The sequence below is a fragment of the Melanerpes formicivorus genome, unplaced genomic scaffold, assembly GCF_026170545.1.
Source record: "Melanerpes formicivorus ecotype bairdi unplaced genomic scaffold, bMelFor1.0.p_v2 SCAF_12, whole genome shotgun sequence".
NCBI classification, from domain to species: Eukaryota; Metazoa; Chordata; class Aves; order Piciformes; family Picidae; genus Melanerpes; species Melanerpes formicivorus.
Window position 1 is genome coordinate 20,791,255 of NW_027142364.1, and position 278,251 is coordinate 21,069,505.

The 278,251-nt window shown below is 52.0% G+C and overlaps 7 protein-coding genes and 1 long non-coding RNA gene across 18 annotated transcripts; 6 read left to right on the top strand and 2 right to left on the bottom strand.

The window, feature by feature from the left end:
* Positions 1-2,813: 2,813 nt before the first annotated feature.
* On the bottom strand, positions 2,814-5,071 carry FAM43A (family with sequence similarity 43 member A). The gene has a single exon (XM_068145631.1). The coding sequence runs from the start codon at positions 4,848-4,850 to the stop codon at positions 3,762-3,764; it is 1,089 nt and encodes a 362-aa protein (XP_068001732.1). The 5' UTR covers positions 4,851-5,071; the 3' UTR covers positions 2,814-3,761.
* Positions 5,072-14,307: 9,236 nt separating this feature from the next.
* On the top strand, positions 14,308-28,898 carry LSG1 (large 60S subunit nuclear export GTPase 1). Of its 2 annotated transcripts, XM_068145632.1 has the most exons (14): positions 14,308-14,408; positions 14,554-14,671; positions 15,031-15,151; positions 15,718-15,804; positions 16,579-16,665; positions 19,513-19,573; positions 20,275-20,451; positions 21,502-21,927; positions 22,796-22,897; positions 23,600-23,743; positions 24,054-24,177; positions 25,481-25,560; positions 26,179-26,352; positions 27,975-28,898. In XM_068145632.1, exons 1-14 carry the CDS (start codon positions 14,328-14,330, stop codon positions 28,152-28,154), a joined length of 1,962 nt encoding a protein of 653 aa, XP_068001733.1. In that variant the 5' UTR covers positions 14,308-14,327; the 3' UTR covers positions 28,155-28,898. The 2 variants fall into 2 exon arrangements, with proteins under 2 accessions (XP_068001733.1, XP_068001734.1); XM_068145633.1 differs by lacking the exon at positions 14,554-14,671 and having other exon boundaries at positions 14,373-14,408.
* A 21,151-nt stretch (positions 28,899-50,049) lies between these two features.
* Positions 50,050-127,513, top strand: ATP13A3 (ATPase 13A3). Of its 9 annotated transcripts, none has more exons than XM_068145640.1 (34): positions 50,050-50,208; positions 51,566-51,619; positions 76,219-76,312; positions 77,809-77,982; positions 79,205-79,375; positions 80,178-80,248; positions 87,090-87,170; positions 88,588-88,657; positions 89,921-90,055; positions 91,232-91,304; positions 91,981-92,112; positions 93,445-93,624; positions 97,403-97,560; positions 98,452-98,640; positions 99,453-99,514; positions 100,095-100,245; positions 100,706-100,822; positions 102,240-102,257; positions 102,355-102,508; positions 102,595-102,715; positions 104,872-104,996; positions 106,353-106,531; positions 107,336-107,458; positions 107,542-107,621; positions 108,296-108,338; positions 108,435-108,544; positions 110,086-110,182; positions 111,163-111,235; positions 112,042-112,219; positions 112,808-112,995; positions 114,045-114,133; positions 115,009-115,089; positions 121,406-121,495; positions 122,908-127,513. In XM_068145640.1, the coding sequence occupies exons 3-34, from the start codon at positions 76,262-76,264 to the stop codon at positions 123,103-123,105; spliced, it is 3,762 nt and encodes a 1,253-aa protein (XP_068001741.1). In that variant the 5' UTR covers positions 50,050-50,208; positions 51,566-51,619; positions 76,219-76,261; the 3' UTR covers positions 123,106-127,513. The 9 variants fall into 9 exon arrangements, with proteins under 9 accessions (XP_068001741.1, XP_068001743.1, XP_068001740.1 ...); XM_068145642.1 differs by having other exon boundaries at positions 50,050-50,181; XM_068145637.1 differs by lacking the exons at positions 50,050-50,208; positions 51,566-51,619 and adding an exon at positions 71,342-71,810 and having other exon boundaries at positions 122,908-123,147; positions 123,378-127,513.
* A 989-nt stretch (positions 127,514-128,502) lies between these two features.
* On the top strand, positions 128,503-135,646 carry GP5 (glycoprotein V platelet). Its single transcript, XM_068145647.1, has 3 exons — positions 128,503-128,552; positions 131,621-134,270; positions 135,259-135,646. The coding sequence occupies exon 2, from the start codon at positions 131,624-131,626 to the stop codon at positions 133,565-133,567; it is 1,944 nt and encodes a 647-aa protein (XP_068001748.1). The 5' UTR covers positions 128,503-128,552; positions 131,621-131,623; the 3' UTR covers positions 133,568-134,270; positions 135,259-135,646.
* Positions 135,647-144,211: 8,565 nt separating this feature from the next.
* On the top strand, positions 144,212-153,357 carry LRRC15 (leucine rich repeat containing 15). The gene is made up of 4 exons (XM_068145690.1): positions 144,212-144,619; positions 146,248-147,977; positions 150,532-150,678; positions 151,534-153,357. The coding sequence occupies exons 2-4, from the start codon at positions 146,253-146,255 to the stop codon at positions 153,160-153,162; spliced, it is 3,501 nt and encodes a 1,166-aa protein (XP_068001791.1). The 5' UTR covers positions 144,212-144,619; positions 146,248-146,252; the 3' UTR covers positions 153,163-153,357.
* A 433-nt stretch (positions 153,358-153,790) lies between these two features.
* LOC137444644 (platelet glycoprotein Ib alpha chain-like) lies at positions 153,791-162,803 on the top strand. Its single transcript, XM_068145646.1, has 2 exons — positions 153,791-155,577; positions 158,064-162,803. The coding sequence occupies exons 1-2, from the start codon at positions 155,498-155,500 to the stop codon at positions 160,936-160,938; spliced, it is 2,955 nt and encodes a 984-aa protein (XP_068001747.1). The 5' UTR covers positions 153,791-155,497; the 3' UTR covers positions 160,939-162,803.
* Positions 162,804-165,278: 2,475 nt separating this feature from the next.
* LOC137444646 (uncharacterized) lies at positions 165,279-173,665 on the top strand. 2 transcript variants are annotated; one of them, XR_010988201.1, is made up of 5 exons: positions 165,279-169,517; positions 169,899-170,116; positions 171,380-171,934; positions 172,089-172,137; positions 173,225-173,665. It is a non-coding gene; the product is annotated as an uncharacterized lncRNA (long non-coding RNA). The 2 variants fall into 2 exon arrangements; XR_010988200.1 differs by having other exon boundaries at positions 169,922-170,116.
* A 19,312-nt stretch (positions 173,666-192,977) lies between these two features.
* Positions 192,978-195,052, bottom strand: HES1 (hes family bHLH transcription factor 1). Its single transcript, XM_068145648.1, has 4 exons — positions 194,832-195,052; positions 194,652-194,747; positions 194,459-194,546; positions 192,978-193,751 (listed from the first exon to the last, which is right to left on the bottom strand). Exons 1-4 carry the CDS (start codon positions 194,937-194,939, stop codon positions 193,267-193,269), a joined length of 777 nt encoding a protein of 258 aa, XP_068001749.1. The 5' UTR covers positions 194,940-195,052; the 3' UTR covers positions 192,978-193,266.
* Between the last annotated feature and the right edge of the window lie 83,199 nt (positions 195,053-278,251).

Sequence of the window (278,251 nt, forward strand, 5' to 3'; positions counted from 1 at the left end):
TGAGGAAGACCTAAGGACAGGAGAAAGGCGTGCTAAGGACAGAGACAAACAAGAAGCTGCACGTGAGATCCTGCAACCGCTGCCACGTTTGTGTGATCCCCATCAGCCTCCTTGCTTACCTCTGTGCAGGAGCCAGTCTGTAGTTCACCAGCAAATACACAGAGTCAACAAACAGCATTAGCACCAAGTGCTCTTTCCCCCTAATCTCTTCACATTCAGTGTTGTTGCCTGGAATAATCACATGCTCTGTTTAGCTGTGAAATGCCCTGGAAATCTGGAGTGTCTGGTGCAGTACCTAAGCATCAGCCCCATGTGCTGGATTTGGACTAGCAGCTGAAGCCTTTGGAGCAGGATCATCGTCTCTCCTGGTGTTATGGGTAATTTCTGGCCAATCCATCACATGCTGTCTGCTAGCTCAGTGCTGTGTGAAGCTCAATGTTCAATTTTGTGGTACTGGAAACCCCCAAAGGCTGCCCAAGCCCAGGCAGGAGCATGACCTACCAAGCCCCCACTGATATGTTGGTGAACAGGGCAGTGATTTGCACCAGTGGCAGGCAGCAGTGCTTGACTGGTGATCTTGCAGATACCTGTTTCCACACTTCCCTCCACACAGTTCAAACCTACTGGCAGAGCTATCAGACTGCCTTTGCCCTCCCTCTGCGGGCTCACCCCTGGGAAAGCAGCAGTGGGATGGGGCAGCTGGCTTGTGAGAAGCAGTGTTTCAGAGGCAGCACTGCTCTTTGCTGATTCACCATCCCCAGCTGCAGAGCTGGGTTAGCCCCGATGGATGGAGATCTATCAACAGGAGAACATGTATCTCTGATGACAGCCTGAGCAGGGGCTGGACCACACCTGGTGGGACACTGCACCTCATCTGCAGGAAGTAGCCCAGGCACAGGGGCTGGCATCAGCCCCAGTGCTGAGCAGAGAATACAGAACAGTTTATTCTCTACTGATAGTATCTGGGACAGGGACAGCTTCACAGCAGTCAGCAGAGCCTGCATGTCCCACCGAGGCCTTCCCCAAAGCTCTCTGCTTCTCCCCATCAGCCAGCAGTAGGCTTTTCAGCTTAGCAAGGAGCTACTTGTTTCAAAGGCAAGTCAGCAGCTCAGCCCTTTGCTAGACCCTATTTTAGAGAAGCTCTCCCTCTCCTCCTCTCATTTTCTGAGGGAGATGCTCCTTCAAACTTGCTGTGCAGAAAATACAACGACCTTTTTCTCCTCACATGCACTTGATCTCATTTGCAGGCCCGTGCACGCTGCCACGGGGAGGGCACAGCAGTTAAGCACACATGAATAATCTTGCAGCAGCACTGCAGACATCTCTGTGAAATCTTTCTTTTTTCAACAGTTCCAGGACCAAAAATATCCCAGGCACAAAGAGATTTGGACCCTACACTTAAAACTAATGATCTGTACAAGCCTCTAAGGACACTGCACAGCAGTCCTGCTAGTGGCATCAAGGGAAATGCTTCAGGCTCTGGATGCTGCTGGTGCTGCTCAGGGAATTGTGCTTTCATCTCGGTATGCGATAAAAAAACCTTTCCTTGCTGTTGCAGACGTGATGGCTCTTCTGGAGAGAGGCAAGGCATCAACTGAGCTGAGGCCATTAGCTGCCTTTAAGCACACACACGGGATGGAAAGCAAACACCGCCTGCTCATTCAGCTGAGCTTAGCTCAAACCAGCCTGTGAACTCCCTGGTGTGCCTTGCTCCCGGGGTGCTCTGCCCAGCTCTAAGGTGCCGTGTTACTGTCCTGCTCCAAGCACCCTTTGCTTCCTCCCTCCCTGGAGAGAGCTGGCAGAGACAAAGAGCCCTGGGCGTAGGCCCAGGGCACTCTTGATCTCCAGGGCACTGCAGGTGCCTTGCTACAGGCAAGGCAGTCTCACAGACCCCACTCTGGGGGAAGCACTACAGGATAAGCTTTCCCTGTTGTTTTCGCTCCCCTCATCACCAGCCCCTTCCTTCCCCGGGACAGACAAGGGGGGCTCTGCCAGAGGAAAAGCAGCGAGCCCCACTATTTCATTTGGGAGGTGTGCCTCAGCAGTGGCAGCCTCAGAGTGCTCAAACCCAGCAGTGGCCACTGTCACCTGCTGCATCTTGCTGCCCATGGCGGGCCGAGTGTGACATGGACAAGAGGGTGCCCGTTCCGAGGGGGGCTCCCTCTCTTGCCCTTGTGCTATCGCCTGCAATCCACCCCTGTGTGCCTCCCTTCTCTGACTGACTCACACTGAGGCAATGGCAAAAGCTTCTCACCAGCGTGGTGGCAGATTTTGCAATCTGGTTTAATGAGGTATTTACAAGTTTGGAGGCTGGCTCCGTGCACAGGGAGTGTGGCCAGCCCCAACAGCTGCTTGGGCTTTTCACTGACATTCCTGCAACTTGCCTGATTGCAGCACAGGCACAGGGGAAAACATTTAGACATCAGAAATGCCAGATTAATTATCTCTTAATTGATACCTCCACTTGGGGACAAATGAAACCGGAATATCTCCAACTGCCCTGGGAGCCTGCCACTTACAGATTTACAGCTAAAAATACCGTGGCAGTCCCATGGCTAATCAACTTCACTGCTTACCCGGGGTGCTTATGAAATTGTCTTGGGCTAGCCCTGTGAGGGACCAGTCACAGCGGCAGCGCCTTAACACAAACCCGGCGAAGGCTGCACAAGGCTTCCAGCCCCATGAGCAAGCTGCACTGCCCCACGGCAGCCTCGGAGCTGCGCAGTCAGGCTTCCAGCACGTTCCTGCCCATCATTAGAGACTGCTGAGAGAGAAAACCTCCTCCCTGTGTATTATAAAAGACCTTAAAGTGCCCAGCGCGTTTCCCTGCAGTGAGATTTCCACCCGGCCGGGGAATCGCACACAGTGCTTGCCAGGGCTGTTCTGTGCCGTGCCCTCCCGCAGCTGCAACACAGCCCGAGGGCTCTCTCGCCGCTGTCTCCTGACCAGCCACACGGCCACAGCAACGCCAGCTTCTTTTAAATTACCGTCATCTTTATTTTCTTCACATATGTGCAAACAGAGGAGATCGCAATGGTGGTGTTCTTAAAAATAACAAAATGTATTTGCATACATTTCCCTATGTACAGGTGAACAGCCACAAGTAGAGTCTTCTTTTGCACAGCAAAAGATCTAGAGCATTGAGACCGGGGACAGGACCGGGGCCCAAAAAAAAAACCAAAGGATCTAACTTAATAATTAAAAATAAACCCAAACCAACAGTTCACAACAGTGCAAACCTCTCGGACACGACAGCACGATGGAGTGACTTTAATGGAGAAAACGGCGGGGGGTGGGGGGGCCCTCTCGGATGTGAGATTTGTCTGTAAACAAGGCGCAACACCTCCCTCCCACCGCCCTCCCCGGGGAAAGCTATTCCAGGAATTTGGCAGATCTTCAAGGGCAGAGCCGGAGGTAAACAGCCCACGGCCGCCACCCCTCCTCGGGCCACGGAAGGCTGGGGCCCGGCTCCGGCGCCCATCGGCACCGGGAGGGGCTTCCCGGGATGCTGCGGGACGCAGGGGCACCGCAGGGAAGCCGGGCGGCCGGAGAGGCCCCGGTGCTCCCCCAGAGGGGTCGTGATCTCCCGAAAGGGTCCCGGGGCGCGCCAGAGGGGCCGTGCAACCTCGGCGGGGCCGGAGGGGGCTTGGTGTGTCCCGACTGGGCCGTGCGCTCCCGGAGGGGCCGGAGGGTACCCGGTGTTCGCCGGCGGCGCCGTGCGCGCCCGGAAGGGACCGCGCAGCCCGGGCGCGGCCGAGCGCTCAGCCGGTCTCGGGGTCGCCGGGGGGCGGCTGCTCGGCGCCGTTGCAGGGCGGGGCGGCGCCGTCCGGGCCGTTGCTCTCCAAGGAGGACTCGCTGCCCGTACTCTCGCCGGAGAGCAGCCGGCGGACGCGGAGGTCGGCGCGCAGCGAGCGCAGGTCGTTGCCCAGGCTGAGCTCGCCCAGGTCGCGGAGGAGCTGTCCCAGCTCCGGGCTCTCGCCGCGGCTGGCGCCGGTGCGCAGCAGCTCGCCCTCGGGCTCGTCCAGCGCCTCCAGAATGTCCTCGCAGTCGCAGTGCATGGCCCGCTCCTCCTGCTCCTCGCCCAGCAGGTCCTCCGTGATGGAGCCCAGCTTGGGCGCGCTGCGGCTCCGCTCCACCGGCGGCTTGTAGCAGCACTGCCCGTTGAGCAGCTTGCGCAGCGGCACCAGCGGGATGCTCTGCTCACCCACCAGCTGTTGCTGCTGGTGCCGCGCGTCGTCCCGCTTCTTCAGCCGGCGGAACTCGGCCAGTGCTGTGGCTGAGGTCTGATAGAGCAGCAGGGCCATGGCTTTCGCCTTCTCGGGCTTGGAGACCAGAACGGCGTGGCAGCGCAGCATCACCGCCTTGTGCTTCAGCTCGTGGCGGTAGATCCAGGCGAAGACGCGCGGCAGGCGCGGGTCGGCCACGCAGTAGGTGACCCGATGCAGCAGGTAGAGGTGGCCAGGCCGGCGCAGCCCCTTGTCCTCGGCGTGGGCCATGCGGATGCCCTGCGCGCTGATGGTCAGCTTCATCTTGGTGCCCTGCCGGCCCGCCTCGCTCTTGCTCCAGATCTTGCAGACGGCTAGGTCGGTGCAACCCTCGCCCTTGGACTGAATGGTGGTGGCGTTGCCCAGGTAGAGCACGGTGTACGTAGGGTCCTCGCTGGTGACGCGGAATTTCCGCCGCTTAGAGCGGAACATGCTGCCCACGCGGTGCAGGGCGCTCTCGGGGCAGGCGCGGGCCAGCGAGGTGAGCGCTGAGTAGTGCACACTGACCGCGTACCCCTTGGGCTTGCTCTGCCGCCGCGTCTCGCCCGCCACCAGCTCCACCTTGCTCCGCTTCCAGGGCAGCATCGCCCCGTGGAGCCGCGGCTAGGCGCCGCGCCGACGGCTCCGGGCGCGGGGGGACATGCCACAGCGGCGGCTGGGCTGCCCGCCCGCCTTACATCCTTGCGGGCGCCGGGCCGCCGCGGCCGTAGATATAGGCGGGCGCCGGCGCTCCGCGGGCGCGGAGAGGGGAGGCTCCGCGCACCGAGGGCGGAGCGCCCGCTGCCCGCGGCCCGCCGAGCCGGCGGCGCGCTGCTCGCCGCCCGCCCGCCGCCGCCGCTCTGCGCCGCCCGCCGCGGCGCCCCGGCCCCAGCCCCAGCCCCGGCCCCGCCGCGCCGTGGGGCGGGCAGGGGGCGGGCACGGGGCGGTTCCAGCCCGGCCGGGCGGCCTCTCCGCTGTAGCGGAGCTGTGGCCTCGGCAGAGGCGCTGACTGCTGCCGCCCGGTGTGGGGGAGTGGGGCGCGGCAGGGTCTCCGGCTTGCAGAGCGGCTCGGGCAGAGCTGTGCCCGCGACTAGGCGGGCGGGTGCGTCGGTGCCGCAGCGCCCTCCTGCAGCCTCCGGGTAGAGGGTAGGGAGAGCAGCCGGGGTCTGACTGGCAGCTCAAAATCTCCACAGCGGATACAGATCCCAAGGCCGCTGCGGGACCCCACGCTCCGGCGGTCCCCACGACCGGGAGGGCCCAAATCCCAAAGGCCTTCCTGGCCAGGGCGTGCCGTGGAGGATCTTCTCTTTGGTTTGGTTAGTCCGGCTCCGAGAGCCGAAGAGCCTGCAGCAAATAAAGCTATTACGTGTGAGTAATGCTGTGCTCTGTATTTACAGGCAGCAGCCGAGTAACAAGAAGCTGTCTTGAAATTTCTTGCTGTGGGTGCTCGAGTGCAAACACCGACGTAACGAGAAAGTTGGTGGCTGTGTCGCTGCTGTAGCTTCACATGTCATGCGTTACATCCTCTGCCAGAGAGCAGGGATGGCGTGGTTGCAGCGTGTGGCACTGTCAGGATTTGGGTAAACCGTGAGCAAAAGCAGGAGCAGCACGTACTGTTGCAGTGAAATGTGTACACGTCTGCTTAAATTATTTGAGAGTTTCTGGAGTCTGGAACAATTCAGACAAACTTGTGTATTGTTACCATCATCATTATTATTACATTATGCCATCTAGCAGATGGCTTGGGAAGTACAAGTAACCACAGTGACCGGAACCGAGTTGTTAGAAGCACTTGCCCGCTTGCTTACATGTCAAAAACACCTCCTCAGCCGAGGGGTAGGGTCGGCAGCGCTTTCCCCCCGCGACAGCGCTGCCACATCGGGGACCCGGCGGCGCCTGACCACATCTGTGGTTTCCAGGGGCCGGCGGTGGGTGTGGAGCTGCAAGACGCTGCGTTTCCTGTCTTCGGTGGCTGTAGTGCTGCAGTTTCGCGGGGTTAGGAGGGCTGTTGCTGGCCCTCAGAAGCGAATGTGTTAATGCTCTCGTTTTGTTTTGGGAAAGCTGCGGCTGGGCAGCTGCCTGGGCTGAACGCGCTCCAGCCAGTGCACATCCGCTGTGGCACAGCTGGGGCAAGCTGTCTAGGCCACGTAGCATAAAGCCCAGCACCCACTGGGGTGCCCATTTGAGCTTGGCACTGTGCTGAACCCAGCCCTCTGCCTCTTGGCTGGATGGACTCAATATCCAGGTGGAAACCAGTGACATGTGCTGTTCTTTGGGGGGGCAGTACTAGGACCAGCACTGTTGAGCACCTTTGTCAGTGACAGGGACAAGTGGGATTGAGTGCACCTGCAGCAGGTTTGCCAATGGCACCAAGCTGTGTGGTGTGGTCAACATGCTGGAGGGAAAGGATGTCATCTGGAGAGACCTTGACAGGCTTGAGAGCTGGGCCTGTGCAAACCTCCTGAAGTTTAACAAGGCAAGTCCTGCACATGGGTGGGGGCAATTCCAAGCACAAATACAGGCTGGGCAGAGAACAGATTGAGAACAGCCCTTCAGAGAAGCACTTGAGGGTGTTGGTTGATAAGTTCAACATAACCCATCAAGGTGTGCTCACAGTCCACAAAGCCAGCCTGGGCTGGGCTGCAACAAAATAAGCGTGGCCAGCAGGTTAAGGAAGGTGATTTTCCCCCTTTCCTCTGCTCTGCTGAGACCCCACCTGGAGTACTGTGTCTAGCTCTGGATTTCTCAGCACAAGAGAGACATGGACTGCTTGTACAGGTTTGGAAGACAGCCACAAAAATGATCAGAGTGCTGGTGCACATCCCTTATGATGGCAGACTGAGAGAGGTAGGGTTGTTCATCACAGTGAAGAGAAGGCTCTGGGGAGACCTTCATGTGGCCTTCCAGTACCTAAAGAGGGCCTGCAGGAAAGATTGGGAGGGACTTTTTACAAGGGCATGTAGCAATAGGGCACAGGGCTTTAAGCTGAGAAAGTGTGGATTTAAATTAGATATAAAGGAAAAGTTCTTCACTATGAGGGTGGTGAGGCACTGGAACAGGTTGCTCAGAGAAGCTGTGAATGCCACCTCCCTGGAAGTGTTTAGGGCCAGGCTGGACAGGGCTTTGAGCCACTTGGTCTATCTGTCCCTGCCTGTGGTGGTGGGGGATTGAACTGGATGGTCTTTAAGGTCCCTTCCAACCCAAACCATTCAATGCTTCTATGGTTCTGTGAAAGTCCTGCTGGAACTTGGCAGGAGGGCAGGTAAGGGGCTAAGATCTGCCTTGGCTAGTGGTGCCCAGTAGCAGCCCCCCTCCCCCTGCTCTGAACTGGTGAGTCTGCAGGCAGGTGTTTGCTCTAGGTGGGATTGTGCAGGCAAGGAGCCCCCACACACCTCCCTGCAGTGCTGCTTCCAAGAGGGAGGTTAGTGCTGGAGGGGCTGGCACTGGTACATGGACACTTATGGCAATGACTTCACAGTGCTGTTTGCAGAGCCAAGCTGGGCTCTGCCATCCCAGTCAAAGTGACCATGTTCAGGAGTTAAGACCTTCAGTTTTCACAGCATGGCTCTTGCAGGCTGCTGAGCACCGTGTCTTCCTGACAGTCCTTGGGCATAGCTGTCTGCAAATCCCAGTGGTGTGTAAGGCGAGGAGGAGCTCTGACCCCCTTGCCCTCCTTACCACCTCCCCATCAACCAAATCAGCAAACTTCTGGATTGGCTCCTTGAGGTGGAGGTTTCCTATCAGTCCCTTAGAGACAAGATGTGGGGGCTCCAGGTGGAGCTGGGTAGCAGCAGCACACCCTGGCATAGATGCCTCTGGGCCAGCTGGAAGGTGTCTTGTGCTTACAGCCCTCCTTGAGGATGGAAACTGTCTCGGGTCAATTCCTTGCCATGCTTGCTCACCGGTTGGTCTGCCAGAGACCACTGCAGCCTCGCTTGCTGCACTGATGGGCCCTGTTAGCTTCTAGACTGTCTTACCCTGGTTTGTAGCAGCTGCTTCTGTTCTAGCCGTGGAGAATCCTCACACACCTTGGCAACAGAAGAGCACGTTGCAAATTGTGATGGATTGTGATGACAATTCCCAAACAAAATGCTGACCCCTCCTAGTCCTCTGCTGGGCTGAGTACTGAGTACTGTAGTGCAGTGTTTGGGTGAAGTCTGGCAGCATGGAGCAGCCTGATTAAGACTGGCACACCTACCCTAGGCATGGGGCTATTCCTGTGACATTGGCTGTCCATAGGTCACTGCCAGGAGGAGAAGCTGAGGCACAGTGAGAAGGAAACTTGCTCTGTGGGGGCAGGGCATGCTGCATGGCTCCCAGAGAGCATGAGACTCCCTCCTCACCTGCAAGGCTGGCAGTACCCATGCTGTGTAGGACATGCACGCTGGGGGCTTATCTGAGCAGCCCTGTAGCCTGGGGGAAGCGTAGCAGCCTGCTCTCGATTTATGCAATACTCCAGCAGCTACTCAGCATCACCTGCCTGCATGTGCCTGCCCAGAGAGCTTGTGTGAGGCGTGGGAAAGTCTGTAAGATACCATCTCTCCCCTGCAGTCCAGCCTGCTCTGCTCTGGCAGGGCAGCAAGTGCTGCACTTGGCCCTTGGAGAACCCCCCTCCCTGCTCCACTTGATCTTCCTTCTTCCCTGGTCTGCTCTGGAGCCTGTGGTTGCACCTCACTGTGAGCCCATGGGCTCCGGTGTGCAGCTGTACCACTGAGATGCAGGCAGGAGGGCAGCTGCCCGCTGCCTGGGTTGGAGGTGGATGCCAGTCTGCCTGTGCTGGCTGCCCTGCTATGGCCTTAGGGAATAGCTAGAACCTGCCCCATGGGAGAGGGTAAAACCCTGCAGAGCAGCTCTGCTTCAGGGGTAGCTTTTGTGCCCAGCAGCTGGAACTGGAGCTGGTGTGGGTCTCTGCTTGGGGGAGGGGATGGGGAAAAAAAGGCACTGGGGCATGTTAAGACAAGACCAAAGTAATTCATGGGCACTCGCTGATTTTGTCCGTGTAAGGGAACGTGGCAGGCTCTGTCCTCTCCGGCAGCCATGGGGCGGGTTGCCCCGCAGCAGCCAGAGTGATACAGTCAAAGCCAAACGTTTCACTCCGGTGTTTTCCAAAACACAGTGCTGCAGGGGCTCTGTGACTGTGCTGAATGACGAAGGTTCAGCTGTTTGTTCCAAGCCGCGACAAAGGAAGCACTGCTGAACTGTCAGGATTTTCCATGAGCTGCAGAGCCCTGGGAGTGGCACCTGGGCCCTGCAGGACATCAGTGGGGACATAAGGGATGTCACAGCCCCCAGCCCCAGTGCTGTCATCCAGGCGTTACCAGCAGTGGCTGCAGAAGGCTGCCTCCTGCCAGGGGCTGTGGGGTAGCGTGAAACGTGTTGGCAAGGCAGGAGCAGCACCTCCTGCTCAGGGGGAAGTGTTTTTAACATCCCTTAATGAATATTTCCTGTCACTCTGGCTGCCCTCCTGCTCTCCCGATGGGAACGGCACTCCATCTTGCCTGCTGTCCTTGCCCTGGCAGGACTTTGAGGGTCAGTGCTGGGGGCGCCTGCGATGCCAGGGTGGTGTGAGGACCGTGAGGGGTCCATGTGGTGACAGCCCTGGATGCACCAAGGGTGATGTCAGTGCAGCTCAGGGTGCTGCAGCCGGGGGGCGGCCCCGGGGCCAGTGTGTGCTGCCTGGCAAGGTCCCGGCAGTGGTGGCACACCTCTGCTGCGGTTGTTTTTCAGTCGCAGAGGGAGGCACGCCCTGCTTCCTGCACAGGCGGCCCTGGTGCTTCCTGCACCCTCAGATATAATTAGAAGGGCAGTCAGAGGCCGGGGATGCGGAGCCCTCCCTCAGGGCACCCTCAGGGTGTGCCTTGCCAGGCCAGTGGGACTGTGCTGGGCAGCCAGCTTCCTGCCTTGCTGCCAGCCAAGGGGTCCAGAGCTGGTGTCAGGGCAGCATCCCCTGCCTGATGCCTCATCTTGGGGGCTGCCACCATGAGGCCATACCTGCCCATGTGGAGGGGGAACTGGTGCAGGCAGTGGTGGGCAGTGGGGACAGGCTTACCCAAACAGAGCCGGCACCCCAGGAGCTGCAGATAGCCCCTGCCAGCTTCCTGCCTGGTGCTTTGCACCTTCAAAGGTGCAAGCAGCTCTTGCTAATTAATCTTTCCCTCACCCTGCCAGGCAGGGAGGTGATTTTATCTTCACAGGGCTGGTGGAAGAAGCAGACACAGGCCAGGGCCCCGGCAGGGCCAGTGCCTTCTCAGGGCTCAGTCTTGGCCAGGCAGCCCTGCTTCAGAGCTCCCTGAGGTGCTGCCCTTCTTAGGGGGTACTGAGAGTTTCACTAAGGTCTTGCAGAATGGGTTTGCCCTGCTCATCCTTCTGAGTACAGCTGGAAAGAAGGGGGTTCAAGCAGCTGCAGTTGTGCACAGAGCAAAATTGTCTCGGTGTTCTTGCAGGGATGCTTTGAGGAGGGTTCCTTAATGGGTCTGCTTGTCAGGCTGAGGCTGGCAGTGCTGCTGAATCGAGCATTGTGAGCCTACATGAATAATGAATAGCTGTCACATGAATATTTTAGAGACACAGTCCTGAGATCTCCCAGTGCTGCCTTAGAGGAAAATGGAGGAAAAGTTGTCCAGAAAGAACAATGTTTCCTTTAGGCAAAAATGCACTGATGTTGTTGGCTTTTGAAAAAGAGCTGCTGCTGCTAAATAATTCTCAGATTTGCATGAAAAAACTGGAGCAGTGGTTTGGCCCCAAGGCAGAAGACGTTGGGCGGGCAGCCAGCCCTTTTGACACAAGTTGATGATTACAGCGGGCTAGAAGGACAGCAGATTTGACTTCATCTGTGCAATGGGTTTGCAAGAAATTCCAAAGCTATGGCCACTCTCCAAAGAGCCAGCAGCACTGGGCACTCAGTTGATGCACTTCAGAGGAGCAGTGAGAGATGCGGTGGTGCAGAGCGGGTACTTGCTGTCCTTAGACAGCAGTGCAGTGCTGTTGAAGAGCTGAGTTGCAAAAGCAGGGCCCAGCAGCAAAAAAAAACCGTGTTCATTTTGAATGCTGTGGCAGCTGCTGCACTGTATGGGAGCAGGCTGCAAATCAGCAGGTTTGTTGGACTTTGCAGCAGCGTGGCCCTCTTCTCCACGTTGTCCTTGGCTGCCCGCAGCCTTGGCACGCACACATAGGTGCCAAGCTGCCCCTCTACGTCTCCTGTGACAGCATCTCTTCCTCAGTGTCTTCTTTCACTGTGTGCAATTAATCCCCAAACAAATGCCATGTAGAAGAAGCAGGCTGTTGTGTTTAAATACAACCAGCAGCAGCCTGCCTCGCTCAGTTAGGCACTGCAGAGCAACAGGAGTGTGATGAGAAACGCTGCCATTTGAAACAGGCAATTAAAACTCTAGCTGAAACTCTGATGGCCCTTGTCACTCAGATCACCCAGTCTGCGTCTCCTTCAACACTGCTTTGCCTCAGAGCGATCCTGCTGTGCTGCTGGCATCAGAAACAGCTCCTTAGTTTCCATGAAGTGCCCAGAAATGTGCCTCTTTCAAGAACGAGGGCAAAGTGGGAATTCCTTCAGCAGCTCCCGCAAGGGTGGCAGGAAATATCTGCAGTGTCTGTCCCTGGAGCAGTTCAGTCTGGCAATGGGGAATTGTGTGTGTGTGGGGAAAGGATAGTGTGGGAAAAACAACACAATCAAAATGCACAGATCTTTGCTTTTCAGGTTGCCCTCAAACCTCACTGCCCCTAAGGATGCACGGAGGGTTGCAGGCAGTGAAGCAAGCCTAAGCCTCCCTTTCCCACAGCGCCAGCGCTTCTGGTCCCCTGAGTTTCCAGGTCATGCCACTGGCTGTGGCTGCCCATGCCCCATGAAGGGCCGTTGAGCTCTGCTGCATCTCCAGCCGAAGCCCCCAGTGGTGCCAAGGCCTCCCAGGTGCTGCTGGGGCTGTGCTGCTGGGAGTATTAAAGCATTTTGGCCCTGGTTGGGTGGCCTGGGAACAGCATCGCTCATGCCTCGGCTGTGGGGTTAGATGTGCTGCCAGACCCAAAGCGTGGGGGAAGGGGCTGGCAGGCTGGCTGCTCTGGCTGCTGATTATGCCATGCAGAAGGAAGGTAACTTTTAACTGAAGTACAAAAGAACTACATTAATGAGCACTGACATAGCTGCCTCGGTGCCCACACAGAGACCTTAGATGGTTTTATTAAAGGTGACTCGATTAAAAATGAATTTACTAATTCACTGCATGCTGTCTGCAGCCCACCAGCCTTCCACTGAAGTACCTCATGGAAATGAAAAGGCAAATGCTGGGTCCCCTTTCATCTGTCTTACTTGCCTTTAGGAAGCAAAGGAGTGGCTGGGCCAGGCTGCTGGTGGGGGCAGAGCCTGGGATGAGCCTGGCAAGGGTTCGAATGCACTTGGGAAATGTATACCATACGGTTGCTGACTTTGAAAAGAAGAAAGGAAGAACTGCATTTTTCCTGGGGAGTCTTTGTCATGGGGAGGCATCCTGTACTGCTGAGCGTGGGAAAAGACAGCTCTTGCCCACAGAGTTTTGCATGCTGCCCTGCTGTGGGCAGCCAGCACCTGAATTCTTGCCTGGCTGTGCTAGTGGTACCTGTGTTTTTCAGGGACTAGCCAGGATATTATCCAGTTACAACTGATACACATTACAGAGTTATAGTCAAAAATGTCTGGCCTTAACCCAAGACCCATAAAGGAGAAATGGTTCATAAATCAGTTCACTGTGCAAGAACAGGTCGAGTTGTTTATTAATTAAACGTTCTCTCCCATCTTGACCTGGACTGACCATAACAGCTGCTGCCAAAACCTGCTTGATGCTTCCCTGGCCAGGCAGGCAACTTCCTCCACCCTGCAGAGGTGCCCAGGCTGGCGAGTTTGGGGCAACACACCTTCTGCTGTCATATCTGGGCTGGCATCATCATGTCTTGTATGTGCTGTTTGCTGTGTTGGGATGATGGAGACTGAGGATGGGGACCTTGCGTTGGGCTAGGTGTGCTACAGGGCACAGGGGCAACCTCAGCCTTGGCAGCTTGTGGCTTTCCATGGAGGGATGCACAAAACCCCTGCCCCTGCCACTGCCTCCCGGTGCAAGGTTTTGTACTCCTTGCTGCTGGTGTTGTTTGGGTCTTGGAACAGCATCCACAGGAGGCCAAATCAGCGAGCAAAACCCAGCCCTTGCAGCTGCCAGCAGTGCACAGACCTGGGGCGCTGGGTTTGGGCATGCCCTGCATTTGAATAGTGGCATGTCTTAATGGTGGGGCTGGTGACTGCTGTGGGAATGAGAGGGTTAGAGCTGGGCTTGGGAAAGGGGAATGTCAGAGGGGCTGAGAGCCATGGGGAGGGAGGGATGGATGGACAGATGGATGGAGGGGTGGAGGGATGGATGGAGGGATGGATGGAGGGAGGGAGGGATGGATGGATGGATGGATGGATGGATGGATGGATGGATGGATGGATGGATGGATGGGTGAATGGATGGAGGGATGGGCAGATGAATGGGTGGAGGGATGGGTGAAAGGATGGATGGATGGGTGGGTGGATGGGTGGAGGGATGGATGGATGGGTAGATAGATGGATGGAGGGATGGATGGATAGGTGGATGGATAGGTGGAGGGGTGGATGGGTGGATGGATGGTGGGATGGGTGGATGGGTGGATGGATGGATAGGTGGCGGGAGGGAGGGACAGGCCAGTCTGGGGGTAGATGGAGGGCCAGACAGAGCTGCTGGACGGCTGCTCCACGGGCGCACGGAGCGATGCCGAGGCAGGCCGGTCCCGGGCCCGTGGCGAGGAGCGGTCACTGCTGGGCCGGTCCCGGGGGGCTACGGGGCCGGGCGCCTCCCGGCGGCCAGCGCGTGGCGGGCGGGCAGCGCCGGAACCCAGCTGCCCGGAACGCTGCTGCCCGGAACGCTGCTGCCCGGAACGCTGCTGCCCGGAACGCTGCTGCCCGGAACCCAGCTGCCCGGAACCCAGCTGCCCGGAACCCAGCTGCCCGGAACGCTGCTCCGCGGGCGGCCGGGCTCGGCGGAGGAACCCGGGCGGCTTCCAGGCAGCACTTCCGGCCGCGGCGGCGGCATGGGCAAGAAGCGGGACGCGGGGCTGGGCCGCTCCCTGCAGCGGCAGCGCGGCCTGGGGCCCCGCGGCTCCTCCTCATGGGTAAGGTGGGGGATTGGGCTGCGGCGACGGCGGCGCTGACAGGGCCAGGCTGACAGGGCCAGGCTGACAGGGCCAGGCTGACTGGGCCAGGCTGACTGCCCCAGGCTGACAGGGCCAGGCTGACTGCGGTGTCTTCTCTTGGCAGCGGCACACGAGCGAGCTGGGCGGCGACCGCGGGCCAGACCTGCGCTCGGCGCCCGAGCAGAGCCCGCTGGAGGAGTTCCTGGCCACGGCCGAACTGGCCGGCACCCAATTTGTGGCTGGTGAGGAGCCGGAGCGGGGCCTGGGCTGTGGCAGGGCCCAGGGACGGCCCTGGGGACGGCCCAGGGGGGTACACCCTGGGGCCTGCGGGGGGCAACCAGGGGCTGGAGAGGTGTTCTCGGGGCTGGGGGAGGGGGCACCTTGGTGCCAGCGGCGGCATGCAGGGTTTGGAGAGGGATTCTTGGGGCTCGGGACCCAGGCGGCCGAGGCAAGACCTGTTCTGGAAATAGGTCTGAGGCTGGCAGTGGCGCTGGCTGGTCGGGCAGGTCAGGGGACATGAGCTGGGTCCGGCAGCAGGGATGGTGCCAGGCAGGGGCAGGATCAGGGGGCTGTCTGGATGATTGCCTCGTTTGTCCTGCAGAGCGTCTGAACATCCAGTTTGTGTCTGCCCAGAGCTGCACTGGCCTGCTCACAGCCCAGGAGGCCCAGCATGTCCAGCAGCTGCATGAGGAGAACCAACAGTTCCTGCGCATCCCACGAAGGTGAAGCCTCAGGGCTGGGCCTGGTTGCTCTCCGTCTGCTGAGTGGGCTCAGTGTCTTGGTGGCTGCAAGCCCAGGAGCAGCCCTCTGCTTTGTCAGTACCTTCTCTGGAGGGAAGCCACTACCTGGCCTGCACATACCTGCAGTTGACTCACAGCACAGGTGCCTGCCAGCCCCAGCCCAGATTGGATGCTTTGAGTTTCCTGCTCAGAGCCTGGCACTGCTGGAAGTGGTGTGCCCAGGCCTTCTAGTAAGCATTTACAGAGCTCTCTCTGTGTGTGATGCACAAAGAGAGAAATTTCTCATCCTAAATGCTCTGGAAAGTTTCAAGAAACCCAACCCACTTCCCAAAGGCAGTCTGCATACTGCCCTCTCTGCTGGTGGAGTCTAGAAAGAATGAGAAGAGAAGGCGAGCTTAAGGCTGCTGAACACAGCGTGTGCACGTCTGAGCTACAGCCCCCTCAGGGTGGCTGACTGGGTGGTGCCTGTGCTCTTTATGGATGTTACTGCACTAATGTCACTGGTCTGCCTGCTGCTCCTGAGCATCACCAACATGTGCTTGTTACAGGCCACGCTGGGACAGGACAACCAGTGTGGAGGACTTGAAGCAGGCTGAGAGAGAGAGCTTTCTCGAGTGGAGGCGGCAGCTTGCCCAGTGAGTATGCCACTTGTGTCTGGGTAAGTAGCTGGTGACATTTGGAGTCACAGGAAACAGTGGGTTGTATTTATCCTTGCTGTACCTCTTGTGTAGCTCCCTCTACTTGTTCTAGGAGACTGGGCATCCTAGCCACCGTCCAGACACATCTCTGTGGGGAGCACTGCAAAGTCCTCTTGCATGTGCCTGTTCTTGTCCTGTTTAAAGTTCTTGAAGGTGGAGTGTGGTGTTCTGCTCTTGCCTGTGAAGTGGAGGAGTGGTGAATGTGTCCTCTAAGAGCATCAGTGCTGCCAGCCTCTGTACAGCAGCTTGTGCTGGTCTGGAAAGGTAGATACTCACACCCTGTGAACTTATGCTTGCCCTGAGCGAAGACGTTCAGGCAGCGATAAGCGTGGATGGAGAGCTGTGCAGAGCCATTTCCAGTACCATCCTCAGCTTAGTTATTTTTTCCTGGTGGTACCTGATTGAGTAATAACTGCTGGCATTTGGGCTACTTCTCTGCTTTACTCTTGTAGCTCTGAAGTCTCACAGGCAGTCTTTCAATGAGGTTTTATTCTTGCCATCCTTCACCGTTCCTCCGCTGGGGTCACCCCTGAGCCGGTGCCGCTGACACCACTTCACCCGTACGCCTGCTCTGTTTGCAAAGCCTACTGTACCAGTCTGATTTGGTAGCTCTCCCTGACATGAAAGGCTCTTGGATCAAAGGAAGGGCTGGTCATGCACCTGCTGCCTGACATGGGCCACATGTGATGTCTTCTCTCTGTCTTACCTTAGCCTCGAGGAAGAGAAGAAGCTGATTCTAACCCCGTTTGAGCGAAACTTGGAATTTTGGCGCCAGCTTTGGAGAGTCATTGAGAGGAGGTAAAGTGTATCACCAGTTGCTTTTTCACAGTCATAGAATCAGAATTGTTAGGGTTGGAAGGGACCCCAAGGATTGTCTAGTTCCAACCCCCCTGCCATGTGCAGGGACACCTCACACTAGAGCAGGTTGCTCAGAGCCACAACAAGCCTGGCCTTAAAAACCACCAGGGATGAGGCTTCCACTGTCTCCCTGGGCAAGATGTTCCAGTGTCTCACCACCCTCATGGGGAAGAACTTCTTACTAAAGTAATGTTTAATGTGTTTTCCACAATTGAAGCTTTGGAGTTGAGCTCCAAGTGTCTGAGCAGAGGAAAGGCAGTTACAGTTAGTGAGGTTTCATTATCAGCACAGAAGTGATTTTGTTTTGAAATGAGGACAATGTGGTGTGAAGAAGGGCAGCTGCTTAGTGGTGCACACCAGCACTCAGCACTTCTGTGGTTCTCCTCCAAGTCTCAGCTGCTGCTGCTCTTTGTCTCTTCTAGTAATTAATTCTGTGTGGGAGGTCTCTTTTGAGAATGGGTCTTTGAGGTCTTTTGCCAAGATTAACCCTTCCCCCTCTTTCTCAACCATCCAGCTGTAGCCTGATGTTAAGGGGCAGGAGGCAAGGGGGATCAGCTAAACAGTGTTGGGAAAGAAGGAGCCTCCTGCCTTGGCTTCTTGCCATGCAGTGAAACTGCAGCAGTGGACAAAAGACAACAGGCTGTCATCACAGAGATAGCTTTGTGTGCTCAGTGGAGCTGTAATACAATAGGAGTGCTATCTGCTGTGTTCATCTAAGGGGGGCATTTAATTTCACTAGTAATTAAGTTTGAAATCATCTCATCTGATTTTCCTAAAATTGAAAAATACCTCAGCAGTGAGGTCATGGTGAGCTGGGTCTCTCACAAGGGTGGCTTTGTGCTGGGTGCTGCTGGGCCTTTGGCTGAGAGAGGGCTGGGAGTGTCCACTCTAGGGTATGGTGGTGTGCAGTGTGAGCCTGTCGTGTGCTTGACGTGGCTGGAGCGTGTTGTCAATGCCTTTCTGCTCTTTACTGGAGCTTCTGACTGCATGAAGAGTGAGGATGCTGTCTCAGAATCAAATGAGAAAGTCCTCCAGCCCCTTACCTTACCAAGCAGTGGTCTGTCTTGTGTTTGCCTCAAGCTAGCGGCCAGGCAGAGAGGGACCTGGGGGTGCTGGTTGATGGTAGGCTGAACATGAGCCTGCAGTGTGCCCAGGGTGCCAAGAGGGCCAATGGCATCCTGGCCTGCATCAAGAAGAGTGTGGCCAGCAGGAGCAGGGAGGTCATCCTGCCCCTGTGCACTGCACTGGTTAGGCCACACCTTGAGTCCTGTGTCCAGTTCTGAGCCCCTCAGTTTAGGAAGGAGGTTGACTTGCTGGAAGGTGTCCAGAGAAGGGCAACGAAGCTGGGGAGGGGTCTGGAGCACAGCCCTATGAGGAGAGGCTGAGGGAGCTGGGGTTGCTCAGCCTGGAGAAGAGGAGACTCAGGGATGACCTTCTTGCTCTCTACAACTCCCTGAAGGGAGGTTGTAGACAGGCAGAGGTTGGTCTCTTCTCCCAGGCAGCCAGCACCAGAACAAGAGGACACAGTCTCAGGGTGTGCCAGGGGAGGTTCAGGCTGGAGGTCAGGAGCAAGTTTTACACAGAGAGAGTGATTGCCCATTGGAATGGGCTGCCCGGGGAGGTGGTGGAGTCACCATCACTGGAGGTGTTCAGGAGGAGACTTGATGGGGTGCTTGGTGCCATGGGTTAGTTGATTAGGTGGTGTTGGATGATAGGTTGGACTTGATGATCTTGAAGGTCTCTTCCAACCTGGTCTGGTCTGGTCTGGTCTATTCTATTCTGTTCTGTTCTATTCTCAGTGATGTGATTCAGTAACAGCTCTGTACCCCGTTCCTGTACCCTGGTGGCAGCTTTCTCTTGTAGAGATCTTGGAATGTCTGTAACTGTTCAGTACCCATGCAGCTTATTGAATGACTCCCTTGGGGGGGGGGGGGTTAGTGATTTTGGTTTATTTGTCTTTATTTCCATATGCACCCAACTGCCCAGTGAAGCTTGAAGGTCTCCCATGCAGTCCGTGGTGTTCTGGAGCTGAGTTAACAGAAATCCCTGTCAGGCAAACAGAGTCAGCACGTGGCAACCAGTGCTTTAAAACACTTGCCTGGAGAAATTCTAGTGCACAAGGCTGTGGTTAAATTTCCCTTCTTCCTTTGAAAGCAACATGAATGCCTCTGAGTCTGCAGCCAGTGTGTTCAGCTGGCATGTAGGGCTGATGAGTCTTGCTGGTAGATGTGGTGACAACCTGGTGTTTGGATTTGGAGGCCATTTGTGGGAGTCTGTACATCTTGCTCTGTGCAAGGGGGACCAGAGTGTTCCAGAGTAGCTCACTGTGTAGGAAACCCACCTCTTCTTCCCCTCTGTAGCCACTCTAGCAGAGTTTGGGGATGAGGATAGGCAGAAGCCAAGTTGTGTTCTCACAGCTTTCAGTAACGTTGTGAAGGTTAGAGTGCCGCTGCTCTGATTCGTGCCTGCTGAGCACTTCCACGGGTAGGTGGGCTGGCAGGAGAGGGCTGTGTTCTTTCCCCTTGCTGGCTCGACAGCAGGATGAGCTGAGTGAGGCAGAAATGCTGTACAGCAGCACTGCTGTGCAGCATAAACATGGCCTTCTTTGAGGCATGCAGGACACTGGGATGCTTTGCTGGTTCAGTAAAGGTGCTTAGTAGGTTTACAGATGTTAAACCATTACAGTTCCAGTCTAAAAGTAACTAACAGCAACATGCTGTGCCTGGCTGCCTGCTGTCAGGCAAGGCAAGGAGGAGTACTGCATGTGGCTTTCTTTTATTTTTCCAGTGACATTGTAGTCCAGATAGTAGATGCTAGAAACCCCCTCCTGTTCAGATGCCAAGACCTGGTAAGTAAACCACTTTCTTGGTTGCTTGCTTCAGTTTATGTCTTAGAGTTTATATGATTTGGGGGTTTACTTCATTTAACAGGCTCAGCCATCTGGAAGCTGCTCTGCTCTTGTGCCTACCTGGCTGTCTTATTTATGCCACTCTTCTGGCATTAAATTACTTTCCAAAGTGTTGCTTTGGTGTCTCACACAGGGTGGTGTGGATTTAGAGGCAGTTCTGGGATGTTGTGTTCCAGGTATTGCCTCACTTCTCATCGCTTCCTAGCAGTGTCCACACTTACAGGACCCATTCTGTTCCAAAGCACAGTGGAATGAAAATGGGTGAGGATTACTGTGCTGAAACCAAAGGATCAGGCATTACTGCATGATAGACTCTGGGACACTGCTCATCGAGAAAAGAAGGAATTGCTCAAACAGTTGATCTTAGGAGTTCCTGCTATGAGGTCCTTGTCATAACTCTAAGCAAACAAAGTGTTTGCACATGTGTCCAGAACCAGCCTGTACTGTGGTGGTTGTGTGCTGCAGTTTGTCCTTGTAGCTGCCTGCTAAGCACCAGTTGCATCCAGCCCAGGGGGTGGTAAGCTTAGCTAGAGCTGCATGGAGCTGGATGGGGTGACTTGTCTTGCTGTTCTTATATCCACCTTGTGGGGAGGAGGAATGCAAAGCAGGGCACAAATCTCTCTTCCTTTTGTTCTCTTCAGGAGAGTTATGTTAAAGAAGTGAGCAAGGCCAAGGAGAACATGATCCTGATAAACAAAGCAGATCTGCTGAGTGAAGAGCAGCGGGCTGCCTGGGCAGAGTTCTTTGAGAAAGAAGGCATTAAGGTGGTGTTCTGGTCAGCACTGGCAGAGTGCAGGCGTCTCTCTGGAGAACTAAAGGTACTGTAGGTGACCAGTTCCAGCTGGATGTATGCTGGCTGCCTCTGGCAATGTGCTTTTCTTCAGGGCTGCTCTCAAGCCAGTCCCTGCCCAGCCTATATCAGTGCTTGGGATTGCCTCAACCCAGATGCAGGACCTTGCACTAGTTCTTGTTGAACCTCAGGAGGCTGTCATGGGCCTACCTCTCCAGCCTGTCAAGGTCCCTCTGGCTGGATCCCTTCCCTCCAGCCTGTCTGCTGCACCACACAGCTTGGTGTCATCAGCAAACCTGCTGAGGGTGCACTCAATGCTACTGTCCATGTTGCCAGCAAAGACGTTAAACAAGCCTGGTCCCAGTGCTGATCCCTGGGGGACTCCACTTGGACATGGACCCCTCCTTTCCAAGAGGGATGTTGTGAGGGACATGGTTATCTGCACAGAGGATTTGTCACTCCCAGGGAGAGGAGGTGTTTGTTAGAGAACCTAAAGTACCTGGGTGCCTTTCTTTGCCCAGTGGAACAAACTCTGCTACTGCCTGCCCCAAGTTACATGTTCTCAACAGATGCCACTCTCAGGTCTTACTGAGTTCCTCTGTCACAGCTATTGCTATTCAGCTGTGGTATATCCCATACCTCCTTCCAGGAGTACCTAGTCTTTTCATCTGGTTTGCAGTCCTTGGATAAAATGGGTTTGCATATTGGTTTGAAAGTGAGACTGAAATGTTAGTTCTGGTGGCTGGTTTTGTTTTGTGAAGGAAAGGTCAAAGTGCTGTTGGGAAAAGATCTGTTCTTTTTGAATGAGAGCTGTTGCAGGGAGGAGGTGTGAAGAGTTGGACTGAAGAGAAAAAAAAGCCAGCTTGAAATTATTGTAATGAAACCTCTAAAGGCTTCACACTGCAGCTAGCAATTCCTGTTGGAGTGCTTTGTCACTCTCCTAAAGCAGGCCAGTGAGTTCTGCTTCCTACTTATGACCCTTAAAAACCCTGTGTCAGTCCTTGGGATCTGGCTGATGACAACACAGCAAGACTTAGTGTTGTGTTTGCACTTCACCTATGAACTGCTGTCCACACAGGAGCTAGACACTGAAGAGGGAGCAGAGGACCCAAATGGTTCTGAGGAGGAAAGCTCCAGTCAAGAGGACGACGACGCAGCAGAAGACAGTGCAGAAAGCACATCCACAGGCAACACTCTGCAAGCTGTGAACCCAGCTCTGATTAGTGAGAGTGACAGTAGTGATGAGTATGAAGACTGTGAAGATGATGAAGAGGAAGCCTGGCAAACCTGTTCTGAAGATGAAGGCAGTGACAAAGCAAATGCCGTTGCCCCAGAGAGGGTGGGAAGCAGGACTGCTGGTGCTGCAGTGCAGCATGCAGTGCAGGAGCAGAACAGGAGCATCAGGAACTTCAGCCATCTGGTGCAGAGGAATGAGCTGCTTGAAATATTCAAAACCACGCACAAGGGACCAAGGGTGAAGGATGGAGAAGTCAATGTTGGGTTGGTGAGTTGGACTTTGTGCTTAAATGGAACTTGCTTAATCTGAATTTTAATTCCATGTGTCTTCTATGGGGGAAAAATCATCCTGTAGCCTGACTTCCTACTGGGGAAACAAAAACCCAAAGCAGCAAGCACAGATCTCCCAGGGGTTTGTGCAGGGATTAACTCTGAAGGTCCTGGAGCTCAGTGTTCCTGACTGCTGAACATTTGTAGTGCATTTTATTTCAGTACTTAGTATCATCCTAGTATCAGGCAGGGTTGGAAGGGACCACAAGGATCAGCCAGTTCCAACCCCTCTGCCATGGGCAGGGACACCCCACACTAGATCAGCCTGGCCAGAGCCTCATCCAGCCTGGGCTTAAACACCTCCAGGGACAGGGCCCCAACCACCTCCCTGGACAACCCATTCCAGGGCTTCACCACTCTCATGGGGAAGAACTTCCTCCTCCCCTCCAGCCTGAATCTCCCCACCTCCAGCTTCATTCCATTCCCCCTAGTCCTATCACTGCCTGAGATCCTGAGCAGTCCCTCCCCAGCCTTCTTGTAGCTCCCTTCAGATACTGGAAGGCCACAATGAGGTCACCTCAGAGCCTTCTCTTCTGCAGACTGAACAGCCCCAACTCCTTCAGTCTGTCCTCATAGGAGAGGTGCTCCAGCCCTCTGCTCATCCTCCTGGCCCTTCTCTGGACACCTTCCAGCACCTCCAGATCCCTCTTGACCTAGGGGCTCCAGAACTGAACACAGTACTCCAGGTGGGGTCTCCCCAGAGCTGAGCAGAGGGGGAGAATCACCTCCCTTGACCCACTTCTGTGTGAGAGCTTTGCAGTGTTCTGGCATCACCCTGCCTGACACCACTGTTTCTTTCCATCCAGGTGGGCTATCCTAACGTTGGCAAAAGTTCAACCATCAACACAATCCTTGGAAACAAGAAGGTGTCAGTGTCTGCCACGCCAGGCCGTACCAAGCACTTCCAGGTATTGCTGACCAAAACTTCTAATGGCTTCTTTCTCCCCTGGTGGAAGAGAGCTTCATTATGAGCTCATTGCTACCCTGTGGGCTCCCTGAGAGCTCTGTCTGTGAACCTCAGCTCTGCCCAGCAGAGGAGGTTGGAGAGAGGTGAGCTGGGTGCATATCTAGTTTTTGCTCCCAGCCTCCTGCTGCAGTCTGAGAGCTGCTGTGCAGTGGGAGATATTTTCCATCCCCTGGTTTTATTGAGGTAGCTTGGCCCTTTTTTCAACACCAGTCCTGTGGAGAGAGCCTCTGAAAAGTGAGTCCTCCTCTGGATAGATTAAGGTCAAGCTTTCAAAGCACCCTTCTCCAGCCATTGCTGTGAGCAAGCTGAGTCAGTTCTGCCTTTCTCGTGTGATCAGGCTCTTAATTTTGAGGTCCAGGAGAGTTAAAAGCTTCTGGATTGCTTTCTTCTCTCCCATCAGCCTAGAGAGTGAAGATCTTGCTGCCCCCATCTGGACACCTAATTTATCAATCTTGGAAGTGCTGCAGTCTTGCACTTCACATTTCCTGAGCTCACTGGCTGAGGCCAGCAGGGCAGACATCTGTAGAGTTTCTGCTCACTCTCATTGTCATCCATCCTTCACCTGTGCTTTTGATTGATTGATTTCCTTTTTGGTTCCTTTTTCCTCCATGGACACTGACTCATTGGGGTTTTTGTTGTGTAGACCCTGTATGTGGAGCCTGGCCTGTGCCTGTGTGATTGCCCTGGTCTTGTGATGCCATCTTTCATCTCTACCAAGGCTGAAATGATTTGTTCTGGAATTCTCCCTATAGACCAGATGAGGGACCACGTGCCACCCATTTCTCTGATATCCTTTGCATGAGGTCTGTGAGAATGCCTGCAAGTGTTGGATCTGCAGTGTGCAGTGCAGCATGTTGCAGCCCTGCCAGGGGCACATGTGTTCCTGCTCTGAGGGGGTGGGGATGCAGACTGGCTGAAGCAGCCCTGCTGTGCTGCTCTTTTCCCCACCTCCTTTCAGGTCTTCTTGTCAGTCATGTGTTGTCTTGCTGCTTTGTGACAAGCCCCAAGACTCAGGCTTAATGTGTGCTCTTGGGGTGACAAGAGCAAGGCTCCTGGTGTGGCTGAGGATCACCAGGTGGTTTCCTTCACTAGCTCACGTTTGCCAGCATATCCCACGGAACGTGTTGGAAGCAACCTATGGAATAAGTATCATAAGGCCAAGGGAAGATGAGGATCCAGATCGAAAGCCCACAGCTGAAGAGCTGCTAACAGCATATGGATGTGAGTGGTGATCCCTTGGAAACCTATCACCTGCACTGTGTGCATGGTCCTGAGCACAGCCTTAGGAGGACTTCTTACAGTTCGGCTCAGCTGAGGTTTGCTGTGCTTGGAACCTCCGCATTAGGACTCGCCCTGCTCTCAGGAAGGGCCTTTGTTAACAGCTGACCTCATGTGTGTGTTGCAGCAGTGCATTGCTGGCTCTGACAGATGTAGTGAGCATGTTGAGCAGCTTGGTGAAATGCTTTGCCAGTCATAGAATCAACCAGGTTGGAAAAGACCTCAGAGATCATCAAGTCCAACCTATTACCTAACACCTCCTGACAACTAAACCATGGCTTCAAGTGCCACATCCAAGCCTTTTTTGAACACCTCCAGGGAGGGTGACTCTCAGTGTGTGTAGTATGGAGTGATGCTCTTGTCATTTTAAATACCTCCCATCAACTCTATTTTGAGTTAGCCTTGGAGGAGTGCAGTGAAGGTTTATCCCACAGGATGTTAGGGGTTGGAAGGGACTTCTGGAGATCTTCGAGTCATAGAATCAACAAGGTTGGAAAAGACCTCAAAGATCATCAAGTCCAACCTGTCACCCAACACCTCATGACTAACTAAACCATGGCTTCAAGTGCCACATCCAGTCCCTTTCTGAACACCTCCAGGGATGGTGACTCCAGCACCTCCCTGGGCAGCACATTCCAGTGGCCAATCTCTCTTGCTGGGAAGAATTTCTTCCTAACATCCAGCGTGAACCTCCCCTGGCACAGCTTGAGACTGTGTCCTCTTGTTCTAGTGCTGGTTGCCTGGGAGAAGAGACCAGCCCCCACCTGGCTACAACCTCCCTTCAGAGAGTTGTAGACAGCAAGAAGGTCTGCCCTGAGCCTCCTCTTCTCCAGGCTAAGCAACCCCAGCTCCCTCAGCCTCTCCTCACAGGGCTGTGCTCCAGACCCCTCCCCAGCTTTGTTGCCCTTCTCTGGACACATTCAAGTGTCTCAATGGCCCAGCCCCCTTGTCTGATCTCTGATACAGTTAATCTCTGTCCTTAAAGCAAAACTAAAACCCCAGCAAGTTTTCTGCTGGCAGGGAGTTGTCAGCCCTCCTCATTCCACTCAGTCTAGGGTGCTTCTCCAGTACCTTTTCAATCAACAATGACCCTGGTGTTTTTTGCCCCCTGCTTTCCCCAGCCTTCTTGTAAGGGAAGGTTTTTTGGTGAGTAAGGATACAAATGTGCAGTTGGGCAGCAGAGAGGAAGAATGTGTGAATTCTCCTGCTGTACTGCCACAGAATGTCCTTTGGGTTTCTCTTCCAGCTATGAGAGGCTTTATGACAGCACATGGGCAGCCAGACCAGCCGAGATCAGCTCGCTATGTGCTGAAAGACTACGTCAGTGTAAGTTCTGCTGACATCTGGGTTCCCTTTCCTGCTGGGTCAAAGTTTCACTGGGGCATGACTGCACAATAAAATGAATTCAATTTCTCTGGATAAAATCACCATATGATAAAATACTCTTTGAATTGGACTGCTTCTGTGGCTCAAAAGCATAAATGCAGTTTGTCCAGCTGCTTGTCTTGAAAGGGTGATGGCTTACAAATAAGATGTTAGCTGAAGAAATGACCTACACCAGGCAGCAAACCCAGAAACAAACAGTTGGGCCAGTATTTTGGGCTGTAGTTCTGAGTCTTGTCATACTTCAGGCACCTACAGCACCTCTCAGCAACTTATTGTTGAGTTTTTAACAGAATCCTCCAGGACTCCTGAGAGACTTGCAGCTGGAAATGGTGCTTTGAAGCAGAGATAGAATGATGCTTTAACTTAGTCAAGCCAGCTGTTCCCTGGAAAGAGAAATCAAGTGTCTTGATAGTTAGCCTATCATTGTGAGCCCCTGGGCTTCCAGGGTTCTTTGTAGCTTTGGAGTTGTTTTCTCTCCTCTCCAGGTCTCTGTCTGAGCTGCTGTGGTGGGTTGGGGGGCTGCTTTATTGTGATAACTATATCCCTTCACTTTCACAGGGGAAGCTGCTGTATTGCCATCCACCTCCTGGAGTTGACCCAAATGATTTTCAGCACCAGCATCAAAGATGCCCAGAGAGCAGAACCATGCAGGCCACTGGGCAAATGAAGCCTGAGAAGAATACCAAAGCAAAACAGATTGAAAATGTGGTGGACAAAGCATTTTTCCACCAGGTAGGTTCTGGAGGAGATTTACTCTGGCAGTGTTTGGAGCAGCACTGTGTGTCACAGTTACTGGGAAAAAGAGCTGTGAGGATGGAGGGCTGCTGAGTTAAGGGAGTTGGATGCCTTTGGCATCTGCATATAATTCCTCTGAGCACTTTGTTCTTGTTGTTACCTCCTACAACCCTGGGGATGTCCTGGGTGACTGAAAGGTAGCTAATGAGGTGCTCATAGCTGTGTTTTAAAAGAGCAGTGGGGTGACCCTTGTCATTAGGGGCCTAACATCAATCCTGAGCAAACAGAGTGGGAAGAAGAAGGAGGGAGAGTGGTGTGGTGCAGCAGCTGAGCAGGAGCATGGGTTTGGACTAACAGGTCACAGAATCACCAAGGTTGGAAGAGACCTCAAAGAGGTCTGTGGTGAGAGGTTGGACTTGATGATCCTTGAGGTCTCTTCCAGCCTTGGTGATACTGTGATACTGTCATCATCAAGTCCAACCTGTCACCACAGACCTCCTGACTAAACCCTGGCACCAAGTGCCACATCCAGTCCCCTCTTGAACACCTCCAGGGATGGGGACTCCACCACCTCCCTGGGCAGCACATTCCAATGGCTAACAACTCTCTGGGAAGAACTTTCTCCTCTCCTCCAGCCTAAACTTCCCCTGGTGCAGCTTGAGCCTGTGTCCTCTTGTTCTGGTGCTGGTTGCCTGGGAGCAGGCCCTTCAAACTAACTTTTCTTTCTGGAGGTGATGTACTTAGGGGACATGATAAGCTTCTTCAGGTTGTCTTGACTCAACCTGAAATCAGATGAGAAGAACACAGGAACATTTAAAATCTAACGGAAATCTCTAGGTGGGAAATGGGAACTTCACTTCTCTGCATCTTGTTAGGTCCCACAGGGATCTGTTTTTCCCCTGTGCCACTGGGGGGAATGACTCACAATGAAATGTCAAATCCCTAACTGATGAAGTCTGCATACCTGACAGGGATCAGAGCAGGATGTTTAGCAGTGAAGAGGATGGGCCCTGGGGAGTGTGATCCGTTCTGGTTGGTTAGCTGGATGTGAAGAGTGTTTACTTAAGCAGAGCTAAAGATAATCATGCATTCTGAAACCAAGAGCTCTGTCTCTGTTCGAAACCCCAGTCAGCTGCTTGGGAAAACTGGGGCCTGAGAAGGATTTTTTGGGATTAGCCAGCCCCTTCCTGTGGCTGCCCAGAGTGCTGGCAGACGCTGAGCCCCAGCAGCGCTGCCCACGCTCCAGACGGGAGCGAGCTGTTTGGCTTCTGCCTCTCACAGACGCCAGATCTGTTTGCAAAGACAAATTGTTGTGAGCAAAGCACAGACTGTGAGAATGAGTCCTGGTGCCTTGGCTCCCTGTCTGTCAGGGCACAGCCTCTCAGCATCGGTGCTCAGCCTCTGCTCGCAGTGGCAGGCGCTGGGGAGCCGTGGGGATGCACAGCTGCAGGCAGTGCTGGCAGGCTCTGACTCAGCTGCATGGCCACAGCTCTGCAGCTGGGGGATGGCAGGTTTTAGTGGGTTTGAGCTTGCCTTTGTCTGGGTTTGTGAAGGTAGCACAGTTCCTCGTGGTCAGCTGTGTTCTGGTCCCTCACTGGTGATTGTGCCCTCTCTTGCAGGAGAACGTCCGTGCCCTGATGAAAGGAGTCCGCGCTGCCATGGGCTACCGGCCCGGCAGCGGCCTCCTGCCCATGGCTGCACCCAGTCCTGGCAGCGTGGTAGGAAAGCCCTGGAAAAAGCATGGGAACAGGAACAGGAAGGAGAAGATTCGCAGGCTCACTAAGCACTTGGAAGCTTAGGTCTGCCACTGGTCTCAGGCCTGTCCAGCTCAGGGGCTCTACTGTCCTGCAGGCCTGAACTGGGGGGGAAAGGGTAAATGGGCAATGCCAGCTCACCTGGCAGCTCTGTGCTGTGGATTCACCTGGGGAGGGGAAAAGTGGGCTCAGATGGTTGCAGCTCATCCATCCCTTCTGAGAGCAAAAGAGACCTGGCAGTTGGTGTTAGCTGGAAGCCAGCCCAGGCCTTTGAGTGCTGCTGAAACATCCTTTCAGTGGGAGCAGATGGAGCCATGCAGGAGTGGTTTTTCCTTCCATAAAGGATGTGTTTTATAGCTGTTGGGATCAAAGCAAGCCCTGTAAAACTGACTGAAAGCTTTAAACCAGCTGAATTGCAAGGAGGGATGTCTGGATGTTCATTACATTTGGAGATGCTCACTCTTTGGGTTGTTTTAGGCTGCTTTGTTGATTTGACAGAGAGCACTTCAGTGTGGTGAAAAATGAGGTAAAAGGGCTTTCAGTGCCCTGCTCCTCCTCTGCCATACCAGCCCTCTTCTGTGCAATCCAGTACTGGAACCATGCCCCATTTCCCAGCTTAAGGCAGAGCAGAGCCTGGCACACTGTGCTTTCATGCCCTGCACACTGAGCTGGCAGCAGTTGTGTTTCCTGAGTGACTTCTCCCTGGTGTTTTCAAACCTCAGCTCCCTGTGACTGGCCAAAAAGCCTGGTGCTAATATGTCCTTAAATATACTTGAGTTTTGTACTTCCTGCATGGCCTCATGTTCTGTTTGCCTGACCTGTCAGGCACTGACCTGTCAGGCACTGCCCCTGTCACAGTGTCTCAGGACAGCAGACTTTAATGAGTCCCTGAGGATTCAGTGCTAAAAGGGCTGTGCTTGGGGTCAGACAGCAGTGAGATTTACTCCTTGGTTGTCCTGCCAAGAAAATATTTGTGCTCTTGGTCAGTGTTCTTCATCCCTAGTGCAGTGCAGGGAGCCACTCTGACCCCAGCCTGTAGCACTGCCTGGGGTTGTTGTGGCCAAAGTGCAGCACCTGGCACTTGGACTCGTTGAATGCCATCCTGTGGGACTCTGTCCATCTGTCCAGCCTGTTGAGGTCCCTCTGCAGAGCCCTTCTGCCCACTAACAGCTCAACTCCTGCCCCCAACTTGGTGTCTTCTGCCAATTTACTGATGATGGACTCAATGCCCTCATCCAGATCATCAGTGAAGATACTGAACAGGATGGGGCCCAGCACTGATCCCTGGGGCACACCACTGGTGCCTGGCTGCCAGCTGGCTGTGGCACCATTCAGCAGCACTCTCAGGGCATGGTTCCTAACCCAGCACAGAGTGCTGCTGTCCAAGCCAGGGGCTGTCAGCCTGCTGCTCACAGAAACCCTTAGCTGCAGGAGCTGCTGAGCTGCTTGCAGTGTCTGCCTGTGTGAAGGGAGGATAAAGTAAACACAGCTGAGCAAGTAATGTTTGCTCAGGTTTGTGAAGTGCCAGCTGCTCCATGTTGTGCTGCAGGACTCTTGCCCTGACAGCAGAGGGGTCATAAACAATGCTTGTGGCCATAAAGGCTTGGGGACACTTTCTGCTGCTATTGAGCACTGGGCAAACTGGGTGACAGGCAAGGACCTGTGCTTCTGTTCTGTGACCTCACCAGATGTAATGCTTTCCTGGGTGGTTTGGTCTGTTGCAGAGCTGCACTGGCCCTGCTCTGGCTGGGCATTGAGGGCTGTGCCTTGGGCAGAGGGTGCTGCTGGGTGCCACTTGTGCAGTGCTGGCAGCTCATGGTGGCATTCCCTGCCCAGGGATATTTGGAAGCAGTTGTGCAGGGGATGCTGGCCATGGGACCTGGTGGCTCTGTTGCCCAGCCAGCAGCTTGCCTGGCTGGGAGTCTGAGCTGTGTCCTGGGAGTCCTGGGGGCTGGGCTGTGGGAGGCTGGGAGCTCTCTGCTCCAGCATCCTGCAGCACTGAGCATGGCTGGACCAGTCTGCTCCTCTGCCTAGGCAGGTGCCCAGAGCCTGGCTGGTGGCAAGGCATTTGTCCTTTGCCTTCTGTACAGCTTCTTGGGCCACAACTGCAACACAGCTGGGGCACTGTTCACCAGCCAGCTCAGCATCCAGATGGGAAGGCTGTGCTGCAGGGTGGGGAATGCCCTTACACCTACCCAGCTGCAGCCACAGCTTTGGGACCCATGTGTGCCTACCTGAGGTCTTGCCCTGGGGTGCTGGTACTGGAGGGGGCTGGATTTTGGCAGCCTGGCTAAGTAAGGCAAATGCAGCCCCTCATGTGGGGGACTCTGTGCTGCTGCTCTGGTTTCAGGGAGATTCAGCCTCCCTGTGCCTTTGTGTCTCTCCTGAGATGTGCCTGCATGGCCATGGCTGACATCATCCACCTCCTACTCATCCTCTTTCCCTGTGCCCACGTGAGACCCAGAAGGCAGCAGGTTCATGCAGGGTACTCCTTGCCATCAGCACAGCTTGGTGGCAGCCTGCTCCACACTGAGGGCATCAGGGATCCCTGTGTCCTGCCAGCTGGGCATCCTGGCAGGGGCACCCTGGGAACAGCAGCAGCTGGGGCAGCAGCATGGCACCCTGGTTGAGCAGGGAGTGGCAGGGTCACCCTGGGATGGGCAAAAAGTGGGGGAGCCAGTGCAGCTGCCAAGGGAAGGGAGGGGCAAAACTTGTCCTCAAGGATGGCTCCCTGCAAGCCAGCCCATGCCCCATGCAGGTCTGCCCAGTGGCAGCTGCAGGGTGCTCTGCTCACCCTGCCCCATCTGGAGGTGCTGGCAGGTCTCTGCTGGCACCTGGACCCTGGGCCTTCTGGGAGGGCAAAAGTGAGCCCAGCAGAGCCTGTTTGGGGCAGTGTCCAAGGTAAGTTGCCACCTCTGTGTTCTCCCAGGGCTGTGTGGGCAGCTGGCAGAGCCTGGGCAAGCACAGGCAGCCGGCAGATGCTGAGTGCCAGTGGGTTTGGTTTGGTTGCATTTGCCCCTCCAGCACCCCTGCTGCTGCCCAAGTTGGTGTCTCTGGGATTTTGTGTCCCTGGGTTGCCAAAGGCTGGCACAGGGATGCTCTTTGGTCCTCCAGGAGCCATGCCAGCCCCTGCACCCGAGGGCTGGGGGCTGGCAGGGGCAGCCTCTGCACACTGTGCCATTCGTGGTCTGGCAGGAGGGAGGAGAAGTTCTTGGGATCATGGTGGGTACACTTGGTGGGGAGGGGGCTTCTGCTGGAAGGTGAGTTGGGTTCTTTCCAGCTGCCTTCTCTGTGGCCTTCTCAGGCACAGAGGCTGGGATGGTGTTCCCCTGCCTCTCCTGCGTCTTCTCCCTCAGGGCAAGAGGGAAGCCGTGGACTTTGTCCTGGAACTGCTCTCTGCCCTGGCTGCCCTCACAGCCACATTCCCTGCACTCTGCAGAGCAGTAAGTGTCTGCCTGGCATGGCTGCCCTTATGCCCCCAGTCTCAGGCAGTGCTTCCCAGCCATTATGATGACTCCTGCATCCTGTTGCAAAAGTCTTGGGGGGATGTGAGGTGTCCCTGCCCCATGCAAAGCCTCTCTTGTCTGTTCAGTCTTCGGGGCAGCTGCAGGGTTTGGCACAGCTGCCCCCTTCCTAGCAGGGTGCAGAGTCCCCAGGTGGGAGGTGGTGCAGGAGGCTGCCCTCAGCCTGGCAGAGGCAGCGCTGCGCAGAGAGCCCTTCGCCTGTCACCCCAGCGCGGACAGCGCCGTGTGGCTGCCCGGCCCTTCGGACGGCCCAGGGATGGCTGGGCTGATGATTTCGCACCCGGCAGTCCCGCAGCCGCGCTCGCTGCCTGGTCCAAGCCCGCTCCCTCCCTCATCCGGAGCAGGCTGAAGTCCTTCTGCTGCCGTTAGGGGCCGACGTTGCCCAGGCAGAGGGAGAGCAGCCCCGGGCTGCTCTGTGAGTCTCGTACCAGTTGGGGATCCCAGCAGAGCGGCAGGTCCCCAGGGGCTGCCACCACAGGCACCCCTGCAGAGTGCCACAAGAACCAGCTGCTTCCAGCCTGCCTCTGCAAGAGGCTGGTCGAGGGCACCATGGTGGGAAAAGTGCCTTTTGCCCTGGCAAAGTGAGGAGCTGGGGCCAGGGCCTCTCAGGCTGTTTCTACCAGAGTTAAGAGCTCTTTCCTTGTAGCCCTGAAGCACCCTTGCTTTAGAGTAAGAAGCAGCTTCTTTCCTTTGTTCCTTCCTTTGCCCCTCTCTCTTCTTCCTTTGCCCCTCTCTCTTCTTCCTTTGCCCCTCTCTCTTCTTCCTTTGCCCCTCTCTCTTCTTCCTTTGCCCCTCTCTCTTCTTCCTTTGCCCCTCTCTCCTTCCTTTGCCCCTCTCTCTCCTTCCTTTGCCCCTCTCTCTCCTTCCTTTGCCCCTCTCTCTCCTTCCTTTGCCCCTCTCTCTCCTTCCTTTGCCCCTCTCTCTCCTTCCTTTGCCCCTCTCTCTCCTTCCTTTGCCCCTCTCTCTCCTTCCTTTGCCCCTCTCTCTCCTTCCTTTGCCCCTCTCTCTCCTTCCTTTGCCCCTCTCTCTCCTTCCTTTGCCCCTCTCTCTCCTTCCTTTGCCCCTCTCTCTCCTTCCTTTGCCCCTCTCTCTCCTTCCTTTGCCCCTCTCTCTCCTTCCTTTGCCCCTCTCTCTCCTTCCTTTGCCCCTCTCTCTCCTTCCTTTGCCCCCCTCTCTCCTTCCTTTGCCCCCCTCTCCTTCCTTTGCCCCCCCTCTCCTTCCCCACTGCTCACAGCTCCTTCCCTGCTCCCATGAACTTTACACCATTGCCTCCCCCCCAGGTTCTTCTGTCCCACATGAGGAGCAGCAGTGTTGTGCTCTGCCGTGCCCCCCTCTTGTGTAATGTTTTTATTTCCCCTGAGGTTTTTCCTTCTTTGCCTGTAACTGGGCTTCTGGGAGAGAGGCAGGGAGCAGCTCCCTGGGGCACCTCAGTACAAACTCTCAGGGTTAAATGCCTGAGGTACTGGAGACATCCTGGGACTGGAGAGGTCACAGTGAGGACAAGAGGAAAAGAAACTGCTCCTGAGTCGAAGGAACTGTGCCCTGGGGTTTTTCCTTGCTGCAGTTGTGGGAAAAGGGTCTGTCCCATGGGTGGTGTCAGGGCAGGAGAGTTGCACTTGCTGGGTGGAGCAGACTTGTGTTTGCCCTCCTGGAAATGTTCGGGCTGGGATCCTCAGCCCCTTGTCACTTGGGAGTCAAAGCTCTGAGGCAAAGAAGCAGCAGCATTGTCGTGTCCCTGGCAGGAAGTGCCTGCAGTCCAGCTAAGCTTTTGCTGCCTGCACAGAGCAAAGGGAAGCTGGAGGCCTCTGCAGAGCCCCTTTGTGTTGACTGTTGCTGGTGAACTAGCTTGGTCTCTATCTGGGCTAAGGGTTGTCTCCACTTGGTGGCTGGCTCCCTGCAGTGGCTGTGCTCACAGCATTGCTAGGTGCTCAGGAACCATTGCTGTGGGGGGCTTGGGGAAAAGGGATTCTCCCTTTCCTGACAAATGCTATGTTTTGCTCAGCCATCACCCAGTGTGCTCCTGAGCCCTCTTCTCATACTGCCTGGGTGAGGAGGGAAGCACATGAGAGAAATGGAAACCAGGAGCGTTCTGCTTCGAGCCTCCTTTGCACTCTGGTGCAGAAAGGGAGAAGCAAATACTTTCTGGTTCCAAACATAGCCTCTTCCTCTTTCTGGAAAGAGGTGATGCAGGCCCTGTGCTGCCCATGGGGAGCAAAGCAGAGCTGCCTGGGGCACAGAGCTACCTGGGGCTTGCTCAGACCTGGCATTGGCACCACCTGCTCCTCTCTCTTCAAAGTGGGACTTGGAAGATGTGATGGTGTGGTGGAACTAGCCCAGTCCTGCTGCATAGCCTTGCTCCATGCTCTGCCCAGACACCTTTGGACAAGCTGCAGCCCCTCTGAGATGTCCTGAGCCCCTCTCCTCCCTAAATGAGCAAACTCTAGGGTGAGTGGTGATGGCAGCTCCCAGAAGGACCACATCAGGGAAAGTGCCTTTGCTATAGCCTTGGCCTGACAGTGTTTCCCACAGACCTCTTGAAGGTGCTGGTGGCTTGCAGTTGTTCCTCTTGCCCAAGGGCATGGTTCTGGCCCTGGCCTCCAGGCTCCTCTCCAGCTAGATGAATTGGAAGGGAGAAATAAAGGTGAGACCATGATGCTTCAGTGCTGTGGTCAAACCTCATCAGACCATGCTGCCTGGCACTGCTCTGCCTCAGGTAAGGAGCTGAGCTGGCCCCTGCAAAATTACTCATGGCATGGCTCATTGACAAGGTGAAGCTGAGCAGGGTGAGGCTGGGGGCCCTGGGGTGGGCAGACCCTGCCCGATTTGCCTGCAGCAGCAAAAGAAGCCTTCGCAGAGCTCCTTCTGATAAGAGGTGCCTGCATTGGTGTTTCCAAAGGCCCCCAGTGAATTGCTGAGTGGTGAGGCTCAGCGGTCCAGACGCCAGACAATGGAAAGGCTGGAAACAGAAAGGAGAGGAAATTCTTCTGCTGTATTGCCTTTCCTATGGCGATAAGATAACCCAGAGAGAAACAAAAGCCTCGGCTGCAGACGGTGGGGTGGGCACCTCAGCTGCTTTCTAAAGCGCAGGAGGACGCCTGCCTGAGCCGGGACCTGCCAGCCGGCCGGGACCTGCGAGCCGGCCGGGACCTGCCAGCCGGCCGGGACCTGCGAGCCGGCCGGGTGAAGACTCTCTGTGGATGCTGCATGGGTGTGCAGCTGCCGGCAGTGTCCGCAGTGCTTTGCTCTGAGTCTTGGCAGCTCACCTGGCCTGTTTCTGCGGCACCCCACGAGACCATCCGTGTCCCTTATTTATGCACTGACAATAGAAAACTTGCTCTAAGTGCTCTGGAAGAGCTGAGGAAAGCAAGGCAGCAACCTGTGGTAGTCATAGGTAATTCTTTTGCATATGGGCACCCCCAAAGCTGCTGGCAGATTGTGTTGAAAGGGTCTGGCACTGCTGGGGGACAGAGTGACTCCTTGTAGTACATGTCAGAGTGGTGGGGACAAGGACAGAGAGCGTGTCCATGCGGCAGGGCTGGGAGCAGGAGTAGCTCCTGGTCCTGCTAGTGCAGTGCTGTGGGAGCTGCAAGTGACTCTCTGCTGTGCCAGTGTGTGTACAGTGCTGGGCACAGGAAGAGGAGCAAAGGGCATGGATGGCATCTGAGTAAGGATGGAGGTGAGCCTGAGGGGTTGTGGTGGGGTGGGTACCATCAAGGCAGAAAAAGAAAGGAAAGGACGAGTGCCTCTGCTGCATCTCAGAGCACAGGGAGGTCTGAAATGAAGCTGGCCAGAGACAAAAGCAGACCACAGGCTCAGAGCAGGCCCAAACTAACTGCAGAATTCGTTGTGGGCTATTCTGGGCAGTGAGAGTGCGATGAGTGATGAGAGAAGTTTGGGGAGACAGGCCAGGGCTGCCCCCATCTCTCAGGAAGCTCCTGGGCTGCGGCAGGGTGGTCTGCAGGTCACCCTGCTCTGCTGTGGCCCCAGAAGTGAGCCCCTGATCTGCCTCAAGGGCTGCTTTGGTGTCCCTTCATTAACTGTAGACAGCAGCAGGATGGGTGCTGTGCAGCTCCCTTCTGTGGGGAGTCTTGGGATGGGAGCTGTGATGGTTTCTGCTCATGCTGTGGGAAGGGATGGTGTAGGCTGCAGGGGCCTGGGTGAAAGGAGGAGCTGTGCAGGATGATGCTGGGGCTCAGGCACATCCCACGTTGTGGTTTTCAGCCCTCCAGTGGCTGTACTTGGTCTGTGCCCTGGGGTGCAGCAAGAGGACACCAGTGGTCTCAGTCCTTTCAGATCCTGTATCCAATTCACTTGGTTTTTTTCCCTTTGGTGTGACACAGATGGCCCAGCTCTGGGAAGCAGAGGCCTGAGCTGTAGGCATAAGGAAACTTGCAGGCATCAGGGCAGCAGCAGCTTTGGCTGGAGAGGTATGATGCTTGCAGCACCTGGCATTCTGTCTCTTTGGCCTGCCTTGGTAAGCCAGGCCTGGCAGCAGAGCAGAACAAGGCACTGGGCAGGTGCTGCACAGCCAGGCAGGGCAGTTTGCTGGAACCTCTTTGCCCACTCCCTGCAGCACTCAGTGGCTGCTGATTCTTGGGTATGTGGGAGGCTGCCACTGGCACCACCACCCCTGATGGAGATCACCCCACAAACCATCACAGTCATGCCTGGAGAGAAGAAGAGCACCTTCCAGTGCAGAGCACACTGGAGCTTTCCCAGCACTGCTGCCAGGCCAGACCTGCCACAGCTGTGCCAAGCACCTGGACAGGGAGGGTGGCTGCACACACCCTGTGCTGTGACCCCTCCCAGGTAGGTGAACTGACCCAGCCAGGCAGTGGCCCCCACGAGACATCGCTGCAGGCTTGTGCTGGCTGTCCCAGTGGCCATCACAGTTGCCCTCCAGGTCTTTCCCTGCCCTTTGGCTTGCAGCAGAGGCGAGCTGAGCACTCGTGGCGAGCTGAGCACTCGTAGCTCCCTGCTCTGCTAGGGGATTTGGTTTGTGGGGTATCTGGACAGGTCCAGCCCTCCCAGTCCTGCTGGGGAGGATCCCCAGGTGGCCTTGCACCAGTGAGGAGTGGAGAGACAGCAGAAGCAACCTGCTTTCCCTGTGGGGATGCTCTGCAGGTAAAGATGAGCTCATGGGCTGCCCTTGGGCTTTCTTGTGAGACACTCTAAGGTCTCCAGGCAGTGGTCCTCCCTGCCCTGGGTCTAGGAACAACGTGCCTCCTGTTGCAACTGGTGTTCCAAGGACCAGGTTGTCCCTGGGGTCAGGCTGAGTGTCCTGGGGCAGGATGGCCACGCTGGGTGCCCTGTGCCACAGCAGTGTGAAGCCGAGGGCCTTTGAAGTGTCCTGCACTGCTCTCTGCCCTGCCGTCGGATAGGATCTGAGCAGCCATTGTGCAAGGCAAACAAACCCTTCCTCTCGTGTCAGAGCCTCAGAGGGTGGCTCTGCTTCCAGCTGCGGGGCTGGAGAGCGAGCACAGAGCTGCCAGAGCCCGCTGATAACCATCTCCCCTGGCTAAAGAGTTCAAGTCCCTGCTCCAGCGGGTGATGTCACCTTATCAGCACTTAAAGGCTCCTGATAAAGGAAGGGATCAGCCTAACTCCAGCTGCATCCCCACCTGCAAACACAATGTCTGGGGGGCAGCTGCAGTGAGGGGGCTCAGGGCTCCATGTGCTCTTTCATCTCCAGCAGGGTCGTGGCTGCCTGGGCCCGGTGTGGCAGAGGAACAATGGTGGCCGTGGCCAGCGTGGGTGATTACCACAAGTCATGTGCTCACCCTGGCTGCGACAGAGGCAATTTGTCAAAGGCCCATTTTCCTTTCCCCGATAAGATAGGGCTCGTGGAGTACAATAATGCCTTCCTGAGATACAATTGTGGCTCTTCTACCCGGCACACACACACAGAGGAGGCTAATTTTGGCTTTGCTGGGTTGGCAGGGGTGAGAGGAGGCCTCTGTCTCTGCTGTGGCCGCAGTCTGAGGGGGCAGAGCAGCGCTCTGAGCCCTGGGGACCGGGGCAGTCCTGGGGCAGCAGGATCACGCTGGCTCCTGTGGGCTGGCATGCTCCCTGCTGGCACTCCTGGGAGGAGCTGGTACCTCTGACTTGATGAGATAGAGCCAATGCAACACAGCACAGTCCTTCAGTCCTGCCAACACCTGGCAAACCCTGCCTGAGGCTGCCAGGGCCACCAGCAGGCACCCAGTGCATGTAGCTGCACCCTCACACCCTCTTCCCTCCCGCTGAGGGCAGAAGGTTTGAGGGCAGAAGGTTTAAGGACAGAATGTTCTCCTGTCCTCGAGGCAGCGCTGTGATGTGAGGCCAGTGTCAGTGCTCTGGCTAAGGAAAGCTGACTGTTTCCAGCTGTCTGCACCAGGGCTTGTTGGCCAGGAACAGGCACGAAGGTGATCTTGGCTGCATGGTGCAAAGCTGGTCCCTCCACAGGCACCACAACCTCAAGAAGAAAGCAGTAACCAAAGAGCCAGACCTCACAAGGATGATCAGAGGGCTGGAGCACCTCTCCTATGAAGACAAACTGAGTGAGTTGGGGCAGTTCAGTCTGGAGAGGAGAAGGCTCCGAGGTGACCTCGTTGTGGCCTTCCAGTATCTGAAGGGGGCTCCAAGAAAGCTGGGGAGGGACTGCTCAGGCTGTCAGGTCTAGGACTAGGGGGAATGGAACAAAACTAGAAGTGGGTAGATTCAGATTGGATGTGAGGAAGAAGCTCTTCCCCAGGAGGGTGGTGAGAGCCTGGCACAGGTTGCCCAGGGAGGTGGTGGAAGCCTCAGCCCTGGAGGTGTTTGCAGCCAGGCTGGATGTGGCTGTGAGCAACCTGCTGTGGTGTGAGGTGTCCCTGCCCATGGCAGGGGGGTTGGGACTGGCTGAGCCTTGAGGTCCCTTCCAGCCCTGACAGTTCTGATTCTATAAATCCCCAACCCCCCTGGGCCCCCAACCTTTTAAATGAAATACCTATTTGTAAGTGCTGGAGCTGGCCTTTCCCAGGAGGCTGCTGAGGAGCACAGCCCCCCAGCAGGGCCAGTGTTTCCATTTTGGCATATTGCTTGGGATGCACTTTCTGCACAGCTTGAAATCCCAGCAGAATGCTATCTCCATGAACCACATTCACCAGCCTGATAATGTGACCTGACAAAAGGTCAGTGGAAAAGTTAATATAATTTATTGGCTGGTTTAAAAAAAAAAATAAAAATCTAATCATCTGTTTTTCCTTTTTCCTGATTCCCCCTCCCCTCCCCCAACCCCCACCCAGTGCCCTGCTGACATTTTCCAGCCATTCCCAAAACAATGGCCAGGGTGGGAATGCTCTGCACAGCTTTGAAGGAGGCTTTTCCTCAGGGCCTGCAGCCACATCTGTCTGCACTCCTCCTGGAGGGGTGTGCAGGGCTCCTGGTTACCAGCCTGGCCAGGGATGGGGTTGGCAGCAGGTTGCATTTGCTTAGTGTCCTCTGCTCCACTGAGTGATGAGAGCTCACCTGCTTTGGGCTGAGAGGGGCTCTGATGGTTGTAGCTGAGGCCAGGAGGGCAGAAGGGTCTACCCTGAGGCCCTGGGTTTCAGGCACAGCTGCTGCAGCAGTGTGGCCAGATGTCTTGGATAGGCCCTCAAGGGCCCCAAGAGCATCCTGTCTGTGGACACAGCCCTTTGCAGAGGCCTCCATCCCCGTGTGCTGTGCTGCAGGAAACACTGATGTGGCGCACAGCCTTGTGCACAGGGATGCATTCCTTTGCATGGCTCTGTGAGGGGGTGGGATGTGCTGCCATGCAAGCACCCCTCTACCTTGCACAGCCCTCCCCTTGGGTTTCCTAGCTGCCAAGAACGTGCTGCTGCTTGCTCAGCCCAGGGCAGGGGGTTGAAAGCTGCTTTGCACCATAGCTACTCAGCAACCACTTGTCTCCTCCTGCTGTGGAGCCTGCCCTGTCTGCTGAGCCACAAGAGGTGTCTGGAGTGATCCAGCAGCCAGATGTTTGTCAAGGCATGACCTGTCCTGAGGAGGCACATGAGCTTGCATCATGAAGGTGGGGCTGCAAAAGTAATTAGTAATTTCTTATGCTAATACCTTACTGAATCAAAAGAAAGGACCCCAGAGGGCAAGAGATGGTGGAAAAGGTCCAGCAGCTTCTCTTGTTCAGTAGCTTCTCATTCAGCTTTAACTGCTGCTAAGAAGTGATGGCTTTGGAGCTGCCATCCTGCTTCATGGTGGGTGGGAGAGCAGGGGGAAAGCATCTTCTAGCGTGGGCTGAAGGAAGGAGAAAGCCCAGAAGTGAGCATTTCTGTTAGGCTGCAGCACTGCTGAGCTGTCACAGTGCTACCATAGCCTGCCATGTGAAACCCTGGCTTCTGTGAACAAGAGCCTGTCCTCTCTGACTTCACAGCACTGTCTCCAAGCCTTACTGTTGCCGAGGAAAGGCTGAAGAGATGGAGATCTCCCCTGCTTCCCTTGGGGAGTTCAGGAAGGGAGGAGAGCTGAGGCAGAATCCCCAAGCCTAAGCTAGCCCTGGGTTTCTCCAAGCCTTTTGTAAGCAGGAGTCTCTGGCTGCTGCTGTGCCCAGCAGCCCAGCACGCAGGCAGCCCTAGCCGAGGCCACCAGCAGGCATCCCCTGTGCGGAGCTGCCTGTGCCTTGTCACTGCAGTTACCGGATTGTGTTCCCAAGGCTTTCTGCCCACTCCAGAAACTGCTTTTCAGTGTCTTGTGGCTGCATTGATCTCCTCTGGCCCTTGCACAAGATGTTCTTTACCCATCAGCACATTCAGCTCCTGCTGTGTTCCAGCTGGTGCTGGGCCATGGGAGGCTGGGCACGGCCGCCCTGCCGGCAGCGGCGCTGCCAGTCTGCGGGGCGGCCGGGGAGCCACGGTGGCGGCAGAGGGCATTGCAGAAGCCCAGCTCCTCAGACCAGAACAAACCTCTGGATTTTGCCCGTTTAGTTGAAACAACAGAGATTAAAACGTTATTACTGAGGATGACTGATGATGGGCCAAATGGCCAGACAGCATAACCTGACTACCCTTCCTCTCTGTGCTGCTCTGCCAGGGAGAGGAGATAGGAGAGATGCGCAGAGGCTCTGGCTCCCTGCTCGCTTTGAAAGCAGACGTGGCTCAGCCTTACTCTGGAGAGCACGAAGCAGAAAGGCCTCACAGCTCTCTGCTTTGTTGTAACTGCAGTTGTTGTTCCTGTGCTTTCCCAGGAAGCTCTGTGAGAACAAGGTTGCATAAGTTGCTTCACTAAATCTGCTTGCTCTGCCCTGGGCCATGCTGTTAAAATTGTGTCTTGTCCCCTGGCACGGCAAGGGTTAGGAGTTGCTCCTTAGCCTCCCAGTTTTGGGTTCCCCAGTTCAAGAAAGACAGGGATCTACTGCAAAGGGTCCAACAAAGAGCTACAAGGATGGTTAAGGAACTTGAACATCTCTGCTATGGAGAAAGACTGAGAGTACTGGGAGTGTTTAGCCTGGAGAAGAGAAGGCTGAGAGGGGATCTTATTAATGTCTATAAATATCTGAGGGGTGGGTGTCAAGAGGAAAGGGCCAGGCTCTTTCCAGTGGTAATAGGACAAAGAATAATAGATATAAAGTAGAACACAGGAAGTTCCACCTCAGTGTGAGGAGAAACTTCTTTATTGTGAGGGTGCTGGAGGGCTGGAGCAGGCTGCAGGTTGTGAAGTCTCCTTGTCTGCAGACTTTCAAAGCCAACCTGGACATGTTCCTGTGTGACCCTGCTCTGGCAGGGAGGTTGGACACGATCTCTGGAGGTCCCTTCCAACCTCCAACATTCTGTGATTCTGTGACAAGGGCATCTGGGTTTGAGATCTGTGATGACACTCTGGAGAAGCATTGCATGCCAGATGCCCCCCATCCTGTCCGTGTTGCAGCCCTGGTAGCGTGGCAGTAAAAGGGAGTTTGACTCCCCCGTGGGAGGGTACACAAGCTGTCTCCTCACCCTGAGTCTCAGTGAACTTCCACTCTGCTGCAGGCTTGTCTGCTCTGGGCCAGCTCCCATCAGAAACGCCTGGGAAGGTGGTTTGCATGGACCTTCACCCTGCTCCAGGATGGCTGCAAGAGCTGCTGCTTCTCTGCAGCTGATGCCAAAGAACAGAAGGTGAAAGCAAGCATTGCATATGCCATAAAAATCACATCCAGGGTGTTGGGTATTTTTTTGGTTCAGTAGAAGAACTTTGGCTCCTCAGTTTAGGAAGGAGGTTGACTTGCTGGAGTATGTCCAGAGAAGGGCAACAAAGTTGGTGAGGGGCTTGGAACACAGCCCTATGAGGAGAGGCTGAGGGAGCTGGGGTTGCTTAGCCTGGAGGAGAGGACACTCAGGGGAGACCTTCTTGCTCTCTACAACTACCTGAAGGGAGGTTGTAGACAGGCAGAGGTTGGTCTCTTCTCCCAGGCAACCAGCACCAGAACAAGAGGACACAGTCTCAGGCTGTGCCAGGGGAGGTTCAGGCTGGAGGTCAGGAGCAAGTTTTACACAGAGAGAGTGATTGCCCATTGGAATGGGCTGCCCAGGGAGGTGGTGGAGTCACCATCACTGGAGGTGTTCAGGAGGAGACTTGATGGGGTGCTTGGTGCCATGGGTTAGTTGTTTAGGTGGTGTTGGATGATAGGTTGGATGCGATGATCTTGAAGGTCTCTTCCAACCTGGTCTATTCTATTCTATTCTATTCTATTCTATTCTATTCTATTCTATTCTATTCTATTCTATTCTATTCTATTCTATTCTATTCTATTCTATGATTAAATATCTCTTGGAAACTGGGAACCCAAGTAGCAGTAGTTTGAAGATGCTTTTCCGGTGCTGCACATCTGAAGCTGCTCACCACAGCCCAGCCCTTCCTGGGCCCAGGGTGCCAGGGATGGCCTCCTTGCTTCCCACCAAGTGCATAAAAGCAAGGCACTAATTCCCAGATCTCGAAGAATGTGGCAGTGGTATTTCAGCAGCCCTAATGCCCTGCAGCCCGTGAAGGCTGCACAGTAACTGAAAGGAAATATCTTTGGTTTTATTCACTTGGCTTTATTCCTAACTCTCTCTTTGATGCCATCAGCCTGGGATAATACATTTGCAGAGATATGCTTGAAATTAAGGAAATGAGTCTGATTAAGTCCTTTAAACATTCTTTGAGGGAGAAATGTACAACAATAGAGGTATTAAAGGCCTCATTTTCCAGCAGTTCTAATATGAAGTCAAAACATCGTGCTGCTAGACGGCAAGGTCCATTAGCAGCCTGTGTGGATTCTTCATCAGGAGAGGATATCTCCTTCTCCAGCTAGGAAAGCTGCCAGAGAACTTGAATCTGTCCTCTGTGCTGGGTGGGCAATGAGAGACAGATTCATTTCACAGTCCCTTTACTTGCAGCCAAATAACAAATGCACAAGCATTTGTCCTTTGCCAGTGGTACCCTGCTAGGTGGAAGCGATGGTTTCTCTCTTGACTCTTCAGGCTTTGCCTGCACATTTTCTTTTAGGCTCTGTTTAGACAGTTGCTTTCTTTTTCTAACTGTCCTGGGGTGGTTTGTCTGTAAATAGGTTACCTGGGGTTGCATTTTTGCTCTGCATTGGTGTGGGTGGAGCTCTCCCTATTTACTGGAATGCTTCCCAGTGAAGTCAGTAGCTTTGCAGGTGCCTGCTGTGTCCCCTTGACAGTTTTTCCCTCTGGCTGGGACAGCTGCTACCAACCTCAGTCCTCCTCCATAGGATGGAAGCTTTTGCTCTGCTGTTACCATTACCAGTGCTGATGTGGTGCCCAAGGATCACAGCTCAGCCTGGGGGCTGAGTATGACAAGCCCTGAGCAAGCCATCAGGAGATCAGATGGAAATAAGCTTTTGGGTGCAGGCTGCAGGGAAGCATTTAGAAATAATTCAGTGGAGGCATGAAAGCAAGGAAAGGCACTCAGATCCCACTTCTCTTTAGATATGCTACAGGCTAGGCAAAGTCTGACAGTCCTGTTGACAGAAAGACTTCTGCATAACTGAAAATAAACAGGAGAGGGGGGAAAGGGACAAGCATCAACGAAAAGAACATGCCAAACAGCTGCACATGGCTTCACTTGCAGCTCTGTGGCAGCAGGGAGACAGGAGAGGAGAGGGGATGGAAGCTTCTGAGGAAGGAATAGCCTTCAAAGGGTCTGAGAAGTAACCTGGAGACAGGCATGATCTCCTTTACTGCTTCCCATGGCAGTTGTGGAGCTAGTGAGGAATGGGAAAGCTTAGAATTATTTATCCCAGCTGCTACAAGAAGTGACTAAGATCTTGTTGGAGTAAATGGAGCAATGAATTCTTTCACCCTGGCTGCTGCTGAAGGCTTGTGACTTATTAGATATGCTGCTCTTGTAATGGAAATAACTAGCCAGGCTATTTTAAACCAAGAAGAAATGGATGTCTGGGGGAAAGGGGGGAAAGGGATGGGTGGGCACAAGAGAAAAGAGAGGTTTCATCTGTGACAGTCTTGGGCACTGTACAGTTTGCTCTTTAAGCTGTTTCACAAGCTTTGCTGGCAGAGAAGTGATAATAAATTGTTTAACAACCTGGGCCTGCCAAAGCAGTTTAAAGAGCTTTCAAAGGAGACTTTTAAAGGCTTCTGGCTTTCAGCTGCATGCCAATGGTCTTCCTGAAGAGTCAGGCTCCAACTGCACCTTGCTAACCACCGTTTAATGGCTCACCATATACCTGTCTGTGCATTCACTGGGTTCAAGAGGCTGATGGTCCCATGCAGATCCCATGCCCACGTCTGAGAGCCCAGCACAGCAGTGATGCCATTGATGTTGCCAGCTCCTGAACTCACAAATCAAAGCTGGCAGAGCCTGCAGACAACTGAGACTGGGGAGAACACAAAAGGTAGGAGGAGAAGGTTGTGTCCACCCACAGTCAATTCCTTCCCCTCTGTGAAAGCACAGAGCCTTATCCCCTCCCAGACCCTTTTCTTAGGAGGTGCTTTTTATTTGCCTAAGGATGTATGGGGATTAAAGGAGTGGATCAGGGTGATTTCATCCCCATAGTGTAACACCCTGGCTGGGAAAGTCAACCAAACAGGGCGAGAGGTGTCCCACAGGAGGCCCCATGGCTGTCCCTGGGAGGTCTTGGTGGCACAGGGCAAGCAGCAGTGTGCCTGCAGCATCCTGGGCAGCAGATGTGGCCATCTGGGTGCCTGTGCACTGCAGAGGTGCATCCCATAACCTCTCTGAGCTAAGGCACATATTTATAGAGCCCTCCCAGAAAAGGCAGGGTGGAACATGCTAATCTATACACATTAAAGAGACTGAATCAATAAACAGTAGGCTTTTATTTATTTTCATTGCTACTTGGGTATCTTAGTTTTGGCACAAGATCCACTCCATACACAAACATGATCTTCAGATAGGTTCTTGTCCTAGCTGATTTAGAGATTATGGGCAAAGGAGAGAAAAATTGCCACTGTTCTTAAAGCAAAATGATACTCAGGCTGCTCACTGCTGAAACATGTAAAAACCTTGGCTCCTGTCAGCTAGGTAATATACAGCAGGTTACAAAGCCAGTCTTTGCCCTGAAGGATTTACAGTCTCAGATGAGAGATAAGAGTGGATACAGCCAGACTGGGAAAGCACATAAAATGTGATTAGTCACCCTGAGACTCACTAAATGCCATACACCTCATGAGCAGTGTTCTGTACATCTGTGCCTCACCTGGGAGAGTGCAGGGCTTGGTGGGGCACAGCCAGACATGGAAAAGAGGGTACGCCCTGGACACTGGGGGAAAGGTGCTGGGAGGGAGCAAGGGAGAAATGTCATGTGTGGAAAATGTTCTAGTCACAAAAAGCTGTAAAGTTTTGTTGTGGGATCTGTACCTGGTTCAGGTTCACGTGGAAAATATGTAACCATGAAATCAGGAGTCATGGGAAGCCCATTAAGAACGGCTGCGGGACTTACTGCTCTCGCTGTCCTCGAGCTCCAGGCTGCTTGCCTGCTCCCACATTACTGAGCAAAGTCTCAGGGAGCTGCAGTGGCTGTGACTGGCTGTAGCATTTCCAGAAGTGATGACAGTGCTGGATTGTGCACTCTGGCTCATTTCTCCCCGTTAACCAGCCTTGGTAAGAAGAACTGAACAGACAAAACCTATTGTTTCTCTTGTCGTATTTCCCCCCTCTTGTTTCTACTAGGTTAACCTGATGCTTCAAAAGCACTGAACACCATGACTTCTGGTGTGCACACCAGGTGACCCATCCCTTCCCTGGGGAAGCTGCCAGGCACCTCCAGCAGTACAAACCAGAGCGACACCAGGAGAGCTGGAAAGCAGCTGAGAAACAGCTTAAGGAGATGGGCGGAGGGAGCGTGCCAACCACAAAATTAATCACTGAATTAATAAGAGCCTGCATGGTTTGAGGTTTGTGAAGCAATAAACGAGCTCAAATTTGCCAGCAACTGGAAAAAAAAAATGAAAGAAAAGCAATTAGGTGTTGAAGGAAACCTTCTAATGGGGATAAAGTTAATACAACAGCACAGGCAATGAGCTGAAAAATGTGCTGCGAAATTAACCTTGAATTGAAACTTCCTAAAGGAGTTTTGATGTATCAAAGCCAATCTTCTTGCTCTCATTGCCAATAGTGAATGACAGAATAATAGCTTCTGTTTAGTAGCACTAATAACTTCACAATATTTTCCCTCTGAGTCAGATGCTAACTCTCTTTATCAGCCAACACCTAGTCATATAAAAAAGTCTCCTTGCTGGCTTCTTCTCATCACACCACGTATGGGTGTATGCTGCTCCTGCTTGGGTGTTTTTCACCTGTTTTCCCACCAATGTGCAGGCAGAACAGTGCCCTTTTCAATCTCCTCACCTTCACATGACTCTGTTTGGGACACTGCTCTCAAATTGTGAGACCAAAAGCGGTTATGAGCCTGAGGGAACAGCACAGCGAGACAAATGGTCTGTAAATTTGCTGATGTCTTTTGGGTGGAGATTGCTGGTCTGCAAATGGAAACTGGGGGAGTTCTTCCCCAAAGTACTATTAGATAACTCAAAGGGGGCTTTTCTTGTTTTAAAATGAAACAAAGCATCTTGTTGGGGGAAAGAGTAAAAAAAAGGAGATACAGGAAACAAGAAAGAGCTGGATAGAGCTGGAAGTTTGGCAAGCTGATAGCAGTGAGTAGATCAATGGGTTGGAAACAGGGGTAATGAATTGGGGAGAGGCAGTGAAAACATATCTGGCAGATATGCCTGAGCACCACTCAGTGGTGTTTCCTTAGGCTACAAAGCAAATCCCAGCAATGATTAAGGTTGGATGTTCAACAAAAGCACAATTCAGTGAAAAAAAAAAGCTGAAGTTATGAAGGGTTGGTTGGGTTGGGTTGGGTTTGGTTGGGTTGGGTTGGGTTGGGTTGGGTTGGGTTGGTTGTTTTTCTGTTTGGAAAAGGGAGAAGATGATGCCCCCCTATCTAATGGAGGTATTTTTGTCTTCCCCATACAGCCAGAGTGAAGGAACTTGCAGGCAAAACTTGCAGGCAAAATTATTTTTCAAGCTGCCTGAGGAGATCACCAAAGCTGAATTCTAGTGCTGATTTCTCAGCAGCTACAGCACCACTGAATTTCTGGAGGCACAGGGGGAGGAACAGGTTGAGTCACGACATAAAAGCCAACCGATGTGCCTCAGGTAAGCAGGAGTCAAAGCTTGGCTAGGCTGATGCCAGCCTCTGACAAAAGCTGTGAGGAGGTCGCTGAAGCATGCAGCCAATGCATAATGAAACTGTAACAGTGCCAGAGTTAACACATTAGCAGAAAAGAGATGGTTTTCATGTTGTTGGGTTGGTTTTTTTGAGCAGAGGAAGGTAATTATTCTGAGCCGGGATGATGCCAGATCTGTGGGTGGGTGGCTGCCAAAAGGGACGGTTTTGTTTCTCCTTTTCTTTTCCTCCTATTCCCTTAAACAGTGGTCACATGCCTGCCTGGTGAATCAGTTCAGCTCACTTGGGCTAACAGAACACTCTGCCTTTTTTTATTGTTTTAAAACTTTCATGTTATTACCAGCAGAGGCGGCCCCTGCGCTGGGCTGACTCACCCTAGGGCTAGGGGGTCAGGGGAGCTGGCGTGGGAAACTGAGAGCACTGCAGGGGTGCTCTGCCAGATGGATGTAGGTCCTGTTAAGTGGCTGCTGGGGTGGCATGCAATGGGATGTAACAGTCAATGGCTCCCCAAATATGCAATGCAGAAGTAGTACTGGAAGAAAAAGGTGTTCAAGAGGGGACTGGACGTGGCACTTGGTGCATTGGTCTAGTAGTCGTGAGTTTAGGAAGGAGGTTGACTTGCTGGAAGGTGTCCAGAGAAGGGCAACGAAGTTGGTGAGGGGCTTGGAACACAGCCCTGTGAGGAGAGGCTGAGGGAGCTGGGGTTGCTTAGCCTGGAGAGGAGGAGACTCAGGGGTGACCTTATCACACTCTACAACTACCTGAAGGGGGGGTGTAGACAGGCGGATGATGGTCTCTTCTCCCAGGCAACCAGCACCAGAACAAGAGGACACAGTCTCAGGCTGCGCCAGGGGAGGTTTAGGTTGGATGTTAGGAAGAAGTTCTATACAGAGAGAGTGATTGCCCATTGGAATGGGCTGCCCGGGGAGGTGGTGGAGTCACCATCATTGGAGGTGTTGAGGAGGAGACTTGATGGGGTGCTTGGTGCCATGGGTTAGTTGTTTAGGTGGTGTTGGACTGGTTGATGGGTTGGATGTGATGATCTTGAAGGTCTCTTCCAACCTGGTTTATTCTATCGATTCTATGAGGTCTTGGGTGACAGGTTGGTCTTGATGACCTTTGAGGTCTTTTCCAACCTTGTTGATGCTATGATTCTAACACTATGTGAAAACACATATAGAGAGATCCCCTAAATGTGCTCCTTTAGTGAGCATCTGAATTATCTAAGAAGACATTGGAGAACTCCTCCTCCAGTTTCCATTTGTCTCACTGTGGTATTTCCTCAGGCTCACTTTTGCTTGTAACCACTTTTAGTCTTGCAATTTGGCAGCAGTGTGTGCTCATCAAAATCTTTAACTGATGCATCTGAAAGCTCAACCAGGCATCCACCTCAGGGTCTGCTCAGTGAAGTCAAACAAGTGCCTACTTTTTGGCCTCACTGTGTTGAGCATATGCTCTCTGGAATTAGTCAAAATAATTTCCAGTCTAGTGTAGATCTGTGGGACAGCAATTTAAGAGCAGGCCATCAGGCACTCCACCCTGACTGGCTTTCTTGGCTGGGCATAGGTGAGCAATGTTAGTTGTACTAACTGGAATGCTGACTTCCAGGCACTGAGGGTAGAGCACATCCAGGTCCCAGCTGACCACGTCACGGAGAACAGCGACACAGGAGAGGGCTGCTGATGAGGGAAGCGATAAGCACCTGAGCACTAGGCATGCTCCTTGGACACCAGCACCACTGCAGACAAGCGTTGTCATTAGCTGATGGCAAAGGCAGGTGACAGATGGGTTATTAAAAGCAGGAGAGTGTGGAAAGACTCCACAGCACTCCTGTTGGGCTGAGGAAAGAGGAGCAGAGTGACCTGCTGGGTTTTCTTAAACTGGGGGGGTTGAGTCTTGTGGTGCCTCTGCTGGCTTGCCCCAGAGCACTGGGGAAGTTTCTCTGGACTGTTCCCTATCCTTTCTCACCATTATGTAACATTTGTAGTGGTCATCTATAGTCATACAGCAGCCTGCTTCCCTGGATGCCTGCCACGGCGTGAAGGTCTGCCCTGGACAATTCCTCCACGAGGGGCTTAAGTGGAGTTAGCCCAGTATCCCCATGGAGTGCCAGTCCCCAAAGCCATGAGGAGGCTGAGGGGAGACCTCACTGCTCTCTACAGCTACCTGAAAGGAGGTTGGGACAAGAGGAGGGTTGGTCTCTTCTCCCAAGCAGTAAGAAATAGGACAAGAGGAAACGTCCTGAACTTGCACCAGGGGAGGTCTAGGCTGGACATCATGGAAGTTTTATTTACTGAAAGAGCGGTCGGACATGGAAATAGGCTGCCCAGGGAGGTGTTGGGGGTCACCATCCCCGGCGGTGTTCGCAAACCGCGACACGTGCACCTGAGGACGCGCTCCAGCGGCCAGGCTGGGGTTGGGCTGCAGGTTGGGCTGCAGGTTGGGCTGCTGGCTGGGCTGCAGGTTGGGCTTGACGGTCTTAGAGGGCTTTCCCAAATGACAAGTGATTCCATTCCGTGTCCCCCCGGAGCTGTCCCCTTACACCCACGTGCCCCCACAGCCACAGCCCCTCACGGCGGCACGCCCCCACGGCGACGCCCCCCCTCCGACACCCGCCCCGGGCTGCAGCCCCCCACCCCCCCCCCACCCCGGAGGCGCGCGCTCCCGTCTTCCGGCGCGGATGGGGCGCGGGGGGCGTGGCGCGGAGACGTCACTTCCGCGCCCCTCCCTGCCCCCGCTCAGCGCGGCCGGCGCGTGGAGCCGGTTAGCGGCGGATCCGGTCGCGCCTCACGAGGCAGCGGCGGGCGGGGTGGGGCGGGGGAGAACCGGTCCCGCTCCGGTCCCGCGCCCGCCCCGCCGGCATGGGGCTCAGCTGAGGGTGCCGCCGGTGAGTGGGGCCGGCCCGGCCCGGCAGGTGAGGGAGGGTCCGCGGGCCGCGCCGGGCAGGGCCTCCCTTGGCGCTCCGCCTCTCAGCCCCCGCCGCCCTTGGCTTCGCACGGCCGCCCCCCAGTCCCTAGCGCCCTTCAGCCGTGCCGGCCTCTCCTCTGCCTGCTGCAGCCCGGCGGGGCGGCCCGGCTCGGGTGCGGAGGTGGTGGCGGCGGGGCCGCTGCCGTGAATAGCGGGCCCCCCCCCCCCGCCGCTCGGAGGGGGCCCCGCGGCGGGGGCAGCCTCCGCCGCCCGGGGAAGGGGTGGGCATGTGGCCCGTAGCGTGTGCGCGGCTGCTCGCGGTCTGCCGGCCTCCGGACACGTGCAGCGCGGTCCCTGCGGCCCGGGATTTCCCCTGCTCCCCCCACCCCCCTCCCTCCTGCTGCCCGCTGGCGGCGCCGGGCCGCCCTCGGGGCTGCCCCGGGCTCTGCGTGGCACCTCCCGCAGCCGGGGCAGGAGCCTCCTTGCGCTGCTTCCGCCTGCCGCACCGACGTGCGGGTCTGCCTGCCGGTGCTGGTTACCGACCATCGTCGCATAAAGCGTTCCGCCGCATGGGCACGCGTCAGCCTGTTGTGTAGTGGCGGGGTCGGTGGGAAGGGTGAGTGCTGAGACGCCAAGGGGCAACTCGCCCAGCAGAGTACACGACGAGCAGTCGGTGCATCCCATCATCCATTTTTCAGCAGATGAGTCAGTGCGTTGTATTGCTGTTGACAAAGGTTATGGAGTGCTTTGCTATCAGCTGAGCTGTGGAGGTGGTGATCTCACACTGCAAGCACCTCTGACAACCGCGGCTTCATCCCAAAGAGCGGGGCCTCTTCGAGCTTGTTTAGGGATCAGCAGCTGCTAGGTGAACCGGACACTGAGGGCTGGAACGGAATTGACGAGGCGGTTTTACAAACTGTGCTGATAGTCAACTTCGTCTTCCCTTGAAGTGCCTGCAGCATTGGCTCTAAAAGCTTGCTGCCGCCACTGGTGCTCTGCCTCTTCTGCTGGGGTCTGTGTGTCCCTGCAGATGCTGCGATTGGAGGATGCTTTTGGAGCCCTTGAAGGAGCAGGTGCCTCCCTCGGCTGCCTTAGTGTAGCCTCCAGCGATGGGAGATGGTTGACTGAACTGTTCTAACACGAGCGCTGATGGTTGTCTGGCCACGCTGACTGACTTCTTCCTCTTCGTCTGAGCTTGCTGGGAGTTTTGTTCCAGCTTTAGGATTTGCTGATGTGTTTTCTTTGCAGTGTGCACTCACTAGAACCCTACAGCATTTTCTTAGCTGGGGCAATTAAGGTTAATTTTCATTGAGCCTATTAATTCCTCTGCCTGCGTTTTCACTCACTTTGTTTTCTGATTGTAGGTGACTCAGCTGTTGTGTGTATGAGATTTGTCCACACACTGGCTCTTCAGACAGGTTAGCTGTGTTTCTGTGCCATCAGTTCCATCATACCTGAAAGGGTTGCTACTTTTGCCTTTTCTGTTAAAGTAAAACTTAACATTTTTTTTGTGCACCAGTCTTAGCTCCTGTAGATTATTGATTTTGAACCTGGGGAGAAGCATTGGAGGTTTTTGTGGGGGTGGGGGTGGTAGTACTTAAATACATGGCATGGTATAAGTCAGGCCCCCAATAAGCTTTGTGTCTGTACAGCTGTGTTATGGATTGACAGCAGAAGCTCTTGGCTGGTGAAGTGTTTGTCTTGTTTCCACACAGAGCCCTCAGATTAATTTTCATCATTTACCACAAGGAAGTAAAATTCTCGCTGTCTTCTGTGTGGAGTGAAAAGCATTCAACAAGACACAGCTTTCTTTTTCCCCCCAGTGATATGGAGACAAATTCCCTTCATTCTGTGGGATTCCAGTCCCCAGGTCCCAGCTGGGTGCCCAGGTCACGGGGGAAATGTGTGCCAGGACTAGGGCCTGATATGGAAAGGTCAGATTTTCATCCAACACTTTAACCATTGCACCTTTTGTTCCTTCTCCTGCAAACCTTCAGGTTCTGTTGCCTTTATTTCTGTAAAGTACTGGTAGATTGCTTTCATTTAGCTTGTCCAAGCTCTGTTGTAGGAATTGCTGCTTCTGGTGTGAAAAATGCCTGAGTTGAGTAGTACACTTGTAAGCACCTTTAACAGCAGCTCAGGGAGAACTTTTCTTACACTTATTAAATGTCTGTCTGGTGTGAACTTGATGGTGGCTGGACTGGAGGGAGGAGGTCTTGTTCCTTTAATACCTTGTGAAATGAAGCCCTTTAATGAATTCTTCTGAAAATCCCATGGTTTGGAAACTAGCAAAAGGGTTTCCTTTGATTTCATTCTCTGTGTCCAAACAGCACCAGAGTTAATGGAAAAACCTTTGCTTCTGCTGTGTCCTTTAATGGCTTGAAGACTTGTCCTAGGGACCTGAGTGTCTATTACTGGCATTAGTGGTCTCCCCAGCATGGCATCTAGTGTGGCCAAACCTCCTTCAGCTCTGTGGGCAGGTTGTTTTGTTCTTTCAGTGACAAAAATACACCAGCTTTCTGTCCAGTGCTTGCCTCTGGTTATGTTTATGAGATCTTTATGAGATTTATGTAGATTTATGAGATTGTGTAGCTTCTGGAGATGTTTATGAGATTGAACACATCCAAGTGCCAGGTTCTGCACATTGGCCACAACAACCCCAGGCAGTGCTACAGGCTGGGGTCAGAGTGGCTGGAGAGCAGCCAGGCAGAGAGGGACCTGGGGGTACTGGTTGATGGTAGGCTGAACATGAGCCAGCAGTGTGCCCAGGGCCAATGGCATCCTGGCCTGCATCAGGAACAGTGTGGCCAGCAGGAGCAGGGAGGTCATTCTGCCCCTGTACACTGCACTGGTTAGGCCACACCTTGAGTCCTGTGTCCAGTTCTGGGCTCCTCAGTTTAGGAAGGAGGTTGACTTGCTGGAAGGTGTCCAGAGAAGGGCAACGAAGTTAGTGAGGGGTTTGGAGCAAAACCCTATGAGGAGAGACTGAGGGAGCTGGGGTTGCTTAGCCTGGAGAAGAGGAGGCTCAGGGATGACCTTCTTGCTCTCTACAACTCCCTGAAGGGAGGTTGTAGACAGGTGGGGGTTGGTCTCTTCTCCCAGGCAGCCAGCACCAGAACAAGAGGACACAGTCTCAGGCTGCACCAGGGGAGGTTTAGGCTGGAGGTTAGGAAGAAGTTCTTCACAGAGAGAGTGATTGCCCATTGGAATGGGCTGCCTGGGGAGGTGGTGGAGTCACCATCATTGGAGGTGTTGAGGAGGAGACTGGATGGGGTGCTTGGTGCCATGGTTTGGTTGTTCAGGTGGTGTTGGATGATAGGTTGGACGTGATGACCTTGAAGGTCTCTTCTTACCTGGTTCATTCTATTCTATTTAGCATAAGGGAGCTTGTGCAGAGCAAATCTTAGGTCAAAAATCCTCATTTCACAATTAGACATTTAAAACAAAAAAAAAAAGGAGTGCTTTAAATAAGAGCAATGCTGAAGTGTTTCCCTTTAGCTCTTCCACAATGAGCCCAAAATAGTTTTCATTCATAAAAGGAAAAAAAAAAAGCTGCTTCCTTTGTTAAATAAATCTGCTCAGTGGAGAACAAAAGTTCAGGGTGTAGTAAATGGCAGTCATGTTGTAGCTTCAAGGCTGACACCTCTATTCCTGGCTGAAATTGGGCTGCAAACCTACAGGCATAAGAGAGAGACTGGAATGAAAAAAAGGATGGGTTATCCTCAGCTCCTGTTTAGGAGTTCTGTACAGAGTGACCTGCACAGGAGGCTGAACTGCTGTCTGTGTGTTGCTGCTCCTTGTCTGAAACACCTAGCTTCAGCACCACCTTCCTGGAGTGCTGTGCATCACAGTATCCTAGTATCAGTCGGGGTTGGAAGGGACCACAAGGATCATCTAGTTCCAACCCCCCTGCCATGGGCAGGGACACCCCACACTAGATCAGGCTGCCCAGAGCCTCATCCAGCCTGGGCTTAAACACCTCCAGGGACAGGGCCCCAACCACCTCCCTGGACAACCCATTCCAGGGCTTCACCACTCTCATGGGGAAGAACTTCCTCCTTAGATCCAGCCTGAATCTCCCCACCTCCAGCTTCATTCCATTCCCCCTAGTCCTATCACTGCCTGAGATCCTGAGCAGTCCCTCCCCAGCCTTCCTGTAGCCCCCTTCAGATACTGCATGAGTTGGTGCTGGGAAGGAGGAGTGGTTGTGGTTAGCCCTGAGGTCCAGCTGCCTGCTCTGACGTGGTGCAGTGCCAGTTGTGCTCCTACCAGTGTTAGCTGCCTTTTGCATGCAGTCTTGTTCTCCTTTTCTCATTGTGTACTTTTCCTTTGAAAGAATTTAGCCCTTTTTTTTTTTTTTAATTGATGTTTGGTACATTTGATTTATCAGAATTGTGGCTTTGCATTGTTCATCTTAAAGCAGCTCTGCAGAAGAGGACCAAGTGCTGGAAGTGCTGGTGTGCCCCAAGGATTACTGCTGGGCCCCATGCTCCTTAACATCTTCATTGATGATCTGGATGAGGGCATTGAGTCCATCAGCAGTGAATGTGCAGATGGCACCAAGCTGGGGGCAGGAGTTGATCTGCTGGAGGGTAGAGAGGCTCTGCAGAGGGACGAGAGGCTGGACAGATGGGCAGAGTCCAAGGGCAGGAGATTGAACACATCCAAGTGCCAGGTTCTGCACACTGGCCACAGCAACCCCATGCAGTGCTACAGGCTGGGGTCAGAGTGGCTGAGATCAGCCAGGCAGAGAGGGACCTGGGGGTGCTGGTCAATGGCAGGCTGAACATGAGCCTGCAGTGTGCCCAGGGGGCCAAGAAGGCCAATGGCATCCTGGCCTGCATCAGGAAGAGTGTGGCCAGCAGGAGCAGGGAGGTCATTCTGCCCCTGTACACTGCACTGGTTAGGCCACACCTTGAGTCCTGTGTCCAGTTCTGAGCTCCTCAGTTTAGGAAGGAGGTTGACTTGCTGGAATGAGTCCAGAGAAGGGCAACAAAGTTGGTGAGGGGTTTGGAACACAGCCCTGTGGAGAGAGGCTGAGGGAGCTGGGGTTGCTTAGCCTGGAGAAGAGGAGACTCAGGGATGACCTTCTTGCTCTCTACAACTACCTTAAGGGGGAGTGTAGACAGGTGGGGGTTGGTCTCTTCTCCCAGGCAGCCAGCACCAGAACAAGAGGACACAGTCTCAGGCTGCACCAGGGGAGGTTCAGGCTGGAGGTTAGGAAGAAGTTCTATACAGAGAGAGAGATTGGCCATTGGAATGTGCTGCCTGGGGAGGTGGTGGAGTCACCATCACTGGAGGTGTTCAGGAGGAGACTGGATGGGGTGCTTGGTGCCATGGGTTAGTTGTTTAGGTGGTGTTGGATGATAGGTTGGATGCGATGATCTTGAAGGTCTCTTCCAACCTGGTCTGGTCTATTCTATTCTATTCTGTAGCAAGTCCTTTACTTCTTTGTTGGATCAAGATTTGATGTGGTATTTAAGACCCAGAGGCCAGCCTTCAAAATCAAAATATCTCACTCTTTCTCTTTTTGTTTGACCTTTATGAAGGGTAGGTGGCAGTGGCATTTTCAGTTTAGAAGGTGCATACAACAGCAGAAATGGCAACTCCTTTACATTTTATTCTAGCTAGAGGATGCTGGAATGAAAGGTGATAAATGGCAATGGCCATGGAATCAGAGCTCCTGATCCTTAAAAAGGGTAGGAGGCAGAACAACAAGATGGGAAGGTTTAGGAGGGATAGAGAAAGCAATATAAGCAACTTCTGAGCATTTGCTACCTTTGGCTGTGAGGCTGCCCAGGGAAGTTGTGGAGTCTCCCTCTCTGGAGATATTTGAGGCCTGCCTGGATGTGTTCCAGGGTGATCTGCTCTAGGTGACCCTGCTCTGGCAGGGGGGTTGGACTGGATGAGCTTTCAAGGTCCCTTCCAGCCCCTAACCTTCTGTGATTCTGTGGAGAAAAGAAAATGTAGTAGTGTGAAGGTGTGTTGCGTTATGAACATGCATAAAAGAACAGTAGAGGCAGGTTGGGGGAAGGCCAAACTGCAGCTCGCAGGAAGCAGAAAAGCTGCCAAAGGTGCTGTAGAAATATTCATGGAATACCAGGTTGGAAGGGACTTCAAGGATCATCCAGTCCAACCTTTCAGGGTAAGAATATGCCACATAAATGAGGTAGTCCGACACCCTGTTAAGCTGGGCCTTGACTGCAATAATATTTAGCACTGAATCTAGAAAAAGGTCTATCTGCAGAAGGTACAGGACATGCCAAGTGCTCAGTGCCTGCTCTGCTTCTCTGCTCTCACACAGTGTCATGAGGTGCTTAATCTTACTAATACTCCAGTTCTGGAGCCCCTATTACAGGAGGGATCTGGAGGTGCTGGAAGGTGTCCAGAAAAAGGCCAGGAGGATGAGCAGAGGGCTGGAGCATCTCTCCTGTGAGGACAGACTGAAGGAGTTGGGGCTGTTCAGTCTGGAGAAGAGAAGGCTCCCAGGTGACCTCATTGTGGCCTTCCAGTATCTGAAGGGGGCTACAGGAAGGCTGGGGAGGGACTTCTCAGGATCTCAGGTAGTGATAGGACTAGGGGGAATGGAATGAAGCTGGAGGTGGGGAGATTCAGGCTGGAGGGGAGGAGGAAGTTCTTCCCCATGAGAGTGGTGAAGCCCTGGAATGGGTTGTCCAGGGAGGTGGTTGAGGCCCCATCCCTGGAGGTGTTTAAGCCCAGGCTGGATGAGGCTCTGGGCAGGCTGATCTAGTGTGGGGTGTCCCTGCCCATGGCAGGGGGGTTGGAACTAGATGATCCTTGTGGTCCCTTCCAACTCTGACTGATACTATGATACTATGATACTTGTGACCAGGTGGAGTTTTACACTGGAGTACTCCAGTCTGTAGTAAGTGTATACTACTTACCCTAGATGTTCCTGCCTCAGCTGGTGCTGCCACTCTTCACTGTGTGGCTCTCTGAGCAGCTCAAAAAAGACAGCAAAGCTATTTTCTAGAAATACTCAGAATTACTCAAAAACTGGCCAAGGATGAGTCTTCAAAGCTGCATAGTGGAAGAGAGCTGAGGAAGAGAAGCTCAAGCCTGACAGTTCACTGCCTTGCAGTTCTTTTCAGCAGTTGAGGTTAATGAGCAAACATTCCACGGTCAAGTGCTTGGGAGATAGCTAAGAGAAGAATAACAGCATGAACTGATTTGTGGGACAACTGTGTCCAAAGTCCAATCCCTTTCTGCTGTAGAGCAGAAGCAGGGATCTTGTTTCCTGATTGATTTAGTTAGTAAGATTTTCCATGTTTCAGTGGCCTCCTAAGTGGAAGGGGCTGTGATTGGGGGGAGGTGGTCTAACAAACCTGCAAAATTGGGTAGATGGCCCTGTTTGGTGAACAGCAATTAATAACTCAGTGTTGAAATGAGAGGTTATGTTGAAGGGCTCTGCCCTGGCTGTGCTTGATGTTGATGAAAGCATCAGTCAGCTGGCTGATCAAATGTGCTTATTAAATTTTCAGGGAATGTGTGTTGGAGAGCACCATGAGCCTTCAACATGACCTGAAAACCAGGATGACATTCAATAGGACAAATGCAGAGTGAGGCACTTAGGCAGGAATTATCAGCTGTGCAAATACAGGGTGAGGAATAACTGATTAGGTACTGGAAAAAGGACCTGGGGGTGTAGAGGATCACAAGTTGAAGATGAGTCAGTGTCATGCTGTGTGCAGGAAGAGCAGCTGTCTTGCTGGGATGTTTAAATGGCAGCATTGTCTGTGTTGGGTGGATTTGCTGTTGGTCTCAGGGTGTAGCCAGCATCTGGTTTGGGTGACAAAAGTTTTGGTGGAAGATGAGGATGTGAAGGGGAATGTAAGGATTTCAAACATCTCAAAACAAATGGTCAGATGGAAGTGCTGTTTCCCATGGCTGTGATGGGCAGGTTGAAATGGGGTTGAGTTTCATCAAGGAAAACACCAGTTAAGCTTTTAACTGGCTCACAGTGAAAATGGGACTGACTTCTTGGTGGACATGAAGAGCAAGTTTGAAGGGGGATGTGCACAGGATTCCTTTGGTCCACTGCTTGATGCTATCAGGTTCACATGGCTAGGTGGTGGTGCTTGTGTGGGATTGTCAGCAGGGTTCTGGATGTTACTTACTTCATGGGCATGCTGCCTCTTGCAGATTTTTGTGCTGGTCTTGTGCACATTTTCTTGTGCTGCCAGGCTGCTCTAAACCTCCATGGTGGAGGTGCTGCAAGGCTACATCAAGGTGTATGTGTGCAACAGAAATCCAGCAGAGCCCTGAGGAATTTCAGTCATTGTGGTGGTCTTAGCAGCTTCAGCTTACTGCTTTAGACTCGGGTGGTGATCCTAACACTTCTGATCCACACTCAGAAAGGTTCACCTTTGGCTTGGAAGATCTTTTTGAAGGAGACATACCTCAGTATATCCAGCAGTAGAGGGGAGCCTAAGTGAGGATGGAGAGATTTGCAAGTGGGAATCCAACTGTGAGTATAGCCATGCTGGTTTATGTGTAACTGTTTTCATGTGTTCGTGTAACTGTCGTGGTAGACTGCTTGAGACTCTCCTTTCCATTGCTTGATTTGCAAAAGAACTGGAAGTGTGGAAACATTTGAATTAGTCAATACATCTTGCTGTCATCCCACCTCTGCAAATGAATGAAGAAGAGTACAGTGACCCTTGGGGACTCTGGCCTTTAGATCTGCCACAGCGTTTAACAGCCACTACAGCAAGAGCTTATCTTCTGCAGTATATGTTTAATGCAGTAGTAGATAGCAGGAGCTGAAAGTTCAGTGATGTGGGTAAGGGTTGGCTTCCAGTGTGGAGATTGTCTGATATGTATGTTGGCAGTGGAGTTGCATTACCTGTCTCACCTTTACCTTCACCCTGTAATAGTTTTTATTGACCTATATATGACAGAGGAATTTCCTGAAGAGCCCTATTTGGGTTTGAATTGCTCAGGACTTTTCTCTCTGAGCAGAGGGATAGTTTTTTCCTGCCTCTGGTTCTCAAACAGGCACTGGTTATGTCTTAGAGGAGAGGAGGAATTTTATCATACCTGCCATTGTCACTGACTTGTGAAGGCTTGATCCAAAGCCCAGGGAATTCAAAAGGTTGTTCCATTGGCAGGGGCAGGCATTGGCTGGGGGTGCTGCTGTCTGCAAGTGGTGCTTCTGTCACTGTAGCAGTACTGACATGCCAGCAAAATGTTCTTTTCAGACAAACTGGTAGCTCAAACAGGGACATAAAGGGCTGGCAGATGTGCAGCCTTGCAGAGGGCATTCCTTGGATTAACCTTCTCTTCAGCTGGACCACAACAAAGTTAAGTTGTCTTTTAAGAGTGGGTCTTGATGTTCCTATATCATAGCCAGTGATTCCAGTGAATGTGGAATCAGGTTAGTCTGCTGCAGTAAGGAGCATACACATTTGGGGACTCTGCAGAGCCTCGTAGAATGGCTTGGAAGAGACCTCTGGAGATCATCTAGTCCACCCTCTATGCTAATGCAGGAACACCTAGATCAGGTTGCATGGGAGTGCTTCTGGGTGAGTTTTGAAAGTCTCCAGAGGAGACTTCACAGCCTTTCTGGGCAGCCTGTTCCAGTGGCTTACCCTCAAAAGAAGTTTCTTCTGAAGTTCAAGTGAAACCTCCTGGGTTCTGGTTTGTACCCACTGCCCCTTCTCCTATCACTGGCAGCCACTGATAACAGCTGAGCATCATCCTCATGGCCTCCACCCTTTAGATAGTTATATGTACACAGAAGATCCCTTCTCAGTCTTCTCTTTTCCAGGCTAAAGAGTCCCAGGCCTCTCAGCTTCTCCATGTAAGAGACACACTACAGTTCCCTAAGCCCTCTGCACTCTCTCCAGTAGTTCTCTGTCTCTCTTCAACTGGGGTGCCCAGAACTGGACACACTTAGTGTGGCCAGCAGGAGCAGGGAAGTCCTTGTGCCCCTGTACTCTGCACTGGTTAGGCCACACCTTGAGTCCTGTGTCCAGTTCTGGGCCCCTCAGTTTAAGAAGGACATTGAGAGACTTGAAGGTGTCCAGAGAAGGGCAACAAGGCTGGGGAGAGGCCTTGAGCACAGCCCTGTGAGGAGAGGCTGAGGGAGCTGGGGTTGCTTAGCCTGGAGAAGAGGAGGCTCAGGGGAGACCTTCTTGCTCTCTACAACTACCTGAAGGGAGGTTGTAGCCAGGAGGGAGTTGGTTTCTTCTCCCAGGCAAGCAGCACCAGAACAAGAGGACACAGTCTCATGCTGTGCCAGGGGAAGTTGAGGCTGGAGGTGAGGAGAAAGTTCTTCCCAGAGAGAGTTGTTAGCCATTGGAATGTGCTGCCCAGGGAGGTGGTGGAGTCCCCATCCCTGGAGGTGTTCAAGAGGGGATTGGATGTGGCACTTGGAGCCATGGTTTAGTAGTCTTGGGTGACAGGTTGGACTTGATGATCTTTGAGGTCTTTTCCAACCTTGTTGATTCTATGATTCTAAGTGTGACCTCACCAGGACAGAGTAGAGGGGGAGGAGAACTTTCCTTCACTTCCTGGCCACAAACTTAATTCACTCCAGATTATCATTTGCCTTCTTGGCCATGAGGGCATATTGCTAGCTCGTGGAGAACTTGTCCACCTGCTCTCCCAGGTGCTTTTCCACTGAGATGCTTTCTAGCAGGTCAATCCCTAAGCTGTAGGTGATGCATGGGGGTATTCCTTCGCAGCTGCAGAACCCTACACTTGGGGGGTGGTTCTAGGAAAGGTGTGACTTCTCTTCCACTTACCTGTGAAGCCTGAGTATGTATGAGAGAAAACACACTTCTGCTCTTGAAAAAATATGGAGTGCTTGGGTAGTCTGCTGCTTTCTAATGTATTTGTGCCATGAATGTGTTAGAAAAATACACAGCAGAACTGTGAAAGGTGCTGTGGAGGTATGGAATGAGCTCTGAGGGAAGCTGTTACTCCTTTTGCATGGAGAGGAGAGGACTAAAGGGTGTGGAATAAACCAGATTATAAGAGTCATAGGTGGCAGGGAGGTAGTAAATAAGGCATGACTTCCCTGCCCCTTCTCATACAGGGAGGAGGAAGCTTCAGCTGAAACTAGCAGATAGAGGATCAAAATAAAGAAAACAGAAGCTGCTTCCCTATGAGCTCAGGAGTTCTTTCCAGGATCTTGGCAAGCTGAAGATGTGTCCCAAGGTAATAAAAACCGAAGAAAATCTACTTGGTAGTAAGCAAAATGATAGGGGATTTGGCTTATGAAGCTCTGGAACTGCAAGACTCTGGACTCTACCTGTGATACCTCCTGGACTGCTCTCTTCAGGATGCTGGGCTAAGTGCACATCTGATCTGACCTTTCAGGGACTGTAACTGTGTTGCTTGATCCAGGCTTTCATTCCAAGGCAAAAGCTACTGATGTGTTTAATGTGTGTGTGAAAGATCCTCGTGGTCCTTGAGGGTGCTTTAGAGACCTGATCTCTGTTTCCACCTAACATGAAAGAACACTGCTGATGGGGTAGATCCAAAGGCATCTGGACCAAAGGTATCCAAAAAAGAAGCTGCTTATGAATTTATTGGTGATGTTTCAGTTATTGAAGGCAAGGCTTGACAGAAGAGTTTCAGTCTTGCTTTTAACAAAACTGCTTTTCTCCTTCCATCAGAGAAGATGGGATGGAGACAGTTACATCTCTTAGCAACAGAATAGAATGAACCAGGTTGGAAAAGACTTTTGAGGTCATCAAGTCCAACCTATCCCCCAACACCATCTAATCAAATAAACCATGGCACCAAGTACCCCATCCAGTCTCCTCCTGAACACCTCCAGTGATGGTGATTCCACCACCTCCCTGGGCAGCACATTCCAATGGCCAGTCTCTCTTTCTGTGAAGAACTTCCTAACCTCCAGCCTAAACCTCCCCTGGTGCAGCCTGAGACTGTGTCCTCTTGTTCTGGTGCTGCTTGCCTGGGAGGAGAGACCAACCCCCTCCTGGCTACAACCTCCCTTCAGGTAGTTGTGTTAAAGTTTGTAAGACAGGAAAGAAATAAACCTCTCAGAAGGTAGCTCAAATGTGGCTGCAAATAGACATGGCACAATAAAGGAGAATTTCTCCTTTGAGGTAGGTATGCAGGATAAAAGCTCACTGCAAGTGGAGTGGTAACCAGAAGCCATTGCTTGCTGAGAGAAGCAAGCCTGAAGACCTTCCACAACTGTCATCTGTGCTGAGAAGATTGCAGCATTTGGAGGGGGCTCACATGTCAGATTTTTGCAGTCTGTTTCCTTCCCATGGAAGCTGTCTCCCACTGCTGATGCTGTGGAAATCATTCCCAAGAGGTACACAAGCAGTGCAAAGCATCATGTAGGCCGAGCTATTTCAGGCAGTGATGAAATGTATCGTAGGAGGCTGCTGTGGGTTCATTTAATTTCATGGATTGTAGAAGTTCTTTAAGGGAGAGCTGTTTACTGACTTTCTGATGCTTTTCTGGGTTTGTGGGACTGCTCTGAAAGACAGGGACATAGTAGCTGGATGGATGTGGGTCAAAGTTTACCTTAGAAGCATGGAGGCACTGAGTTAAGTGTTACAGAGTGGAACTTTCCCCCTGTGGTTTTCTCATCTTACCTCATATGGTAGTTCTAAGAGTTATTTAATCATTTTCAGGTGCTAAGCTCTCAGGTTGTATAAATTCCTGTGCATAAGAAGATCATCTGCTGTCTACAGCTACCTGAAGGGAGGTTGTAGCCAGATGGGGGTTGGTCTCTTCTCCCAGGCAACCACCAACAGAATAAGAGGACACAGTCTCAAGCTGCACCAGGGGAGGTTTAGGCTGGATGTTAGGAAGAAGTTCTTCACAGGAAGAGATTGGCCATTGGAATGTGCTGCCCAGGGAGGTGTTGGAGCCACCATCACTGGAGGTGTTTAGGAAGAGACTGGATGGGGTGCTTGGTGCCATGGTTTAGTTGATTAGATGGTGTTGGATGATAGGTTGGACTCAATTATCTCAAAGGTCATTTCCAACCTGGTCCATTCAATTCCTACTCCATTCCTATTCCATTCCATCTACAGCAGTCAGTCTCTGAGTGGAACTTGTTGGCAGATTTTTCTGCTGTGTGTTTCTGTTAACTAGAATTTGGTCAAGGCAAATAAGTTGTTCTGCTTGACATCTGAAATTGTGAGGAATTCTTTTATGCAGCCTTTTAACTGTAATTTTTTTAATGGGGTTATATAATATTTAGAGCTTTAGCAGTCTGTCATGCATAGAACTCTTGTTGATCCATGGTTTGGTTGCACACAAGAAGAGAAGAGAAACACTTGAAGGAAAGAGCTAAGTGAATGTGCCACATACTTCAGACTTTGTATCTATTTGCTATGACTGTTCAAAATTGTACTTCCATTGACATAGTAAAATCTAGGTTTAAGTGCTGAAGTTTAGCTTCTTTAACTACTGAAGAGTAGATTTAGATTGGATGTTAGGAACAAGCTCTTTACCATGAGGGCAGTGGATCACTGGAACAGCTTGCCCAGGGAGGTGGTTGAAGCACCAGCCTTGGAGAATATCCAGGGGGAGGCTCGACAGGGCTCTGGGTGGGCTGATCTAGTTGAGGATGCCCCTGCTTACTGCAGAGGGGGTTGCACTGGATGACCTTTGGAGGTTCCTTCCAACCCAAACCACTCTGTGATTCCATGATTTCCATGTGTATAGCTTGTTACAGAAGACATTTTTAGAAGCAAGTACAAGTAGTGCTATTTCTGTTGAGCTGGAAGGTACTCTGTGTGGCAGTAACACAGTTGGACTTCAGGAGTCGTTAAGTTTTGAAGAAATATTGCTGCTTTGCCTCAGAACAGTGCTGAGATCAGTGACAGGTACTAAGTTGAAGCTACAATGGGAAAGAAAAAGATGCTAAAGCAGACAGCTTGCTTGTGAGGCATTCTTGAACTGCGCTGCAGTCATAGCTCTGTGCCAACTGTATCTGCTTCTGAGGAGACAAAAGTTAATTGTCTGACTTTAGAGGAAAGTTCATCTTGTGATTAGTCTGGTTGTGCTTGATGATCTCCTTGTAGGCACATAGAAATTTGGTACAAATGTGATGGTTTCCTTGTAGGCACATAGAAATTTGATTCAAATGTGATGGCCTCCTTTGAAGCACATAGAAATTTGATTCAAATGTGATGGCCTCCTTTGAGGCACATAGAAACTTGAGTCAAATGTTCTTGTGTTAACCTCAGAAACATTTTCCAAGAATTTAGAGGAAGAGGAAAAAAAGTCATTGCCTCCTTTCACTGAACATCCATACCACAAAAGCAAATATATCCCAGGAAGCAGATACTCTGCATTGCACAATAAGGCGGCAGCCACACAGGAAAGGTTGGGCTCTTGGCACAGCCCCTGAGGGGAAATGCTTCCTTGAAAGGACCCATTGTTGCTGGATCTGGGTCTTCAGACTCCCAGTCCTCTGCTAGAGAGTACTTGTGGTTCTCTTGGTGCTGGGATGGGGCATCTTTGCCATCTCCATTATCTAACCATAATAGTCTTGGTTATTTAATCAAATAGAAGGACTGAGTGAGGTTGAGGCCCCATGTGAGAAAGGAACGTCCTCTTGGAAAGGGCTTCAGTGCTGGGCTATTGAGAGCTCACGCTGGGTGTAATGGCACCATGCCTTACCCAAAGCATTTGAAACAGTTTAACTTTCTCTTCCAAGTATAAATAAAACATTTCATTGTCCCCATTGTCAAAGGCTGTGAATTCTAACCCGAATGCCTTCCAAAAGAGGGAAGAAACAATAAGCATCTCAAACAAATGCATGCTTTCTTGGATTCCCTGACTGTGGGACAGGTCTGCTTTCCCTCGTGGCAGCCAGGTAGAAGGTCCAGAAATCTAAAAAGGAAACAAGGGAAGACTTTATTTCGGTGTGCCTGAGAGTGGGAACCAGCTTGGGGCGATTTTGACTTTCAGTGATGAATTTCTCAGTTGAAATTTTTCATTCATGTGAAGAGATGCTGCTTGAGGCAAAAGAAATGAGGTGCTGGGAAGGTTGGGTGGCAAAGTGCTTGACTAGCTGCCCTCGATGAGGCCGACTGCTGTCCTAAATCCTCTTGTAATGTATCCTCACCTCATGCCTGTGCTCTTACTTTAATAAAGGGGTCTGGAAAGCCGTGCCAGCCCAGTTGTGGAGTAAGTTGTGAGCGTAGTATTGGCTGTAGTAGTGCATTGTGAGCCCTGCTGCTGAGTTTATTGTTAGATGCCGAGTTATCTCTCCTCGATGCAGCACGTATCCCACTCTAAACAGTGCAATTGCTATTCCAGTGTGCAGAAAGCTTGCTTCACAAAGAATACACTCTACAAATGTAAATACAGTTTTGGTTGGGTGATTGTTGGATACAATAGTCTTCCTTAAGCCTAAACACAGAAACAAAAGCTTGCATTATAACAGAAACCCCAAGATGGGAAGTGATAAAATAGGTATTGAGTGGAGGGCTTTGTTAGAATTTAGCTGGTATACTTGTAAAATTTCCATGTATTCATTAAACTATTATGTCATTCTTATTGTTAGAGCTTGGTTGGTTGACTAAAGTGTTAAGCTTTGTTTGGAGTACAAATTATAACCTTAACTCCTTTCAAAATGTAGCTGCAGGGTTTTTGATCTTCCACAGTTCTCTTAGCCTGGATGCCTTACCCAATCATTTATTGTGCACTCCGTGGATAAATCTGTATGTAAGGGTGCAGCCACAAGATACTGGAGAACTGTAAACTGCATCAGCATCCATTCAGGTACGGTGCAAATCTCAGATGGAAAGCCCCTCTCAAGCAGAGTGTCTTTTGTGTTTGCAATCTGGACTGCAAACTCGTGTAAGCATTGGCATGTTAGAATAATACTGAAAGCTTTACAGCTAAACCTAAATTAGATGTATAAGATGCTCATAGTGCATCTTGGAGTGCAAGTTTGATAATCTTTGTTTCTTATGGTCACCAAATCCTTTAGCCAAAAGTCTGGGGACCAGGCGTGAAGTGATCACTTTCAGTTTTGAAGTGGCCTCTGAGCGACATGGCTTTCAGTTCTGGAGGCAGGCAGAGACAGGCTCTCTCACGGTGCTTCCAGGCTTGCCAGGTGCTGTGGAGGAGTCTCTAGTGTTAGGCTGCAGCTCAGATAGGTAGAGCCATCCAAGTGCAGGGTGTAGTGTAATCCCATCTGCCCTAAATCACTGCCATGGTCCTAGCTGCTACGTGGAAGTCTTCATTGTTGGTAGTGGTGCTGGAGAGCTGACAAACAGAAAGGGACCTGGGGGTGCTGATTGACAGCTGGCTGAACATGAGCCAGCAGTGTGCCCAGGCAGCCAAGAAGGGCAATGGCATCCTGGCCTGCATTAGGAACAGTGTGGCCAGCAGGAGCAGGGAAGTCATTGTGCCCTGTGCTCAGCACTGGTTAGGCCACCCCTTGAGTCCTGTGTCCAGTTCTGGGCCCCTCAGTTTAGGAAGGAGGTTGAGTTGCTGGAACAAGTCCAGAGAAGGGCAACAAGGCTGGGGAGAGGCCTCGAGCACAGCCCTGTGAGGAGAGGCTGAGGGAGCTGGGGTTGCTTAGCCTGGAGAAGAGGAGGCTCAGGGGTCACCTCATTGCTCTCTACAACTCCCTGAAGGGAGGTTGTAGTCAGGAGGGGGTTGGCCTCTTCTCCCCGGCAAGCAGCACCAGAACAAGAGGACACAGTCTCAAGCTGTGCCCGGGGAAGTTTAGGCTGGAGGTGAGGAGAAAGTTCTTCCCAGAGAGAGTTGTTAGCCATTGGAATGTGCTGCCCAGGGAGGTGGTGGAGTCCCCATCCCTGGAGGTGTTCAGGAGGGGATTGGATGTGGCACTTGGTGCCATGGTTTAGTCATGAGGTCTGTGGTGACAGGTTGGACTTGCTGATCTTTGAGGTCTCTTCCAGCCTTGATGATTCTGTGCACAGAAGAGGTGCAGAAATGCCTCACAGAGACACTCCTGTGTTGAATTCCTTGAAGACTATGAGAAAGCATAAAAAAGAACTTCAGAAGCTGTTTCCTTTGAGGAGGTGCTTGGACTAAGGAGGGGAGGGATGGATGAATCGCACTGGCAGACTGGAGACAAGATGACATGTTGTGGATTTTGACAGAGCATTCCTACAGGCTTTGAAATCAACTCCTAACATTTGTTACTGCACAGCTGGTTTAAAATGGCCTTTAAAAAAAGAGTGTTTTCAGTACCTGCAGGTTCTGCCAACCTGTTCCAAAGCAGCCAGTGGGGAAGTTTGTAGGAAGTAGTACCTTATTTTCATAGAAAGTGAAATAGGAGCACTTACCTAAAGGAAGGCTGGAAAGTAAATTATGTCCATGGCACTACTCCGCTCTGGTGAGACCCCACCTGGAGTGTTGTGTCCAGCTCTGGAGCCCCTATTGCAAGAGGGATCTGGAGGTGCTGGAAGGTGTCCAGAGAAGGGCCACAAGGATGAGCAGAGGGCTGGAGCACCTCTCCCTTGAGGACAGACTGAAGGAGTTGGGGCTGCTCAGTCTGGAGAAGAGTGAGGTGACCTAATTGTGGCCTTCCAGTATCTGAAGGGGGCTACAGGAAGGCTGAGGAGGGACTTCTCAGGATCTCAGGGAGTGATAGGACTAGGGGGAATGGAATGAAGCTGGAGGTGGGGAGATTCAGGCTGGAGGTGAGGAGGAAGTTCTTCCCCATGAGAGTGGTGAAGCCCTGGAATGGGTTGTCCAGGGAGGTGGTTGGAGGTGATTAAGCCCAGGCTGGCTGAGGCTCTGGGCAGGCTGATCTAGTGTGGGGTGTCCCTGGCCATGGCAGGGGGGTTGGAACTAGATGATCCTTGTGGTCCCTTCCAACCCTGACTGACACTATGATACTATGAGGAGAAGCTTTGGTTTCTGCTCTTGAAAGCTTGAAATAGTCAAGTTTGTGGCTTGCCTTTTCTTGGTGTTGTTTTGTTTTGTTTGTTTTTCCTTTTGTGATTGATTTCTAAAGTGTGGGGCATCTTGTGTGATACAGTCTGAAAAGAATATGTGCTTCTTAAAAGAATTTATATATATATACATAAATCATCTTAGCCTTGTGTCTTTGTTTATTTGCAGGTACAGCACTTTTTAACTGAAGTCAGCATGTTTAGAGTCTGCTTTTCAGGTATTGTGTGTGGAACTCATTGGCAGTGGCCATGGGCAGGAGCTGCAATTTCAAGTAGTAATAGCTGATAAGAGTTTTCCTTCTATTTTTGTGGCTGCATTTAGAAGTGTGCTGTTTCTCCAGTGTGGTGTGTTGAGCTCTACCTAGAACTTATTTTGTCAGCTGCTGGCAGTTCTAACATCAGATTAAATACTACACATGTTGAATGCAGCTCTGCACAATCCACGTTGCCAAGGGTTGTGTAGACCAGGAGGTTTCATTGGCAGCATAGCAAAGGTGATCTCCAGTCAAGAGCAGAGTATTTATTTTTGCTGTGTTCTTGCTGTTTTCTGTTTTCTTCATAGTTCTGCACTAAGTTTGAAGAAGCATTTCCATTCTTTCTCGCTGCGAGCAGCTAGCTGAGAGGTACTTTGTTTTGTATGGACATGGGAGTCTATTGTAACATTCAAAGTTTGGACTACTCTTGATATTCTGAGCAACTTCTGGCATTTGGCCTGAGTTATGAGTGCAGAACTGTCTTCCAAAGCACCATCTCCTTGGATGTACCAGGTGCTTCTGTGCTGCACCCCAGGCACAGCCCTCAGAGTGATGTGGAAAGCTGGCTGGCACAGACACGCAGAACAGGCCTGGCCTTTGGCCATTGCTGTGTAAAACTGACTGTCATTCTCTGCTGCTAATGGGCACCAGTTGCCCAGTCTGCATTTTCAGCCTTTCTAAGAATTCAGATATATTTTGAAACTGAATGTGTTATCAGAAGATGCCTTCATACCTCTTCCTGGCCTGTTAACTGCCCTTCTAGTTTGAGTGCTTACTTGGTTTCTAATTTCCTAACTGGCAGTATGGCAGAGATTGAGCAACAGTTGGTGTGCTTAAATGCAAAGCAATTGCTTACTGCCTGTAGGTCCATTGCATGAATGCTGAAAATGTAACCATAAGGTGTGGGAAGAACTAACTTGGTCTGGGAACTGCTCCCAGTGTGTGGAAATGATGTGTTCCTGGAACACAAGTAAGTCCTGGTGGTGAAGGTTGCCTGTGTAAGGTCTGGTACCTTTCTTGCAAGGCAGATTCTCTCTTGTGATAGAGAACTGAGAGTATGTCTCTAAAGTGCAGAAATGTTTAATCTAGGAGTGACTGAAGTAAGGTTTGGCTTTATATTTTCAGAATAAGCCATGAGTTTTCTGTGTTTTGACAACTGGTCAGAAAAAAGTTCAGTCTGGTGAGAAGGCTCCGAGGAGACCTTCTTGTGGCTCTCCAGTATCTGAAGGGGGCTGCAAGAAAGCTGGGGAGGGACTTTTGAGGGTGTCAGGGAGTGATAGGACTGGGGGAAATGGAATGGAAAACTATAAATGGGTAGATTCAGTTTGGATGTTAGGAAGAAGTCCTTCACCATGAGGGTGGAGAGACACTGGAACAAGTTGCCCGGGGAGGTGGTAGAAGCCTCATCCCTGGAAGTTCTTAAGGCCAGGCTGGATGTGGCTGTGAGCAACCTGCTGTAGTGTGAGGTGTCCCTGCCCATGGCAGGGGGGTTGGAACTGGCTGATCCTTGAGGTCCCTTCCAACCCTGACAGTTCTATGGTTCTGAGATGCCTCTATGCTGTGCAACAGGAGCTATACAGTTAGCTATGGTTCTGAGATGCCTCTCTGCTGTGCAACAGGAGCTATACAGTTAGCTATGGTTCTGAGATGCCTGTCTGCTGTGCAACAGGAGCTATACAGTTAGCTATGGTTCTGAGATGCCTGTCTGCTGTGCAACAGGAGCTATACAGTTAGCTATGGTTCTGAGATGCCTCTCTGCTGTGCAACAGGAGCTATACAGTTAGCTATGGTTCTGAGATGCCTCTCTGCTGTGCAACAGGAGCTATACAGTTAGCTATGGTTCTGAGATGCCTCTCTGCTGTGCAACAGGAGCTATACAGTTAGCTATGGTTCTGAGATGCCTCTCTGCTGTGCAACAGGAGCTATACAGTTAGCTATGGTTCTGAGATGCCTCTCTGCTGTGCAACAGGAGCTATACAGTTAGCTATGGTCTGAGATGCCTCTCTGCTGTGCAACAGGAGCTATACAGTTAGCTATGGTCTGAGATGCCTCTCTGCTGTGCAACAGGAGCTATACAGTTAGCTATGGTTCTGAGATGCCTCTCTGCTGTGCAACAGGAGCTATACAGTTAGCTATGGTTCTGAGATGCCTCTCTGCTGTGCAACAGGAGCTATACAGTTAGCTATGGTTCTGAGATGCCTCTCTGCTGTGCAACAGGAGCTATACAGTTAGCTATGGTTCTGAGATGCCTCTCTGCTGTGCAACAGGAGCTATACAGTTAGCTATGGTCTGAGATGCCTCTCTGCTGTGCAACAGGAGCTATACAGCTAAGAACAGAAGATAACACTTTTAATGTGTAAATCCAAAAGACTTGCAGTGGCATCAGGCTATTTAATAACTTTATTTTCAACTCCAGATCTGTGAAGTATCTCTAGGGGAGGGTATATTTGTTACAAATAAGTTCTGAAAGGGGTTTGTAGTCTTTCAGCAGCCATTAAAGATGCCACAACGCTTCCTTTTGGAGCCAGGAGAACCAAATGCGTCTGTCAGTAAGACACTAGATGAGAGCTTAGGAATGTGATTGATGTTTGATTTATATTGTTATCTTCTTCTGGACAGGTCAGTCATCTTTTATTTTTGGCTCTTAATTATCTTCCTGTACAGGTTGTCAGTGCTTGGTGTATTTAATGCCAATGATTATGTGGGCAGCTGAGGAAGGTTGACTTCTATTCATGTCTGCACGTAAATGGCTTTAAAATTCACCTTCGTGTCTCACTTTCTCTGCCTGCTTTGCTGGATCTTTTCCTTAGCCCTTCGTGTTCTCAGTGCTGGCTGATCCTTGTTTTGTACAGCAGAGTTAACTTTTTCCTGCTTTGTTTGTGCAGTGACCAGCTTACCTCTTGCAGCTTTACAGCACTTGATCTCAAAGGCAGTCTGTGATTGATTCAGTGTGCTCTGTGATCAGCTGCTGATTGCTGAGAGTGACAAATGAAATTCTTAGCTGCTGCCTTTATCATCCATGAGCTCCTCAAAGGCAGCGTTGCTGTCTTCACTCACCACAGCTGTAAGTAGGAGGAAGGGTTTGCCTAGACCTGGAACTGTCTGCAGGCTCCTGGTGAGGCTGTTGGGGGTTGAATAGCAGGAGCTGGACCAGGCGGCTGATGCCTGGAAGCGCAGCCTCGGGCCAGCCCAGCGACAGTCCTGCAATTGTTTGGCCACACTGGAGGGAAGAGAGGGGGGAAAAAAAAGTATTCCAAGCAGTGCCAAATTTTCTTTGATATGTTAATCTTTTGATAACAGTTTGAAAAGCCCTTGGAGACTTTTTTTAGATTTCAGACAAAATAGTTCATTTGTCAGGACTTCCCTTGTAGATAGGGGCTCAGTTATTAAGAACTGCCTCGCTAACTCATGGTAACAAAAGCAAGTGCAGAGGACAGCTGCTGGACTGCTTGTGGGTAAGAGAAAAACTCTTTTCAGTTATCTCAGGATTTTTACAGATCTGAAAAGAACAAACCAGGGCATGTTTCACCCAGAAGTCTGTAAGTTTATTGTGTATTTGAAGCAGACCAAGGATGACAGGGCATAAGCAGATGTAACACATGGCTGCTTTCAAAATGCATGAACATAGGCTTGAGCTGTCAAAATTACATCTTCATCTGGGAAACTTGGGGTCTGACTTACCCAGGGAGGTCTCAAAGGTTTTCTTCATTGGTAGCTGCAGTATTTGTAGACCTTGGGATTTCTTTCTCTTGAAACTTCAATTCAAACTGAGAAAACTGGAAGGATAAAGTGATGGCAGCCATGTGTGTGTGCTACAGCAGAATTACCTTGTGAGGGTTATTATGTACTAGGGAAAAATGCTGAGGAGAACAGAGGGAAGTTTTCTCTGCTTCCCCCCTCCAAAATCAAACTTCAAGGGTAAAATATCTGCTGGAGTAGTGTGCTAATTACGCCAGCTATTGGGAAACTGACTTCAGATAAGCTGGTAGTTGGAAAGTGAGGCTTGCAGTACTCTTCAGGCATACTGAGGCTTATGGCAGCTCTTTAACAACATTTTCTTCAATAAATATGCCTTGGATTCACTTGCACCTCTCATGCCTTTGTTAGAGTTGTTTATTGCTTGTAAATATCTTGGCAGAACTGCTTGATATCCTCAGTCAGGATAGCTCCACAGCTAAATCTTGCAGCAGTTCACAAAAGATGCAACATTTTCTTCACTGTGGAGGACTCTTGTCATTTTAAGGTCTGTACACTGCTCTAATTTCTCCAGTGATCCAATTTGTGATCTACTGCAGCTCCAAAGCAATGTCAGCTGGTATCTGAAACCGCAGGTGCTGTCCTGCTGCTGCTGATAAACACTTCAGGGCAGAAGCAAATAGCAAATGGAGCTGAACTTCATTTTGATGCACTGGTTTTTTGTTTTGGCAAAGTTGTAGATTTAACTTTTAGATGTTTAAAGCTGGTTCAAATGTGTGTGCTTAGAGGGACTGAGGTTCAGACCCTGTTCAGCATTTGGCTACACCCTTTGTTAAATTTATCTCTATGTTCTAAAGCTTTGCAATTTTATTCTGAGTGGCAAAAAGCATTTCCTTTATAGACCCCTGTGATACTTTCTGCCTTTTGAGCTCTAGAGTATGTGTAGCTGTACAGCAGGAGTTTAATGAGTAAAAATTCTGTAAGTGGAGCAACAGTAACTCTCAGAATTTCCTTCAGTTTTGGCTTCTTTCTTTAAAAGGAACAAGTAGTGCTTTTTGGTTGCTATTTTCAGTTATGTGAAGGAAGGAAAGGACTTTTCTAGTATTCATTTGTGCTGGAGAGAGGCTGAGTAGCAGCCCTCGCATCAAAGGCACTTCATATTTGAGTATTTCTGAGTCCACGTTGCTCCTTGTGAGTGGGTTTCAACCTCACTTTGATTTGAGTGCTAATAAAATGTCATACTCTGTTGTGTGAAAAGTCAAGCTCTGTGTTTGAATATTATAGAAGGAAGTAAATATCAAATGCAGATTGCTTAAAGTCTCCTCTGAATTGGTGAGAGGCTGTTTCTTTCCTTCAGCCTGCCCCAGTAGTCTGAAGTCCCCTCCAAAGAGGGCAGCTGTAGAGACCATGGTGGTGGTGTTCAAGTCTAGCATTCAGCAGGGCAGTGAGGAGCAAACCCGAAGCAGTTATGCAGTTGAACTCTTGGTAATGAACTCGGGCTGGTGATGTGCCCAAAAGGAAAATATGGGAGAAAGAGTGCTGTGCTTTGTTGCTGAAGAGTAAAGATTTTCATGAACCTTTGAATAAGAACAGTTCTCTAATATTTTTCTGAGTTTAGAGACTTGAATATGGAAAATGAGAGGCAGTATGTTGAAATCCTGAGAAGTGTGTGTTAGCTGAAGGCTGTTCAGTACATGAATCTGCATAAAATAATGCAGATACAGCTAATGATTCATGTCAAAACCAGTCTTCTAGTGCTCCTCATGCCTTCCCCTTGTGATTCTACCCAGCTGTTCAGAGAACTCATTCAATCAGAGGAATTATTGCTGGTGCTCTGTGCTGAGATTTCCCTGCATGCTGCTTCACACCAGCAGCTTGACACTCCTTCCCAGCTGTGCAGCCACCCTGCACTGAAGAATTGCACTTCTTCCTCCCCCTGCTGCAGTGTCCGGTGAGCTGCCTGTTCTGACGCGTTTGCCATGGGGAAATCTGTTGAGAATCACTGATCTTGAGGCTGCTTGCATTTGTTTTGCCTCCTGGTGTTTTGCTGTCTCAAGTGCAGTTGTTCCTAGGTATGTTCATCAAGGTTGGAGTTTTGCCTGCAGGCACTGTTTTGGGTGTTGGAGTATGTTGTAGTGGGGAGATGCAAGTTTGTTTGAGAGCAGGCTGGTTTAAGTATGACAACCCTAACAATCCTGGCTGTGAACTCCGGTAGGAGTATAAATCTGTAAATGCACAAAGCTTTTCCTGGCTGCATGACTTCTTGGCTGAAAATGCCACAGTTTCTGTGGTGTACATAGAGTTAATAATGTGAAGATTGTTCTCAGGAGCTTTCTTACCAATCTTCTGTAGGTTTAGGACAAATTTTGACTGGTTTCATGTATTTATATAAATACAAAAATAAACACTCATACATATATGTGTGTGTATATACATGTATATGTATTCCCCCCCCCCAGGATTCAAAGCTGTTTAGTGAGGGGAAAAATAGCAATCTATATAAAAATGTGTTTTAGAACTTGCATGACTTGGGTGCCAGACGAGGCTTAATTCCCAAGTTAATCTGCAGTAACAAAAGTATTCAAGCTTTCAAATGTGCCTCTTCCACTAGGACATTATTCAGCAGTGGGAGTAGCTTCCTGAGGAGACTCAGCTTTGGCCAGCAATAGAAATCTTCCCTGATGAGTTTGTGCTTGATTTGTTAGCTTGGTTGGAAAGGAGGTGGTAGCTTGCAGAAAGCACGTGGGGATGTGATGATGCTGATAAACTGCAGGAGTTGGGAGGAAGGACCTTTTGAAGTTGGCATTGCTGCTGAATGTAAGTGCATGGATCCAGGGGCTGGCTTTGAGGGGAGCTGCCTTGGAGTTTGGTGATTTGATGAGTGAAAATCTTGGGGAGTTAGACAGCAAGGAGGTTGGTAATGGTTTTGCTTTTATCATGAAGTGTTTTAATTGGTGGCATGCTAGTCTTCAGTGAATGGCTGAGATGAAGTGGATATTCACCTTTGTGGTTGTGGGTTTTGTTCTTTCAACAGCTTTCTGTCTGAAAAATGACAGTTACAAGAACTGTGCTTTGACAGCAAATACTTAATACTTGAGGACTTCTTGTATGGTGTGGCAGTAAGTGCTGTCTCCTGAGAGATTTATGTGTGCAGTAAATACAATTAAAGGCTCTGTAATGTCAGTGCAGGGGGTGATAGTCAAGCCATGTCTTGGCAGGCAAGTGCTGGCTGTTCAGTGGCTCCTGTGGGAATACATAGTGAATCATTTATAATTAATAGACGGTTAGATGCTGTTTGAATGTCCAAAAAGGTAACTGTTTGACTTGGTGTCTTTTGGTTTTCTTTGTTTATGTGATACTGAAACTTCTAATGAAGCTGGTGGTACATTGTAGCCTTTTGTTTATAGCTGTCCCCTGTTGAAACAGACAGCTTGGTGTTTATTTTATGGCTTTTCCTATTCCTGTAACTTGTGATCATAATCCGTCCTCCAAGCACCTCTCAAGATTTGCAGCGGTGAGAGATTTACAGTAACAAACGAATCCATTGATGCAAACTGAATGGTGAGAGAAGTAGAAAGAAGAAGTTGTGTGACTGTCAAACATCTCTTGATTTAGAAATATTAATTAAACTGGGGGCTAAACTTTCTTAGGATACAGTTCTCTGCTCAGGTGACAAATGCCCAGCTCAGGGGTGCAATGTGTTTCCTTTTGAAAGACAGCCTGGCTTCTGAAAGCATCTGGCTGGAGCTGTGGTGCATAGAATGGTAAAAATCTGCAATCTTGACCTGCTTTGAAGCTTTTTTTCCACAAGTTTAATTTATGTTGCCATTGTGAAGTTTGTAGCATGTACTAAAAAATGCTTGCTGCCTGTAGAATGTAACCCAAGTTAAATTGCTGCAAGCCCCTTCCCCTCCTTTAAAGGCTGCTGCCTCTGCAGTGTTTCACTTGTATTCATGCAGTGTTCAGTCTTAAGGCTCCTCTACAACTCCTTGGGCTGCTCCTGCTGGAAAGTAGTAACAGTGCAGTTTCAAGATCTGTATTACTCTGTTGTCAATATTACTGTCTTGTCAGTGTGTTTCTTGTGTAAGTGCATGCAGGTAACTCAAACCTGCCTGAGAACTCACATCAGTGATGTTGCTTCAGTTTGCAATTCTTCTGTCGTTAAAGGTCTTCCATATCTCAAGTTGAGAAGCTCCATATCATACTAAACATGGAGAAAGAAGAAAAGAGATTTGTCAATAAAGCTGAGGAAGATGAGATGGTAATGAGCACTGTTCTTCTATTCTTATACACTGGGGAAAAAAAGCACGTTTTCATGTTATTTTTGTTGTTTCCCTCTCTAAATGGGACACACTGCAGCAGGAAGTGGACTTTCTCAGTTTAAAGCAGTTTATCAGCTTTATAAGGTTGTCTTGGATAATATTTGGTAGTAAGAAATCTGGTCTTGGGGTAGGGAATGCTGTTGTTGAAAGCCTTTTCAAAAGATGCTGGTTTGCCCCAAAAGAAGCACTAACCTCTCCCACTACCTTCCACCCACCTGTTTGTGTTGGTAAGGAGTGAATACTGCCTCCCGTGTTTGGGGGATAACAGAGAATGGGGGTTTGTATCTCTTCCTTGTCAGCTGAGAAGGCTGCAAAACAAACTTGTTGACAAGCCTTCTCTTAGGGAAGGAGTTTAAACAGTTTCTTCCACTGTTCAATGAAAGGCACACAAAAAATTTGCAAGATGTTGATGTCAACATGAACAATGTGGGTGGGACTCAATGGGAAACTTCATTGCCCTTTTGCAGCAGGAAATATAATCTAATGATGTAATGTGAAACTCAGGAATGTCACACACACAATGTAGTAAGTCACTGAATTATCCTCTGTTCCTGGCTGTCATCAGGTTAAGTTGGTACTTGCCACTGACCAAGGCACAGTTAACACTTTGGGGATTGCTTTTAATTGGAGAAGAGGATTTCCCCCCCCAACCAAGGCAAATTACAGAACCCTTGCCTGTGTGGCTTGTGGTTTCTGATGTTTCACAGTAACATTCTTGCTAGATGGCAGGCAAAACAAGCCATTTTCTCTCCTAAACTGCAGTGTTTGATAAATGTATTTGCAGGCTTGTTCAGACAGTGTGCACAGGCTGCCCAGGGGGGTGGTTGAGTCACCAGCACTGGATGTGTTTAAAGGTCATTTAGATGCGGTGCTTGGGGGATACGATTCAGGGCTGAACACTGCAGAGTAGGGTTGCTGGTTGGACTTGATGATCCCAAGGGTTTTTTCCAACCTGAGTAATTCTGTGATATTGCTAGCACCAGTAATTCAAAACTCTGCATGCTAGCTAATCAAATGCTGACGTGGCAACATCAGCCTCTGATAATCCCACGTCTGCTTTGGCTCGTCAACGCTGTGCTGCATCACAGGCAAAAACTGGGGTGCTCACTGAGGATTAATGCAGGCAACCTCAGTTTGTAGGGAGCAGTGCAGAGGGGAGACAGGCCTTTCACTGAAATGTTTTAAACAGTTTGGATGTTCTGCCTTTGCCAGGCTCTTACTGATGTTTGTATTTCTGACTGAGCAACACGCTGCTCCTTTTCGTTGCCCCTCCATCGTACGTTAAGTTTGTAAAGCCTTCTCTCCCCTCAGAAAACACAACCTGAAATTTGCTTAGCTCTAAATGCCATACCTTGTGAAAAATGCATGTTGACTTCCTGAGCCAGAGTGATTAAGAATGTCATTGTTTGGAATTTGTGGCCTTGTTCCCATGCAGGAGATCTATGGCTATGATCTGTGTCGCTGGAAGCTGGTGCTAGTTACTGTGGGAGTGATCTGCTCTGGTGGCTTTCTTCTTCTCCTCCTCTACTGGATGCCTCAGTGGCGTGTGAAAGCAACATGCAAAAGGACTACACTTAAAGACTGTGAAGTGGTTCTGCTGAGAACAACTGTAAGTCTCTGGGGGGATGTGCTGCTCACTTTGCAGTGAAATACACAAATCCTCACCTGCAATGTAGACATGACTGATCCCCAGCACTGCAGACCTCTGCATGTATGGAAAACTGGCACTGTTTGCAGAGGACAGGGCTTTTGCTTGTCAGGAGCACAGGGACAGGCTCTTCTCAGAGATGCCCAATGATAGGCCTAGGGGCAGTGGGTGCAAGTGGAGCAGAGGAGGTTGCATGTGAACATCAGGAAAAACTGTTTCAGTGTGAGGGTGACAAAGCCCTGGAGCAGGCTGCCCAGAGAGGTTGTGGAGTCTCCTTCTCTGCAAACATTCAAAACCTGCCTGGGTGTGTTCCTGGGTGATCCTGCCCTGGCAGGGAGGGTTGGCCTGGGGGATCTTTCGAGGTCCCTTCCAACCTTAATGATCTGTGCTCCTATGAATCTTAAGAATTAAATGAATGCTGTTGCCACCAAAGGTTACAGAACAGATACCTTGTTCAGACAGCCTGAGAACGTGGCTTTCCGGTTTCCTCTTCCTTCTCCAGCAAAGATGTATTTGTTGAATCAAGGTGTAACTGTGCACCCAAGTGTAGTTTCATTTCAAGTGATTCTCTTCTTCCACAGTTGCTGTGTGCAGTACCTGGTTTTGATCACACAGAATCAAGCAGATTGGAAAAGGCCTCAGAGATCATCAAGTCCAACCTAATACCTAACACCTCCTGACAACTAAACCATGGCTTCTAGTGCCACATCCAGTCCTTTTTTGAACTCCTCCAGGGCTGGTGACTCCACCACCTCCCTGGGCAGCACATTCAAATGGCCAGTGAATCTTTCTGAGAGGAACTTTCTCATCACCTCCAGCCTAAACTTCCCCTGGCACAGCTTGAGATCTGTTAACTAGCTTGAAGTTTCAGAGTGGATGTAGCTGCATGCATAGGAATCCCTTAGTTCCCTCTGGTACATAACAGCTCTATTAAATTGTGAAGGGCTGAAGATGGCAACATTCAAGTACCAAGACTCATTGCTTAAAGACTCCCAAACTTCTAGTGCAAAAAAATACCGTTTCAGAAGGGATTCTAAAGGGTAGCTGATAGTAACTTGCTATCTTTTGTAGTTGTGTGGGCTCTGCTACTCTCTTGTTGGCTCATTTTGCTAAAGCTGCTGAAATGCTGTTTCAGTGCTATTTCAACCAACTAATTGTGTTTTTTTCCCCTGCCTTTTTAAAGGATGAATTTAAGATCTGGTTTTGTGCAAAGGTTCGTGTTATGCCTTCTTTGGGAGCAAATCCATTACAGAACCCCAACCCTGTTGTACCCAAGGCTTCAAATGGCCACGCTGTCCATTTCTGTGAACCTGCTGCAGAGGAGAATAAAAATGATCTGAAAAAATACTTGCCTGTAAGTAAATCCCCAGTACTGCACTTGCTCATTGTCCCAAGTATCTGAAGTAGTATCTGGGGTAAACTCACCCAATATGGTACCTGGGAGCTGTTACTTGTGCCTCAAGGTCTGACTCACTTTTGGGGTGGATCTGCTGGGTTGAGGCAGACCCCTCCCCACCATGGGCAGAAATAACGACTCAGCCAAAGGGATTGCAAAAGGGATGGAAAGCTAAATGGGAAGCGGTGAATGTTTGCAGAGAGCCAGAAGCACAGTGACAGAGAAGTCCCAAAGCAGACCCAGAAACATCCCATCCCCACCTGAGGGTGCCCCCAAGACCCCCAGGGCTCCTTCTTTCCGCCCCCCCCCCCCCCTCCACTGCTAGACTAGTCTCAGCTGGCCAGATCTGAGACTGGCCAAGCCAAGGCCAGGAGACATCTCCTCTAAGTTACTGGGTGGCGGTGAGGGGAGAAAGAGGAAGTGCCAGACCCTGCACTGGATCTTATAGTGGCACAGAGAATTATGGTATGAAATACCTAGTTTCCTGTGTCCACCCACTGGGCTGGGCCTCTGGACACAGGAAGCACCCCCATATGAACACAGCAGAGGGCACCCAGCCCCAACTGCTACGGTGGAGCACAAATCTTTTCCTCAGCCGCCTGGTGCTGGAGACTGAAGAATGCCTTAAAGATGAATATGAAAGGAAGGTGTTCATTTTTCAGTGAAGGGTTTTTTTCCTCTAAATGCACTTGCTTGCTGCTTGCAATGCAGTCAGAAGGGAGGTGCTGAGCTTTGACTGGACTGTCTGTTGCCCTTGCAGATTCGTTATTTCACACACCACAGCGTGAAGTATTTCTGGAACGATTCCGTTCAGAGTTTCGGTGTCGTACGGTGAGGACTTCTTTTGTCTTTCCTTCTGGGTGATGCTTCAAACTGCTTTTCCAGCAAACAGTGAAACAGCAGACCCCAGAACGTGGTGAAAACTGGTATAGCTTTCTGGCCAGCTGTTTCAGCTCATGGAGACTTTGTGTGTGAGCTGTGGGAGGTTTTAATGCAGCCTGGCTTTGGAAGGAAAGTGTGCTATGTGCAGGCTGACAGGTTGCAGGCCTCTGCAGGCCTTTTTTGCCTGTTCTTGGAGTATTATGTGGGAATCAGAGCACCTGTTTGTAGAGAGTAGTTCTCCTATACATGCTTAAAGCCAACATTTGCACTGTCATGGTTACAGGTCAGCATGGCAGCCTTCACACTCAGACAAAAATCCTTCTCTCTTTCTCCTACTCTAATCACTGTGCATGAAGTAAAGTTGTGGTGTCATGAGGGTAGGATTACACTGTGTTTATAGCAAGACACTTAGAAAGGATTGTGAGAATATTCAGACACAAATCTGCTGCTTTTGGGGGGACGGAAGGTACTTTGGTAAGTCAGATCAGATACCAGCACGGGGATTAATTCTGCTGCCTGGTTTCCTCTCCCTAGCTTCATGCACAAATTACTTAGTGCTAAACTTTTCTTCTGAGGGAATAATTTAGATTTCTTTGCATTGCTGTTGAGCTACACTCAAAAGGAGTATCTAGGAAGAGAGGAATTCAGGGAGTATCTTGTTGCTCACCTTGGTGCACTTCTGTTGCTACCCAGCAGTCCAGTTGAGCTGAATTTGATTCCTCTTGTTACTTTTCAGTAACAAACCATTCTGTTTCTAAGATCAGGTGTCTTGCACTGCCCTTGAGACAAGAAGGCCAGTGGTCTCCTGGGGTGTATTAGAAGAGGTGTGGTCAAGAGAGGTTCTCCTCTGCCTCTATTCTGACCTGGTGAGGCTGCATCTGGAATCTTGTGTCCCTCAGTTCTGGGTCTCTCAGTTCAAGAAGGATCTCAGGGAACTGCTTGAAAGAGTCCAGTGCAGAGCCACAAAGATGCTGCAGGCAGTGGAACATCTCCCTGCTGAGGCTAGGATGAGGGAGCTGAGGGCTCTTCAGCTTGGAGCAGAGGAGCCTGAGGGTGACCTCATTCATGTTTATGAATATGTGAAGGGTGTCAGGAGGACAGAGCCAGGCTCTGCTCACTGATGTCCCATGACAGGACAAGGGGCAATGGGTGCAAGCTGGAGCTGAGGAGGTTCTACATGAGCATAGGAAAAATTTTTTTAATGTGAGGGTGCCAGAGCCCTGGAGCAGGCTGCCCAGAGACGTGGTGGAGTCTCCTTCTCTGGAGGCATTCAAAACCCACTTGGATGTGTTCCTGTGTGACCTGCTCTAGGTGATCCTGCTCTGGCAGGGGGCCTGGACTTGATCTTTTGAGGTCCCTTCCACCCCCTAATGTTCTGTGATTCTGTTTTTCCCTGGGCAGTACTGGCTACACTTACAGAATGTGAGGCTCTCAATCCAGCAGCACTGTTACATGGTGTTAGAGCTGAAGAAAACTCTCTTTTTGTGATGCTGCTGGTAAGGCCTGGAGCTGACAAGTGAAATGAATGCAAGCTTCTCCATTTTTGAGAACTGCTTGTCAAAATAAGCAGCTCAGATCAGAGGCATAACCTCTTTTCAACTTAAATCAGTGTTCACTACCTTGAGCCATCGTGTGGAAAAGTCCAAGCAGCACACACAGAAAAGCAAAGAAAAAGGATTAAATTTCTCTAAGAGCAAAGATGCCCTGCAAATGTTTCCTACCTTCCCAGAAAACGTGCATGCAACTAGAATGGGAAGTTACCAGCCATGGCAGCCATTGAAAGAAATCATCATCATAGAAGCAGTTGGAAAACTGAGCACTGCTTCACTGGGAGGCTGGAAGTGTCTCAGTTCATGTGTTAAGCCTCCCATAGTGATGCAGGTAGCAAAGCTTGTCAGTTTGCTTTACAGGATTGTTTTCATGTCTACAGTTATCATCATAGTATCCTAGTATCAGTCAGGGTTGGAAGGGACCGCAAGGATCATCTAGTTCCAACCCCCATGCCATGGGCAGGGATACCCCACACTAGATCAGCCTGCCCAGAGCCTCAGCCAGCCTGGGCTTAGACACCTCCAGGGACAGGGCCTCAATCACCTCCCTGGACAACCCATTCCAGGGCTTCACCACTCTCATGGGGAAGAACTTCCTCCTTAGATCCAGCCTGAATCTCCCCACCTCCAGCTTCATTCCATTCCCCCTAGTCCTATCACTCCCTGAGATCCTGAGCAGTCCCTCCCCAGCCTTCTTTAGGTCACCTTCTCTTCTCCAGACTGAACAGCCCCAACTCCTTCAGTCTGTCCTCACAGGAGAGGTGCTCCAGCCCTCTGCTCATCCTTGTGGCTCTTCTCTGGACACCTTCCAGCACCTCCACATCCCTCTTGCAATAGGGGCTCCAGAACTGGAGGCAGTACTCCAGGTGGGGTCTCCCCAGAGCTGAGCAGAGGGGGAGAATCACCTCCCTTGCCCTGCTGGCCACACTTCTCCTGCTGCAGCCCAGGCTCTGATTGGCTTTGTGGGCTGCAAGTGCACACTGAGAGCTCCTCCTCCCCCAGCACCCCCAAGTCTCTCTCCTCAGGGCTGCTTTCCAGCCAGTCCCTGCCCAGCCTGCATTTGTGCCTGGGATTGCCTCCACCCAGCTGCAGGACCCTGCCCTTGGTCTTGTTGAACCTCCTGAGGTTGGCTTGTGCCCACCTCTCCAGCCTGTCCAGGTCCCTCTGGCTGGATCCCTTCCCTCCAGCCTGTCTGCTGCACCACACAGCTTGGTGTCATCAGCAAACCTGCTGAGAGTGCACTCAATGCCACTGTTGCTAATTTAAATTGGTTAAAGGGAATATTTCCCCCAGCTGAGATTAAAAAAACCACTCAGGACTATACTTTTATGCTAAGAACAGGCCTGGGGAAAAAAATCACAGGACTGCATGTGCTTAGGAAAAATGTTGTTCCTTAACATTTAAGCAGTAACTTGAAACTTGGCATTTGTTGGCTGTCTGACTGTGCCTTTTGATGTTCTTGTGATAACTCAGCCAATTGATAAGCCCTGGAAAAATCTCAGATATGCCTGTGAAGTTATGTGAACATTTATTCAATCACATTCTTGTTGATATGCCAAACTTTCATTTGTTTGGTGTATTAGCAGTGACTGAGCCTGAGGGGGTTCTCCTTCCCCTCTACGCTGCCCTGGTGAGACCTCACCTGCAATACTGCATCCAGTTCTGGGCTGTCCAGTTCAAGAGGGACAGGGATCTGCTGGAAAGAATCCAACAAAGATCTACAAGGATGGTGAAGGGAGTGGAGCACTGCCTGATGAGGAGAGGCTGAGACCTGGGGCTGTTTAGTCTGGAGAGGAGAAGACTGAGAGGGGATCCAATAAATGTCTATAAATATCTGAGAGCTGGGTGTCAGCAGGGAGGGGACAGGCTCTGCTCACTTGTGCCCTGTGGTAGGACTAGGGGCAATGGCTATAAACTACAGCACAGGAGGCTCCACCTCAACATGGGGAGGAACTTCTTCACTGTGAGGGTCACAGGGCACTGGAACAGGCTGCCCAGAGAGGTTGTGGAGTCTCCTTCCCTGGAGACTTTTAAGCCCCATCTGAAAGTGTTCCTGTGTGACCTGTGCTAAATTCTGTGGTCCTGCTCTGGCAGGGGGGTTGATCTTGATGATCTCCAGAGGTGCCTTCCAACCCCTAACATCCTGTGACCCTGTGGGATCTGTGGCCCCTTGTTTGGTCAGATACTGTAGCTGAGCTGGACACCATTATTTAGCAGTTGGATAATAGAAGAGAAACAGCTGGGTCTGACCCTATACTGGTAGAGTACTAAGTCACTTTTGCACAAGATCAGATAGAGACCTGAGTTTGCTCTAACATTCCTCCAAGGTGAATTGGGGATGGTTATGTAGTGGAGTGCTGGATACCACCTGCCACATAAACAGCTGAACTTCAAAATGAGCAATAAGCCAAAGAGAAGCCTTAAAAACTTGGCCTTCATTTGTTAGTCTCCTCTTTGGTACCTGTAAAACTCAGGAGCTGGTGTTGCCTAATAACATGGTAGTTAATATTTGTAAAGAGATGATGCAAAAGGCTGAGGGCTTGACAGTAAAATCCACCAGGTGAGCAGCCCAGCTGCAGTGATCCAAGCACTGCTTTGTGAAGAGAGGTTCAGGTAACTGTGAGAGATGGAACAGTTTGGTCACATAATTAAACACTTAGCACGATACAGAAGGGAGAAAAATCACAATATCACTAAGGTTGGAAGAGACCTCAAAGATCATCGAGTCCAACCTGAATGAAGCCCTCTTGAGCAGCTCCTTTGGTGAGGAGAGCCTGAGTTTCAGAGCATTGTTCTTTTTATAATGGCATCATATTAAGATCACTGTTTAAACACAGGAAACCCAAGTGTAATTATTCTTCAGCTAAATCAGACGTGGTCACATAGCCAGAGAGGATGCAACTTTGACCTTGTATGTCTGTTTTGTTTTAACTAGTGTCAACTCAACCTCTGAGTGAGCTGATGAGTGCTTTATGTAATAAACTATGTGCACACAGGGATTTTTAAGTAATGCCCTGGGAATTCAGTGCTATAAAAAGCAGCTAACATCCTGCTAGTAGCTGGGCATGGCATTGCACACATAGGTATGCATATTTGTATATGAAGGGCTTGGGTTTAGAGATCCAATCTTAAACCCACTCTTAACAAAAGAGGAATCATTTGGGGTAGAAGAGGAGGGAAGGCACAGTTGTTAACAAAGGATTTTAAGGTAAGTAGACAATTAATAATCTTGGAACTTCAAAAAATGAGGGAAGCCTTCCAAATGTGTGGCCAGATGAACACATCAACACTTCCACACTTCCACCTTCTGGTTGTTTTCACAGTTAGTTGGCAGAAACGTGATTCTAGCCTTTGCATTAGTGGGGATGTTTAAAGCCTTCCCTGTCTTCAAGGGAATGGAAATGATTGTTATATGCAGGCTCCATGAGGAGCAGCTGAGGGAGCTGGGGTTGCTTAGCCTGGAGAAGAGGAGGCTCAGGGGAGACCTCATTGCTCTCTGCAACTACCTGAAGGGAGGTTGTAGCCAGGTAGGTGTTGGTCTCTTCTCCCCGGCAGCCAGCACCAGAACAAGAGGACACAGTCTCAAGCTGTGCCAGAGGAGGTTCAGGCTGGAGGTTAGGAAGAAGTTCTTCCCAGAAAGAGAGATTGCCCATTGGAATGTGCTGCCCAGGGATGTGGTGGAGTCCCCATCATTAGAGGTGTTTAGGAGGAGACTTGATGCGGTGCTTGGTGCCATGGTTTAGTTGATTAGATGGTGTTGGATGATAGGTTGGACATGATGATCTTGAAGGCCTCTTCCAACCTGGTCTGGTCTGGCCTATTCTACTCTGCTCTGCTCTGCTCTAGTCTCTAGTCTAGTCTATTCTATATTCTATTCTATTCTATCTGCAGATCTTCTCAATGCCATCATTTGCTTTCACAGCAGGTAGAAGAGCCATGTGTCAGGTGTGTCTTCCAGTGATAAGGCAGCACTTAAAAAATAGGCTGTGCTTTACCTACTCATGGATAAAAGCTTGCTAGCAAGATGCTGCAGTACAGCTTCAGTATAGATTTGGTACATTGTTAATTGTTTCTAAAGTTCCCATTACTGCTTAGAGACAAATGAAGGTGATTGGAAGAAATATTAACAGATTTTGCTATTTTTTTTCATATAATGTTTTATAAAACTTGCTGACCTTTCCCTTAGAGGCCTTTGAACACTGCTCATGCTGGTATCTGACCTAATTGCTTTAAGTGCATCTTGGATTTATGGTTGAAATGGAGCATCTCCCTTGTGAGGAGTGGAGCATCTCCCTTGTGAGGAGAGAGTGGGTCTGTCTAGCTTAGAGGAGGCTAAGTGGTGACCACGTTCATGTTGATAAAGGTGTGCAGGGTGAGTGCCAAGAGGCTGGAGCCAGGCTCTGCTGGGTGATGCCCAATGCCAGCTCAAGTGGCAATGGTGGAAGCTGAGGCAGAGGAAGTCCAGTAGAATAGAATAGAATAAACCAGGTTGGAAGAGACCTTCAAGATCATTGTGTCCAACCCATCAACCAATCCAACCTACCTAAACAACTAACCCATGGCACCAAGCACCCTATCAAGTCTCTTCTTGAACACCTCCAATGATGGTGACTCCACCACCTCCCCAGGCAGCCCATTCCAATGGGCAATCACTCTCTCTGGGTAGAACTTCTTCCTAACATCCAACCTAAACCTTCCCTGGCGCAGCTTGAGACTGTGTCCTCTTGTTCTGGTGCTGGCTGCCTGGGAGAAGAGACCAACATCCACCTGTCTACAACCTCCCTTCAGGTAGTTGTAGAGAGCAATAAGGTCACCCCTGAGCCTCCTCACAGTGAGGGTGACAGAACACTGAACAGGCTGCCAGGGCCTGGAGTCTCTCTCTGGAGATACTCAAAACCTCCCTGGATGCATTCCTGTGTGAGCTGCTCGAGGGGATCCTGTTCTGGCAGGGGTTGGTCTGGATGATCTTTTGAGGTCCTTTTCAGCCCCTAACATTCTGTGATTCTGTGAAATAAATACAACTGTCCTGCAAAGCCAGACATGTTAACTAGAGGACTGCTTTTTCAGTGTCTCACTGGTGGCTATGGTTGCGAGCACAGCTAGGACAAAGTGAATCCATAGGCTTTGTTCTTTTATCATACAGTGTAACTCTTGGTAGAGACCTAGCTCTTGAGCTACTGAACACTTAGTTAAGGAACTTGATACTTAAAATTAACTCATTGACTTTTCCCTTTGCACAGAGGTCTGGATGAATCTACATTCTGCTCTTCAATCCATAACGAGCACAGCACAGGGCTGACAAAGGAAATGCATGATTACAGGTAAGACTGCAGCATTTGAGAGAAGATTTGGGTGTGCTCTCTTACCTGTGTTCAAACTGTTAACCAAACTGGAAGGTGGTTTAGTGATTGGTGTTGACAGGCAGGCTCTTACACTTGCTTCCGAGTGAAGTTCTTTGTTTGCCTATACTTGAACAGTGCCTAGGCCCTGGTATGTTTTGGCTCGCTTTCCTCAGACTTCACTGCCCATGGCAATTGGAAATACTGCTTGGAGTGATTGGCAAATTACTGAAATCACTTTTGCTCTTTAATTTTGAGATGAAATGAGTATACAAAAAGAGTAGCAAGCAGTTAAAGTGAAATTTGGCAGCTGATGTAAAACAAAGGAGTTACTTTCCCCACTTAGCACACCTTTAAGTGACATCAATGTTACCATAAGAGAGTGTCATTGTTAAGGGGCCTGTAGGGGTTCAGAAGCAAATAGACTAATTCCCAGTGGAGAACAAATCAATAAATCAGGAATTCTTTAGCTGTAAAGATGATTTGTCTCAAGCTGCAAATTGCTGATGGGAGCATTGAGGGTGATGGCTGCTACTTGTTTTCTTTCTCATCCTTCTCTGGTTGTCATTGTGAGAGAGGGGTTAGTGTGCTAGATGGCAGATAAAGACGACTGGATGCCAAGAAGCAGCAAACCTGGCCTAAGCTGCAACTGATTTCCTGTTTTAGGAAGGTCAGGCTGAGACTTCCCAGGTCTCAGAACTTTGGCTTTCATTTTGAAAGCTTAGTTAGTGTCACAGGTGTATCCCATAGCTCACATGGATCCATCTCTGGTTGGTTGGGGTTAAATACATTCCCCTCTTGTACTTCTGGTTAGTAAGAGCTAGGGAAAATAATAGTCATTATTTTAGACTACCAGTGTAATTATGCTTGTCAGGGGACAGCTGGGCTACATAGGTAGAGAAAAACTTAGTCTAGAGAACACCTTTAACTTAAGTGGTACATACTGCAGGGATGTTCTTTTTCTCTAGTTCTCAAATGTGAACAAGAATCTTGAATGCATGTTGTGAAAATGCAGATAATGTCCTTCAGTGGTGCTGTCATTTTTTGATACATTAACTAAACCAGAGTAATTACGGTTCTGTTGAATTCTTGGCTATTTTTCCCCTCCAAAACACTTCTTAGAGTTTAAAACATGGAATGTATTCCATAAGAAGATCCTCTAAGAGCTTCTTTATGCCAAGGTAACTAAACTAGCTTAGATCCCAGTTTCTTCTCCCACCATTCATGATTTGCCTTTCTCTGTGCTCAGAATAAGATACAGAACTATGATAAATAAAAGGGGCCACAGACCAAGTAGTATTTGATACTTAGTCATGGTAAAGGAATTTCTTTCAAGTGAATAATGTTTCTGATAAAAAACATTGCTTTCTTCTGACATGTTTTTCTTCTTTTAATGCAGAAAAGCATTCTATGGAGTAAATGAAATTGCTGTGAAAGTGCCTTCCATTTTTAAGCTTCTGATTAAGGAGGTAAGAGGTTGTCTTTAACAAATGGAAAACAAAGGAAAAAAGGAAAAATGACTTTAAGTACAGTGACTGTTGGGCTGCTCTTCAGATATTAATACAAGCTGCAACCTGCCTCCAGAGCCCAGCACTGTAAAGCACTGTCTGAAACCATGGACCTTTGGTTTTGAGCTCTCTAAATTTGATAGGGGCCTTGGCTGTAAGCTCTTCAGAACCTGGTACCTCAGCAAGGCCATTAGAAGGACATTGAGACACTTGAACGTGTCCAGAGAAGGGCAACAAGGCTGGGGAGAGGCCTTGAGCCACAGCCCTGTGAGAAGGGGCTGAGGGAGCTGGGGTTGCTTAGCCTGGAGAAGAGGAGGCTCAGGGGAGACCTTCTTGCTGTCTACAAGGGAGGTTGTAGCCAGGTGGGGGTTGGTCTCTTCTCCCAGGCACCCAGCACCAGAACAAGAGGACACAAGCTGTGCCAGGGGAAGTTTAGGCTCAAGTTGAGGAGAAAGTTCTTCACTGAGAGAGTCATTTGTCATTGGGATGTGCTGCCCAGGGAGGTGGTGGAGTCCCCATCCCTGGAGGTGTTCAAGAGGGGATTGGATGTGACACTTGGTGCCATGCTCTAGTCATGAGGTGTTGGGTGACAGGTTGGACTTGATGATCTTTGAGGTCTCTTCCAACCTTGGTGATGCTGTGAAGTGTGTCAGAATTCTGTGAGAGGATATGCATCTTATTTCCTTCTCGCTAATTTCAAAGATAAAATGACTGTGTCCTTATCAGCCCAGGGATTATACATTGCCAGATAGGCACTGAATCAAGTGTGTTCTGGCACATGCTGTTGTTGCATTTATGTCATTTGCTCTTGAATAATGGTTTTGTGATCCATTTGCTATAACAATGCATGAAAGAAACTTCTGAACAAAGAAACTTGGGGTAAGAGCTTGAGGTGGCAATGCATGTATTAATAAACAGATAGTAACACTAATGAACTTAAGAATTGCAACTTAAGGCCCATCAGATGCTCCTGTGATTTTGCTTCGACATGTAAGGGAAAATGCATCCAGTCTTAAATAGGTTTGTGTCATTTTTTTGTGCAGTTGAGGGCTTGAGGATGTAGTGAAAAAGGGGGAGGAGTTGGCCAAAACAGACAAAATTCACATATAAAGAACTGAAAAGTTTCTCTCCTCCATGGAGGAGGAGGGGGAGGAGGAAGATGTTTTTGCTGACAGACTGCATGTGACCTCTCGGTGTAACTTGACTCTCCTGTCACCCTTCTAGGTTCTCAACCCTTTCTACATTTTTCAGTTGTTCAGTGTGATATTGTGGATCACTGATGAATATCACTACTATGCATTAGCAATTGTGATCATGTCTGTAATATCCATTGTTAGCTCCCTCTACACCATTAGAAAGGTAAGTTCAAAGAACACCGAGCCATCTCTTCAGACCTTTACTGGTCACTGTATTTTGATGTGAAATTGCTGACAGTTCTCTTTGAGACCCTTCTCTGCTGACTTGACAGATAACAGAAACAGTACCTCACTGAAATGAAACCCTCACACAAGCTTATGCCCCAAGTTGTGTTGACAATAGTGATTCCATCTTGCACCGTGTCTGTTTGAAAGAGTCCGGTGCAACCGGGCGCCAGCCAGGCAGATTGATTGTTAAATTGGTGATGCATTTTTGTCTGTAGGCTTGGCTGTAGCTCTTGGAAATCAAAGCAGTAGTTATCCTTAAAGTGCAGTCTCTGAGTTCAGACCAGAGACAGCACTCCACAAGCCTCTCCTTACAAGCCCTATAAGGAGAGGCTGAGGGAGCTGGGGTTGCTTAGCCTGGAGAAGAGGAGGCTCAGGGGAGACCTTCTTGCTGTCTACCACTCCTTGAAGGGAGGCTGTAGCCAGGTGGGAGTTGGTCTCTTCTCCCAGGCACCCAGTACCAGAACAAGAGGACACAGTCTCAAGCTGTGCCAGGGGAGGTGTAGACTGGATGTTAGGAAGAAATTCTTCACAGAGTGATTGGCCATTGGAATGTGCTGCCTAGGGAGGTGGTGGAGTCACCATCATTGGAGGTGTTTAGGAGGAGACTGGATGGGGTGCTTGGTGCCATGGTTTAGTTGATTAGGTGGTGTTGGGTGATGGGTTTGGACTTGATGATCTTGAAGGTCTCTTCCAACCTGGTCTGGTCTGGTCTGGTCTGGTCTGGTTCGGTTCGGTTCGGTTCTGTTCTGTTCTGTTCTGTTCTGTTCTGTTCTATTCTATTCTATTCTATTCTATTCTATTCTAGGTTTACACAAGTACTGCAGTTTTTACTTCTGTGTGTTAGCTTCCAAATGTTTTCATAACATTTTCTGTGTCACTGTGTATCTGCTTCCAGAATGCTTGAGAAGCAGGAACCTTCACAGGTTCCATAAACTCAAACTTAATTTGCCCCTGGGCTTCCTAAACTATATTCAAGAGAAGGTTTTGAGTAGCATTTTGTTGTGAGAGGATGTTAGTAAAGAATCTCAGCACTTGTAGAGATAGAACATGCATTTAGAAGACGACAAATTGTGCTTCTAAGTAATGAAAAACTCTTTTCTCTCTTTTGCAGCAATATGTTATGTTACATGACATGGTAGCAGCTCACAGCATTGTCAGGGTTTCTGTCTGCAGAGGAAACCAAGGTAAATTTCACAGGCAATTGAACAGTTTAAAGTTGATGTGTGTTTTTCTTTGATCAGCTTCAGGCACTTGCATTTGTTACTAAAACTGCATGGCAAAAGTAGTTGCAAAGTGGAATTTAGATAGGATTGTCCTCCTAGGTAGTATCAGGTTTGTGCTAGATCAGGTGCTTGTCCTGTTCCTGTTTCCCATTATGAACCAGGCCACATACATGACTGTCATTACAGTTTCTTTCTAGGCTTAAAGACCTGCATGCCTTGGATTTCAATGAGAACTGATACCTAGAGGCTGCAAATTCCTTTTGGACCTGTGCTCATTTGGGTGCCACAGTAGTCAGGTTGTGGGGTGTGATACACTGGTGGATAAACCATGCATTTGTGTTGGACTTGTGTTTGTGCTGGAGTTGTACTGTAGTCAATTGTTGATAGCTTTTGCAGAAGGTTGACTTCTTCCATTTAAGATGAGCTATGTCCTTGCTCTCTAGAGTTCAATCTGTGATAGATTTTGGTTTTATCAGTGGCTTTTTCTCTATCCTTCAAAAAACCTGTCATAATGCCACAGATAAAATGGAGTCTAATCTTAACTGTCACCACCTGGAGCTGGGCTGTGAGGCTCTTCATCAGGTTTTGGAGTTGGTGGTTTGTCTTCAGGTAAACTTGTTTGTGCTTAAACCCTCAGAAATAGAAGAAATCCTTTCCACCGACCTTGTGCCTGGAGATATCATGCTGATTCCATCCAATGGGACAATTATGCCCTGTGATGCAGTACTTCTCAGTGGTACCTGCATTGTGAATGAAAGTATGCTAACAGGTAAAGTAAACTTCATGCAGTTTTCTGTGGCTAAAATTACTAGTCTATGCCTGTGTACATGCTTAACTTGCAGAATGTTCTGGCAAGAGTAGATATGGTTAATTTATCTTGAGACATGGATGTTCTGGCAATGACAATTCCCAGCATGCATCAAGAATAGTGTGGCCAGTAGGAGCAGGGAAGTCATTGTGCCCCTGTACTCTGCACTGCACTTGAGTCCTGTGTCCAGTTCTGGTCCCCTCAGTTTAAGAAGAACATTGAGACACCTGAACGTGTCCAGACAAGGACAGCGAAGCTGGGGAGAGGCCTTGAGCACAGCCCTGTGAGGAGAGGCTGAGGGAGCTGGGGTTGCTTAGCCTGGAGAAGAGGAGGCTCAGGGGAGACCTCATTGTTCTCTACAACTACCTGAAGGGAGGTTGTAAACAAGAGGAGGTTGGTCTCTTCTCCCAGGCAAGCAGCACCAGAACAAGAGGACACAGTCTCAAGCTGCACCAGGGGAGGTTCAGGCTGGATGTTAGGAAGAAATTCTTCATAGAGAGAGTGATTGCCCATTGGAATGTGCTGCCCAGGGAGGTGGTGGAGTCCCCATCATTGGATGTGTTTAGGAGGAGACTTGATGGGGTGCTTGGTGCCATGGTTTAGTTGATTAGATGGTGTTGAATGATAGGTTGGACTTGATGATCTTGACGGTCTCTTCCAACCTGGTTTATTCAGAGAGGTGATTCTGCCACTTTACTCTGGTGAGACCTCACCTGGAGTACTGCATGCAGGTCTGGAGCCCTCAATAGAGGAAGAACATGACCCTGATGGAGAGGGTCCAGAGGAGGCCACAAGAATGATCAGGGCATTGGAGCACCTCTGCTAGGAGAATAGGCTGAGGGAGCTGGGGTTGTTCAGCCTGGAGAGGAGGAGGCTCCAGGCAGACCTAATAGCAGCCTTCCAGTACCTGAAGGGGGCTACAGGAAGGATGGGGAGAGACTGTTTACAAAGGCCTGCAGTGACAGGACCAGGGGCAATGGCTTCAAACTGGAGAAGTGCAGGTTTGGATTGGAGATAGGGAAGAAGTTCTTTACTGTGAGGGTGGTGGAGCACTGGAACAGGTTACCCAGGAGCTGGTTGAGGCCCCTTCCCTGGAGTTATTCAAGGTAAGACTTGATGAGGCCCTGGGCAACCTGATCTGGCCGGGGATGCCCCTGCTGACTGCAGGGAGGTCGGACTGGGTGACCTTTGCAGGTCCCTTCCCGCCTGGACCATTCTATGATTCAGTGCTGGCGAGCGAGAGTGTGAAGTGAAAAAATGTCTATTCTTATTTGATCTCTTTTTCTGTTCAAGGTGAAAGTGTTCCTGTCACAAAGATAAATCTCCCAAATCCTTCAGAATATCCAAAAGCAGTGGGAGATGAAATATACAGTCCAGAGGTGCATAAACGACACACTTTGTTCTGTGGAACCAGCGTCATCCAAACCCGTTTTTACACTGGAGAATTGGTCAAAGCCCTGGTAGTGAGAACAGGTATCAGTCAAGTTATTCTTTTTAATCACTTATTCACATGCTACTTGCTTTTGTAGATGTCACCTGATTCTTTGGAGCATTGCTTTGTTGCTAAGCTTGATTAAATTGAGTATACCCCAAATAATGTGATAAATGCCTTCAAGCATCATGGAAGTAGATAAGTGTGCTGGAGAGCAGCAGTTGGCAAGCAAGAGAGTGAATCAGTTACCATCCTTTTGAAACTTATCTGAATGTATTTGCAAGTCTTTTAGCTCTTGGTGGAACTGTATGCAACCCTTGGAAAAGGTTTGATGTCCTATTGGACTGGGTGGGTAGCATGGAACAGCTTAGTTCAGTGGAGTCATTGGCAGTGTCATGTGGTTTTCTTTGCTCATGGTTCACATCTGCCTAAAAGATATCTTTGGCCAAGCCCTTTCTACAGATGTGCTTATTCATAGCTTTGTGTTAAAGGTTTGGTTTCAAATAAGACAGATGTTCTGTTAAAAAAGCATTGCTCAGAATGGTGTAGGATATATGGTAGCCTAAACCAGTACACACACATTAATGTAGCTGTGGGATCCTGCTTTGCAATGATGATCTTAAGAAAACCACCACAAAACAGATGAATATAAGCTGGAGAGGAGGAGGCTCTGAGGAGAGCTTGCTGTGGCCTTCCAGTATCTTAAGGGGGTCTACAAGAAATCTGGGGAGGGGCATCTGGGTCGAGGCAATCCCAGGCACAAATCCAGGCTGGGCAGTGACTGGCTGGAAAGCAGCCCTGAGGAGAGAGACTTGGGGGTGCTGGTGGACAAGAAGCTCAACATGAGCTCTCAGTGTGCACTTGCAGCCTGGAAAGCCAATCAGATCCTGGGCTGCATCACCTTCCAGTATCTGAAGGGGGCTACAGGAAGGCTGGGGAGGGACTGCTCAGGATCTCAGGTAGTGACAGGACTAGGGGGAATGGAATGAAGCTGGAGGTGGGGAGATTGAGGCTGGAGATGAGGAGGAAGTTCTTCCCCATGAGAGTGGTGAAGCCCTGGAATGGGTTGTCCAGGGAGGTGGTTGGGGCCCTGTCCCTGGAGGTGTCTAAGCCCAGGCTGGCTGAGGCTCTGGCCAGGCTGATCTAGTGTGGGGTGTCCCTGCCCATGGCATGGGGGTTGGAACTAGATGATCCTTGTGGTCCCTTCCAACCCTGACTGATACTATGATACTTCTTAGGGTGTTGGGTAATAAGAGGACTAGAGGGGAAACTAGAAATGGGTAGATTCAGATTGGATGTTAGGAAGAAGTTGTTCCCCATGAGGGTGGTGAGAGCCTGGCACAGGTTGCCCAGGGAGGTGGTGAAAGCCTCATCCCTGGAGGATTTTAAGGCCAGACTGGATGTGGCTGTGAGCAGCCTGCTCTAATGTGATGTGTCCCTGGCCATGGCAGCAGGGTTGGAACTGGATAAGCCTTGAGGTTCCTTCCAGCCTTGACAATTCTATGATTCTATAATCCAAGCTGCAACAGAATTTGGTAGAATAGATTTGACTACATTTGATCAGAATACTGCTTAAAGCAATTTTCCCACCAAGTGACCTCATCTCATTTTCTCTTCATCTTCTGTTAGTTTCTTTTAACAGTAAATGTTCCTTTTTTATTATTTATTGAATTGTTTCCCTAGAGACTTCTATTAGTAGTTGTTTTGGGTTTTTTTTTGCCCCAGAGGAAAATATTTCCTTTCCCTTGACCATATCCTCCCTTTCAATAGTATCCATCTCAAATTGTTTCTCTCAGAAAGTTTAAGTACCCAGCCTCCTCTGTGTGTGTGTGTACAGATGCATGGCTCAAAACAGCAACAGAAACAAACTGCTGGAGACTTAACTTCTGCTCTGCAGGCAAGATAATGTGGCAGCTTTTTCAGGGTCTGAAAACAGTGGTTTGGAACTCTTACAAGGAGAATTGTAATTGCTTCCACCACACTGAGTCTTACTGCCCTGACATCTGAAGCAGTTCCCTTAATCTGCTCTTTGCCTGTGACAGATCAGTTAGCTCCTATGCTGTGAACAGGAGGAGTTTAACTCTGTGGACCTTATTCAGTTTTTATGTATGGCCAAGTTTGCTTTTCCTGCTGGGACTATGCATGAGAGATGAACAGAGGGATCTAAAACCCTCTCTGTTCTCCTGCCTGCTTTACAGGGATGACTTTTAGGCAGGTAGGGAATTTACCACTTCACAGAACTGGATAGATGTCAGTCACAGTGCTTCTAGCTTTTTGCTCCTAGGATGTCCAGTAGTAAGAACTGAAGAAACTTCTACCTAGTGAGACCCAGGTGAAAATCTCTTTATCTGAGGGAGGGGGGTCCCACAAAATTGAAGGTATTAGATAATTTAGTCCTTAAAAGAGTATGGGGACTGTACCCACTGTACTGTTCAGAGTGAAGCCTTTAACTAGCAGTGTTTGTTATTGCAGTGGGAAAATGCATACAATACGGAGGAACTGAATCTCTTCTTGTTTTCTGTTCCTGAAACTCAGTTCCTGGGCACATTAGTGTCTGTGTCATTGTGGTTCACACTGTGATTGCAAAGAAATACAAACTGGTAGGTTTGGTCTTTTTCAGAGAGCAGAACTGTTCACTGAAGCTATCTGCATGGCCACTGTGTTCTCAAGACACCACAGGAGGTTTTCATGTACTCTTTCACCCTGGTGTGTCCTATGTGGCTGCAGAACCTTCAGCAAAGCCATTAAAAAAATACTCCAAATTAGTTCTGATTTCTTTTTTTCTTTGACTGCTGTGTTGAATGACAAAGCATTCACCACTCCAGTACATGCTGAACTTCTCAGAACAGGCCCATGGTTTGTATTCTGCTGTAGCACATTTAAAGCCTAGAGGCTTCAGGCCTTGTTCCTCTTGTGATGAACTCATCCACTTAAGACTGATGCAGTAGCTGCTTTGTTCTGGTGGTCTTGTATGCCAAATGCCACTGTGGAGGGATTAGCTTTTGCTGGGAGGGCTTAGCCTTTGCTGTCATGGCTTGTCCACTGGGAAGCTGTCAAGGAACTGTCACTAATGCCAGCAGACCTGACATGGACACTGAGACTCTGGTGATAGACTTTGAAGCCTAAACAGATACAAAATAGAATAGAATAGACCAGACCAGGTTGGAAGAGACCTTCAAGATCATCATGTCCAACCTATCATCCAACACTAAATGTTTGAGCATACAAAATGGGGCCCTGGTATTGCCCCTTTTCACATGTTAAAGCAAAGGTTCAAGGAGTATCTCAGGATATCTATGGGTTCTTTGACTCTGAAGAGCCTTAGAAGGCTGCTCTCCTGGTTCAGGTGTCAACATACAATCAAGAAGTGGCTTTCTCCAAAAGATGACTCTGTACACTGCAGGTTTTTCCTGAGTCTTTCTGCCTGGCAAGGGATCTTACAGAGATTTGCCAGTGAAGTATGCAAGGTTGGACTCTATGAATAACTTAATTTGGGTTTTGCAATGACTGCCTTAATCAGACAGCTAATAAATATACCCACAAGCTCTGCACTGAGGGACAGAATGCAGCACAGCACTCCTCCAGGCCAAACCATTTGCATCAGCAGCACGTCCTTGCCATGGGAGGGAAGCACTTTATCTGATGTGCACTTACAGTTTTGAAGCACCTTAATTACAGCATTGCAAAACATCTGTTAACTGCCTATTGAGAAACACCCTTAATGCAATTAGTAGCCTGAGGCTTTCACTGAGGTTTTTTGGTATATTTGAATGTCTTTACCTCTTTATACTTTTAATAACTTACTCCTTTTAATTCCAGGCTTTAGTACTGCTAAAGGCCAGCTTGTTCGGTCCATACTGTATCCAAAGCCAACAGATTTTAAACTCTACAGAGATGCCTACTTGTTTCTCCTGTCTCTGGTAGTGGTGGCAGGCATTGGATTTCTTTACACGGTGGTCAATAGCATCTTAAACGAGGTATGTTTTCATTCCTAGTCCAGAACTGCCTTAGGAAAGACTTGATGATGGTTTCCAGTACCCTCCAGATTGTGAGAAACAATTTAATTTGCAGTGAAAATGTCTTTGCTTCATTTGTGTATCAGTGAAACAGGAGAGGCAAACTTAGAGAGGACAAAATTCATCAGAGAATCAATTTGAATGTATTGCAGTGAAATTTGAGTTTACCTCTGTTTCTATTGATCCAGTTACTAGATTTTCATCTTCATTATATGTGAGACTACCATCTGAATCATGCACAGGTGAAAGAACTAGGATACAGCACAGCTAAAGATTTTAGACTGGATGTTAGGAACATGTTCTTTGCCATGAGGGTGATAGAACACTGGAACAGGTTGCCTAGGGAGGTGGTTGAGGCCCCATCCTTGGGGATATTCAAGGTGAGGTTTGACAGGGCTCTGGGCAACCTGATCTAGTTGAGGATGTCCCTGCTTACTGTAGCGGGGCTGGGCTAGATGACCTTTGGAGGTCCCTTCCATCCCAAACCATTCCATGATTCTAAAGCATGCTGCAGGCAACAAATCCTTACCCAAGGGACTGATAAGTGATAACCCAGTAACTGTTTTTTCTCTGAGTTTTGTGCATTATTCAATTATAGTCCTAAAGTAATGTATTTGCATGGGGAAAAGTGACAACTTGAAGTTATGGGTTGTGGATAATTTAGGGGTGGATTAGCAGGGTTGCTGATGGTTGGGGGGATACTGTACTAGGTTTATGGGCAGCCCACAGCACGCACTACTGGGGAAAGCAACGTGTGCACTTCGCTTTTGGTAACAGTAATGTAAAACTTAAATGGGGGAGTAAATCTGTAAGTGGTGAGTTCTTGTTTGTTAGCTCTGAGCTTTGTTGCAGGTTCCAGCTCATACCATCATCATAGAGTCTCTTGACATCATCACCATCACGGTGCCTCCAGCGCTCCCTGCTGCCATGACTGCTGGCATCGTTTATGCACAAAGAAGGCTGAAAAAAATTGGCATTTTCTGCATCAGCCCCCAGAGGATAAATATTTGTGGCCAGCTGAATCTTGTGTGTTTTGATAAGGTGAGATGAGTTTTGAGACTTTGTGTTTCCACAGGAATTTGTACAGACTAGCAGCTATGGGCAAATTCATTACTTTCTTGTAAGTTAGATAATTTTTACCCTGTTATCTTCCAGGTACTATGTGTTCCCCACCTGTTAACTCAGTTAAGTCCAAGAAGTTGTTATAAATAAAGAGCTGCTTTCTTACCTCAAGACTCCCAAGTCCTAAGTTGTTACTGGCACCTCAGAAGTGTGAGAGTTGGGGTCTTGCAAGAGGTCTTAAGTTTTGCTTCATAGAACCATGAGTGAAAGGCAGGAATGCCATTGGCCAGAATCCTTTGCTTTTAGCTAGTTTCTAGATATCTTTTTTTCCCTCCTTAGGCCTCTGTAAAAAATACTAAGTTCTCACTCTGAGTTCATTATTTCCCCTGTAAATATATTCCAGTTAGTGTTTCAGCTATGTAAGAAAGTAGTACTAAGGGTTCAGTAGCGATTTGCTGTTACCCCCAACCCCTGAATGTAGAGCTGTTGGACTTCTTTAAAATACCTGCATTTTAAGGGTCTGTTCCATCTGTCCTGTCTCTGTGGAGAGGAGTGACTGCTTTGAATGGGTTTTATTTTAACAGAGTTGGTACTTAGCTGCTATCAAAAAGCAAGGAAGATTCTTTCCTATCCTGGAATCTTTATTTTTAAGTACGAAGCACATTAAAATGTATTGCCCAGATGTTATTTGGTGAACTATCAGTTAATTTTAGCTTTACCTGAAGATAACTTGCTTCTGAAGACTTTTTTTTTCCCTTTCTTCTTGCCATGCCCCTTGGTTTATTTTGCAGACTGGCACACTTACTGAGGATGGCTTGGATCTTTGGGGAATTCAAAGGGTGGAAAACGCTCGGTAAGGATAAGCTCAAAGCCGGTAGCAAATCTGATACTTAGCTGTGCTTTAACAGCTCCAGCAGAACAGAGTGGAAAATTCAATGTGAACCTGTTGAGCTCACACTGAGCCTTAAGAATGCAACTGCAAATGTGGTTGAGTTGTAGTGAAAGCTGTAAGTGTCTTACAAAGCTGAGGTGGAATTTAATTTGTTAGTCTGAGATCTCATTAGGTTCATAGTGCAGAAATTTGTACTATTGAAGTATGGCATGTTTCCTTAATCCTGTCGTTCTGTGTGATGACTTTTGGGGCTGCTAAAATTAATTAGCTTAGTTAATTGAGTTTAGTACAAAGTGACAAGAGGCCTCTGTATGAGGAATCAAACTAGAGAGGGAATTAACACCATCTTCGAAAGAGCCAGAGGCTGTGACTGTTTCTGAGGATTCCAGCCCAGACTCTTAATCTATTGTCTGTGATGTGTGAAAATGCAAGTGAAGAGACATGTACAATCCATTTTCTTTTCTTAATCTAAACAAACCTTTTGAATGGGCTCATAATAAATAATTATAGTGCTGAGTATATTGTTGCTGCATTGTTCTAGTTTCCTCTTGCCGGAAGAGAGAGCTTGCAGCGAGAGTTTGCTGAAGTCTGAGTTTGTTGCTTGCATGGCAACTTGTCACTCCCTTACAAAAATTGAAGGGGTGCTTTCTGGGGATCCACTTGATCTGAAGATGTTTGAAGCAATAGGATGGGTAAGTGCCTGCGTGTTTCAAGAGGAGCAATGCTGTTAAGATGAGATTTGCTACGCTCTTACGTATTAGATGAGCCATCACGTGCTGTTCAAGCTCTTAACTGTAAAAATGATGGGCTTTTGACAATAACTTTATGGGTCAAAGGAAGTCTTTAGTATGAAAATGTAGTGTGAATGCAGCAATTCATAGAACTGAAAGAATGCAGAGAGCTGATTTACTGCTTTCTGTGGCAAGGTTTCAACACATGGAAGAGGTGTGTAAATCAGCTCAGTGTATCTTAACTGCTGAATCAAGACACTTAATTGTCACAGGAAATCTTGTGTAGAAAGATTATTGCACCTTGGGCTGACTTCCAAGCCTGATTTTTATTTGCTTTTATTTTTTCCTGAAAACTCCATGATGAGATTATCAGTGTTAATGAATGTGTAAATGTAGCTGATGGGTTGTTTTTTTAATGCAGATTTTGGAGGAAGCAACCGAAGAGGAAACGGCGCTCCATAATCGAATCATGCCCACAGTAGTTCGACCTTCAAAGCAGCTTTTCCCAGAGGCCAAGCAAGCAACAAATCAAGAAATGGTATGAAAACCTAAAGCAATTCTTTGAGTTAAAATAAGGGATTACATGACATTTTTTGGATATACTTAGTCATGGCCTTATTCCAAAACACTGTCACAGTGTAGTCATTTACATAGGCTCAACAGAGGAATCAAATGGTCTTACAGATGGAAATCAAGCTGTGAAGTTTTGCCCCATTTGAAGTAAAGGATGCTCAGCAGATGCAGGATATTGACACTCAACATTTATGAGATCAGTTACAAGTACAGGGGGACTTTAGAGTGAGAGTGAGAGTCTCTTGAGAGGATTTTGACTCTCTGACTCTCTTGGACACTTTTTTTTCTCTGACTCTCTTGGACATTTTTATTTTCTTGGTGGATGGTTTTTTTCTTGGTGGATTTTTTCTCTCTTCTATTTTCTTGGTGGATTTCTTTTCCTTTTCTTGGTGGTTTTTTCCCTTTTTTTTTGGTGGATTCTTTTTTTCCTTTTCTTTTCCTGGTGCATTTTTTTTCCCTTTTATTTTCTTGGTTTTTTTTTTGTTTTCTTTTATTTTCTTGGTGTTTTCTTTTTATTTTCTGGGTGGTTTTTTTTTTTTATTTTCTTGGTTTTTTTTTTTTATTTTCTTGGTGGGGTTTTTTATTTTCTTGGTGGATTTTTTTCTGTTTTATTTTCTTGATGGATTTTTTTTTCTCTTTTATTTTCTTGGTGGATGTTTTTTTTTCTGGGTGGATTTTTTTTCTCTTATTTTCTGGGTGGATTTTTTTTTCCTTTTCTTGGTGTTTTTTTTTTCCTGTTTTTTGGTGGATTCTTTTTTTTCCTTTTCTTTTCTTGGTGGATTTTTTTCCCTTTTATTTTCTTGGTGGTTTTTTTTTTATTTTATTGGTGTTTTTTTTTATTTTATTTTCTTGGTGGACTTTTTTTCTTTTCTTGATGGATTTTTTTTTTTCTTTTATTTTCTTGATGGACTTTTTTTCCCTTTTATTTTCTTGGTCGATTTTTTTCTCTTATTTTCTTGATGGATTTTTTTTTTTTCTTTTATTTTCTTAGTGGATTTTTTTTTCTCCTTTTATTTTCTTGGTCGATTTTTTTTCTCTTATTTTCTTAGTGGATTTTTTTTCCCCTTTTATTTTCTTGGTGGATTTTTTTCTCTTTTATTTTCTTGATGGATTTTTTTTTTCCTGTTCTCTTCTTGGTGGATTTTTCTTCTCTTTCCTTTTGTTCTCTTGGTGGATTTTTTTTTTCCCCCTTTTCTTTTCTTGGTGGATTTTTTTTTCCCCCTTTTATTCTCTTGGTGGATTCTTTTGGTGGATTTTTTGTTTTTTCTCTTGATGGATTATTTTTTTGCTTGCTTTTGACTCTCTTGGTGATTTAAGTGGCAATAGTTTGTAACCAGACAAACAGTACCGACCTTAATGTGTTTCTTTTCTTCTCTTTTCAGGAGTTGTTTGAGCTTTCGGTAAGTAAGCTTTTTTTCAGTCAAGCTTGTTACCTCTTCTCTTGGAAGGTGTGTGGATGTGTAAACCCTTTTCTCCCTTCCTTCCTGTGTGACACAGAGCAGTTATGAGATTGGAATTGTGCGCCAGTTTCCATTTTCTTCAGTTTTGCAGCGCATGTGTGTAATAGCCAGAGTTCTAGGGGAGAAGAGAATGGATGCTTACATGAAAGGTGCCCCTGAAGTGATTGCCAGCTTGTGTAAGCAGGAAACAGGTAAAGGAACAAACTGTTTTTATTTCTTCTGTAGCTCAGCTGTGGTATGACTAATTTTAATAACTCTAAACTTGGCCTTTTTTAAGTTCCTGTTGACTTTGAGTGTGTCCTGGAAGAGTACACTAAGCAGGGCTTCCGAGTTATTGCTCTTGCTCACAGAAAATTGGAGTCTAAGCTTACATGGCACAAAGTCCAGACCATTAATAGGTAAGAGTGACTTCACTTTTCTTAATAAGTAACAAGCTGTAGAACCTGCATGCTTTGAATTAATGTTGTAATGTTTAGTTTTGTTTAAATCAGTTACTACTCTTTAGCTTTCTTCTGTCCTGACCTGTGTAGTTCCATCTATTCTTTGTTTGTACCCTGGACAGTACTTACACATCTAAGATACAAAAGTGTTTCTGCTATAAAATGAAGCCTGAGGATCATCTTTAAGCCTGAAAGGAACTGTAGCTGATTATGCTAACATGACAGACAGCCTCCTCTGATTCCTTTGTTACTTGAACATACTTCTGTCCCTTAAAGAATACAATAGAATCGAATAAACCAGGTTGGAAGATACCTTCGAGATCATTGTGTCCAACCTAGCATCCAATACCACCTAATCAACTAAACCATGCAAGCAAGCACCCCATCAAGTCTCCTCCTAAACACCTCCAATGATGGTGACTACACCACCTCCTCAGGCAGCCCATTCCAATGGGCAATCACCCTCTCTGTGTAGAATTTCTTCTCACCTCCAGTCTAAACCTCCCCTGGCACAGCCTGAGACTGTGTCCTCTTGTTCTGGTGCTGGTTGCCTGGGAGAAGAGACCAACCTCTGCCTGTCTACAACCTCCCTTCAGGTAGTTGTAGAGAGCAAGAAGGTCTCCCCTGAGTCCTTCTCCAGGCTAAGCAACCCCAGCTCCCTCAGCCTCTCCTCACAGGGCTGTGTTCCAAACCCCTCCCCAGCTTTGTTGCCCTTCTCTGGACTCGTTCCAGCAAGTCAACCTCCTTCCTAAACTGAGGGGCCCAGAACTGGACACAGGACTCAAGGTGTGGCCTAACCAGTGCAGTGTACAGGGGCAGAATGACCTCCCTGCTCCTGCTGGCCACACTCTTCCTGATGCAGGCCAGGATGCCATTGGCCTTCTTGGCTTCCTGGGCACACTGCAGGCTCATGTTCAGCCTACCATCAACCAGTACCCCCAGGTCCCTCTCTGCCTGGCTGCTCTCAGCCACTCTGCCCCCAGCCTGTAGCAGTGCCTGGGGCTGCTGTGGATTAAGATTAAGACATGTAGTGAAAAGACCTCCTGTGGACATCTGATTTAACTTTTTCCTCACCTGCAGGCAGAAGGTTCATTTTTCTAATTGCAAAGCTTATCAGCAATGTTGGGAAGGCAGAAAGCTTGCTTTCTCCCAAAAAGTGGTACTTCCCATTAACTGTTTTGCAGGTGGTCCTAATTTTGTGGATAATGGTTTCTTTTTCCATTGTGTTTGAACGTGTAGCATCGCTGGGAAGGGCCCAGCTTTGGCTCTGCTGTTTGCTGTCAGCTCTGTGAACTTTTTGAAGGGCAGCACAAAGCAGAGAAATGGTGGGGTTTTTGTGAGTTTCAGGTCTGAACATCTGGCAGCAGTGTAACACACCCAACCTGCAATTACACGGACTTTCATGTTACTCCCAAAGTTAATTAGTTGCTTTATTTAATTAGCTGGTACCTATTAATCTTACTGGGCATGGGAAGATGATTGTAGGTTGAAATTCAGCTCATTTTGAAATGTGGAGATGTAGATTCCAAACCAATCTTAAATTGTGGCTGGGGACTTCTTCTGGTGATAACCTTTTTGGGAGTGTGATTTGGAGTTCTCCTGGAAGGAACTAAGAATTACTCAGGGGAGGAAACCACGTTTTTGCCTACTGGTTGTCAGCTACAAACAGAAGCCAAGTGAGAACACTTAATCATGGAATGGTCTGGGTTGGAAGGGACCTCCAAAGGTCATCTAGTCCAAATCTAACTCTAAAAATAATATTTTCTAATAATTTATTGATCACTGCTGGACTGAGAGTGAGGGCTGTATGAGGAGGCCTTGAGCAGCCTGGTCTAGTGGAAGGTGTCCCAGTCCGTGGTGGGGTGGTGGGGTTGGACCTAGATGACCCTAACCTTTGCAACCCAAACCATTCTGTGAATCTGTGAAATAAGTGAAATTGATTTTTTTTTTGTGGTGAAATCTTTCAGGTCACCTTATAAAAAGTAAATTCTTCACTTTTCATGGTTAAAAATTAACATGTTCCATTTCCTTCGACACACAGACAATCAGGCTGTGGAAGCTGTGTCTAATGAGCATAAGTCTAATGTTCTCTCTTTTTGCCTCCTTTTCTACAGAGATGCTATTGAAAGTAACATGGATTTTATGGGGTTAATTATAATGCAAAACAAGCTCAAGCAAGAGACCCCTGCTGTACTTGAAGATTTGCATAAAGCCAACATTCGCACCGTCATGGTTACAGGTCAGCGTGGCAGCCTTCACATCCATCAAAGCCATCCCTTTTTCTCCTACTCTAATTACTGTGCATGAAGTAAAATTGTAGTGTTGTTAGGCTAGGATTACACTGTGTTTATAGCAAGACACTTAGAAAGGATTGTGAGAATATTCAGACACAAATCTGCTGCTTTTGGGGGGACGAAAGGTACTTTGGTAAGTCAGATCAGAAACCAGCACGGGGATTAATTCTGCTGCCTAGTTTCCTCTCCCTAGCTTCATGCACGGCTTACTTTGTGCTGTAGTGAAGGGGGAAAAAACTTTACAGGTATTTCCAGATCAGACTAGGTGAAAAGGACTGGGATCTGCTTGAAAGAGCCCAACACAGAGCCACAAAGATGCGGAAGGCAGTGGAACATCTCCCTGCTGAGGAAAGGCTGAGGGAGCTGAGGGCTCTTTAGCTTGGAGCAGAGGAGCCTGAGAGGTGACCTCGTTCATGTTGATAAAGATGTGTAGGGCAGTGTCAGGAGGACAGAGCCAGGCTCTGCTCAGTGATGTCCAATGATAGGACAAGGGTCAGTGGGTGCAAGCTGGAGCAGAGGAGCTTCCATGTGAACATAAGGAAAAACTTTTTCACTGTGAGGGTGACAAAACACTGGAAGGTGCTGCCCAGAGAGGTTGTGGAGTCTCCTTCTCTGCAGACATTCAAAACCCACCTGGATGTGTTCCTGTGTGACCTGCTCTAGGTGATCCTGCTCTGGCAGGGGGGTTGGACTGGATGATCTTTCAGGGTCCCTTCCAACCCTTAATGTTCTGTGATTCTGTGTGAAAACCCTGTCTAATCTTATGACTGACCCTGCTTTGAGCAGGAGGTTGAACTTGATGACCTCCTGAGGGTCCCCACCGTTTTGAATTGCCCTCTAAGACAGTTTGTGTTGGATTTATGAATTCATTTTCTGTAGGAAGGGCTTGGATCCACAGGCAGGGTACCTGTGCTCAATGTTTTCCATGCACTGTGTGTGTTTGCTTTTTTAAGTCAGAGCTACTTTGGAGTAATGTTTTGCTAGGCCAGCAATGCAACTCAGTGTTCTCTGACCCTGTTTAAAAAACCGATACTTTAAATGACTGCAATTTTCTACCTGATTTTCAATATGTACAAAAGTTTGGTTACTGAGAGATCTTCATGGCTGAAGGAAGCAGACAAAATTCCTGCTGAGGTTAGTGCAGGGGAGGGACTTGACAAGCTAGGCTTTGAGTTTTGTTTGTAGGCTTGTTTTACCCTCCTGTTGTCCCTGCTACGTTAGGCTGGTTTAAAACTGGCTTTGTTAGCTTCTCTCTTGTCACTAGATGCTGTTAACCCTTTCTAACTGAAACCTTTTCACAGGGGATAACATGTTAACTGCTATCTCTGTGGCCAGAGACTGTGGAATGATTCTACCTCAGGATAAGGTCATTATTGCTGAAGCACTACCTCCAAAGGATGGGCAGGCTGCCAGGATCAACTGGCATTATGCAGATACCCTCGCAAAATGCACTAGTTCATCACCAGCCATAAACTCAGAGGTAAGATGAGGATTACTGTGCCCTTAGAGTGCAAGCAGTTACCTTTTGAGTGAGTTTCTTTCCATCTTTCTCTTAAATAGCAAATCTGCTGTAAAGTGTCAGCTCACAATTGATGTACTACTTAACTTTCAGGTCTTACAATACCAAAGAGCAGTAAAACAGCTGGGGGAGCTGGTTTATAACTGTGATGTGACATTTAATATTTCACTTCTGCAGGAGTCAGGTTTTCTCTGCATTTCCTTCTGTTAAGACTGTTCTAGCTGCTTGTAGTTGAAACATTAGCCCACGTTTTCCTGTTACTAAAGTGTTTGCAATGTATGAAGTTTTCTTTCAAGCAGCATTCAAGCAACCTCCCCCAGTATTGCCTGTGCAAGAATACCCCTCTGAGTGTCAGTTAGGAATTACAAGGTGTATGTGGGTGTAAATACACTGCAGCTAGAGCATTAAACTACTTCTGGCCTTCCAGTGTCTGAAGGGGGCCTACAAGAAAGCTGGGGAGGGACTTTTTAGGGTGTCAGGGAGTGATAGGACTGGAGGGGATGGAATGAAACCATAAATGGGTAGATTCAGATTGGATGTTAGGGAAGAAATTCTTCCCCATGAGGGTGGTGAGAGCCTGGCACAGGTTGCCCAGGGAGGTGGTGGAAGCCTCATCCCTGGAGGTGTTTGCAGCCAGGCTGGATGTGGCTGTGAGCAACCTGCTGTAGTGTGAGGTGTCCCTGCTCATGGCATGGGGATAGGAACTGGCTGATCCTTGAGGTGCCTTTGAACCCTGACAATTCTATGATTCCATGATTCTGGTAGGATATTCCAGTTAAATTGGTCCATGAAAGCCTTGAGGATCTCCAGATGACCAAATACCATTTTGCAATGAATGGGAAGTCATTTGCAGTGATTTTGGAGCATTTTCAGGACCTGGTACCCAAGGTGAGCATTTTATTTGAGTATGGACTCTTTTGAGAGTGAAGAGCCTTTTCCCTGTGAGCATTAAGGAATCTCCTGTCTTCCAGCTTGTGTTGCATGGCACCGTGTTTGCGCGCATGGCACCCGATCAGAAAACTCAGCTGGTGGAAGCTTTGCAGAACGTAGAGTAAGTCTTTGCTTAATCTTAGAAAGCAGAAAGGTTGACAGCATTTGGGCTGATAGGGTTTAAAAATGACATCTGCTGCTAGCTGTCTCGCCACGTGGAAAAGTCTGGGTGCTAATCTAATTTCCTTGAGTTGGGAAATCAGCCCATTAGCTGAGCAAGCATGAGAGCAGTACCATCTGCTGGCTGGTCTTGAAAGTTCCAGGCTTCTCAGAAAGTTAGAGAAGATGAATAACTAAACCTCCAAACACATGGTGTAGACCTGGTCACTTGGCTTAGCAGACAACTTCATCAAATGTCTTCTGTGTATTGAAGCAGTCTGAGCAGGTGACTTCTGTTTGGATAATGGTCAGTGTGCTGCTCTCTGCTGGTGTCAGGCCTTGCAGCTATACAAATACTGCAAAGATCTCTCTCTGCCTAGAGCAAAGATGCTTTAGACCACCTTGGGATGGTAGAGGGCTGATAACTATTATTGGTTTGGTCTAAGTTATGTTACTTCTCTGTCTACTTCTTTTATGTGTAATAGCAGGGGTGTTTGCTTTCAGTATCACTGATCACTCATTATGATGCAAGCCCTGAACAAGTCTAATAACAAAGAAGTATTTAAGGAAATAAGCTCAATCAGTGGCAATGAGGGAAGGGTCCACAATACTGACATCTGCTTTTGGTTTTTGTAGTTATTATGTAGGCATGTGTGGAGATGGAGCAAATGACTGTGGCGTAAGTATTGCTTTCCTCTCCATCCAGAATTGTTCAGTTAGGTTTCACGGCCGAGAGCGAGCTTTAATTCTTCTCTCTTTCAACATTAACTGGCAGGCACTAAAGAGGGCACATGGTGGCATATCTTTGTCTGAACTGGAGGCTTCTGTGGCATCACCATTCACTTCCAGAACACCTAGTATTTCCTGTGTGCCAAAGCTGATCAGGTAATGCCTCGTGCTGTGAACTTAAATGCATCTGTCTAACTTCTCATGTTTTATATTAAGATATATTGGATGCTGTAGGAATAGAATAGAATAAACCAGGTTGGAAGAGACCTTTCAGATCATCAAGTCCAACCTATCACCCAACACCATCTAATCAACTAAACCATAGCACCGAGCACCCCATCAAGTCTCCTCCTAAACACCTCCAGTGATGGTGACTCCACCACCTCCCCAGGCAGCACATTCCAATGGGCAATCACTCTCTCTGTGTAGAATTTCTTCCTAACCTCCTGTCTAAACCTCCCCTGGCACAGCTTCAGACTGTGTCCTCTTGTTCTGGTGCTGGTTGCCTGGGAGAAGAGTCCTGCCCCCTCCTGGTTACAACCTCCCTTCAGGTAGTTGTAGAGAGCAATAAAGTCTCCCCTGAGCTTCCTCTTCTCCAGGCTAAGCAACCCCAGCTCCCTCAGCCTCTCCTCACAGGGCTGTGTTCCAAACCCCTCCCCAGCTTTGTTGCCTTTCTCTGGACACCTTCCAGCAGCTCAATTTCTTTCCTGACCCGAGGGGCCCAGAACTGGACACAGGACTCAAGGTGTGGCCTAACCAGTGCAGTGTACAGGGGCAGAATGACTTCCCTGCTCCTGCTGGCCACACTGTTCCTGATGCAAGCCAGGATGCCATTGGCCTTCTTGGCTTCCTGGGCACACTGCAGGCTCATGTTCAGCCTACTGTCAACTAGTACCCCCAGGCCCAGTTGGAATTAAAGAACAAGCCATACATTTTCAGTAGTTGGGTTTCCTTACTGAAAGTACTCTGAGCAAAGGTTTGCCATGCCATGATGTAGTGGGTCTGTCCTTTTTGAGTGTGAGCAGGCTTCTAGATGCTAGTGTTTCCTTTATCTTAGTGACTGTGTTAGCTTCAGTAAAGGCTGTGTGTAATACCTGAAGAGTGTAATTGCTTGCAAACTGCTCAGTATGGTATTAAGTAGAAAACAAATTTTCTAAATAGAATGTGACCAGTTTTTGATTGTAGAATTGGAAGTTAGGTAATGATTTTGGATAAAGGTCGTCCAGAGCAGAATCTCCTCAGGTCTTGTGTGGAACTAATGATGCAATGCGTAATCAGAGGCATTTCGGAAGTCAGCAGCTCTGTGGCTGACTGCATGTTCATTCAATCTGTGCAGTAAACTCGTGCTTCATAGAAGCTTTTGCAAGCAGACCTTCATTTTAAAACCTCTAACCACATAAAGGCCAAGGAGTACTGAAGCGAGATGGTGGCTCAGTTCATACGGTGTGCTAGCAACTCCGATGTACTTGAAAAAGTCCAATGAACACTGAAGTAAGGTGGTGGCTCATAAAGCATGCTTGCAACTCTGATGTACTTGAAAATGCCCCATTCTGACCCTTTTTTCTCTGTATGTGTTCACCTTCATGTCCCTCAGAGGGCTTGCTGAAGTATTTGATTGCAGCTAACGTTTTGCTAAGCAGAGTTTAACTGCTTGCGCAGGAAGCTTTCTAGTTACACCACTGCATTTGTTTTGACAGGGAAGGCCGTGCTGCTTTAATAACTTCCTTCTGTGTATTTAAGTTCATGGCATTGTACAGCATTATCCAGTACATCAGTGTTACTCTGCTATATTCTGTAAGTATTCTCTAAGTGCTTAAGCAGTGCCAGCATACTCCAGAGATTTGAAGTTTCATAGATGTTTAATCTAAAGTGTTGCAAGGCTCTCCTGAGTACATAACACCTGCATTCTAAAACCTGCTGTTGAACTAAAAGCATTGACAGTGTGTGTTGGGGGGGGGTTTAATAGTAACTGTATGAAAAACATAGAATCACTGAATTGTTTGGGTTGGAAAAGGCCTCTAAGGTCATTGAGTCCAACCATCAAGCTAAGACCACCGTGACCATTAAACCGTATCCCGAAACGCCACGGCCCTGTGTTTTGTATGCCCGTGAGCAGAAAGTCTGCACAGTGGGAAGTCCAAACAAGCATATGAACTGGGTAACAGTGCAATCTTCAGTTTAAAACTTGTCAGCATTTTAAAATAGCTTGACTTTAAAGACAAATACATTCCTATTCTGTGAGGGTTGGAAGAGAGCAGCTTGCAAGTATGAAGTTAGGCGGGGGGGTGGGGGGGGAAACCAGAGTGCAATGGAATATTTCCTGTTTAACGTGATTTGAGTCACAATGTGGCTTGTGACAGAAATCCTGTATTTTAGAGTGTTTTCTGGGTAAGTTAAGCTTGCAAAGTATTAAAAGACCTCTGAGGTGGAAATTCTGACAGCTGTATGACTGCATGGTAAGGTTATGGTGTTTGGAGAACTGTGGGCCTAAGCTATCATTTCACTGGTCTGTAAAATTCAGCAGTAAAAGTTTGCTTACAGATTTCAGTTGCATAGAGGTTGCCTGTCTTGAAACTGAAATTGTTTCCTACTCCAGGATTTGATCTGTGAATTGTAGGGTAGCCAAGACTCCTGCAATTAAAGCAAACCAGTTTGACAAGAGGCTGTCTTGTTCATAGAGTGAAATGTAAGCAATTAATGCCACAGGAGTGTCACTGTAAGATGCTTCTTGGTGTGAAGACTTTACCAATGTTTCAGCTGTGATTTCTGTCTAGATCCTGAGCAATCTGGGAGATTTCCAGTTTCTCTTCATCGATTTGGCAATCATTCTGGTGGTTGTTTTCACTAGTAAGTATCCCTCTGAAGTACTTCTGCTGACCTTCTCCATAGCAGTTTTCACTTGGTCAGATGTTTCTTAATACCTAATGCCATGCTGTTTGGAGTAAGCACTGTGACACTGAAGATGTTACAGCTACTACAGTTATGTATTAAAAAATCCAAATCACTGTCTATGGAGTTAGATTCACTTGAAGCTTGTGACAAGCCACCATATGAAAAGCCAGTTGTGGCTATGAAAAGTCATCCTTCACAGTACAGGAAGTCATAAGTATCTCCTGACACGAGGAAACTGATATTGAAATCACCTCAGGCTTTGTTCCAGTGTCATCTTTTTCAAATGGTTTGGTTTCTTGCATTTTTAGTGGAACTTGTGTCCACAGAATGCTCTACTGCAAAGCTTATCATTCCACACACGAGCCAGGCACTCAGATGTAACAGCTTAACAGGAGAAAGCTGTTTTCAAGTTCAGTAGAAATTGCTTCTTTGGAGAAATGGCAGACTGAGGAGATGAGCTGTAACTCCTTGTGCCAGACAAAGGGAATTTGGCCAGACACTACTCATTCCTCAAGTCTCATGGCTTCTATTATTGTCCCCTGCCATCCTGTGCCACTGAGGGTAGCCAGCCTGTAGAAGGCACTGTGGCATTGTTCTGTTGCAGCGTAATCTTTTCAGGACGGCTTCACACTTGCAGTTCTGGACTAGATTTTCAAGTGATGTCATGAGCAAGCCATTCTAATTCCACAGAATGTGAAGAAGGGTACTGTGGAAAGCCATAATGATGTAATGCATAATTTGATTTTCCTTTCTGCCTGCAGTGAGTCTGAACCCTGCTTGGAAGGAGCTTGTTGCGCGGAGGCCTCCATCAGGTCTTATCTCAGGTCCACTTCTGTGTTCCGTTTTGTCTCAGATCATCATCTGCCTTGCTTTCCAAACCTTTGGGTTTTTTTGGGTCAAACAGCAGTCCTGGTATGAGCCTTGGACAGCAGAATCTGAGTAAGTGTTTCAGTGGCTCCAGGAAGGACGCAGTAATGATTGGGAAGCTGCTGTGGGCAATAACATGCTCTCTTCTTTTATTGATGCCCTTGGGGAAGTTTGGTAATTAAAGCTTCTGTATGGCAGCTTGTTAGGCTGCTAGCAGATACTTTTGTGCAAAACATACCCATCCACAGCAGTCAGCCAGTGGTCAGAGACAGACTGCAGGGCCTGAAGGTTTCTCAGTTTTGGACAGTTGAGGCCGACATTTGGCATTAATGGTTCAGGCCTATTTTAACTCTAGTACAAAAGCTTTGTTTCCTTGCTAGTGTTCCACTAAAGAATCTTCAGAAACATGAATTGGAAGCTGTGTTGTAATATTTTATGTTTGGTTTAGACTGCAGTATTTTCTTCCCAGTCTTCAAAGTGTATCTGCAGTGCTAGCTCCTAGACATTTCAGTTAGCAAATGTGGAAGCATGAAAGAACCCGAAGCTCAGAACTGACATAAATTGCTACCTCCCTACCACAGCTTTGAACTATTTCTTACTGCCTGTAATTAAAACCATTAAATGGTGTGTGTTGGCTTTTTTTTTTCCCTCATCTTGTAGTGCCTGTAATGTACTGCATGCCACAAACACCAGCTCTGCACACCAGGAGAATGAGACTCTTCACGATGAACATTACATTAAGAATTATGAAAACACAACTTTGTTTTTTATATCCAGCTTTCAGTACCTCATAGTGGCAATTGTCTTTTCTAAAGGAAAACCCTTCAGACAGCCATGCTACAAAAATTGTGAGTCCTTTCTTACTATGCACTCTTCTGAGTAGAACTCCCAAGTGACTGTGCCTTGTGTATCCGTGTCTTGCTTGCAATTGTGCTGTGCCACTTCAGCTAGGAGAACCATAGTACAGTTACCTTCTGGTGCACTTGTACCAGTGCACACTTGCAGCCCAGAAAGCCAACTGTATCCTGGGCTGCATCAAGAGAAGAGTGGCCAGCAGGTTGAGAGAGGTGATTCTCCTCCTCTATGCTGCTCTGGTCTGTGTGCAGACTACTGTGTGCAGTCCTGGAGTCCCTATGACAATGATGTGGACATGCTGGAGTGTGGCCAGAGAAGGGCCATGAGGATGATTGAAGGAATAGAGCTCCTCTCATATGAGGTCAGACTGGGAGAGTTGGGGTAGTACAGTTTGGAGAAGAGAAGGCTCTGAGGAGACCTTCTTGTGGCCTTCCAGTATCTGAAGGGGGCTACAAGAAAGCTGGGGAGGGACTTTTTAGGGTGTCAGGGAGTGATAGGACCAGGGGGGAATGGAGCAAAACTAGAAATGGGTAGATTCAGATTGGATGTTAGGAAGAAGTTCTTCCCCATGAGGGTGGTGAGACACTGGCACAGGTTGCCCAGGGAGGTGGTGGAAGCCTCATCCCTGGAGATTTTGAAGGCCAGGATGGATGTGGCTGTGAGCAACCTGCTGTAGTGTGGGGTGTCCCTGCCCATGGCAGGGGGGTTGGAACTGGATGATTCTTGAGGTCCCTCCCAACCCTGACAGTTCTGTGATTCTGTGGATTCAGAGATGGAAGCAGGGAAGTACTAAATGCAGAAATTTGTGTTAGTAGTTGCTTTGTTTGTGGAAGAGTGTGTGTGTGTGTGTTTCAGCTCTGCCAGTGAGAAGTGTGCTCTGACCATCTGTCTCTTTACGACTATCAGCACAACTTGTATTATGAACATCCACCTGGAAGTGGTTTAGGGGGAGGAAAGAGTTGGTTTCCAGGAAGTGATGAACTTATGATGCATGAAGAAACTGTCTAAAACTCTGATGAATTTTTTTCTTCTTCTTTTGCAGTTCTCTTTGTTATATCTGTGACCATTCTTTATGTCTTCATATTTTTCATCATGTTGCATCCTGTTGAGTCTATTGACGCATTTCTCGAGGTAAGATTCAGCAGGGATATTCAGGTGTCCGTGTTCCTTAGGGTAACCCTTGGCTGCCTCTTGGCCAGGCTTTGACCTCTTCAGAGCTTTACATTTTTGGAGAAGGACCTGGGAGTCCTGGTGGATGACAAGTTATCCATGGGTCACCAATGTGCCCTTTTGGCCAAGAAGGCCAATGGGATCCTGGGGTGCATTAAGAGGACTGTGTCCAGCAGATCCAGGGAGGTTCTCCTCCCCCTCTAGTCTGTCCTTGTGAGACACTATCTGGAATATTGCATCCAATTCTGGGCTCCCCAGTTCCAGAGGGACAGGGATCTACTGGGGAGGGTCCAATGGAGAGCTACAAGGATGGTGAAGGGACTGGAGCACTGCCTTGTGAGGAGAGGTTGAGAGCCCTGGGCCTGTTTAGTCTGGAGTGGAGAAGACTGAGAGGGGATCCAATAAATGTCTATAAATATCTGAGGCTTGGTGTCAAGAGGGGTGGGACAGGCTCTGCTCACTTGTGCCCTGTGGTAGAACAAGGGGCAATGGATATAAACTACAGCACAGGAGGTCCCACCTCAACATGAGGAGGAACTCCTTCACTGTAAGGGTCACAGAGCACTAGAACAGGCTCCCCAGAGAGGCTGTGGAGTCTCCTTCTCAGGAGACTTTCAAGCCTGTCTGGATGTGTTCCTGTGTGACCTGTGCTGGATTCTCCGGTCCTGCTCTGGCAGGGGGATTGGACTTGATCTCCAAAGGTCCCTTCCCACCCCTAACCCCCTCTGATCCTGTGATCTTTAGGTGGGAGGGAGGGAGAATGTCTAGCTGAGCATGTTTTGAGATGCACTTACCTCCTCTGTGTGTTGTTAACATCTGCCAACATTCCCTCCCAGCTGGTGTGTGTGCCATACGAGTGGCGCCTCAGAATTCTCGTCATTGTTGTCCTCAATGCAATTGTGTCTGTGCTGACTGAGGTAAGGAACTCAAAAGGGAACAAAATGCTTCTCTCCTAAGTGTTGGCTGGTTGTTTTTCAGAGAGCTTGTTTGTCTTTTGTGTAGAAAGTCTCTTCACAGCATGTTACTGTTTGCATTCCTAAAAGCATCCTTGTAGGTTCCATTGAAGGTGTCCAAGTTTCCTGTTTTAAATGCATGCTTTTAAACCCTTTTTATTAGTAAGGAGAGGGAAGGGGGAAATTTGAAAGACTTATTTCAGCTGTTGCATAGAATGATGCTGCTCTTACTTATTTGCTGTGTTAATTTGGTTCAGAATAACAGAATACAGTAAAGAACTCTATCAAATCCTTAGGGGAGTCCGCCTTCATTCAGTTACATACACATCATCATATCCATAGCTGCTTGTTCTGAATAATACAAGTCTATATAATCTGTTCATCCAATCTGATCCAAGTCATAGTATCATAGAATGGTTGGAAGGAATCTCTCTTAAGACCATCCAGTCCAACCCCCTCTGCAGTAAGCAGGACATCCTCAACTAGATCAGGTTGTCTGGAGCCATGTTGAGCCTCACCTTGAAATATCTCCAGGGATGAGGCCTCAACTATCTTCCTGAGCCACCTTTTCCAATGTTCCACCACCCTCATGGCAAAGAACTTGTTTGTGAGTTGAAAAGTAGAAATGCTCATGCAGATCTGCTTTTTCCAGACCTGAGTTTGTCCAAAGTTAGTCACTGCAGACTGACCTCTTCTGCTGTATAATTCCAAACCTAATATGGGCAGAAATGTGCCCTACCTTTCATCCACATACCCCTGTGTTGACAGATACTTCCAGAAGGAGTCTGAACACAAAGTCTATTCCTATTATTAGGGTCTTCTCCCTGTTAAATTGATGCCTTATTTCCAGCCTGAATACATCTGAGTTTTGGTTGCAGCCCTTAGTCACTTTTTTCCCCCTGCCAGATGAAGAAGCCTTTCAACCTTGCATGCTACAATTAACTGGTTTTCATGCAGTACATTTTCTGCAGACTCCAGTCAGTATTTCCATTACTGTGTGAGGCATTGCTAGTAAGGTAACCAGCACAGTGTAGGCTTGGACCATACCATTTTGCCAGTTGAAGATTACTACATGCATTTAGGAAGGGCAGATCCTGCCTCTCCAACCTGATCTCCTTCTATGATCAGGTGACTGCCTGGTGGATGTGGGGCAGGCTGTGGATGGAGTCTACCTGGACTTCAGCAATGCCTTTGACACCATCCCCCATAGCAAACCCCTGGCCAAGCTGTCAGCCCCTGACTTGGACAGCAGCACTCTGAGCTGGGTTAGGAACTGGCTGGAGGGCCGAGCCCAGAGAGTGGTGGAGAGTGGTGCCACATCCAGCTGGCAGCCAGGCACCAGTGGTGTCCCCCAGGGATCAGTGCTGGGCCCCATCCTGTTTAGTATCTTTATTGATGATCTGGATGAGGGGGTTGAGTCAGTCATCAGCAAATTTGCAGATGACACCGAGCTGGGAGCAGATGTTGATTGGTTAGAGGGCAGAAGGGCTCTGCAGAGGGATCTTGCCAGGCTGGATAGATGGGCAGAGTCCAACAGGGTGGCATTCAACAAGTCCAAGTGCATTTTGGTCACAACAATCCCATGCAGTGCTACAGGCTGGAGTCAGAGTGGGTGGAGAGCTGACAAACAGAAAGGGACCTGGGTGTACTGATTGACAGCTGGCTGAACATGAGCCAGCAGTGTGCCTAGGTGGCCAAGAAGGCCAAGGGCATCCTGGCCTGCATCAAGAATAGTGTGGCCAGCAGGAGCAGGGAAGTCATTGTGCCCCTGTACTCTGCACTGGTTAGGCCACACCTTGAGTCCTGTGTCCAGTTCTGGGCCCCTCAGTTTAAGAAGGACATTGAGACACTTCAGAAAGGCAAAGAGGCTGGGGAGAGGCCTCGAGCACAGCCCTGTGAGGAGAGGCTGAGGAAGCTGGGGTTGTTTAGCCTGGAGAAGAGGAGATCTTGTCTACAGCTACCTGAAGGGTGGTTGCAGCCAGGAGGGGTTTGGTCTCTTCTCCCAGGCAACCAGCACCAGAACAACAGGACACAGTCTCAAGCTGCACCAGGGGAAGTTTAGGCTGGAGGTGAGGAGAAAGTTCTTCCCAGAGAGAGTTGTTAGCCATTGGAATGTGCTGCCCAGGGAGGTGGTGGAGTCACCATCCCTGGAGGTGTTTGAGGGAGGATTGGATGTGGCACTTGGTGCCATGGTTTAGTAGTCATGAGGTGTTGGGTGACAGGTTGGACTTGGTGATCTTTGAGGTCTTTTCCATCTTTATTGATTCTATGATTCAATATTCTTTCCAGTTTGCTATTTTCCCCTTTTCTTCCTGACTTACTGAGAATAAGACCAACCACAGTTGGTTTATTTTTAGATACTTGAATCAAAATCATCAAGGCCTTGTGTTCACAATGTTGTTCCAAATGGAGTTTACCACATGTGCTGCTAATTGGAATGTATTTTCTGGAGTTTTCATGTGATAAAACTTGTCTCTTCCAAAACATGGTAGTACCTACTAATCTCCTGGCCTTTTGCCTTCTTGTTGATAAGTTCATCCTTGCTAAACCTTCTTTGCCTTTCTCACATTGTCTTTTCTTTGCTCTCACCCTGCTGGTGACATTTTCCTTCCTTTCTTTCACTTTTTCACTACCAAACTCACCACAGCTTTCTTTGTTGGCCTCCTTTTTATTTGTCACAAGTTGCATTCTGTTTATGTTGCTGCCTTTGCTGTTGAATCAAAACAGTTATTCTGAAGCTGCAGAATCCTGCCTTTCATTTATATTTTTTTTCTACCAATAAATTTAAACCAAACTTCCTAGATGGAAGTATTTTTTTTCCTATTTACTGGGTTGTTTGGGTTTTGTCTTTTTTCTTTCTTCTTCTTTTCTTTTTTTTGAGTCAGTTCTCATGTATTTATTACCATCCCTGGCAGATCAGGTCTTTTGAAGCCCTGAGGTTATTCCCTCTGTTGATACATGGGGGTGTAAATATTTGGTGATGGTTACACTTTTTCAGTTCAGTGAGAAATGGTCCTGAGAGAAATCAATTTACCTTCTGCTGGAAAAATCACTTTGCTCTGCAGGTGGTCTTTAACTTTTGCACACTCTGGTGATGTTTCTATGGCAGTCCACGTATCAGCACGTGCCCCTCTGAAACAAATGGTTCTCCTCTGTTCCAGATGTTCATAAGGTTCCACTTCTGGGCCTTGTTAGCTGCAACATCAATCTGTAAACTTCTGAGTTTCTACTAAACAGCATCTCAGCAACCCAACTACTGTAAAGCTCTTGCTTTCAGCCCCATCTCTAAACCCCACCCCACTCTTTTTCCGCTGCAGGTTTGAGTTAGCACCTGTGAGCACTTTAGTTCATAACTATGACTTAACTGTCACTGCCAAAGCTGGCAGGATGATTTGTCATGTTCCTTTTAAACACACTTTCCCATTTATCTTGTTACCCATACTTGAGTAGCACAGTAGAAGTACCTATAGACTTCAGTTTTATTGACATTAATTGCTTGGGATCTTCTGCTTTGTCTTGACACCTCTTTCGCTTTCCAGTCTCACTGTCAGTTGAATGTTTTGTTCAGGGAGCTGAGTTGCCTTACTGCACAGCAGGTGTCCAACAGAAGCACTGTCTAGTGATCCTCAAGCCCTAAACTTTGGTTTGTGATACACACTTGGTCTTCCATAACTTGATTTTGTCCCAGCTTTCAAACTGTGTTTGTCCAACTCCAGAAGTATTACTCTGGGCACCCTGAAATGCTTCCATGTGGTGCTGATTGACAGATTGCATCAGGCTGGAAGAGAACCTCGAAGGTCATCTTGTCCAAACCCCCCTCCAGTGAGCAGGGACACCTCCAACTAGGTCAGGCTGCCCAGAGACACATCAAGACTGATCTTGAATGTCTCCAGGGACATGGCCTCAGCCCCATTCCTGGGCAACCTGTTTGAGGGCAGAAGCTGAGCAGTATGTTCAGAACATCTGCTTATCTTCAGGTAGTTGTGTGGGCTGACTTGAGAGCCCTCAACAAATGGAGCAGAGGTCTGAACCTCTTTCATCTTCCATGGCCTGAAGCTTCCATCTCAGTTCTTTGGACAAGTTCCATTTCTAGCATCTGACTGATCTTGGCCATTGAGAGGTGGATCTGATTAGCTGGATTTTAGTGTATACCAGAATTTTGTGGTGCTCTTGTAAAGCACTTGCCAACAAATACTCAGCTTGTTCGATGTTCATTCTTTAAGCCAGTCTGGTTTTAGCATGTCTGTACCAGGCACAAAGGCTAAGGAGGAACATCTGCTAGGATCTGCCTTCATTGTGCAATGTTTTTCTGTCATCTGGTAGAAAGAACATGCATGCTTTGGGAGCCTAGTCTGGCACCCACATAGAAGGACAACCAGTCAGAAACCATTCCTGTTGCTGAAGTAATGAAGAAAACTGCCTATGATCATAGAGGGAGACACAGTGGTGTAAAACTGGCAAATGTGACAAAAAAAATATCCAGTCCCTCGTGTGTTTCATCATTATGAGACATTTCAAGTCTCAGTAGAGCAAACTCATGATGATACACATACAGATAACCTTGGAAAAATAAGGAGACAGCAGCGGCAGCTTTTCCTAGATACAACCTGTGGTACCCAGTAGCTCTGCAGTGAAGGGTCTAGTGAGCAGAAAGTCCAGTCAGGCAGAGGAGGACAGAAAGCCAATGAGCTATAGCAGAAGGGAAAGAATGAAACTTCTACACAACACATTGGACCCAATGAGTTTTAAACTGGGGCAGTGGTTTTAAGCCAGAGTGGGATAGATTTGGGTTGGACCTCAGGAGGAAGGGGAGGAAGGTCTTTACAGTGTGGAATGGCTCTTACAGAATTCCTGCATGACTTCCTGCTGCTCAGCTTACCCTCTCCACTGAAGCTTGTCTGGGAATGCCACTGGTTTAAAACAGGCTACAAACAAAGCATAGCTCTAGCATAGTTTCATAGTTTCATTCAGGGTTGGAAGGGACCACACGGATCATCTAGTTCCAACCCCCCTGCCATGGGCAGGGACACCCCACACTAGATCAGGCTGGACAGAGCCTTATCCAGCCTGCTCTTAAACACCTCCAGGGACGGGGCCTCGACCACCTCCCTGGACAACACATTCCAGGGTTTCACCACTCTCATGATGAAGAACCTCCTCCTCACCTCCAGCCTGAATCTCCCCACCTCCAGCTTCATTCCATTCCCCCTAGTCCTGTCACTACCTGAGATCCTGAGCAGTCCCTCCCCAGCCTTCTTGTAGCCCCCTTCAGATACTGGAAGGCCACAATGAGGTCACCTGGGAGCCTTCTCTTCTGCAGACTGAACAGCCCCAACTCCTTCAGTCTGTCCTCATAGGAGAGGTGCTCCAGCCCTCTGATCATCCTTGTGGCCCTTCTCTGGACATGCTCCAGCACCTCCACATCCCTCTTGTAATAGGGGCTCCAGAACTGGACACAGTACTCCAGGTGGGGTCTCACCAGGGCTGAGTAGAGGGGGAGGATCACCTCCCTCGACCTGCTAGCCACACTTCTCCTGATGCAGCCCAGGATCTGATTGGCTGTGCGGGCTGCAAGTGCACACTGAGAGCTCATGTTGAGCTTCTCCTCCACCAGCACCCCCAAGTCTCTCTCCTCAGGGCTGCTTTCCAGCCAGTCACTGCCCAGCCTGGATTTGTGCCTGGGATTGCCTCGACCCAGATGCAGGACCCTGCACTTGCTCTTATTGAACTTCATGAGGTTGGCTTGTGCCCACCTCTCCAGCCTGTCAAGGTCCCTCTGGATGGCCTCCCTTCCCTCCAGCGTGTCTGCTGCACCACACAGCTTGGTGTCATCAGCAAACTTGCTGAGGGTGCACTCAATGCCACTGTCCATGTCACTGACAAAGATGTTGAATAAGGCATGAAGGACTCTATAACAACAAAGATGATTCGAGGCGCAGCTGCTTCAAGCCCCTCCTGTCTGATGCTTTGCAGGTGTTTTAGAGTATTGAAATGCACTTAGGATGTGTATTTGTGTTACCTGTATTGATGTATGAAGTTTTTGGTCATTGTTGCTGTTGAGTTCAAGTACATGTTTGTGTACTTAAATGTCATGAGAGCACTCTCAGAATGAAAGTGTTGAGCGCTGAAGTACTGACAAGTAACGTGACCTCTCCGTTTTGCCCGGCACTGGGCTAGTTCTGCCTAACATGCTGTTTCAGGTTTTGTTTGTGATGTGCACACTAACAGCAAATGATCATTAGTTTCTCTAATTCTTCCCACTCACTGCAATGTCTCACAGAATGTCCTCCTTGATATGATCCTTTGGAAGGTTGTGTTCAATCGAGACAAACAAGGAGAATACCGCCTCACCATACCCCAGCCGCCTCAGGTTGGAGACTAGTATTTTGCTGTCATGATTTGAGTGCATGCAGATTGATAAGTTTTGCCTTTTTGTGATCTGTTAAGTGTCTTGTGGCCTTATCTTCAGCTTAAGACTGCTTAACTTAGATTTCTGTAACTAGACTATAGAAAGGAAAAGGCTTCTGGGTTTACCTTTTTCTTCTTGTTGACACTAGAAGAGGTTAGCTCTGCCTACAAGAACCACAAGAACCCGGAGGGTTGCTTTTTAGGCCTCTCTTGCTTTATCTTCAGTTTGCACATGAGCAACTTTTATCTGTGTTGTCACAAGTTAGCATGCTAGAACTGGGAACGTCTTGATTTGCTTGGAAGCAAAGTGGCTGATGCTGGCTCTAATGCAGCTCTTGGTTAAATGGGTTTGGGGTAGAGTTTTAGATCCTTTTCTGAAAGCAGCAATTTACAAATTGAATGACTGAAAATGCCAAAGGATAGGATGTTACTGCTGCTGCAGATGACTGAGGAGATGGAAGGATTTAGCTTCTGCTTTTCAGGTGGCCATGAATCATGCTCTGGTCTGTTACTGCTGCATGAAGGAAATCTGTGTGAATCCCATAAAGACTAGCTTTTTCTTCAGCCTGTTGGCTGGTTGTACATTCGTTCTTGCTAGTAGGACAGTGGTTTATTTCTCAGCACTAAGTTCTATATTAAATGTATTCACTTCAGATGTACATTTCCCCTTCTGAGGCTGTTCAAGAACAAATGTTCATGGAAGAACAGAAGTTGTGCTTAAAGCTCACATTTGGTTCAGCTCCCCCCCCACTTGACAGAAATGCAGAGCATGGAGAGCACCACAGAATGTATCTCCATTAGAATGTCAACCTTGCAGACTATAGGCTGTCTCTTCTCTTCTCCAGCTAGTTATGTGTATTTAGGCCTGGGAGAGGAAAAATAGGAAGGAGGACTTTAAGTTCAGTAAGTCATTTCTGTTTTAATAACTATTAATACCTGTAGGCCTTAGCTTTCACAGTGTCAGCAGGTTTAATTCTGCCACTTTTGGCTGCCTGCCTTCAGTTAAACAATTCATTGCTTAAAGTGTTTTGAACTCTGGGAGCTTTAGAGCAGGCTTTTGTTCTTCAGCAGTAATGTCATTTAATGATACCTCTCATGCCTGTATTTCTTGAAACTGTTAGACATTAGGCTTAAAAGCTGTTGATGACCTTAGAGGGGGTGTGATAACGCACAGTACCTGACTCTACTTCATGCTCTTTTAAATGTCGTTGCTGCCGTAGTATAGAGGAGATGACAGAACAGAAAAGTTGCTGTACTGTGCTTTCTAGGTTCAATGTGACAATGAGATAGTAAATTTGATTCAATTTACTGTAGAGTGAATTATTATTATTTTTCTTGTGGTAATCCACTTTTCAAATTGGTTCTTTTCTGCAGGGGGCTGTGGATGGCTGTGGAGTCTGCTTCCTTACTTCCCTGTTCGGTTGTAGAGAGAAGACCCCAAAAGCCAAGTATATGCATCTAGCTCAGGAACTGTTGGTTGATCCAGAATGGCCTCCAAAACCCAGAACAACAACAGAAGCAAAAGTCCCATCCCAAGAAAATGGTTCCTACCAAGTCATCACTGTAACATAGCAGCGGAGCTTCGTGGCACGTGTCTTCACTCGTCTTCAGAATGTAACGTTAAGGCTTTCTTTGAAATGGCAGTCTACTAAATGTCAAATTCTAATGCAGAGATTTGCAACTTTTTGGTTGTTGTTTTTGTTTTTTTGGGTTGTTTTTTGGTTTTGTCTCTCTGAATCCAGAGTTCAGAGCCAGACATGTTATGGCTATACATTTTAAAAATGTAGGTTCTCTTGGGCAGGACAAAAAAACCAAATTGATTGTTTCCTTCCACCACCTTGCAGGTTTCCTGATTCCTAGAAGAGATGCATTTGAAGGTTTCAACTGCAGGGCAGTTCAAACAGGTTCCCTTGGTTAGCCTGGAGCATCTCAAGCATTGTTCTAACCTGCTCACCCAGGCACCTGTTGATGTAACCCTCCTGATGTAATGGTTCCATGGTTGTACCGGAGGCACGTGACCATCTCATGGGTTTTGGGCTTGTCTTTTGTTTTGGTTTGATACTCACTGGTGAAAAGCTTTGTGCCTCAGAACGGTTCTCAAGTTTTGATGTGTGTACCTCTGAGTTTGTCCCTACTAGTAAGGAGTGTTCCTAGGTGTAATGTTTTGATTTAAGTTCAGTTCTTTAGTCTGCTGCAGCAGGAATTGGGAGTGCTAGGGGGGAGATGTGCTCTGCCCTTAAGAAGAAAGCACATTGCTTTCTGGTGGCTTCTGAGCTTCTTTTCTAGCTAGTCCTAAGGAAGGGTTTAGGTGGCCTCCAGAGGAGGAAGCATTTGGCTACACTCTGAAGTTTTTGGAGGAGGAAGGCTGGAGAATCTTGCCACATTTTTCTGTCTGAAGTTCTGTTACATTTCGCTATGCATTGCTCCGCAGACCTTGCTTTTTGTGTTTTTCAGCAGCAGGGGTGCATTACCCCTTTGTGGACCATGTTTTATTTGTAAAGCTGAAGATCATTTTCCTATATACCTTGAAGTAGTAAGGCCAGAGCTACTGCTGCAAGGGAAATGGGGGTGGGAGGGAGGAAGATTTCCACATGCCCACGTTTGGGGTTTGTGCATGTTAAGAACCCGATGCATTTCGAAGAGTCTGCCAGTATCTTAAGCACTATATGTAGCTACATGAAACAACTAAGAGAAAAATAGATGAGCTAAAACCTGTCTTGCTGCACAGCTATCAAGCTTATGTGGATTTTATTTATTAAAACTAAAAAAAAAGAAGAAAAAGCTAAAAGCTTGCCTTGTCAGTAATGCTGCATAAGCACTAGGGGTAGTGATGCATCATTTTGCCATCAGGCAGTGTCAAAACACAAGACCACTAGAAAAATAGATGTGCAAAGATGTAGGCAGACACAGTGTTCACCTGCAAAGCTTAAAACCTTTTCTTTCTTCTTTTTCTTTTTCCCTTCCCTTTTTTTTCCCCCCCTTTTTATTGTTTAAATCTCCAAGCCATCTTCGACTTGCTAAATTACTTTGGAGTCGTTTGGAAGGTGATGAAATATTGACTCTTGGTCAGTCTGTTCTGACCAGATGCAACTGACTGGTTCAGAAGCCTGCAAACTTTGGGAGGGGATCTGGAGAAGTCACAGTTCTGTAGAGAAGTAGTGGAAGCCAGGGCCCCAGACTCCTTGGCTGGCAGGGATCCCATTGAAGAGTGTGTAGCCAGATGATGGAATTTGAGGTTTGGGGTTTTGGGTTTAAATTCCTGTGGAGACAATTCCCTTCCAGCATTGTTTCCAAAAGGGGAGTTTTTCAGGTCAGAACTAATTCCGTTTTGCTGTTCTGGAAGGCAGTATGGACAGTGTCCTCCCTTCCCCTCACTGCTCCTCTTCTTCTGTTTTTCACACTGTTGAACACACAGTGCCAAGGGGCAATTTTAAAGTGGTGCTACGTGGTTCCAAAGACTTTTTCCTAGCACTTGGGAGTTTAAGTTGTTGGGACTTGCTCCTCATAAGTAGTATGCACATGGTGTGCTATCCTCCAGTCCAGCTGTCAACTCTTTTCCTGATTTTTGCTGTTGGGGTTTTTTGTTTGTTTGTTTTTGAGGAGTGGAGCAGGAGCACTTCCCCCTTCGGAAGTGGTTTTCTTAGCATCATTCATTCAGCAGAGCAACGTAGAAGTCTCATTGTCCTGGCTTCTGATGGGCACAAACAGTCAGCAGCATCGGCAGCCTTTGTAAGGGGGCTGCAGTTGTGGACTAGGGTAAATTCATTAATCATGAACAGGAGTCACTTGGCTGATTTCTGTCAGTGCTGATTTCTACAGAGTCTTTGTAGCATGGAATAATTGATGAAGAATAATTCTCAGCTGTGTAAGTAACCTCTTCCCCACCCCCCCTTAGTTTTTTAGCTGAAAAATGATGTGAAGCTATGCATCTTGGACCTGGGAGCTGTGACTTACCCTTACACACCTAAGCTTTTGCTTTCCATTTCATTGAGCATTTTAGCTTGGCTGTTCCATCAGAAGTGAAAGAAAGTATTTGTCATTTACATGCTTTGGCTTACTATTTTCTCTAGACTGCTGATTTCTCTTGGCTTCTCTGGTTTCTGAAGCTAGTCTCATTCTAGTTTCTTAGCCTTACTTAGCAAATGAGAATGAACAGCTCAAGGTGGGCCTGCCTTTGGAGAACGTTTTAGGGAGCTTTCACTAAGACTGACATTGCCAAGCACCTCCACTTGATTGCATGGCTGATGGGTTATGAGCCCATTAGACTTGAATATTGGCAAATGGGAGCTGGTTTCCTCAAGGTATGTGCTCAGAGTTAGTAAGTGCTCTTGAGGCTGCATGCTCAAGACCTATTTGCCTCTGACTTTTAGTCAAGAATAACAAATTAGCTGCTCTGAGAATCCTCCTCCTTGTTGCTAGTTCAGCCACAAAATAAGCTTTTGCTGCTTCTGCCGTTATTGGGATTTATGCCTTCCTACCCAAGAGCTGAGTTTGGCCACCTATAATTATTTTGGTTTTTTCCCCCATTTTGAGCAGTTTTAGGTTGGGGTTTTTTTTCCCCCTGGCTTTCAGAAAGGCAGCAAACTAGATCCGCACTACTAGCGCGTTCGGTTCCTGCTTTGGAGATGAGATTCGCTTCACAGTGAAAAGAATCTCTCCTAACGTTCATCTTGGAACTCTGCCTTCAGGTGAACAGACCAATTTAGTGAGCTCCACAGTAGACAGCTTTTTAGTTGGTTGGTTGGTGTTGTTTTTTTTTTTCCTTCCTGCTGTATATTTTGGCCTTATGTCGAGGAGTTTGATTTTATGATTAAATTATTTGCCTCCGCAGGCCTTTAATCTGCACGTCTTTGACTTTTGTGGGTGGATTAGGGGGTTGTAAATATGAACTGATTTTTAAGATATTATTTATGCACATACTTAAAGGACTGGTCTGTCCAGGAAAGAGAAGAAAAAAAAGAAAAAAGGAAAAAAAGGAAAAAAAAACAACAAAAAGGAGAAAAAAACAAAGCAATTGCTGAATAATAAATGTTCCTTTTTAGAAGCAAACCTGCAAGATCCTTCAGTTGTATATTCCCTCAGGGTTATTTTTAAAGGTTGGGGGTTGCTTTATTATTTGGTTTTTTTCCCCTCCTTCTTCCCCTCAGATTCAATTAGGAGTAGCTAGTTTCATGTACTATAGAGGTAAATCTGCTGTAAAATCAGAAGGACAATGCTGCAGGCAACGCTTAAGTAGAAGCGGCTAAAGCCCCCCCAGAACTGCCTGTCCCTCTGCATCACAGGTAGGAGCTAGAAACTCTTCCTCTTGCACTTTGAAAGTTGTTGGATTCTTAGTTTTATTTATTGTTGATCTCTTCATGAAGGTTTTGCTGAGCAGCCCTCCCACACTGGGTGAACGATCCTCTGCTGTATGTGCCTACACAGTACAGCAGTCAGTAGATGTGGAGTCCTTTTCAGGCTGCAGGTTTCTCATGCTCGGGTTGGTGGTCACAGAACGAGGGAGCTGAAGGGCAGGAGGGATTTCTCCCACGGAATTCTGAACTGCAGACTTTGTGTGTCCAAGGAGAAGCTGTGGGGGGGGGGGTTGAACTTTTTAGAGCCTTGAACATGTTGATTTTTTTTTTAATACAGTCAAGCTTCAGATTTTTAAAGCTCTTTTCAACAAACTGCAGCTTGTTTGATAATGATGTGAAGCAGAAACCGCTCAGTTTGTCCTGGACTCCCTCCAGCCTAACCCCGATTCAAAGGTGCATCATTACAGCGCTCTCTAGAAGCTCAGCTGCTTCTCCTTTATTTTTTAGATCTGAAATGATCCTACATCTTTGTATTTAAAATATGTACTGCTGCTCTAGAATGGTACCCTGTTGTCAAGAGGCATACACCAATAACTGTACAATAGATTGTAAATAGACTTGTAAATCATTTTTGTGACTGAAGCTCTTTGAGAATAAAATGAAAATGAACAGATATTTTAATTCTTCTCGTTAGTTTCATGGAATCATTTTTGATCACTCTCTCTACAGTTAGGTCCAGAGCTTGTTGAAGAATGCAGACTTGCTCCCACTGATGTGCTGTGTATCTTGTGCCGTGCCTCTGAAGGGGGCATGGAGACGTGCGTGTGCGGTGTGCTAGTGCTGCTGATGGCACTTCTACCTCCTGCCTTAGGAGAGCCATTTGAAACCCAGACCTTTTACAGGTGGTGACAGCTTGTATCCACCTTCTGTCATCTAGATGTCCATTCTCCTCTTAGAGACATGGGAAGCATTGTCCTAGAGACTCCCAGGCTGATGCTCTTGGTTGCTGTTGTCGCAGTCGTCTTCAGAAAAACCACACGGAAATGAAGGCACCGTCGCCCTCCTGCGCCTCGCCTTCCATTTCAGCATGGATAGGCAGAGCCCTTTATGTTAAACTTGACAACAAGGTACTTCAAAGACCTGGTTGCTTGATTACAAAAACCTAATCTGTCAGTTTCAAGCATGTATTTTGATAATGTGAAGCTGTTCTCTCTTCAGCAGCATTCAGGCTTTAGGTTTTGTTGGCCTGTGGCTTCCGAAGACTCGGAGGAAAGGCAGAAGGCAAAGGGGTCACCTGTGGATCACTTAGCCAAAGCAGTACATGAAACCCCTCTTCCTCACTTGCTCTAATTGCTTGGTCTCCAAACCTTCAAGGAAATGGAAGTCAGAGTAGCCTTGTGCAGGTACATACCCAATTGCTTGGTGCTTTAAAGTAGCTGTGTTCGCTTCTTCAAAGCATAATGCCCCTTGTATAGCAGACTGACAAAACTGTCTTAAAATTTCCCTTTTCTAACCCCAGTGCATGTTGAAATGTAGATTTCTCACTTTACCCAGATTTGCATTGGGTTGCTTGGAGCACATACTCCCAGTACCACTGCTGAAGAAGCCACAAGTGGGTTTTGTGCTGTTGCATGTGTGACTTCACACTTTCTGCTGTTTTTCGGGCGGTCTCACATTCTGCTTTTGGAGTTGCACACAGCCTGGGGAGGCTGGTTGCTCACACAGGTAAACATGTGCAAGCACACATTTGAGCATGTGAGCAAAATCTGCTCTGAAACTTAAAATACTCCTGGGCCTTTTGCAGTAGTTCTGCAGATGTGTGTGCCAGTGTTATCTAGAGGATGCATTTTGCTCTTTGACTTCCCATGTAAAGTGCAGAATCATGGTGAGGCTTCATTGCCTGCTAGCCTCCTGGTAAGTCACTCTAAGAAGCAAGTAAGGTACAGTTCAAAATTCCTTTTTCATGCTCAGGAGTTTAGAAAGTTGCAAGAAGGTAAAGAAGTTAAGCATCATAGTAAATGCTTCAGCACCTTAATGTCTTTTCTTGGAGCGAGGAGCTCAGAACTGAGCACACTTTGAGGGGTGGCCTCACCAGTGCTGAGCCATAGGTTTGTGGCCTTAATCTTTTGCAAAGAGTGGTTGCCATTTCAATGTTTGCTGGTGAAAATGTGCATCATCTGGCATTTCTTTAGCTTGTTGAATCCTCTCTTACCTTTACCTATGAGACTGGGACAATGGACACCCCCAGTCTCTACACCACTACAGTCCCTCTGAGGGACCTGCAGTTGCAGTCTCTAGCTTAACCATTTGAGGTTTGGTTGGTTTGTTTCTCTACAGCCTTATTTCTCTCACCTCACTGAGTCCTGTAGGTTTAGACTGGACATCAGGATATTTTTTTTCCACAGAAGGAGTGGTCAGACACTGGAACAGGCTGCCCAGAGAGGTGGTTGAGTCACTGACCCTGGATGCATTTAAAGGTCATTTAGATGTGGTGCTTGGTAATACGGTTTAGGGGTGACCTTTGTAGAGTAGGGTTAATGGTTAGACTTGATGATCCCAAGGGTCTTTTCCAACCTGAATGATTCTGTGATTCTGACATGGTTCAGTTGGTGCAGGCTGAGATGCCAGTCAGGGTTTGAAACCATTTTCTTGGTGTATTTCTGCCCAGTGTGGAGAGTTGTGCTCCTGTACCACCCACAGACACCTCACCAGCTGCCTGTGCTGGTGGGCTGTAAGCTGAATGGGGATGTGCTCATCTGCAGCATGCTGAGCTGGGGTTAGGTATGGCCAGGGTCAGGCTGGCTTAGGAGCTTGTTGAGGTGAAGTCATTTGGTTTGTGAGAGAGGGTCTTCAGGTGGGGGAGGACCATGAGTCTCCATGGAGGATTCTTGTGTGACATGGAAATGTCTTGTGGAAGGATGAAATCTCGTGGTCTTTTTTGGGTGGCTTACAGTCTCATTGAGTCGTAGGAAGCCTGCCAAGAGCTTGCTTTGCACTGCCTTGCTGGTGGTTGTGACCACTAGATGCCATGTCCTTCCCTTCCTAAGGGGGGGATGGAGATTTTACTGAGTTTTCAGTACTCTGAGCCTAACCAAGAATTTTTTTGAAGTAATGCTTTTGCTGTTTTTCTTTGGTGCAGCAGCAGGTTTTGATCCATGCTGGTAATCTTCTTGTTAGCAGCACCAGTTCCTACCTAATTCCTTTTGAAGTGATGAGATTTGTACCTATGTCTGTTGAAGGGTTGGTATGGGAGAGCTTCATTCTTGCCCCTCAGAAAAGGGATGTTTGGAGGGGGTTCTCCTGTCCTCCCCCAGTGTTCTTAGTGCTGAGGACTGACGTGGTGTTGGCACTGTCCAGCTATCCTAGCAGTCCCAGCTGCTGCTTCTACTCATCAGCCAGGTGCTCCACTTCCAGGTTTCTGGTACGCTTGGACTTGTTGATTTCACTGAGGAAGTGTTTCCAAACTCTGGCTTTCTGTTTGACTTGCTCTTTTAAATATTCCCATTGGAGCTACAAGGGTGCTTTGCTGCTCCTTTTGTTTCTTTGTTTTGCTTGGAAATCTGTGTTGTTTGGAATCATAGAATTGTCAGGGTTGGAAGGGGCCTCAAGGAGCAGCCAGTTCTAAACCCCTGCCATGGGCAGGGACACCTCACACTACAGCAGGTTGCTCACAGCCACATCCAGCCTGGCCTTCAAAACCTCCAGGGATGAGGCTTCCACCACCTCCCTGGGCAACCTGTGCCAGGCTCTCACCACCCTCATGGGGAAGAATTTCTTCCTAACATCCAATCTGAATCTACCCATTTCTAGTTTTACTCCATTCCCCCCCAGTCCTATCACTCCCTGGCACTCTAAAATGTCCCTCCCCAGCTTTCTTGTAGCCCCCTTCGGATACTGGAAGGCCACAATGAGGTCTCCTGGGAGCCTTCTCTTCTCCAGACTGAACAGCCCCAACTCCCTCAGTCTGTCCTCATAGGAGAGGTGCTCCAGCCCTCTGCTCACCCCAGTTCTCTGGTTTCATTCAGATCTATCTTTACTGCTACAGCTTTCTAGCTAACTTCATGTTGCTTCTTCCCCCTCATTTCATCATCCTTTAAGTGCTGCTGATAACTTAGTGTTGTGCTAAGCTGCTGCAGTGAGCCTGGCTGGCTATGGGAGGCTGACGACTGCCCTGTGCTACGTGAGCTCTTAACTGCTCCTCCAGGCTACGTCAAAAATAGCCTCTGGCTTCTTGTGTATTCTTGGGCTCTTCCAAGAAATGTGCACTTGCAAGCCCCAAGAGATGACAGAACTGCCCTGCTGTGTTTTGCTCTTGGCCCCTTAAAATACAGGACACCCTTTTTTACCTCCCTTATCTATTTGTGCAGGCGAAACTTTATTTTTAAACCTCCAGTAACCTACAATGAAAGCAAAAGTCCTGGGGGTGCAGGGCCCTTGGATAATCTTTCTTAAGTCTTTCTATGTGCAACTTCAGTAGGATGCTTTGCTGTTCAAATAAATGCAGGCCTTGTGACTAAGAGTTTCAGCACTCTTTTATGTGCATTCATTGTACTTGGCTAGTTCAAATATAAACAAGGGATGGTTGGTTTACAAAAGAGCTTTATTTGTACTTCTCAGTGCGAGCTGGGTATTTGCAGTCAACAGTCAGAGAGATTTGGAAGTTTGCTTTCAAGCCAAGGGAGATTACCTGCACGCTTTTGCAGGTTTTAGGATACCTCCACACCACTTTATCAGCTGCTAAATTATTAACTGCCTGTGATCAGACCCTGACTCTCTCTTATCTCTCGTAACAGCTAATGTTTCTGACAAAAACAAGGATGTTGCTGCTTTATTTGTCAGTGATGATCAAGCTTTTCTTCCAGTTGGATGCATCTGCCTGTCCTGCAAAGTGTGACTGTCCTTCAAACAATGCCATTCACTGCTCGGGCCCCCAGATAAAAGCCCTGGAATCGCTGCGGCTGCCTTGCAACGTGACCGAGGTTCGCATCACAGGCACTAACATAACACGCTTGCAGGATGCTTTCTCTGGGATGGGGGAACTGCAGCATCTCATCTTGCCTTCCAACAACATCTCTCTGATTTCACCACTGGCTTTTAAAGGCTTGAGAAGCCTGAAGGCCCTCAAACTGCTAGATAACAAGCTAGTTGAACTTCCCCCGGGAGTGTTCGATGAGACGGTGCAGCTTCAGCAGCTGGTCATTGAAAACAACAAGTTGAAATCCATTGCAGGAAATCTGTTTGACAAGCTGGCTGGTTTGGAGGAGCTGTTCTTGAACAAAAACCAACTAACAGCACTTCCTAGTGGCGTGCTGAAGAAGCTTGCCAAACTCAAATTGCTCAACTTGTCAAGAAACTCTTTGGCAGCACTGCCTAGAGATGCGTTCAGTGCCTTAACCAGGCTTGAGAAGCTGATGCTGTATTTTAACAGGCTGCCTTCAATAGAGCCTGGTATGTTTGATAACCTGAAGGAGCTGCAGCAGCTCTTCCTGCATTGCAATAACATCCAGTCCATTGCCCTCGATGCCTTTCATTGTCTGCATAAACTGAGAATCCTAACACTCTCCAGAAACAAGCTTGAGGTGTTGCCTCCTGGGCTCTTTCTGCACTTGCACGAGCTGTCTAAACTGACCTTGTACAAGAACCCATTGAAGTCTCTTCCAGGAGTGTTGTTTGGAGAAATGAAGCACCTGGGTAGCTTGTGGCTGTACCACACAAAGCTCTCAACAGTACCAGATTTTGTGTTCAGTAATTTGACCAACTTGGAGCTGCTGGTGCTGAGCTTTAACCCAGAGCTTAGCGTTCTTCCTAAGCATGCCTTCAGCGGCCTGAGGGCGCTGCGAGGCCTTTCCCTGCACACCAACAACCTCTCCAGTTTGCCAGAGGGCATCTTCCTCAGCCTGCAGAAGCTGCAGAACGTTTCCCTATTCGGTAAGAGCCTTGGGGTAGTGCCTAGGAATCTCTTTCAGAATCTCAAGCACCTGCAGAAAGTTTACCTGAACGGCAGCAAACTGCAGTCTCTGCCTGGAGACTTCTTCGCTGGCTTGCCTGAGCTGCAGGAGGTCTTCCTGGCTGGCAACCCCTGGCAATGCGATTGCCAAATTCTTGCCTTCCGAGACTGGATCCGGCAAAGCCTGCAGATAGTTAAAGGTGTGCCATCTCTAACCTGTCACAGCCCCCTGGCACTGCAGAATGTCTCCCTCCTGGCTCTAACAGCTGATCACCTGAAGTGCCAACCCACCACAGCCACGGCACACCAGACCTTCAGCTCAACTTACTCTCAGACTTGGACTTCTCTTGGGATGGAGCACGCATCGTCTTGGAAGACTGCCGTGACAGCCACGTCAGAGGTGGATACCAGCACACCCACAGCACTTCCTCTTGTGACTCCAGGTTTTACCTACTCACATGTTGAAGCTGTTGGACAGCCTGGATTTCATTCCTCAGGTGTTCCAACTCCAGCTTCTCCTGGTGTCACAGTACAAACTGACAGGGTCAGTGGCACAGATTTAACAGCTCCTCCCTGGTGGGGTGAGTTGCCAGCCCAGAGGGCAGCTAAACCTGATTTTAATAGCAGAGCTGCTTATTGTCAGCTGTTCTTCTGCCTTCACAGCCTGATTTTAGCACTCCAGGCTGTAACCATTGTGCTGAGTGTGTATGTGATGGGGAAAACCAGGCAACTCTGGCACGCCAGAAATACTCCTGCTCAGGCTGTAGTCCTCATCACATTTTTAAGAAGATGAAGATGAGCAACCTAAGGGAGGATTACAATTACTGTTCTCACAGAGTCACAAAACATCAGGGGCTGGAATGGACCTTGAAAGATTGAGTCCAACACCCCACTCAGAGCAGGATCACCTAGGACAGGTCACACAGAAACACATGCAGGCAGGATTTCAATGTCTCCAGAGGAGACTCCACAACCTCTCTGGGCAGCCTGCTCCAGTGTTCTGTCACCCTCACAGTGAAAAAGTTTCCCTTTATGTTCACAAGGAACCTCCTCTGCTCCAGCTTGCACCCACTGCCCCTTGTGCTACCATTAGATCAGTGAGCACAGCCTGGCTCCATCCTCCTGACACTGCCCTGCACATCTTTATCACCATGAATGAAGGCAGCCCTCAGGCTCCTTTGCTCCAAGCTAAAGAGCCCTCAGCCTGTCCTCAGCAGGGAGATGTTCCACTGCCTTCAGCATCTTTGTGGCTCTGTGCTGGACTCTGAAACAGTTCCCTGAGGTTCTACTTGAGCTGAGGAACCCAGAACTGCACACAGCATTCCAGATATGGTCTCACCAGGGCTGAGTAGAGAGGGACAACAGCCTCTTGACCATACCACTTCAAGTGCACCCCAGGATGCCTTTGGCCTTCTTGGCCACAGTGGCACATGGCTGGCTCATGGACATCCTTCTATCCACCAGGACCTCACATCCATTATGCTGGTCTCCAACAGGTCAGTCCCCAACCTATACTGGCACATGGGGTTCTTTCCTAGATGCAAGACTCTGCACTTGCCCTTGGGTGCATTTCAGGCTTTTGGGCAGTTGCCCCTTGATTCAGACACAGATTACAAATCTTTGTGGCAGGAACCACGAAGGCTCTGTCTTCACAGCATAACAAAACTGAGCTTTTATGGACCTTGCAGTGTTTGCCAACAGTGATTGTGATCACAGTGTGTGGCTACAGCACTTGGTGCATGATCCCAGAGGCAGAGCTGAAAGAAAAACCTGTGGTCACAGAATATATTTGATTGGCCTGGATGATCTTGAAGGTCTCTTCCAACTTTTGACCCAGCACAGCAGGGTCAACACTACACCATGTCCCTGAGTGCCAGGTCCACATGCCCTTTAAACATCTCCAGGGATGGTGACTCCACCACTGCTCTGGGCAGACCATTCCAATGTTTGAGAACCCTTCTAGTGAAGAAATATGTCCTAATAGCCTGCCTAAACCTCCCCTGGTGTCACTTCCATGCATGTGCTACTTACTCCTTGCTTTGGTCTGCAGCCACCACTGCCTGCTGTTGTGCAGCATCAACATAAGGGGGTCTACACAGGAGCATGGCTTAAACCCTGCTTTAAAAGTTGCCCACTGTACTCCAAATGCTGCTGTTGAGCCTTATATTGCCTGCAGTGTTTTGTCTCCTTAGTGGGAAAGCCTATTTTGGGAAGCAGATGCTGGGCCAGACCTTTTACAACTGGTGGGGGTGTGAAGAATGCTTTGGTGCTAGGGTTCCAGGTTTTGCTTTCTGTTGTGGTCCCCTTTCCAGGGCAGGGGGAAGGGGTGCAGCATTTGAAGTTAACAGTGCTGTCCTCTAGCTTAACCAGGGGAAGTTAAGCAAGATGCTGGGCTAGGAAATGTAATCTTGCTCTGTTTTGTTGTTTTGAAATGTTGTAATGTTGCTCTAACTCTGCATTGTAAGTAACCACCTTTGTCCTTAGACTTTGAGCAGCAGTCTGCAAGGCAACATTTACTGGCTGCATGAGCCAGTGAATCTTGGAACCAGAGCACCAGGTTGATGCCCAGCACTGAGGTTTGACTCCACAGGAGCATAGCTGATTTGAGAGCTGGTCTTAACAGATGGAACCAGAGGACCAGGTTGGTGCCCAGCACTGAGGCTTGACTCCACAGGAGCATAGCTGATTTGAGAGCTGGTCTTAACAGATGGAACCAGAGGACCAGGTTGGTGCCCAGCACTGAGGCTTGACTCCACAGGAGCGTAGCTGATTTGAGAGCTGGTCTTAACAGATGGAACCAGAGGACCAGGTTGGTGCCCAGGACTGAGGTTTGACCCCACAGGAGCATAGCTGATTTGAGAGCTGGTCTTAACAGATGGAACCAGAGCACCAGGTTGATGCCCAGCACTGAGGTTTGACTCCACAGGAGCGTAGCTGATTTGAGAGCTGGTCTTAACAGATGGAACCAGAGGACCAGGTTGGTGCCCAGCACTGAGGCTTGACTCCACAGGAGCATAGCTGATTTGAGAGCTGGTCTTAACAGAGCTTGGAGTTTACAAGGGTGGCCTCTCCTGAGGAGGACTAGCAACCATAAGCCTGCAGCAGAGTGAAGTGAAGGCCCTCAAGTGTCACCACCTCCTTTGAAAGTGGCTGGGGAACATCTGCATCTCCAAAGGCAGCATGCAGTAGCCTCTTCAGTCTGGGGTCTGTTCTGCCTTTTCTTATGACACAGCACTGCTCCTAAGCTGCAGCTCCTTGGAGTGTTGCTGTGCAGAGTCAGCTGTGAGACAGTGGTGTGGGGTTTGGTCCTCATAATGAAGTGTTTATTCATATGTTGAGTTGTATGAATATTTCAGTTTGAAAGTAGCTTGTCAGCTGTCAGAGTGCATGTGCTTTGGTAGCTCTTGGATTTAACCAGTAGCTTTTATCCTAATGCTGTGACTTAGCTTGTTCTTAAAAGCTCTGATGTGTTCAAAAGCCTCTGGGTGTGGTTTTTCTGGCTCCTTGGGCAGGAGTCACTATGCTCTAGGAGTCTTTGTGCAACCTTACTGACTTCCATAATTAGTGGGGTCTTTCCTGGGTCTTTAAATGGCATGTTGCAGGCTGGCCATGAAGAGAGCTTTCATTTGTGACTTGTTCCCTGCTGTGTGCAGCTCCAGATGATCAGAATAAGCTATGAACTGCTCTGCTGCTGGACCTGACTTTCTCTTGTAGGCTGTGAAAAGAGAAGATGTGCTTCTGTGGTGTCATGTAACCATTGTCTTGCTGTTGAGGCTTAACATAATTGAATAAGCCTGGCTAAGTAGTAGTTAGAGCTGTCTCTAAAGAAGGAGGAAAAATGAGTTGCTAGTGCAAAGCAAACTGGGTCTGGATTCAGTAACACCAGCTCCAAAATCTTTATTGAAATATCATTGTTGCAATAGCATTCAGTGAGACCTGGATAGACTCAGAGCTGGGCAGAAAGGAACCTAATGAGGTGCAACAAGGAGAAGTGCAGAGTCCTGCACCTGGGAGGGAAGAGTAAACTGCAGCAGTACAGGCTGGGAGGTGATCTGCTGAAGAGCAGCCCTGCGGAGAAGGACCTGGGAGTGCTGGGGGGCAGCAGGTTCTGCATGGGACAGCAATGTGCCCTGGTGGCCAAGAAGGCCAATGGGGTCCTGGGGTGCACTCAGAGGAGTGTGTCCAGCAGAGCCAGGGAGGTTCTCCTCCCCCTCTAGTCTGCCCTGGTGAGACCACATCTGGAATATTGCATCCAGTTGTGGGCTCCCCAGTTCCAGAGGGACAGGGATCTGCTGGAGGGAGTCCAACAGAGAGCTACAAGGGAGTGGAGCACTGCCTGGTGAGGAGAGGCTGAGACCTGGAGCTGTTTAGTCTGGAGAGGAGAAGATTGAGAGGGGATCTGATCAATGTATATCAATATCTGAGGGCTGTCTGTCAGGAAGGAAGGGACAGGGACAGGCTCTGCTCACTTGTGCCTGTGACAGGACAAGGGGCTATGGATGGAAACTACAGCACAGGAACTTCTACCTGAAGGAAGAACTTCTTTACTGTAGGGGTCACAGCACTGGAACAGGCTGCCCAGAGAGGTTGTGGAGTCTCCTTCTCTGGAGACTTTCAAGTCTGGATGTGTTCCTGTGTGACCTGTGCTGGATTCTCTGCTCCTGCTCTGGCAGGGGGGTTGGACTTGATGATCTCCAGTGGTCCCTTTCAACTCCTAACATACTCTGATCCTATGTGATCCTGTGACATCTTAAGCACAAAACCACCCTGAAGCTATGGTGGTGGTGGTTCTGGGTGGTTGCAAGCTGGTGCTTAAAAGGAGGGCTGGTACAAATTTAGGTTCTTGGTCAGACAAGCTGTAATGAGTGCTTAGTGCTGTGCTAGCTCCAGCGCTGCTGCAGTGCTGCCACGCAGGCATCTGCTGACAGCAAGCAGCAGACAAGTATCACAGAACCACAGAATGCCAGGGCCTGGAAGGGACCTCAGACATCATCCAGTCCAACTGCCCTGCCAGAGCAGGGTCACCTCTACCAGCCCACACATGAACTCATCCAGGCAGGTCTTGAGTGTCTCCAGGCAGGGAGATGTTCAAATATCATCTGGACTAAGGAGGGAACTGTCCTGGTGGTTGTGCACCTCACTGAGGCACTGATGAAAGACACTCCTGCCTGCAGGCACTTGGGGGCACACTGGCTGATTTCTAAGGAAAAGCAGCAGTTGAGTTGCCATGCAGGTGCAGGACACCCTGATGTCCAACCTCTGCAAGAGCAGTGTGTTAGCAGCAGCTGCTGACTTTCTGAGCCCTTCTTTGGCTGCCCCAGGCCTGCAGCGGGGGCAGCCGGGGCTCCAGGCTGCTCTTTTGGCTCCTGTTGCACAGTCATGGAGCTCTAGCACTTTGGCACAGGGCTGTGTACAGCCAAGTGCTGGGAGGAGGAGGATTCATCTTCACATGCTGTCATCAGGCCTTCCCCATGCTCAGCCAGACGGGGAAGTGAAGTCAGCAGACAACAAAGGGCTCGGAGCAGCGAGGGGGGGCCTGGGGTGTTTTAGTAACTCTTCCTCTGACGTGTCCTCTTTGGAGCTGCCTCTGATTCATTGCTTGTTGCCCATCAGAGCTCAGCCCTTCCTGCACAGCTCCCTGGCAGGGGAAATCCAAGGATATCCTTGTCTCTGCTTTGCCTGGACATGGGTCAGTCTTCCAGGACGGTGTCATGGTGGCTGTGGCAGTGGGGAGGGCTGCTTGGGCCAAGTGCAGCTGCCCCTCAGACCCTCTCTCTGGGCAGCATTGCCTTGCTGCTGTCTCAAGGTTCCTATGGCTTGCCATTACCAGTGTGCTGGAAGGTTCTTCCCTGGTCCCTGCAGCCCATGCCTCCATGACATACCCAGGGCTTGGGAGGACAGTGCTCTGGAAAAGGTTAGAGGTATCTAGTCTGGATCCCTGCTGCTGGGGGAAGGGCCCAAAGCACATCTGCACTTAGTGCCTTAGGGAATCAGCTCCACACTCTTGGCTCCTGTGTGGGGCTGCAGAGTGATGGTTAACAGCCCTGCAAGTTAACCAGACTGGGAGCTGCCCCCAGGGCCACAGCCTAGCTGGGAGCACTTGGGGCACATCTCCAGTGCAGCCTAGGCAAGGGTCTTCTGTAACTCCTTCAGTTCCCTCAAACCCTTCTTCCTGTGGTGTTTGCTCCTGCTCTCTGTGCTTTAGGGTGTCCAGGAGCAGTGGGAGCTCTGCTGCCTCCATGTTGAGCCATAGGAGTATGTACACAGTGTTTCCAGCCTGATGTCACTGCATCAGCTGTTCCTCTTTGCTTGTTGGGACTTGAATTCACAGTCCCCAAGGAGTGAGGGGAGAGGAGGGAATGGATTGCTGCCCTAAGTGCTGGCAGCTCTCTGACTGTTTCTCAGATGCAGCAGGACCCTTCCAAGCCACCAGCACCCATGTCCTGGGTTTGTGTCCCTGGTGTCTCTGTCCTTTCAAGCTCACCTCTGCCACTGGAGTTCTGTGGCTGCTGGAGGGCTCTTGCTGCTGCTTGCAGAGGGGAGTGAGCTCAGCTGGGTGCTTCCTAAGTGCAGCTCAGCCCTCCAGCATGCAGCAGCAAGACTGGAGCCTGCTTCTTGGATCTTCTCTCTCCCTGTGACAGAGAGATGAGTGATGGTAGGACGTGCTTGGAGAAGACACCCAGCTGTGATACATGGTTCAGGAGTGTGTGGCTGCGAGGCAGGAGCTCCAGAGCCTCTGCCTGGGGCTGTGGAGTATTGGCTGTGCCTCTTCCAGGCCTCCAAGCAGCACATCTAGCCTGGGGCTGCTGATTCAGCAGCTGCAATATTGGAGCAAGGCATTTCCTAGACATTACAAAATAACTGGGAGGAGATGCAGCCAAAGGCATTGCCCACAGGACAAGGCTGGGGCTGCAGCTGTTTACAGACTCTGAGTGATCAGGACATCAGAAGCTCCTGCTCTATGGGCAAGCTATGGAGATGTTAGGCCTCATTTTCCTAGCCAAAGCCTGGGTTTGCATCCCTTTCCCTCCTGGGAGCTCAAGGCTGAATAGATCCTGGCAAAACCTCTTGCTTGGGCCATGGTGGGTGAGTCCCTGTTCACTGTGGGGTGAGGGAGCTGCTGCTGCAGTAGCACTTGGAGACATCCTGCCCCTGAACTCAGCCCCCCTGGTGCAGCCACTACTGTGGGACCGTCAGTGTCTGTCCGTGAGCTGCCAGGCTTCCAGCTGTGCCTTTGTGTCTCCTGGGCAGGGACCCAGCCGTGCCTGGCAGCGGCTCTGCCGCCTGCTGTGAGCTCCTCTGGGCTTCCCCTGGCGCTGGGGAGACATGGGGACCCCTTTCTCCTTGGGGAGTTGGGGAAGGGCCACTCCCAGGTGCCAGGTGTGGCTTCACAGAGAGGGAGGACAGGACACAGCTGGCCAAGCCCAACACTTCCCCAGGCATGAGCAGGGGCAGCCCCCTGCCCTCCTCTCTTGCTGCAGCCAGCCCTTCCCCACCTCTCACAGCACCCATGGGCCAGCTCCTTCCCCTGGGGGTTGTCTCTGCAGGCAGCCTTGGCTGCCAGCCTCACATTCCTGCCTGCTCCTGCTCTCGCTCGTGGCTCGGGCTGAGCCTGCGGGACGTGTCCTGCCGGCCAGGAGAGCCCTGCTCCTGCCTCAGTGCCCTCGAGCTGTAGGAGGCTGTGGTGGGGCTTGTGTGGTGCTTGGATGGAGGTCAGCCTCATGGTGGTGCCTGCTGCCTGTCCTGGCAGCACCAGAGCTGCTCCTTTTCCCAGAGCTCCCGGCCTGCCTGTGTCCAGCTTCCCAGGGAAGATAGGCCATGTCCCCAGCTCTTGGGGCAGAAGCAGGTAAGGCTTCCTTTTGCTGTGAGCAACAAAGCAGCCTTAGCCCTGCCTTCCTCAAGCAGGGAGCTGAAAACACCATGGAGCTGGGTGCTGGTCCTCTGGAGGACCTCTGAGCTCCCCAAAGGGTTAGAGTGTGTGTGGTGGGGAAGGGACTGCTGCCTGTGAATGGGTGGGGGGGGCACTGGTCCCTGCCAGATTAACACTCCTCCCTTGCCCCCTCAGCTGTAGCTTGAGTCTGTGTCCTGGTGCACAGCTCTGGCCTGGAGGTGTCCCCCAACACTGGAGCAATGAGGGGACCCCCTCCCCTGGCCCCTAGCCCAGCCCTCCACCCTCTTCTTCCGCCTCAGCAGAGCAGAGTTTGGACCCATGCCCTGGACCAGCTGCTCTCTGCGAGCACCAGGGGCCACTGCTGGGGTTTCTGACAGCAGGGTGGATGCCTTTGAGCAGTACAAAGTAGCTGGGGGGGTCCCAGCCCTGGGGGGAGCAGCGAGGCCTGGGGACATTCCATCCCTCCCAGGGCTGCCAGTTCACCTGGGAGCTGGGGATGTGCAGGGAGCAGGAGCCGAGGGGAGAGCCGGGAGAGGTGCAGGGCCGTGTGGTGGCTCAGCATGGATGAGCGTGCTCAGCTGTTTGGCAGATGAGCAATGCTCTTTCCTGGCCAAGCCCACAAGCTGCTAATTTTAGCAATTACATGAATTTTTCCAAGCAGTCTCGAGTCCCTTGATGATTCAGAGCTGCTCAGCTTTGCTGCACCCACCATCCTGGCCATGGGGGTGTGCTGGAGGTGTGCCAGCACAGGCAGACCTGGGACAGTCCCACTGTCTGGGAGCAAGGTAAACCTCCCCAAATACAGATGATGCTCCCATTCTGGGGCTCCTGGAACCTCCCTGGTTGGTGGCCTTTCGGGGCTGAGCTCATCATGGGGAAGCACTAGGGCTTGCACAAGAGGTCACAGGACAGACGTGAGCCCTGCTGGGGCTGGGAACCCAGACTGTGTGAAACGTGAATGGCTTGGGAAGCACGGCCAAGGGTTGCCTGCTCTTGGCCCTGCTGGCCTCTGGGAGCCCCAGGCACGGTTACATCAAAGGGCAAGGTGCAGTGCTAGCTGGGACCACTTGCACAGGACCTCCAACCCTACTGTGGGTTCAGCTGCAGGTGGAGAAACGCCTGCAGAGAGTTGTGGAGGCTCTCGGGTGCCAGGGGCACCTCCAGCCCGGGCCATGGCTGCTGGGGTGCCTGGGCTGCAGAGCAGCACCACATGCTGCTGCGCTTCCCTGCACAGCAGCCTCTGGCCGCCGCTTCCCTGGGGACTCCCAGATCTGCACTTGTGCAGGCAAGGAGGCCTGGGGGCTCTGGGGGCAGGAGCCACCCCCAGCACGGCTGTGACCACAGGTTTTGCTGCCCTTGGGCTCCATTGTGCCTTCAGAGGCACAGAGATGTGGCAGTGACACAGCTAGAGCCGGGGAAGGTCTCCAGAGTGCTGCTGGACCCTGGGGCTTTCTGTGGTGTGAGGCTCACTCCACTCCACCCAGCGCCGTGCGAGCTCCCAGCTCTGCGGAGCAGCCTCCTCCTGCAAAATGCTTGTCTCGCCCTCATTCACATCCACGTGGGAGCTGCCTTTCCCCTCCAGCTGTGCAGAACACATCTGTGCTTCTGTCCCTCTCATCCTCTCCCTTAATGCCTAGCCTGGGGCAGGCTCCTGCGCGCTCACCTCTGGGAGCAGCTCCCTCCCCGCTGCGGGCGCGGCGCACGAGCCTGTGCTGTTACTCAGCCTTACTTTATTTGTAGGGCGATGGTGAAAACAGATTCTTCCTTCCCAGCCAGAAGCCAGAGCCCAGGCAGAGGCAGATGGGGTTTTGGCAGGGCTGTTACCTGGGCTACTGTGAAACTTTGGGTGCTCTGGGTGGCCCTAGAGACCATCACCTGACCACCCCCATGCTGGGGAGCAGGGTCTTTGAGGGTATCCACCACTGCATCCCCGTTCCCCCAGGGCAGTGCTGCTTGGAAGGAGCCAAGGCTGGCATTCCTCCGTGGGACTGAGCCTGGGGTGATGGTTTTGGGGAAGTTCTAGGGTTTCATTTCTGTGTTGCCTTGCTGGAAAGCCGTGTGCTTCTGGGATGAGTCAGAGCCGGCAGGAACCCAGCAGCGCCGGTGCCGGTGACAGGCAGACAGCGACGGCGATAAGGTGGTGATAAGGCTACGAGAGCCCTACTCGTGTGCCAGGGCTGCAGGGAGGGGGCAGCTCTCAACCCTGCTGCCTGACCTCCAGCTGCACCACTGTCAGGGAAGCAGAGAGGTTATTCTGGGAACCTTGGTGCTGGGAAAATCTGCTGTGTCAACAGTGTGGGAGCTGGAGTACTCGTGGGTGTTGTTTTCACAGTGCCTCTTCTTTGTGCTCAAATGCCGAGGCTTTGCCCCAGGAGCAGGGACAGGAGTGGCACCCCCACCTTGGTGCCACTCTCTGGCCAAGAAGGGGGTCTGTGGCCACCTAAGCAGCACCCATGGCAGCCAGCCCTGCTGTGCAATCTGACGTCTTGGCAGCGGCTGCCTCCAACTGAGGTCCCATTCCTTACCCTCTTCCCACGATCCCTCGTCTCTGAGACTGACTGGAAAGTTCCCCCTCCATGCCTGCAATGTGATGTTTATCCTGGTCTGATTCCCTCTCTGAAAGAGTCCCTGTGCCCTGCCCGCCCCCGCCCGGCACGACGGGCTGCGCTGCGGCAGGCAGCCTGCCTCGCAGCTCTCCGGCAGCAGCCCTGTGCTCTTCCCGGCTGGAGCAGCTTGTTCCTGCTGGCTGCCACCTGAGCAGGGACTGCTGCTGCCGGCAGGAGCATGGGTGGGCTGAGATGGCATTAGCTGTGGGCAGGGAGCCTCCAGATGCCCTGTGGTTAGCACAGGAAACGCAATGGGGCCACAAATTCTGGTTCTCCCTAACTGCCTTCTCCCCAATGCCTCCCTGCTGGGGCTGCCCGGGAGAGGGGGATGAGCTGGGTGTCAGGGACCAAGGACACCTCTTGGGCTGGAAGAGGAAGGGAGAGGTGACAACAGACACCTTGAATAAGTGGAGGGGACAGGCTTGTACCCTGCTTCCCAAACATCTCTGGGTGCTGGGTTGCATCACCTGTGTGCTGGAGCTGCTGAGGATGAAGAGTAGCACATGGGCTACCCTGCAGCTGCAGCAGCCCCTGGCAGATGGCAGTGGGTGCTGCCTGTAAGAGACATCAGGGGCTGGGACTCCTCAGCTCTTGCTAGCCAGGGCTCTCTGAAGCATCCTGACCTCCAGCCAGCTCCAGCAATGCTGCTGACCCCTGCTTGGTGTCTGCTCCTTGGCTGGGCTGGACTGGGTGAGGTGCCAGCAGAGCAGAGTCCTAGAGTGGGTACTTGTGGGTTCCTGACCCATTTGCATCTCCAGTTGGGGTTGGTGGGGGGGGTGGACTCGATGATCCTCGAGGTCTCTTCCAACCTTAGTTATACTGGGTGGGTGGACAAGAGCTGTGGCCTTGGGCAGAGCTGGCATGCTGGGGGTGCTGCCTGCGCTGCTGGCCCTGGGCTGGGGCCTGGTTGTCTATCTCAGCACTTGCAGGAGCAGTAGCTGGGCAGGATCGTGCCCACAAGGGCCTGGCTTTGCCTTGCCTGCCCCCACGGGTTGGGGCACCCATCTCTGTCCCACCACGGAGAGGGGGTGGTTCTGTGGTTGACCTGGGTGCTGGCTGACAGGAGCAGGATGTTCAGGGGGCTGTTTGCTTGTCTTCAAACAAGAGCACTGGGGTTGAGGGGAGGGAGCCCCAAAACGCCGTCCTTGAAAGCGTTGCTCTGCTTGCAGACGAAACAGGAGTTGGAAGCAGCTCTGCTCCAGCGCCTTCCCTAACCCCGGCGCTGCCCCTGTGCTGATTCATTGATTTGGAAGGGCTGTACTCTGGGAGGGGAAGCATGAACCACACTCAGCTCTCTTGCCAGCACAGGGCTGTGCTCATTCGGCACTGGTGGCTGCAGGACTCTCGGGTAAGTCTCCGCTCGCTTGCTGACCCTCTGGGTGGCCCTCAGCCCGGGGGGCTCCCGGTGCAGCTCTCGGGGGTGGCAGGGGGATCTGCATGGTCAGCATCTTTTGATTTGATGGAGATGTTTGTCTGGCAAGGGGTCTCCAGAAAAGTGAGACTGCTCAGGCATCGTGGGAGCAGAAGGAGCTGCATGGGCAACGTGTCCTAAGTAACAACCAGCCGGGAAAATGAAGGGGTGCTGAGGTTAGGAGCAGCGGGAGGCTGAGGGGAGATACTCAGCCCCTGGGTCTGTAAGATTCTTTTTGTCCCTAGAAGGGGAAAAAAAAGGAGGCAAATTGCTTACAGCTGCTTTTCCTGAAGGACACTCCAGCATGGATGCTCTGGGCTGCCTTAGCAGGGAGTGACATGAGCAGGGCTTTGATGTGCAGAGCGTTTAAGGAAGTTTATAAACGGCTCACTATAAACAAAGCTGTTCTTGGATGCAGATTGTTTCCATATGGGAAACATAAATTGTGCTGGCTTGTGGAGGCTTCCTCCCTCCCACCCTCCCTGCTGGAGAGAAAGCATGTTCCCTGGAGAGAACCTGGGGTGGAGGGCAGGGGCTGTGCTCCAGCATCCCGGGGTGCTGTGCCAGCCAGGGCACCGTGCCGGGCCCCCTGCACTGCCAGGCTTGCCCATCTGGCTGAGCCGTACTCGTGGCCAGAGAAGCCACAGGTTGTCTCTCTGCCTTGTGCCACTGAGAGCTCTTGGCTGAGGGCTGCTCCGTGCCAGCTTCGCACAAGGCTGCTGTTCTAATCTAGTGAGGGAGGAAGCTCCTGTGCCAGAGGAGGGGGGAGGGAGTGTCCCTGGTGGCCATGCTTAGGGGGTGATGGAAGACCTCACTGCAAAGCTGTCACTACCCTCAGGCTCCAGGGCTCCCCTGGGCACCACCCCTGGGATCAGCTTGCATAGAGGTGCCCACACCAGAAACCTCACTCTCATGACCAAAGCTGGCTAGGGCTGAGACCTTCTGCTGGAATGGGGTGCAGACAGGGCCACCCCATCCCTGGCTTGGTCAGGGGAGCTGGCAGAGGGTTCCCCTGACCCAGATTCCTGCAGAATTAAAGCATGGCCAGGCAGTGGGTGCTGATGCTGCTCTTGGCTCCACAGCAGGAGCCCAGATGCACTCAGCACTGGGCAGAGCCAGGAGGGTGCTCTGGGTGCTGGGGTCACCACCTTTCATTCCCGCCCCACCAAGCAACCCTGGGACCCACCTGGCTGCGGGTGCCACAGGCTGGCTCTAATGAAGGGTGTGGGCTGTTCGTGGTGCCCAGAGGCCCGTGCTGCTGGTAGGAGCTTGCCACACTCACAGCAAAGCTCCTGGCCACTGGAGTTGAGCAAGGGGGATGCCACTAATAGCTGTGGTGTGGCAGCCAAGCACCACAGCCCCTGGCGGTGTCCTGCTCTGCGCTCTTGTCTGGGCTGTGCCCAGCCCTGCCTGTCCCCAGCTTTCCTCTCTGGCTCTCCTCTGGGGGCAGGACAGCTACAGCCTTCGTGGCCTTTTCCAGGGAGAAAGCAGCAGCCATCCCTGGCAGTGACCCTGGGAGCTGGGAAGCTGAGGGCCTGAGTCCCTCTCTTTTGTTTTTGCCCTAGGCCCAATGGAGCAGAGAGGCTGGCAGCGGTGGCTGTTGCTGCTGGTGGGCATCCAGCTGGCTGGTGGCCAGTGCCCAGAGCAGTGCCAGTGCATCCGCACCGCCCAGGTAGAGTGCTCCGGTGCCGGCATCACGGCGGTGCCCAGCCCCATCCCCGCGAACGCCATGACCCTGCAGATCATCAACACGCAGATCACCGAGCTGGGCGACGCCTCCTTCGGCAACGCCTCCCTGCTGATCGCGCTGCGCATCGAGAAGAACGACCTGGCGCGCATCAGCCCCGGGGCCTTCCAGCACCTGCCCGACCTGCGCTACCTCAGCCTGGCCAGCAACAAGCTGCAGGAGCTCCCCGTGCAGGTCTTCCAGCCGCTGGGCAAGCTGGAGTCTCTGCTCCTTTCCAGCAACCAGATCCTCCGCGTTGAGCCTTCCCACTTCGCCCACTTGAGCAACCTCAAGGAGCTGCAGCTGCACGGGAACAACCTGCGGGAGCTGAAGGAGGGGGTGTTCGACCAGCTCACCAGCCTGACCAAGCTCAACCTGGCCAGGAACAACTTGGAGCGGCTGCCGCCCCGGGCCTTCGAGCGGCTGGCGCGGCTGCAGGTGCTGCGGCTCTACGAGAACCGGCTGGGGCGGGTCCCGCCGGGCGCCTTCGACGGGCTGCCCGAGCTGCAGGAGCTGGGGCTGCACCAGAACCAGCTGCAGGCGCTCTCCCCGGACCTCTTCCTGCGCAACGGAAACCTGCAGAAGCTCTACCTGTCCAACAACCTCCTCACGGCCCTGCCGAGCGGCGTCTTCGTGCCCCTGGGCGCCCTGGCCAAGATCACCCTGCACGCCAACCGCCTGCGGAGCATCTCCCCCGGCGCCTTCGGGCCCGCGCCTGCCCTGCGGGAGCTGTGGCTCTACGACAACGAGCTTCCCGCCCTCCCTGCCGCCGTCTTCAGCAACCTCACCCAGCTGCAGCTCCTGGTGCTCAGCAAGAACCGGCTGCGCTCGGTGGCGCCTGGGGCGTTCCAGGGCTTGGGGGAGCTGCTGGAGCTGTCCCTGCACTCCAACGCCCTGCGCCGCCTGGATGCCCAGGCGCTGGAGGGGCTGCCCAAGCTGCAGAACATCTCCTTGCACCAGAACCAGCTGCAGGCGCTGCCGCGGGGCCTCTTCAAGGCCACTCCGGGGCTGCAGCATGTGCAGCTGCACTCCAACGCCCTGGAGTACCTGCCCGCTGGCATCTTCTCCCCCTTGGCTGCGCTGCGAGAGGTGAAGCTGCACAACAACTCCTGGCGCTGCGACGAGGGCATTCTGCCGCTGCGAAGCTGGCTGGAGGACAACCCCCACAAGGTGGGCGAGACACCCCCCCTCTGTGCCCAGCCCCCTGCCTTGTGGGGCACCCCCATTGCCAGGGTGCCACAGGACCAGCTCCGCTCCACCCAGCCCCCCAGCGCCTCCTCCCACCCCAGCACCCCACTCCCTGCCCGCCCCTCTGAGGCAGCACCGCCAGAGAGCGCTTGGACGGAGCCCTCCCTGGGGCTGCCGGTCTCCCCCCAGCAGGAGGGGGAGAGGAAGGAGGAAGAGGAGAGGGGGTGGTGGGGGCTGACTCGCACGCAGAGCTGGGTGGTGGTGGCGGTCATTGTGCTGGTGTGTGTGGCTCTGCTCACTGCTCTGGTGGCACTGGTAGTCTATGGCTGTAGGAAGAAGAGCAACGTTGTGCTCATGAGGATGAAGGCACCCAATGAAGCCTGAGTCCTCATCACACCCTGGGGAGAGTGGTGCTGGGCAGGACATCTGCTCCCTGTGAGGCTGAGGGACACAACAGTGGTTCTGCTTTGGCTGTTCTTGCTGACTGGGATGGGCCAGCATCACCCTGTCTGCTTTCTGTCCCCTTGTCCTGCTTTGCTTCGACCCTGCCCTGCTCTGCAGCAGTGCATCCCCCTGGGTGACCTCCCACGGCTGCCCTCTGCCCCCAGCCCCTCTTGCCTCCAGCACAGCCTCTGGGCTCATTCCTTGCACACAGGCCAGTAGCTGGGGTGCCAAGTGCCTGAGGGAGACCCCTCAAGAAAGGAGCCACAGCCTGGCTATGATGGCACTTGCCCCAAACAGAACTTCCCCATCCCTGCTCTTGGAACATGCCCTCCAGCGGTCTGCCCTTGCACTGCCTGCTACCCACCCCCAGCCCATCTTCCCTCCTGCCCCACCCTCTGTCCCTGCCTGGGCAGGCAGGTGCCAGCCCTCATGCAGGGCCAGGAGCTGCAGGTCCTTGTGCTGCTTTGTGCTGCTTTGTAGCTCTCCTGTGTCTGGGTGGGGCTGAGCGGCTGGGGTGGCACACCCTGAGTGACTCCACATCCACCCTGCCCTCCCTGCCTGCAGGCAGGGCAGGCCAGAGCACAGCCAGCATCTTCCCCTGCTCCCAGCATCCTTCTGCTCCCTCTACCCTTCTGCATCTTCTGCCAGGAGTGCTGTGGGGCAGTGTGTTGGTGACTGGGTGCAGCCACAGCCGCCTGAGCCCTTGCTGCACGAAGTGCTAACCCTGCTGCAGCCAGGCAGCACCCTGCTCCAAGCCAGCCCCTGCTGCAGAGGAGTTAGAGCAGGGAACAGTGGTTGTGAAGTGTCTGCCAGGGGGTGGGAAAGGCTTCTGTGCTTGTGCCCTGGGGCAGCTGGAGCATGCTGGGGCTTCTTCTGATGCTTCCCTGCCTTGGTCTTCACTGCCTCAATACTCTCTTGCCTCCTCCACCAGCTAGTGAGCAGCTTGGCCCTGCTGGCAAAGCTTCTTCCCCTTCCCCCAGGTGTCCTCCTGTATCTGCCCAGCTCTGCTGCCTGCTCACAGCCCTTGGGCACCAGGGAGGCTGGCAGTGCACAGTGGAGGGGCAGCAAGTGCTGGCTGCGCTGCAACTTGCAGGTGGAGGAGGCCATGCCAGACCCCTGCAGCATCCACATCCAGCAGCCACCCTGCCTCTTCCAGCTGTGGCATGGCCACAGAGGGGTACAGCTCACCTCTGCACCCAGTGCAGCCATGCTGGGATGCCTGCAGACTGCTGCCACAGGACAGGAGTCACATCTGGCCTTCAGCCTGTAGTGCTGGGTGCTGACAGTGCCCCAGAAGCCAGCGCTGGCACAGGCAGCCCTACACTCATGCACATGACAGGATGCTCCTCTGGACTGGGACCTGCATGGTGGTGGAAGGCGCAGGACTGTGCCGTGGGGATCTTGGGTGCTTCTGTGTGACCTCTCCAGTAAAGTGCAGTTGTCCACCTCCAGTGTCAAGAGCTCTTTATTCACTCCTCACAGTGCCCAGCTGGGAAATGGAGACAGTTGTGTGTTATGGAAAAGCCCACTGCAGGCTGGGGGGGTGAGGGGGGTGCTGGGAGGGGGTTAGTGGGCTGGAGGGGATTGGATGTGGCACTTGGTGCCATGGTCTAGCCATGAGGTCTGTGGTGACAGGTTGGACTTGATGATCTTTGAGGTCTCTTCCAACCTTGGTGATGCTGTGATACTGTGAGCCTGTTCTGGTCCTTTGGCTCCAGCACAGGGTGAAGGGCCAAGGGGGACTCAGCAGCAGGATGGCTGTTGGAGAGTGAGCTGAGACCTCAGCAAGCTTTTGATGGAGATGCTGACTGCCTCTTGTGCAGCCCACTCCTTGGGGCAGGACCCCAGGGGCTTACCCAGTGCCACCCTAGGGTTGAACAAGCTTGCTCAGCTGCCTTCAGAGCTGCCTCTTGCTGGCTTGTGTCAGCTGAGTTTCTCTTTTCATCCTCATCTGCTCCATCAGTCTGGCTGGCTGTAAGTATCTCTTGCCCCCGGGGTTTCTCCACGACCACTGCCACCCCTGCCTCTTCCAGCAGGGGTCCTTGCAAGGCAGCCCTTGAAGCGGTGTATGCTGCTCCCTGGGCAGGTGGCAAGCTTCCAGGGAATCCAGGTGGTCCGTGGGTCCCTTTGGCCATCCTCTCACTGCCTGGGTGCACCTCAGTGTGATGGTCCTAAGGTGATGCTCCCCATGGCGTCACTTTGCCTTGCTCGTCTGAGCCTGGTCCCTCCTCACACAAGACTTTACCAGCCCCGTTTCCCAGTGGGATGAGGGGGCTCCCAAGGGGCTGGCTGGAGGTAGGTGTGCAGCCGTGGTCTGGGACGAGTGCTGCCCGCCACGGCAGTGCCCTGCTGCCCTCCCCAGGCCAGCGGACGCCTGGGGCCGGGCCCGGGTTTCGCTGCCAGGATGCCTGCTGGCAGCTGCCTCTGGCCTCACCTCCAGTCCCCCGGGGCCGGCTTGTTTCCTGCGGCGCTCCAAGGCCACTGATTGTCGTTGCCGATAAAGAGCGAGGGGCAGCTCCGCCCCAGCAGGAACAGCTCCGTCGGGCGGCTTCCCAGCAGCTCCAGAACACGGCGTCCCTGCTCGGCTCCCTGCAGCCCTTCCGCCGGCTCGGCTGTGGTCTCCACAATGTCACACTGGGTAAGTGCTGACCACCCCGCTGGGACAGCTTGAGGGAAGGGGGGCTGGGATGGGTGGGAGCTGTCGCTGGCTCTGATGAAAACAAGGGAGATAGCAGAAAGGAAAAGCGAAGCCCAACACTGCCCTGGAGCGCTGGCACAAGCCCAGGGTAACCTCCCCTGTGTGGGGTGGGCAGCAGAGCCACCATCACATGGCAGCACTGCCATGGATCCCAAGTAGGGATCTGGAGACCCCTGCCTCAAGCAGTGCCTCCCATGGGCTGGGAACAAGTGAGGAATCATGCTCTGGCAAGTGTGATTAGTTGCTTGCAGACAAAGAGGACCCCGATAGGTAACTGGAAACACAACTGGTGGAGCCCATTCCCATGGGCAGCCCTGCAGAGCTGTCCCCACCACCCCCTGTGTGCAGCACATCCCCATGCGTCCCCTCCTCTGCTGGAGACCAGCTCTGTGCTCACAGAGGCTTCTCAGAGGGCCACAGGTTCCCCTAAGACCCCCGTGGGACCACACAGATCCCACATTTGCCACCAATGTGCAGGAGGCAGGGACCTTTGCTGAGGGGGGGCTGGATTGGGGCTGGGGCACAAGGGAAGAGCTGTGACCCACTGCGTGGGGCAGGCTGGGGGAGATTTAGGGGGCAGGTGGTCCCTGTTCCTGCAAGGGGAGCACTGAGGTGGTGCAGACAGCCAGGGCTGAAGGGATGCCCCACAGCTGGGGCAGCTGCCTGCAGCAGTGGTGCCCCAGAGATTGCTTCCACTGCATGCTGGCTGCTGGAGCCACTGCCTCGGCAGCACTCACCTCCAGCGGCAGCCTTCTGCCTTGCCGAGGCAGGGGTTGAGCTCGGCTCCTTCTCCAGTGCAGGCTCATGGGCTACGTGCTGCTGGGGCTGGAGACCCTACTGGTGGGAGGGCTGCCCCTGCCCTGTCCCCCTCCTTGCCAGTGCTACGACACCTCCAAGGTCTTCTGTTCAGACGAAAGGCTGCGAGAGATCCCGGCAGGGCTGCCAGGGAATGCCACTCAGCTCTTCTTCGTGGAGACAGCCCTGGGCAGCATCCGCAGCGGGGCGCTGGGCTTCAGCACCACCCTCACTAAGCTGGTCTTCCTCAACAGCGACATCCGGGAGCTGGAGCCCGGTGCTCTTGGGGGGCTGCCCAGCCTCACCGAGCTGGAGGTGTCGGGCAACCCCTTGCCGGCAGTCAGCCCGGAGCTGCTGGTGGGGCTGCCCAACCTCAGCAAGCTCTCACTGGGTGCCAACACCATCCGCTCGCTGCAGCCGGGGCTCTTCGCTAGCGCCCAGCACCTGCGGGACCTGTGCTTGCGGGGGAACATGATTGAGTCCCTGCTCCCCGGCATCTTCCGCCCCCTCCGGCACCTCCAGACGCTGGACCTCTCCCAGAACGTGCTGGCTGAGCTGCCGGCTGGGCTGCTGGCCCCCCTCACTGCCCTGCACCTCCTCAAGCTCAGCGACAACCTGCTGACACGAGTGCCCCCCGCTGCCTTCAGGACCCTGGGCAGGCTGGCCGAGCTTCACCTGGACGGGAACCGGCTGGAGGGGCTGCCGGACGGCATCTTCAGCGGGCTGGGGGCGCTGCGGCGCCTGCAGCTGCAGCACAACGCCCTGCGCAGCCTGGCCCCCGACACCTTTGCCAACCTGCACAACCTCACCACCCTCAGCCTGGAGGGCAACCGCCTGGCTGCTCTGCCCACCGCCCTCTTTGCTGGGACCCCGCACCTCCTCCATCTTTCGCTGGCTCGCAACCAGCTGCAGGTGCTGCCCCAGGGGCTCTTTGCCAACCTGTCTGTGCTGCAGACCCTGGTGCTCTCCCACAACAGCATGGTTCACCTTCCCACTGGGGTTTTCCAGGGGCTGGTGGGGCTGGTGACGCTGCAGCTGAGCCACAACAATCTTTCCAGCCTGCCTGCTGGGTTGCTGGCCGGGCTACCCCTCCTCACTGCCCTGGCACTGGACCACAACCACCTGGCCCACCTGCCCCCGCAGCTCTTTGATGACAACTTGGATCTGGCACAGGTGGGGCTGGCTCACAACCCCTGGGCCTGTGACTGCCACCTCGTCTATCTGCTGGGCTGGCTTCAGAGCTTTGCCGAGCCCCTCACCCATGCACGAGCTTCCTGTGCCAGCCCAGCCCCTCTCCAGGGACAGTCCCTGCTGGAGGTCCCCCAGGGGCAGCTGGAGTGCCCAGGATCACCCCCTGTGCCCACAGAGGAGGGCTGGAACGGGGAGCCAGGGGAGTCTTGCACCTACAGCAACCCTGAGGGCACTGTAAGCATGGCCTGCAATGCCACAAGCTGCCAGCAGCTCAGCCTTCACCTCCCCTCAGCTGCTGGGCTTGCAGTGGGGCCTGGGCTGGCATACCAGGGCACCTGGGTACTGCACTCCCACTGTGGCACACTGCAGGTCAGCATCCTCATCACGCCACAGAAGAGGGATGAGGCCACATCACCAGGTCTCCCCACCGTGCCCTAGAGCTGGGGGAGGCAGCTGCTTGTGCTCTGCTCTTGCGCTGGCAACCTCAGAACCAGCCTGGGAACCCTCTCACCTCTTTCCCCCTGCCATGGTCACCAGCTGTCATCAAGCTCTCCACAACAGCTGGCCTGGTGTTATTTATTCCCCCAGCTCTGTTTCCCTCTCTGCATTTCCAATACAATTAAAATGTTTAAATTATTCCTGGGCAACCATTTCCCACGGTGGAGCAGAGAGACACTCGCTGTGTTCCCCTGCCTCTGCCTGTGTGCCTGCTGGGTGGTGCTGTGGTCTGATGGGGACAGGGCTGGGGCTGTGCATGGTGTGTCCTGAGTGCAGGTGCCCGGCAGTGAGCAAGTGCTGCACTCTGCTGTGCTCACCTCTGCCCCTCTCTCATCCTGCTCCCCTCAGCAGTGCAGAGATCCAGCTCCAGCCTGGCACTAATCTCCAGGGCACAGGTTTGCTGTGGGGGGTCCAAGGAGCTGTAGGTGAGTGCTGCTGACTGCTCAGAGAGGCACAGGGGCTGGATGAGGCTCTGTCCAGCCTGATCTAGTGTGGGGTGTCCCTGCCCATGGCAGGGGGGTTGGAACTAGATGATCCTTGAGGTCCCTTCCAACCCTGAATGATACTATGATACTATGACACCTGGCTGCTGGGTGGGCAGCCGCCCAGGCCTCTGCCCTGGAAGGTCCCCCACCCACTCTGGCAGTGCTTAGCCTACAGCCCTGGAGAGGCCTGGGGACTCCTGGAGGGGGGGTGCAAAGTCCCAGCAGTGCAGCCCATGCTGGGGCTGGCAGGGAAGGTAGGTGCTCCCCTGAAACTCGTGTGAGTGCATGCTCAGGTGTGTGTCTGGGTTGCAGATGGCCATGTGCCAGCCACGTGGCAGCAGAGCCCTTCTGCCAGCCGATGTTCCTGCACCATCTTGCGGCTGCTGGGGCAAAGGCTGTCCTGAGCCAGAGCTGGGAGAGCCCTGCGTGTGCCTTGTCAGCTTCCTCCCAGCCAGCCTTCCTGGCCCTGCCCACAGTGACAGGGGAGCTGGGATCCTTGCCTGGGGCTGTGCTGGCTTTGCTGCTGGGCTATGTGTCTCTGCCAGTCCCTTCGCTGTTTCTGCCCAGCCTGAGAGCTGGGAGCAGAGAAGACTCCGTGCTGTGGCAGTGGGCTGCCGTCCTGGCCATGCTTGGACTGCTAGCCCCATGCTCCTGTGAGGCATCTGGGCAACACTGCCCTCCCAGATGCTGTCCTGTACAGCAACCCTGCTGCCTGTCCTGTACAGGGATGCCACCATGCTGCAACCATCTTCCAGGTGATGCTGGTGTGGCCACCTCCAAGCCTGGACCAGGAATGTTGTGGCTGGCTGCAGGTTCCCAGTCCTGGCATGGCTCCCACACCATGGCTTGGGGACGCTGCTGTCACTCCTACTGTGAGCTCTGTCCCCTTGTGCATCCTGGCCCCTGCCTCTCTGCAGTCCCTGAAGCAGCCTGACACCAAGCAGGGAGCTGGGCACATACAACACTGCTGCTGGAGAGAGGTGTGGCTGTTAAACTTTGCAGTAGTCTGGTTTTAGATTCCCCAGGAGGGGTGTAAGGAAGCCCCAGCAAGCACTAGCTGAGCCACAAGAGGAGCAGGGGGAAGGGGCCACCTGAAGAAGAAGTGTTGCAATGTGGCTCCTATGACCATCCCTTGGGAAGCAATGGGTGCCTTGCCATTTGAAGTCCTTGCATCAAACAGTCTTTCGTCCCACAGGGTGCCCTGCACCTGCCAGGAGCCTTGGGTGTCCTCACGGGAAGGTCTTTGGCTTGTGCTGGGCTCCAGGGCAGCACAGTGCTCAGACCCAGCCCTGTGGATGGCCAAGTGTGGGGCTGAGCCCAGAGCCTGCCTGGCAGCCTCTGTCTGATCACAGATGTTATCCCTGTTAGAAGCTTCAGCAAATGGCTTCAGAGCAGCACCTTGAGCTACAGAAGCCAGTTCCTGAGGAAGGAAACAGCTGGATAGTTCCAATAGGAAAAGCTTTAAACAGGAAAGCTCTGAGCGAGGGTGGTGCCTGTGAGGCTGCAGGGTTATGCTGGTGGAGATAGGGGACTGCAGAGACCATCAGCTACAAAACAGGCTGGCCTGGAGATCTCCAGCGTTCCCTGGATGGGACTGGTTCCGTGGGGCCAGCAGATAACGCCTGGGCAGTATATGGCTGTGTTCTCTCCGAGGGATTCCTGCCGTGGTCCCCACACGGGGGGCACAGCCTGCTCCTTGGCCGTCCCTTATCTCCCCACGCAGACCTGTGCCTGACCTCACGTGGAACCCAGCCCCGCGCCTGGGCCGTGGATAAAGAGCTGGCCAGGTGATGAGCTCCTCTCGGGGGCTCATTCCTTGCCCGGAGCAGCTCCCTCCTACGGCTGGACTCGTTCGCCAGCGCTCGGCCAAGTAAGTGATGCAGAAACGCTTCCTTTGTTCTCCTGGGGTGCTGGGAGGGGCGGCTCGGGGGGGCTCTTGGTCACTTCCTTGCAGCGAGGAGCAGGGGAGGCTGCAGCACCGTGACCTGGAGCTGTCCCTCCGCGTCCCTGCGCTGCTGCAGGGGGGGACAAACGAGGAGGCTACACTGAGGTCCACCTCAGCCAGGCAGCCTCAGGGAGGGTTTGAAAAGAGCTTTGCACTGCCCAACCGTTTGGCTTCAGCCCCGTGCGCCGAGTCCAGCCCTTCCCACCTCGACATTCAAGTCGCTGAGCTGCCCCTGCAGCTGAAGTGAACCAGGTATTTTGCACCCTCAGCCCTGGCTCCTGCACCCAAGTCTCCCTGGGAAGAGGATGGGCAGGCATCAGCAGTGGCTTCTGCCCTGAGGAACCCTGTGGGGCAGTTGGCACAGACTCATGGAATTGTTAGGGTTGGAAGGGACCTCAAGGATCACCTAGTTCCAACCCCCCATTACCTGACACCCTAAAAAGTCCCTTCCCAGCTTTCTTGTAGCCCACTTCAGATCCTGGAAGGCCACAATTAGGTCTCCTTGGAGCCTTCTCTTCTCCAGACTGAACAGCCCCAACTCCCTCAGTCTGTCTCCACAGCAGAGGTGCTCCAGCCCTCTGCTCATCCTTGTGGCCCTTCTCTGGACACCTTCCAGCACCTCCACATCCTTCTTGTAATAGGGGCTCCAGAACTGGAGGCAGTGCTCATACTTCACCTCCCATCAGCTGCTCCTCAAACCCAGCAGCTTTCAGCCTCCTGTATTTGCTGACCTCTCAACTTCTTAAACAAAAACCAAAACAACTCTTCACAGCAAATTTACCCTCCTGGCCCAGGCAGCTTTGATGGACACCCAGGAAGCCACCTACAGCTTTTTCCCCTGCTCCCACTCAGGGCTGTGAATCACAAAGTGGAAACAATGGTCCCAGGATGATGCTCATGGCTGTTCAGCTCCCTGCTGTGTGTTTCTACATGAGTCAATGGCAGTGGTGGGCTTTACATCAGCACACTTAACAGCTTTTGAGCCTGCAGTGTGCCCAGGCAGCCAAGAGGGCCAGTGGCATCCTGGCCTGCATCAGGAAGAGTGTGGCCAGCAGGAGCAGGGAGGTCATTCTGCCCCTGTACTCAGCACTGGTTAGGCCACACCTTGAGTCCTGTGTCCAGTTCTGGGCCCCTCAGTTTAGGAAAGATGTTGAGATTCTGGAAGGTGTCCAGAGAAGGGCAACAAAGCTGGGGAGGGGTCTGGAGCACAGCCCTGGGAGGAGAGGCTGAGGGAGCTGGGGTTGCTTAGCCTGGAGAAGAGGAGGCTCAGGGGAGACCTTATTGCTCTCTACAACTACCTGAAGGGAGGTTGTAGCCAGGAGGGGGTTGGTCTCTTCTCCCAGGCAACCAGCACCAGAACAAGAGGACACAGTCTCAAGCTGTGCCAGGGGAGGTTTAGGCTGGATGTTAGGAAGAAGTTCTTCACAGAAAGAGAGATTGGCCATTGGAATGTGCTGCCCATGGAGGTGGTGGAGTCACCATCACTGGAGGTGTTTAGGAAGAGCCTGGATGGGGTGCTTGGTGCCATGGTTTAGTTGACTAGGTAGTGTTGGATGATAGGTTGGATGTGATGATCTCAAAGGTCTCTTCCAACCTGGTCTGGTCTGGTCTATTCTGGTGGGTGTGCTTCAGTGACTTCATTTCCCCACTGCAGGTCAGACCCTTAAATGTGAGGTGTTAGAGAGTTCATCTGTGAGCATTTCACAGTCTTTTAATGAGCCTTGCTCTGAAGGCTGGCTGCTGCTCGGAAGTTAACGATTTCTGTCTGACAGAGCCCCACATCCAAAGCCAAAAAATGCTGTGATTAGCAGGACTCTAGAGATGGTTACAAGCCATGTTTTAAATGAACCCCCTGCCCTGAGAGGAGCACCAATGAACAGCAAGTCCATCCAGCACTGTGTGGAATGTAAACAAGGTCACCTGTGCTTGGCTGGCTGCTGGGGCCCTTGCTGAGCCCTCATTAGCAAGCAGAGGGGTGACTGCTTCTGTTGTTGCATGAATGGCCTGCTGCCCTGCTGGGTGACTGCACCCACTGGGGCAGTGCTAATGGGCAGCAGCAATTTGCTTTCTTCACCCAGGCAGGCGCTGAGCTTACAGTCCGAATGTGGGAGAAGGAAGGACAGGGAACAGACTGTCCAGCCCTGGTGGCTCCTGCAGCATCTCTCAGTGCCAAGCCATGAGCTGCCTCCCTCTCCCTTCTTCCCCATCCCTTCTTAGCAACAGCAGTGAACCCTTGTACATGCCACATCCATTGGCTCCTACAGTCTTTCTCTCTCCTCACAAAATGAGTGATGATGTGAGATAAGATCTCCAAGAGCTGGATGGCAGCCTGGTACCACGTGCACAGTGGACAGAGATGGTTTTGTTCCCAGTAACTGGCTTCTGAAGGTGTGTGTGTGTTTGTTTTCCAGGATGATGTGCCAGTGTTTCCTTTTCCTTTCTTTCTCCCTTTCCTTCCACCTCCATAAAGGCGAAGATGAAATCCTGGCTGAAGATCCATATGAAATGCCCAAAGACTACCAGGAGGTCTACAGAGGGTCAAAGAATGATGTCAAAGAGATCCCAAAGATTGCCAAGCCCTTCATTTCTGAGATGATCTTTGTGCAAACCAGCATCACCACTGTAAGGAAAGGTGCCTTCAGGTACATGCCCAACCTGATCAAGATTTCCTTTATTGGCAGCAAGATCAAGGCAGTTGAACCTGGAGCCTTTGATAACTTGGACAAGCTGAGGGACTTGGACATCTCTGGTGCCTCAATAGAGGAACTATCTGTGGGCACTTTCCAGAACCTCCCAAGCCTGCAGAGGCTGGAGCTGAGAGACAGCCACCTCAGATACATCCCCAAAGGCCTGTTTGATGGGCTGGACAATCTGGGAGAGCTCTCCTTGCACAGCAATGCCATCTCTTCCCTTCCAGAAGGCATTTTTGATTCTCTGGTCAATCTAACATTTTTGGACCTGGCTAGGAACAGGATCAAGACTCTGCCTGAGGATGCCTTCAGCAAACTTCCCCGGCTGCGAGTCCTCCGGCTGTACGAGAATGAGCTGCGGGATCTCCCGGCAGGGCTGCTGGGCAGTCAGGCAGGGCTGCTGGAACTTAACCTCCAGAGGAACAGGCTCGAGGCTCTGCCACCCATGCTTCTGAGGAGCTTGCCTCACCTGGAGAAACTCCTCCTGGACAACAATCTCATCAGGGCTCTTCCTCCTGAGGGCTTTTTTGGTTTGAACAAGTTGAAGCTGTTGACTCTGGATGCAAACAATATCACCGAGCTCCCCTGCTGCCTCTTTGATGCCATGCCGCACCTGCGGGAGCTGGACCTGGCCAGGAACAGCTTGGCCACACTTCCAGACGGCATCTTTGTCAATCTCACCTCTCTTGGGAAGCTCATCTTGTCCCATAATCAGCTAGCAGCCTTGCCAAGAGGATCCTTCACTGGGCTCAGCAAGCTCTTGGACCTGCAGCTGGACACAAATCGGCTTTCTGCTCTGGATTACGAAGTCTTTGCTTCTCTCCCAAATCTGAAAACCCTCAACCTTCGGAAGAACCAGCTGGAGAGTGTCCCCCGAGGGCTCCTGGACCCCCTGAAGAAGCTCAGCTCAGTGTATCTGAGTGGCAACCCATGGAGGTGTGACTGTAACCTCTGCTACCTGCACAGCTGGATCATGGACAACAGCGAGAATGTCAAATTGTCCACCCAGGTGTCATGCAAGAGCCCACCCCACCTGGCAGGCCAAGCAGTGACATCGCTGAGAGGTGACCACTTCATTTGCCCAGCTACTCTGCCTCTTCCAGCTTCTTTAACCCCATCTCTGCTGGTCAAATTCACACCCACATCATCACAAGGGATGTCAACCTTGCTGTCTCCTGGAGCCTTGCCCCCTGCATCGCCAACCACGCTGTCATTGGTAGCCTTTCCCACCACGGCACTGACAACCATGCTGTCACCTGTGGCCACTTCTGCCATGTTGCCAACCATGACAACAGAGGCCTTCCTCACTGCTCCATCACCAGCCATGCTACCCAAGGTCTTCACTGCCACCCCTTCATCAGCCATGCTGCCAAAGGTCTTCATCACCACCACATCCCCAGCTGTGCTGCTGAAGACCTCCGTCACCACACCCCCAACAACAATGCTGCCCAAGGCCTCCATCACCACACCCCCATCAACAATGCTGCCCAAGGCCTCCATCACTACCCCATCACCAGCTGTGCTGCCTGAGGTGTCCATCAACACACCATCATCAACTGTGCTGCCTGAGACCTCTGTAACCACCCCATCACCAGCTGTGCTCCATGAGGCCTCCATCACTACCCCATCACCAGCTGTGCTGCCTGAGGTGTCCATCAACACACCATCATCAACTGTGCTGCCTGAGACCTCTGTAACCACCCCATCACCAACTGTGCTCCCTGAGGCTTCCATCAGCACCCTATTATCAGCTGTGCTGCCAGAGAGCTCCTTCAACACATCATCAACTGCTCTACCAAAGGCCTCCACTGTCACCTCATCATCAGCCATACTGCCCAAGGCTTCTGTCACCACCCCACTGCCAGCTGTGCCACAGAAGGCATTTAGCCTGCGTCCAACTTCAGCCATCATAAGCCTAGATCCTCCTGGGGCCACCAGCCCAAAGCCTGCACTGTCCACTTTCTCTTCTGCCACCAGACCAGTGCCAACCAGCCCACTGGCAGCCTCCACCAGACAAGGGAGTCCTGCTCTTCTGGTGCCCACAGAGAGGCCAGGCACCATCCCAGGGGGAGCACTCAGCATCTCCCCTATTTCAGCTCCTGCCTCAACACTCTGGCCACCCTGCAGGGATGCAGTGGCAGATGTGGTTCCACTGGCATCACACTCCCCATCCCACCATGCTCTTGTGCCAAGCAGGGAGTGGGATTGTGCCACCACGTGGGCACCCAGGCATGCACCCACAGCCCTCCAACACACTCCCACCCCTGCAGGCACCACTGAGATACCAACACTTCCTGTCCCCCTGCCACCAGACCCCACAAGTGTCTGGCCAGCATCCCCACCCCTGTTCCCTGGTGGCTATCAGTCCTGGGGCTTCATCCTGCCACCCAGCCCACGGTACTGCAGGGCCTGGCTGGTGCTGGGCCTGGCCGCGCTGGCACTGCAGGTGGGCTGCACACTGCTGGGGGCAGTGATTGCCCTTCTCCTTCACCAGGCCACCCATGGCCAGGGCCACTCTGTGCCACCAGTGAGGCTACTGAGTCTCCAAGCCCTGTCTGCTCCAGGGACCCCTGAACCAGCCCAGGCAGCGCTGTGAGCTTCGCTGGCCCTACGTGACCTGGGCAGTGCCCAGCGTCCTCCTCTGGGCTCTGGCCACAGCATGCATACGTTGTGGGGTGCATGTGTCCTGGATGAGCGTCCCAGCATCCCAACCGGCCTGGGACTCCTGCCAGCTGGCCCCTGGCGACGCTGTGGGCCTGGGGAGCCAACCTCCGTGTCACTGCCGGCCGGGTCCTTCTGCCAGGCGACACTAGGTGGCATCCCGACACAGGCAGTGGCAGTGACCCTGGGCGCGGTGCCCAGCGGCCCTGGAGGCACCGCGCTGAAGTGCCGGAGCCCCCGCAGCCGGCCGGAGCCCCCGCAGCCGGCCGGAGCTCGCTGGAACTCGGGCATGCCCGCTCTAGCTTGCAGGGACCGGTCGGGGCTCCTGCTGCATCACCTCCCTGCTCACGAGAGGTACCTGCGGGGTGCAAGGGTCCTTGAGGAAGGACAGCTCAAGGCTCCCTGCCCCGCACCCCAGCTTCTTCCCTGCACGGTGTTACGGGATGTGCCAGTGCCCATATTGATCCTAACACTCTGACCTCCAACCCTCTCTTCCTTCTGTTCCTCCTCAGTGATATTAAAGCTGTCCCTGCGGCTCTGCTGTGCACCGAAGGGCTGGCAAGAGGAATACTTTCATCCCGGAGCTTTTCTGTGCTGTGGGGGATTCCTGTTGCTTGCTGGAGTATGGGGTCCTCAGTCAGAGGAGGCCACCAGGGACCAGTGCAGGACCAGAGCTCCACATCCTCCTGCTGGCAGAAAACAGGCATGCAAAACTTGCTTTCCTCTCTGAAATCTGGTGCTCCAAAAACAACCTTTTTTTCTTGTGGTGCTGCCTGCCCTGCCCTGCCCTCTCTGGAAGAGCAATGTTGGACTGTGGCCAGCCCCATGCCCAGGGAGGTGGTGGAGTCACCATCACTGGAAGTGTTTGAACTAAGACTGGATGAGGCACTTAGTGCTGTGGTTTAGTTGATCAGATGGTGCTGGGTGATGGGTTGGACTTGATGATCTCAAAAGTCTTTTCCAACCTGGCTAATTCTGTAATCCATGGGCCTCATACCATAACTCCAGCTGATGCTAAGCCCTGAATGCAGGCTGGGCACAGGCTCTTCAGAAGCTTGGGAGTAAGGAGCCAACTTTACTCATACCTGAAAGGTTAACTTGCACCTTCACCTCTGCAGTCCTGGGCTGCTACCAGGGCCAGGAAACCACCAAACTTCATCACAAGTGTCTGTTGCTGTGGGGTTTCTGCCCCTGTGGCAGATGGAGAAGCTTTAGGCCAGAGAATTTTCGGTCCTGTTTCTTGGTTTGGATCTCTGGGTGCCCTGCTTTGCTCTAGGCTCATTGTTGATTTTGCCCTGTGCTGGGCAAGCTGCTCCCAAACTGCATTACCCTGATTACTACAGGGGTGCAGGTGCTTGCCTTCGATTCTCTCCTTTGTCCCCAGTGCTCCTGCAGTCCTGCCCTGCTTTGGGGTGCCCTTCCCCGGGGGTGGGGCAAAGGGGCTGCCTGGGCCTCGGGAGAGCCCAGGAAAAGCAATCATCTAGGGATGTGCTGGGCAAAGAGCTGTGGGGAAGCAGCTCAGAAACCTCCCCGCTGGGGAGCCCTGCGTGCCCCAGCTCCCCTGCCTGTGGCTGTGCACAGGGGACCTGGATATATGTCTTTGCTAAGAGCCTGTGCCGTGCTGCAGGCGCTCGGGCTGCCCCTTGAAGTCCTGCTGACGGCTGTGAAATACGGGAGGCAGGCGCGGGGCAGCGCATCTGGGTGGGACGGAGCTGCTCGCTCCGGGGCTGGCAGGGTGGGTAATGAGATACAGATGAGCTGGAGGCAGTGCTTTTCCTGGCAGCCCAGATGGGCTCTTGATTTAGGGGGTTTGAAAGTGGGGCCTGCCTGCCTGCCTGCTGGGGAACAGACCCCCAGCGCTTCCTGGGGGGGTAAGGGCGGGGTGGGGGGCGGGGGGGTGTTTCTCTGCTGGCTTTTCAGCTATTTAATGGTGCAGCGCAGTCTAAACAGGGAAGTACTTCGGGGTGAGATTAGCACAACATAATCACATTTTAAAAGGCCTTCAGAGACACAAGGCATGTCCGCTCTCCTATTAATTACCTGTTATTAATAAAGCTGGGGTCAGGCTGGAGGTGTTCGCTCTGCAGCACGCCGGCTCCCTCCGTGCGGAGCGCTGGCGGCTCCGAGAGCAGCACAAAGCCCAGCAGCCTCCACCTGTGCCCATCCCACCCTGGAAACCAAACAGCCAGCATCCCCACAGCCACCTTTACAACTAATTTGCCCTCATACCCTGAGAGGGCCACGTCTTTCTAAGCGCCCAGAACACCTCTGCGTGCTGTAAAACAGTGACAGCCAGGGCGTTCCCAGCAGGGGAATTTCGTGCTGTGATCAATCTCTAATGTGCGATGGAAAGAAAGCTGTGGCTGTTCCCGGGGCCAGGCGGGGGCAGCTGCCTCACAGACAGCAGCAGTCTCTTTCCATCGCTGTGGGACCAGTCACTGGAAGCATACAGCTGAGCTGGGACAAATTAGCAGCCTTTCCCCTTTTGCCTCTGCTCGCTGCGGTGTCCCGTGGGAGGGAAGAGGCTGCGAGGAAGATGCAGAGCGTGCTGGGGGTGATGTGCCTGCTGGGAAACGCGCTTGGGCTTCCTGGTTGCTGAGTGTGAGCAGCCAGGGAGCACATGTGGATGGGGCAGAGCATGGGAGAGTTGCACTGGGGACACCAGTGTGCAGGTTTGCTGCTTTGGATTTGCACCTTGCTGCCACGCCAAGGAGAGGCCTTCCCTTGGAACGTGTCCAGAGCAGGGCAACGAAGCTGGGGAGGGGTTTGGAGCACAGCCCTGGGAGGAGAGGCTGAGGGAGCTGGGGTTGCTTAGCCTGGAGAAGAGGAGGCTCAGGGGAGACCTTAGTGCTCTCTACCACTACCTGCAAGAAGGTTGTAGCCAGGTAGGGGTTGGTTTCTTCTCCCAGGCATCCAGCACCAGAACAAGAGGACACAGTCCCAAGCTGTGCCAGGGGAGGTTTAGCCTGATGTTAGGAAGTTCTTCCCAGCAAGAGAGATTGGCCATTGGAATGTGCTGCCCAGGGAGGTGGTGGAGTCACCATCACTGGAGGTGTTTAAGAAGAGACTGGATGGGGTGCTTGGTGCCATGGGTTAGTTGAAGAGATGGTGTTGGATGATAGATTGGACTTGATGATCTCCAAGGTCTTTTCCAACCTGGTCTGGTCTATTCTATTCTATTCTATTCTATTCTATTCTATTCTATTCTATTCTATTCTATTCTATTCTATTCTATTCTATTCTATTCTATTCTATTCTTCTAGTCTAATCTACTCTATTTCCATTCTCACTGGGGAGGTGTGTGGCCAGGGCAGGTGCCCAGGGAGTGCCTAGCTCCCAGCACACCCTTCCTCCTCTGCTGTGGACAGCCTGGGCATCCCTGTGCAGGACAGCCATTGCCCTGAGTAGTGCTTGATGATTTTTTACATCCATGAATTTCTGTGGTTTCTCTGAACTCAGGTCAGATATTTAGCATCTGCAGCACCCTGTGGTGAGGAGTGCCCAGGACTGCCCAAGCACCAAACTAGGCAGCACCTCCCTTTGCTCTTCCTCTGCTCGCTGCTCCTTACATGGGATGCTGAGGTTCTTGCACTGGAAAACAAAACAGGTGAGCACCCTGTGTGGCAACTTCAGGCTGCTTGTGACACTGGAAACCTCTTCCCAGTTGCTGTCACTGCCTGAGGTCCTTGTAGTTAGCCTCAACTGACAACTGGTTAGAAGCAGAGATAGGTCACTATGCCTGTGTGTCCTTGAGCAGAGATGGAACTGAGATGTCTCCAGCATGGCCTGGGAGTCCCCCAGCCACCACTCTCTCTATTCCTGCCCTGTGCAGAGGGGACTTGGCTCCCACAGCCCTGCTACTTGTGCTGCAGTGCTGACCTGTAACCCCTCTGCTTGTCAGCCCTGCTGGGAGCCCCTCATGCAGCAAGGGCAGTGGCCTGTACCTGTCACCTGCCTCTGGTCCCCTTCCTGCCTCTGGGGCACTCCACAGCAGGAAGGCAGTTTGAGAGTAAAAGCCCTTTCTTGTGGCTGGCAGGAAGGGGGGCAACAAACATCTGCCTGGGGGTTTTGTACAATAACCTGGATGGGGAACAGACCTGGGCCTGCAGTGCTAGCTTGCTGCTGGGAACCTGTCCCAGCCTGCTCCATGCTTGCACAGCTTCCTCCTTGGGCACCCACCACATGTGCTAGCCTCAAACATGTGCCACAGCTGTGCCAGGAGCAATGTCTCACTGGTTCTGGTATGGTTTGAGCCCACATGCCTCTCATGATAGCCTGCCCTAGTAGGCTGTGGGGCTGGGGGCTGGCTGCTGTGTGAGAAGGGTGCTGTGTGCTGCACATGCAGGGTGAGGAGGCCAGGGAGGTGCTGGCAGTACTGCCTGGTGAGGTGTGACAGATGACATGGGAGCGGCAGGGTGAGGATACCAGCTGGAGCAGCTCCATGGCTGAAGCAGCTGTGGCTGCTGTCACCAGCCTGAGCATCAGCTAGGCAGAGACATCCAGCACCCATCCATCCCTTCAGCAGAGGTGCCCTTGGGCTGGCAGTCACTGCTTGGTCCTACTGTTGGTCGTGGTTTTGAGCATTGGCACCACTCCTCTGGACAGTCTGTCTTTCCCTCCCCATCCTCCACCCACAGCATCCTTCCCAGCACCCAAACTTGACACCTGCCCAGTCACATCAGGCTGCTCCTTGTCAACAAGTCCCGTGAGACCCAGAGAGCAGGAGCTGAACTGGGATGTTCATTCACCTGCCTTGGCCTTGGCCAATCCTCCTGCCAAAGGGCTGCAACCACATCCTGCCAGAGCAGCGGCCTGACCTCCCCCCACGGCAGCTGGGCAGAGAAAGGACACCCAGGCACGGGAAACAGGGCTCAAGGGCATGTGGGGCTGGCATCCCCTAGTGTTCCCCTCCTTGGTCTGCCTGCCTCAGGCCTTGTGCTGCCCCTGTTTGGGCTGGGGTTTGGGCAGGGCGAGGAGAAGCAGGCGGCGCCTCCTGCCCTGGGCAGCGGCGGAAGTCTGCTGTTTGTTTAAGGTGCAAACAAGCGCTGTTAATCTGCAGCCTGTTTGTATTTCTCCAGAGCCCCCGAGCGCGGGCGGGGGGGGCAGGGAGAGGGTCTCCCCTTTGTGCAGGGGCAGGGTCAGGCTGTTGGAAGCAGAGGTGAGGAAACACAGAGGGGCAGCTGGAACCTGCTTTGAGAGGGAGAGATTTTTTTCGGCTATTTATGATAATTAGTGGGAAACGTTCCTCAGACATTTCAGATGATTTTGTAATGAAGTTGGGCTGAATGTTCCTGCTTTGTTCCACTGGAACCATTAAAAATCTCCCTTCTTTAGCTGCCTTAATGCAGTGTTGAAAAGGCACAATGGCATAAAAGTGGCTCTGTGCAGGGCAGCACGCCTCCTGCCCCACCAGACAGAAACCTTCAGAGCCCAGATTTTCTGGGTTATAAACCTCGGTGCTCCCAATATTCACGCAAAGGCTGCTGCAGATCCCGTGCCCAGGGCTCCTTCCTGTCCCTGACGTGTGTTGGTGCACATGGCGGCGTGCCAGCCAGCAGCAGCAAGCCTGTGGTAGGCTCTGGGGGAACAGCTGACTCCACCACAGGACAGGGCAGGCACGGGGAGGGCAGTGTCACTCTGCTCTTGCAGAGGAGCTGCTTTCAGCCTGTCGTCCTGCTGGAGTTTGCTGGGGTGACCTGCTGTGCTGGGAGGGGATCGGTCCCTGTGCAGGGTGAAATGGGCAGGCTAGCCCCAAGGAAAGCTCTTCAGAGCCAGATCCTGCCCTCCCACTCTAGCCAAGCCGTCCACCAGGCACCAGCACAGAGCAAGGCATGTGAAATCCAGCTGAGACCCTCTGGGTGGATCACCAGAAGGCTGCAAGAGGTGGCTCACTCTCCTCTTGCTTTGAGCAGTGGAAGGTTTCTCTGGCATAAGTGCTGAAAAGAAAATCCCCCTGGCTGACCTCAGGCATCTCTCAGTGCTGTCTCCCCAGGGGTGCTGTGCTACAGGGAGCTCTCCTGCTAAAGCCATGACAAAAGGGGAAAGTGGCAAGAGTTTTTGGTGCTCTGATGGGGGCTGCATGTGGTGGGTTTCTGTGTCCCTGTCAGCATTCCCTTCCCATCTCCAGCTGATGAGCTCAATGTCCCAAGCTGGGACATGGGGATGCACCTGGACCTGCTCCCCTCCTTCTGCTCTGCCTGTGGCTGGGTGAGGGCAGCTGACAAAAGCTTGGGCACCCAGTGTGGGCACCCAGGATTGGCACAACCCTGTGGTGCCATGAAGGCAGGAGGGTGCTGTGCCTGCTGGCCAGGCACCTTTCTTCCCAACTACAGCTGGCACTATTTAAATGTTTGAAAGCTAGATAGGATCATGTCACCTCTAATGCCTACCTGCTGCCCCATGGCTGGAGCCAATGAGCCCCACTAAGACATTAAATCATCAAGGTGAGGAGGGGAGGTTGATGGTTGGGAGCTCAGCGCTGCCCTGTCTCTCCACTTTGTCTGCTCGTGCTGTAATCAAGCAATCATCTCATCCCCCTCGCTCCTTTCAATGGGGAAAACCTTGCAGACAAATTCCTGCCAGCAGGACACTGGAGCTCTCCTGGGTGGCAGAATAAAGATACCTGTCACCTCTGCCCGGGCCTGCCACCAGCTCCCACTGGCAGCTCAGCTGGGGAGCCCTGTGCTGGTGACTCCAGGCAGAGTGGGAATGGTCTGGGAGGTCTGCTGGGAGGAGCAAGAGGGCTTTCCTTTTCCCTGAGATAACCCAGAGCCCACAGCAGTGGGGTGACACAGTGAGCCCAGCTGTGGATATGCTGCAGCCCTTGCCTCCAGTTTCTGCTTGGGCAGGCCCTGAAGAACCACTTGAATGCTGATGCTTTGTCATCCCTCGTGTCTGCCCCAGCAGTCTTTTCAGGGACAAGTCTCAAGACACACAGTACATTTTCTGTGGGACCTGGAGTGAAGGTATTGGAATACCTTCCAGCACTGCTATGGAGTATTTTGGCTGGTGTATTTCTGCAGGCAGAAGTGATGGATGGGTCCTGGGCAAATATGGGGATGTCAGTGTGGGGTGCTGCCTGCATCATGCTTTAAGCCTCCACATCAACACAAATTGCTCTTTTTGCAAACCTTGCTGTGGGAAACTGGCTAGCTGGATGTGCAAAGGTGCCTTGTGTACCATGGCATGCCCATGGTTTCCTGAGCAGCAGGCAGCAGCTCTGGCCAAGAAGCAGCACATCTGATGGACCAGACAGCTCTACTATCACCCCAAGCAGCAGCACATCTGATGGACCAGACAGCTCTACTATCACCCCCAAGAAGCAGCACGTCTAATGGACCAGACAGCTCTACTATCAGCCCCAAGAAGCAGCACATCTGATGGACCAGACAGCTCTACTGTCACCCCAAGAAGCAGCACATCTGATGGACCTGACAGCTCTACTATCACCCCCAAGAAGCAGCACATCTGATGGACCAGACAGCTCTACTATCATCCCAAGAAGCAGCACATCTGATGGACCAGACAGCTCTACTATCACCCCAAGAAGGAGCACATCTGATGGACCAGACAGCTCTACTATCATCCCAAGAAGCAGCACATCTGATGGACCAGACAGCTCTACTATCACCCCAAGAAGGAGCACGTCTGATGGACCAGACAGCTCTGCTATCACCCCAAGAAGCAGCACATCTGATGGACCAGACAGCTCTGCTATCACCCCAAGAAGCAGCACATCTGACGGACCAGACAGCTCTACTATCACCCTAAGAAGCAGCACATCTGATGGACCAGACAGCTCTACTATCAGCCCCAAGAAGCAGCACATCTGATGGACCAGACAGCTCTACTGTCACCCCAAGAAGCAGCACGTCTGACAGACCAGACAGCTCTACTGTCACCCCTTACCTGCCAGCACACCTCCACCCCTTCACTCTGGTTCCCCCCCTTAGGTCTGCTGGTTGCTTTCCAGCGGGTGATTTGCGCAAGCTCTCTGCAGCGGAGGGAGACAAACGCTCAGGTACGGAGCGGTGATGTGCTCCTGACCTTTCCCAGCGCCAGACAAACGGAGCCAGCAGCACAAGGAGGACACACAAAGGCTCTGTGCCGGCCGGAGCGCTGACCCTGCCGTGCCACAGCTACCTGCTGCTCTGCCACAATGGCCCCGCGGCTCCGGCCAGCCTGCCGGGGCCATGAAAAAGGGCCGGAGATAATAATGAGCCTGACTACCACTGCTCTCTTCAGAGAACTGAGTCAACTCCTTGGGAAGAAAGAAGCAAAAAGAAAAAAAAAACCAGAGGGGGAAGAAAAAAAAAAGAAAGCAAACCCCCTCTTGGATAATAAAGAAGTAACAAATGGAGCCTGAAAGCCTATAGAAGGAGTCTTAACCCAGTGAAGAAAAAAAATGTCAACATCTGTGGAGCTGTCTGCAAAAACAGAGCGAACCCCTAGTGAATACCCTCTAGAAAAGGCATTCACTCGAGGAAAGGCAAAAGGCTACATTTTTCTATGGAGGTATAAAGATTTTGATGAATCTGCCCTTTCCCTTTCCAGTGCAGTTGAACCAAGCGCTAATGTTCATCTTCAGCTGTATTAAAGGGTGCAGGGGGGACGGGGGGGGACGGGGGGGGGAAGAGTCTTGATCTGAAAGCTTATGAGGAGGGTGGATTTAGGCAGCCTGGATAGATGTCTGAGCACTAAAGCAAGGAAGAAAAGCAACAGGCATTAGAGAAAATACTGTTTAACAAGAGTTTCTTTAGTCAGCCCATTTGAGCAGAGATTGGTGGGCCACAAATTTAATCCTCTTAGTGCTGACTTAAACTTGTTTGTACAAAACAGGGAAATATAATATGAATGTAATAGTCACATTTGCTAAAATGCCTAATGAAAAGGCAGAGGTCCTTTGTTTTGATCTTCAGCCCTGGTGCAGGCTCAGAGTGTAGCAGATGTTTTCTCAGAAGTCTGCTTGGAAAGGAGGGAAAAAAACCAACAACAAAACCCAGGAAGAAAGGCAGAAGTTCAGAACATGGCTGTGTCCTGGCTGGCTGTGCTGGGCAGCACCACAGCATCCTCACCTCGTTTGTCACCTAAGGAGACCCTGGGCTCTCCAGAAGGTGAGTAGTGTCACTGTGGTTTTGAACCTACAAACGCCCCTTCAGGAGCAGTAAGTAAACAACACATGTTTGAGGTGGGGAAGTGCAGGGAGTTCTCTTTACTGTCCTCAGGGGGGTTGATGGGGGGGCACAGTGTTAAGGAATGGTCCCCAACTGGAAAGGCTGCAACTCCTCCCAAGCCAAACAAAGCTGAAGTCCCACAGTGTCAGATGTAGGCCCAGCAAAGCTGTCGTGGAGGGGCTGTAACAGTCATCTCCAGGTGCTTCCTATCTTGTGCTACAGACACAGCAGGAAACCCAGGGGGTAGAGTTGCTGTAGTCACCATCCTGCTAATCACAGATTCATTTAAAGACATGAGTGAAATCTTACCTAACAGCTAAACATTGCTATTCCACAGTAAACTTAGACTCATAGAATCAGTAAGGCTGGAAAAGACCTCAGAAATCATCAAGTCCAACCTATTACCTCATGACTAAATAAACCATGGCTCCAAGTGCCATGTCCAATCCTTTTCTGAACACCTCCAGGGACAGGGACTCCACCACCTCCCTGGGCAGCACATTCCAGTGGGCAGTTACTCTTTCTGGGAAGAACTTTCTCCTCACCTCAAGCCTAAACTTCCCCTGGTGCAGCTCGAGACTGTGTCCTCTTGTTCTGTCACAGGTTGACTGAGAGAAGAGACCAGCCCCCACCTCCTTTCAGGTAGTTGTAGAGAGCCTCCTCTTCTCCAGGCTAAACAACCCCTTAACAGCTCCCTCAGGCTCGTTGTGCTCAAGACCTCTCCCCAGCCTCGTTGCCCTTCTCTAGACACGCTCAAGTGTCTCAATGTCCTTCTTAAATCGAGGGGCCCAGAACTGGACACAGCACAGGCCTTTGAGGTTTCAGACCTTTGTTCTGACCCAGGACAAAGAGCAGTGCTGTAGGATCAGGCAACAGACATAGTGGGTAGAAAAGGGCATCTCCATAACTGCCTCTGGACCAGACTGACCCTCGGTGGGCACGCTGCGCTCCTCTCCACTTATCCATGGCACCGAGGGGCGGGTTCACCTACCCAGGGAGCCAACAATGCAGGCACTCCTCATTCCCCACACAGCTTAGACCAAATGTGATAAACATGCTTCATCTCCACCTCCTGACCTCATCCCTTTTAACAGCTAAGAGCTTCCAAACTGGTGAAGGGCAGAGACAGGAGATGTGGTGATGGGCTCTGGTAGGGCAGGCAGTGCTGACCCCAGTTCTCTTTTTGTTCTCTCACTACTACAGATCTGAAGAAGCATGAAAATGTTAAAAATTAGTAATAATTTAAACAACCAGCTGTGCTCACCTCTGCCAGAGCAGCAGAGAAGTGGTTACAGCTCTTGTGCATCAGGTGGTATGCATTTCCTTCGCACTCCTTGCCCAGCTCTTCCATAATCTTATCTACATCCTCCTCTGTGAAGCTGAAAAACAAAACACACAACAGGAAACATGGAAAGATGCAGTGAAGAGAGTGATACCTGCCCAAAGAAGAGGACATTGTTGAGCATTGACAAGAAGGACAGGCTTAAGGCATGGGCACACATATCTGGGGCTGTTGGAGCCTCTCACTAACAACATGGCACAGGTGATCCCCACGTTATCCACACAGCAGGGTGCGACAGCATGGATATCCTGCTCACCACCAGGAAACTCTCAGCTCTGCTCATTCTCTGCCTGTCATCCCACACATAAATTAATTTCCAGTAGGGCAGAGGAGATGCTTTTTCCATGAAGGCAGTGGAACACTGGAACAGATTGCCCGGAGAGGTAGTTGAAGCCCCATCGCTGGAGATATTCAAGGTAAGGCTCAGCAGGGCTCTGGGCAGCCTGATCTGGTTGAGGATGTCCCTGCTGGCTGCAGAGGGGTTGGGCTAGATGACCATTGGAGGTCCCTTCCAACCCAGACCATTCTCTGAGTCTATTCTATGATTTTTCCTCTGAGTTTCTCAGACAGGTTAACAACTTGCCCTGAGAAGCTGTGGTTCCCTCCCAGGCCAGCCCAGGTGGGTGCTGGCAGTTGGTGCTTGATGGCTCACAGGCCATGGGTCAAAGCTTGGGACAAAACCAGGCTTTGTGCTGCAGGTTTGGATGCCTGGTCATGGTAAAGTGCTCCTAAGATGCTGCTTGCTGGAGGTGGAGGGGTAGCATGGGGGCAGGCCTGCTTGCTTTCTGCTGTGGTGAATGTCAGTGCAAACTAGGTAAAGCTTGTTTCCTGAAGAAAATTTCCACTCTATTAGGAAAAGAAATGCCCTGGTGGGTTTGGAAGCACACCAGATGTTTTCTGGCATGGCCCACAATGTGTACAACATCTGCTGTGGGGAGCAAATATTTTCCACAATCACGACATCTTTTGTCAAACACAAAACTCCTCCAGTCTCTCAATTAAGAAAGAGAAGAAACAAAAAAACAGCTTTGAAAGCAGACATTTTCTGACTGCCAGGGTGCTGTGCTTTGGGTGCCACAGGAATGGACCTCTCCAGCTGCAGAGGAGAGCCCTGGGGTGGGGGTGTTGAGCTGGGTTGGTGCTCATGCCTGGCTCCTGCTAGCGGGCACGTGCCATCGTGTTGGTGTCGTGTGGTTCACATCCCTGGCATCACCCAGCTCCTCCCCATCACTCATCACCGGGTGGGAGGATGACAGGTGCTGCATTTCCCAGCAGGAACCTCCTCAGGAAGGTCTCCCAGGGCCACTGAGACAGGTGGCAGTTCTGGGGACAAAACAGAGGTATTTGGAGTCATGCTGGTGAGGACGTGCCTGCAGCTGGACAGTGATGGCTGATGAACTCTGGTGCTGGTCTTGGACAATCATTGCTGCTTTGGGTGTGAAATGGTGAAAGAAAGACTTGCAACAGCCAGCTTGCTGCCTGAAGAGAATGGATGCATTTCTACTAGTGGAAGAAAAAGGAAACAGGCTAATTTTGGGGGGCTGCCATCACTGTTTTGGGAGGTTGCTTCCTTGGATGAGGAAAATGTAAACATGGGAGGTTTTTCTGTGGGGCAGGGAAGCTCTTGGTGCTTAGGGCTGCTTGCTTGGGCAGCAGTGCCTGTGTTCTGTGCTGGCCAGCAAACCTCGTGTGTCATATCTTCCCAGGTGCCACGGCAGGACAGTGCAAGGCAGAGCAAAGAACATCAGAAGAAAGTCATAGACACTGGCTGTCTCCCTGTCACCTCTGGCACCCAGGTCTGAACTCCCAGGTGGCATGCAAGGTGTGCAACCCTGCGTTGGGGACCAAGGGAGCTGACCACCAGCAAATGCAATGAGTTGAAAGGCAGAGGAGCCCTGAGGTCAGTGGTAGCATCTTCTTGGTGCCAACTCCTGCTTCCTCCCATGCCTGCTTTCTTTCTCAGTCTGTTATCCCGGGGGTGACAGCAAAGCCTTCAAACCCTGCTAAGTTTTCTCCTAGCACACCTGGTTCCTGAGCCTCCTGTGCAAAAAGCACGTTTTTTTTCACCAGCACCATCATTACTGTGATGTGAACAACAGAGTTTACAACCCAATAAAGCCCCTGCCCTCCTGTGCAGGCTCCTCTTAGGTGGTGCTAACGCTTACAAGATGTGCAAGGCTGCAGGGCAGCCCTGGCGACCAGCGGCCCAGCACGCAGCTCGTGTTTTACATCACTCTGTGGCCAGTCCCTTGCTAACGAATCCCAAGGATCAGCCTCCTGCTACCGGCAGCTCTACAGCCTCTGGGCGTTGGTGCCCACCGCAGCTCCTGCTCCCAGCTCCGCGGCAGAGCCCAAGGCTCTCTCCTGTCTGTGATGGGTGCCCCTCCCCGCAGCCCACTCTCCGTTCCCCCTTCCGTCCGCAGCTTGGAGCTGTTTCTAGCCCGGAGCCTGGCGCAGGACGCCCGGGCAGCGGGGGAAGCTCGGCATTGTCTCCCAGCGCCGTTGTGATCACACACTGCGGCTAACGTGATTTACATCCCGCAGTCGACCTCTGCGACTTCAAAGCTCAGGCGAGAGGGGGATTAAGCGGAGGGACTGAGGCCAGGGGAGCCAGGAGAGGCCCGGCTCACCTTTGAGCTCCCGTCATCCCCTCCCCACTAGACCCGGGATAATCATCTCCCTTTGTGCTGCCGGGGAAAGCCGGGGTGCAAACACAGGGACCTTGTCAATATTGGTTTTTGAGAAGACTTTTTTTCTATTCTCCCATGTCTGGAGTTTTTGTACCCAAATCCCTCTGAGGCTGTCCAGTCTTCCCCTGGGAAATCGGGATCCCAGGGGTCCCCACTAACACCAGTCATTGATTGAAATTTCACACCCACCTGTTTGCACACAAGATTTAATTTGGTTGATTCTTCATGCCCTTTTCCTGCTTAATCATCAACCTATTGACCTTAATATTAAAAAGGGCTAAGGGTGAGGGAGAGAGAAACTACATTTCTGCAAGGGAACAAAAGCTGACAGAGAATAAAGTAGGCACAGCCAGCCCCGAGCTAATGAGTGCCTGCCACACACGGGAGCAGAAACCCCTGTGTGCTGCCTTGGCTGGTCCAGCATTCCTCTCCTTTTCCATCAGGGCACATTTTGCTGCCTGTGCCTTCCCCTGATGCCCTTTACAAGATCCACAAGTTCAAGGTCAGATAGGATGGGAGCCCACCCAGGCTGATCCTGGGCACATAACCAGCCCACTGGCACAGGGTGACCGTGCCTCGATGAAATACCTCCTGTTTGATGGAAGGTGCCAAGATGCAGGAAACTGCCTGTGCCTAGGAGTCGTGCTGAGCTCTACCATGTTCCAGTGACCTGGCTGGAATGCCCTGTTGGCTGGGGATGGGCCTGCAGCCCAGCTCTGCGTCCTCAGCCTGGTGTGAGGCAGGCTGTGGGCAGTTGTGCTGCCCAGGGCTCAGTTTGGGGGCAGTTCTATTTCATATCTTTATGGGTGATCTGAGTGAGGGGATGGAGTGCGGGATGCACACAAACTCACAGGGCAGGGGCCTTGTGCTAATTTGCCACCAGCCCCACAACATGCCAGTCTGTGCTAGAACTGTGGGGGCAAGCAGGAGGGGCTGGAGGGGCTGCTAAAGGCAGGGCATGACCTGCACAGCCTCGAGTGTGGAGTGTGCACACTGATGGGCACTGGCACATGGCTGCTCCTCGGCAGAGGCATGTGTCCAGCCCAGGGGTGAGACACTGAGCAACAGCCTTGCCTGTGGGGTGCCAGCTAGCCCAGATCCTGGGAAGCTCTGGCCACCTTCCCTGCGTCGCCCTGTTTCACAGGGGCAGAGTTTTCAGCGGTTTCTGCACTTGCAGATGTGATCTGCCTGCTGGAAAACAAAAGGAAGGGGAAAAAGTTAACCAAAAACAAAGGGAAGAAGAGGCTTATTTCTTCCCCTGCTCTGCCTTAGCTGCCGTGAAACCCAAGCTGTGTGGGAGCCTGCGAGCGTGTGTGGCTGCACTCACACGTGTGTGTGGTGAGCTGCTGCGTCCTGCCCCGGCCGGGGCTGTGCCGGGGGCGGGGTGCGGGTGCCGGTGCCTGAGCGCCGCTCCCGGGGGGACTGTTTCGGTCTGCAGAGTGCGGTCGTGTTTATTTAATATCTGACGTCCCTTCTGTCTTCAGCGCTGACATTAATTGCCAGACAATGAGCAATGGAGCCCAGATGTTCCCCGGCGGTGGCCTCCTTCCCTTCGCCAGTGCTATGCGGGTGATAAAAAAGTCCAAGGGGGAGTCATGTTTGGGCCTCTGCTGCTGCAGAGCCATTAGCGGAAGCGGGGCGGGGGGGGGAAGGGAGCTTGCAGGTCAGCTCCCGCAGCTGGGGCTGCCCACACGTGGGCAGCTCCCGTCCCAACTCCTCTCTGCTGGGATTTGGGCACAGGCAGTGCGGGCATCGGGAATCAGGGGCCGTGTACCAGCCCTTCGGCACACAGGCTGAGTTCCAGGACCTCCTCAAGTGCCTCCCCGCCCAGACTGTGGCAAAAGGCTGTGCCCGGCTGCCGCGCTGCCAGCATGCTCCCTTGCCAACCACAGAGTAAGGCTTGCAGCCTGTTGTTTGACAAATAGCCTCACTTGCAAAACAAAAAGCCGTTTTACAGCAGGCATGGCCTTACTGGAGAGCTGCGGGGCCACTGGAGTTCCCACACATCCAGCTGAGCACCCGTGCTGTAGTTCTGCTGCTGTGCAGGGGCTCTGGGTGCCCCTGAGATCTGCTCTTTAGAGGTGGGGCAATACTGCCAACGGGTTTGTGCAAACTGAAAGGGCCAGGCTGGGCAGAGGAAGGCAGCAGCCCCTCTCTGTCCTCTGCCATTGGTAGGACATGCCACTGAGGCAGACACGCAGGTGGTTTGTAGGGAGGCCGCCTAATGTCCTGCTCCGCTGGGGGCTTAGAATACACCCACTGCTAATTGTTGGCCATAAGTTCTTTTCACAGGAATGAATTATTAGAGCAAATGGCACTAGAGACTGAGGCAAGGGATGGTGGTATTATTAGAAATGATGTCTGTCACAGTGGCATCACTTCCTAAGGGGACACACGTGACAGGGAGTGCAACCGGCAAACCCGCCTGACCAGCAAATAACCCCTTGCATGGTTTCCATATTGTCTTTTTAAACAGGAAGGGAACATGATACAAATGCTCTGTGAATTATGATCTGAAAAGTTTTCCTGGCAGGTTGTCACAAGAGTTGTTAGTGTCATTCTTTGACATGCACACTCAAAGCCTTTCTGTACCCCTGACATAACTGTCTTGCCGGCCGTGAGGACTGCCAGGCACAGTTTTCTTCCCCTCATCTTGGGTCAGACCTTTTGTCAGGTGTCCCCAGGATGTGCTTTCATACCAGCCCCTTGGTCACCAAATTGGATGCAGCCTCAGAGGCTCTTGAGCTGTGGCAGGCAGAGAGACATGGTGCTTGTGGCAGCTGCCCCCTCGCCCCAGAGCCGCAAGGCTGGGAAGCAGCTAAACAATCCCTGGGTGGTTGCAGAGGAGCATGTACCACCTCCTCTCCCACAGAGCACTGGGACATCCTCCCCCCCTAAAAGTGTCCCTGGCTGAAGCAGGGAGCAGGCAGGGGCCCGCTTGACCCAGCAGGGCGGTGCGTGTGGGCGAGGGTCCCTGCCCGCCTGTGTACTCATCTCCTTCTGGGCTGTCTTGGCCGTGGCTTCACACAGAGCACAGCTGCACTCTGGCCGGGGAACATCCGCTGTCGAAACCTGGGAGGAGCTGACAATCCCCAAAGATTGGCTGCACACCCGGCCAAGCAAGAGCTGCTGGCTCCCAGCCTAATTCATTACAAATGTGCTTCCATGTGGTTCCAATCTGGAGCCCTTGCTCCCCCTGTGCTGCCCTCCTGGACTCGGCAGGGGCCAGGATCAGCTGAGCAGGGCGGAGTTGGGAGTGGCCCCATTGCTGGCCTGGGCACATGGCAGCTGCCCAGCTCCCAGACCCCAAGATGTGTCTTCTAACCAGTCCTCTCCTGGTGTGCACAGAGAACCTCTACCTTCCAAAGGCTGAGGCTGGTTTATGGCAAATTCCCACTGGGGACAGGATACCTGGAAATGTCCCCACTGTGCTGTGACCTGTGGAAGGGCTAACATCACTCTTTTGGCACTTAGCCCTGCCCTGGGCATCATCTTCCCATCAGGGTTTAATTTTTCATCTGCCACTGGATGACTTGTGGTGCTGGCACTGGGTGGCAGCCAGTAGTGGCCAGCATCCTTATTTAGCCTTCATGTTGCCCTCCCCAGTTGCTGGCTGGGACTCAGGACTCTTCCTTCCAGTCTGTGGGTGCAAGTGGACTCCTAAGACATGGCATCATCTCTGCTCTCCCTGACAGCTCCTGGCAGGCTGGCAGGGTCTGCGGCAGAAGAGACAAAGTCTGGGTCCTGTTCGCTGCACTCCATATGCAGAGGCCTGATGGGGCTCTGCAGAGCTGCATTGCTGCCTCTGAAGTGTCTTGCCTGCCAGGCTCTACTGAGCTGCACCCATCGGTGCCCTGAGCAGTGTCAATGACATTGTGTCACCTTCCAGCACGCTGGCTCCAGCAGAGATGTCCCCAGGCACTGCTGGGCTTGTGAACTCTCCTGTCCTCACATTTCCATCCTGCTCTTGGAGCATCTCCCTCAGAAAGAGGACTGCTCCCACCACCCCCTAGGACCAGCACGGTGGGAACTCAGTGCCAGAGAGCTCCCTGCCTAAAGCCTGGTGATCACTGGCAGTAGCAGCACCTTCAGGTGGGTCTTCTCCTTGTCCCATGCACACACCTGAAACCAGCACAAATACTATCTATTCATTTCAGATCTTCCATCTGAGGGTCTTTCCCTACCATTTGGGGGTCCTTGCCTACATCCTGCAATGCCCCTTTTGTGCTGCCAAGCAACTTCAAGCTCAATTTAAAATTAGTCCAGACTCAAACCACCCTCTTCCCTCCCAGCTCATGCATTTGGAAGGAGATTGCATGAAAGCTTCAAAATAATCAATAACAAATTATCCTGTTAAGCAAAGCTGAGGCCCCTCTCCTCTGTCATGTGTACAGCTGGATTAAAAATGCCTGGCACAAGGTTAACCCTCGGAGCATTGAAATAAAGTGGCATAAAATGAGTTCAGTTCTCCTCGGGTTTCAGGAGAAGCCAAGTGAACCATGCGGGGGAGAGAGCGGGGCGGGAGCCAGCACCTGCAATAACATCTTTGGTGTCGCTGCAGGAGCGGAAAAGGAAATGAGCAGTCAAGGAGCCGGGAGCAGCACGGTGCTGGCTGGGCAGGCTGGGCTCTGACTGCCACCCCTCACCGAATCCAGAGCCCCACTGCGGGCAGTGCTGTGCTGCCAGCACTCTGGGGCGGCTGTGCCAGCGCTCCGGGGTCCCCCAAGGAGCCTGCAGCGTCTGTAGTGCTGGGAAGAGAGACCTGGGTGTATGGCTGGCATGGTGGAGATGTGGTTCCCCTGTCACCCTTTGCCTCCAGCTAGCAGGATGGGTCTGAGTGCCAAGAAGGGAGAAATCTCCCCAACAAGTGCTTTTCAATCCCGGGGAATAAGCAACTCAGCTGAAATGCAGAAGCAGCAATGATGGCTGAGGAGGCCATGGGGAGGATACATGCAGGTATTGCCTGCAAAGGGCTTTGCCACATGCTGCCACCACAGGGAGATGCTGGGATGAGCTTGGCCAGACTCTACAGAGCACGGGCTGCATGAGAAACCCCGGCCCCATAGGACTGGGCTCCCTCCCTCTGTAAGAAGCCAAGCTACCTCCTTCAGCAGGGCTCAGGGCTGCTCTCAGCCTCACAGGAGCAGTGTTGAGGTCTGTGCTGGGGCAGTGGAGGGAGAGTTGATGCCTGGGCACCGTGCAAAGTGTGCAGCCCTCGCTATAGCTGAGTGCTGCTGCCCCAGTGCAGGCAGGCACTGAGCTTGGCCTTTTGAGATCAGAATGGGTTTTGAACTGACGTTAGCCCTGGTACGTGGAGGAGAGTGTACAGCAGGGTAATTAAAGTGTAAGAGCAAGGCTGGCTTTGCCTTTAATGGCTTGCAGCTGCAAATATTTTTCTGTCTTCTGGAGCTGTATTTCTCATCCTGGCCAATTAGGTTGCCATGTGTGCTGCAGGAGCGAAAATACAGAAAGTGAATAATCCTCCAGTTCAGCTGCTTGCTGCAGAGGCCTTTGAACCTCTGGTTGCCATGGCTCTCTTCCACCCCAGCCCTATCACCACCGCCCCAGCCAGCCCGCTCTGTGCCCGCCCTGGCTCCCCTCTTTGCAACTGAATCTCACCTCCAGCCAATCTGCCTCGGCATCACCGCGATTCATCTTCAAGCCTTTCTGATCAAAGCTGGGGACTTTTCCCCCGACTGCTTTCGCCGAGTTTTACAACCATTTTCCCTTTTGGATGCTGGTTTTCTGCCAGAAGTTCCACTCTAAAATCAAAAGAGGCAGTCCATTAATACAAGGCAGCTGTAACAAGTACACTATTGTGTTGTCTCTTCCAAGGTACCCGGGATTTTTAATAAACCGTGGGGCGTGGGGAGCTGGATGCCTCCGAGAAAGGGGAGGCAAAGGGGAGGAAGAGGGAGCTGGCAGAAACTGCAGTGCCATAAAACGCAGCCCGGCAGCAGCACGGGGCCCTCGGCACGCTCGGCGCTGCGTGCTGGTGGGAGAGGTGCAGGAGGCACTCGGAAGCCTGCCGGCTCCCTTCCAGCTCCGGGATCAGGTATCAATCGGGAAACACCGCTCGCTTTGATCCCTGCGGGCTGCGGAGGCTCTTTGCCAGGACCCACGTGGTGAAAACAGGCTCACTGCTCCGGCTGCCCTCGCCGGCTGCCCAGGGCTGCCGAGGCAGCTCGCTTCAGGCGCGGGAGCCGCACGTCCCGGGAGAAAGCAGAGAGCCAAGCAGGCCGGGGGTGCACAGAAGCCGTTTCGGCTGCAAACGGGTCTCTGAGCGACTCGGATGTGTGGGACATGCGGGACGGGCAGCTGCAGTGCCTTTAACTACTCCCAGACACTCCGGTGCCGAGAGGGGAACTCGGTCCCTGAAGGGACCCTCTGCCCAGGGGACTGGCACTGGCTTGTCTCTGTGCCTTGGTACCAGCTCTCCAGCCCTGCAGTGCCAGCAGCCTCCCTGCCCTGCTTGGCACAGCTTGGCCCTCGCCTTGGCTGCCAGGCTGCAACCTGTCAGCACTGCTTGCCTGGGAAATGCCAGGCGCATTACTGGGCTTGGTGGCAGCAGCTGACCCTGTGGCATCTGCAGCCGTGCCATTTCCCAGCCCCAGGAGTGCTGCTTCCTTACCAGGGCAGACCCCTCCCAGCCACATGCTCCTCTGCTTGGCCTGGGAGATGGCACAGCACAGTTCAAGGGACTGTGGGACACTCTTCTGGGGTCAAGGGCAGTTGTGCACCAGCTGGGAAGCTGGTAGGGAGCTCCCACAAGTGCAGTGGAGTGTAAACCTGAAACAGCCACGGCTGGCACCCTTGTTCCCAGTTGGGTGTGGGGTCTCCCTGGGAAATATCAGTGTTATTCCTGGTTCAGGCTCAGCCCAGCTGGGGAAGGTCCCTGAGACTAGCAGGCCCCCGTGAGCCAGGAGGAGTGCATGTGACTGCTTTGTCTGACCCATGGGCTTGTGGCTGAGCTGCCAGAGCAAGGTGGACAGAGCAAACCCCAGCTGGAGCTGCCACACCGGCCAATTCAGTTGGGCAGTTCAGCTGGGTTGCAAGTCCCTGTAGCTCTGCCCTCCAAGTCCCTGCAGCTCTGCCCTCCACTCCCATGGGGTGCAGGGAGTAGAGGACAGGGAGATGAGTTCCTGTGATGAAGGTTGGGAGCACCAGGCCAGAGAGGCCAACCCTGTGGGCTCACCATCACAAGTCAAGGTGAGGACGGGCTGGGAGCAGATGGGACCTGCTCTGCTGGTGAAAGAGTGTTTCTGCTATTTATGCTAAGCGGTGGGAATGCTTCTCAAGCATTTTGGATGGCTCTGTAATGAGGCCGGCCTAAATATGCCAGCATTGTTTGTGCTGGACAATTAAAAACTCCCCCTTGCCACATTAACGGTGTCTCTGGTGGCGGAAGGGCCCGGGAAGGCGCGGGTGAGGGCAGCCCACAAAGCCCTCCTTTTGTTTGGTGCTCCTTTGAACCCTCTCAAAGCCCCTGTTTCAAGGGGTGGCTTTTGTTTTCTTTTCAGCGGGCCTGAACCCAGAGCCGCCTGTTGTTTAGCAACACAGAAATGTGACCTTAATTGACTCTGCTCTCGGGTGCACTGTGTAAATCACTTCTGGCACCCAGGGGGAGTGCCTGATGTGTCCCCCCCCGGCCGTGGTACACCAGGGGAGCATCCTCTCACTGTCCGCTTCTGGTCCCTAGTGGAGAGGGAGCCTGGCTCTGCACACCTCCTCATCCTGGGCTGGCAGGGGAGCAGGATGGGAAGTGGAGGTGGGGATACTCTTGCCCCATGGCAGAGGGTTTCATGTTTCCACTGAGGAGCAGGGTTTCCCTCTGCTCTTCATAGCCCTTCTGCAGCCAGCGCCTCCTGCTGGTGTTTGCAGTCCCGCTGGGCTGGTGATCCTCCTTACCTGCCTTCCCCGGGACTCACCGGGTTAAAGTGTGTTGTGGGCTAAATGAAATGATGATGATGAGACTGATTAAATGATGAAAAGGTAAGGAGTCCTCCTGCAAATGCCTGGCTCGCACTTAGCCAGACAACTTATTTGTAGGATACCAGGGGGCTGATACATTAACAGATATAATTTGCGGTCTCCCAAGGAGAGGTTAAGGGCTGGGAGCAGGACTCCCCAGGAGCTGCCCCTTCTCTCCACCTCGCCTGCCCCGGCCTTAATCAAGCGATCATCTCAGTCCACTCCTCAACGGCCTCCTCACTCTTTTCAATGGGGGAAAATTTGCAGACAAATTCCTGCCAGCGGGATGTTGGAGCTCTCCTGCGTGGCAGGATAAAGATACCTGTCACCTCCATGCGGCCCCGCCATCAGCTCACGCTGGGATCCTCGTTCAAGGAGCACCATGCTGATACCCTTATTTGATTACGCCTCTTCATGCCTTCCTCTGTGCGGGAAGGGCTATTCAGCAGCGGCAGCGCTGCGCTCCCAGCACGGGCTGGCCCTGCTGCTGGCCTTTTGTTAGCCCCGCTGGCGGCACGCCGGGCGGCAGGATTGCAGGGGGGGCCCTATGCCACCCCCACTCCCTACCCCGGGCCAGGGCTCTTCCCAATGCTTTGCCACGGGGCCCTGGTTAGGTTGCTGATTTTTAACCACAAAACTGTAAAAACGAAGGGGAACAAGGGATGTAAACAGAAACATGAAGGGCTCTGTGAGATGAGTGCCTCTGTTCCTCCTTCTGCTTCACCATGGAGACACAGCTGCCCAGTACCTGTTAGCTGCATCCAGCAGAAGATCCCAGGGGCATGTTGCCAGCCGTGGGTGCTGCTGGCTGCTTCCCGGTGGTCTCAGGAGCTTTTGGTCGGATTTGTGACTTTGCAGAGAGAGGATCAGTCGTCCCTCTGCTCAAGAGCTTGCAGCTCAGCAGCTGCAGATCCCTTTGCCACAAAGTGCTTTTTGACTGCAATCTCCCCACAAATGCCACTTCACAGATTTCCTGGCCAGAGCCACCCGTTCCATGCCACCACAACCACTGCTCCCAGACAATGCCACCTGCACCATGCCTTGTCCCAGGCACAGCAGTGGTCATCTCGCCTGCTGAGCAGTGTGTCCTCTGCAGACAAAGTGTTTAAATAGCCACTCCATGCTGCCCACAGCCCTTCTGTCACCCTTAAAAGGTTCCTGTACCTTATCCTAAGGTAAAACATGCTGCTCCAGGTGATGCTGGCATGGGAGGCCCCAGCCAGCCCTGCAGCAGCCCAGAGAAGGCAGCTTGGGTTCCGACTCTCCTCCTGGACTTAATCACCAGACTGTTAGAAATATGGAGCAAATGGCTCTTGTTTTGCTTTTCCCTGATAGATTAAAGAGCTCTTAAGTACCTGGCTTGTTATTTCTACCCAGGTACTTATGCATCAAGGTCCTTGTGACTGTAATGAAGTCACCTCTTGATCTTCTTCCTGATAAACTAAGTAGGCCGAGTGTCCCATCTGCCTCCATCTGAAACTTTCTCAACCCTTGGTGCACACAAGGGCTGCAGTTTCCCTGCAGGCTTTCCAGCCCAGGCTACAGCCTGCTTTGATGAGGGGCATAGCCTTGAGTGTGCCAGGATTTGACCTGCTGGTACAAAGCCACTCCCCTGTACCAACTCCTCCAAAACATCTGTGGAGCCAGTGGTTGGAGGGATGAGGATAGGATAGGATAGGATAGGATAGGATAGGATAGGATAGAATAGAATAGAATAGAATAGAATAGAATAGAATAGAATAGAATAGAATAGACCAGGTTGGAAGAGACCTTCAAGATCATCAAGTCCAACTTTTCATCCAACACCATCTAATCAACTAAACCATGGCACCAAGCACCCCATCCAGTCTCCTCCTAAACACCTCCAGTGATGGTGACTCCACCACCTCCCTGGGCAGCACATTCCAATGGGCAATTACTCTCTCTATGAAGAATTTCTTCCCAACAACCAGCCTAAACCTCCCCTGGCACAGCTTGAGACTGTGTCCTCTTGTTCTGGTGCTGGATGCCTGGGAGAAAAGCCCTTCAGCAAACCCCTAACCAGTTCTGGGCCCCTCAAACATGTCCAGAGAAGGACAACAAAGCTGGTAAGGGGTTTGGAGCACAGCCCTGTGAGGAGAGGCTGAGGGAGCTGGGGTTGCTTAGCCTGGAGAAGAGGAGGCTCAGGGGAGACCTTCTTGCTGTCTACAACTCCCTGAAGGGAGGTTGTAGCCAGGAGGGGATTGGTCTCTTCTTCCAGGCATCCAGCACCAAACCAAGAGGACACAGTCTCAAGCTGTGCCAGGGGAGGTTTAAGTTGGATGTTAGGATGAAATTCTTCACAGAAAGAGAGATTGGCCATTGGAATGTGCTGCCCAGGGAGGTGGTGGAGTCACCATCACTGGAAGTGTTTAAGAGGGGACTGGATGAGGCACTTGGTGCCATGGATTAGTTGATTAGATGGTGTTGGGTGATAGGTTGGACTTGATGATCTCAAAGGTCTTTTCCAACCTGGTTTAATTCTATTCTATTCTAAAGCACCACTGTGCTTGTGAACCTAAAAAGACACTGGTACTTAACTGAAGTAATCATCAATATCTTGTTCTTGATCTGAACAGGCCCATTTTGCAGGTGTTTCTCAGATTTTGGGGTAGCTCTTGTTAACAAGAGCCCTGCAGGGAGCATCCCCTGGTCCCCAGTGCTGTGCTGGTGCTGCTGCCCTCTGCACACTCACTGCCCAGGCCAAAAAGTGGCATTTGTTGGACTCAGGTCACTGCCCTCCAGCAAAAGGGGCTCTGGGCTGAGCCCCAGCAGCATGTCCTGCCACCGGCACCTCCTGAAAGGGACCTTCCGCCGCAGCCCCGGCCCATTGTCCGTGGGGATAATTGGAAGGAGAAGTGAAATGGGGCTGTAATGAATTCTGCTGCTATTCAGTGGGGCCGGCAGGCAGAAAGCTCGCTGCTCCTGCCAAAGTGCTGAGGCTGCTACTTCTATTCTGCGGCGGGAGGGGAGGTCTCCAGAGGGCAGCTCGCTATTGAGGAGGCTCTGGGGTTGAAACAACACCCAGCGCCTGAAGGTTTACTCTTGCTGTGCGAATGTGCTCCGATGTGGCTGAGCACAGGGTCCTTCCCCGAGGGCTTGGCAGAGCTATAGCCAAGCTGCTAGTGCTCCACTTGCTCAGTGCAAGGCTGTGGCTGCATGACACACAGGGGTGTCCCCATGCCTGTCGCTGTGCTGTGCTGACACCAGCTTCAGTGCTGCTGCCCTTTTCCCCAGGCTGCCCTCGGTGGCTGTGCCTGGCCAAGTCCTCCTTCCCTCCTCCCTGTGGTCTCTTGGCCATAGTGACCCCCACCCCCTCAGACCCCGGGCCAATGCCACCCTGGCACCCAGCAGTACAAGCGCAGCTTCCCCAGCGTGCTGCTGTGGGCTGCACACACCAACGGCCGTGTTTTGGAGAGTGATGGAGCAGCCCTGGAGGCGGGGCCCGACCTGGTGGTGGATGGAAAATCCGGGCTGCTCTTTGCAGGCACCCTGGGGTTGGTGAAGGGCCTGATGGTGCAGTGCCTGTGTGGTCCCTCCCGCGCACCGGCAGAGCCCCATAGAGGGCAGCTCCTCTCCCACATGCTCTCAATGGTAGTTGGCTGCTTCCAGACATCCTGCATCATTCAGCTCAGCCCTGCTGCAGCTGCAGCCAAACTCCTGCTAGGAATTCACATACAGGGTGGGGTTCTCACCTCTCAAAAGCTTGCAGCCCTGCCTGGCAGCATCCAGCTGGAGGCAGGGACCCTGCCAGGGCAGTGCCTGGAATGCTGAGCTGACTCAGGTACACACAGCCTGGGTTTGTGGTGCTTCGGCCCTTGGAGAAAGCTTTCTGCCTATTTGCCCGAGTTGCAGAGAGGTTTGTGCCAGAAGAAGAGCTGGCAGCCTGTGCAGGGGTTGGCCTCCTGCACATGAGCCAAGGAGAATGTGGGGGTGCCCAGCTGCCTCCACAGCACAGGGAGGTACACGGGGACAGCAAACTAGTGTTACAGGATAGTCCCCATGGCTGCTGGCATTGGTTCTGCCCTGAGACACACTGGTTTTATGTCCAGACTCTCTTCAAGCAAATGCCTTTTCTTGCTCATGGGGATGACACAGTTCCAAACCTTGGAAAGGGATTTGGGGCTTTTGTTTCTGGTCCAGCAAACTGGAAGGACATGCAGTCAGCAAATCACTGGCAATTATGGCCATTGCAATTCTCTGCATCAGTGCCATAAACAAGTGGGCAGGGAAGCCCAGAGCACAGTACCCTGAAGAGCAAGGGAAGACAAACAGGACTTTGCTTCAAGGTTCAGAGCAAGCTGCAGGCATCCCCAGGGCTAAATGCCTTTCCAGTGCATGGTGTTCTGCTAACACCTTGGCTCAGCAGGGCTTAGCAGGCTGTCATAAGCCCCAAGGAGAGCCCTCCTGACCTCCCCAGGAAACGACTCCAGAGAGCAATAAACTGGCTCCTGTTTACTTTGGGAGGGGGATCTCAGAGGGCTTTAACACACAAGGGACAACTCTGAGCTGTGAAAACTGGCTGACACCCGAGCCATCGCTGGAGCAGCCTATAGTCGCCAGCAAGTGCATGGGGCCAGGTAGGGTCTGAACCTCCCCCACAAAGGATGTGGGGCCATGGACAGTTTGTCTCATCAAATCTTTTCCTGTCCTGTTTCCCATGGGTGATGGTTAACCAGCCCTGTCGGCAGCTTGCTCCTCCAGACAGGCAAACACCAGGTGATAAGGGAGCTCTCACCCTGTGCAAGGTCTGCTGTAGGGGTGAGGGTGGGAGGGAGCGGTGTGTGGCTATGCTGGTCTGCCCCGGTGCAGGAGGAGCTCCCTGAATATGTGCTCTGACCTTCTTGCTTGCTGTGATGCTGGCTGAGCAAGCACAAAGCAACTCCTGGCCATGCCCCTCTCCCCTTTGCCTGTTTGCCTGCTCCCACCCCACTGCCCTCCTCCACTCATCCAGCAGCTGGCTGGCTGTGGTAGTCCATTTCCTTGTCCCTTTCGGGAGACATGATCCCACTCAACTGGTGCCCAGCACCAGACCCACTCTGAAACCTCCACGGAGACCTGACCCAAACAAGCAGCATCACAGGCAGGGGGGCTGTCCACAGCCTCTGCCTGCAGCCTGACCGCACGCAGCTGAGCCCAGCAGGGAAGGCAGCGAGCGCCAGCACTGCCTGCGAGCACTAACAGCTGCCTGGAGCCTGCTCAGAAACACCAGCCCGGGCTGTCCAGCTGCCAACCCCTGTCTTTCAGAGCACAATGAGAGCTGAAGGGTGGGTGAAAGCAAGCCACTCTGTGGGAAGGGAAGTGCAGAGCTCTGTGCTGCAGGACAAGCCAGCGCTAAGCCCATGGTTAGTAGGGGTGAGGCTTGCCTGCAGGGAGAAAAGCAGCATCCCTCAGGCCCATGGGGTCCTTGCAATGAGACCTTTATGCAGCTGTTGACCACGGAGAGCCCTCCCAGATGCAGAGCTGGGGATGGGGGCTCCAATTTACCATACATGGGACCGGCTCAGTTGGGAACACTGTCTGGTGAAAGGGTTTGTCTCAAAGCATTGTCATCCCAAAGCTCCCCCATCCCTTCCCAGGTTCATCATCTTCTCCAGCTCTCACCACAGTGCAGCTCTGAAGGATATAACCTGGTCACTTCTCCACAGCCAGGAAGGGCTCCAGTATCGCTCCACATTTACAGATTGCAGTTGAACCCCTGAGTGCAACAGGCCATTTGCTCTCCCTCTCCATAAACTGGATTCATTTCACTGCTGGGACAAAGGCAGGTTGTCTTCCAGGTCTGGAGCCGAGCCTGCTGCTGATAGAAGCAGGGGTGGGGCTCAGCCTGATGCTGGAGCTGCCAACAAAGCCTAATGTTCCCTGAGCTAAACAGAATCAGCCTGTGTTGGTCCTGCCTTATACCAGTTATGCCTCAGTGAGGATGCTTCTGGGCGGTGGGGGGCTCAGGCCCACCACTGCCTCTCCTGTTGAGCAGATGCCCTGTGCATGTCCATGCTGCCAGGAGGTATGGAGGCTTATCTGTGCCTGAGCTGCAGCAGGGCTGGGGAACTAAGAGGCAGGCAAGATGTGCAACTGCAAGGTTCAGCATGTGTCTCTACATCCTGCTCAGCCTCTTGGTACAAACACTGTCCAGATTCCCAACGTCAGAGGGAGAGACACCAGCCAGATCGTTTTACGGTTTCAAGAACTCATAATGTTTTCCAGAAAACAAAGCTGCAGCCCATCTTCTGCAGCAGGGAGAGCTGTGGCAGCCTCCGCTCATCACTGACAGCTTTCTGACCTCCCTGGCGGCCAAAAGAAGTCAACAAAATGCAGGGCACCCTTGGGAAAGGTTCTTGCAAGGTACCCTGGTGCACCCACATGCTGTGTCCCAGTCTGAGGACGCAAAGGGAGGCATGGCTTTGCAGGGAGTACAAGAGTTACCCAGCCCTGGCTCCCAGCCCCTGAGCGTGTCCCAGTCCCATGGCGAGGCTGGCTCTCAGCCTCTGCTCTAACAGAGCTGCCCGAGCTACCATGCTGGCGTGCTGGCAGGCTCCTTACAGCTGGCCTGCTCTTAATTAAGTGAAACACTGCTTTTGTACAGCTGAGCCCCTCAGGAGTTCGGGTACAGAACCTTTGCCCCTGCAGCTGGGCTCCTGCTGCTTCCCCCTGTGAGGCAGGAGAGGGGAATCAGGGCCAGGGCCTTTGGGAAGCACATGCCAGGGCAGCGTGTCCCACCCGGGAAGGATGCTGGCTGCATCTGTGGGGTGACAGGGCACAGTGCAGGCTGTGCCACGCTCTGCTGCTGGCTGTTTGCTCTCTTCAGGCCCGAAGGCAAAGCCCAGAGTTCTTGTCCTCACGGGCAGATAATAGTTAATGTCCCAGCAGCTGTGCTGAGCTGGCTTTATTGGCAATAAACCCTGGCTGGAAACAGCTTCTTAATCTTTAAAGATTTCAGGTAGCTCTTCCTCCATGGCTGTCCTTCAGCAGCAGCACCTCTACCCTGCCCTGCTGCCCTGGCATCACCCTTGGCAAACACTTTGGGGCCAGCTCCACTTCATCCTTGCAGTGCTAGCATGAGGTACACTGTGGGTGCTGGCCCAGGGCTGAGCCACAGCTGTGCAAGTACTGCTGGAGAGCTGGTAGCCCTGGGGCACTGCCCTGCCGTGGCTGCGCTGTGGACACAGCAGTTCCGGGGCAGAGTTTTTGGGAAACTGCTTCTGCTGCAAAGGTTAGTGAGAAATTTGTCCTATCTCAGCTGGGAGTACTGTCTCCAGCACCAGCTGATGGCCAGGAATGTTTAACCATCGGGAGTGGAGTCATTTGTCTGGGCTAACCCCCCAGGAAATCTATGCTCTACAAAACAAACCGGGCTTTTGTTTTAAGTGAACCATGTGTTATCCTGTAAATCACAGGTCCCCGTCCTTGCCTTGCCTTGCCCTGCCCTGGGGGCAGTGGCAGAGCAAAGGCAGGCAATAGCTTGGGGGCTGGCGCAAGCCCGAGTCCCCAGCTGGGCAGGATCTGGCCCTGCTGTTGAGCTGCGTGCCTTGTCCAGAAGCCGTGGAACTGGAGCATCCTGACCCCCACAGCAAGCCAGCCACCCCCAACCTGCGCACAGCCACAGCACAAAGACCCCCCAGGAGATTTGCAGTGCTGTCCCTTGGAGGGTCTTGCCCTGCCCCCCCCCCGACTGCCTGCTTCGCTCCTTCCAAACCCAGTCCCAGCTGCCCGGCTGCTTTTCTACCGTCCCCAGGCTCCTTGCGGGCTGGATGCTTGGATCCTCGCCCAGGGCCGACCAGCGGCCGCAGGCCCTCGGCAGGAGCGCGGCCGGTGGCTCAGGACAGTCGGCTGGGGGGCCGCGGGGCCGCGGGGCCGGGTCCCGTCCGCGGCGGGCGTGCGGCGGCGGCGGGCTGCCGGCGTTCTGCCGCGCCGCCTGCCAGCGGGGGCCGGAGCAGGCTCGTGTGCCGGTGGCAGCGGCTGCTCCCTCCCGCACTCCCCACGCCGCCTGGCAGCCCGCCACCGCACCGGGGGTTCGCTCCTTTCTCACGACCTCTCAGGTTCCTGAGCTCATCTGGGAGCTATTCATTTCCTGCCAGAAAACAGCCTTGCCTGCTAAAAAAACCACCTTGGCCGCAGAGCGGCCCAGGGCTTGGTACGAGGGCTCTCCCGGCTTAAATCATAAAGCTCCGGCTGTCTGGATGGAATCAAAGGCAGGACGGGCGGGGGGGGAGGGGGCGCGGGGGCCTGAGCCATATGGTAGCACTTAAGAGCCAAGGAGGAAGCGAGGAGGGGTCTCTGCGCTGCTCCCGAGGAGTGTGGGAAAAGTTAATTGACTTTAATGACAGGTTTCCCGGGAAGGCAGACTGCGGGTGATGGGAGGGAGCTGCGGGGATGCGAAGAGTGGCCGCGGATGTAAGCCCCGCGGTGGGTGGGGGGCATGGCAGGGTGCTGGTAGGAGGCAGTCAAAGGCCCCTGCTCCTAGCCCCCCATGCAGGCGTGCTGCAGGCAGGGATGGAGCTCAGTGCTCCCTGGGCTGCAAATGCACACGCTGGAATGTGGCAGATCGCTTAAAAGTCCAAGAGCCATTATCGGAAAGGGACAGACCTGGCTCCTACCTTCTGTAGGGTCCTCTCTGCTGGCTGGCAGAGAGGGTTCACCAAGATGTCCAGAGAAGTCAACAGGAGATGCATTCCATTCAGCAACTCCAAGACCAGTCTCTTTTCCTACCCATCCTGCACAGCCCTTGCAGGATCACAGCCAAACAAGGGGCCACCATCTAGCAGCTCAGCCCTGTCCCTTCCCTGGTACTCCCTATCCCTCCTTTATCCTTGCCAGCTCATCCCACAGCATCAGTTGGAAGGCACTTGAAAGGCAACCCCTGCACATAACGATCCATGGGCTCACAGCTTGCATTTGTCATCCCAATTTGTCATGGGCTCAGTGAATTGGCATCAAGAGTACAGCTCCTGGGAATTGCTCTGATCCCCTCAAAGCTCACAAACTCAAGCAGATCTCTCATGTCAACAGGCTGTGGGAGAGAGTAAACAGAAAGCTTTGGAGCAACCGGTCCAAACATGGCCTATCTGCTTTATGCTAGGCTATTTAAACTCCATTAGCAAATAGGTTCATCTTGTCTTTCACTCCTGGCTCTGCTTGGTGTGCTCTCCATTAGCCTACAGCAAAACCCTGGGGTTTTTGTTTTGTTTTTAACCTTTCTAAGGTGCTTTCCAAACCAACTGCTTCAGCAGAAAAGAAAACTCGAAGCTGGAACAGCCTCAGTTCTTACAGGTGATGTGTTACTGATCTGCCTGAGCTCCACGCAGGCCATCCAGCACCAGGAGCTGGTCTGATGCAATTCCCAGACAGACAGGTCCTGCAAGAGCTTCTTTAAACAGAAGGTGGGCTCAAGTCCTGCCCTCAGTACCTCCAGTGCAGAAAATAAGGCCATGGCTGGTGTTAAGGAAAGCAGGCTCAGCTTGTGCAGCTACACACCTCCCTAGGGACAGCAAATTAAGTGTTCCCAAATCCCAGGGGAGCAATTAAAACAGGCCAGCAAGGCATTGGGAGACAGGAGGGAAAGCTTTTGTGCATCACCCAGGAAAAATCAGACCCTGCAGCCCCTTTAAAATGCCTGAATCTTATCAGTGCACCCTGCAAAGAGATCATGGACACCTCCCACCCTCCCTCCCAAATGCATCTCAAGATGTATTTTCAGATGTTTGTAAACAGGGAGCAAGCAGGGGAAGCTGGAGCGAGATTCAAACCCCAGCAGTTTCATGTTTTCATGCTCTCCTCAGCTTTCATTTCCCCAGCACCTGGATACAGTCAAGCACCTGGCTGATCCAGACAAAATCCAACAAGCTTTTGCAGCAGGATTTGGAAGGAAACCCCAGTGGATTCTGGCACATTTTAAAGCTGTCCGCTCTGAGTTAGGACTTGTTAGAGGTGATGCAAGCTGTAACCCGAGACTGCTGTTCACCATCTTGCCTGAAAAATCAGCCATCCCCAAGCCAAAGTGGTCAGTTGCTGCCCACAGTTATACACAGAGATAGCCCACAAGTCCACACAGCCCCACACCACTGCCCCAGACACATGTTTTCCATACACTGAGAGGAAATGCCCAACTCTATCAGAAACACATGCAGAGCATTAATCATCAAACAGAGCCTGGCTGGTGCTCAGGGCTGGGAACAGCGCTGTGCTTTTAAGTCCAGGTGAAGGAGGTGGCTCAGTGCCTGCTGCAGCCTGTCAGCCAGGAGACAGGAGCACTTGTGTCAGGCTTGTCCTGCAGAAAGCCACTGGTTTCATAACATGAGAAGCCAGCAGGCACTGCTCTGAATCAACTGACTGAAGTCATTTGCGATTTACACCATTACCCAGGAGTGGGCCCCTCTAGCTCCAGGCCAGAGGCTCACCCAGGCAGCCTAGACTCAGAGCCAGGCTGTCAGTCTCTGTGCAGAATCCATCTTGCTTTGCCTGAGCTACTCCTCTCCATCAACCTGAAGGAGCCAGGAAGAGAGCAGAGATGCCTCCTTAGTGCGTTCACCAGCTCTGCAAACATAAGCTCTCTTTAACAAGTCTGATCAGTTGAGCTGCTTCCAAGCAGCAGTAATTACATCTGCCTCAGGGAAGGGAGAAGGGCCAGATGATTTCACAAGACAGAGGGGACAGGAGGGTCTGAGTGACAGCTCCAGTCTAGAGAGCAGGACAACGCAGCCCCGGAGCAGCACAATCCACAGGCAGCCAGGAGCGAGCCATAAGCTGGACTCCCTCCTATGCACATATGCCAGCACTCCAATTTATCTCCAAAGGCCTTCCAAAATGGAAGAGACTTTTATTTTAAGAGCATTCAAAATAATAATTAATAATAATAAAAAAAAAAAAAAGACCAAAACCACCCCCCCAGTCTTTGGTGTCACACAAGGAAGGGGAGGGAAGAGAGGAAAAAAGCTTTCGTGTAAAACACGAAACACTGTCGAGGGAGCGCTATGGTACAAAGGCACAATCCAATATGAACATATAACCTATGTACAGCCGTGCCAGCAGCACGGGGTGCTGTGCTCAGTCCAGTCCAGTGCCTGCTACCCTCACCAAGGTCTCCAAACCGAGTCAGCTGTGCTAGGTGGCGGGCCAGGCGGCGAGGCAGCAGTGGCAGCTGTGGGTGGGCCGCCATACAGGGGCAGCACAGCACCACCAGGAGCAAAGGCAGCGCTGGGGATGAGGAAGGCGAATTGCCCATCGGAAGCTGGCAGCAGCTGGAAGCCGCCGTACACCTTGGCTGCATCGGCACCCGGCTTGCAGGGCATGCCTGGGAGCGGTCCTGCACCGCTGCCTGGCGGCACCAGGGGTGGCCCAAAGGCTGCGGCGGGTGGCAGAGGGGGCGGCGGTGGGGGCGCCGGGTAGTTCATGGCGTTGATCTGGGTCATGCAGCTGGCCAGGTGGCCCAGAAGCCGAGTGCGCACCTCGGTGTTGACACCCTCGCAGGTGGAGAGGAACCGCGTCACCTCGTTCATGCACTCGCTGAAGCCGGCACGGTACTTGCCCAGCACGGTGGGGTCTGTGCTCAGTGCAGCTGCGGGTGGAGAAAGGCGCACAGCAGTCAGCACGCTCTGCAGGGACTGAGGGTGTGCAGCCCACCAGCACTGCAGCCCGCAAGCCCTCTGAACCACGAATCCAGCCCCCTCTGGCAGCATGCCCCAGGTACTAAGGACCCAGATGGAAAGCATGGCCCCTCCACTAGCAAGCCCTCCACCATCAGGGACCCAGGTGTAGCATAAACAACATCCAAGAGTTCTCCTACATCTTTAGGTACTGGGGATCCAGGTTGGGAACAGTTTCCCCGAGTAGCTCTTGTATCTTCTGCTCACTCAAAAGCAGATACAGGTGGAGAACAGAGATCCACTATTAGATGGGACCCAGCTTAAGACTACAGCCTTCCTAGTGCTGGGGATAAAGATACAGAGCACAGTATTCCCCTCCAGCCCCCCCGTACTGTGGGTACAGGTACAAAGCAGTGTCCCTCACCGTTCCCTGGTACTGGGGGTACAGGTGGGGAACGCTGTGTCGCCTATGTTCATTCCGTACCCAGGACGCAGGTGGGGAGCCCACCAGCACCGTGTATTGGGGATACAGGTAGAGAGCACTGTGTCGCCCGTCACTCTCCAGTACCGGGAACACAAGTGTGGGAGCCAGGTGGTCCCGTTACCCTCGCTACCGAGGACACAGGGAGGCAGCAGGTCGCCCCCAGCCCTTCCCCCTCCAGCTCTTCCCGGGACTCACCGGTCATCTGGGCTCGCTGCAGGCTCCGCAGGTGCTTGACGGTCATCTCCAGGATGTCAGCTTTCTCCAGCTTGGAATGCCGCGAGCTCTGCAGGCACAGGCAGGGCTCAGACCGGTCCGACGGCAGTGTCGCCCCCCACCCACACCCCCACACCCCCCACGCACTCCGACCCGAGCTTTCCCCCTCGCTTACATCTTTCTTCAGCGCGTCCAGGATGAGCGTCTTCAGCTGCCCCAGGCTCTCGTTGATGCGCGCCCGCCGCCGCTTCTCCATGATGGGCTTGGAGGACTGCAAGAGAGGCAGCGGTCAGCGCTCGGCTCTGCTCCGTCCGGCACTGCCCGTCTCAGAACCGTCCGCCTAGACCGCCCTTACCTTCCGGTGTTCCGCCGCCGTCTTGGGTTTGTCGGGCGTCGCGTTGACGCTGGCAGGGGTGGCGGCCACCGGCGAGGCGCTGCTTTTCTCCATCAGGTCGGCCGGCATCCTGCGCCCGCCCCGGCAGCGCCCGCCGCCGCGGAGGAAGAGAGGCCGGGGCCGCGGCAGCAGCGGGAGCGCTGGAGCCGGCGGGCGGCGAGGCCGGCGGGTGCCGCGCGCCCTTGGCCGCCCCTACTTATAGCGCGCGCCGCACGCGCGCGGCTCGTGTGAAACGTCCCCCGCCGCCGTTCCCACACTCGCGCCCAGCCAATGGGCGCCGCCCGCACGCGGTCCCGCTCGTGGACGGCGCCCGCCCATTGGCTGCGCGCCGCGCGGCGGCCGCCGGCCAATGGCGCGGGGCGGGCAGGCGGGCGGCCGCGGTTAACCCCTTGGGCGCCGCCCGGGGCGGGGCGGTGGGAGGACATCGACGAGGGGGGAGGGCGGCCGCCTCTGGGGAGCGCCGTGCTAATTACCAGGTTAATTTGCGCCCGTGGCAGGCGCGGCACCGCCCGCTCCCCTCGGGGGGCGCTGACTGCCGGCCCCGGGGCGGGCTGCGCTGTGGGGGGCCACGGTCCGGGGTGATGGCTTGGAGGCAGCGATCTGGTCCCAGCTGTGGTGCCCGCCCGGAGCACAGCTACCGTATGCGAGGCCAGCCGCGGCCCCTTATCCCCCCGGCCGTGGCCTGCGTTGTCCTACGGTGCCCTCAGCCAGCGCCGCCCCAGCTGGCTGCCCCTGCCCGCATGCAAGTGTCACCGAGGCCGGGCGCCGGCCGGCGGCTGTCTGGAGGATGTGGGGCAGCGGGCAGGGGTGCGCGGCGGCGCAGGGAGCGCCGCGGGCTGCCGTCGCTGCGGGTTGCGCTCCCCGGCGCCCGCACGCGTCGGCGGCAGGGCAGCTGCGGTGTGGTGCGGCGAACGCCCTGGGCTGGGCGCGGGCCCAGCCGGTTCGGACAGTTTGTGGGTTACTTAAAAAAAAAAAATAAAAGTATTTCGCCTGGGGACTTGAATCTTTTTTTTTTTTCTTCCCCTTCGCTTGACTGACTTTCTCACACTCCTGTTCCCATAGTCTGCCAGCTAAGCCTGAGTCATCCTGCCAAGAACTAGACCTGGCCTATTCACAAATGTGCTCACTCGCGCTTTCTTTCGGGATCTCTTTTCTTTTCTTTTCCTTTTTTTTTTTCTCCCCAGTATACACAGCAATGTTTTTCCACCTCTTCCAGTACCTGATCTGCACCTGTACAGGGCCAATCCCACACGTATCACCTGATCTCGCCTTTTCAGAGACCGTGAGAAAAATAAAGTTCAAGAAAGAAGAGCCATGTTTGCAGATCTCACTGGTGCAAAGCCGTCATCTCTGCAGAGGCTTGCCTGCTGAGCCTTCGGAGTCAAGGAAAAAAAAAAAGGGGGGGGGGGGGGGGGAATAAATAAAAGGGAGAGTATCATGTTTAAAACTGCAGAAAAGTACAGATCCAGCCTTTCTTTGTGCTCCTCGATGGAGCCACAAGCCTTTTGATTTATAAACAAAAAGTAGCCGTCACCGGCTTCAGATGAGCAATGTTTGAGGTAAGCTTCAATTAGGCAGACATTTGGGCAAACTCGGGCGAGGCAAAGATCGAGACCGCACTAGGAACTCACTACCAAAAAGCTTATTCGCAGTCACCTTCATGGGGAAATCGGAGACAACCGATTAGAATGAAAACTACAGCTCACTGCCGGAGAGCCTTAAAAGTTTTCCAGTGGACGAACAGTTTTTATAGTGCTGATATTTATATATATTCGGGTGAAAACAAAAGGAAGTTGCCACAGTTACTGAGCTGGTGCTCTCCTTCCCGCGGGGATTTGCAGAGGGCTCAGGAGATGCAGGGCTGGGCAGCCCAGTCCCTCCCGGCCGGGAGTGAGAACAAGCTGCAATTATGTCCACGTTGATGGTAGCCGAGGATCTGCTAACTGCCTGTGATTGCCGGCAACAGCTCGGTGTCTCGGGGGGATGAGAGCCGGGCGGGCAGCGAGATCAGGCTGTCATTAGGGGTTGCCAGCACTAGCCCACGCCGGGGACCTGAGAAATGCTTGGAGGCAGCTCCCCTTACCTATGCTCTCACCCTGCCACAGCCCGGCCCCTGCCTACTGCAGAGCCCACGGGAAGGGTTTTGCTTTCAGGGTGTGCAAGGAGCCAGCCTGCGGAGCACTGGGCCTCCAAAGGCACCCACTTCAGTGGAGGCTCCTTGGATCCAGGAGCCAAGTGCCGCACGGGGCAGCAAGGAGGCAGTGACACTGCTGTCCCCGCTCCACATCGCCGCCGCCGGCGGCCTGCCGCTGCGAAATGCCTTACACGTGCAAGGGCTGTGATCCCCAAGCGGAAGCGCTTATACGTGTGAATTCCCCGGGGATCAGGAGAGGAAGGGAGGATTTGCATGGAAGGATGTCTCTGGGAATGAAGTAGCCGAGGCCAGCTCTATGCTGGAAGGAGGTGGTGAGGAGGGTTGCAACTGTTGATGGGACCAGGAACAGAACTTCTGGGCATTTTCAACCCTGCCTTTTTTTCTTGTGTGTGTGAAACAGTTGTCAAAGGGGAGATGAAGCCCCGAGATAAAGGGCTGCCCCCGGGGACCGGGTTGTCCCCCTTCCTGCAGTCCCCCAGCTATGGATTGTTTTGTTTTCCTTTGCTCCGGTAGTCATCTTGTTTCAAACTCTGAATTGTCCATAACCAGATTTGGGAAGAACCTTTAGACAGCACATTAGGGCACTACTGTCTGGGGAAACATCTTGGAGGAAAAATCTATTGGCAAGAAAATTTAGTCTAGTCCGTGGCATGGGTCCAGTGGAGGAAGGTGGAATAAAACAGGATGCAGTCTCTGGTGTAGCACGCAGGAAGCAAGGAGGTGGCAGGGCTGGCTGTGCCTGCTCACCAGTACTTTGGGAAGCAGCCAAGATGAGCAAAATGTGCTTCTAGTAATCCCAAAAACATAATATCCAAAGTCTGCAGGATCCTAGGAAATACAGAAAATAGAAGCCAAGTTGCTTCTAAGAGCCAGGGTACAAGCTGGTGCCCAGGATAGCACATCAAGCTCTTCCCCTTTGGGTCACGGACTGAAAACCTAGCCTGGCCACAGCTCAAAGTCGTCAGTACCCTGAAGGCTGGAAAACAAGTGCTGTATCTCAGGGACACGTCCCTGGCGCAGATGTCTCTTCTGGCCAGCTCTGCACACACGCATGTCCGTGTCCCAGAAGCTTTTGTGCAATCCATCCCACCCAGCTCCCCCGTGAGGTGTGATCTCAGAAGCTTTGGGTGCGTGTTTCAGGGTTCATTTCTCCTCCATAAACATTTGGCAGCTCTTGGGACAAGGTCACTTTCAAACTGCCTTGCTGTCAAAGTGCTCTAGATGACTAAAAGCTTTCATGGACATTGTTCCCCCATACACCAGGTCCTTCTGGTGAAGAAGGCAGCTTTCCTGCAGCAGTGTCACTGCCCATGCCTCCCAGGACAAGAACACCTCACTGGGTAGGATGGTAGCCCTGTTTTATGGCAAATCTCTCCTCCCCTCTCCTCTGCATTAGGGACCCATTTTGCAAGGACCTGCTGAGACTCAGGATGCCAATGCTGGCAGAGGAGCCCCAGGGGGCTTGCATGGTGACTGCTCCCCTGGAGAGTGCATGCATTGGGAGAGCTGGGCTCTTTCAACTTGTCCCTGGCTGCCACTGCAGAGGAGAGGCTGAAGTGTTTATTCGTTCTACTCCCTGCTGGGTGAGTCAGGCTGGGTGTGGGGCAGCTCCAGGCATTCTGCAGTGACACCTCCTGTGTTGGGAAGGTGTCTGTGGGCTCCATGAACCCGTACTCTTCCCTCTATTGCTGACACAATCAGGTGGGCATCCCCAGGAATGGTGCAAGAAGCTGTGGAAAGAAGTGAACCAGTCTTTACTGGAGTAGTAAAGTATGACTCCAGGAAACTCTGGTGTCACTAAGGACAGGCATTGAAGAGCCATTTTCATCTCCTTATCTCATCCGAGCACAGGGTGGAGCACAGCTTAGCACCAAGGATTGCACTGGGACGAGAGCCAGGGTACCTGGATCTCTTGCTAAGCTGATTCTTCTTGGCAGGCTCCTATCCTGCTGAACCAAGGAAATGCTGCTGGGGAGCTGTCAGGGAGGGGATTTTGGCAGCTGTGAAATGCCACCCATGTGGACGGGAATTCCCTTCCTGTCCTGATACTCATGGCATTGCTTCAGAGATGGAGCAGCTGCACATGCTCATGGGCACAAGACGGTGCAACCCCAGCTTTCTCCTTTGCATCCTTGCAGAGCCCCAGCTCCAGCCTGGTCCTCTGCTGGCAGTGAGGGCTGGGTATTGGCAGGTTGCTTGAGCTGGGAACAAGCACTGAGAACATGCCTGAATTTTTCACAGGGCTTGGACTTGTATCTGTCACTGCCATTGCCAGCCAGAAGCTGGAAGCTGCCTTATACTCGTCTCTTAGAGATGTTCTTTCCATGTGACATGAGTGAAGTTCACCAGACCATGAATCTGCAGTCTGCTGGCCGTGGCAGGGCAGTCCCACCCCAGCACAAAAGCCAATATCTTTGGCAAGCTCCATCAGCTCCAGGCAGAGGGACACGCAGCTGAGCCTGCATCCCTCTGAGAACCAGAAATAAATGCGCAGTCATTGCTGTGCTCTGGAGAGGAGAAGGAGCATCTCTTGGCTGTCATCCTCTTCCTGTGTGGTGGGAGGTGTTGGCAGAGAAAGAGGAGTTATTTATTTATTAAGATCCCACTCATGTTGCTGCCTGAGGCTGCTGTCTCTGTGCCAGAGCTGTGTTGCCTGCCTTCTTGCAGGGCACAGGGAGACCTTTCAGCCTGTGGTAGGTATATAAAAATACCATGAGTTTGGCAATGGTGGGGCTGGAGAAGGCATGCAGAAAATGTCCCTGTCCCAAACAGGGAGCAAGAGGCATCCTCACCTGTGGAAGTGCCTCCAGGTGAAGATGGATGTGCAGGCAGCTCCACCTCCGGCATATGCAGCCCGCAGCCAGGACACTGAGCGCTTGTGTTCTGAGCCGTGCATGATCCCTGCTGTGCCACGGCTGCAGGAAGCCCCACAGGCTGTTCCAGACGCGGCTGTTCAGTCAGATCAGAACAGCAGTGTGGTTGGCAGCCCAGCTGTGAGCAGCTGCATCGACATGGCTGGGGGGTGGGAAGACACAGGCGGGAGCGTGGCACGATGGGAGCCTTGCCAGCTGTCCTTGGTGCAGGGGAACTGTGCCTGGGTGCGTCAGCGTGCCCTCTGAGTCCTGGCACACAAGCCCTTGTCTGTGCCCCCTCTGCCCTCCTGCCCTGGCCCCACTGGCACTTGCAGCCAAGGGCAGGTGGGAGCCATGGCATGCAGGTCCCTGGGGACTCAACCTTCACCATCTGCAGGCTCATAAATCCCACGGGGCCAGCCCTTGACCGCAGCGTCTGTGCTCCTCTGCAGAGCGATCAATCACATTTCCCAGCACGACTCCTTCTCCTTGGCATTAATCAGTCCAAGAAAGCAGCCTGGACTGATCACTGCCCTGGAGCTTTCTGTTAAATTCAACACTGATCGTCATCTCTTATTCCTGGTGCCATGAATCAGCAGCAGGGAGAGCGATGTGTAAACTGCACCTTATCCACAAAACCCTGGCAAGCACAGCAATGCAGCAGGGAATGATTTGGGACCTACGGCAGGTGCTGCTGTGGGCAACCCTTGCCTGGTGCTGGGCAGTGCAGGCAGGCAGGCAGGACAGCCAGCACAGGGGCTGTGTGTCCTGCTGAGGACAGGGACAGAGGTTTCAGGCCCCCTTGTCTGACATGGTCCTGGAGCCCTTGGGACATTAAGCATTTCCCCTTAACTGATGGGACAGGTCACAGCTTGCTCCCATTTCCATTATTCCCATAGCTATCGATTCAAGAAAGCACAGGATGCTTCAGATGCAATTGTTTGCTACTGCAGAACAGAGTCTTTGCACAGCCAGCTTCTTTCTTGATGTGGTAAGCAGATGGACTCTGATAAATTCAGGCTCTGATGAATTGTGTGCCCTTGGCACCTGATCTCCCTGGTGTCTTCAATCTTGCTGGAGCTTGGAAGCACTGTGGAGAGAATTAGCCTATCTCACTCATATTTTAATGTATATATAATTTGAATGCTTCATTCCTAAAATCAATATTCATTATTCAAGGTGATAGCAGAGCTGAAATTAGTCCTCTAACCCTCCCAAGAATATCAGGCTGGTGGTGTGTTGCTGGGATTAGGGACCTTACAAAGACACACAGCTTCATGCACGTGGGTAGGGCAGCAGGGCATGGTGCTAAGCTGCATAGCAGCACACCCTCAGCATCATCTCTGCTCCAGGGAGTCTGAGCCTGCCCTGCTCCTGCTTGCCATGGCCCTGGTGAGCCACCTGCATTATGCCAGAGGTAAGCCACGGTGACAGGAGAGGCAATCTGGAGTGACATGCCATGGGAACACAAGGGTTGGGGGGATGGGGGGAGGTGTTGTTTATTTTTCTGTCCAAGGTAGTCAGACCTTGCAGTCTTGGGAGGTGGTGATTTGAAATCCTCAACACATCTTGACAGCAGAGCACAGTGTGTGCTGGCATGAAGTGTTTTCCTTCCTTACTCTTCTTCCTTCTCTTGCAGACTTGTAGCCAAGCCCCTCCATTAGCCACTTGGCCCTGACATGTGTTAGCATTTTTGGACAACTCCTGTGCATTCTCCACTTACTTTGGTTATGGATGGCCACATGTCTGTTAGTCTGGGGCCTGGGCCATGCCTTGGTGCTGGAGAATCATTTTTCTGGTAGGAAAGGAGAAAAGGTAGAGCTCCTTTATATAATAGTCAGGAATTGATGTGTTACTAATTGTTGTAATAGAAGATATTATCCCATGGAGGATGTTGTTATTTTACAAACAAAGGGGAGGATTTACATCTCAGCTACTTAAACCATGAGTTAATTGCTTGGCATGATGAATAAATAACATTTGCAAGTACAGCGTTCAATTTGCACGGGTTCCAGCAGTCTAGGCATTTGGATTCAGATCATTACTTGATCAGTGATCCAAAATGATGATGTGTCTTTTCACATGTAATCTGAATGTTGAAATACCCTGAAACGAGCTTTCAAAGGCCTTGTCCTTCTTCCCGTGCAAGGAAGGGCAGCGCTTTCCTCAGCTTCCTTGTGAATGCGTTCAGGCTGCCTGGGAGCGTGGGAGGAAGCAGGGATCCTGCAGGAGTGACAGAGCAGAGTAGCTCTGCCATGCAGGTGTCGTGCAGGTGCTTATCTATTTATTTATTATATATTTTTAAACGCAAAAAGAATATAGAGACAAAAATCAGGGATATGTGTGATAGGCTGGGAGGATTTGCCTCAGTGCCAGTTGATGGCAGGAGAACTGTGGGGCGGTGAAAAACACCATGAGGGGTGGTGGAACACTGGAGCAGGCTGCCCAGGGAGGCGGCTGGGGCCCCATTCCTGGAGACAATCCAGGTGATGCTCGGCAGGGCTCTGGGCAACCTGATCTAGTTGAGGATGCCCCTGCTGACTGCTGAGAGGGTTGACCTTTGGAGGTCCTTTCCAACTCAGACCATTCTGTGATTCTAAGGTAAACAGGGAGTACTCTGGCAACAAAAGGGAAATGTTGGTGCCATGGCCTGAGCATTGGCAGAGCCTCAGCTCTGTGCCGAGGATGTAAACAGAAGCAGAAGCAAATAAACCCAGCAAAGGGAGGTTCTGAGGCCCACTGCTGCCTGTGTACATCCGTGCATGCTATGCCTCAGGAAGCTGTGGGACTTTGTGTCCATGGCAGGTGGGTCCTGTTCTGCAGGGCATGAGGAGCTGGGCTGGCTGCTGGAGCCGGGGCTGACTGCTGGAGCTGGGCTGGCTGCTGGAGCTGGGCTGGCTGCTGGGGCTGGCTGCTGGAGCTGGGCTGGCTGCTGGAGCTGGGCTGGCTGCTGGAGTTGGGCTGGCTGCTGGGGCTGGCTGCTGGAGCTGGGCTGGCTGCTAGGGCTGCCTGCTGGAGCTGGGCTGGCTGCTGGAGCTGAGGCTGGCTGCTGGAGTTGGGCTGGCTGCTGGGGCTGGCTGCTGGAGCTGGGCTGGCTGCTGGAGCCGAGGCTGGCTGCTGGGGCTGGCTGCTGGAGCTGGGCTGGCTGCTGGAGCCGAGGCTGGCTGCTGGGGCTGGCTGCTGGCTGCTGGGGCTGGCTGCTGGGGCTGGCTGCTGGAGCTGGGCTGGCTGCTGGAGCTGGGGCTGGCTGCTGGAGCTGGGCTGGCTGCTGGGGCTGGCTGCTGCTGCCCTGAATAAGAGGCCCTGCAAACAGCAGGCACCTGCACTTCGGTTGCTGCTATAACAATAATCTTGGAGTAATCTTGGGCTGCTGGTGCCCTTTCACAGGCTCATATCTTTATTGGAGGCTGTTAAAGCCAAACCTCCTAACAGCAATAACATGACTACAAAGCATTTCTAAGAGGAAAGTACGTGGGAATAAGGGAGATACTGAGATCCCAGCCAATTTCAGTACAATACAAGCCTGAAGTATCCTTATAAAGTTAACAAGTCAAATTTAAATGTATACAAGGCTGAGGAGCATACGGGAAACAAGATCAGCCAAAACCTCAAAGGCACATCATTGTCTTTCATTGTCTTTCAGAAGGTCCAGTGAAAGGCTCATGCCAGAAAAAAGGTGTATTCACATGGCTGATGCAGTGATAAACCCAGTGGAGAAATGCCAGCAGTCAGAGCTGGGCAAGGATGCTCACTGCAGGGATGTAACGGTGGCCCAGTCCGTTGTTACGGAGCGCTTTGTCCTGCCCTCTCTGTTGCTGCCCTGTAATTAAATGAGGTTCTTCTGGTGTAAATCTAAGGAGAGTTTGGCAGGTGATTTCCTCCAGTGCAAGCAGTGACCCTTGCCACTGGCTTTGCAATGGGCAAACCAGCCTTTGGAATCTCACTGCTGGAGAGTGGCAAGAAAATAACAGTCATGCCTTGTCTGGCTCCCTCCCCATCACACTCCTGAGCAGCACAAGATGAAGCCAGGAGTGCAGCACACAGTGGTGATTTCCCTGCCCCACAGCACTGGATGCCACAGGCAGGAGAGGATGAGGAAAGAGCTAGGAGCTGCTCGTGCTGCATGCCCAGGAGCGTCCCTGCTTTCTCATCGGAGCTGAAGGCACCTGTGGATGTGGAATGTGTCTGCTGTAGGCACCTGGAGAACAGCTTGTTTCAGCAAGGAGAGGTGGAGGGGACCTTGTGAAGTGTTGCAGTGTGAAAAGAGTGCCCAAATCTCCCAAGCCTGCCCCTATTTAACTGCCTTAAGTATCAGATTAATAGTCTAATGCTCTCCTGAAACGCCAGAGACCCAGAGCTCGCTCAGTCTGCCTAGGTGGTGTCAGCAAGACCAGTTTACCTTGCCTGAGCTTTTCCTCTCCTGTGTGTTAACTCTAGGCTGCAAGCTGTTGTCTCACACTGGGACAGCCATGTTCTACCTTCCTCATGTGCTATAGTATGTTTATACCTTTTTAACCTCTGTTTGAAAGCAAGAAGCAATGCAACATGGTTTAAGCAACCAGCCTCACTCTCTAAATAGCAAAGCATCCAAGCAAGCCAGATTGCAAACCACCCAAAGGCTGCAACTGGATGGCAGAAAAGTGTCAGAAAAAAATGATCTTCCACAAAGACAGTGGAAAAGTGAGGGACATTTCATGGCTTGTTTGTGAGCAGGAAGCAAACCCACCCTGATTTAGTACCTCTGAAGAGGCCAGGGGATCTGGGATGCACGTTGTAGGACCTGGTGTGCAGGAATTTGTGAACCATAAGGCCTTGTCAGAAACAGTTTTTAAATAAGATGCAGTGTCCTAGCAAAACACATGCCTGAGACATAAACCAAAACCAAAGTACAAAATGTGGCATTTAAAGGCTGGAGTATGTCTCAAGTGAATAGAAGCCACATGCATGCATCTGAGATCAGATTTTGGCCTGATTTGAAACTGTGCTCGTGGAGGCTGCAGTGAGAGCAAGCAAAGGGAGGCTCCATCTCCTTTTGCAGTGCTCTAGACCAGACCAGCCTGTCTGTGCTTCCCTGAGAGTGAAAAGGCTTCTGACACCAGCCCCTGCATGTGTTAGCTCCCTGGCTGCAGAATGAAAGGTCCCAGGGCTGCAGCATGCAGCACTGTGGCTCAGCTGCCCACTCCATGAGCAGGCAGCAGTGAAGCTGCCCCCACCTGCTTGAAAGCCAGGTCTGGACCTGCATCTCCACAGCTGTGCTGCCCAGGGCAGGTTTGGGGCCAGTGAACTTCCAGCAGCACCACTGTGCACCAAGTATCCTGCAGAAGTGCTGGTGCTGAGGCTTGACTTTATTAATTGGGGAGAGGAAGAAATAATGCTGGCAAAATATTGTCAAATACTTCAAATTAATGATTAATTCTAAATGGAGTGGTGCTGTTTGATGTGGTTTTCGCTGGTTTAAACAGGAGAGAGGTGATTCACTCCAAAGGAATTTATAAAAACACAAGTATTTGCTCATGGACAATAAATATTGGGGCAGATAAAAAGGGGATGAAGTGTTCAGCATTGTGATAGCAACTCTGCTCAAGAAAACTTTTGACCTTCTCACATCTTAAATCAATCCACCCTCACCCCCCCCCCCCCCCCCGCCCTTGCTCTCCTCGAGGCTGCCTGCCCTTGAGGCTGAGGTGATGGGTATGTGGGAGTGTGCTGGGCTTGCTGCAGGCCATGCCGCCGGCAGGTCTTCCCCTCCCCCCCTAATCTCTCTCATGTCCCTGCAGAGTGGCTTGAGCACTCGCTGGTGCCCAGCAAGGGGCACAGGGCAGCACCCAGCAGCAGTTTACACAGGCAGTGTACACAGCATGATCTGTCACTCTGCCTGCTGGAAATGTGAGCCTGCAAATCCGGCACTCGGGCTGCGGTGAGTTACAGACCTGCCCTGCCTCGGAAGATGACACACATGCTACTGGCTGGCAAGCAAGACATCCCATCCCATCCCATCCCATCCCATCCCATCCCATCCCATCCCATCCCATCCCATCCCATCCCACCCCACCCTGCTGCAGAAGGGCAGGCTAGAGGCAGCAGAGAGCCCACTACCACCCCAGATGGAGCTGCAGTGGAGGTGCTGTCAGTGCTGCGTGCGCCCCATGGCACATGGCAGCCATCGGCTGTGTACCTGAAGGAAGGAGCCAGCTATCTACCTTTCCCATGGGAATACAATGCATCCAGGATAACCCTTGGACCTCACTGGGGCTCTGCCAGTGCCATTAAAGCATCGACATCCCCTGATTACCCTGGTACGAGGCTGGTTTTATGAGGCAAGGCTAGCCACTCACACTTTGAAGGGAGGCTGGGCACACGCTGTCACCATCTGTCCCCTGCTGGGGAGGGCTCTGGAGCTGCTTTTCACTCTGGCCTTTTTTGCTTTACAAAAATCTGACTTTTTATTTATTTACCCCCCCCTAAAAACAACAGCATGGGGTAAGCATGGGAAGTCAACAGGGCAAAGTCCCTGAGCTTGTCTCCAGCCTTGCTGTGGCTGCTGCAGAGTTGTCCTGATCACAGCCCCTGGGCACGCAGGGCTGATGGAGTCGATGCCATGGTACCCAGGTACAGGGGTAGATAGGCTGAGCCCCTGCCTGTGGCTGTTCCCCCAGCATCGCCTCTCAGGCTGTCAGTGAGCCTTTCATCACAGATCCTACTGACATCATCCTTGCCAAAACACCTGAGTTCCTCGTGGTCCCTGTGCTCGTAACACTTGGAAGTGATGGTGGCTTCTGGTTTCAATTAACCCAGGGGCAGTTTGGGGACTATCTGTTTGCACAGGAGTGGACAAGGAAAGGAGAGAATGCCATTCTGAGCAGCAGCAATAGAGTGGGTGGGTAAGGAACTTCTGAAAAAAGCAAAAGGTTCCTCTCTTTACTTCCTCCTTCCCTTCCTCATTCCTCCCCCCACCCCCCAATTCTGTGGAACAGACAACCCAACAGCACATTTTTCACCATCAAAGCTTTGCTGAAGGGAATTCTCCACTGCTGTTTCATTTCTTCCTGATGTTCACAGATCGTAAAGCAAAAGGCCTCTGGAGAACAGAAAGAGCAGATCTGTTCTGGGGTCACAGCAGAGGAGCAGACCAGCACCCTTGGTGCCCTACAGCCTTTTGCTGGTGGTTGGCATCCAGGGGAAGTGCACACACACACACACACACACATATCTGCCTTTGGATTGGGAGTCCCAAACACAGCACTGCAGCTGGCTGCTACCAGCATGAGAATCTGGGGCACTCAGAGGTTTACAGAGGTCTGTGACCTCCTCCTTTGGACATCTGCACAAGGATAACAGCCATGAGCAGAGGATGCTTGCAGCAGGGGAAAGCAGGCATCAAAATTACCGGGCTGGCCCCAGTCACTATGTTTGCTGGGGCTGTCCTGGGAGACAACACACTTGCAGGTCAGCAAAGGCAGATCCCACTTGGAGTCTTTCTCTTGCAGCCTTCCCACAGTCACACAGCAGCCAGGGATCCCAAATCTTGTGTCTCCGGGAGATACAGGGAGGGAGGAAGCCATTATCCCATGAAATCCCAGCCCACAGCATGTCAGTTCCTGAAATTACTCTCACTAGTGTGTGACATGTTCAATGCCTTTCGGAAGAAAGGTGGTTAAAGGAGGAGGTGTAACTGGAAAAGATTGATGGGCAGTTAGGGCTAGTGAGTTCTGCCATACTGATCCGAGATCTGCTGGCTTAAAACACCACTTTTAGACTTGGCAATGCTGGTTGACTGCAGCTGGCTGCAATGCAAGGCAGTGCTGGCTGTGCCATGGGAAGATGCTCTTTTGAAATGGAGAGGTGAAAATTTAGTCCAGGAGCTACAGCAAGGGAGAGACGTGAGCAAGGGACAATAGCCAGCTGTGCTTGGAGGGCTAGGGACACACACTAATGATTCTGGTCTTCTTTCACCAGTAGCTTGGACACACAGAGGGAGCATTTGCTTGAAAAATGTGTTTCCCCAGCTCAGAGATGGAGATGCAGAGGCTGGCATGGGGCTGGGAGCTGCTGCACAGTTCACCAGGACGGGTGGCTGGACAACGTGCTCGCTACACACGTGCAGCCGAGTCGGAGGAGGAAAACTGCAGAAGGGACAACAAAACTGCCAGGAAGACAGATGGGGCTGAAATGATCACTGGGACCAGAAAGGTCTGGAGCAACTCCCAGCAGGAGCAGCAGCAGCAGCAGCCAGAAAATAACGTCATTGCTTGCTGGAGCCTGAACCACGTGTGAGGAGGGGTGGTATGGGCTAGCACGGGACAGGCGTCCCCTGCCACACACCTCCATGGCCTTGTTGACCACTGCTTGGACAGGACCACAAGCTTGCTCCTTGCTGGGAACCTGCAGAGGAGGTGCTGGAGGCAGAAGTGAGGAGGAACCAGCCCCACGGGGTTTATCACCGGTTATGTGTCTCACTTGTCAGTTCTGACATCTGCTTTATGCCTTGAAGATGTCTCTTGCTTAAGGAAAAGCCACTTACAGGGTCCATATTCTGGAGAATGAACAGCAGTGACCCAGGACTGGGATATGAGTTGCCCTGAAGGGATGATGCTTAGCAATGCCACCCCACACAATGATTCTGCTGATAGTGCAGAGCTGCAGCACTGAGCTGGGTCTATCCCCACATCCTGGGGGTCCAGGGAGCTGCCAACTCAAGCTTGGCAGGTTGTGGATGAAAGCAGGCTACCTGTGAAGGTGTTCCAGCCCCCCATATGCCGTGAGGATGCATGTCAAGGATGCCTGGCGAGGATGCTTCTCACCTCCTCCCCAGCTGCACCCTGGAGACCCATCCAGGCTGTCCACTGAAGTAGGGTGGGGGCTACCAGGTGAGGAGAGCCGAGAGGCTCACCAGCAGCTTGGCACAGCCTGATGGGGCCCGGAGCCAGCCCAGCCACAGAGTTGATGGTTTTCACACCCTGTCAGGCTGATGAACGGCCCCACTCCCTCAGCGCTCAGCGCCTGCAAGGGTCAATTACAGCGATTACTTCAAGGAGGCAACCCGGCTGCCAGCAGCGCTGGAGAAAATCTTTGTTTCGGGTTTGGCTTTGTCATGGGAAGGAAAGCAGTGCTTGGGTGTGCGATGGAAGGTGAAAGAGCCTCTACTGTATGTGGGGCAAAAGGCAGGAGGTGGCCGGGTGTTGATGGGGCAGGAGGGCTCCCCTGAGGCCAACTCCCTTGTTCTGCTAGTGAAACTTTGAGCAGCAGTGGGGGCTTGTGCAGCCCCCAGCCCTCTCAGTGACTCAAGAAAGCAGCCCAGAAGTTTTAGGGAGAAGCTGAGGCAGTGGCAGAGAGTACACTTTCACAAATGGATGTGGTGATGTAACATGGGAAACAGAAAAGAGCAAAACCCTGGCAAGGTAAAGGTGAAGTCACAACAAAGGTGATTTAATTTTTTGGGGGAAGAGCTGGATAAAAGTATTAGAAGGTGAAAATAAGCATGTTTGTGTATGTGCCAGGAGCACAAAACCAGCCAGTCAGCCAGTGCAGGTCGTGGGTGGTGGAGGTATCAACAGATCACCCAGGGAAGAGAAGCCTGGGCAGAAAAGCTGAGGAATGGCTTGAAGGTTGGGGAGGATGCTCAGGCAGTGCCCTGTGGCAGCCTTCCTGCAAGGCTGTGCCAGGTGAGCCTGGACTATAGCAGGGGCCTGCTGGAGATGTGTTTCAGCAAAGTAATGAGCTGCAGAAGGCATTCTGCACATGTCCAGGATGAGATGATGCCAGCCCAGCCAGAGCTGGTACCCATCTGCTCCTGCCCATCTGGGGCAGAGGGTGGGGAAGGTGGCATGAGCCACAGCCAGAAGGGCTCAGGGAATGTCATGGGCTATTTGGAAGATGTCATCTGTAACAGCCTGGGTCAATACAGAGCTTGGGGAAAACACCACCACATTGCAGGAGGAATCCAATCCTCACCAATCAGCCAGGTCACTGAGTGTGGGGAACAGAGGGAGCATGGTGCAGCAGCACTTCCAAAGGCCCCTGAACACCCAGTGGACTGGAGGGATGTTTGCCTGCAGGGAGAAAACAACTGGTTAAAAGACTTGGGGTCACCAGATGTAAAGCTGACCGATGAGCAGGAGCTCAGGAATGAAACTTCAGACTGGAAAACTGGCAGATGGAATTCGGTGTTGATAACATACAAAGCAGCAAATGCACAGAAAAGCAGACCTGAGCAGCCAGGCAAAATGCTGACCTCCTCTTCAGGGATGCTGAGTGAGAGTCAGGACAGAAAGCATCTGTGTGTGAGGAGGGAAGGAAGAGAGAACACCTAACTAGAGCCTGCTCTTGAGTATTATGGATTGAATAGGAATTAAGGAGTATGAAGAAAGGCCTTAAGGATGCTTGGGGGTAGAGTTTGGAGGCATGATGAGGGAAGATCAGATGGCCAGGTCACAGAAGCTTGGAAAAACTGAAGGAAGGCGATAAAGGTTCCGGGAGCCAGAGTAGCAGGTGGAAAGAGAGCTGGCATCAAAGTGGGAACAGTGAAATCATGAAAAGAACAACTCTGAAATGAAGAGGAGGAAGTCTTTGCCTTCACCTGGCACTGCTCAGCTAGGAAACCCTCTGCCACGGGCTGCTGTGGCAGCCAAAAGTGCACAAGGTGGGGAAAGCTGCACCCACTGATGCTCTGTCAGCCTCACACACTGACTGCAAGCAGCTGGGATGGAGCTCACTTGCATCCACCCTTTACTCTGATCCACCACCAGCCCCATACCCGCTGCTGTCACAAGCAGCTGAGGCTGGCACTGCTCCCACAAAGTGCAGGAGTATTTGGCACCTGCTGCACTGCAAGCTTTGGCTTGGGAAAGGAGTAGAGGAACCAGAATACCAGAGTGTAAGGCCTAGCTGAGCACACAGAAGGACCCTCTGCTATGTAAAGAGTCAGGCAGGGAGCTGCACCCCAGAGCTTTCCTTCCCATGTGCCATGCTCTGGCTCTGAGCTGCCAGGCAGAAATCCTCCCCTGCCTGCCACCACTGCTTCTGCTGCACAGCACCTTCACCCCTCCCTCCCTCTCTCCCTTCTTCACTTTAGTAAGAATTGACCAAGATTTTCTCTGTATGGGAAGATGACACCTATGCTACCGGCTGGCAAGCAAGGCTGAAACATACTTTGAGTCAAGGAGAAAGAGAAGCCAAAGCTGCCTCTGTGTCAGACAGGGCTGTCCTGGGTGTGGGGGCTGCAGGTTCTGGATGCAGAGCCTGGTGCACCTGCAAGCAGAACCAGGTAGCAGGGCTCGGCTGCTGGGGCAATGCATGGCTTCTGGGGGGCTGTTTTCTTTATTAGTGTGAAGCCATTTGCTGCCTACAAAGCTGCCCGGTCCTGCCCTGAACCTGGCGAGATCAGCACGCTCCATGGCTCAACACCAGCACTGGAGCCCCCAACCACCCAGCTGTGGGCAGCCCCCTGGGATGCTCCTGCCCACGGCAGCCAGCGGGGCCAGCACCACGCCCAACAGCCCAGCACCTGCCCTGGCTGCCACCCTGGCTGCTGTCCCACACGGGAGGGTCAGAGGGGGCAGAGGCCTGGCCGCCGGCATCGCTGGCGCTCCGGGGTGAGGCCTGGGGGGGTGGGATTTGCGGAGATTATGCCGGAGGAATTACAAAGGAGCAGACTTTCCCACAGATGCTTCAATCGCCGCGCTGAGAAAGTGTGTGAGCCGAGGCGGCCTGCCTGCCTCACGGTGCTTTGGGGAAGGCACAGGAACGGCACACACGGTTTTTTAATAATTAAGTAACTTTAATTGTCCTGGGAAAGCGGCGCTTGCCTCGGGGCGCTCTGCGCACACTCGTAATTAATGTTACCGGGGGAGATTACGGGAAGGAGAACTGAGAAATTATTCACTTTTGCTTTTTAAGCCTCTTCGTGTTAAAGCTGTATTATCCCCAATTTAAAGCCTCATTTAGCTGTGAAGAAAACCAGTGTACCGGCAGGGGGGCAGGCGGGAGGGGGGCCGGAGGGGGGTGGGGAAAGGAAGGCAAAGCACCCTGACAAATTGCAAACAGCCGTGCAAGGCTCCCCCGCCAGCTGCGCCGGGATGGGAGCTGGCAGCCGGGGCGGCTGGGAGCGTCTCGGCTGTGCGGAGCAGCACCACGCTGGAGAGCCCGGAGGAGTGAAGGATGCTTGTCATCAGCCTGGGGCCGTGTGTGTGCAATTCCCAGGTGTGCTTTCTTGCTTGAAGGCCCCGAAGGCAGCTGCCACTGCAGGCACTGCCAGATAGTACTGGGGCGAAGGCTGGGCTCTCCCTGTCCCCTCTGAGTAGTGCACCGAAGAGCCAAATGCTGGAGAGCCAAAGTGTGACAAAGTCAGAGGGTGAGAGGCCTTTGTAAGTCTGATTTATTCCAAGTAAATAAATTCGGTGTTTAGCACCCTAAACCTTGCCAGGCTCCTCTGCTACAGCCTGCTGCCAGTTGTGTCCCAGGGCTGGTGCTTTCCGGGGGCAGCACATCCCCCAGCTCGGCTGCACAGTGAGCAAGTGCTCCTCTGGTGCATGCCTGGTGTGGATGGCCCCATGGTGGGGCACATCACTAGCAAGCTGATCCCTGGAGCCCCCTGGAGCCCCCTGGAGCCTCCTCCTCAGGGAAGCTGCCTGCCTCTCTGAGCTGCCGTGGATTCATTCCGCTCACAAGTGATGCTGTCAGCCAGCGTGGGCCTGAGCCCCATGGGGAGCACAGCCGACAGATTTTGCTGGCACAGCACAAAGAGGTGGGCAGGGATGGAGGGATGCAAATCCCTCCTGGTGTGCACATTGCCTGGGATCTGTGGCACCCACTTTAAAATCGAGTTTACTGCCCTGGAGCTTCCCCTTTTTTTCTGTCCTTTCTGGGTTTTTTTTTCCACCTTTGCCCCCCCCCTTTCCCCCCTTCCCCCCTTCCTTCTCCCCGAAGCAAATCACTGGACTCATACAGGATGCAAGGCTTTTTTTGCTCTGTAGAAAACCCCCCTTTTTTTCTTTTTTCCAGGCAACTATGTCAAGAATGTTTTCATACTTTGGGCTGGATGAGAAGAGAAAAAAAAACCAAAGAAAAAAAGAAGAAGGAAGAAAGAAAGAAAGAAAGAAAGAAAGAAAAAAAAAAGGCTTAATCCCCTGAGATGGTTATTTCTCTGAAAACAGACATGCAAATGCTGGACTTGTCAAACCTTAAAATGTTTTCTTTATTCAGGGAATTACTGCCTGCCTGCTGAGCCCGGGTAATGCTGACAGGCTAAGCCCGGGGCCTTGGCAGCAGAGCATGCAGAGTGTGGGAAAGGGCGGCCGAGGCACGCGCCAGATAAGATCATACAATAAATGATACAGCCCTCCGGAGCACACGGCCACTTTCATATGCAAACAGGCCTCCTGGTACACACACACACACACACACACACACACACACACACACACACACGCTGCCTGGGCAGGGAGCAGCACCTTGCAGCACGCCCAGGCAGATGCACCTGCGCATGCAGACACATGGCTGCACGGGGCTGCAGGGGGCTGCGCAAGGGGATACAGGGTGGGTGGGGATGGTCTCATCTCCCAGGCAACCGGCGACAGAACGAGAGGACACGGTCTCAAGCTGTGCAGGGAGAAGTTTAGGCTTGATCTTAGGATCTTCGCAGACAGAGAGATTGCCGGTTGGAATGTGCTGCCCAGGGAGGTGATGGGGTCAATGTCCCTGGAGGTGTTTAAGAAGGGCCTGGATGGGGCACTTAGTGCCATGGTCTAGTTGATTAGATAGGGTTGGGTGATCGGTTGGACTTGATGATCTTGGAGGTCTCTTCCAACCTGGTTGGTGCTGTGACTCTGTGCTCTCAGCTCAGTAAGCATCCCAGGTGCTGAAGAAGGAAGAATCTTCCCGCAGTCCAGCCAGGCATATTCCCTAGTCATCCTGCCACGTCTCAGCGGCTGCATTCTGGTGCCGCTGGTGCCTGAGTTCCTGTCACAGCTGGGGGTGGTGGTGGTGGCTTGCAGACTCTGCTGGAGCTCTGCGAGAAGGGGAAAGTCATCATTTAAGCAGTTTGCTAGTTATTTCTTCTGACTGTGAGGTAAAACCTGTCAACGGGACCCAAATGTCTCAAAAGGGGACAAATGCGATCCAAAATCCACAGGACTTTTAAGTGCCTTTTCTTTTTTTAAAGCTAGTGTGTGGCTCTTGCCTAAATGAGGCTATTTTGGGGCATGTGCCTGCGGCTGGGCAATGCAGCCACAAGCTTTTCCCTTTGACAGGGCTTCAGTTCTAGACAAAAGCAAAGAGAATGACCCCACTGATGGTAGTGGTGGGGCTGATGGTGCCCTGTTCCTGCTGTCCATGGGAGAAGCGCTGCCTTCCCCCGAGGGAGCCGCAGGGGACTCACTCCACCCGTTTTGGCTTTTATTTTTGCGGTGTGAAAACCTGATTCAGCCTGGGGCACAGGCAGGCAGGAGGCTGGTGCGAGGCTGCCCCAAGCTCCAAGCGTGGCACCTGTGCGTTTGTTTTAATAACCTGGTGCCCGGCGATCCGCAGCAGGCAGCGCAGAGCAGCCGTCACGGGTGGCGGTGTCGGTGGGTCACGCAGGCAGGCACAGCTAATGAGCCACGCTCCGGCCGGCGCCGGGAGAGGAACGACGTCTGCAGAGCTGCCGAAGGCACAGCGAAAGCCGCCGTGGGAGGGAGCCGCAAGAGCGGCAGCGCTTTGAGCCAAAATGGGCTCCCCTGGTGAGCCGAGTGCCAGCCGAGAGCAGCACTGGCCCCAGCCTGGGGCCCTGGGCTGCCGATGGATGGGATCAGCCTCTTCTGCTCCATCACGGCAGCATGTCCCGCTCTGAAACCACCACCCCCACGCGTGCTGCTGGGACATGTTTTGTGGGGAGCATCGCTAAGTTAATCTCAGCACATCTCCTCCTAACCTAAGCTTAACTTTTGGCACAGTTTGGGTTGTGCTTTCAGGGCATGCAGGAGCCTGAGTGCGGGGGCAGAAGGCTGCGGAGCACACGAGGGGTGCCAAAAGGAGGTGGCTGGTGATGGATGGCTGCCCCCTGAACCCCCAGCACCCCGCACGCTCACAAATCACAGCTCCTCACTCCTCACTGCTCTCAAGGTAGCTGGGGAAGGGGGAGAGGAAGGGGGTGTGTGTGAGTGGGTGGGGGGGATCCTGGCGTCTTACTCGGGGCTTAATATGGTGCATTCACACAGATTATCTGTCAAGGAAAAAATGAGCCAACAAGCTATCTATTCTTGTCTGCGCTATTTTCCCATGTCAGAAACAGGCTGGGCTGAAAAATGTAGGTTTCCCCTTTCATCTTGCCTTTCAGAGCCCCTGAACAAGATGCCTTTCTTTGCCAGAGCTTGCTGAGGGGATCTTGCCTTGAAGAGCGGAAAAAGGGGCTTTCTTTTTCCTCCTCGTCTTCTTTTTTCTTTTAATGTCTATGGCCAGGCCATGCTGATGGCAGAAAATGGGAGTAGCTTTTATTTACCCTGGGAAGTGAGGGTGCTGTGCTGATCCTCTCCTTGATCTCCTACCATTGTTACTGTCTCCACCAAGCTGAATGATGGCTGGGGGGAGGGAGGGGAGTGTGACAACAAACATTTCTCTTCCACTGTTGGCAGATTTGATTTTTAGCTTGAAAAGAAGTGCCTGGGGAGGCAAAAATAACATTCCTGCAGGTTGGAGGCCAAATGCCTCTAACCTGAACTACAGCAGCATCTTCCTCCCCCCTAGCCCAGTGGTGCCAACGCAGCAGTGCTGGACACACAGCAAGGGCCATCCTGTCACAAGCGCTGCCATACCTCTATGATTAGCTCACATTTCTCTCTCTGTGCCTCTCCCCTCCATCCCTTCTCCCTGTCCCAGCAGGCTCTGTCAGGGACGCGTGTCCCTGCATGCCAGGCAAGCCACGCTGGAGCCTCCTCTGACCCATGCCCGTGGGGTGGAAGTCAGCAGGCAGGGCAGGGTGGTGGCAATCCTCACCCTCCTGTCCGGCCATCTCGGGCTCATGTGCTCTATTTGTACAGTTGCTTTGGTCTAATAAAAGCAAGAAATGTGTTTTTATAGGCTCTCTGCTCTGTCTTTCATTAGTCACATTTCTTTTGCCTACTTGCTAGTGTGTTCTCCTTCAGTGGCTGGCTGTGGCCACCAGCTCACCAGCCGTGGGGGCTGTTCCTCTGGAGCTGGGCTCTGCTTTGTCGATTTATGGAAGTGGTTTTCCAAAAAAACAATATTTGAAGTGGCCAGGTAGCAGCCAAGTGCAGGGACAGGACCTATAAGCAGCACTCCTGGGGCAGCAATCCACCCACCTGGTTTAGACTCGAGGTGAGGAGGAAGTTCTTTACCGAGAGAGTCGTTCGTCATTGGAACGGGCTGCCCAGGGAGGTGATGGAGTCACCGTTCCTGGAGGTGTTCAAGAGGGGATTGGACGTGGCACTTGGTGCCATGGTCTAGTCATGGGGTCTGTGTTGATAGGTAGGACTCGATGATCCTCAAGGTCTTTTCCAACCTTAGTTACACTGTGATACTGTGAAAATATTTTAAAGGGGTTTCGGTTGCTCTGCTTCCTTCACTGTTCAGGGAAGGACTGGAAACTGTGGTGCCTTTTGCCATGGTTTTCCTGGCCTGGGGATCACAGATGGCAAGCAAAGGAACCCTCTCTGAAGCCAAATAAGTGGTGCCAGTGGAAGCCTTCATGATTGGATATTATTTTTTTGGGGGGGGGAAGAGGTGGAGGTTTTTGTCTCCTTCCTCCTGATGCAGGAAGGCAGAGAGTCAGGCTGTATCCCTCAAGCCTTGGAGGCACCTCCCAGACCTGAGGCTTGGTGCTGGAGACTGGATGTTCCTACAGCAAAGGGCACACAATTTCACTCAAATTTGTTCCCTCTCAGAGGCTTCATAAAGACAAGCAGAAAGAGGAGACAGAGGTCTGGGAGCAAACAATTGTGGACAGACTGACAGGTGTCTAAGCAGCATCCAGACGCCTTGAGTGTTTGGTTTCTGGCTGTCACCTGTAATGAGGGCAGGGGAAGAAGCTCCTGCAGGGAACGCTGCAGAAGATGTGCCTGAAAGCTGGGGCTGGTGTGAACTGTGGCGCTGGTACCCGTGCTGCTGAGCTTGGCTGGTGCCTGCGGTGGGTGTGAATTCAGGGCCAACACCCACAACCCCCACAGAGCTGCTGGAAGAGCTAAAGGGCATGGGGATGTGCTGCTCTGTCTAAGTGTTTCTGAGGCAGGGCTGTTGGGAGGAACCATAGGGAAATAAGAAGCAGACAGAGCAGGCAGCTAATTGCAAGGAGTAAAAATACATAGGTAAGATAAAAGGGAGCGTTTGCATTGTCTGGAACCCCCTGGCCATCCCAGGTTTGCCTCCAGCTGTTTGGCAAAAAGCTTTTTCCAGCCTTTGAGGAGGTCTGGAATCAAACAATGCCAGCAAGCGAAGGCAAGCAGGTCGGGAGGAAGGCATGAAACCAGCTCGTTTTGACTTTTGAGAGGACTGGGAAACTTACAAATGCAGCTGCTGCTGCTGCTGCTGGTATAGCACTGGGATTACCACAGCTTTTGCATGGCTGTATCAAGAGACCCCACCTACGGCTGGAGCTGCTCCAGGCTCTGGAGAGAACTCGTGGCCTGAATACACAAAACAGGAGTGGAAATGGGCAAGACATGACTTTCCCACAGGCTGAGCAGGGCAGAGCTGCCACCCTCTCGGTAGGACCGTGCCTGCCAGCTGCTTCGCCCAGGTGGCAGGGTCAGAGCTTAGCTGCAGAAATACATGAGGACTTGGGAAAGAGCTGCTGCAGCCCGAGGAGCTCATCATGACACATCCATGGGAGCCTGGTAGGGCTTTGAGATGTGACAGTGGGGCAGGGACAGAGAGCCAATGCAGTATCAGCAGCACCACCAGCTCACAACGGATGTCCATGTTCTCGGTCTTGCTGCAGAGCTGGGCACTGCAGCACATGAAGCATTGTGGTTCTTCTTAAAGCTGGCAAAGGCAGGACCACCCCCAGCCTCTGCTTCTTCCCAGCCAGCTGGGCCTCAGTGTGATGCAGCAGTGACTCTGGGCTCCTGAAGGAAAGGGGCTGAGACTGTGGGTGCTCCATGGGAATGAGCATCACAGCCTACACAGCGTTGGGAAATTGATGTTATCGCAAGGGAGGGTTCACCTCTGCACGGCGGTGAGGAGCAGCCCCCCTCCCAGCCAGCCCCACAGCTGCTGCATGGGGCCCTCTGCCAACTCTCCAGGATGGAGGCCCCAGTGGAGGCAGGCTGGGAACCGCCTGGACTGCTCCAGGAGACAGGACTGATACCAGTCATGCCACACTGTGACTCACCAGCCCCGGTGTGCAGCTGGATCTTTCACCCACAGCAGCCAGCACTGGGTACACCTCTCACCTCCCAGCATGGCCATCTTTCCCTGAACAATGACAATGGCAGAGCTGCTCCTCTCCCTGGGGCACAGACAATGGCAGAGCCAATCCTCTCCCTGGGGCACAGTTCAGCCATTTTCTACAACCCCCTCAGATCTCCTGGCTGCAGGCAGGGCTGAGGACGGCACTGGGCAAAGCCTGGGAGGTACTCACCGAAGCCTCCTGGGAACCTGCACATTTTCAGGAACTTGTGACCTCAAATATTCCCCCAGACATGAGATGAGGCTCTGAAGTCAGCACAAATTCATGCACACCTCCCTGAGCAGGAAAAGAATACCCCATGCACGGGTCTTGAGAGGGCAAACTCTGCCTCTAAAGAAGACCCTCCCCCTGGGCAGCTGCTGCCATGCCACCCTGGGGAGGACATAGGGACAGCCTTTCTTTCTTGCTCCAGGAGCTCATTTGAAACCTCTCCTGGTGCTCCAGCAAGCTGCCCCAGCACCCACTGGTGCACTGGGATACTGCCAGCCCTGCTGCCCCTGCCAGGCTCTGCAGACAGGCTGGCCAGCCCGTGTGGGACTCTAGGCTGGTGTCTGGCAGGACAAGCCCCGCTGCTCTCCAGGCTCAGACACTCTCCCTGAGCACCAGCCCTGGCCCACCTGCACGTGGGTGGAAAATGCCAAGGGATGTGAGGGTTCTCGGGGCAGCACTGCAGGCAGGGAGTGCAGGCAGCTGAGCAGGGAGCTGAGCAGGGAGCTGCAGTCTCAGCAATGACAGGGCAGGCCACGCCAGGAAAAATCCCCGCGGGAAATCTTTGCTCGGTGCCTGCCTCCGAAGGGTTAAGCTGTTGCACAAACCACCCCGGAGCCCAGCTCTGCTCTGCCCCCTCCGTCTCCTTCGCCCTCCGAGGGCCGGGCTGGTGCCAAAGTCGGAACCTGCTAATCAGCAGCTCCCAGCAGCGGCAGCCTCCCTCTGCCTTGACTCCTGGCCAAGCGCGGCCGAGCCTGCCGGCGCAGGAATGTGTGAGAGCCATGTGTCACTTCTCCAGACTGTGGGAAAGTGCTGCTCCAGTGAACTCACAGCAGCTGCCCTGCCCCAGCACGACCGCCCCGCCGGAGAAACAGGAGCCGAGGCTGCAGCCCTTGGAACGGCGGCTCGCTGCCGCTCCTGCCCGGGCGGATCCGCTGCCAGCCCGCAGCCCCGCGGCTGACAAACAACATCTGAGCCCCAGCGCCTGCTGCGGCCACCACCGGTGGGGACGGAAGGGCCGCTGTATTCCCCCCTCCCCCCCCCCCCCCCCCTTTTTTTTTTGGTCCCATTATAAAACATTTTTCACCCTCTTTTCCCGCCCCTCGTCCCCCAGAAGAGCGCTGTGCGGGGTGTTGACAGCAGAAACGGCAGCCTGGGGAGCTGGGAGCTGCCCCTGCACCGCGGCTTGCACCACCTGGCACTTGTACAAAACTCTCAGTCTTCAAAGCTCCGGGCAGACAATGGCTCCTTTCAGGGCCGCGGTGCCTGGAGCTGGCCGGGGCCCTGGCCGTGGTCAGTCCTCCCGGCGTGGGGCTCGGCCCCAGCTCCAGCACGGAGCCATGCCTGGCCCTGGCTGCAAGGGGGAGGCGAGGGGCAGGAGATGGTGGATACAGGCTGGGGGCGGGCGGGGGGGGGGAATGCCCTTTCAGGCCACAGTCCAGATTCTGAGGAAGGAGCCAGCCTCTTCCTCCTCTCCAGCACCCTCCTTGCTCTTTGAGGCATCTCCCAGGGGGGGCTCAGAGCTGGAGGCGTTGGCTGCCTCGCTGTGGGAACCCCATGCTGCCAGCTCTAAACTCACACAAAAGCAAGACCAAGTGGAAGAGAGGGTGGGGAACAGCCCATCCCCTTCCCCCACACACCCCCCAGCCCCCTGCCAAGGGATTAATTGCTGGCCTGGGGAGCGGGAGAACCGGGCTGGGGCTTGGCAGGAGGGCAGCAAGGCAAAGCACTGAAGCGGGACTTTCAGCAATTGGCTGGTCCCCAGCTCCTGCTGCCAGCCCTCCCTGGCCTCTCCTTGCCCTGCTGGCCCCAGCTGATCAGGCTCTGCAGACAAGCATCTATTTCTGCCCTAATTTTCATCTCCTTCTCCTAAGCCTGCCATGGGCTCTTGTTAAAGCAGCTTGCTGGGGACTCATTAACTTGGAAGGCTCAGCAAACTCAGATCAATAAAAGTAAAGCTTCTTATCTTCTCTGCCCTCTGCTTTGCTGCAGCGCTGCCTTGTCTCCTACTCCTGTCTACTACCCAGACCAGGCAGAATGAAGATGATGGTCCTGGAGGTGTGCTGCCAGCCCCAGGTCTTTCTCTGCCATAGCTCTTGGCCCATGTTAGCATCACTGACCAGCCCTCCTTGCTCTCAGAGAACAAGGTTGGTGAGAGCCTGTTCCATAGGAAGCCACACAGCTCCTGTCAGGGCAGCCAAGGTATTCATTAAGGCACTCACTAGCTGTGTAGCACAGCTGCAGTCTGAAACTTTGCTTTGCTTTTCAGATACTTTGTCCAATAGATACCTGTATGACCTCAAAGTGCTCCCTGCTGGGTTCAGCACAGAGCTTGTCCCTGCAGACCTCAAATAACATCTCCTGCCTGGTCCCCTTAAAGTAAGAGCAGTGCTCAGGAGGCAGAGTGCTCCCCAGACCCCATGGTGCCCAGAACATGCTGCATGGCCAACAGCCACGTTCAGATGCTCAATCCACCTGAGATGTGATACCACAGCTCTTGCTGTGGAATGTTATGAAGGGTCCGTTGGCTATGACACCTTTAAGGGGTAAAAAGAGAGATAGAATCACTCCTCCCCCTGCCCCCCCAGGAAGGTTCTCTGAATGCCCTGCAGCCAGTGGAGAGCTGGGTCATCCCTGATACTGCCATGCCATTGACTGCTTCATGGCTCCAGTCAGCCTGTGGCACACCCTTTGCTATTTCAGAACCCTCTGGAGAGCAGAGCTGATGACCTGGTCAGAGGGACACATTCAGCAGGCCAGACAGAAGCAAAGCTCAGGCTTCCAGTCCCTTGTTGTCTGAACCCTAACAAACCAAAGCTTTAATAAAATGATTTTGAAGTCCTTCCTGCAACTTGGCAATCTGCTGCAGGTGGACAGTTATGTTAGTGGGTACAAAATGAGGCCACGGGGTGCTAAAGGCCATGGGCCAAGCCAAACTTTGGGTGAGAATGTCCCCAGGTTCTAGGAAAACTCTGGCCTAGGCACTGACTGGCTGGAGTGGCTCGGGTTTATCTCTGCAGTCCAAGTACAGCAGTGCAGCCTCTCTGCCCCCCAGCTGTGGATGAGCTCCAGCACAGTGAGAAAAATCTGTGGCTCTAGCAGCCCACTGGCAGATTTTCGATGCTTGGCCACCATTGTGATGACTCTCAGCCTTTCTCACAGCAAGAACAACATCCAGTGTGTCACCTGCTGCCTCAAAGCAGAGGCAGACCCTGCTTGCAAGCTGTGCCTGCTGCTTTGCTGCTTGCCTGGAAGTATCCCTGTGTGGCCTCTCAAGAGGAGAAATGTTTGCTGTTGGCATTAGGCATAGACCTCAACTCCTTGCCTGAAAGCTCTTGAAGCAGGGCAGCTTGCATGAGGAGAAACTGAACGTGGAAGCTCGGGGTCAGCAGCTTCTCTTTGCAAGGACTAAGCAAGAAAAACAAACAGCTCCTGCAGCCCTTCTCTGACTGAGGTTCTGTTACACTTTCCAAACAATATCCATGAAGGATCAGACACTTTTTTCCAGGGCTCACAAGCTCGGTTTCAAATGAGCATTTGCCTTACTGACATTCTGCAGTGGTTTGATAGCACTGGAAGGAGGAAGAAACGTGGAGTGTGAGCTCTAACCAGCCCCCTAACCTGCACGTCAGCTCTTCAGTGCTGGACCAGCTCCCTCTTAAAGGCAGGCAGGGCTGCTGTGCCACTCCTTGGCGATTCCCTGGAGCATAGATGTGTGTATAGAAGTGCTAACGACCATGGTAATTTCCTGGGTGCATTTGCAACATTTGGAGATCTCATGGGATGCAAAGGTGAGAAGAGTGAATTCGTTTGCTTAAACCTTTCCTGCTTTACGGAGGAGCTCAGCAACAGGCAGGGACACCAACATCAGCAACTGGCTCTGCCTGGCCACGCTGGGCAGAGCTATCCCACGAGAAAGGCAATGGTTCTCACAGATTTATACTTAGTGCTTATCATAGGTACCACATGATTAATTTCTGTCACTTGAGAAGGGTTTGGGGAACTGCTGGAGTGGCTACAGAGGAGGCCATGAACAGAGGGCTGGAACAACTCCCCTATGGGGACAGGCTGAGTTGGGACTGTTCAGCCTGGAAAAGGCTCCAGGGAGACCTGGGAGCAGACCTCCAGTACCTGGAGAAGCTACAGGAGAGCTGGAGAGGGACTTTTCTAAGGGGCTGTAGTGACAGGATGAGGGGCCATGGCTTTGAGCTGGAAGAGGGGAGGTGGAGAGTGAAGATGAGGAAGAAATCCTTGACAGTGAGGGTAGTGAGACACTGGAACAGGTTACCCAGGGAGGTTGTGGATGCCCCTTCCCTGGAGGTGTTCAGGGTTGGATGGGGCCTTGAGCAGCCTGGTCTAGTGGAAGGTGCCCCTGCCTATGGCAGGGTGGTTGGAACTGGATGACGTTTAAGGTCCCTTCCAACCCAAACCACTCTGTGTCCTGTGCCAGCTGAAGGCTCAAAAGCAAGGAGAAGGCAGCTGATGGATAGTTTGCAGTTTCATAACTCAGCAGTTTGGGGATGCTATGGGTTGTCAGGAGCTCTAAAGATTGAATTAACCACACTTCAAAAGTCTTTATCAGGGGACACCTAAATGCTTTCTTAGCAGTAACTAAATACCCATCCCCTACCCACAAAGTGAGAAGCGGTGCACTGTGCACACAAGAGCTGAGTTACAGCACAGATGTGTGCTGGAGCTGCTGGCCAGGTATGAGTGAGCCCATTTTTTACCCTAAATATCTGAAAAATGATCCTGCAGCCTGCCCCAGTCCCTCCCCCCCCACTCCACAGTGTCCCCTGGCTGGCTTTTGCATCTCGCCAGTGCAGTGTGTAAGGAGTTCCACAGCTGGCTGCCAGATGTGGCTCCCCTCCACTGCCTGCTGCAGGGGCGCATGCTGAGGTGCTCCCAGCCACCTCCTCACGCTCGAGGCTGGGGCTTCCCCCTTGCAGCTTGTCCCTGCTGCCGAAGGCACAGCCACAGCCACGCTCAGCACATCTCCACAGCTCCTTCTCTTCCAGCTGGCCAGCTGGGAGGCAGCAGTCTTGGCAGGCAGGGCAGCAAAAATGCCGACAGGGAATTGCCAGTGGGCCGAGGGGTCCGGCAGCTTCCCCTCTGCTCTGACCTTAGCTGCTGAGCACTTGTGGGGCCTGACAGGATAACGTTTCTGCTAGCTGCTGATCCCTGCTTAGCGGGCACATTGCTGGGATGGCAGAACCACCTCGAGCTCAGTTTGTCCCACAGCTCAAATTCAAGGCACCTGCTGCCATAAGGCAGCTCTGGAAACCCAGCCAAGGGGCTGTCACGGTTTGAACCCCTGAGGGGGAGCTGAAAGCCCCTGCAAGCAGTTGCTGCACCGTCATGCACAGCACGCCACGCATGCAAGGGGTGGCAAGCAGGACACCAGGGCCTGCAGCCTGCTGTCTACCCCAGCATTGCAAAAAAACCCAGGTGGGGGCTGAGCCAGGCACGGGTGTCCTGCCAAGAGTGGAGATCCTGCACCCAGGGACAGAGGTGCCACCTCGCTCTGCAGCTCCCATGCTGTGCTGCTGTCCCCAAGGTGCAGCTCTTGTCCCCCTGCAGGCACGAAGGGACTGTGAACCCCCAGCACAGCCCCACCTTCCCACAGTGTCAACACCGTGTTACCCTGAGCCACCTGTAGCTTCTGGCCCCGGGGAGAGGGCTGGGGCTCACCACCACTCTCCCACCACGGCAAGGGAAGAGCAGGATGCTGCGACAAGGACCCAACCCTTCCAAGTCCTGGGAGCTCTCACCTCTTGGGGAAAGGAGGGACTTGGCCTGAACTCAGCAAGAGTTTTGAGCTCGAAAAATATTTCCCATACTATTTTCTCCTTCATTTTTCAGGAGGAAAACAAAAACCCCAGCCCTTACAAACCAATTAACCTCCCCTCCCCCCTACCCCCACAATGATAGCTTAAAAAAAACCACCCTGGTTTTAGTCAAACACAAACAAAAGCTGTTTTGTGCTTAAATTCAAAGCCTAACTGCAAAGGCTTTCTGTAACAGCTTTATTATTATTATTATTATTATTATTATTATTATTATTATTATTATTATTATTATTATTATTATTATTATTATTATTATTATTAAATACCAGACAAATGCAACCCAAAACTTTGGTGCTAAAGTCCTGTGTCCAGTTCTGGGCCCCTCAGTTTAGGAAGGACATTGAGAGACTTGAAGGTGTCCAGAGAAGGGCAGCAAGGCTGGGGAGAGGCCTTGAGCACAGCCCTGTGAGGAGAGGCTGAGGGAGCTGGGGGTGTTTAGCTTGGAGAAGAGGAGGCTCAGGGGAGACCTCATTGCTCTCTACAACTGCCTGAAGGGAGGTTGTAGCCAGGAGGGGCTTGGTCTTTTCCCCCAGGCAACCAGCAGCAGAACAAGAGGACACAGTCTCAAGCTGTGCCAGGGGAGGTTTAGGCTGGAGATGAGGAGAAAGTTCTTCCCAGAGAGAGTTGTTAGCCATTGGAATGTGCTGCCCAGGGAGGTGGTGGAGTCACCATCCCTGGAGGTGTTCAAGAGGGGACTGGATGTGGCACTTGGTGCCATGGTTTAGTCATGAGGTCTGTGGTGACAGCTTGGACTCAATGATCCTCGAGGTCTCTTCCAACCTTGGTGATACTGTGCTAAAAGTCTTTGTTTTGGCCAGTCTTTGGTCCTGTCTTTCATGTGCAAGAGTTCAAACAAATGGTTTGCAAACAGCTCCTTCCAGGATGGGAGAAAACCAAAACTGTGAGTGGTGGCAAGAGCAGGAGCTGGGGTAGAGGACAGGACAGCAGGGCTAAAACTCAGCTGCCTTCAACCAGATACCTCCGGGGGAAGGGTGGGGGGAAGGAGGAAGACTTTAATGAATTAGTCCTGGGCTCTCTGGAGCATTTCCAGTTTGCAAATTACTACTGCTTTATTAGGCTCTAATTCAATCTGCTTCAGGGCATTGCTTGCAAAAGCCCCTTTGAAGAAGAGCAGTGGGAAGTGTCCGGGTGTGGGGCTGGTGCATGGGTCCGTGGTGGCCTGTACTGGCTGGTGCTTGCCCTGGCTAGGGTTCATTCCCCATCCTGTAGGGAAGGAAACTATGACCCCAGAGCTGCTGGAGAGCCCTAATGGCATTAAGTGCCCTTGTGGTGGGATAAATCCCAGGAAAAAATCTCAGAGTGGTTTAGCTCCAGTCAGAAGGGGATGGATGGAGAGGAGTGGCAAGCGTGAGGAGGGTGCAGACAGGACCCAGCTGCACACCCACACCCCTGCCAGCCTCCAGGGACTGCCCAACCCACTCCTCTTGCCCGAGACATGCAGGGCCATCCACGCAAGCCCAGCAGGAGCTCACTGTGTTCCAGCTGCTGTGGGCAGTGCTCCTGCACCAGTAAGTTGTGGGCACCACTTGTCACCTGGAAATTCACAGTCCCTGCAGTGCTGTGCAGTGAAGGCAGGGGACACAGTGCCTGCCCACTGCTAGGCATGCATGTACATATATATGTGTGTGTGTACGAGGATGTGTCTGTGGGACCGGGTTTGCTGGAAGCCTGGGTAGCCTTGGCAGCCTGGACAGCGATGGCTGAGTGCAGGGGAGCCCATCCTTACCCAGCAGAGGTGGAGCAGGCTGCCCGAGCCTGTGCTGCAAGAGACGAGAGGCTGAGAGAAGCCTGCAGCATTCTCAGCTCAGCCTGTGCAAACAGCGGCAGCCCAGCCCCCCGGCCGGCCCCCTCTTCACAGGATACACCAAAGCTTCCCGAGCCCATCCATGGCCCCTGGGGACTCCACCCATGACCCACCAAGTAGAAGGGGGTTTTCCAATGCAGATCTCTGAGACTGCATCCATCCCCACCGTGGAGGTCTGGCTTGCACAGACGCATGCACAACCTGCAGCCCCACAGCAGAGACCTTGTGCCAGGGGGGTTCCACAGCATCCCAAAAGCCCTCTCCTCCCTGTAGGAGCTGGAAAAGTAGTCCCTAACTGAAGTGTGACAAGTTTGGTTTTGTTTTCTTTCGGGTGAGAGCCTGAAGGATGGGCAGAGTGACACACAAGTAGTTCTCATTGTCACCCAGCAGCATCCACCCATGAAAGGTGTATCAGCCATGATCAGACTGCCAGAGACAGGACATCCCTCTCCCTGTGAGCATGACTCTTTGGTTCAAAACCGGGTGATTGTCATGGAAGGAGAGGAAAAAGGTATGAGATCCTACAAGGCAAGCAATAAAAAGCACAAGGCTGGAAGCCCCTGCCCCTAAACCCTGGGAAAGGGTCGGCCGTGGCTCTTTCTCCCTGCCTGTGGCACAGTGTCCCTGCACACTTCGGTTTTCTTCTAAGGATGAAACGCTCTGGCAAACAGGGTGAAAGGAGAGGGTGGAGAAGTGGGAATGAAGAGGATGAATGGGACCTATCTAACCCTGCTCTTATCTGATGGCTGCTGAGTGAGGCGTGATGAATGCCCCAGCAGCAGGTCTGTTTTGTCAGAAGGCTTCTTATCAGATGGCACAAGCACAGTGGTCTGGCCACGGCCATTAATCACCCATCAGCAGCTCTCCTCCAAAGAGAGAAGTTATTTCCCTTTCTTTTTCCCTGTTGGCTCCAGGCCCTGCTCCCAATAGCTGCAGGGAGGAACCTCCAACCAGCTAAAGCTCTTATCAGTGCCAGAGGAGTGCAGGAGCTGGCCCCACACTGGGGATGCTGGGCACTCCAGCACCCTGCTGATAAGGCAACAGGAGTGGGTGGCAGGGGTGGGAGAACAAACCATCCCAGCCTCACCCAACTTTGTTGAGTGGCCAGGGACAGACCCTTGGGGATCTGCTGTTCCCCATCCCCGAGGTGGAAAGAGCAACATGGGCCAGGGGAGTGGGGTAATGGGCACCCCAGACTTGCTGGTGGGTCTCTGCACCTCACCTCTGCCAGCACAGCAGAAGCTGCAGTGTGCTCCAGAGTGATGCTACTGACACCAGGGCCTTCAGGAAGCAGGTTTGGTGGCAAGCTTGACTCTCTCACCAAATCAAGGGCCTTGGCACCCCCATAGGCTGTGCTCCCTAATCCACAGCTCCCTGCTCTGTCCTCCCTGTCCAGCTGCTGCTGGCAGCTGGGGGCTGAGGGGGGCCCTCAGCTCCTGTGTTTACACAGCCTGCTTGTCTGCAGCAGGGGGTGGCTGAGGGGCTCTGCAAGGTGAGCTCGGGGAAGCCCCTTTGGTTTTATGAGCTCTTTCCTGGGGTAGCTGGGACTCAGGCATGTAGCCCCCTGCACGGGGAGGGGGCTGGGGTGTGGTAGGGAAAGAGGAGCAGCAGCTCTGCATCTGTGAGAAGTGTCTTTAATGCAAAGCAATGTCTGAGAGCAAAGGCAGAAGGTGCAGAGGCATGTGTGTCATCTTGTAATGCACATGGGCACAGCAGAGCCCCAACAGCAGCCTGGCCCCAGAAGGCAGGGGCATGTCTCATGGTCAAGGATGCCCCTCTGCCTGTGTCACAACTCCTCACAGCACCTGACTCAGGCACGATCCCAGACCCCGTGGGGACACCAGCAGGCTGTAACCCTGCATGTCTGCAAGCTGCCCTGGCCACCAGACAGTCTCCACATGTCACTGTGAGGGCAGGCTTGAGGGAATTGCTGGATATCAGCTCAAACATGGGCACAGATCAAATCCAAGCAGGAGGAACAGGTATTCTCAAGACACCCAGGAAGGTGGATGGCATTTGAGGAGAAGGAGGAGGGGAATGCTTGGGCAGGAGATAAAGGTGGGACAGAGTTCCATCTGTCCACAAGCACCAGAGCAGGGCCAAGAATGGCTGGACCTTGGCTTCTCTGAGTCTGAGGAGTCCCCAGGGGTGCCTTCATGAAGCATGCAGCTGCTCTTGGAGGGTGCAGGGGCAAGGTTGCACAAGGGAGGCAGACAGGTCTGTCTTTGGGGTCATGCTGTCTGGAAGCAGAGCAGGAATTCTTCTGCTCCAGTGCTCTGCAGGGTACAATTGCAGTGAGATGTCTGACCCTGGCCTTGGCTGCAGTGGGACCCACATGCTGGAAAATTTCAGTCAGGAGGAGAAAGGATTGGGGTTGGTGCCAGGAGCTGTTGGCAACAGGTCAGTGTCCTCTTACCTCCCCCCTCAGCTGTGCCACAGGTGCCAGAGGAGTCGTCTGCATGCTCTGGGTCTGGTGCCATCAGCATATGGGTGACATTTGCCCCTCAGTCACACTTTCCCTGTGCCCAGATGGTGCAAAGTCCTCACTGTCTCTGTGTCAGCTGAGGCCTGAGATGGGGATGCCAGCTTGGAAGCCGGCGCTGAAGCTGGAGTGTCTGTGGGGCCACGCACGAGGGTCAGGCAGGCAGGAGGGTGCTGTGTGCAGCTTCCCCTTCCAAGAGCTGTGCTCATTTCCCTAGGAAGCTGTCTCTGTTCACAAGTGGGCCAAGGAAGCTGCTTTTGCCCCTTTGTCAGCGAGTTTTCTTTTCCATTTTCCACGCAACCTAACGTGGGACTGCTGCAGCAGCAGGTCTCCCTGGGATGGGATTCATTGCTGCCTTTAAGGGGAGGTTACTGGCAGAAGATCCATCCTGGAAGAGGTCAAGGTGGATTCAGCCCCTCACCCAGGAGCTGGCTGGAAGTGAGGTCCCTCTCTCCCTGGTGGCAATCTGTTCATTCAGCTCTTGGGCCATCCTGGATTGTGCCGGTGGGGGCCAGCCCCAGAGCCCCACCTCTGCCATTCAAACATGAGGTCAAAGGGAGGCACAAAAGCTGTGAATGAGAGGTCATGAGAGTGAGTAAAGGAAAGCAGTTGTCCCCTGGACGTGTCAGATAGATGTAAAAGTTATAAATACATCAGAGATCAAATAATTACAGTGCAGCATTGACTCCTTGCTTGAGGAGCGCTGCTTGCCTCCCCGGGAAGCTCCCAGCATCGGTGAGATGAGCCAAGAGCAGCCTGGGCATGGGACCCAAGTGTGTGTGAGCTCCCTGTGCTGCTGACAGGGGTTTGGCTGAGTGCTGGTGCTTGCAGTGGTTTCAGACCCCCATCCAGTGCCTTGCTGAATCTCCCTGGTTAGCTCTCTGCGTTGCCCTGTGGAAGGATGGTCGCTGCCCCTCTGGAAGATTAGGTAGGTGAGAGCTAAGGGCAGACACATGCTCAACCATCCTGGCTATGGGAGGCAGCAGCTGAGGACCCAGCCTGCAAGCTTTCAGGGGCAGAATTCTCTCGTGGCAGGGATTTTCTCAGCACGTGGAACATGCCCTGTCAGCTGCAGAGTGGAGCACCATGGATGGGTGTGTTCATGCACCTCCCTGTGAACATCTATTGGAGGAGCAACAGCAACACCCCTGAAGGTGCCCCCTTCCAGCCACCACTATGCAACTGGCACAGGGCCAGCACTGGCAGAGGGGGCTGGGGACACCACCCTCAATGCTGAGATGTTACCCTGCAGTGGCTTGCTGCTGGGGGTGGGATGTCAGAAATTTCCCCAGTGTATATTTGCCCCCATGCATCTATACATGGCTCTGACAGTCGGAGCAGCCTCGGGATCCTTTGAGAACATTCCTGAGAAACCTCTCCCTTCTGCAGTGCCAAGACTTCAGAGCATGGTCTCAGAGCTCCAAAGGTACAGCTTGGGGTGGAGGGATGGGGGGTGGGGCGAAACACAAGCCTGAGAGAGGAATTCCTGCAGGAGGGTTTCACAGAAGGGCAAGATGCAGAGGAGGAGGAGGACTCAGAGGAACAGGTGCAGGCAGTCTTGCCATAGCCACGTCTACAAATACACTAGTGGAAAGAGTGAGAGGAGCAGAGAGCAATGATGCAATAAATCTTTTAAAAGAAACAATAAGGCCAGGGCAGCTGGCATGAAACCCCTGCATGCTCCCTTAGCTACCAGTGACTTGAGGAATGAAAAAGGTGGAGTGTGTGAGGGACAAAAGAGTAGCAGGGGGAAAAAGAGTGATACAGAGACACTCAAATCCTGTGAGACTGACAAAGAGTCCCAGGCAAGCTGGGTGCTTTTAAGCTGGGAGATAGTCCCTGTCTAGGACAGCATGTAAGGAAAAGGAATTAGAGAAGAGGAGGTTTAGACTGGATGTTAGGAAAAAGTTCTTCACCGTGAGGGTGGTTGAGCACTGCAACAGGTTACGCAGAGAGGTGGTTGAGGCCTCATCCCTGGAGATATTCAAGGTGAGGCTTGACCAGGCTCTGGGCAACCTGATCTAGCTGAGGATGACCCTGCTGACTGCAGGGGTGTTGGACCAGATGACCTGTAGAGGCCCCTTCCATCCTGGGTGATCCTTTGATTGTATGATTCTGTGAAATGTCAAAGACTGCTGCACTTGAGCAAAATACTGATGGCAGAACAGGAAAGAAGAGGTGCAATTTTGGATGTGTGGAGGCAGGATGGGAAGAGAAGGTGCTGAGTGTGCAAGCACAGAGGAAACCCACTGAGATTCTCTGGGTGCTTCACACAGGGGTTTCTTTCCAAAGCTAACTGGATTTGTGCCTAACCTTCAATCCCCAGAGATGTGTCCTACCCCTCTGATACCGAGACCCATCCTAAGCCCTCCACGTGGCTTAGGCTGAGTGTTCACTCCATCAAAAATCTATTTACTTCTATTTCCTGCTGTGAATTTGCTGCTTTTTAGGTTTGGGGGGTTTTGTTTGTTTGTTTGGTTGGTTGGTTGGGTTTTTTTGCTCTGGTGCCTCTAGCAGAAGCTCCTCAGTCTCTTCTCTTCTCCTGTTGATCGCCCCTTTCCAACACAAAATGAGAAGCAGCTTGCCCCCTACCCCTGCCCCCACCCCCAGGCTGCCCCTGTGTATGCCTCTGGCTTGTTCCCCTGGCTAAATTTCAGCTGAGGAACATGCTGGAATGCTAAAGCTGTGGTAATGAGTAACACACTTCTTCAATGGGACGATGCTTTCTGAATGCACTCTGCTTTACAGCTCCCATAAATAATGGCATCAGTATTTGTAAACTCTGCTCTAAGGAATCCATTCTTTTCCAGGGATTTCAAAAGCATGTCGTTTTCCAGATTGTGAAGCTTGCCAGCTCATCTATTTTTAGAAGTTCTCATCCCACTGATGTGGTTAAGACAGTCTTTAAACAGAAAAGGGTGGCTGCATGCCTTGAAGGTATAAACAGCCAGACATGTGATGGGAAATGCTTCAGAGGTGAGCTTGGTGGACTTGTAGACATCAAAGCTGTTGGGTGGTGAAACTGCAGGGACAAATCTGTGTGCAGGCTGGAGAAACAGGCACGGAAAAACATCTTAAAAATGACTGTTTTGGGAGATCTGAAGAGGCCTTAAAATAGTCTGATGTCCCAGGAAACGAGACAGATCCTGCAGAAAGCCAGCAGCGTGGCCTCAGCCGGTACTGCCACTTCCTTGGAAGCCTCAATTTGCACACACATGAAAGTGGAAAGGAGAAAGCTGGAAGAAAAGCCAAACAAGCCAGGTTACCTGGGAGGCTCTTCTGCACTGCCTGGCTCTGTCAGACCCATCAGCTCTCATGGGCAGCTTCTCTACTGTTCCCCCATCCTCACCCTTCAGCCACAGCAAAGCCCAGAGGGCTACACAGGTAGCATGGACAATCAAGACCTGCACTGGAGTGAGCTCTGGAGTTGTGAAAAGGGAGAGGGGAAAGAAAAAGTAACTGAAGACCTCCCAGTATTTAATACCTCCCAAACTTGGTAGGTCCTGGATGAGCTGGCTGTGACCCTGCTCTTTTTTTCCTGCCCTCTGGTTGCCTCCTCGCCTCCCACTCAGTACAACATGATCCTGGTGAAGTTGCTGGGACTTGGATGATTTTTTGAGACCTCCATTCCCCTCTTGTATAACATAAACCACATTTTTATTGCATTTATCATTTCTAAGATGCTGTTCTGTCCTAAGTGATAAAATTCCTCCCTGCCTGCATGCAATCCATGTACAGATTTATTTGGATGCTGCATAAAAAACTGGGTCATGCCTTTTCTGCCGCTGACTCCTCATTTTGATGAAGATCAGGGACTTCAAATATTTCTGTAGGCATTTAATTTGCAAGTTCATGCCTTAGATCTTTCACATTTCAGACCCAGATTGTGGCTTTCTGTTCACCTTGTAAAAGATCAGCCCCACAGAACCCACAGAAGGAGGATTCCTCTTCCTCTCTGATGAGACTTTGTCCTAGTGTGAGATGCAGCAGCCAAGCTCCACAGAGAGGGGGCTTTCTGCACAACTTCAGACCCCCTTTTGACCACAGGTAATGGCCAGCTCCTAGCTGCAACTCTTCTTAGGTGTTCCCAAGAAGGATGATAAACCCTGTGGGCTGCACAGGACCAATACTACCTTAGAACAGAAGTTCCTCCTGACTCTTTCAGGTACTTAAATTGCCTTTTGACCTTCTCTCCAATTAGCTATGTCCTTTTCCCCCCTCATCACAAGGCTTGCCTGGCCAGGCTGTTCTTTTGCACCCTCACCCCACATCCTTCTCTGCCGTGTCCTTGCAGCTTTCCCACCGAGCTTGCTCCTTTCCCAGGCTGCATGAGTCCTTACACTTGAGGTGGAGCTTTAATCCATGATGATTTTCAAGTCTTCCTTTGAGTCATGACATTCCCAGGCACTGCTGGCCTCCCAGCCTCCTGGGCTGACCCTGCATTAGTTTGGGACCTGTTAGGTCTGGCAATGACCTTGCAGGTGTGACCCCACTCCTGGCTGCACAAGGTGGGGGGGTACACCACAGGGAGGTTCTTCTGCCTGTGGTTTCAGGCACTTGGAAAACCAAGCAAAGGTGCCCAACACCTCACAGCTGGGGACAACCCTGTGCTATGAACACCAGGCTTCTGCAACAGCATCCTGCCAGCTCAGGCACGGACAGAGCTAACACAAGGGTTTTCAGCTCTCCTTGCAGAGGTCACCCTGGCTCTGCTCTGAGCTGCCCAGCTGGGATGGGAGGCAGCGACCCACAAGCACCTCCCTGCATCCTGTTCCCTCTCATATCTGGCTTTTTCAAACCATGAGACTCCCATGAAACCTGGCCCTGCTCCAAGGTTCACGCAGGCAGTGGTGGGGCAGGAGGAGGAGGGAATCAGAGAGCAATCCATAGCCTTTGTAGCACTCTGGAGAGCAGCTGTCTGGCAAATGTCAAGCACTGTCTAGGGCTATTTTGGGCACTTTATTTTTATAAAGGATGCTTTGAGGTGGGGGAAGGGCATGGAAAGGGTTTTCTCATTGCCAGCACCTTAAAGAATAAAACCTGAGGGAAGAAAGTTCAAGGAGACTCCTTGGTCATGGGGATGATTCCACATCCTATTGGGACATCTCTGTAGGCTCTCAGACAGGTAGGACACACCTTGAGTCCTGTGTCCAGTTCTGGGCCCCTCAGTTTAAGAAGGACATTGAGACTCTTGAAGGTGTCCAGAGAAGGGCAACAAGGCTGGGGAGAGGCCTCGAGCACAGCCCTGTGAGGAGAGGCTGAGGGAGCTGGGGTTGTAGCCAGGAGGGGGTTGGTCTCTTCTCCCAGGCAACTTGTGACAGAACAAGAGGACACAGTCTCAAGCTGTGCCAGGAGAAGTTTAGGCTGGAGGTGAGGAGAAAGTTCTTCCCAGAAAGAATTGTTAGCCATTGGAATGTGCTGCCCAGGGAGGTGGTGGAGTCCCCATCCCTGGAGGTGTTCAAGAGGGGATTGGATGTGGCACTTGGTGCCATGGTTTAGAAGTCATGAGGTGTTGGACTTGATGATCTCTGAGGTCTTTTCTAACCTTGTGGATTCTATGATTCTATGACACTAGAGAAGGGCCTTGGATTGTCCAAAGAAGCTCAAGTGCCTTGGGATCTGGGGTGAGGATGTGGAGATGTCTCCTGTCATGGACACAACCTTGGCATGAACCATCACTGCAAGAGGAACCAGCATCCCATGTTGCCCAGATCCCCAGAATGTTCCTCCTAAGGACTCTCATCATCTTAATTTGGGGTGTAGTCCACCCATGCTGCCCCACAGGCCCAGCCCTCCAAAGACCCAAAAGCCCTCAGACTCCTTTGCTTTTGACAGGGCTGAGACTCGGAGCCAAAACACCACACAGGGAGGAGCAGAGCATCTAAATACCCTTGCCTGAAAGACTGTGTGGAACAGAATTAGAACAGCCAACAGTAAAGTCATCCCTACTGCCAGAAGAAGATGTTCTCCCAAGAATGGAAACCCTTGCAGAGTGTCAGTGTGCTCGGCTTTGCAAACTCTTCTTCTGGTTGGAGGGGTCAGTCCCTCCACAACGTAATGTTCTGTTGCTGTGGAATGGTACATGGTGTGTTTGTTTGGCTTTTCTGGACTGACTGGGCCTGATCCATCTCAGGATAAAACTAGTCTCAAACTCCCTGCTGCCATCTCAGAGCCATCAGGGGCTACCTGTGAGAGCACTGGAAAGGTGTCCACAGCGCAGCTGTGTCCCAGCCTGAGGTATTTGGCACCTTTGCTTGGTGTTCCAGCAGCCTGTCTGAAAGCACAGGCAGAAAGGCTGCCCCCTGGTCTGCACCAAGATCATCAATCCCTGTGCCCATATTGCAGAGGGACAGAGGAAGAGCAGGGGGCTCCAGCCCAGCCATCTCACTTCCCATCCCAGAGCAGTTACAGAATTAACCTGGTTGGAAAAGACCTTCGAGATCATCAAGTCCAACCTAGCACCCAACACCATCTAAACCATGGCACCAAGTGCCCCATCCAGTCTCCTAAACACCACCAGTGATGGGGACTCCACCACCTCCCTGGGCAGCCCATTCCAATGGCCAAACTCTCTGTGAAGAATTTCTTCCTAACATCCAGTCTAAACCTCCCCTGGCACAGATTGAGACTGCGACCTCTTGTTCTGGTGCTGGTTACCTGGGAGAAGAGACCAACCCCCACCTGGCTACAACCTCCCTTCAGGTAGTTGTAGAGGCAATAAGGTCTCCCCTGAGTCTTCTCCAGGCTAAGCAACCCCAGCTCCCTCAGCCTCTCCTCACAGGGCTGTGCTCCAGACCCCTCCCCAGCCTTGTTGCCCTTCTCTGGACATGTTCAAGCATCTCAACATCTTTCAATGCTGCTTTGAATAATCTGAGGCAGTTCTGTGAGCATCTGGAAGTTAGCACAGGCATGAGCAGTACCTGCCATGGCTTTGTCAAGAATGGGACACATCAGGCCAATCTGATCTCCTTCAGCAAGAGGGTGTGACAAGCCTGCAGAGAGCAGTACCAGTGGCTGTGGGACAGGAGCTGCAGGCAGGCACCTGGTGCTTTGCCCACCCTGCCCACAGCGGGGGTGCGGGGCCAGGAAGGGTGCTGTGGGATGGGTGCCTGAGTGCAGGGAGAGTGGAAGGATGAAATTGTGAGAGCAGCTCTCAGTGTCTCACTGTGGGGCTGGAAAAGTGCCATTGAGCACTGCCATTAATGGCCAGCATGGAGAAACAGAGAGTGTATTTATTACATCTGCATGCCATGCAAGGCTGGGGCTGCAGACAGCGAAAGGATTGTGGGAGGCTGCAGAAATGGGATGAAAAGCCAGGAGGAAGCTGAAAGAGGAGAGAAGAAGGTACTGCAGTGTGGCCTTGTGAGAAGGGACTTGCACAGAGGAAGATGTGCCCCAGGCTGCTGCCTGCTGCCACCTCCATGCAGCCCTGAAACTGTGAAGGGAACCCAGAGAGATGTTGCTGACCGTGAAAGTGCAGACAGGAGAGGTCCCTGTGCAGCTCTGTGGAGCCCACAATGCCTGGGCAAACGCAGGGGGCAGTCACCCACAGATGCCCACTGCATCTTGGCTGGAGTGGACTGGCGGAGCTGTGCTTGGCCAAAAAAGCCTGGCACACCCGACATGGCATGCAATTTATACTCCCTTAATTCACAGCACTGTGGGCTGAGCCATTTCTGTATCAAATCCAGTTGGTTCAATGACAGAAGCTGCCAGCACCAGCTGGACAGCCTCCCTTACAAATAGCAGAGCAGGCAGGGCATAAAGCAGAGGTAACTGAAACCCTCCTCCTAGTGCCAGGCAGCTTGTCCCACTGCAGCAAGGCAGAGAGTGTGGAGAAGTGAAAAACCTGGTGCCCAGCTGCAGGAAGCTGCGTTCTGCAAGCGATGGGATAAGCTGCAGCTTCGAATTAGCTACCCTGAGTCACGGTGCAAAATGAGACACAGGCAATCGTGTCTCCCCCCGGCCCCTGGTCGCGATGGGAGGAGGATGCTGAAGGGGAGATGAGGCTGTGGGAAAGCCAGGCACCCCCCCGAGGGGAACCAGCAGGAGGTGCGGAGAAGCTGCCAGCCTGGGCAGGGCTGCTTTTCCCCCTCAGCTGCTCCAGGCAGAGCTGGGAAAGGGTTAACTTTTGCCTTTGTCAGCCTGCAGAGCCAGAGTGGAAACAACCCCCCAGATCCTGGTTGGTTTTTTTTTTTTTCCACGCTCCCACAAAAATGTAAACCTTTTCAAACAAAACCCAAACCCTTTTTTCTTTTTTTTTTTAGGGAAGGGGAAGAGGAAAGGAAAAAAAATAAAAGCTCAGCCCATGCAGCCACTCGGCGGCGAAGCCCAGCGCTCCTGACAGTCCACAGCAGGTAATGCTCCGGGAGGCACCGAGACCTGCTGCCGCTTCAGCCGTCTGCAGAGCACAAACCCTCTCCTGCCGTCTGCAGAGCACAACCCCGCTCCTGCCGCCTGCAGAGCACAACCCCGCTCCTGTCGTCTGCAGAGCACAGCCCCCTTCCTGCCGCCTGCAGAGAATGCCACCACCCCAAAACTGTCCTCCCCCGGTCCCAGGGCGCGGGCTGGCTGCATCCTGGGCAGCCACAGCTCTGCGGAGGCTTGTGCTGGGTGACCGGCCAGGGTCAGCGGAGGAAGGCAGGGCGGGAGCGCGCCGGCTGGTGCCCCAGGGAGGAGGCCATGTGGTTTCCCCGTGCCGGGCGGCAGTGGGGGAATGAAAGGAAGGCTTTGGAGGCTGTCGCGTGACAGAGTGTCCCCCGGGGCCGGGGGCGGCAGCACAGGCGTGCGCCTGCGAGCGGCCCTGGCTGGGCGCCACGCTGCCTTCCGCTGGCCGGCGGGGGCTGCGCAGGGGCTGCGCGCTGCGATAAAGATGATGGAAATACAAGGCGTCTCCAGCAGGCCGGGGCCGGAGCAGGCCCTGCCCGTGCTTTCCCACACTGATTACGATCAGGGCAGGCTGCAGAGCTCCAGATCTCTGATGAAAGCGGTGGGACCGGCAGCACTTCCCTTCCTGGCCCCCGCTCGGGGCCAGAGGCAGCGAGAGGTCAGCAGGCTGTGCAGCATGCAGCGGGCACCACGCCGGGCACACCCTGTGCTGCACATTGAGCACCACGCACCAGGCGCCGGGCTGGGCACGCCGGGCACCACACCATGCACACAGCCTGTGCTAACCACTGTGTGCTGTGCAGCGTGCACCAAGCATTGTGCTGTGCGCAGTGAGCATAAGGCATTGCAGGCTGGGCACGCTGGGCACCACACCATGCACACAGCCTGTGCTAACCACTGTGTGCTGTGCAGCGTGCACCAAGCATTGTGCTGTGCGCAGTGAGCATAAGGCATTGCAGGCTGGGCACCAGGCACCATGCTGGGCACCACACCATGCACACAGCCTGTGCTAACCACTGTGTGCTGTGCACCGTGCACCGAGCATCGTGCTGTGCGCAGTGAGCATAAGGCATTGCAGGCTGGGCACCAGGCACCATGCTGGGCACCACACCATGCACACAGCCTGTGCTAACCACTGTGTGCTGTGCAGCGTGCACCGAGCATCGTGCTGTGCACAGTGAGCATAAGGCATTGCAGGCTGGGCACCAGGCACCATGCTGGGCACCACACCATGCACACAGCCTGTGCTAACCACTGTGTGCTGTGCAGCGTGCACCAAGCATCGTGCTGTGCACAGTGAGCATAAGGCATTGCAGGCTGGGCACGCTGGGCACCACACCATGCACACAGCCTGTGCTAATCACTGTGTGCTGTGCACAGTGAGCACAAGGCACTGCAGGCTGGGCACTACACACCAGGCACTGTGTTGGGCACAGTGAGCACAAGGCACTGTAAGCTGGGCACCAGGCACCACGCTGGGCACACACAGGCATAGCACCATGCAGACAGCCTGTGCTAACCATTGTGCCTTGTGCACTGGGCACCATGCACCATATCATGCCCACCAGACACTCTACACTGTGCACACCCCACTGGGCACCACACCATGAAGACCTGTACCATGCCCTGTATGCTGTGCACCATGCACTGGGCACCATGTTGTGCACACCAGGTACTGTGCATCACACACTGTGTGCTGCACCTTACCCACTGTGCATTATGCACCCCACACTGGGCACTGCACCATGGACACCAGGCACTGCACCATGCACCACAGCAGGTACACCAGTCACTAGGCACCGCACACTGTGCGCCACACACAACGCCACGCTCACTGGGCACCTTTGTAGGGCACACTTTGCATGCCACAGCAGGCACCACCCCAGTTCCCTGCGTTCCCACGCTCCTAGGATCTGAGGAAGGAGCTGCAGCCTTTCCCTTTGAAGGAACCCACAGATGTGGGGCAGCGCTAGGGGAAGGTATGTGGGCAGGACACAACTGGGTCCGTGCCCTGTGGAGGTGGCACGGTCCCTGTCCTCATTGGCAGGCAGACATCCCCTGGGACGCCAGCCAAGGCCACGGCCTCCTTCCGCCGATTGTTCAGCGTCAGCAGGGCCATGGCTTCCTCCTGCTCACGAGCTCGACCCTTACCCTGGCGTCAGGGCCGGGGTCAGCACCTCACTCCCTGCGGGGTGTAGGCAGGGGGCTCAGGCTTTCCGGGGCAGGCAGGCTCCGGGGAGCAGAGGCTGCCGCCAGTAACGACTCCAGAGTTCAGCAGGCTGCATTACCGGGCAGGCAGGGCAGAGGCATTCAGTCAGCCGAGGAACAAAACCTAGGCAGCATTCCTGGCTGGGAAACAGGAGTCTGATCTGACTGCCGCTGGGGTTAGGAGGAATTTGGGCAATGGCAGTAATGGGAGGTTCCATCCCCCAAGTGCTGCTGGGCTTGGAAATGTTCAGTTAAGTGTGGGTTTTGTGGGGGGTGATTTTATTGCCCCTTTTCACCTCCAGCACACTCTGGAAGAGGTGCTGGGAACTGAAACACTTAAAAGCAGCTCAGGATGAAACCTCAAACCACACAAATCGTGCTTGGTCTGGAATTTTCTTGCAAGCTTGAAGCGCCGGCTTGGTCCTCAAAGGAGCTGTGAGCCTCTGAATGAAGCTGGCTTGTAGCTTGTGGTTTGCAAGAGAAAGGCAGCTCCTCCCTGACGCCTGCTCCCTTCTGATGGACTATTTCTCAGCCTGGGAAAATCAGGTGGATGCTCTGAGCCCGACCTTGCTTTGGGCTGTGCAAGATTCCTGCATGGACCCCCTGGCTCCCCAGCAGTCCTCCCCAGCAGCAGTCTCTGCAAAGCAAGCACTGGGGAGGGCTCATTCCTTCCTTCCTTCCTTATGGCAAGTGTCAGGATTTATGGGACTCTGGCACCACATCAAAAGTGAATTCAGTCATTTACAGTAAAATCAAAGCGAACAGAACAATGAATATGGAGCGGGGTTAAAACACCTTGTTACAGGAACAAATTGTGCAGATGACATCAAAATAATGGAATTTATGTCCCTGGGGGCCAGAGCCAAATTATTTGCAGTGACATTTGTCTAAGCACAAGCTCCAGGAGAGCAGCTTGACGCTGCTGCTGCTGCTGCTGCTGCTGAGATACTTTGGGGTCAAGCAGCAGCTGAGTTCACGTGGCACAGCAGCAGGTAGAAGGCAGCCTGGAGAGGGCTGTCCGTGGAACCCAGCGTTCAGGATCAGGCCCCTGTTGAATGTCTCCCAGCCTGTGGGGTGGGACAGCGTGGGGAATCCCCTGCACCTCCTGGGGTGGGCGGGACACTGCTTGTGTGGTCCGTGAAGGACTTGCCCCAGCTGTAAAGCAGGGATGTGTTGCCGTTGCTGGCACCCACCCAGGAGATGCTCAGTAATGAATTCAAGGTGCCCTGTAACCCCAGAGCCACATACCAGGCGTGTCAGGGTCTGTTCTGCTGCATGCTGCTTCTTGGGCAGTGCCAGCATTTAGTCTCCCTCCATGGCCCCTTTCTCCCCCCAGTGTTTTGTGGTGCTGCATCCTTTTCCCCTTGCCTGCCTCATCCCGGCTGGGCTTGTGCATCTCTCATCTGCCCCACCCTAGGCTGTCCCCACACCAGGCACAGCTGTAAAAGCTTCCACGCACCCCTGCCACGGAAATAACCCCCCTGCCACGCCCAGGGAGTGGGATGGGGCTGGCCACTGCCCCCCAAGGGGTGTCTTCTCCTCATTCCCTGCCTATGGCACTCTGCAAGGCTGGCAGCCCCTCAGGCACGCCCAGCCACTCCCACTGCACGGTGCCCAGGCAGGCATCAGGTCCCTCTCCAGCAGCTCTGCATGTCCTTCATCACCCTGCAGCCACCTCCTCCTCTTCACCAGCCTGCTGCTCAGTCTCATGGGGCCCTTCCAGCATGGGAGACAAGGAGGCTCCCTCCTACCCCAGTATTTAGTCATGTATGCCTTGGGAGGGAACCAAAATGATTTGATCCTCACAGTTCTTTGGATCTGCATCCCAGCAGCACTGCTGTGCCTGGGTTTGGTTTTCCCAGCCCCAGTGCTGTCTCCTTGGTTGGACTCCACTTGCCCTGTTCTGGTCCCATCATAGCTGCTCCCCTTCATGGACCCCACGCTTCTTTTGGGGCTTTTTTTTGTTAGGTTTTCAGGAGATCTGGTGGAAGATTTTGCTTGTGCAAATCTCCTGAATCTACCCATCCCCTCCCACCCCCCTCCCCAAGCCACTAAAAATAACAACTGGCAAAGCAGCACCAGCACTCCGCTGCGCAGGGGAAGGGGAGGTGGGACACAAACGAGCCTCCTTCATTAATAAATCCTAGCAGCTGTGGAAAGTTTGAGGCAAGTGAGAGCACCCAGACAGAAAATTAAAAAACTAATAAAGTCCTCAGTGTGGGGGCACTGGCATCAGGTCAGCTTTACTTCTCTAGGCACCTCGTAAAGAGACATTCCAGGACACTAACTCATAAGGGAAAGCTGCAGGGGTCAAGGAGAACAGTGGAAAACTAACCATGGTAACTCAAGCATACTGGAAAGGCAGCAGAAAAACAGCAAGGAGTTGTGTGGCCTTTAGTTTGCATTTTCCCCCTCTACTTTTTATTTTCCCTCTCTACTGGTTGTTGGGCAAGCACAGCCTGGGGTTCAGGGAGGCATGGGCACGGGGGTGCAGCAAAGCCAGGCCCCAGCAAAGAGCCTCTTCCAGTGGGATGCTTCGGGAGGGGAGCCCTGTGCACTGGCTGTGTCTGAGCAGGCACCAGAAGGTGCTCCCTGCCCTCTGCTCGTGCTGCCCATCCTGGCTGCACCACTCCTGCCTGTCTGGGGAAGTGCAATAGCTCGACTCTGTGTGCTGAAATGCATGGCACACTCCAGCCTTAGCTGTAATGCATGGCACACTCCAGCCTTAGCTGTAATGCATGGCGCACTCCAGCCTTAGCTGTAATGCATGGCACACTTCAACTTTAGCTGTAATACATGGCACACTCCAGCCTTAGCTGTAATGCATGGCACACTCCAGCCTTAGCTGTAATGCATGGCACACTTCAGCCTTAGCTGTAATGCATGGCACACTCCAGCCTTAGCTGTAATGCATGGCACACTCCAGCCTTAGCTGTACTGCATGGCACACTCCAGCCTTAGCTGTAATGCATGGCACACTCCAGCCTTAGCTGTACTGCATGGCACACTCCAGCCTTAGCTGTAATGCATGGCACACTCCAGCCTTAGCTGTAATGCATGGCACACTCCAGCCATAGCTGTAATGCATGGCACACTTCAGCCTTAGCTGTAAACTAAGTGGTGATTCTCTCTTTTCTTGGGGCTTTGTAAGGCTGAAAATTATTCCTTAATATTTTATATCCCTTTCTGTGCTCAAAGCTTGGCACAGAAGCTCTCATCCCTGGAGCCCAGTTTCTGCCCACCCCAGGCTGAGCTGAGCTCTGAGCTCGGCTCTCACTTTGCCGCTGCCAATAGAACTCTGCACACCAACCCCAGCACTGTGGGAGGTAAAGCAGCCCCATGGCATGGGCATGGTTTTTGGGCAGTTCCTGCATGAACCCAGCAGCCCTGCTGGCATTGCAGGGCTGTGGGGTGATCACTGTACTGCATCAAGTTCTGGAGCCCCTATTACAGCAAGGATCTGGATGTGATGGAGCATGTCCAGAGAAGGGCCACGAGGTTGATCAGAGGGCTGGAGCTGCTCTCCTGTGAGGAAAGACTGAGAGAGTTGGGGCTGTTCAGTCTGGAGAAGAGAAGGCTCCCAGGAGACCTTCTTGTGGTCTTCCAGTTTCTGAAGGGGGCTACAAGAAAGCTGGGGAGGGACTTTTGAGGGTGTCAGGGAGTGATGAGACTGGGAGGAATGGAGCAAAACTAGAAATGGGTAGATTCAGATTGGATGTTAGGAAGAAGTTGTTCCCCATGAGGGTGGTGAGAGCCTGGCACAGGTTGCCCAGGGAGGTGGTGGAAGCCTCCTGCCTGGAGGTGTTTGTAGCCAGGCTGGGTGTGGCTCTGAGCAACCTGCTGTGGTGTGAGGTGCCCCTGCCCATGGCAGGGAGGTTGGAACTGGATGATCCTTGAGGTCCCTTCCAGCCCTGACAATGATTCTATGATTGGTGGGGGTGATGTGTAGTTGAATGGCAGGATGCTGTCACTGAGCCCAGTGATGGAAGAAAGGCAATGCCCTAATGGGAGGCTGATGGGTGCTGCTGGTTTTACCAACTTCACCCCATCTTCGTCCCCTCCTAGTGCCCCTGAGCAGCTGCTGGCAGAGCAGCATCCCTCCACACAAAGGTTGGGGCTGTGGCACTCCTGCTGTGCTCCCTGGATTTCAGGGACTCCTCAAAGACCCATCCCTTATTTGCAAGAGCCAAAGTGACCTTGCACAGGTAAGCTACCACTCCTGCCATCGCTGATGGCTGACCTGTGCCAGGCTGCCATGGCCATGACCAGCTCTGGTCTTCCAGCCACAGGTCACCCTATGGCTTCAGGCCCAATTCCCTGGAAGGAGGGGGGTGGCTGTGCCGGGTTACACCCATCCTGGGGGGAGGGCTGCGAGAGCCCTGCTTCCCCCTGGGGGACAACAGAAACCTGATCCAGGTGAACAGAGAGGGACTTGGGTCCCCTGGGTCAGAGGTGGTCTATTCCACTCCCCCTTGCTGTCCAGCAAGCCTATGAAGAGAAGGACACTGCTGCCATTTGCCCCTCTCGGCTTCTGCCTCGCCTGCTCGGAAGGACCAACAGCCGCAGCCAGCCTCCTGATTCTTCCAGGTGGCCAGGCCTGGCCTCTCCCTGCTGCATCCAAAGACTGAAATCCACATACAGCCAGGGAAATAAAGGCCACCCAAGCTTGATTTGGTGTATTTTCCTATTCATCCCTATTCCTCACCCTTGGAAACCCTCCCTGTTACTGCTATATATATATAGTGTTACAAAATTTACTTTTCCTACTTCCAAACCGACTCCAGATTATATTTTTTGGGTAGATTTACCTCCTTCTCTTTTCCCCTACCTCTTTTTTTCCCTTTCCCTCCTTTTTCCTTATCAGGGAAAAGGAGGGGGGGGGGGGGCAGGGGAGGAATTCTCAGCTAGCTACCATCTGAGCTCTGAAACTCCAGTTAAGGCTCCAGCCACTGCAGTGGGATGGGTGGTGGGAAAGCACAGGGTGCATGCATCTAGGACAGCCAATCTTGTAGTGGCTGCTGTTATGCAGGAGAGGCCCTGAGGGGCTCAGACAGATTTGGGTCAGGATCTTGGCTCAGGGGAGAGATGTAAAACAGTTGATGTAGTTTGCTCAGCAGAGCTCTTTGCAGGATCTGCTTTCTTATGGGATGATGGCACCATTTACCTCCTCAGGAGGGAGGGGTGGTTTTACAGCATGTCTTGGCAATGTCTGAGCACTGTCCTGACCATTAGCTGTGCTGGGGTGGGGGTGAGAGTGGTGGGGATAGGCAGCATGAGGTAGGTGAAGCTGCCCACCTGCATCACCTCTGCATGGGGCCAGGGATGCCTGCAGTCAGGCAGGGGAACATACATGCACCACCCTGCAAGGGAATCTGGGTGTCATGCCAAAGGGCTTGCTGGCATCTCTCTTCCTACTCTTTTCCAGCCTTCCAGGTGGAAAGAGCAAAGGAAGAAAGCAGTCTTGCCTGCCCCGGGAGGTCCTGCTCACAGCAAAATCCCTGCCTGCAAGTGCTCTTGGCAAGTCTTTAGAATAAGCAAATGTGTTTGTGTCAAGAGCAGCTTCCCAGGAGTGGGAAAACGTGGGATGAAGGGAGGAGGCCTGGATGAGCATTTGGTTTTGGCAGTTCCTCTTGGGAGCAAGTGGCTGAGGCAAGGTCAGACCCAGTCTTACCACACTGCTGGCCAGGGGAGGCTCCTACAGAGCTCTGGCTGCTGCATGCAACCCCTCTGCCAAGTGCTGGGTTTGTCTTGTCCCCAGGCCACAGCATATCAGGCACCTGGACCAGGATGCTCGGCTCTTGGCTGGGCTCCTGGAGAGGGCCACAATGGAAACATAGGGATGGTTATTATGGAGGAGCATGAGGTGGTTGCCTGGTCCTGGGCTGGTGGCCAGAGCAACCAGAAGTCCCAGTCCCACACCTTCACCCTGCCGCAGCTCAGCAGCAGCTTTGGTTCCCGGCTCTGGTAAATTCACCTCGGTGTTTGCATTCCAGGGCAGCCGAGTATCCCACAGCCTCCTGCCTGCCCTGGGGACTGTCCCCGCAGGCAGGGTCTGTTCTCAGGGGGCTGGCCAGGCTCGCTGCCGGCAGGTTGGCTGAAGGAGGCCCCTGGACGTGCGTGCGGCTGCAGAGCCCCTGGCAGCAGCTGCGCCGAATGCCTCAGCACAAAACCGCAGGTTTCCCCAGCCTGCCAGAGCCCAGCCCGGAGGGCACTTTCACAGCCAAGCTATAAACCTTGCAAATGGGGGTTTCTAATGGAAACATTGACATAACCTGTAGCTGACAGAGCAACAGCTCCTCTCTTGTTAAGCCTGCGTTTTCATCCCTAATTCCCCCAGCTCCTGGCTCGTTTCAGAAGCAGAGCTGCGCAGCCGGCTGAGCCTCCCTGGGGACACGGTGGGCGGCTGGGCCGTGAGGTCACAGCGGTCTGGCTGCCAGCCGCCGTGCCAGCCCCTCAGGTGAGGGGCTGCTGGCTGCAGGGAGCCCCTCTGCTGTAGCCTGACGGTCCTCTGCCACTGAAAAGGCAAAAGAAAAAGGCGCTTCAGTTGGTTGTAAAAATTAATGAGTTCAGATACAGACTTGCTTTATTCCGGTCCAGCTGCGTAACCACGGCGATTGTGTCCGGCACACTAGACAGTTACATCAGCTCCACACCCCTGTACAATAAGACTCTGTTTGATCTCAGAAACAAGATCAGACTCCTGGGCTTTGCACATCCTGCTTCCTACATATGTAAAATCATTTTATTACCAGCCAGGAGAGTTCATCTAAGCCGCTCTCGCTGTGCAGCTGATGCGGGGAGAACATGCCCCTGTCTGCCCTTCTTCTACCAGATGGAGATCAGCAGAGAGATTTGGGAGCTGCTGCTCCTCTGAGTTTGGCACTTTGGGGTTTTGTTTTGTGTTGGTTTTTTTTAATTCTTCATCTCAGACTGGAAACTCTGGAGCAGGACCTGAGCCTCCTCCTGTGCTTGTGCAGCCCCTTCACAGTGGGAGGTGTGTATGGCTCAGCTCTCCTGAATATAAGTGATAAATAAGCAGCTGTGTGTTCTTGCTTGGCTTTATCCCCTTTTGTCCCATCTGCTCAGGAGAGGAAGTTCCTTATAAAAAATCTGCTCTGCCCTTCAAATGTCTGCTCAGCCCCCCCTCTGTCTGTCAGGTCCATGAGACACTGGGGATCTGTCAGATACTTAGCATCCCCCATGTATTTAAACGTTTACCCTGCACCACATAAGCAGCTCCGCTCTCACCGAGGCAGTTGTGAATATGTCCAAGCTGCTACAGGCTCAGCTGCAGCACCGTGACTCACTGTTGCTGGTTACAGATTGCTTAGCAAAGTTACAAGGCAGCAGCTCCCCTTTGACCACGGTGTTCCAGTGGTGTTCCAATGACACTGCTCTGCTGCTGGCCCTGCTGTCCTGACTGCTGAGCTGCAACATGCAGACACTTGCTGTTGCACTGAGTGGCGGAGCTGCACCCTGGGATGCAGCTGCAGTGCTGCTGTGCAACATCACTGCCTCCCAGGAGCCATCTGCAGCACCGATGTGCAGGGAGTGCTTCAGGGCTCCCCCAAACCAGGGCATATTCCCAAAGAGTATGTGCTTTTCAGCCTGGGCTTGCTCTGCTGCTGCTGTCTGCAGGGCTGTGTGGCCAGAGCTCGCTCACTCACTGCACACAGGTCATCCAGCAGCTGCCGGGTGGTAACTCTTATTTACTGCTCAGTTGTGGTTGGATTTAAACCAGCGGCACAGGCAGAGGGAGGGGAAATCCCCTCCTTCCCATCCCAGCCCCGTGGAATCATCTAGTCTGACTGGAGCAGCTACTTTAAGTGCATCGAGTTTAGAGCATTGCTTCACCCCTGGCTGCTTTCTTGTAGCTCAGCTGTCCTGGTTTTCTTAAATTCCCCGTCTGGAGGCTCCAGGCTGCTTCCAGCTTTGAATATAGCTCTTGGAGACCTAGCCCAGGTGTCACGCCCTGCACTTCAGCAAGTCTAACACTAGGACAAGTCTGTTCAGCAGCACTTAAAAGCACTTCCAGTCTGTGCCAGCCATCCTCCCTTTGGAAAGGAGAAGCTGATGACCCAGAACCTTATGTAGTAGCTACCAGCATGGGCACAGGCTTCCTCATCTCATACAGTCCTTGTACACCTCTCAGCTTCCCAGCACCTCGGAGTGCCAAGCTGCATCACTAAGGCATGGCAAAAGATGCTGCTGAATCTTTTCCTCTGAAAGGCACTCTCAGCATGTGTGCTAAGCCAGATTGAGTTCTGGATTCCCTGTAAACCTCCCCTCAGGAGTTTTGCTGGTCAAGCCATGCACCCTGAGCTGGGCCACCTTTCTGACTCACCTGCAACAGCAGTCCCTCGTGCTTCCCATCCTTGCTACCTGGACCCATGAGTGAAATGGGGACCCACCCTCTCCTGCAAGCCTTTCCCTCCAAGCCCTCATCTGAAGAAATCAGGCACTTGGGCAATGAGAGCTGCTGTCAGGAGAGGAGGCAGTGGGAAGCTCTGGCCATCACGGTGGACCAGCACTGTCAGCATCTGGTTTTGTGCTCTTAACGAGTGTGTGGTCACCCCTTTGCCACCAGGATAACTGACAAAAGCAGTTGCTTCCTCCTCTCTAGGGTGCTCCCCACCTCTTCCAGAGATTTGCAGGTGATTTTCTGCTGTGGCTCTCCACATCCTCTCTAGATGCTGCTTTTTGTAAGCACGTTCTGACCTGAGCTCGGGTCCATGTGTGTATTTTCACAAGCCAACCAAACGGCAGCGCTGGAGTGCCTGCCATTTCCAGTGGCTTTTCCTGTTGTCAGTTTGTAATTAGCCCAGGATGCCATTCTCCACATTGCTCTGACAACCAGGATTGAAGGCCCTGCATGGAGCAGAGCCACCCAGTCTCCAAACCCTCCAAATTTACAGCCAGCATTGTTCTCATCAATCATCTTCTGTCAGGTGGGGGAATTCAAGCAACCCCAATCCAAATTGGAATATGGAAGGGAGGCCTTCCCCGTCCCACCCTCCCCTGTTTGAGAGCTCAGCTCGAATAAACAAAACCTGAAAGGGCCAAGGCAGCTCAAAAGGAAACTGTAAACGATCCCATCTGTGAGTCTTGGCGAATATCTCCTCCAGAAGGGGGGGTGGGGGAGAGAAAACAAGTTGAAGGTTTGGGGTTTTTTTATGCACAGAAGGAAATACCATTGCCTTCAAAGGTTGCTACTGCTCCAAGTGTCATTCCAGAGACCAGACCTGGGCTCCTTCCCTGGCAGGTTTCATAGTATAGTATCAGTCAGTGTTGGAAGGGACCACAAGGGTCATCTAGTTCCAACCCCCCTGCCATGGGCAGGGACACCCCACACTAGATCGGGCAGTAGCCTTTGAGAGATGTGGTCGTTTGCAGGGGTAATTAACAGAGCTGAACACAAGGGAAGTGAGCTTGGGGTAGAAGATGCAGATTAGGAAGCAAAAGCAGATGATAAGTGCTAGAGTCATATTCTATAGTGAAAAAAAAAAGTGCTTTGTAAGAGAGTAGAACAACATCTCTGCTGGCACAGGAGACCCCCAGCTTGCCACACTCCTGCCTGCCCATGGCTTACAAGCACTGGTAAGCTCACTCAGAGCTGGAAATCTCTGGGTGCTCAGCTGAGTCCTGATGCTCACAACACAGCGAGTGGTGGCCAGGGACCTCAGAAAAGGCAGATCCTGGGGTGGCAGCCAGCCTGAAAAATTTCCTGCATCCAAATTCAGAAAGTCAGGTTAAATCAGGAGGTCCAGGAGCCTCTTGTCCCTTCCCCATTATTGAAGTTTGCCTGCTTTTAGGCTTTTCGTTTCCAGGGCTACAGAGTGGTCTGTTAGATGTGTCCTCTACCTCCCTGTATTATTTTCCCAGGCCACGTTTCTGCCTTCTGGCCCCAAGCAGGCAGGTTGGGCAAGCACTTGACAAGGGATATTGCAGTTGTAGTGCTAGCCTCCGTGCATGACAAAAGCAGTGGCTATCACAAAGCAGCTTTATCTCACCAGGTTTCCAGCTCTGCTCCCCGGCCTCAAAGGCTGGGGATTGTGAGTGAGGGCACTTTGCAACTTCAAAGAGCAGGAGCTCAGCCTAAGGTACCCCAGGGCACCCCGGCAAGCCTGTCCTGAAGGAGTCTGAAACCCAGGTCTGGGTCGTGGAACCGGCATCTACATGTGCCATAGGCAGCTGGGCAGACCGTGGAGGATGCTCTTAGGAAATGCTCTGTACCTCACCAGCCACCACTGGTGACCCATACCTGGTTTATTTGGGGAATCAGCTGCTGGAGTAGATGCAGAGGGAAAAGATTCCAATGCTTTTGACTAGTTGCCTTGAAACACGAGGCAATGCTTAATTGTGAATTCAGCTTTCAAACATGCCAGCAAGAGTGGGGGATGAATATTGAAGACAGTGTTAATAGGCTAGAGATGGGGAATTGAGGCAGGGAGAAGGACCCAGCTGGTGGCAGAGGGCTCAGAGCAGAGACTGAGGACATTCTGGTCGGAATGGCTAAACACCAAGGAGCTCCTGGGACAGATTAATGTAGAGCTGTTCCAGGAAAGGAACTTATCACCTTCAATAAGGTGCTCACAATGCAAAGTGTGCTGAAACACTGGTGAGCACCAAGAGAGTCACAAAAACCATTTGAAAGCAGAAATGAGCATTCTGGAATGAGACTTGCAGAGATCAACCAATTCTGTGCAGCCCTGAAAAATGAGCATTGGGTTGGATATTGAATTTAGTGGAAAATGTTATAATAGGACTCAAAGCCAGGAAAGGGACTCAGGGCACACTGTACAGGAAATCAGGTATTTATCTTCAAGAGGCAGGGGTAGAAATCACTGTAAGGAGCCAGAAAAAGGAGAGACAGATGCTCAGTCCAAGGAGAGATGCTTTTCTGGCTCTTCCCAGGGTCAGCTTAGCCATTTCTGGGCAAAACCTGATGCCTGTGAAATACAGACTTTCCATGCTGAACAAGTCCAACCAGCTCCTGCCACTGCAAGCAACACAAGCTCACTTGTAGGCACAGGAGGGAAATGAAAGAAACAACAGCCAGGAGCAGAATGGGTAGGTAATGGGAGCTGGTCCTGAGTCCCCTACAACAAGGTGAAGGAATTGAACCTGAAGGTGTAACTCCAGTAGGCAGGGGTCCCCTTGGAGGGACCACTTGGTCCACTTGGTGCCAGCCTCTTCCCTTCTACCCTCCTGGAAGTGCCACCTCTTTGACTTGTTGGGCACACATACGGCCCCCTTTTGCCCTGGGACACTGAGCCTGGCTGCTCCCCATCCCATTTATGAGCACTGTAAAGCAGAGGGGGACTCATTTCTGCACCTCTGCCTCTGCTCATTAACTAATGTGAATTAAATCTCTTTTCCCTTCACGCTCCTTTTCCAAAGACAGCAATTCCTCTTTGTGTGTGCCCACTCTGACTGTTCCCAAACGGAGCTGTAATTGCTGATAGTAATGAAGTGAATACATATTTATAGCCATGTAGAGTTATAGAAGGTCTCCTGCAGTTTTATTTGAGGTGTTTTCTTTCAGCTGCCATAAAATCATTAACAAGTTGTTCAGTCTTAACTGCCTCCTATGCCCATCTTGTCCTCTTGCCTCCGGACAAGGTGGGGCAGGCAGATGGCTTCCTCCCCTGGCACAAGACAGCTGCTTTCTCCCCAGTCACACCCTGGCTTTACTGCAAGGCAGAGCTGACCATCAGCTTCCTTTTCCACTCTGTTGCTTCAGTTTTGGCAAACTCATCTCTAGGGCCAGCTTTCCAAGCCATCTGCAAATAGAGCCCTGTGAGAGCTCCTGCACCCTGTGTCCCTGCACGTTGTGAGGGTGGTGGGGTGGGACCCCGGGAGAGAGGAGACCTGGCAGGGCTAGCAGCACGGCAGCCATCCCCACCCCCTCCCCACCCCAGACTTTCTGCTGCTTGCATTTGTGCTTTTGTGCTTGCCAAGAGTCCCAAAGCACTCAGCAAACAGCGTGTGTGGTGAGGGATCACCACGTGTAATCTCTGGGTGAATCTCCCCATTATACAGTAGGCTAATTAACTCCGGGCTGCGGGACAGGGTCATGAGGAGCTATTGGCTCCAGGAATGTCTTCCCCAAAGGGAAGTAAATATCACTGCAAGAGCCGGGGAGCCCCTTTCTATGTCAGTGAATCCTGATAAAGAGCTTCACTCCATTCTCCTGCTGCCGGCTCCAGCTTAGCGTTTTTAAAGCTAATTCTCCCCCGTGCTAATCTGGAGAATCCATTCAGCCCAAAGCTCAACATCTGAGTCTATTTGCAAAGTGTGCAGCTGTGTCAATTGGCAAAGACAAAGGAAAGCTCCTCTGTCAACAGGTCGAGGAGCTCAGGTAGCACGAGCGAAATGAGGGCAAGAAGTCAAAGTGGTTTCACAAACCGTCAGACCATGCCTTAAATCCTCCCCCGCCCGAGAGGCTGGGGCAGTGCAGGGGATAAAGGGAGCACAGAGGAGTGGGCTGAACGGCCAGAGCTGTAACTCTGCCAATTAGTGCTATTACAGAAAGATAATTAGACCTGCTCCATGGAAACCCCAGAGGAGGCAGAGTGCAATTTCCATGTGGGTTTATTTTAATAAAAGTTAGAAGTGCCAGGAGATGCCCAAACTGCATCGCTGGCAATGCGAGCAGGGCCCGCAGTGCGGGGCAGAACAGCTCCAGGGCAGCTGGAGGGGACCTCTGCCCTCTGGCCACAAGCGACTGTCTGCTCACTACTGGTGCCCAAGGGATGAAAGCTGAACACTTTGGAAGTGAACACCCCCAGATAAATACAGAATATGGAATACAGAATTAACCAGGTTGGAAAAGTGCTTTGAGATCATCGAGTCCAACCTATCACCCAACACCATCTGATCAACTAAACCATGGCACCAAGTGCCTCATCCAGGCTCTTTTTAAACCCTTCCAGTGATGGTGACTCCACCTCCTCCCTGGGCAGCACATTCCAATGGCCAATCTCTCTTTCTGTGAAGAATTACTTCCTCACCTCCAGCCTAAACCTCCCTGGTGCAGCTTGAGACTGTGTCCTCTTGTTCTGGTGCTGGTTGCCTGGAAAGACAAAGTTCATCATTTGCTTCTTTTATCTTGCTTTTCACTGAATCAGAATCAACAAGGTTGGAAAAGACCTTAAAGATCATCAAGTCCAACCTGTCACCCAACACCTCATGACTAAACCATGGCACCAAGTGCCACATCCATTCCCCTCTTGAACACCTCCAGGGATGGTGACTCCACCACCTCCCTGGGCACTTTCTCCTCACCTCCAGCCTAAACCTCCCCTGGCGCAGCTTGATACTGTGTCCTCTTGTTCTGGTGCTGGTTGCCTGGGAGAAGAGACAGACCCCCACCTGGCTCCAATCTCCCTTCAGGGAGCTGTAGAGAGCAAGAAGGTTTCCCCTGAGCCTCCTCTTCTCCAGACTAAGCAACCCCAGCTCCCTCAGCCTCTCCTCACAGGGCTTGTCCTCCAAACCCCTCCCCAGCTTTGTTGCCCTTCTCTGGACACCTTCCAGCAGTTCAACATCTTTCCTAAACATTGTAAACAAGTTCTGAGAAACTCTTCAGACAGCATTACAGAAGAACTCCTGTGCTCTAGGCCACCATATACTTTTGTCACTAATAGCATGGAACCAACCCTGTTTCAAAAGGGATTATCTAAGTAAATGAAGTCATGTAGGGGGACCGATGCCATGGTGATGATGCTCAGCATCTCCCTGAGCTGAGAGCAGGGCTGAGAACAGCACTTTCCAGGGAACCCAGGCTGGAGATGGGAGGAAGGCAGGAGGCATACATCCTGGTGTCCCGTGAGAGAGCACAAAGAAAATAAGTCCTGGGGAGGAAATGGGACTTCTCACCCTGTCCTGTAATCTCAGCACCATCAGTGTGTGAAATATCCCTGTTCACACAGGAGGAAGGAGAGACCTGGGGAAGCCTGAGATGATGAAGTCAGTTTGTGGTTTAGGATGCTGCAGCCCAGCCTGGGCACCCCTTGGCCACTGTCAGTTGAGGTGTGTGGCACCCCAGAGTCCCCTTGCTCTGGTGGCAGGGGCCACACAGTGTTTGAATGGAACACAAGGATATCATGCTTGGGCTTTGGCAACCTGAAGAGAGTTATTGAGGAAAGAGAGCAAGGAGTCATCACACACCTCCTCACACAGCCAGTGTGTGAGCAGCTCCCAGGTCTCCTCATTTCTAACCACCTCAGCTGATTTCCTGTGCTTCAGGAATCTACAAAATAAACTGCTTGGCTTTTTCCCCAGCAAATCCATTTTGCCACTGAAAACTTCACAGTAAGGAAAACTACCACAGGAAATAAAGGCAGCCCAGCTCTTTGAATTTTGAAGACAGAATATAGGACTCTGGCTCAGAAAGATTTTGCCCAAGCTGCAGCTTTGCCTGCAGGCAGAAAATACATGTGGGAAAGAGGAATTTCCAAGAGAAACAACTGGAAGGCTGAAACCAGCTGACTGTGGTTATTTTGGGTCTCAGTCATATGCTGCCCTCCCCCCCCCCCCCCCCCCCCCATCATCTGTCCTGCCCTGTGCCTGTGGAGCATCAAGTAATTTAACTTCAGTGAGCCCCATTTGGAGGAAATTTAGATATTGTCAATTAGGTAAATATTCTCAGATGTCCAATAATAAACAGCATTAAATAGCCTGGGTGGGTGTACTTCATCAAAACATACATCACATCTACCCTAGGTGTACCTCTGGCAAGCAGGGCAAAGAAGGGGAATCTCATGTTTGTGTTGTGTCCTTCTCAGGGCTCAGTGCTGGGACCGTTTCTGTTGTCTTTATTGATGATCTTGATAAGGACATAGAGAGGATCAGCAGTCAGTTCACCGATGACACCAAGTTAGGAGGGAGTGTTGGTCTGCGTGAGGAGAAGGAGGCTCTACAGAGGGACCTGGATAGATTGGATCCATGGCCAATGTTAACAGGATGAGCTTCAGCAAGACCAAATGCCAGGTCCTGCACTTGGGCCACAACAACCCCAAGCAACACTTCAGGCTTATAGAATCATAGAATCAGGAAGGTTGGAAGAGACCTCAGAGATCATCAAGTCCAACCTGTCACCTAACACCTCATGACTGACTAAACCATGGCTTCAAGTGGCATGTCCAATCCCCTCTTGAACACCTCCAGGGATGGTGACTCCACCACCTCCCTGGGCAGCACATTCCAAAGGCCAATTACTCTTTCTGTGAAGAACTTTCTCCTCAGCTCAAGCCTAAAAGGTGCCTGGCAGAAAGGGATCTGGGGGTGCTAATGGCCAAGCAGCTGAATAGGAGTCAGCAGTGTGCCCAGGTGGCCAAGAAAGCCAATGACATCCTGGCTGGGATCAGCAGTGCTGTGTCCAGCAGGAGTAGGGAGGGGATTGTCCCTTTGCACTCAGCTCTGCTGAGGCCACACCTTGAATTTTGTGTCCAGTTTTGGGCACCTCAATTCAAGAGAGATGTGGAGGGGCTGGAGCCAGTGCAGAGGAGGGCAAGGAACCTGTGAAGGGCCTGGAGAATAAATCTGATGAAGAGTGACTGAAGGGGCTGGGGGTATTTAGTTGGAAGAAGAGGAGACTAAGGGGAAACCTCATTGCTCTCTACAACTACCTGCAAGGACACTGAGGAGAGGTTGGTGCTGGGTAATTATTCTTCTCACAGGTACTTAGCAACAGAAGAAGAGGGAATGGCCTCAAACTGCAACAGGGGAGGTTTAGACTGGACATTAGAAAACATTTTTTCCCAGCAAGAGTGGTCAGGCACTGGAATGTGCTGCCCAGGGAGGTGGTGGAGGCACCAGCCCTGGATGTGTTTAAAGGGGGTTTGGATGTGGTGCTTGGGGATACGGTCCAGGGGGGAACTTTGTAGACTAGAGTCAGTGATTGGACTTGATGATGCCAGGGGTCTTGTCCAACCTGAATAATTCTCTGATCCATGACACAAGGTCCTAAACAATATTGTGCTCAGCTACTCCTTTCTTCTAACAGGAGTTGTCAGGGCACAAACAATAGAGATGCATAAAGTTTGACCACCAGGTGCTACCTTCTGCTCTTACAGTTCTGCATATTCCTTTTGATACTGTCTGGCAGTACACCACCTGCAACATTAAACAAACACAGGCATCCCTTTCAAATGTATTTTCTGCCTATTTCTGTTTTGAGATAATAAATCACCTGGGGAAACCCTTATTGATCATTTAAACAGCTCCTTAAAGCACTGCCGAAACGACTTTGCAACTCAAACACCTTTTAGGATGCAATGACTTCATGTCTGTCAGGACACTGTTATGCAGAGGAGATTGGGAGGCATTTTCCCCCCCCATAAAGTTGATGCAGTAAAGTTTGTCATGACAGTCATTAAATTCATGTTTTCTGCTCTTAACTTCTTCCTCACTCTAGAGAGAGAGAGGGAGAAAAAGGAAACATGCCACGGTGAAAAGCCTGGGAGTCTAATCATGCATGAAGTCTGCCACAAAGCAGATTGATTCCACCCACTGATCTCAAGAACCAGTGTGTCTCATATTGGCCCCTGGTGTACTTGGTTTCTCCTGGGAAAGCAGAAGCAGCATGGTGAGAAAGAGGAAGAGGAGACTCCAAACTCTACCAGTTTGGCACCATCTCAGATGCTCTGTGCCTGTGCCACAGAGCCCAGGACCCAGCAGAGATCTGTACCCCTGCTGCCAATGGACAATCCCAGCAGCCTGCCTTTGGGGATGGCAGCATCTCCTGCACGGTAACCTACATTCCTGGCTGCCTCCCTTCTCTCCCTCCCCCAAAAAAGCAGGCAGAGTGCATACCCATCACTAGCTGAACAATTAAGCTATTAAGTAACTCAGTTAATAAATTCAGATTTTGCCCTAATACATTTCTAATGACCTTGTCTAATAAATCCAAAGAGATCTGGGAGGAGTGCTCATTGCTGTGTTTTAAAGGCAGAAATGATTCATGTTTGCTGAGAGGGCAGCCAGCCGCCTGTGATTTGTTGCTATCAGTCGCTGTATCTTTCATAGCTTTCATTATTTTCCCTACAGGCAGCTTTCAAAGTGCTCTTGGAGGCTGAGTGGTGGGTGTTTTTGGGGTTCAGATCCTTACTGCTCGGGTCTGAACTGCTCTTTCTGCCTTCCTGTCTGTGGCTTTCACATATGAATCACGGAAGCTGCAATTCAGTTTGCTTATCTTGGACGTAATGCAACAAATGATTCTGCGTGCTTGGGACCCTACCAGAGCCAAAAGCCCAAAACCTCTTTGGTTTTTGTCCACTGGTTGTATTTTCCAGTGGGAAAGCCAGCAACAGCTACCAGCCTCCAAGAGCTGGCTGGGTTTGTAATGAGATTTAGCTTTTGTTGTCTGACTGTAGGCATGACGTTGGGGAGCAAGTCTGAAGGCTGTTGTGACCTGGTAGGGTTGAAAAGACCAATTTTTCCATCCTTCCCAGAGAGGGAAGAGGCTTTGACCACACTGCCAGAGGAGGAGATGAACTGACAAGCCTGAGGCCAGGACAGGAGAAGTACAATTAAGTTAGGGAATTAATCTGGTTTCGGAGGGAGGAAAGCAGGAGTCAGCACTTGAAAGCCCTGCAGAAGCCTAGGGGTGTAAGGGGATTTCCAGAGGAGCAGTATAGAGTCCAGCTCTCATGTCCCAAAACTGAGGGGGGGGAGATGGGCTCATCTGTCACTCACATTCTTCAGAAAGCACAGCCTAAAGGGGGGGTGGGGAGGTGTTATTGTTTCTATCCTCATGCTCTTACATACCCCAGGAATTCCTAACACTTGAGAAAAATGGATTTCATCTTCACCCAGCTTCCACTCCCTAGTCAGGACTTAATCTGTGGGGTTTTCATCTGCCATGACTGTCTTCCAGCTATTTCCAGGTAGTCCTCAAAGTGGGCCTGGCTGGGATTCAGACAGGAAAACCTATTTCTACAAGATTTCCTATCTGGCTTTACAATCCCAGGAGGTCTGGGTAAGACCAAGGAGTCATCTGCAGCCTCGATAAGCACCTGCCTGGCTCACAGTCAGGTTGAACACCAGGGTTACAGGATGACATGGAGCTTGGTCCATGTAGAGGACCCAGAACGGCTTGTCCTGAGATGGCCTTGGCTCCTGCTGGAAGGAGCAGCTCCAGCCCAGCCAGGGCTGTGTGGGCTGGAGAAGGATTTGTTTCCCAAAGCTCCCCACGTGCGGTGCTGCAAGGACAGGCTTGCACAGGCTGGCTCGCATGACTCGGGTCTGGCCTCCAGTGCCTCACTTGATTCAAGTGCTCTGCCCTAAACAGTTGGCAAGAAAGAAGCAGTTTCCAGTGGGGTTTCTTCCTCCCCAGGCCACCCTGGTCCCCTCTCTTCTCAGGCACACATCTTCTCAAACAACCTGTCTCCTTTTGAGTCTCTACAGCCAGAGGACAGCCTGAGCAGGATTTTCTGGAGTCAGTTTTTCATGACTGAGACCTAGTCATGCAAACAAAGATTGTCTCTCTTTATTTCTTTCTCTTGTCTTTTTTTTTTTTCCCTGACCAAAACAACATTAAGGAGCAAATTCTTTCCCATGACTAAAGCTGGGTGGGATTTTTTTTTTCAACAGAAGGTCAAAGCAGAAAGTTTCAGGGAAAGGATCAGTTTGATAGAATTGTACATGCAGTTTCTATTGCCACTTTCCAAATGGGGGAGTGCACACTTCTGGCATTGAGTGGTTGCCATGCAAACATATATCATGGTCTTTACCAAGGCAGGCATCCTTGTGAATTCTTGCTGCTAGCTAGAACCAGTGCTAGCACCACTTGGGATTGTATAGAGAAATAGAATAGAATAGGGAATAGGAATAGGAATGGGAATAGGAGTAGAATAGAATAGAATAGAATAGAATAGAATAGAATAGAATAGAATAGAATAGAATAGAATAGAATAAGGAATAGGAATAGGAATAGGAATAGGAATAGGAATAGGAATAGGAATAGGAATAGACCAGACCAGGTTGGGAGAGACCTTTGAGATCATTGCATCCAACCTATCACCCAACACCACCTAATCAACTAAACCATGGCTCCAAGCACCCCATTAAGTCTCCTCCTAAACACCCCCAAGGATGATGACTCCACCACCTCCCTGGGCAGCACATTCCAATGGCCAGTCTGTCTTTCTGTGAAGAACTTCTTCCTAACATCCAGCCTAAACCTCCCCTGGTGCAGCTTGAGACTGTGTCCTCTTGTTCTGGTGCTGGTTGTCTGGGAGAAGAGACCAACCCCCTTCTGGCTACAACCTCCTTTCAGGTAGTTGTAGAGAGCATTGCCTGGCTTATGTGCCTAATAATCACTGTTATTGAAAGTAAATCAAAGTCCTGCTGTCCTGCCTCGAAGATGAATGACAGGTGACAAATATCATCCTATAGACAAGGGCCAAGGTGCACTAATGCCAGGACTTTGGTTTTACCTTTGCTTGCAAAGGCAGTAATTAATAACCAGGGTCACAGAGTGGTGTGTTAAGGACTTATGTTCATAGAATCATAGAATCAACAAGGTTGGAAAAGACCTCAGAGATCATCAAGTCCAACCTGTCACCCAAGACCTCATGCCTACTCGACCATGGCACCAAGTGGCACGTCCAATCCCCTCTTGAACACCTCCAGGGATGGCAGCCTGGCTTCTGTTTATGCAGGTTCCCCACCTAAAGTGGTGGGAATTGCATGTCACATCTCCAGGACACTGCTTTTGCTGTTGGATGATCACTCTGTGGTTTCCAGTTTTCCATTACATTGCTGATCCCACAAAGAGGAATTTGCATCCATGCCAATTTGCAGCTATTACAATGCCTTTGGTGAATTATGTCACGGTAGAAGTAGTTAAAAGTCTTTGTAGGATCAGAGCCTAATATGTTTACCACTAAATACTGCAGAAGCAGTTCATAACAGTAGAATTTCTTTCCAGGAAGTGACAGGAGGTTAGTTGTCTGACACAGGCAAAAAAAAAATCAGATGGATTATGAATGCTTACAAACCTTAAAATTATAGACTGATGTTCAAACCTGCTGTGGAGATGCAGACCAGGCTTTGTCAAAGTGATTGCCAGTAAGGCTGGAGAAGAGAAGGCTCAGGGCAGACCTCATTGCTCTCTACAACTACCTGAAGGGAGGTTGTAGCCAGGAGGGGGTTGGTCTCTTCTCCCAGGCAACCAGCACCAGAACAAGAGGACACAGTCTCAAGCTGTGCCAGGGGACATTTAGGCTGGAGGTGAGGAGAAAGTGCTTCCCAGAGAGTCGTTAGCCATTGGAATGTGCTGCCCAGGGAGGTGGTGGAGTCCCCATCCCTGGAGGTGTTCAAGAGGGTATTGGATGTGGCACTTGGTGCCATGGTCTAGTCATGAGGTGTTGGGTGACAGGTTGGACTTGATGATCTTTGAAGTCCCTTCCAACCTTGGTGATTCTGTGACACTGCAATAAGTTGCCCAGGAAGGTCCTGGATGCCCCCTCCCTGTTGCTGGTCAAGGCCAAGTTGGATGAGGCCTTGAGAAAGCTGGGCTAGTGGAAGGTGTCCCTGCCAGTGCCAGGGGAGTTGGAATTAAATGATCTTCAAGGTCCCTTTCAATCCAAACCATTCTATGAATCTATGAATGCAGACTGACTGAAGGGCCCTTTTTTTCTGAGGTGAGAGCCCACACGAGGGGCAGCACCTCAGCTCAGTGTCAGAGACCCCCATTCCATTCATTCCCATCAGTTCCAGGGGTTCTCAAAGCAATTATGTACTCAGACAAATCACCACTAAAATGTCTGTGAGCAAGCCTGGCAGTCAAGCTTAGAAGAGCACAGAGTATTGCCATTAGCATGGTCTAGTTGATTAGACAGGATTGGGTGATTGGTTGGCCTTGATGATCTTGGAGGTCTCTTCCAACCTGGTTGGTGCTGTGATTCTATGGCATAATGGCAAGAGACAGCGGCGGAGGCAGCCCAAGCTGCTGCTGCTGCCCTACAGGAAGCTGCAACCCTTCTGAAAGTGGTGCCAAAGCCCAGCTATCCATCTGGCTGTCCAGACAAAATGCAGCAACAATGGAAACAGAATCCATTAAAGCAAGGCAGAGGTGGTTTGGTCCTTGTTGGCCTAACCTCGGTTCCTTGTGCGCTGAAGCCTCCCGTTTGCGGGCCTGGACATTAACCGATGAGTTATTAACCAGCCGTGGCTAATTACAGAGAGCTGCATCACCTTTGTCAAAGGGAGGCATTGTCAAGGCCAGCTAGGGCCAAAGTTGAGGGCTCATCAAGTTAATCTTATTGTAAAGATCACTCAATAGAAAATATTCCCCACCCCCCACCCCCAGTTTCCGCTGAAAATCAGTTTTATGGGAATCTGGACACTTACCTAAAGTGTTTGCAAAGCAGCCATCAAAGCAGGGCAGAGGTAAAACAGGTTGGGCTTCGTTGTCTGAGCTGGCACTGAGCTCTCTGTATCAAGTGAGAAGGAAATCATTAAGCCTTTAAACTTTCTTTCATTTAGATGACATAGAGTATTGCTAATGAGCCCAGTGAGGGGCATTTGCCTGCCCCAGCTGGGTGAGCTATTTAGTTATTTATTTACTCACTTTTTTTTAACTTGGCATCACACTTTTAATCTTCCCACAGACTCAAAGGATTGTCATCCCTGAAAGGAAGTGAGACCTCCCTGACTGATTCAGTCCCAAACTGATTTAGTTTGCTAATGCGGTCTGGATGAGGCAGGAATGCAGCGTGGAGGAATTAGAAGAATAATAAAATAAACATCTCTGCCCACAGAAAGAGGAACCCTCTGGCTGGCTCATGGGTGGGTGCCCTGCCTTTGGACCATGTTAGAGCCTGGGGTCCTCCTAAAAATGCTCAGCAGCCAGGGCGGGTAGAGCAGAGAGTTTGAATGGCATCAGCGGAGGGAGAGAGGGAGAGAGGAAGGAAGGGAGGGAGGGAGGGAAGCTCTGGGGTGGTGGAAGCCAATGCTGGTGCCTGGCCCCTGAGCCCCTGCGGATTTAGCTTTGAGAGTCCAGACCTCTCCAGAAAACCTGCAAATGAAGACATGTGTGACATTAGCTGAGGCTTTCTAATTAGATGAAGAAACCAAATCTGCTCCACCCCGGGCAGCTGCAGCTCCAGCCAGCATGTTCCTTATTAGCTCAAATTATTATTATTACAAAAAAAACACCCACTTGACTTTCTTGTTCAAAAACTAAAAAGGGATTAGCAGGGTCTCTCAGACGGCTCTCCTCAGACTAACCTCCAGCATCTTAGACAAAGGCTCAACAGGAACAGAGGCTTTCTCAGTCCAAAGACAAAACAGAGCCCAAGCGGCTGCAATAGAAAGTCAAAGGCAATACTTAACGTGGCACTCAGCTCTGTTTGCTGACTTTCCCTAACGCATACAATGAAATTCAGCCCAAATATGCCACTGCTGCCAATTACCCGGGGCAACAGCCAAAGCCTGGAGCTGGTAAATCAATGGAGGCACAAGGGAAAGCTGTTTCCCCCAAACCTGAAGTATCTTGAAGACCACAGAGATGAGAAGCACAGCGGGAAGGATTAGGGGCCGCAGAACAAAATGCTCTGGGAGGACTCCAAGCAAGTGGATCCCCTCTGCCCACCCCCTTGCCCAGCTTAGGCATTACCCAGGTCTGCACAAACCTATCTGCTCCCATCAAGAGACTGGGAGAAAGGGGGATGACTTGCTGACCAAACAAGGAAACCCTCACAGGAAGCCTGAGCTTCACGGGCGAGGGGATAGGGCTGGTTGGAATGGCAAAGCCTACTTTCCCCAGGGCAGCATGGGGCAGGGCAACCAGGCTTGGTGCTGGCAATGTCATTAAAAACTATTTGATTGGCAAATCCAAGCTGCCTGGGACTTGGTAGATAATGAGCCACAGCTTTGGTGTGAGGAGCTCTCCTTAACCTTCAAGGATTTTCCTGTTAAGCAAATTGCACCACATGCTTTCCCCTCTCTGCCAGCTCTGCTCACAGGCTGAAGCTCTTCCCAAGCTGGAACGCTGGAATAAATGGAATTCAGCAGTTTGTATGGAAATGCTTGATTTGTCTGAAGAGCAATTGGCATTTCTAATCACCCAGGCCCACCACATGTGGCTGGGTGCTTTGTAAACCCAGTCCTGGGGGTAGTAACACCTTGCTGGGTACAGCCCACGTTTGGAAAACAGCTGAGCCTTTGCCAGAGTGGTTTCAGCAGTGGATCTTCAGGCCTTGTGGGGAAAAGCTGCACCTTCCAGAGAGCCCCCAGAGGACTATGATGGTTTGCTTCCAAAGGATTTTGAGGAGCACAATGTTGTGCCACTTCCCTCCTCAGCTTTGTGGCGGTGTGTGGTGTGTAATGGTCCAGAGAAAATCAATTGGACGCCGGGTTTGGGAGATAAGGGTTGGGGGTTTATCCCAAATAACCTGGTGACCCCAATCAATCTCTGTCCCCAAACCTTCTGAAAGTTTGATACTCTGGCCTGCAACTAAACCTCCACAATCAAGAACTGCAGCAGATGTTCCAGTCAAAACACCTTTATTAACTATTTATTTGGGATAGATACCAGCAGATGCTGGCCAATGCATTTGTAGGCAGACAATAGGTTTTTCCTGTCTACTACAGCATCCCATTAAGATTTAGTCATTTTTCACCTACTTTTATACTGATAAAACGGAAATAAACTGTGGAAACACCCCCCCCCCCCCAACCCCCCCCAAACTTTCCCCACAGTGGTGACTCTGCAAAAAGAACTTCAGCCAAACCATCACAGTGTAAGACAGAGAGCTTGGAATGTGAAGGGGCATGAGACCACAACGTCTCACTTTCCTAACAGGGAGCAGGGCCAGGGGGATGCTGGGTACAGCTGTGCCCAGCTGTGCCCTGGGTTGCAGGGACACACAGAGTTTCTGTTCTCCTCCTGCATTTCACATCAAGCAAGAAGTTTTAGCTGGGAAGAAGCTGCTCAGAGCAAAGGAGATGCTGGAAAGAAAGCTAAGTCTGATGAACAACTATTGAACATGAAGGTTAATTCTTCAGATAAAGACATTTCTGCTGATCAAAACTGAAGCCTGTTTCCTATTTTAGGGTGCCTCTGGGCCAGATCTTCCCATTGGTATGTGCTGTTCCTTGCTGAAGGTAGTGCATGCCCTCCTCATATGGAATGGAATGGAACGGAATGGAACGGAACAGAACAGAACAGAACAGAACAGAATAGAATAGAATAGAATAGAATAGAATAGAATAGAATAGAATAGAATAGAATAGAATAGAATAGAATAGAATAGAATAGAATAGAATAGAATCAACCAGGTTGGAAGAGTCCTTTGAGATCATCACGTCCAACCTATCACCCAACACCACCTAATCAACTGAACCATGGCACCAAGCACCCCATCCAGTCTCTTCTTAAACACCTGCAGTGATAGTGACTCCACCACCTTCCTGGGCAGCACATTCCAATGGCCAACCACTCTTTCTATGAAGAACTTCTTCCTTACATCCAGCCTAAACCTCCCAGCTTGAGACTGTGTCCTCTTGTTCTGGTGCTGGTTGCCTGGGAGAAGAGACCAACCCCCTCCTGGCTACAACCTCCCTTCAGGTAGTTGTAGAGAGCAATAAGGTCTCCCCTGAGCCTCCTCTTCTCCAGGCTAAGCAACCCCAGCTTCCTCAGCCTCTCCTCATAGGGCTTATGCTCCAAACCCCTCCCCAGCTTTGTTGCCCTTCTCTGGACATGTTCCAGCAACTCAACATCTTTCCTAGGGCATGGTTAGCAAGGGACAAGAGAGGAATACATCCCAAGAGAGCACCTAAGGAAGATGCTCTCCAGGAGATGCATAGAAAAAACTCTTTCCCACAGCTGCTGCCCTCAGGTCTGGCCAGGGCACTCCCCAGCGCAGCAAACTCCTGTGCGCACAGGCTCGTCCCACCCCACGGGCTGGTGTTGTGTCTCTGCACCGTGCAGTGGCAGGATGAGCGCCCTACAAAGCCTTGCCTTGTTTTCTAGGCAGCTCAGCCTCATGCCCCCTGCATACGCAGCAGCCATACAGGTGGCCACTTTGTGTCCAGCCCCGAAGTCCCTGGGGGAGTTTTGCCTCCTGGATATTAACGCTAGTGAGTGATGCCCATTTATGCGTCGAGCTGAGCCAGCTCTGCCCAAGTCAAACACCCTCAGGCTGGCCCCATCCAGGGCAGGGGGGAAAGGGGCCCTTGGCGGGAAGGTGTTTTTCATCACCCTGAGAGCTGTGTCCAATTGCATTGTCGGAAGCAGCAGGTAGCAGTGAAAGGCAGGGTCATTCCCCTGCCCAGGCTCGGCCCCTATTGTGCTGCCTTTCAGAGCGAGCGAGAGGTCAGCGCAGCCCCGGCTCCCAGCCCTGCCTGTTTTGTTACGATTGTCACAAGGTAAATTAATCAGATTTACGGCATTAAGCCTTGCCGTATCTCGAGCTTTTCAGTCCTTTCTGCCCCCAAAACTTTCCCCCGTATGAACAGGCTCTTTGTTTATCCCTGCCCGTGCAGTCTTCATTTGGTGATGGGGGAGCAGCAGGGGGACAAAGACTGGAGGAGAGAGCTGCTGCCCGGCAGGTACCCGGCTCGCCACCCAAAACACGGAGCGTTGCATCCCTTCCAACACTGCCTCCTGGGTGATCAGCTGGGGAAGATCCTGTTTTCAGGACCATCTTTTGGGAAGAGTAGCTGCCCCTCCAATAAATAAAAGGTGAGAGTGATTCCACGGCAGGGGCAAGCTGCCAGCGCTGCGAGCGCCAAGCGCGATTTATGTCCCTCTAACGTACACACAGCATATGGGACCACTTACACACTTGTTTGCCTTGGTCAATGGCTCTGCTGAGCTGTTGGGGAGCTGGGTCTTATTTCACTTTCTGACAGGGATTTGGAAGTGACCAGCCCCGCAGCCAGCACGGGGCTGGCTCCCCAGCCATGCTCCCGGCATGAGCCAGCAGCAGGGCTGGGTGGAGGTGACAGGTATCTTTATCCTGCCACCCAGGAGAGCCTCAACATCCCGCTGGCAGGAATTTGTCTGCAAATTCTCCCCCATTGAAAGGAGCCAGGGGGCTGATACGATTGCTTGATTAAGGGGCAGGCAAGGTGGAGACAGGGGTACTTCAATAGGCTGTGCTCTGAGGGATTCCCTGCCTTTTGGGAGACTACAATCCACTTGTCCGTGCTATTTCTCACTCACAGGACCAGATCTAGGACTGCCAGCTCTGTCAGTGAGCCTCCTTTCTCCAGAAGATACAGCCTAAAACTCCCTATACTTAATCTATCCATATGGAGGAGAAATCATTAAAGAAACTACAAGAGAGTAATAACTGCAGCTGCAGTGAAACTAGCACCCAGAGTGGGAAAGAAGGGGAAACAGCCTCAGGGACCTTATCTTCCACAGGTTTTGATTTGATTATCCTCAGGACAACTCACAGCCACGAAAGATAAACTGCATGAATGCATTTGTTGTGAGCAGCAGCCTGCAGATAAGGGGAGGACTCCACACCACGTTTGGATGCTGGGTTTGTGCTGACTGTTCTGCTTGAAGAGCAAGGTGATGCTGCGTGGGGTCAAGTGACCTCTCCACGAGGAGACATTTAGCATGGATTTACATTCAAACAAGGGAAAACCAGAATGCTGTCCTGAATTCTCAGCACCCACTACTCTTTGCCAGAGGACCTCTTCCCAGAGACAGTTGGCAGGCTGAATGCCTCTCCTCCAAAACCAAGCAGAGCAGGGGGGGACTTAGCACATAAGCCTTTGGCCTGGTGCTGATGCAGAGCTCAAAGACGCCTGTAACTTTTTAGAGCACAAATGGTGTCACACTGGGTGAAAGAAAAGAGACCTCGTGGCAAGTCAAGGATCCCCTGTGACAGAGAGACAATCTGTGGATGAGGCCAACAGCATCCCTTCCTTCCCCTGCTTGGGGGCTGGCTACTCCTGGCCATGCTCCTCCTCCCACAACCCCAGCCCAGAGACTCATTAAACCTGTGAGGACTTGAAGTATCTGGATCTGATCTTCCCAAAAGTGAGAGGGGGAGGGGGAGGGGGAGCCTGGCATGAGACCATGCTGTGCTGAACGTTTTGTGTGCGGGCAGCAATTTGGAATGCTGGAACAGGAGAGGCTGAGGGAGCTGGGGGTGTTTAGCCTGGAGAAGAGGAGGCTCAGGGGAGACCTCATTGCTCTCTACAACTACCTGAAGGGAGGTTGTAGCCAGGTGGAGGTTGGTCTCTTCTCCCAGGCAACCAGCAACAGAACAAGAGGACACAGTCTCAAGCTGTGCCAGGGGAGGTTTAGGCTGGAGGTGAGGAGAAAGTTCTTCCCAGAGAGAGTTGTTAGCCATTGGAATGTGCTGCCCAGGGAGGTGGTGGAGTCCCCATCCCTGGAGGTGTTCAAGAGGGGACTGGATGTGGCACTTGGTGCCATGGTCTAGTCATGAGGTCTGTGGTGACAGGTTGGACTTGATGATCTTTGAGGTCTCTTCCAACCTTGGTGGTATTGTGATATCAGTGTGCTTGCAAATAGCTTCATTTGCTTTCCAACTGAGCTGGTCTGGCCAATTTTATTCTGGGGCCAATTTCAACCCACCAGGAGCACAGAAGCTGTACCTGCCTCAGGAGGATGGGGTGTCTGCAGCAGGGGTTTTGCATTGCCAGATGCAGAAGTCTCAATGGCTGGGACATATTTCCTAAAAAGAAGGAGAAACCAGACGTGATTCATGCTTTCAGGCACATGTCTGCTTCCATGCTCTGCCAAAGAGCAGCAGCTACAATCATCGTGATGACTTCCTCAAGATGAAGCTGAAGGAGAGGAGGGAAGAGAGGCACTCCTGACTGGGCCTGGATTAAAGGAATGGTGTCATTTTTATTGGCTTTGTCGCTGTTTTCATTTCCCTCTCCCCTAGAAATTATTAAATCATTAAAATGACATAAAAAATACCAAAGCAGATGTCTGGCCTGTTTGATCTTGAGCCTGAATATGGAATAAAAAGGAGTCAAGACTCTGATTAGAGGGGGGAGGGGAAAAAAAAAAGGTAGAAGAGAGGAAAAAAATTGTTAACAGGAGAGTCATGAAGGAGAAGATTTGGCTTTGATCTCCACACCACTGCTGGCTTTGCTGGGCAAGGAGGCGGAGGGGGCTGTGCTGAGCAAAGCCAGGCTGTGGTGTGACTGCTTGGTGGGATCACAGGGCAACACTTCACCCCATCTGCTCAGAGTGAAACAAGTCACCCCAAGTGAGATTTCCATCCTCAGGGTACAAGAAAGCAAGTGAAATACGGGTTTGGTGTGGGGAGACCTCAAATCACGGACGCTGGTGTGACTTTTATGCAACTGGCCTCCTTCAGCTGAACAAGACTGATTAACAGGCTGCCAGCCTTGGCTGGCTGATGCCTTTTAATTGCTAATTCGTACACCCTCCTGTTTGCCTTGCTGCAGGGAAGGCAGAGCTTCGGAAACAGCCATCAGAAAGCAGAGCAACAGCCGCAGACAGCGTTAGCAGGCATGCAAAACTTCCCTGCTCACACTGCTCTCAGCAATTCTCAGCAGTAAACAGCACACTGGAAAAGGCAAGGGCTTGTTTCTCATGCTAGCACAGCCTCTGGCTATGTAGGAGGGAGATGGAGATTGCAACTGTTTACGTTTTCACTCAGTCTCCGTTGGGCTTTGTGCCTTTCTGGACTTGCCATTTAAATCACAGTCTCCAAAAGCTGCTGGAGTTGCTCTCTAGCTCAAAGAGAAAGGATGAAACCCTAAAGGTGTCCTGGGAGTGGGACACATCACTCCAATCCCTCCAGAATTTGGTGCTTCTGATCAAAAGCTGTGGTGTGTTTGGGATTGCCAGTTTCCCTTGTATCTCCAGCCTCACTGCAGCCCTTTCCTCAGGGAGGCAGGGTGACCCCAGTCAGAGAGGCAGGGCAGGAACTATCCCCTGGACCTGTTTTTCTTTGCCTGAGAATTAGTTATGATCAGAAAAGTCTGTAATGCAAATGGCCCAATGTTAGTCACCCAACCTACTGCTTCCTGGACTATGGGTTTTACCTGCTGCTTGCAGGCATCTGCCAAGCAGCTCAGGCCCACAGCTCCCCCTCTGAGAGCCCAGCTCAGATGTTTCAGAAGGGGAAAAATGTCTCACGAAATGTGGAGGTGAGAAAATCTACCACACACAGACCCCACCTGAGTTCCTGGCAGGGACTGACTCAGGCTGTGAGGCATCTATTTCCTATGTCTTCAAGGCATCTCCTAGGCTTGAAAGATTTACAGCCTACATGGCTGCAAACAGTGGACTTCTTCTTTTGCCCTGACATCAAGGCAGATCCAGTGGACAGAGGAGGATGCTGGGATGTCTTGGGCACCAAGACTCAGCTGAACTTGTTTCTGACAGGAAAGCCTACATGGGTGGTGACTGCAGAAAGAGCTCTGGGTGTCTGAACCCGTGCAGGACTCCTGGAGAGGAATTATTTGCAAAGACTTTTGTTGAGACAGTTTCCAGGAGACAGACTGAAAGAGATGGGGCTGCTCAGTCTGGAGAAGAGAAGGCTCTCAGGAGACCTCCTTGTGGCCTTCCAGTATCTGAAGGGGGCTACAAGAAAGCTGGGGAGGGACTTTTGAGGGTGTCAGGGAGTGATAGGACTGGGGGGGGAGAGGAATGGAGCAAAACTAGAAATGGGTAGATTCAGATTGGATGTTAGGAAGAAGTTGTTCCCCATGAGGGTGGTGAGAGCCTGGCACAGGTTGCCCAGGGAGGTGGTGGAAGCCTCATCCCTGGAGGTGTTTGCAGCCAGGCTGGATGTGGCTGTGAGCAACCTGCTGCAGTGTGAGGTGTCCCTGCCCACGGCAGGGGGTTTGGAACTGGCTAAGCCTTGAGGTCCCTTCCAACCCTGGCAATTCTATGACTCTATGGCAGTGTGCAACTATCCCAGAGGGTGTCAGGAATTCTCATGCAATACAAGAAGCTGCCTCTTCTCCGGGGCAGTGGTGATGCTGGCTGACATTGTGAGCTGGTCATTGATTCAGTGAAAAGGGAGCACAGCCAAAGCTTGCTGTGGCTGAAGCTGTTCATGAACTGGGATCACATTCCATGGGTGATTTTGGGAGGAGAAAAGATGGGAGAATAAATGTGGGCTTGTGTTTTGGGGGTTCTTTAAGGAGCAGAACAAACGTGACTTTGACTTGAGAAAGTTCTGTGCATTGTGTTGAGCTGCTGTTCCCCTCTGAAGTGTCCAATTTGCTGGTTTAGAATGAATGAATCAGCTTAGGAGCTCCTTTTAAAACCACCATAAGTAAAACACGGGAGAAGGAAGCCAAATCTTTTCTCTTGGATTGAGCTAAATGTTCTGTTTGACCAGGTGTGGTTGGGCTTTTTCTTACTTGAGTTTTGTTCTGTTTGCTGCCATGTCTTGGGAAGGGACATGCACACACACACAACTCCCTTTATGCTACATTCACCCCCAAAATAAAGCTTTCCAAGCTAAAAAATGACCATTTCCCATCTGTCCCTGCTCTGTCCTTCTTTCTGGAGCAAGCCCTTTACATGGCTGCCAGCTCGCAGGGGGTATCTGCACTCCCCCAGCCAACACAGGGCTGTAGGTCCCTCCCAGCTGCAGCTGTCTTCTCCAGGGCACATGGCTGGCCTGTGAGGACAGAAGAAAGGGAGCTGCTTGCTGTGCTTCATCCCTCTGAAGGCCTCCCCACAGCCCACACCAAGCCTGAAAATACCTCCCAGCTGATACAGCTCTGCATAGCTGCAATCATTGTGTGCTTTGCTCACCTTTTGTGTTAGCTGCCTGCTTTTGACTCCTGCCTGTTCCAGTAGCTGTGGGCTCCCTCTCTGCTCAGTGGCTGCTTCTGCTCTTCAGCAAAGGCCACTCCTTGCTCTGGGCTGGCTGCAAGTCAACAGAGGTGACAGCTGACAGCATACCTGGGGACAGTCAGGGCTGTTCCCCGCATGGGGAAGATGAAAGCTGGGTGTCCTGGCACCCCAAGGCTGCCTCCTACGTGTCTGGTGGATGCACATGACCTCTTTGTGTGACTTAGTCTTGATCTTCTCACTGAATGCTTACACAGATGTCCTCTGGCTCTTGTGAACATGTGTCTTCAATTAATTTTCATCAGTGGGGTGAAAGTAAAACACTTTTCCAGTTGGAAAATTAGATGCCTGGTCTACTCCAAGCAGCAGATTTTCAGGCCAGGTCTGCTCCCATTCAAACTCCTAAGGGAAAACTTTCCAAAGTGCAGAGAGGCAGCTACAGCTGGTGGGACAGCTAGCACAGAGCTGATTGCATCCAGCACCTGAAGGGCACAACAGCTTGGGCAGCATGGAACCTGCTGGAGAAATACTCTCCCATAGCATAGAATCGTAGAATTGTCAGGGTTGGAAGGGACCTCAAGGCTCAGCCAGTTCCAACCTCCCTGCCATGGGCAGGGACACCTCACACCACAGCAGGTTGCTCACAGCCACATCCAGCCTGGCTGCAAACACCTCCAGGGATGAGGCTTCCACCACCTCCCTGGGCAACCTGTGCCAGGCTCTCACCACCCTCATGGGGAAGAACTTCTTCCTAACATCCAATCTGAATCTACCCACTTCTAGTTTTGATCCATTCCCCCCAGTCCTATCACCACCTGACATCCTAAAAAGTCCCTCCCCAGCTTTTTTGTAGCCCTCTTCAGATACTGGAAGGCCACAAGGAGGTCTCCTCAGAGCCTTCTCTTCTCCAGACTGAACTGCCCCAGCTCCCTCAATCTGTCCTTATAGCAAAGGTGCTCCAGCCCTCTGCTCATCCTCCTGGCCCTTCTCTGGACACCTTCCAGCACCTCCAGATCCTTCCTATAATAGAGGCTCCAGAACTGGAGGCAGTACTCCAGGTGGGGTCTCACCAGAGCAGAGTGGAGGGGGAGAACCACCTCCCTTGACTTGCTGGCTATGTTTCTCTTCAGGGTGAGACCAAACTTTTTGAGTCTGAATGTCACAACTTGGGCTTTTTGGATAGAGTGTGGGCAGCTGAAGAGAACATCCCCCAGCTGGGGCTGTGAGGGCAGCCGAGCCAGCAGCCATCTGTTGCTGCAGCTCAGGTCCTGCTGGTGGCTGCTTCCTGCAAGGGGATGGAGCAGATAGAAAACACAGAGCTTGCCTCATCAAGGCTCACCCAAGCTCATCTGGAGGCATCCTTGAGCAGTCCAAGGGACCTGTCTACTTCGAGCTAGTTTGCACATGGATGCTAAAGCAAGTTAAGTCCAAGTGTCAATTTAAAGTGGGGTTGATCAAAGAACACAAACGCAAGGCAGCATTACTCCTGGCTAAGAATTTACCCTGCTGTCAAGTGTCCTCTGCAGCACCTCTCCCAGGCAGAGCGATCGTACCGTGCCTGTCACTAGCCGAGGGCCAGAGTGCAGCGGGGATGTGCCGCTGCTGGGGGTGGAGCACAGCCCAGCGCCACAGGCACAGGGCAGTCTGGAAATGGGGAGGGCTGGGGGGCAGATCGCCCAGCCCCCCTCGCTCCCTCGGGCAGCGGGAGCAGCAATCCCTCCACTTGCTGCTGTGGGGAACATGTGCTGCACAGACCTGGCTAGGAAGCGTGGTTCCAACACTCAGTGCAGAACGGGCTGCTTTCAAACGGAGGTTTTGCTTGAAAAGCTTCTAGCCCTGCAAGAAGAATTATGGCCCAGGGCTTTTTGGTACAGCATTTCTGTGCACAAACCCCAGGTGCAGGCTTCACCCAGCTATGTTTCTGCAGAAAATGGTTCTGACTCTTTTGTCTCATCTGATGTGGAAAATACCTGGTCTTGCTCACTGACAAAACTGCACTTCACAGACCCCCTCTCAGTTCCAAGGGAAACAGCATCAGGTGCTCTGCCAGCGAGTATCTTAGCACCTCCTGTCAATTTTGTGCTGGCTTTCAGGTGAGAAAGACCCAGCCATGAGCCCCCAGCACAGGCATTTGGAACTGCTTTGCTCTAATGCTCTGGGATGAGTTGGGGCTGCCTCTGGGGGGCAGGCAGGAGTGGCTGCAGGCAGCCCCAGGGACAGAGCCTGGCTCTTCAGCACAGCAAGGAGACAGCTCTGTGTCTCTCAGTACAACATCATCCCCTTATTCCAGGAGTTTCTTCTCCAGCCTGGTCTCCAGAAGCCTCCTGGGTGTGCAGCTCTGCCCTGGGGCCGTGGGGGGCAGACCCCTTCCTTTGAAAGGCCTTCACTCTGCCAGCTGGTTTCATGCTCAAGAAATGCAGCATTTCATGCTGCAAACCTGCCACGGGAAGGCCTCTTCAACACACATCAACAGCTTTCTCCTGCTTCCCATAGATGCAAGTGATAGAAATGCAGCCCAGCTCAAGGCACAGGAGTGTGTCCTGGGGCCAGAGCAGCTGCAAGTGGTCTCCCACATACAGATAAAGCCTAAACCACTGGGACCTCATAGTTGGACCAAAGCCATAAACAGTTTTGGGAAGATCTCAATATTGATGCTTGCAGCTGGGCCAAAAGTCTGCTGGCAGCACTCTGCTCCTGGCCGTGAGCCGAGCAGCACCTTCCTTGGGCAGGGGGAAGGGGTGTGGGACATCATCTGCTGAGCTGTGATGGGGGCAGGAGGGGTGCATTGCAGGCTGGGTGGAAACTGGTACCTGAGGCTTCTTGGCCAACTGCATCCCTCCACTTGCCTCCCTTTGAGAAGGGCAACGAGGCTGGTGAGGGGTCTGGAGCACAAACCCTACGAGGAGAGGCTGAGGGAGCTGGGGTTGCTTAGCCTGGAGAAGAGAGGGCTCAGGGGAGACCTTAGTGCTGTCTACAACTACCTGAAAGGAGGTTGTAGCCAGGTGGGGGTTGGTCTCTTCTCCCAGGCAAGCAGCAGCAGAACAAGAGGACACAGTCTCAAGCCGTGCCAGGGGAGGTTTAGGCTTGATCTTAGAAAGAAGTTGTTCACAGACAGAGAGATTGGCCATTGGAATGGGCTGCCCAGGGCGGTGGTGGGGTCAACATCCCTGAAGGTGTTTGAGACTGGATGAGGCACTTAGTGCCATGGTCTAGATGATTAGTTAGGGTTGGCTGATTGGTTGGACTGGATGATCTTGGAGGTCTCTTCCAACCTGGTTGATTCTGAGCATGAAAGCCAGATCCATCTGTCCAGGTCCTCCTGTTCCTTCCTCACCTGCTAGCCATGATTCTGTTGCTCAAGGTGGCATCTGAGCCTGCTTCAGAGCACATGAAAATTGAGTTATGGAGAGACTCCTGACAGGCTGGCAGCAGTCTCAGTGACTCACTAACTTGTGATTTCCTCCGCGGTGGTTTTCCAGCACAGCTGCTCCTGGCCGCAGCACATGGCGAGCGCTGACAGAGCGAGCATCATGTCATTTCTCAGAGGGCCAGGCTGTGTGAGCAACCTGCATATCACTCATGCAGATCCCCACAACAAACCCTAGTAATTGCCTCAGAGGCTAGCAGCCCATAAATCTGTGCAGCTCACACTTGAGGCACGCACCGCCCGGCTCCTGTGCCTGTTTGCTGCTTGCAGTGGCCAAATGTGTTTCTCATTCTGGATTCCCCCATTCAGAGGAGACTCCTTCCATTCCCCTCACTTCTCTCATCCTCTTTACAAGAGGTCCTCAGGCACTCTGGTAATCTGGTGCAGGTTAGTGCCTGGGTGCAGGTTAGTGCCTGGGTGCAGGTTAGTGCCTGGGTGCAGGTTACTGCCTGGTTACAGGTTACTGCCTGGGTGCAGGTTAGTGCCTGGGTGCAGGTTAGTGCCTGGGTGCAGGTTAGTGCCTGGGTGCAGGTTAGTGCCTGGTTACAGGTTACTGTCTGGGTGCAGGTTAGTGCCTGGGTGCAGGTTACTGTCTGGGTACAGGTTAGTGCCTGGGTGCAGGTTACTGCCTGGGTGCAGGTTAGTGCCTGGGTGCAGGTTAGTGCCTGGGTGCAGGTTACTGCCTGGTTACAGGTTACTGCCTGGGTGCAGGTTAGTGCCTGGGTGCAGGTTACTGCCTGGGTACAGGTTACTGCCTGGGTGCAGGTTAGTGCCTGGTTACAGGTTAGTGCCTGGGTGCAGGTTAGTGCCTGGGTGCAGGTTACTGCCTGGGTACAGGTTAGTGCCTGGGTGCAGGTTAGTGCCTGGTTACAAGTTACTGCCTGGGTGCAGGTTAGTGCCTGGTTACAGGTTACTGCCTGGGTGCAGGTTAGTGCCTGGGTGCAGGTTACTGTCTGGGTGCAGGTTAGTGCCTGGGTGCAGGTTACTGTCTGGGTACAGGTTAGTGCCTGGGTGCAGGTTACTGCCTGGGTGCAGGTTACTGCCTGGGTGCAGGTTAGTGCCTGGGTGCAGGTTACTGCCTGGGTGCAGGTTAGTGCCTGGGTGCAGGTTAGTGCCTGGGTGCAGGTTACTGTCTGGGTGCAGGTTACTGCCTGGGTGCAGGTTACTGCCTGGGTGCAGGTTTATTTGCAAACCTGAATCTTAGGGTCACAGAGCTGTTTTGCACAACCTGAGGTCTAAGGTTTGAGTGCAAGAAGAGAGAAATCTTTTTCTTCATGACTCTGTGGAGGCCAAAAAAAAATAGAAAAAAGGAAAAAAGAAGAAGTTTAAAGAGGCTTTGTCAAACAAAACCTAACCTGGCCGGTTCAGGAGCCCTGCACAAAGGGGCATTGTGCTCTGCTTAAGGAATAATGAGTCCAGTCTGTCAAGACTGTGTCCTGTGCTGCCAGCAAGCTTAAGAAAGCTGGACTCAGGTAGCCAAATAACTTGATGACTTCATGTCTGAGAGCTGGGTAAAAAGTGTCTTCCTGCCTCCTCTTCCCTTCCTGCTTCTTTATGGAAGGGACTCAGCAGGGCAGATCAGGCTGTAAACACAGCTGGTAGGAGCAAGGGGGAGAACAGCGTCAGGGGAGCGTGGCCAAGAGCAAACTCTGCTAGTGGGGCTGATCAGCAGCGAAGCTGCCGGCGTGGAGGGCAGCTCGGATCCCAGTGCAGCATGTGTGCACATCACCTGTGTGGCATCCACACAGCTTCCCATGAGCATTCTGGGAGCTTGCAGTGTACAAAGGGCCACCAGCAACACGAGTTCTCAGTTCTGCCCATTTCAAAGACCCTCATGCAAAGTAAGCAGGCCCACAGAGCTGCATCTCGAATGTCTCTCTCTCCCTGCTGTGCTGATGTACCATAGCATCCCTGTGACTTCTAGCCATGCTTTAAATAAAACAGCTGCTTTGGCCACTTAAAGGGCAGGGAACCCAGCCAGGGTTTTCCAGCCATGGAAACCACCTGCAAAGTTCTGCAAGCAACTTTTCCCAGTGTTCCCACTCTCCTTCACAGGGGCAAATCCCTGGGATGCTTGGCCAGGAAAGGGAGATTTGCAAGCTGCATGTTGCAAATCCAGGGTTTCACTAGCATTTGCCAATGGATTTTCTCTCTTCTAGAGGAGTGCCTGAATCATCTTTGGCATGAGGCTAGGGAACAAAAAAATACCAGGTCTTTCCAGTCAACAGGATCCCTTTTGTGTCTGTCTCTGACAAAACTGATAGCTGGGTTTCCAAACCCCTTAGAGGAAGTGCATTGGTCTAAATCCTTCCTACCCTGGCTCTGGCCAGCCTGATCTAGTGTGAGGTGTCCCTGCCCATGGCAGGGGGGTTGGAACTAGATGATCCTTGTGGTCCCTTCCAACCCTGACTGATTCTATGATTCTATCCCTTACTTTTTATTCTTTCTGATATTCTTCCCCTTTTGTTTGTGAAGGAGCTGGATGGGCCCAAACAGTCTTAGGGATTTCATTTCATCCTGCCCAGGAGGTGGGAAGGGTAGGTTTTGTTCAGGCAGCTGGGACCAGCCAGGGGGGCTGGTCATGCTGTGAGAATGGTTGGGCTGCAGGCTTCTGAGCCCTCCCAGGTACCAGCCAGCCTCCTTGCCACTGTGCTGAAGAAAAGCCACATGTGAAGAACACCCCTTGCTCCTTTAACAAGGCTATTACAGAACAGTTTGGTTACTTCATTATGCACCACTTGCCTTCTCCCTTGCTTTTGGGCTACACAAGTAATTTTCTGCCCATTGGCTTGGTTTGGGCTTTTTTTTTCCTGGCAGAAGCAGAAAGTTGGTGTTTTGATCCTGCTCTATTATCTGGGCTTTCCACTTTTAATGGCTGCTGCTTTCTCTCTGCACAACAGGACAGATGAGGAGTGCTGCCATTTCCTGAGCAGCTCTGCAGAGCAGTGGAGACCTTCCTCTCACAGCTGTCTCCCCAGACCTGGGCTCATCAATATCACAGTATCACAGTATAGCTGCCACACTGCCTTTGCTGCTCTGTGTCAGCATCTTTACCCCCTCTTGCCTGTTCAGCTCCTTTCCTACAGCACAGCAGTGCCCTTTGTGTCTCTCCTAATACGACCAGGACTAACCCCCTTCATTTTCTTGCCCCAAACTGGTACTGCAGAAAGCTGATTCCACATTGTGGAGGCAAAACTCATGTTCCTCTCTTTGTATTTAAGCTCAGCTATGAGAAAGGCCTGCAGGAGGTGGATGAGAAAGTGTGACAGCAGTCAGAGTGGCATCCCCTCCAGAAAGCCTGGCTCCAGTGTGGTCCTGAAGCAGGGCTCAGCCCCCTGCAGCGAGTTGCTTTGCCAGGGATGGCTTAAAGGATAGAGCCAGCAGGCGTCTACCCACCCCGAGGAGAAGCTTGGGCTGCTAAAAAGCAAGCTTCTGGACTAAACTATTTATTCTCAATTTCCTGTTAAATATGGCAGGAACAATGATGCTTTTTTCCTTCTTCTTGTAGTATTTTATTAGGAGATAGGGATTTAATGGGAAACCCCAGCAAAACATCATCTGCCTTCCCTAGCAAACAGGCTAAGTCTGGGGCTGCTTTCCCCCCTCCCAGCTTTAACAAGGACAGCCCTCAGCTTTACCCTTGGACATTGCAGAGAAACCTCTGACCTGCTGGCTGGAGGCAGGACTTCACAGCCAGCAGCTCGTTAACAACCAGCCCCTCAGAAATGCCTTGAGGAACGGCACTTAGGGAAATGAACTGCCTCTGGCAAGAGCAGCCTGCAGCGCTGAGGTCACCAACTCAACCAGCTTGCCTGGCAATGCTCTGGCTTTTGCCAAGCAAGCCAGACTTGCAGCCAAGCTTTCAGAGCCAGTGCAGTGCTGAAACAGCCTCTGGTTTGCATCAGGCAAAGAGGACAACACACAGTGGCTCATTTTCTAGTGGAGAGTGGAATCACTTTCAGCCACTTTTGCAGAAGCAGTAAATTCTTCCCCACCCTCACTTTCCACTAAAGCACCAGAATCAACTTGAAATAAGAATGTGCATCAGTGACCTGAGAGCAACACTAGACACTGCAGACCGCTCCACTTAGGCTTGGTTGGAAACCCAGAGCTTTGCATGAAGCTTTAGACAGTGATTCATCACAGGGTAATTAGGCTTTAATCCAGCTGCAGATTTATCCACTCAGTTATTAAATCTGCCCCTCCTACTAATGGAGATACTGGTGTTTTGTTCTAATTTAGAACATGCCAGGCCCATATCATGCTAGCAGCATGAAGTGAAGGTTGCTTTAAAACACAGGCAAGGGACATAAAGCTGTCAGCACTCGTTCTGCACTGGGCAGTGTGAGAACTGTCACGTTTACTATGCTGCCACCTTGCAGGATAGGGCAGATGAGCATGGAGACTGCATGCACCCACCAAAACACAGCCATCTCAGGAGAGCCTTTGATAGCTCCCTGCCTCTTCTCATCCCCTTCTCCAGGCCTTCCTCAGAGCCTCTTCTCTAGGAGCAGATGACCTGCAGTGTGAGAGGGCAGCAAGCTAGAGGCTCTGTATCTCTGCAGACACCCATGAGTCAGCCCTAGGCCAGATGCCACCCACAAGGGTTTATCTCTGCTTTCTATTTGGAGTATCTCATTAGCACTTCTCTGTTGCCCTAAGTCTGATCTCAGAGGCTCCCTTCTCTCCTTTCTTTCTTCTCATTCCTAACACAGAATCTCCTGGACTTCAGCCAAAGACAGAAAATCCCCAAGCCCAAAGGAGCTTTCCTGCCTCAAAGCACCAGGTCCTCATTCTCCCTCCC

Bases quoted from the DNA above. Each gene is read 5' to 3' on its own strand.
- FAM43A (XM_068145631.1), bottom strand. From the start codon at position 4,850: ATGCTGCCCTGGAAGCGGAGCAAGGTGGAGCTGGTGGCGGGCGAGACG.
- LSG1 (XM_068145632.1), top strand. From the start codon at position 14,328: ATGGGCAAGAAGCGGGACGCGGGGCTGGGCCGCTCCCTGCAGCGGCAG. The intron at 15,152-15,717 runs GTGAAGCCTCAG...TGCTTGTTACAG, and splicing joins TTCCTGCGCATCCCACGAAG to GCCACGCTGGGACAGGACAA. The intron at 22,898-23,599 runs GTATTGCTGACC...TTTGTTGTGTAG, and splicing joins GCCGTACCAAGCACTTCCAG to ACCCTGTATGTGGAGCCTGG.
- ATP13A3 (XM_068145637.1), top strand. From the start codon at position 71,764: ATGGTAACAAAAGCAAGTGCAGAGGACAGCTGCTGGACTGCTTGTGG. The intron at 87,171-88,587 runs GTAAGACTGCAG...CTTTTAATGCAG, and splicing joins AAGGAAATGCATGATTACAG to AAAAGCATTCTATGGAGTAA. The intron at 98,641-99,452 runs GTGAGATGAGTT...TTTATTTTGCAG, and splicing joins ATCTTGTGTGTTTTGATAAG to ACTGGCACACTTACTGAGGA.
- GP5 (XM_068145647.1), top strand. From the start codon at position 131,624: ATGTTTCTGACAAAAACAAGGATGTTGCTGCTTTATTTGTCAGTGATG.
- LRRC15 (XM_068145690.1), top strand. From the start codon at position 146,253: ATGGAGCAGAGAGGCTGGCAGCGGTGGCTGTTGCTGCTGGTGGGCATC. The intron at 147,978-150,531 runs TGAGTCCTCATC...CACTGATTGTCG, and splicing joins TGAAGGCACCCAATGAAGCC to TTGCCGATAAAGAGCGAGGG. The intron at 150,679-151,533 runs GTAAGTGCTGAC...CTCCTTCTCCAG, and splicing joins TCTCCACAATGTCACACTGG to TGCAGGCTCATGGGCTACGT.
- LOC137444644 (XM_068145646.1), top strand. From the start codon at position 155,498: ATGAGCTCCTCTCGGGGGCTCATTCCTTGCCCGGAGCAGCTCCCTCCT. The intron at 155,578-158,063 runs GTAAGTGATGCA...TTTGTTTTCCAG, and splicing joins GTTCGCCAGCGCTCGGCCAA to GATGATGTGCCAGTGTTTCC.
- HES1 (XM_068145648.1), bottom strand. From the start codon at position 194,939: ATGCCGGCCGACCTGATGGAGAAAAGCAGCGCCTCGCCGGTGGCCGCC. The intron at 194,748-194,831 runs GTAAGGGCGGTC...CCTCTCTTGCAG, and splicing joins CGGCGGCGGAACACCGGAAG to TCCTCCAAGCCCATCATGGA. The intron at 193,752-194,458 runs GTGAGTCCCGGG...CTCCACCCGCAG, and splicing joins GCAGCGAGCCCAGATGACCG to CTGCACTGAGCACAGACCCC.